The 251221-nt window shown below is 38.6% G+C and overlaps 1 protein-coding gene and 4 long non-coding RNA genes across 39 annotated transcripts; 2 read left to right on the plus strand and 3 right to left on the minus strand.

The window, feature by feature from the left end:
* Nucleotides 1-5166: 5166 nt before the first annotated feature.
* Nucleotides 5167-212543, plus strand: SORBS2 (sorbin and SH3 domain containing 2). 32 transcript variants are annotated; one of them, XM_070499863.1, is made up of 30 exons: nt 74946-75001; nt 112987-113036; nt 117656-117748; nt 123040-123066; nt 123306-123430; nt 124217-124852; nt 135687-135722; nt 139497-139635; nt 142986-143158; nt 148110-148176; nt 148879-148923; nt 151323-151512; nt 153934-154048; nt 161769-161927; nt 162612-162695; nt 164432-164488; nt 168865-168914; nt 172458-172645; nt 174986-176572; nt 179570-179658; nt 181063-181109; nt 184499-184613; nt 184702-184830; nt 186871-187074; nt 191568-192344; nt 194071-194265; nt 199115-199222; nt 204950-204999; nt 208613-208689; nt 210380-212543. In XM_070499863.1, exons 2-30 carry the CDS (start codon nt 113027-113029, stop codon nt 210439-210441), a joined length of 5634 nt encoding a protein of 1877 aa, XP_070355964.1. In that variant the 5' UTR covers nt 74946-75001; nt 112987-113026; the 3' UTR covers nt 210442-212543. The 32 variants fall into 32 exon arrangements, with proteins under 32 accessions (XP_070355974.1, XP_014711275.3, XP_070355983.1 ...); XM_070499866.1 differs by lacking the exons at nt 74946-75001; nt 174986-176572 and having other exon boundaries at nt 208583-208689; XM_070499873.1 differs by lacking the exons at nt 74946-75001; nt 124217-124852; nt 135687-135722; nt 162612-162695; nt 174986-176572 and adding exons at nt 5167-5730; nt 39452-39592 and having other exon boundaries at nt 208583-208689.
* On the minus strand, nt 95036-123033 carry LOC139042268 (uncharacterized). Its single transcript, XR_011498795.1, has 4 exons — nt 122041-123033; nt 102398-102569; nt 97706-99386; nt 95036-96026 (listed from the first exon to the last, which is right to left on the minus strand). It is a non-coding gene; the product is annotated as an uncharacterized lncRNA (long non-coding RNA).
* On the minus strand, nt 148930-175213 carry LOC139042267 (uncharacterized). Its single transcript, XR_011498794.1, has 3 exons — nt 175078-175213; nt 170752-170829; nt 148930-150304 (listed from the first exon to the last, which is right to left on the minus strand). It is a non-coding gene; the product is annotated as an uncharacterized lncRNA (long non-coding RNA).
* On the minus strand, nt 175284-240425 carry LOC139042266 (uncharacterized). 4 transcript variants are annotated; one of them, XR_011498790.1, is made up of 7 exons: nt 238269-240425; nt 236047-236183; nt 205621-205675; nt 197853-198071; nt 179547-180318; nt 178405-178487; nt 175284-175410 (listed from the first exon to the last, which is right to left on the minus strand). It is a non-coding gene; the product is annotated as an uncharacterized lncRNA (long non-coding RNA). The 4 variants fall into 4 exon arrangements; XR_011498793.1 differs by having other exon boundaries at nt 238273-240424; XR_011498791.1 differs by lacking the exon at nt 175284-175410 and adding an exon at nt 176588-177837.
* LOC139042269 (uncharacterized) lies at nt 228204-230143 on the plus strand. Its single transcript, XR_011498796.1, has 2 exons — nt 228204-228929; nt 229743-230143. It is a non-coding gene; the product is annotated as an uncharacterized lncRNA (long non-coding RNA).
* Nucleotides 240426-251221: the final 10796 nt, after the last annotated feature.

Genomic DNA, 251221 nt, shown 5'->3' on the forward strand with positions numbered 1-251221 from the left:
TTGGTTTTTTGGTTTTCAACTATTTTTATCCTTTGGTACCAGACAATTGGATTCTCAAACATGTACCAAACTGCATATTACTTAGACCTCGTTATATTATTTACTTGGATGAATAAATCTCACTGAACAATTATATCAGAAGTGCTTCTAAGGGACAAAGGATGATCCCTTCTATTTTTCATTTCTCTGAGATTTGCACATTTGCCTGCTGGCATTTGCCTCTTCAGAGTTGACAGAAACTGCCAAGTTTCACCTCGTGCCTCATAATTTGTTTCCGTGGCTCAGGTGAAACCAGCAGCGTTTGTTTTAAAATGCTCCTTGCCAGGCATTGTTTGCTGAGCTGATGTGTTCATTCCTAGTTCAATAATGTGGTGACGGCAGAGCCCAAGGCTTTTTCCGCTGAGCCGGGCATCGTGGCACCCTGCCTGGAGGTACCTGGAGTCATTGTTTCCATAGGAAACAATGGTTGGTGGGAAAGGTCACTGGAGATACACTCTTGTTAATTTGGTCAGAGTGCCTCTCGGAGAACAAAGCATGGCCCCTCCTAAGAGAGTGAAAGCAACTAGCCTCTTCTTTCCAGGTTGCTTTTGAAGCTTATCATTATAAGTAAAAACAATCAAATTCCTTGGAAGCAAATGCAGCTTTTTCTATATTGCCAGCAGAATCTCTCACAGTGTGGGCTTAATGAAAGCCAAGGGTGATTTTCTTTAACAGGGGGCAAGCAAGATGTATTTGCGTTTGGGGTTACCAGGGCTGGAGGATGAGGGGGCCTGGATGGTTAATTGTGGGTTCACTTTTTCTTTTGTTATTGGATAACACTACAGTCTTCCCCCACCTGGTGCTGACACATATTAATGGACGTTTGAAGATAAAGTCATTCTTGTAAGGTACTGCAATTGGGGTATTTGCAAGTCTAGAGCTTGAGAAACCTGAAATACTTAAAACAATGTTATTATTGGCCAGTCAAGACCAACTTCTCCTGCCTGGCCAAACCTTCTTCCTGTACTTCCTGCCACTTTTCTCTATTCCTTTTAATCTAGAGAGGACACAGGACTTCTAGTGAGTTCTGGTAACTAAATGGAGTTTTCTTCTATGGTGCACATATGGTATTTTTGTATTAATGGATTTTACTTTATATTCAGTATTTTTAAACAGTTATTTATATTGCTGACTTATGTTCTTATCATTTGCCTTCTGGTAAGGTTTTGTTCCTTTGCAATCATTTTCTCATTTTTAATTCATTCAATAAGTGGATTTCCATAAAGTCTTCCCTCTTGGTTGGTTTGGGTTTCGGGTTCCTCTGATTGATCAAGGTCATTCTGGATACTTATCGTGGTCAGACTTCCTCAGTGGATATGAAGGCATTCGATTCAGAGCCTGTGGGTCCAGCCAGCTTCCCAACGTATATTTCTTAGGGGATGGAATCGTGGAAATAAATTCAATTTGCTTTACTGAGATACTCCAGTCCTCTCCAAGGAAGTTGTCCCACTTCCCATCTTGGTCCCATTTAAGCTCACATTGTTCAGGTCCTTGCTAGCGTAACTCATTATGCAAGATTTAAGAACAACCTTTGACATATTCTGTTTGTTGTTAGGAATTAGGAAATTCAGTCTAATCTTTATAACAGGGTGTGCTACCCCGTTAAACAAACCATACTCAAAGTCTCTAAGTTCTACAAAGAACTTCTTTGTTATACCCGGGACACGGTCCCACAGTGGATTGTCACCCAGCTGCGGAGGCTGTAGGGATAGGTGTGACTGGAGGACAACATGTCACTTCAATCAACAAGGATCTTGTTGACTGTGACGGAATCGGATGAAGAAGAATTTCAACATGGGAACCAAGGGATAAGTGGCTCAATGTCAGGATTCAGGGAAGCAGTAAATGTAGGGAAATAAACTTCCTTCAAGAAAGTGCAAAATGTTTGCAGTACTCTCTACCAGAGTAGTCTCTCAATCAAATTAATAATAATAACAATAATAATTGCCTTAGTTAGTCCATGACTTCTCAACTTTAGCTTTAACTTTGATGAAGGCAGACCCTCATCAAGTAATCTTAAATCTGTGTTTGTTCTGAACACTGGATTTTATTCTCATTTTATTTCATTTTTTGAAATGTTTTATCTTGAAAACAAAAAACTTGAAACTTTCAGAAAAGTGGAAAGAATAGTAAAAATAAACTGGAAATATCCTTCATCTAAGATTTACCAACTGTTCATATTTGCCACATAGGTGCTAGCCATTGATAGATTACATAGATAGATAGATAGATAGATAGATAGATTTATACCTACCTATAGATTTATACCTACCTATCTATCTGTCTGTCTGTCTATCTATCTATCTCTCTATCTGTGCTAAATTATACCACACACACGCACATAGACACACACATAATACAAATTTATTATGCATTATTCTTTGTGCTGAACCACTTGACATTTCAACATGTTTCCTAAGAACAAGGACATAAACTTTTAAAACCACAATATAATATGATAAGATATAATATAATATATAATCATCAAATTGTATTATTATATTATATATAACATAGTATATATAGTTATATAATTATATAACATATAACTATCAAATTATGGAAATTTAAAATGCAAGAACACTACTATCTAACATATAGTCCATGTTCAAATTCGCCAGTTGTTCCAGTCCTGTACCTTATGGCATCCTTTTCCTGATCCAGCATCCCACCCACGGTCACACGTTGCATTCAGTTGTCTCTTTAGTCTCCTTTCATCTGTATCAGTTCCTCAGCCTTTTTCTTTCATGCTGTTCACTATTTTAAACATGAAATTCCTATTAATTTTGCAAGGCACCTTTGCTGACAGCATTTTTTTATGATGTAATTTGTATGAGCTTAGGTTTTACGAGCTTAGAAAATCATTCTTCATAATATGGTGGTAGTATAAACTTTCATACTGAAAAAGATTTCTGAATGGAGGTTTTCACCCACATTCTGTGTAACAAAAACCAAAAGAGATGGCTTTTGGGGAGTTGACAGAGCAGCATGAAAGTCAGACGTGAAAGGAAAACTGCTACTAAGCCAACAGGGCAGGACAAGTATGGAACAGCAGAGAGATCCCAGGCACAGTGGATGCACAGAGGAGGCCACTGCAAACTCTGCCTGGAGTGTCCTTAGCGAGGTGGGGCTACTTGAGCAACGTGTTGAAAGATAAAGTAGGAGGCAGGCTGGGATGGAGGTAAAAGGTGCCCGGAGGATGGGGTCTGGGTGAGAAGCTTTTAGGTAGCAGGAAGATCCTCAAAGCAAGGAAGCAAGAAATAGGATGTAATTCGACATTGCTGAAACATGGGGAGTGAAGAATAGAATATGAGGCCGAGGTTGAAGGCAGGAGCAAGTTCAGGAGCAGCAAAGTCAAAAATAACTAAGAGAAGGGCCAGCCCTGGTGGTGTAGTGATTAAATTCAGCACTCTTTGCTTCAGCAGCCAGGGTTTGGTTCCCAGACTGTGTTAGTGGCCATGCGGTGCTGGTAGCCCACATAACTGAAAAAAGAGGAAACAAGAAAAAAATAGAGGAAGAATGGCATGGCTGTTAGTTCAGGGCAAATCTTCACAAACAAAAACCAAAACACAAAAAAACCCCACAACAACTAAGGGAAGCTCATGTAAATGAGAACAGGCAAGCAGGCTTAGAACAATCTGAAGTGGTGAGACCGTACCAGGCAGAAAGGCCTGCCCACTTTTCTTCAGTAGATATCCTAACCCTGAGCTGGCTCCAACCTAACAAATGGGAATCTAGTTGGAGAGGGCAGGGAAATGGGATCCCCAGATCTGCATCCACAGGGTTCTTATGCATACTAATATTGGGGAATTGCCACTGAAGGCTGGAGTGCTAAGAAGGGGAGGGGAAAAGAATAGTAAATCAATGACTACCAGCAAAGGAATCATCTATGTTTACAAGTCCAAAGTATTAACACAACTATTTCAAACAGGTTGCTAGATATAAAAATAAATGGGATGGTGTCTTGGAAATATACCAAATAGAACATGACTGGTAACAGTACTAAAGAAAAGACTGGGGATTTTGCAGAAGGTATAAATGGTTAATGGCATTAATCATGTGAAATTCCCTGAAGAGGTGAAGTTTAAGGAATGGTGGGATGTGATCCATCTAACTGACGAAGTAAAACTATTCCTGCCTTGGAGGCAATGTTTAAAGCAAAGGATTTTTAATTTGGTTTGAATTTTTTTGTTTGTTTTTTTTGCTGAGGAAGATTTGCCCTGAGCTAACGTCTGCTGCCAATCTTCCTCTTTTTTTGCTTGAGGAAGATTCGCCCTGAGCTAATGTCTGTGCCAATCTTCCTCTATTTTGTATGTGAGATGCCACCACAGCATGGCCACTGATGAGTGGTGTAGGTCCCAACTCAGGAACCAAATCTGCCCTGCCAAAGCAGAGCATGCCAAAGTTAACCACTAGGCCATGGGGCTGGCCCGGTTTAGATTTTCTTTAAGAATTTTTAAATTACAAATAAATTATAATTGAACTAAAGAGTCATTTTCTGCATTAGAAAACAATAGGAATTTTAAAAATTCTATTTTAAATTGTGTAGGACACAAAAAGTAGATTAAAATAGTTAGATAAATGGAGTCCATAGGTAACATCTTATTAAAATATCCTGTCTAATTGGGTTGTTATTTTGGCCACCTATAAGGGCTTTGTTTCAGTTTAGTGGCTACGAGATTATAATTTGAAAACAAAAAGTTTAACTGCCTACATTTGCCAATCCCCTTTATGTTCACTCTATGACAGGAAGGTACAACCTGTTTTGACAATGGTTCCAATTAGTGTCTACACAGTGATTTGCATGTTATTAACCTGGATAGAACCGAATCTATCTATCGAGAGGGGCTTCCCTTTCTCAAATTCACATGCAGTACAGGCGCATAAAACAAAGTTCCTCTTGAAAGCTGAAATCTCAGAGCACTTGTAGTATCGGTGAAATATTTAGAAAGATAACAGAAGCTGGCCTCCTCAAGAAATGATGAGTTTGATGAAAAGAAATTAACAAGCTGTGTCGGCGCGCTGCACATGGTCAGCCATGCTTGCTGTCTAAGTCTGTCTGTTGGTTGTTGCTATGACTACGAAAAGCCAGTGGAACCCAATGAGCTGTCTGCAGCAGGGCTGGGAGGACCAGCCATTTTACTTATGGAAAACAGTGTGGCATATTCTGCTGAGCTTTACCCTGGAAGAAGCATTTTTTAAAAATCTCTTCAGAGGAGGGAGAAGTAATGGGCATGGTAGTACACAATTATTACAGCCACGCATGCCTGCGAGCTGCCATTTGGCCAAGCTGTTGACGGCTGTGCCTACGAGCTGATCTGAGAAAGTGGAATGCAGAGTGATAATGCTGCATATCTGCCATCAGACCGCAGAAAAGGTTTTTGTCTTGGGAAGGCAAGCTTTCCCTGCAATATTATCTCGGCGGCTCTCTAGCAGCTTCCTCGAAAAATAGTGACCCAGAAGGAGGGTGGTAGCGTCTGCGAACACCGGGCTTGTGCGTGGCTGTGGCTTATGAGCGGCAGGTCTGAAGAAGCAGGTGTGTGCTCGGATGGGCACTGGACTGTAACGCAGGCGGACGCTCTCGGGTTTACCTGCTTCCTGTTAACAGATTGTTGGCTCAGAGAGCATCTGCCTGCACGCTGAGGCCGGGGCTGGAAAGGAGGTCCCTGTGTATCCACTTGACTGACAGAGGTAAGCTTTTATGCCTTTTTAAAGCACAGCATAACAATAACTTGGAGCAAAACTTACCCTAAAAGATTTATATTCACGTGTGATCTGGATTTACCAAGGAAGCACGCAGACACAGACGCTCACACACACATTTCCACAAAATAGTGTCAGAGACAGACATAGAGATGTTTCAGTGAGTTTAGGTTCTAGAAATTGTATGATTAAAAACATTGCTAATATGCCTTAGGGTTTAAAATAAATATGTACCATTTTAACAGACCATGGTGGCTTGTCGTTCTGGACAGTGTTCGTAAGCAACAACCTTTCTCCCTTACAAACAATGGATTCTTTTATTAACCGCACTTTGACATGTATTAAGAGAATTGCATGGAAAATCAGCACCTTGAAAATTGTGAAGCGTTTATTTTGAAGTCTCATAAATGATTTGTTTAACTCTTAACATACCAGGTATACACGTAAATTAAGAAATTCCGTTCCCTATGTAGGTCATAACAGCTGGTGGATCTTGCACTTGCTGCTTCTGAACTCAGAGTCTTGGAGTGCTGTTTGATTTCGTTTGGGGTAGTTGTAAAGCAAATAGTGTATGTACTGGAAGCGGTTCACACATCTTTTCCAAGTATCATGCATGCCACGCTAGCCCAGAGCACAACACCCCCATTGTGCTCCCCCAGCTCGGAATGCAGGGGAAAGAAAGGAAGTGAATCTTCACATTAAGTTCAAGCACAGCCAGAGTGTGTGGTGCGAAAACTTCTTTTATTGCACAATTTTTCTCACAAGCAGAGAAGTTTTAGAGAGAGCGAAACCAAAAACACCTCCTACAAATGTACGCTAATATTTGCAGAGGATGTTTGCTGTGATTGCTTTGTGATAATAGCACAGACTTTGAATTGTGGTAGAAATTGCCCCTTAGTGAGTATTTCTTTGATTTATAGTCTCTTAGGAACAAAGCTGTTACTGAGAATTGAAATTGGGCAGTCAAATCAAGATCCCTCGTAAGGAAAGGACCAAACCATGATTAAATTCTGTTTCAGCAAAATTTCAGCTTTACCTAAGTTAGTTCTATTGGTGGTCTATCAGAAACCTCAGATATTTACAATGCTACGGAAAATCTTTAATGAAAGATTTTTTGTTGAAAACTTTGAATGAAACCCTCTACTAAGGTGAAATACCATGAAATGTAAGATAAATCGTATCTGAGATCTACTGCTAAGAAATATATTTTTATTTGCTACATTTTTACCCAAAATATGGATGACATGAGAGTGACCTTTTAATTTTAGGTATAATGTAATTTTCATGGCTACATAGGAACGTGCATTCCGTTTCACAGATACAGCAATGTCAATGTGCCCTCAGATAAGAGAATTATAAAGCATAGGGAGAATATTTTTCAAAACTTCTCTCCTAAATGTCACCAATACTCAAGTTATAAAGATGTAGATAGACTAATTCATCTCAATCTAGAGAATCGTGCTGGTGTGTTTACTGATAAGAAGAAATAGGAATATACCTATTCGAGCATGTGAGACGTTGTAAAAGATAAAATGGTGAAGCGATAGCATTGTACTTCACTTATGGTTAACTTTCAAAGGAAAGCTAAATGAACAGACTTAGTCGTGAGTCAAATTCTATAGATAAAAATATCAGCCAAGGAAGCGATTCTGTTACAGCGGAATGAAAAGTAGCTCTCCCCGATTTAATCCCCTTCAAAGCTTCGCCCTGCAAAATTCTTAGAATTAACACAGCGAAGAGGCCTGCAGCAGGAAAGCAATTTTGTTTTTTGTCTATTTACATACCCTTATTTTCTGCCACTTCCAAATACCCGCCAGCGATGTCACATACTTTGTAATTTTCCAAATGCACTATAACTATATAACTTTTGCAAAGCCAGCCCCTTTGTGTAGACTTTTTCTTCAACTCTCCCCCAGCGGCAGCCACCTGTCATGCATTCTTCAAAAAACAGGTAGGATGTCTCCCTAGACACTTCCTCATCGGGATCTTAGGTCTGTAGTCCTGTCTCCTGCACCATATTGCATCTGTCTCTGCTCAGAGGCTTCCAGAGTCTTACTGTTTCTGAATGTACTTTGTCCAGTGTCTAGAACTTGGCATTCAGACCTTGTGCTAGTAACCTCAGACTTCACTATTTTCCTATTGGTTACTGTAAATATAGGCTTGATCTCAAAACAGAAGTCTTATTATCTATTATATTGCCTTTTATCAAAGAAACTCAAAACAACAATGAGGCTTTAATGTCTCTGATATGAAAATATGGCTTCACGATCATCCTTTGATGAAAGCTGTAAATGTCCTATAATCGATCAGAATTTTCTGAGGGAAAATTTTGTAACATATAAGTTTCAAACAAAAACAGCTTCAAAGCTTTAGAATTTTGAAGATGCTGTTTTTTTATTTACAGCTGTTATAAAATTTTCAGGGGAAATTAAGTAGAGTTAGTATTCCTAATAGAAGTTTGCTGTAAAATCAGGCCATTTAAAATTAATGTTGAATTGATGATAATTAGTGGCAATTATTAACAAAGGTACTTATGGAATTGTTTTTCATACTGAAGCCGGAAGAAAGTAGAGGTCATGAACTGAAAAAAGACCAAATAATTGAAATAAAGTCTACAATTGTAGAATTTCTTTTCATTTTCCTAAATAAACCAGAAAGATTATGGATAATCATATGTACATTTTGTTTCCCTATACTTGAGTTCCTGGATGAGGGAGAGAATATTCTGTGAGTCTCTCTCTTGATACAGACATACTTTTGGTTACAGAGAATTCCCACCCTTTTTCTGTATTAAATGGCACGGTTATTATTTTTTTAAATAAGCCTAAATTTTTACAGCTTTTTTGTGGAAAAATTGTCACAATGCTGTAATCAAAAAACAAGAATGTATCAGGAATTTTACTCAGATGTAATAAATATATAATCCTTTGTCTCCAAGAAATCCATGTTGAAAGCAAAAGTTGTAATTAATCCTGTATGAATTTCGGTACATAGAGTAGCGAAGATAGGAAGTTTCAAATATCCAAATGTTTGGAATTAGAAAGCAAAATATTAGAAACTCACTTAAATGCACATTTCTAGACATTTTCACATTATATTCCAGCATTGAATTGTATAATAAAAATAAGATAAATAGCAACTCTTAATTATCATGCTGTCCTTTAAAGGTTTATTTTGGCTATCTTCCAGCTGATTTGAATGTATAGTGTGCTAATTAACTAACAGCTAAAGTTGAAAAGAGTTCTATTCATCTTAAAGACTAATCATGTTTAATCAATTATTTTAAGTTGTATATAATAATTAGAATTCAGGAAACATGATTCCATATTATTTCTGCATCATTTTTAGTACTTGTATTTTAAGTAAGTTATAATATTTTGAAGCCCTAAATTATGTATTCCATATTTGATATTCAAATGAAATGAGTGCATTGCATTTTATAGTGAAGTATTGTAATATGTAATTGTATGAGAGAATTTTCTAAAAGTTCCGCAAACTATTGATTTAATTATGGATGTCTATTAAATTCTAAACTATCACTGCAAAGAATTTTATGGAGAGTTTCAAAATCTCTTTATCTACATCATTTCTGAAAAAGTTGACATATACATTTAGCTATGAAGAAACACCTCTGTAACTATTGAGTTCTAAATATTGACAAATAAGAACTCTCATTCCAGCTTAAGCTCAATTAAGTGGATCTTATTTGAATACATAACACAGACCCAGAAAAGACAGGTTTTTATTGTGAATTTTAACAACCTGACATATTCACATAGTACCATATTGTACTTTACTGTCCCGTAGTCTTCAAAACCGAAATGCCCTATTTAACCAATAGAAATTTTGGTCCAAAAGACAGTGGTTTTCTCTTCCCATTACAAGTCAAGTATGCAGAGATCCGGCATTAATTCTGCACCTTTGAAAAGTATTATTTGAGCAAAAGATCCAGAAAGTTTCACGTTTCTTGAATCTAACCAAAGGTCTCACTTGCAAAGAAAATTTTCCTACCTCAAGAAAAAAATAATCTAGTAATTTTTCTCATTATATTTCCTAATTTCTTTTTTGATCTATATTATAATTTGAGGAAAATTTATTTTTATTTATTTATTTATTTTTAAAGATTGGCACCTGAGATAACAACTGTTGCCAATCTTTTTTTTCTTCTTCTTCTTCTTCTTCTCCCCAAAGCCCGCCAGTACATAGTTGTATATTCTAGTTGTGAGTGCCTCCGGTTGTGCTATGTGAGACGCCACCACAGCATGGCCTGATGAGCAGTGCCATGTCCTTGGCTAGGATCCGAACCAGAGAAACCGTGGCCTGCTGAAGTGCAGTGAGCGAACTTGACCACTTGGCCACGGGCTGGCTCTGGAAAATTTATTTTTTAATAAAAAATATTATATGAAAATTGCAGTGAAATTTTGTTTTTTTTCTTTGTACTATTGCTTACTTTTTAAATTTTTGGTTTTTTATTTAACCTAGAAAATCATTTCTTCTAGCTTACCTTTGAGATGTTTTCTCAATAGTTGATGTAAATTGCATATCAAAAATACTTTCTTATAGTGAATGTATCCTCTGCTTTAAGTAGGAGAGTTAGTCCAATGAGAGTAGAAATAATTCTTCTTTAAAGATTTCCTAGTACATTTTTTCAGGAAAGGCTGAATGTAAGGGGCAGCATAAACCTTTCAGGCTCCAAATTGTCTGATGTTCTACTCGATTCAGCATCCTTTAGAGACTAATGCAGTTTTACAATCAGCCATAAGGACTCCAAAAGCTATAGCAAAAATAACCTTCTAACCAAGAGCTGCAGCACTTGTAAAAATCTGAGAGTACAAGCAGGGAGTGGTGTGAAGAATGGTAAGCTTTTTAAATGCACAGAAAAAATATATGCAAAAGAGAAATTCTAAAGGATTACTGGCCATGTGGGAGAAAATGTATTATGATAAATGTCCATTCTGTCCTCTTCTAAAGAGCTGAAGTCACTGTACCTTCTTCTAGTCAGGGGTAGTTAACTTCTTCAGAGACCTTTGGTTCTCTAAGCAGGTGACCATGTGTAGAGACAGCAGCCTTGTCAATAGAGAGAAATATGCTTAACCTTTTGACCATGTGGAGAATCATCTTCCATATATTGACAAGTCAGCTACTTCTTCCTCTTTGGGTTGTATTAATACCAGATCTTAACACTTTATAAGTGTTACAGTATTCACGGAAAAGTTTAAGAAAGCAACACTTGGTTGCTTCAAAGTGAGCTATTTTGTGGATTATCAAGATGCCTCACTCCTAACGATTTCAATTCTCTGTGCTAAAGTTAACAAAGGAAAAGAGATTGGATACTAACAACTTCCGCTGTTCTTGTGTTAACTGTGTCCTCTGGTGCGCAGTTTGAGCACCCTCTGAAACGAGTACACTTAATCTGTCAGATATTTAATTGCAGTATAGTAAATACTATGTATTTTATCCTCTCAATATCTAGATTTGGAAATTTGTAGGATAGCGTTACTAGTGGTGAGGATAAAAACTTTATAACCATTTAGTTGTTCTGGAACAGTGAGAAAAAAACTTGTGTTCCATGTACCTCGAGTACCGGCTTGAACCAGTTTATGTAAAGGGAGGTCCCCAGGGTGGTGAGGGGCGATAGGACAGGAAAAGTTATAGGCTGCTTGGGCAGAATGAAAGTTACGGGGGAAACTCAGCTTGCTTTAGAACAGCAGCTGGAACGTTGTAGGCAGGTAGCAAACAGGTCAATATATTAAAGTCGGTATTTGTTGAATGAATGAATGGCTCACAGTAATCAGTTTTTCCCCCAGAATCATGCTAATGCTAACACACTGATTAGAAGATGGTGCTTGAATTTAGAGATAAAATGTTAATTTGCAAGTTTTTATGATTTTTTGGAAATCATAAAAGAGAAGAAAAAAAGGATGAAAACTTTAGAAAGTTCTTTTATTTTTACAAACAAAATATAGTCTTCCTGGTGAGAAGCACTAAATTCAAACAATATTATAAAACAGGACTATAACCAGAAGCTTAGGTGAAGCTCAAATATAACACATTGTTTAGTGAATAATTCAGACACCAAGAAAAATGTATTGCCACTGTTAACTTTCTTAAAGCCTCTGGTGACAGTTACATTCATCAAGCAAAATGATCAACACTAAAAAGTTAAATTTTTCCTTTTTAAATAAGTATAAGAGAGAAAAGTTTAAACTTAAAGTTTAAAAAATTAAGATCCTTGTTTTAAGGCTTTAGAAGATAGTTAAAACAGAGAATTCAGGATTGAAAAAGGTATTCGTCTGGGAGATCATAAAAACCATAAGAAGAGGAAGACCTTACATGGTCAATCAAAATATTTACTCTGATTAAACACAGGAAAACAATAAAAACCTGAATGATTAGGTTTCAATAAACTACAGAAAAAAAATGTTCAATTTCTTCAATCCAAAATATATGGATAATAATAACAAATTATATAGAACTTACCCTTTGCTAGCTACTATCCCAAGAGCTTTACATATGTTAATTTTTAGTGAAGGATCTGGGAAATCTCAAAACTTTAAGGACATTTTAACTGGAATTTTCCAGAAGTATTGCATGTGATCTTAAATTATTTCCCAAAGAGGGATTTAATGAACAACACATTCAGTTGCTGCTTCTTAGATGCTTTCATGCCGTTTTGTACATTATATTATTTTTTTATCTCATTTTGATGAAGTTTTCCTATGTATCTAATCTTTCCACATGGAAGTGAACTTGATGGGAGAGCAATAGTGTTTTATTTGTTACCCTCATCGTCTTGTCATGGGTATGGCCAAGCGTAAATGAGGGATGGCTGGAGGATTAGCCCAAGTAGGTTGTTGTATCAAATGTCAAGAAATAAAGAGAGGGCTGCCAGGTGGCTGAGTGGTTAAGTTCACGCCTCAGTGGCCCAGGTTTTCACTGGTTCCAATCCTGGGCACAGACCTAGCACTGCTCATGAAGCCATGCTGTGTTGGTGTCCTATATACAAAATAGAGGAAGATTGGCACCGATGTTAGCTCAGGGCCAATCTTTTAAAAAAAAGAGAGAAAGAAAAGAAGTTACACCAAGGAAAAGGGAGGGAATCAAAGTAATATAAACTATGATTCCCTGTAACCATCATGAGAAAATTAATTCAGTCCACATATCCTTAAATATTTGTTTTGTTTTGTTGTAGTTTTTTGTTTGTTTGTTTTTGGTTAGAATACTTTTCGAGTCAAACACTAGGTTCAATGTCAGAGTAATCTTTTTTAAGTAAGTCATCAAACTTCCTCAAGAGGAAGTCATGACACAAAATGATCTGGCTCATTTAAACCACTATGGACTTTTCCCTCAGAATTTAATCTCCTAAACAACTTAACTATATGTTAGTTATCTCTGACCATCAAGAAAACAATAAAAATGTGGGAAAGCCTAATTGTGTCCTTTACCAGAAACTATTATTCATTTGTTGGAAATACATCTGTTTTGGGAAAAGGGCTTTCTTAGGTCAGTAATTCAGATGACTGGTAATATATCCTGAATTCTTTAATACTGACTTTACTTAGAAACTTGACTTTTTATGATATGTGGTCTGAAAGCTGATTATATCACTGACTTCCTTGCTACCCATAGATTTAATTTTATAAGACTAACATAACTGATTGATTTCTATAATTAATTTGACTTTTTTCTTGAATTAAAAAAAAAAGCCTTCCTTCTGGAGTGCACATGTTTTTAATATATATTAAATTAGTTTTTAGATGTATTGGCAGCAGAGAGGAGTTCATCACCCTCACTTTATAAATAAAAGCAAATGACAATCAAAGCCATAAATAAGCTAGTTTAGCTTGAAAAATACCTTCCTTTGACCCCGAATCACAAATGTCTTTTCAGTGCCTCATATTGACAGCTCTCTGGTAAAATAATTTACTTGATCTATATTTTATGATGTGGTGTATGAAGCCATCATAATCCTTTTGAACCCTAAACTTTTGCTTCCTTTGGAATGAATTGGGAAAACATGCCCTCAGAGCTCTGGCCCTTGCTTTTTGGCACTGATGTTTGGCTTCGCAACTGTCAAGAACTAAAAATTATGATCATCAAATTAAGTTTCTTGGGGAATGTTCCATTCATGAACTGTGTCTTTCCCAGATTCCTCAGTCATTTTTTGCATTCCACTTCTAACCCAGCCTGTGAGAAGAGGTGTTGGGTTTCCATGGTCCATATAAGGCATGGGAGGAGGAGAGAAGGGGAGCTTAGTGACTAGGGCTTAGAAGGACCCTGGTCCTCCATGTATTTGTTATTGGATAGAGTCATTCAACCAAAAGAGCTTTTGAGTTCAGTAGAAATTAGGAATAGTAGTGATGCGAAATTCACATGTTCTGATTTCCAGCCAGAAGTAAAGGGTTTTTGAGAAATCTGTACGAACTCTATCTAAGGCATCTCAGAGAGTGAGAGTATTTTACCTGGCCAACAAAACAGAATGGGCCCTTGTGTCTTGACATTGAAAAATGTCACTTCCCGAAAGGTCGGATTATTATTTGGTCACTGTGTTCTTTTGGGAAATAAAATCAGAATTTCATCTGGCAAGTGTAATGCCAGGTGACAAATTACTTTAAACCTATCATCAAACTAACTATTTTGGCCGAACAAACACAGTACCATGATTTCATAATGGCCAAGTAGACTGGAATATCTGGGTTCACCCTTTCCCGTAGATGGGCTTGACCATACCCTGACAAGTCTCTAACTCTCCTCTTTCCAGACTTTTGAAGATTGTTGTTTCAATTGTTGTCATGTTAGTATGAGTTAGCTGATCACATCCTTTCCAATTTTATCTGAAATGGGAAAGAAGGCTTTGACATGGAAAGCAGAGAATGTGAATAATACTAAGTCCTGGACACAACTTAAGGAGAGACCAGACCCAAGTATGGAAGTCAAAGTTGTGATTGTATATTTAAAAATGACTTTCAAGTTTTCCTATGACTCATCTATTCATTTACTGCATACCCATCAAGGACCTACTATGTGTTTATCATGAATAAAAAGATAAAGAAATGAGACAGAAAGCCATTAAAAGAGTTTGCAGTTTAGTGAAAGCGATGACAGGACTGCTAATTACTATAATTGAAGATGGAAAGTAATAAAGTGCTATAAGGCAAATATAATGAATGCATTTATTTTATTCCTTCAAAAAGACGTGCATAGAAGTAACTTTCATTCAATGTAGACGTAGAAACTCTTTAATTGTCTCAAGAGATAAAGTCCTAGAAGATAAAGTATTAACTGGCTCAGGGTAGGGAGGTTTCCTAGAGAATCAGGGGAGATGACTTAGTGAAAATGATATTTGAATTAGGTCTCAAATGAGGTGGGATTTTTGGGCTGGCCTGGTGGCGCAGCAGTTAAGTTCACACGTTCCGCTTGTCGGCGGCCCGGGGTTCGCCAGTTCGGATCCAGGGTGAGGACATGGCACCGCTTGGCACGCCATGCTGTGGCAGGTGTCCCACATATAAAGTAGAGGAAAATGGGCATGGATGTTAGCTCAGGGCCAGGCTTCCTCAGCAAAAAGAGGAGGACTGGCAGTAGTTAGCTCAGGGCTAATCTTCCTCAAAAAAAAAAAAATGAGGTGGGATTTTGGCAATAGCTTGGAAAAACGAGCTTTGTAGGCATCGAGAATTGTTTTATTCAACTAACATTTATTTAGCACCCTTCACTGTTTTCACATAAATTGTTTAATGTGCACAACCCTGTGAGGTATATACTGTCATCACCATTTTACATGAGAAAAGAAGAAACTGAGGCTCAGTGAAAGGCCCATCGGATTTTATTTTATGAGTTAGTTGCTGACTTTGAAAAGCACTTCATTCCAGTGTGTGGATAAAAGTACATCAAAAGATTCAGAAGTGAGTATGTTTTTAAGGATGTAAAAGCAAGAGGTACAACTAAGAGATAAAAGGAAAAGACTCTAGCTGAGACAGTAGAAAGAAAAGAGGAGGGAGGAAGGGAAATGGAGAAATTTGTTGGTGTCGGCAAAGAGCTTAGCCTGTTTATAGCCATGGAGAAAGCACTAGCAGGAGAGAAGGAAAGTGCTAGAGGAATTGGGGCTACTCCAGGAGCAAGACCCCAGAGAGGGCAGCAAAGAGAGATAAGACCCGAGGACAAGGGATAGCCCAGCCTCAAAGGGAGTGGAGACTGGGACCACGGGAGCACCAGGGAAACTGAGTACATGGGATCAACTCTTGAGAGCTAGAAGCAAGGTTGAGGGAGTTCCCAATGGGAGGCCTTGGCACACGAGCTATGAGTAAGGTCCAGAGATGCATGTGAGGTGGAGTAGGAACCTTGTTCTGCGCACGGTGGAGAATCAACAAGGAGGCACAAAAGATGAAAGAAAAGCCTGTGGAGCCGGAGCCAGTGTCAGGAGTGAGGGCGTGTCAGGAGTGAGGGCATGTCAGGAGGAACACTGTCTCACATTCCTTTGTGTCCGGGCTCTAAATGTCTAAAGGCACATTTACAAAATTATTAATATAAATTACTATGACATTGAATGTCTGATGCAGGCGAGATTTCTCTAAAACAGTCTTTTAAATAGGAAGTGGTGCATCATAGGCTGGGGGCAGGTGTGTACAAGCATGGATTTCAGACTCATGCATCGCTAGGTGGGAGTCCTGGCTCTGCGACCTGCCTGCAGTGAAGTAGACCAGTGTGCAAACTTCCCTAGGTTGTGATTTCCTCTTCCAAAATAAGCATAAGCATAGAGCCGCGCGTTAAAGATATTACACATATATTGTATATAGCACAGCGCCTCACATGGAGAAGGGTTCCATAAATGTCAGCCACTATTGTTTTTAATTGTTCATGGATTAGAAATTTATAGTTAGAGTATCCTCTTAACCAGGGCTCCAGTTACTTATTCTGATCCTCTAAAGACTTCTGAAGCCATGCACATGTGTGTTTCGAAGGGACACTGCTACTGTCACTCTTCTGTTAGATCCTAGTTACCTCTGAAAGGGGTGTGAAATCTAAGACTCATGAATCTTAGAGGGACTCCATAATGCTCATCTAGTAATTGATCAATTTAGGGTGTTAAAAGATGGGGAATTCCTGGGGCTGGCCCAGAGGCATAGTGGTTTGGATCGAGCACTCTGCTTCAGTGGCCAGGGGTTCACGGGTTTGCATCCCGGGCGTGGTTGTGCATACCACTCGTCAGGCTGTGCTGTGGTGGTATCCCATATACAAAATGGAGGAAGATTGCCACAGATGTTAACTCAGTGACAATCTACCTCAAGGAAAAAGAGGAAGATTGGCAACAGATGTTAGCTCAGGGACAATCTTCCTCAACCAAAAAAAAGATATGGAATTCCAGGGGAATTGGGTAACTGGGTAGATGGGGATGCTATTAACCAAAATGGTAATGAAGAAGACCTATTTTACTTGTTTTTTTACATGAGAGAGAAGACGTTTGGACATGTAAGACGACATATTTGTTGGCAACCTCTAGGTAAAGGTGCCTAACAGGCAGTTGGAAATACTTTTCTAGCTATCAGGAAGAAGTGAGGCAAAATATGGAACAAATGACCTCAGATGTAGTCTAATTCAAGACAGGAATGGATTGATGGTTGTATGCAGCTTGAGACTATGTTACCTCTATTAATATTATGTTATTCCCCTATTAAAGCCATTTTTCTGATTACATGTTTAATTCATTAAAATTATAATTACTAAAATATTATATTAGCCACTCTGCAGAAAAAGATCTACATTTCAAAACATACTTGGTTGTTTTTTTTTTTAAGCCATTGAACATAGTTACTAAGTGCACTTAGGTCAAAATGCTTAATCCACCTCCCCGAGTGTTTCTGCATTTATCTGCACACAAGAGTTTTAAAAACAAATAATGAATTTTTTATTTCTTTGTTTAAAAAAAAGATGAGATTTTACTGGTCTAAATGTAGTGAATGTCAGGAAGAAATGATACAAATTAGCAACCACCGGCATATTAAGCCAACTTTAGTTATTTTATGGAATTTGGTATTGAACAGAAGGTTTTTTTTCTATTGAAGTTATAAATAACGACTAATTTAGTTTTCTTGGGAAAAATAAATAAGAATCAGAAAGATAAATTTTCTCAAAGACTTTTGTGAGGATTAAATGGATTTTTTGTGTTAACTGTGTAGAGCAGGGTCTGGCATGTAGAAAATGCTCACGAAGTGTTAGCAAGTATTGTTATCAATCATTTTAATGTAAGTGAGTTAGAGAGGGAGGTGCTCCACACCTCGGATTCTCGAGTTCAATGGTGACTAGTCGGAATCTTGGCTCTTGAGGATGGCTCACGGTCTTCAGAGATGAGCTAGGGGAAGGTAATGACCACACAGCATCCCAGGTACCAAGACAGGTGAGCAAGCCTCAGAAGAGGGCGTGAATGATCCGCCTGGGAGATCTCAGGAGTGTGCAAGGCAAAGGCGGAGGTTGTAGACTGAAAGAACACCGTGTGCAAGTGAATGAGGCAGGAAAGAACACTGGAGGTGGGTTGGTGGGTCTGGAATGTAGGAACAATAGGGAGAATGGGGCTTGGTGTGGGGTGAGCCCACCGGCTCTGCAGTCACAAGAACTTGGATTCCATTTCCAGCTCTGTGATGTTAACTGAGTGTTCGGGAGCAGGGCCCTCTAAACCTCTGTTTTGCTTCCTGTAGAGCAAAGATAAAGCACTCACCTCTGAGGATTATTGTTAGGATTAAATGAGATTATTGTAAGTGATTGGAATAGCACCCGACACGTCAGAAGCACGGAAGGAATGGTAGCCTCTTTTTTATCATCAGCGTCAGGATCAGCCTCATGCTAAGTAGTTTGGACTAATTCCTTAGAAGAAAAGAGAACCATTGGAGTTTCTTTAAGTGGGGAAAAGTAATGCTTATGTTTGTGTGTAAAATAGATATAACTGGTAACAGCATATCCAATCAAATGAAGAGAGCAAGAAATGGTTATAGAGAGACAGTTTCTGTAGCTTAGACAAGAGAAAAACAGGCATGAACTAAAGTGATGCGACAGGGAGAAGAGAGAGGGATTCATTCAGTCAGGAGTCCCATGTATCAGTCACTCTTCTAAGTGTTTGAAATGCATCAGAAACTGTGACTGCTAAACAGTCTTAAGAATAGGCGATTCTCAGGCAGTGTGGTCTTGCCTTGACAAGAGATGTATGACATGCACGGAAGCTACTTTGTGGAGGAGTTCGTGAGGCGTCACTGAGGAAATGTTCGGGGGAAAGAAGATGTGGGGTTCGCCTCGGAACATGCTCAGCCCACTGTGAACGAGGAACAGTATGTGCTAAATCACAGAGGCGAGAAGGACATGTTCTAAGGACTGAGAGTCGTTCTGGGTGGTTGGAATGTGGGGTGCCCGATATGCAGAGATAGAAAGGAAAATTGGCCAGCAGGCTAGAGCCAGATTGTGGTGTAATTGTGTCACACTCAGTTGGATGAGAAGGCATTGAAAGAGTTCAAGCAGGAAAATGAAATAATAAGATTTCTGTTATAAAACATCTACTCTGGGTAAGAATACAATTGAGGTGGGATGAGAAGAAATTCAGGGATTCACATGGGAAGATAGCACATATTACAGGAAGAAAGGTTGAAAGGCTCAGCTAGGACAGGACAACAGGTCTGGAGAGAAAGTGCTGGAATCAAGAGAAATGACGGAGATGGAATCAATAGTACTTAGTGTTCATTTGGAGACAGGGGCAGGGGTAAAGTTTGATTACCAGGTTTCTCTCTTGGAAAAGCATACTTGATGGAGAAAGTGAAATTGCTTCGAGACGTTTTGAGATGGAGATGCGAGTAAACCACCTAGGTGGCGTAGTTCAAAGCATGGTTTTAAAAAAAGGAGTCTGGACCAACAGAAATATAATTTGAGCTGCAAATTCAAACCACATATAAAACTTTAAATTTTTTAGTAGCCACATCAAGAAAGGTCAAAAGAAAGATGACATCAATTTTTCTTTCATTGAGGTTATGATAGTTTATAATATTGTGAAATTTCAGCTGTAGATTATTATTTGACGTCAATTTTTATAATATATTTTATGTAACCCAATATATTCAAAATATTCTGATCTTAATAAGTAATCAATATAAAAATGCTATTCACTTATTTTACATTCTTTTTCTTTTTGGATCTGTAGTGTGTATTTTACGTTTACAAGACGAGTCAATTCAGGCTAGCCACAGTTCAAGCACTCAGTAGTCACTTGTAGTGGCTGCCATATTGGAAGCACAGCTCCAGACTTTCAGAGCTGTGCGGGAATGTCTATTTGAGAATGACCAGAATAAGAGTCTTCTCTAAAGGTATAAATGAAAGAGAGCTTACACAGGGGCAGTGGGGAGTAACAGGGGGCAGTAAAGAGAGCTTATGCAGTGGCAGGAGAGAGGAGGGAATTGACATAACTGCCCCGACCTTGATCCTTTATCTTTTTTTTTTATGAGGAAGATTGGCTCTGAGCTAACATCTATTGCCAACCTTCCTGTTTGCTTGAGGAAGATTGTTGCTGAGCTAATGTCTGTGCCAACCTTCCTCTGTTTTTCGTCTGTGGGACACTGCCACAGCATGGCTTGATGAGCAGTGTGTAGGTCCATGCCTGGGATCTGAACTCGTGAACCTTTGGGTGCTGAAGCAGAGTGCAAAAACGCAACCATTATGCCACCAGGCTGGCCCTGATCCATTATCTTTTAAGGATGTGGGATGTGAGATTGGAGTCTCAGAAATTTTGGAAGACTTTGATTATCTGTGTTGAATTTTTATACAACCAGGAACTGCTATATACTATTCTGAGTGCAGTGCAAGATGAAAATGCAATTCTTCTTGTTCAAAAATTATTAACAATTTCAAGATGAGAACCAAAGAGTATTAAATGCAGTACCTGGCCCTTCTGAGAACAGGGTCAGGTGCAAATGCTCGGGTCACAGGCTCATGATCCAACTCTGCACACAACTTGCATTTTTATGCATTATATATGAGCATATTGCCTTTTATGAATTAAATGCAATTTATTTAACAGGATGATTAATGATTTTGAACTACTGTGGGTTATCACTACTGGCAGCCATTCTTTCTGGCTGGAGTTGAAAGCCTCTTCTACCCAGGCAGGGGTGCTTGGGAGGCATGAGTCCTACTGTACCCTTGCCATGTACCCCACACAGTCAGGACCTCAATCGTGCCAGAACATCATCACCCAGAATCTTGCATCATGTCGAGGGGGCTCATGGGGTCCCCAACCTGGAAAGGATCTGGCAGCTACTCGTTATCATTCTATCTTCTGGAAAACCCTCTTTCCCTACCCCTTGCCGTGATAAGAGAGCATCCTGACATGGAAGTCAAAAATGAGCGTCCTCAGAGGATGGGGAAGAAGTGTGGGACCGATGGAGCATAATCTAGAATTCCTTCTATGTGAGCTGGGCATCTGCGGCTCTAGATCCAGGCCAGCGCTCAAAGCTGTATTATTTGCATTTTCGTATTTACGCCTTTCTGTGAATGGAACTCCCTATCTTAAAAATGCAAATGTAATCATCAATTTCAGACCTTCCTTGTAGTACATTACATATGAAACTAGGGATCTGCTTCATTGAATAGCACCAAGATGGCCCCAGACAGTCGTCAATGTCAATGCACACCCCACACCTCCTTGTTCCATTCCAGTTTGTCCTTCCTCCTCCGCCGTCTGTCTCTCCGTTCTCCTTAACTTGCACTATCCCTCGAGCCTAATGTCATTTCTTTACAGCGTTATCATAAAAATCCATATTATACTTTGAAGTGCCACTTGTGTTTAGTAAACAATTTCATGTTATTTTTTCTTGGTTGCTTAGTTTTACAAGTCAGTAAATAATCGTATTTTTTTCTAACATTTTGATATCCCATAACTGATTTTCCCTTTGTGCGTGCCTTGTCAAAGACAGGCTTCCTCCAATTCTGCGTGAAAGTCCCTCCAATTTTGCAGGAAAAGAGGGAGCAGATGGGGCAGGAGTCAGCAGGGAACCATAGAGTAAGGTCCAGTCGTGGGCCTGGCCTCCCTGGAGGCGTGATCACTGGCGTGTGATTTAATATCTGTCAACCGCGTGTTTGGTCCCTGAAAAATGAGGATATTATGCCTAGATCATAGGACCGTGTGTTCTACTATATGAAATAATTCATACAAAGTACACGGGACAGTACCTAGCACTTAACCGACTCTCAATTAATGACAACTATGCTGTAAATAAAAACCTCCTGTGATGAAAGAGAAATGAAGATCCCCCAGAGGTCTTGACATCTTAAAAGCTTCACTGGGCCCAGACAAAAAAAACTACATAAAATAAATAAAAATGAATTTCCACAATAGATAGATAAATGTTTAGATCTTCTTCATATAAAACCCACCAGACTTTCAATGATCATGTCATTCTTAAACTTGATGTTTAACTGAAAACTCAAAGAAACTTCTAAGAGGATCTGACAACACACTTCTGTACCTTCTAGTCTTGACTGAATTATATCACAGGAAGGCAAACTAATCTTGTGGTTCCAAATTATGCAGAGTATTAACTGCCAACACGCTGTTAGGATGGAATGGGGGAGACCATTATTTTTAAAGATTCGAATTCCAAAGACTAGCCATCCTGCCATTAGCTATGCTAATAGGGAAGAATTTTAATTAATCTTACAATCCTAAAGTACTCGCATAAGAATGCATTATCTGATCTTTTTCCAATAGATTTACCTGCTTAATTATGTTTTTCTTGGGCTGAACTAAATTTAATCTTCTTGTCACGTGGCGCTGAGCTTTGTGATCTGAAAAGTTAGTTAGGAATGTAAAATAACAGTAAGTATTCTTATAAATAATAATAATAGCTACCATTCATTGAATGCGTACTGTGTCAGGCAGCTTGCCAAATTCTTTAAATACCTCTCATTGACTATTCACAAAAACACTCTGATGAGGGTATTATTCTCATTTTACGGAAGAGGAAACAGGCTCTGAGAGGTTGAACAAGGCGTACAGGGTCACATGTGGGGAAGGTAAAGATCCATACTTGAGTCGGCCAGATTCCAAACCCTGAACTCTAACATTTTTCTAAGCTGCCTATTTGTGGCAACTTCAGATCAGCCAAAAGAAAATGTTATACTTCTCATTTTATCGTTCTCTCTGCATTTTTGTTTGTAGGCTCTATGGAAACATTTATTTATAAGAGTACACGAGGTTTCTTTATTCTCAGAGAGCAGAGGTAGCACAATAAAAGGAGCTGGGGGAGAAAAAAAACATCTAGAAGGTCAGTAATTATTATTCTTTGTGATGAGATTGTGGATGATTTTTCTTTTCTTCTTTTTGCTTGTCCATATTTCCTAAATCTACTTAAAGCTACAAAAATTTCAAAATAAGTTGCATATAGATGAGGACCAAAGGAAGATTGCGTGGCACCAATTGTCTTTACACATCTGATTATGATGCTATAGTGCTAAGCAATAGAAATTAAAAACAAAACAAACAAACAAATCCCTGGATATAAATATTTTATCAATTCCCTTTTATTTTTATAATTTGTCTCCACTTTAATTTGAGAGGTTTTTTAGATGTACCACTGGAAAACGGATTACTGCCAACTTGACTTTCTGTGCTCAGTGCCAGTGGGCCTGGTAACTGGCAGGCATGGTTTTACCTCTGGGTTAAGAATGATTAGTTCTACTTTGGAACTAAATACAGTTCATTTGGAGTTCAAAAAGAATTAAGAGTCTTGTGGCTATGTAGGCGTCGAACAATTTCCCTTTGTTAACTGTAGCCCTGATCTAAAGAAGAAAGTGGCCACTCTGAGAGTGTGTACTTTTGGGGGAAAACGATCTTATTTTCTTCACATTTTTAAGAGAGTACCTTGCATGATAGATAGGAAGTATGAGCACTAACGTTTACGAGAAATTCCATTTCACAGAGAAGTCCTAACACACGAGGTGAAAGAGATCACCCAAGGCATTTAAAATAAGAAAAATAAGGGAAAAAAATTCAAAAGATCATTCTCGAAGCGTTCACTATTCAACAGACGTTACGTGACCTTGCCTGATTTTGTTCATCCATGCTTCCATCATTCACTTTTCATTGGCACGAAGTAAGCTTTTCCTATGAGTTAAGCACTGTACTATACGAACCAAACAGAAGTCCTTGCCCTCACAAAGCTTATACTCTCAAAGTCTATTTATACTTTGTGTATGAGGCTGAATTGCCCAACTTATGAATATATGAGCCTGTACAAACAAAACACATGATCATACGAAATGTGGAAAAGTTTTTTCTTAAACATTCACTGAATTCATAAATGCATGTCCTAAATTTTATTCTTACGTGGGTGGTGAATTTATGCATACCATTGGATGATAATAAAATGTGGCACTGGCAAAAGTATACTCATTCTAATTTAAACAGATGTAGTTTTAAAGTTGTATGGAAAATTAGCGTACTTTTCAGAATTAGTACTTAGAAAAACCTTTAAAGTTGTTCAGGAAAAATGCCGTTTTAATAAGCACCATTACAAGACGCACATTGCTATGCTCTTAAAAGCACATTGATATCTTTTATGACTTTTCCCCGATATTCTTGGTTTTCAACTCAACGTTCAAATTTTTCAGAGGACAGACATTATGGAATATTTATAACCAAGTGCCCAAATCAGCTCTTCTTCCCATTTATGTGACGTGGAAAAGGAAAGCAATTTCAATGATACAGAGTTAGTGCTGAGTTACGAAAGTGGCTCATCTCAGGGAAATGTAAGCAGGGAATCTTGAGTGGTGCCCTAAATTAATAAAGTCAGTTGTTAAGTGATAAATATATTTTAGAGTACTTATCTGTGAAATGAGAGATACTCTCTACCAGCCCAAGGGACTACTGTAAGAATAAGAAGGGAACATTCTTGATGTTAAAATGTTAAAACGTCTTTTACATGAAGAGACCATCCGGAAGTGCGACTGGCTATGCAAATAAATGCAGTCAAATATGAGTGCCTAGATTTCTTGGCTCTTTGGAGGTAGAAACAATTGCAATGTTAGAGTCATTCAGCTACTCAGGTATCTTGTAATAATTCCTGAAGTTTAGAGTCCTTATCAATTTGGGCAAAGCCATTAGCACGTATCCAACAGATGAAATGACCAAGATACGCTTACTTTACTTGTAGAGCCATAGTGATTATCATGTAAGTGAGAATAGGGCCTGTTTTAGTTTAAATGCATCTTTGTGTGTGAGTGTGGACACTAATCGGCAGGTGTTAATAGACTGATTTACTTATTTCATTGTTTTCGTGTTTTATATCTTACCCCAATGCTTGTTCCTCTCAGAATAAAGTTCACAAAACCACTGAAGCATTGAGTGGAGATAAGAAATAAGACCCCAAATCTACCTCCTTGTAGACGGTGAAACGAGAGCCATTTCATCAGCTTAGAAATGAGCAAGGACCATTCATCAACGGTTCAATCACAGTAGGTAGACTGTTTCTCATTGAAACAGAAATGGCAAACACAGCCCCCGAGGAACTGCTCACTCTGATCTGGAAACAGTGCAAGACTTTATATGTATTTATATGTGTAGGAAGAAACGTCAAGTTCATAACTTGCTTCCAAACGTACTATGTTAGTTCCAAATGTACTAAGACAGTGAGAAGATGATCGAGAAGCAAAAATAGTAGCCAAGTTACTTAACCATTCATTACCTTGTATGTTTTCAAGAATTCTTTAATACTTCCAAAGGAGTTTCATGAAATAGGGCATTAAAGATCAAGATGATTTAAATGTTATGGTGTCCCTCTTAAGTGATTCTGTTGTAAGAAACTAACGTATTCTGAAAGCACCACGCAAATTTATCATTTTAAAAATAAAAATAGAGATGAGTTTGTAGAATAAAGTTATTCGTCTATTTGATAAATTATATGATTTATTATATAATAAATTATTTATAAATGTATCTTATGTAATTAATATATACTATATGCTTAATATGATATATTTATATAATTTAATATTTATAAATTATAATTATAAATGCAACTTATAACTGATTTGATAAATTATATTTTGACAAATAACAAAATAATGATGACTTTATTTTGAATAATTTCTGCATGAAACTTGAAGGCTCCGAGTGTTCTTGTATTTAATTCAAATCCGGATAAGATGAGCTACGGTGAATAGAAGGAGCGGTCCACGGAGATGGTTAGGAGCAAAAGAAAGGCAGTACCATTTCCTTTGAATAGTGAAAGTACCTAACGATCATGTCAAAGCAGCAAAGAGTAAGCTTTAAAAATGGAACTTAAGAGGGGTGCCGGCCTGGTGGCGCAGTGGTTAAGTGTTGTTACCATGCTGTGGTAGGCGTTCCACATATAAAGTAAAGGAAGATGGGCACGGATGTTAGCTCAGGGCCAATCTTCCTCAAAAAAAAAAAAAAAAAGGAATGTAAGCTGATTTTTGAAGAATAAAAAAATAAAGCAATATTATGTTAACTGGAAGAATAAAATCATCAGAACAAAGACACGTAACCTGGTCTAGATTTGTAAGCCAAACACCCCAAAGAATAATTGGCGCCTGCAGCCTGGGTGTGCCCTGAAACCCGGGAATCAGGTATTCATCCGCTCATGTTCTTCAGTCTGCAGGTAGTGGTGTTTGTTACTACCTGAAATTTCCAACACCTTTGTGGTTACCCAAAATAGAATGTGGCACCCAAGTCCAGTTTGGAGTCTCAACGATGTGTTCAAATGTGCGCAAGTCTTTTAAAAAGAGGCCAAGTGGATAGATCTTAATCAGCAACACGAAAACAGAGTTCGGGTTACAGAATGGTCAAGCTGCTGCAATTTATAGCTCAGGTTTGGCCGCAAGTGATGGGCACCGTTTGTTAAGACCTTTCCAGTTCTTTCTTCTTTTACCCAACGTTGTATACGCAAATCTAAAGGCGGCCTGAATTTAGTCCTCTTTATCTGTCTTTGCAGGTAAGATTCATTCCAGGGTATAATTGTAAGACTTGCCGAGTAAATGTACCCAAATATAATGCTATAAAATGAACTCAGCTGCAGGTTTCTGTTTTTTAGGAGAGTTTTACTAAGTAAGCCCTGCATGAATAAAAATAATTTCTCACTGAGAATTATCTCATTTTTGGAGCCATTTTTCTAATTATCGTAAACAGCGTTATTCTCCTTAGATAATTGATCAATTCCAGCATCTTTATTTCACTCGAGTGTCTGGCTATGCCTCAATTAAAATGTCCCTAGTATTGAACTTACAAGCTCCAATTTTTGCTTATTTCTCTTTAGGATACAGTCTGTTAATTTCTTTCCCCCACTGAATGCCTTCTCACTAAAATTATCGGGAATCTCATCTTTTCTCGTGTTTGTGTCTATTTTCTTTTCTCTCTAAGAACCTTTTTGTTGAAGTTGAAGCAATCACTTGATACTTAAATGAGTCTACTATTGTGGGTGGCATTAACCTCTAATTTAGTTCATCAGGGCTTTGAATAGCAAGTCTCTCTCAAAGCTGCTCCCAGCAAAAGAAAATAGCAGTTGGTGCTGTTGTAGCCGTGGTGTTCGTGGTACAGACTGACAGGACCCAGTGGGAATTCTCACTCCATCTCCCGCTTAGAATATGCTGTCAATGTTGTTTATGTCCTTTCACCCCCACTGGGACAGTGTTTCTCAGATCCTGGTCCTAGTAAGCTTTTCCTATAAAGTGATCCCCTGCACTCTAACTTTCAAAATGTAAAGGGGATGATCCGGTAGGTTTTGTAATGTTCCTTCCAGCTATGATTCAAGGCTAAATGAAAGGTAAAAAATATGGGGAGCCAAAATTGGTGCTGCAAGTTTCCAGGTTATTCCATATCTGAGGAGTGTTGTAGACAGGGACCTAGGGTAGGACAAATACATAAAGCCTGCCTCTTTAGGATCAGTGTCACTGGATTAAGGCATAAAACCTCATGAGTCCCCAAGGTGGAGACACTCCCCCAATGTAGGAAAGAGAGAATGTGGGAGGGGCAGAGAGGAATCAGAAGATCTGAGCATTATATAAAAGCTCCTGTGATTAAAGAAGAAATCAGACGAAGCTCACAGAAATCATGGACCTAGGTCATTACCATCTGTCTACAAAGGAAGTAAATATAAGTGATATATAGAAATAGCCACATTTGAAGGTGCCATTTATAATCCCCTCAGGTAGCATAGTGATCACTGTGACAACCTTTCTCTCAGCTTGTCCTTCCCTTCTAAAGACGTCGTGTGAGGAAAATGCTGTCTTGGATTTACTTTTTACTTAAATCTGCTCCCCAGAACATCAGTTCAATTTTTCAATGCCTGTTTCCCTCAGTTATTTTCACTGAAACAAGTCAAGCCTTCTGTGCACTTTCGTTGTTTTACTTTTCCATTCGGGGTAACCATGTCTTGCTTCGTTCAATACATCTTCATTCAGTACATTCTAACGACCAGACCCTATGCTAAGAGCTGGTTCTGCTTATGTTTTTAAAGGGTTTCCTGTCCTCAAGGAGCCTACAGTCTAGTAAGAAAAAGGTAGACAGCAACAATGATATATTAAAACCTCTTCTGCAACAGGCGCTAGACTGACTTACTGGTTTTCACCCAGCATCTCATTTAAGCCTCGCAAAAGGCTCCCAAAAAGGTAGGTGGTGTTGTCTGCATTTTATCCATAAGAAAACCAAGCCTCAGACAGATTGAAGAACTTGCCCAAAGTGGCCAAATTTGCCACTGGGGAAGCTAAACCTTGAGGTCAGCTCTGCCTGACTCCTAAGTCTTGTTCCTTTTCTCCTGCAATGTAATCCTCGCTACAATAGAAAGATACTTCAATTATCATTCATTGTCATTGTAGTCAGTGGATATAAATTAGTGTGTGTTTGTAACAAAGATGGATAGGATTATAACTCTGCCCCTCCCACCTGCCAAGGAAATGGTAGACTCTTACAGGGACTTACAAAGCCAATTCTTCTCTCCTTCTTCCGGGTTATTCCTTTTAATGCTAATATCTTTTCTCTTCAACATTCTTCTACTCACCAAATCAGATGATGATAATGTTGTTGCTTTGAAGAGGCTGTTATGTCAACCATAGACAAAGTCGTTAGCAAAGAAGGGAATTTTCTTTTTAGGGGGCGGATTTTCTTAATCCAGTTGTTTGACAAGTCCATGAATGCTTGTTTAAAATTAAAATTTTTAAAACCCCATAAAAGTCTGAATGTGAGCTATCTGAAGTAAATTATAAGGAAATTAAATTCAGTATCTAGGTGTGTCCAATCCATTCCATTTTCCCCACCACCAAAGTAAAAGTACATATATTTGTGAAGATCAATTAAAATATTTGCAAAGAATTTTTTTCTACCTGATTTTTAAAAATTACTGATTACTCTGTGCCAGGTGTGGTTTTCCACACATTATCTTCTTCAATCCTCTTGATGATGCTCTTAGGTAGTTAATGATATCCCCACTTTTGAGATGAGGGAACTGAGACTCAGAGATCATGCCCAAATCAAGGAACTAATAAAGGACAGAACCAGAAATTTAAGGACTATTTACTCTCAAAGCCCATGCTTTTAACTATGTGTTGTGCATCGAGACAGTGATGATAACGACAGCAACAACTGACACTTATGAGTGCCTATTGTGTAGCAGGCATTGTTTTAAGAGTTTTGCATATGTTAATTCACCTAGTCCTTACAGCAGTCATATAAGTCAAACACTGCTGTGATTCTTATTTTTTTAATAAGAGAACTGAAACGAAAGGAGATTCAAGTAGCCACCCTGGTGCAAGCAGTGTAAAGTCAAATTTGACGGTGGCAGAGCTTCCAGCAATTTGTTCTCAATCATTATGCTCTTGGCAAATATGGACAGAAAAACAAAATATTTATTCATGACTGCCTGTTATAAAATGGAATGTATGACAATTTATGTTCATTTCTTCAATTTATGGTACTTCATCAGAAACCGTGAGACAAGAAAGCATAAAATAACTTCCACATTGTATCTTTAGTTTTATTGAAAACTGGAGAATTATTGGCTTCTCATCCAACATACCTTCACCTCCATTATGACTGAGAGCATTCACCATTTTAAGAAATCCTAAGTAGAAATCTTAAAGGTTATTTAACATTCAAAGTCAATATATTACTAGCCTTGAATATCTTTCAAACTTATTTTTTCTGTCACAAGGACAAATTCCATCATCTAATTTAGGTTTTAAAAGCTCAGTAAGCTACATCGAAGTGACCCTGTTCAAAGTTTTCTGAACAATGCTCTGGCAGTGTACACCAAGAACAGGATAAACAGTGAGTTCCTGCCTTGTATTTCCTGTAGATTATTACTATGTTCTTATTTCTGTTGATATCACTCATCACTACATGTTAGTTTTAGGGAAAAAACCAACTACTTTACTGTATTTAGAGTCAAAAATATGGAAATGAGGCAGCTCCTAGAGCTTCAAACATTTTGCCTCTGTTTTTTGTGGCGATTTTCATTCCACGAGGAGATGATAATGGGCCTGAAACTGGATGTCACAACTGCTGTGAAGGCTGCTCGTTGATGTGTAGAAGTTCTTTCAAAACTTCTGAAACTATTTTTTACTTGATATCTCAATGGCAGGGCTAAGAGTCTACCACTGTCTTTCAGCCAGCCTCTGTAACGAAGTTGTCTTTAGATAATTGTGTCAGGTATGTTTCCAGCTTCCAGGAACAGATTACCTCAATGAGGCCATTTAACCAGGTGAGAGGTTGGTTTGCTTCAAACCACAAGAAGCCCTGGGTGGGTTCAACTTCGTCATTCTACCCTTAGCATGTGCCTTCCAGAATGGCATCTGCATTTCCATTAGCTAAGAGGAGCAGTGCAAGGTTAAAGGGCAAAGTGTGAAGAAGCCTTCTTCTCAGGAGGTTCTCTGTTCTTGTGTATGCGAAGCATTCGACAAGGTGTCCTGCCTAGGGCTTATTGGCCAGAAATAACTGCAAGGAATCTGGAAAGGTAAGTTTTTAACTAGGTATATTATCAGGATTCTGTAGTAAGGAAGAAAGCAAAATTGGGTCCTCAATAGGTAGAATGCAGCACGTGCCACAACTGTGATATATAACTTATTTTAAAGAGTAAGGAGTATGGGGCTAGCCCAGTGGCATAGCGGTTAGTAGGCTCTGCTTCAGTAGCCCAGGGTTTGTGGGTTTGGATCCTGGGCGCAGATGTACACACTGCTCATCAAGCCTTGCTGTGGTGGCGTCCTGCATACAAAATCAGGGAAGACTGGCACAGATGTTAACTGAGGGACAATCTTCCTCAAACAAAAAGAAGAAGATTGGCAACAGGTGTTTTCTTAGGGCCAATCTTCCTCACCAAAAAAAGAAGAAAAAAAGTAATGAGTTTAGAAATAGTGACTTGATTGTAAAATAAAATGTATTCGAGAGAAACTTCAGTCAAAAATGATCCTTAAAGAAATTCTTGCAGAGAAAAGGAAGGCATTTTCTAGAAGGTAAAAATGTGAGCGTTTCCTTTGATTCAGAGGTCCATTCTCCATCCCACTGTGTGAACACAAAATGTCTATCACTACAGGCACGATCAACTCTCTCATGCCTTCCGCTGGAGACCAGTCCAGTTCTGCCTCAGTCTGAGAGTCTAAACTAAGATTTTTCCCCTTTTTTTGTAAAATTGAGATATCATTACTCATTTCTTGACATTTATAACCTGCCTCTCCCATACCTTCTTATTTCTTGTATTTCCTATTCTGAATAGGACTATTGTTGCTGTTGTTAGTAGGTTGACCTTGCTGGTAAGAGTATTCTTTCCCAAGCTTTTCTATATCTGGCATACATAAAAGTGAGAATATTTGTAGGCACACTGAAATGAACCAGTGAGCTTGCTGATGCCTGGAGGTGGCTGGTCTGGGAGCTCCAGCCGCCTCAGGCCTCACCTGGCTACCTGACAACTGAAGGGATCAATGTTGTAGCAATATCTGTAACCCACACCAGTAGGTCGCACAAAGAGACAGGAAGGTCTGGACTAGAGGGCAGCTAACACAGAAAATATTACTATGTGCAATCTCTGAAGGGTCCCGTTTCCAACCTGCATACATTTAGGAAGAAGTTTTTGTTATGCGCTCCCTATAATGAATCTATAGTCCCTTCTAACTCGTGAATGCTGCTCAGCACTTCCTTATTGTTCTTTACTCATCCTTCATCTCTGTAAGTTTCAAGGACATTTTTCCAACATTCTGGGTATTATTTATGTGTGTGACTATCCTCGCAAGATTAATTTTTGTGGTCACAGTAATGATGGAAATGTGCCATAGATGCCTGGGTTAATTAATTCATCTTTTGAATGCCTCAGAAAAGATATTTTTCATGCTGTGCCTTGGTGATTTCAAAGTGTTTTACAAATTTATAAATTTATAAAAAGCATGTACAAACTAGGACACCTTCAGACATTCTTAGCTATTACAAGCATCCCTCTGCCCATGGTAGCAGAGAACATTACACAGCCTCTTCCAAGACAACATGGCAAAGACGGGCCCCCGGCCTCGGCCTCCTGCTCTGTAGCCCAGGCCCCGTAAAGCTCTCCTTTCCTCTCCTGTTGCGATCACATGCCCCTTTGCCAGAGAACAAGGTTGCAAATCTCCCAGCTACTTGTCAGTGACTAGTAATTCGTTGTGTGTTTATAACTAATGCACAATATGGACACAAGAAAGGGTTTCATGCCACAGGAGTGACGATGGCCTGACCAAGTAGCGTTATTGGTGTGACACTCAAGCCTGTCTGTCTGTCTGCTCATAAACTATGGTATAAACTATCAGATGTGGCCTGTAGAGAGCCAGGTGGCATAACTGTCTCGCAATACAGACAAATATGTAATTCTCTGAATAACCCTAGTCAGAAGAAATTTTTATCAGGGACCTCAACTGAGTGATTAATACACCCTAATAGAGTGTTACGTGATTCTGAAAAAGATCCAGAAATATACTATATGAGTGCAGGTAACTTGATTTATTTCAAACCCATTTAAAAAACAAATTATTAAGATAACAGAATAACTATATCCTGAGGGGACGACTTGTAGCATCTGCCTCTGATGACAGCTGTTAAACTGACTATGTAACTACAAGGCAGTAGTTTCAGAGAATTTTCTTGGTTGGAAATGGCTGCTTAATTAGAATACATCATTTTTTGCTTTTTACTGCATAAGATACTTTTTATTTCATAAGTTCTGATAAATATATTACAAAAATGGCATCGTGTGTTGCTTACTACGCCTTCTGTGGAATTATTTAATTCCTTATTTATTCAACAAGTACATATGGAGCAGTTACTTGGTGTCAGGCACAAATGTAGTACATGGGTGGGGAAAGCAAGAGAAGGGAAATGGGAGCTTCTAGACTAATGGAGGAGAAATACATTAATTGATCATTCAAATAAATGCAACTGAGTTTGACATTCAAGGGAATGAGGAATGTGATTCTTTAAGAGTGAAGAACAAAAAATTTGAATCAGGGAAGCCCTTCCTGTGGAAAGGACACTTCAGCTGAGGGCTGGAGGAGGCCTGGCATTACCTGCTGAGCAGGGAAGGCGTTACAGCGAGAGGGAACAGCGCCCACAAAGGCCCTGAATGTGGCCCATTCCAGGAACTGAAAGAAGACCAGAGAAGCTGGAAGAAATGGAGCTGGAAGGAGGGAAGGGAGGGGTGGGTGGAGACGTGAGAAGATACCAGATTGAGCTTTAAATAGGCCACTTTAAGAAGGCTTATCTTAAAGATTTTTATACCATATTTAGCAACTGTTGCATATGCTCAATTCCAATGGAATATAAATATCAAGAAAAGCTAAGTCATGGTTATATAAAACAGCAGAGACACTTCTTAAATACATATGGGATTCAGACAGTACATTTAAAAACAGTCAAGTTTTCACTAGAAAAGTGAGCTTTAACAAAGGTTTTAAGAAGTTATTTCTATATAATCTCTTGCATTTGATAATAGTTCTTCAACCGTTCATTAAGATTTTCCCCTTATCTGGTAAACTCTAGTCCTAGATTGTGTAACGGCACATATGATGGCAAATCACCTCCTAAAATACATTTGCTTCATATCAGTAACCAGGTAGTAGAAATAATTGGGCATGTGGTTTGACGACTTTCGAATAACTACACATTTAGATGTAGATTATGGGGAGTGGGGTTTGCCAAATGCAATTCATACAAACCCAAGCAAAAGCAGAGATGTTAGAGTTGGGAAGGGGTTTATAGCCCAAGCACTCTGCCTCCATCTCAGGGCACAAGTGTAGAGGGCTTGCCTAATTGGTCAGCTCTTGGGCTTGAGTTTCTCCACTCAGTGCGTTTATTCGCTGGTCAACACTCAGTGTCCTGAGCCTCCTGTCAATGGCCTGGCTGACACTAAGTAAGTGCATGATGCTCCCAAGCGTCATCATTTTTGTTGCGTATGCTTTACTTTGTTTCATGCGGTTGAAGCAGACAGGCATAAAAGATGTTATGAGACTTAATCTAACCTTCCTTTTTCATCCAACATGCCTGACTTCAGGGGTCCACCCCTTCCTTTAATCAGCAGGATCTGCTTTCTATAGTCTCTATACTATGAGAATCTGACTGCCTTTTCAATCCACCTTTGAAACTCATGCCAGTGTTTCAGACAGTCTCGCTGCCTCCCCCCCAAGCACTAAAGTATTTGACTGGGAGAATGACACATTGTTCTCCTGGAATATTAGACAAAGCTACTAAACTGACATGGGCCAGGGAAGCCTTCAGACATTTATAGTACAACTCACTTTTCAAAGGACTTCAGGGGAAAAAATGTCACCTAGAAAACAACATCCATGGGAAAACTTCATTCACTTCCTTCCTACCGGGATCCTCTCAAACAGTAGGAAGTGATGAGGAATCAATTGGGAATTCCGAGTTCTCTTGGGAAAAAAATTTAAACAACTCCCAAAGAGGCCCTCAAAATGCATGTATTCACGAAACCACACACATAAACGTCCCTGGAAATCATCATGGTATCTGAAAAAAATGACTAAATTTGGCCATATAAGGAAACTTGCACAGTTATTTTAGTACATTTTAGTTATTTAACCAACAATAGCATTTACAGAGTGCCAGGGTTTTCTACATTCCTTTCAAATAGCAGCTATTTTAATCCTCACAACAACTCAATAAGATAGGTCTTATTATAGAAGAGGAAACTGAGGCACAGGAAGGTGAAGTAACTGGCCCAACGTTACACAAAAGTGGCAGGACCAGGATTCAAACCCAGACACACTGCCTCCAGACGCTTAAGCATTGCGTATTTTTTAAAGTTTCCTGAAACAACCAACCTATCAAGTGAGAAGTGAAGCCTCAAGTGGCCTCTGCGTACAGAATTGGGAATTTTAAATATTACCAATGTGAGCCCACATTCTCTCTTATAGTGGAGATTTTATTTTTATGAAGCCCTCTGGAACACACAATTATCTGGTGCCACTTGAAAAAATGAGGAGTCATTCGGCAAACTGGTGAGATCGTTGAAAATAGTGTGCTCACTTATTTAAGGATGGGACAGAGGTGCTCTGAAGAAGGCCTGTCTACTCCAAAATACCGATCTTTCTTGTGGGTTCTAACAATTGGAGAGCTGTGTGAGTTAAGAAGCTCCTCTCCTGAGTTATAAACACCCTGTATGATGGTTTGGTCTGTGTCAACTCTGCCTTCGCATACATTGTTTTAGTTCAACCAATACTTAGCTGAGAACAGTCTCAATTTTTATGTGTGCTATGGAGGGAGAGAAGGAAATGTACAAGTAAACCAACTTTCAACACTTCCATCCATTTTTTTCCCGTCTTCATCTCTGAAAGATTATTCCCACTCCAGCCTCCGAAACCAATCCTGTTCTTACGGAGAGTTTAAGAACCTCAGTTAACATGGCGGCTGGTCCCACTCGTGACTTGCACCAGGGTTCTTGTAACTAGGTCTTTATCTTATTTTTCGGAGCCTGGATCTCTGCCCAGATGTTTGCCTAGTGTTCTAGTTCCTCCAAGACCAAGGCTGTGCTCTGCCTTATTCAGTGTTCCCTTGAACTCCAAACCTCACACAGCTGGGGACCTCTGTCAGACCTGCAAAAGCACGGAATGCCTCAGGCCAGAGTCCTCTTGCTGGCTGTAACACTCACCCAACCCCTTTGCTGTGTGGTTTCCAACATCTGTTCAGGTCTTGTCCTCTCAGCACCTGACAATCCCCAAGTGTCTGCTCCTCACTGGGAGGAACGTGTCTGGTTTCTGGATCCTGGCCCCTCTGCATCTCATCTGATGGGCCCCACAGCCGATCAAACTCTCAGTGCTTGCTTTTACATTAGAATCACCTGTGGAGATTTTTAGATATGCAGATGCTTGGGTTTCATCCAGATTAAATAAAGCAAACTCTGTAGAGTTGGGTGCAGGGTACGGGTATTTAAAAAAATTTTCCAGGTAAGTGTCATATGTACCCAGGGATGAGAGACACTACTCTCTACCAGTTTCTCTGAAATTTCAGGGATGTTGTTAAAATGTACTTGCTGGTTCAGTAGGTAAGGGTAGGCCTGAGAGTTTGCATTTCTAACAAGATCCCAAGTGATGACTTTGATATTGGTCCATGGACCACTATTTAGGCAGCAAGGTTCAAGACCAGTGGTCCTCAAAGTGTGGTCCCGAATCACCTGCAGACTTGTTAGAGATGCAAAATTTCAGGCCTCTCTCAAGACCTACTAAATCAGAAACTGGAGGTGGAACCCAGCAATCTGTGTTTTGACAAGCCTTCCAGGTGACTCTGCTGCTCCCTAGTTTGAGAACCATTGGCCTAGATGGCACTGCCCAACATAAATAGACTGCAAGCCACCTATGTCATTTAAAATTTTCTAGTTATCACATCTTAAAAAGTAAAAAGAAACAGGTAAAATTAATTTTAACAAAGTATCTTATTTAACCCAATATGTCTGAAATATTATCATTTCAACATATATCAGCATAAAAAAATTAAGGTGATAGTTTACATTCTTTTTGTCATGCTAAGTATTCAAAGTCCAGTGTGCATTTTGCATTTATATGACATCTCAGTTCTGACCAACCGTATGTTAAGTGCTCAATAGCCAACTGTATCCACCATATTGGACAGCCAAGCTCCAGACTGAGAGTGGTGATAACATCATCAACCTTTACTGAATGCTTGCTATGTATCAGGCATTACTTTGTTAAGCATTTTATGCGCATTATTTATATAAGCCTTATCACAACTCTGTGGATTGGTACTATTGCCATCCCTATTTTATATAAAGGATGGGTTATGCCAAAGCTCTATTTAATGTTTTGCCAATATAAGAAGCCCACTCTAAGTTTTTTCCAATTATTTTAAATCAATCTATTTGTAAAAACAGAAAAGAGAGAAAGAATATAAATAAAATCATTAACATTAGTACAATTGCTAAGACATCAATAGCTTATCAAAGTCATAGTAGTTGAGTAAGTAGAGAAGTCCAAATTCACGATCCTCTAAGCTGGTAAAATGTGCCTAAAGTCCAACTTGCGCTCCTCTGTGACATCAAATTTGTGGAAAGGTGCTTATTGACAGGCTGTCCGGAGAGTCGAGGGATCCATGGGGAACAGCATGGTGAGTCACGTGGCAGGACAGCCTTCATCCGAAATGGAAGCATCCAGCAAGGCACCACCTGTTCGTTCAAGTGCAGATTTGGACATAAAATGACTCTAATAAATAGTTAAATTGGGTTTTTCTCAGTATTAATGTGGAAAGAAGGCAGTTTGGCATTTAAAAATAATGGTTAACTTAGTAGTCAGTTAATCTTTATTTCTTTAACTTCCATAGTTTCTCACGGAAGGCCAATTTTTAAATGTATTTTCCTTGTCATTATAAACTACTATAAGGGGGGAACAAGTAAAAACATTTAAAAAATTTCTCTCTGAGGCTAGTCTCTCAGTTTTTTGCCAGAATTACCATTTATCATTTTAACCAAGTAAATACTCTGTTTTAAACAGACAGGTATTTGAGACATATTAAAATATGACCATTTAAAATAAGTGAAGAGAAAAATGCATTTTTCTACAGAGATTTTTTTTAGACCCTGCTGCATGCTCTTTTAAATAAGGTTAATCTCATTTTTAAATTTTGATGAAATATTTCAAACTTAAGTTGTAGTTCATTTTTTTAATTTAAATATCAGCATAGTTTTAATATAAGTGTATTGCACCGAAAGATTTCACATTTTACTATAGGCCTTGAAATAGCAGTCATGTAACCTTTTTTATTTTCACATCATGCATAATCCTCAGTATTTCCTACAATCAGTTTCAGTGGCTTTCTTTAATTGCAAAGAAAGAGTTTGATTTGATCTGAGCCTCTAGCAACCAACCTTTGTCATATTAACTATAAAAGATACCAAGGGAGTTTTATACTGGACTAAGATCAGAGAATCTTCTTTCACCTCCTTTACCTCTCAGAAGTGCCTTCTGACTCCTGAAGCATTCTCTTTGTTATGGGGAGTAGGGAGTTGAAAGAATTTGGGGATTTCATCTACAGAGAATAAAGGCTTTGACAAAAATACTTCTGATTCCTTGATAGGAAATAACTCATTTTCCTTCTTAGGGGCGTTGTAAAAGGCATGATGAAGCAATGGAAGCCAGGAGCTGGTCTGGTGACGCATAGTATCCTCCTCAGTCATAGTCGAAAGATCTCCATGTCTGGTTGCTATGGTTTGAATAGACTTCATCATGTGAAGAAGAAGCTGTAAAAGTTTGTGAAAATTCTCTTTCTTCTTTACTCTTGCTGCATTTGTGTGGTGTAAACCTTTCGAGGCAAGGAAGCTGTTTATTTTGCTCACTGTTGTATTCTCAGAGTGCGGCGTATTGCAGGCTCAGAAGCACCTGCCACAGAAATATTTGCTGAATGAATGAATGAATGAATACAACTTTTAGATCTTATTTTTATAATTCTAGGAACAGAGTGAAAGCTCAAAGTTTGCTGGTCATTGTTGGGGAGCCAATCTGAATTATTTCTTCCTGGGCCTTTGGAGGGGAAGCAGGGAATCCACGTCTGTCTGCATCATGTCACTGAATGGTCCCCAGTCTCTGCCAACAGATAAGAAATGTCAACAGCTTAACCCAGTAGCTTTCAAAAATAGCATAGTTGATGAAACTGGAAATTTGGGTGCCTGCTAGAAATAAACCATTTGTCTTCAGTCTTGAGAAGGATAGGCTGACAACAGATATGCCTCCCAGAGAGGTCTAAAAGATTTCTTAAGACTCACATAAGGGAGCAGGTAAATAACAGAAGAAAAGTCTTCCCTGTCAATAAGGCATACACAGGACATCTTATTTTCAGAGATTCAGGTAAATCATTTGGAAAAGTTGAGGATTATGGCAGGGTACTATGTTTCTTTAAGATTCCAATCAAGTTTTGTTTTGTTTTGTTTTCAAAAGTGCTGGCAGTTTTCCTCCAAATTTAAATGAATATTTGCACAGTGAACCAAGTTGTTGTGGGTTTCCTGGTTTGTGCCCCCCCCCCGCCCCCCCCCAGCCCGGGGGGTGTGGTGTTTCAGGCACAGCTTTTTCATCCTTCGCAGACTACTCCGGCTGCTGTTAATGCTGAAAATAGCTCAAATGCTGGCGGAACGGTAGCACCACCCAGCAGCTGCGAGTCTTTCCCCCTCTTATTTGCCTTCTCTCCTGCCTTTTTTTCCTTCAGACACTTGGATTGGACTTAATCTTAAACCTCTGGAGTTCAAGACCTTTTAAAAAACGGCTAAATAAACAATCTCTTGATGTAAAAGGCCAGTGACTCCTACTTCCTCTCTTCAGAGCAACTGTTGAACCCAGCTGCCTGTAGGTAAGATTTTTATTCTGGAATTATTTTATTGGCTTGTGATATGTTTGTGACTAACGTTTTTTAAAATAACTTATGTCTAGTGAAAGTAAGTGGGGGCTGCGGATGATTTCCAGGTAAATGCAGTGTTCCAGAATACAGCAGGAGCATCTGTGCATTTTCGTGGCTGTAATTTAAACTTTTGCTTAAAGCTCTCTGTTGACCCGCAGTACAGACTTGCCTGGGACCGAGCGGCATCAGAACTCTAATTAAGCCTGATTGCCAGAGCAAGGAGCGGGCCTTTCAGACATCATAATTGTGTTGTTTAGACTGCTTACTTATTTTTAACTTTCTAAGGGCATTTAGAAAAAAAAAAGGAAAAAGATGCAACCACCTGAGTAAAGAAAATATATTAGTTTTAAGGACAAGGAGATAGCTCTATTTTATTTTCTTCTTTCATCCCTCTTTTGTTCATTGCTAGTGTGGAATTAGAACAAGTTGTGGTTCGTTTTGCTTTTGGTATGTTCCCAGCACAATTCGGTGACTCGGTTTTGTGAATTCCTCACCTAGCTGAACGTCTCTGCCAGCAGGTTTCTCTAATGTGACAATATAATATTTCGGATCATTTTCTGGGCTTCTCCTCTCCCTTTCCTCATGCTCGTGCTTGACATCTTACACAGTACTTTGATCTGTGGACTTGAACTTCAAACACAGCATTTACTTTGATTGTGGGTATTTACTATGCTCAGTAAAAGTCTTCTTTTTGGTTTAATGCTTTTATATCACTTCCTTTAAGTAATCTATTGGATTTTGGTTTTCCTTACTGATGTGTCTTGGGTTTTACTAGTACAGGGACCCCCAACTGAAAGGGAAAGACTGTTTTATGGCAAGTTTCTCTCACCCTTGTGGACTTTATGACTATGCTCTACTCCCCTCCAAGCAGATGTCTAAAAGCAAGCAGCAAATGACAGCGCACAGAACGAGTCTGTGCAACCCCTCCCTTGTACCCTGCAGCCTCAAAATTACCATGTGCCTTGGGGCCTAACTGTTGCTTTTTTAACACGGACACTGAAATCCTTGGAATTTAAAGATTCTTGTTTCCAAAGAAGTTTATTCGTATCACAGACCACACATCAAAAGAAAACATGCCTTTTAAACACACAGTGATCGTCTGTGTAACGAAAAAAAAAAGAAAAGGAAAAGAAGAAAAAATTAGAAAAAGAAAGAGAAGAAAAATGTTTAAAAGGACAAGCAAAACGCTCTGTAGCCAAAAGTCTGTTATGCCAGTGAAACTTCTGCTGAATGAGGGCTAAGGAATGAAAAAAATGTATTTCCTAAAATAGGCAAAGTGTAGCACTTTCTAGCCATTGAGTCAACCTTTCAATGCTCTCTTTCTTTTGGAGAAAACGCACGTGTATGTTACATTTATTTGTTACCCTTTTCTTCTCTACCCCAAGCAAGACGGGATTTTCAGAGTCCCCAGCCGGATACTGAGTTTGATTAATCCAGACAAACAGCCCCTCCATGTTCTCTTGAAGGCTAGGAGTAGAATGAGCCTAATTCTCTCGGGAGACGGTTTAAGTCGCAAAGACTGTGGCTCCTCAGAGCTGACACAGTCTGTTCCCTGTACTCTGCACCTTGTTAAGAAGGAAGGAAGCAAGTGGCCGTGGGACAAGTTTTCAGGAGGGTAGAGCCCTGGAGAGTACTGTGGGAGAGGTGTCTCCAGATTAGACGCAGAGGCCATATGATCTCTAGAATTTGGATTAAGAGCAGGAAAACCTAGAGACGTTCAGTCTAATTTTTTATTTCTGAAAGCTAGGGACATTTAATTGATACTCTTCCCCCTTAAGTCTGCATTATAAAGAGCATATTACTTATCACATTTCTGTGATGCGTGTATAGTCAAAGTTTTAAATCCTCCAGTTATTTCGAGCATGTACTTGCCTGCCTTTGGGGGTCTAGAATATTCTCCCGCTTCGTACTAGGAGACTTGGATTTGGCATTGCTGAGTTCAAATGTCTTGTTAAAGATGATTCAAGTTCATTGGGGAATCCAATGGGCCCGGGATGAAATGGGTTTGGAAGATGACAGACGGCCATTCCATTCTTGGGCAAGCCATTTATTCTTGTTTTGTTGTTTTTTTCGTTTCTTTGTTTCTCTTCACCCTTTAACTTTCCTCTGAAACTTTGGTTTGTTTGAATGTGAAACTCAAGGTGAAACCTAGCCAGAGCCACGAAGTTTCACACAGGTTCCACATGAAAGAAGTATTCTACCCAGCCTTGCTCGAAACTTGGCCCATGTTTTGCCAAAAGATTCATGAATGTCAGTGAGCCTGGCCTTGAAACATGATCCAAAGACAGGTGACTTCTGGCGACTTTGGGGCTTTATTGTGTAAGTATAGAATCTGTCAAACAAGGACATCCCTTATTTTCATATCTTCCACTGTAATTTCATGTGTACACACTTTTTTTGCAATCAACTCCCATTTGTCCTATGATATTTAAAGCCAGGTTCACCCCTAATATGAATTTTTATAGCTGTGGTATTTAAGCACTGGCAAATACAAGTCTGCATTTGAAATTCCAACGCCGTCTGAACCACAGTGGTGTGAACATGTTGGTATAATTCAGCCGAAGGAAGGAAGTCCCAGGAGAGCCATGGAATGTCTTTCTTTGCTTAAATATACCTCTGTGCTCTTGAGGAACAAACAGTAACATTTTGTCCAGGTCTGTCCGCTTGACAGTATGTCTTTTGTTTGCTCTCCAAAGGTGGTGTCAAATATATTGGTGGAAAAATAATAAACTTCGAGATATTTTTTTTTCCCTGCTCAGCTGATACACTCCTAGGGAACATTGTAAGCATTGGAAGTTCAGGACTCTTACTTGTAATGTAGTGTACACTGAGAATAAAGAAGTACTCAGCAGAGTCAGTTTCCTTCAGAAAAGCTTGGTGACCTAGAGCTGATATGTATGTTAACAGTCAAATGGGGCCGGGTTGTCAAGTAGTGTGTGTGTATGTGTCGAGGAGGGGTAGGGCAGATTGAGAGGAAGAAATTTATAAACTTTGTTCAGCAAATATGTCATATCTAAAATAAAAATAATCAAGCCCAGGATCTGAAAACATTCCTTTCTTTTGTTGATCAAGTAAATTTGTGTTGGCTGAACACTGGATTTTTTCTGGTATTATTTTTCTCATTAAAGACATCAAGAATTACACTCAGATCGTTAGGATTCCAGAAATGGTAAACAATCTCCAAGGAAAATAGGACCAATTGGGAGACCCACATAGTTGTAGATGAACTTGCATGAACCAATCTCAGAAAGATCTTCATGGTTCTATGGCCATTATAGATGCTAAGCCACCCAGGAAACTAAGGTTTAATGTGTCACTTTATTCGTGGGAAGGTTTCTGAACTCATTCGGAGAATTTTCGTGAGAATGAATTTGTGACCTTGCTAAAAATTTAGTCAGACTAAATTTAGTGAGATTTATAGATAGGTATTCATTATAAAATTAAATTGCCATCAAATTTCATTTTGAAAATTTTATAACCGTGTTTTTATTTAACAAAATAGGCTTTTTATTAAAGAAACAATTTGCTTTTTAAGAGGTGACTGGCAGAATGACTGTAATTGATCCCGTACTGAGTAAAGCATTTGAAAAGTTAACAATAACAAAACTTGGGGTCTTATATGTAGGCACTGCGTTTTAATACTGACTTCACTCTTCATAGTGTAGCACTTATCAGCATATTTGATTTGTTTTTTTTGAGGAAAATTAGCCCTAAGCTAACATCTGTTGCCAATCCTCCTCTTTTTGCTGAGGAAGTTTGGCCCTGAATGAACATCTGTGCCTGTGTTCCTCTATTTTATATGTGAGACGCCTGCCACAGCATGGCTTGAGGAGTGGTGCATAGGTCTGTGCCCAGGATCTGAACTGGTGAACCCCAGGCCACCGAAATGGAGTGCGCGAACTTAACCGCTCTGGCACCAGGCTGGCCCCTCAGCATATCTGCTTTTGATATCCCAAAACTGACACAGTAGGGCAGAAACAGGAAGATGCTCAAATGGAGATGCTAGAGAAAACAATTCAGACCATCCCACAAGGAGATTCTCACTGAAAACATCAAGGTATAAAGAGTTCAATATTTTGAAAACAATCATCATCCATAATAAAACAGGGAAAGAGAAAGAGTAAAAATACCAGGTTGAAAATAACACCAAGTTTGTGCATATGCAAATGTTTCTTTAAATCATAAAAGGATCTTCTTTCAAGAATGACCTCATTAGTCACTTAAGAATGCAAAAATCAGTCACTTAAAAATCTTCTCTTGTGCTTAACTTACTATCAGAAAAATGGAGTCCACATAATGCTTATCCATTCCTCAAGGATATATTTTTATAGCCTAAATTTAGATATGTATTGCATTTGCTTTCTTAAAAAAATAAAATTAGTATTAGTCAGATCAGACCATGATGACATGAAACAGGGTCCATCCCCTGACAAATCAAAGAGGACTATTTACCTGGAGGAAATGAAACAATCATTTCCAGGAAAGTCATCATTCTCTGACTAAATTTTTATTTGTTTTTGGATATTTTAATTTTCTCTGAAATAAGAAGTACTATTTAAAAGATGCTTTAATAATGACAATGCCAAAACACCCCACGGATCTTAAAGCCTTCTCTCACCTATCCAAGACGGACTCCAAAAGATGTGAGCAGCTCTTGTAGGTTCAAACGCAGAGACTGCTGTCAGAAGGTAAGTCAGGTCTCCTTAATGCCACTCTCATTCCTGGGCTGTATCCTGGGGCATCATGGAGTAGGAGACCCTAGGGACCCTCTAAATCCCTCCTGTAACCATGGAGACATGCAGCTCACTTGACCTTGAGTTAGAATGGAAAAGAGAAGAAGAAACTCCTCCGTCCTCAGTGCTTGGGCTGAGGGCCTCCCTGAGTCTCTTGGTCCAACTATTTATTTTTCCTTTTTTCATGACATTATCCCTCTTTTCTGTTATTTCCACTTCTCTTTTTCCTGGAGAAACCAAGTTCTTCCCTGCAAATTTCCCCATTCTTGAGTTATTGAGGAAGGAAAACTTCCCAAGGTAGCTAGCTCTGGGGGCTGCAAGATTCATACAATTACAAAGCTAGCCCATGGCCCCCTGAGTTAGAAGAGCATTGGCATGTGTCACAGGTAGTGTTGTGTTTAATAACTGTTGGACAGTTCATACCAGAATAAAAATAAAATGGACATGAGGACAACCCTTCAGATCAAAACAAAATATCCATTTTTTTAACCAAACTTTGTATTTTAGAACAAATTTAAATTTACAGAAAAATTGTGAAGCTGGGACCAGAGTTCCCATGTACCCCACACCAAACTTCCCCTATTATTAACATCTGACATTAATATAGTAACTTTGTTACAATTGATGGACCAACATTGATACATTTTTTTATTAACTAAAGTGATACTTTATTAGTATCTCCTTAGTTGTTGCCTAATGCCCTTCTTCCATTCCAGGATCCTATCCAGAATACTGTATTACATTTAGTCATCGTATTTTCTTAGTTTCCTCTTGGCTCTGACATTTCTCAGCCTTTCCTTGTTTCCGAGGGCCTTGGCAGTTTTGAGGAGTCCTGGTCAGGTATTTTGTAGAACGTCTTTCTGTTGGAATTTGTCCGGTGTTTGTTTCATAATCAGACTGGGGTTATGGGTTTCGGGGAGGAAGACCACAGAGGTGAAGTGCCATTCTCATCACGTCATATCAAGGGTACATACTATCAACATGAGGTGTCACTGCTGATGTTGACCTTGATCTCCTGGCTGAGGGTGAACCTGCAGGTTTCTCCACTGTATAGTTTCTTTCTCCCTTTTCCATACTGTATTCTTCAAAAGGAAGTACTTTTGTGCAGCCCATGCTTAAGGAGTAGGGCATTACGCTTCTCCTTCTGGTGGAGCATCTACATAAATTATTTGGAATTCTTCTGCATAGGAGATTTGCCTAGTCTCCCCAATTTATTTAATTCAATCATTTATTTATATCAGTATGGACGCATGGATATTTATTTTATGCTTTGGATTATAATCCCATACTACTTTACTTATTTTGTTCCTCAAGTTGTTCCAGCTTTGGCCACTGGTAGCTCTTTCACTTGGCTCCCACATCCCTTTGACATAGTCCCATCATTGTGAGGGGCGTTTTCCTGGTACTACAAGCTGCTCCAGGATCATTTTATATATTTCCTGTCCCAAGCCTAGAATCAGCCATTTATTCAAGGAGCCTTGATTCCTTTTATTGAAGAATGGTATTAGAAAACAAGACCAGGGCATCTATTTTAATTTGGGGAAATAACCTTATCAGCCACTTATCTTTTCTCTTGAAGAAAATTTTCTTTTTGGTTATGGATTTTCAGTCTGTAGCTGGTAATACCTTGATATAGTATATACAGATAACCCTTTCTTAATTTTTCAGAATAACAGGCCACATGGGGCCTTGCATACTCCCCTTTCCATCATTTTGAAAGAAATTCAATTAAATATGAATAAATCTGGTTTTTATTGTTTGTTTTGGTGTGAGATTGAAAGTCTTAGAAATGGTCTTCAGAAGTCTTAAATGCAGACTTAAAAGGTAGAAATCAGTTGTTTCTTCCTGAATAGATGTAAGGACATCTTGCATTATTTAAAATATAATCAATCTGGGACTGGCCAGTGGCATAGTCATTGGGTTCGTGTGCTCCACTTCGGCGGCCTGGGGTTCACAGTCTTGGACCTACACACTGCACGTTGAACCATGCTGTGGTGGCATCCCACATACAAAAAAAAAAAAATAGAGGAAGATTGGCACAGATATTAGCTCAGGGCCAATCTTCCTCAACAACAACAACAAAAGATCAATCAAAACCATTAAATTAATATGGAATTCTGTTACCAAGCCTTCCATTTACTATGTGCAAAGAACTGGGCCATATGCAGCCTAACAGTCTGGTGGGAGAGTCAGACAACACACCCAGACAATAACACTCATCAGAAGAAGATGAGCAATGTAGAGATCCACAGCGCTATCAAGCATGGAGCTGGGGTTGGGAGTCAGGCGTCTATAGTACTAGAAAATGACAGATGTTATCACAGAGGGAAAAACTGTATTTGAATTGGGACTCTGGGTCAGATAAGAGGGCATTCAGATAGAAGAGAGTGATTGTGAATAAAGACTCAGAGGAGAGAAAACTCATTACTCAGAGAATATCTAGAAATCCAGTGTAGCAAAACCTTAAGTCTGATGAGAGTGCTCCTGGAAAGGTGTGTTGGGTTGGCATTCATTTACTGAGGAGAAAATCCTCACGATTCGGTCCGTATGTTAGTATTATTGCTGGCCAATGTTCAAGATGATTAGAGAGATGAAGCACTGGGCAGCTCCTATTGAGTGGATGCAACTGAGAAGAAGGGGACAAAGATGGGAGCAGCAGAAATAAGAAGAGGAAGCCAGCTGGTGCAGAGAGTGAGGCATCAGGAATGTTCAGTACTGCCCTCTTCAACCAGACTTTCTCCTAGAAACTAAAACTCTACCTGCAAAATAACTGCACCTGTAATTTTATTTAATACTCAATATTATCAGACATAATAGATTGTATTTTTATTGTTTCACCAAATGCATAGCTATTTCATGTTCAATAACTACTTTGGTTTCTTTGGTCATCTATTTTAATGTAGCGTGGCATTACTATCAATATGGGGTTGGTCATGGAAATATTATTTCCCCCATGTACAGGTGAGGACACTGACACCCAGATAAACTGCTGTGCCATCCGTTTTATATCCCTAGTAAATAGCAAAGGGTAGATTGGCTTTTTTTTTTTTTTCAAAGATTTTATTTCTCCTTTTTCTCCCCAAAGCCCCCTGGTACATAGTTGTATATTTTTAGTTGTGGGTCCTTCTAGTTGTGGCGTGTGGGACGCCGCCTCAGCATGGCCTGATGAGCAGTGCCACGTCCACGCCTGGGATCTGAACCAGTGAAACCCTGGGCCACCAAAGTGGAGCGCGCAAACTTAACCGCTCGGCCACGGGGCCGGCCCCTCGCTTTCATGTCAAGATCTTTCAAAATGTACCATTCCACCCAGTTATTAAATACAAAGATATAAAATGGGTTAGAAATAATAACCAAAGGATAATGAGATAATGATTGGTCCAAGCAATGGAGGAAATATTTTCGAATCATAACAAGTTTTGACTTTCTATATTTCACTGAGAGAACAACAAGCAAAAGAGGGTTGAGGATTACAGAGAGAGACACAAATGTGCCAATGGTAGCAGGAACCGAAAGTTATGATGAGGCTCCTGGAAACAGACACAAGACAGCAAAAAGAATCAGGTTAGTAAGTTGCCACAGTTTAAATACAATAATGTTACTATGTAAAGTTGATAGAATATTATGAAAGGTCAATTCAATATCAGAAAGGATAGCATAGAAGCGTCAATCTTTTGTTCTAAAGATAAATTTGGGCTTGAAAAAAGAAATTGAATGTAGTTTAACGGAAAAACACATGTACAGCATGTGTTTTTAGAACATTGCATTTTGGTTACTTTGACGCGTTGCACATCCTGGTCCAAGTACAACTTCAAATTGGTTTAATTCTAGTGGAGCCTTTGCTCTTGACATGCATTCAGCTCAGTGGTACTTCTCTCGTTCAATTTTGCAAACCTAAGAAATTTGGTTGGTTTCAAATTTAGCTCCAAGTAGTGTTCAGAAGTTTTCTGTTTGTTTGAACTGACCAATTAAATATTTTAAAACTATGCAATGCTCAACTTTTAGAACAAATTCTTAATGTTAAAAACACGCAAGAATGTTGGAAAAGTTATATGTGGGTACATTTATGTGGATTTAATCAACATATAACCAAATATAGTTAGCAAATATAGTTTTGATCTACAGATCAAAAATATTTTCTATTCCATGTTTATCTTTTTTACTATGAAAGTATTCACTTTTTAAAAAATTGTTATTATAGTGAGGCTAAAGACCATGGCTAAGAATGGAAAACTACCCAGAAACAAATATGGCTATCTAAATGTGCAGTTAGATTAGAAACCACATTCTTGTGGTTCCAGCAAGCCAAGTCTTGGAAGGTATGGCCTGGCATCTGGTTGACCTTCGTGTGCACATCTTTGAATAGATGAGATGAGCCTGTACTGAAGAATTCAGTAGGTTGAGTGTTGGAGATAAACAAGGAAATTTTGTGCTAATTCAAGAAAGAGTATTAAATGTCAAGCTAAGAGATCCAGGACTCATTCTGAAGTGGAAAATGGTCATTGTCCCTGACTATATGGGGCAGTAAAATGCTAACTTTTCAGAGAAGTAAATAGCTTACAGAATACGACCTCTTAGTGGTGGAGTTTAAATAAGAAATCAAATGGTTTACTATAAAAATTGTTTTATAGTTTAAAATATAAATTGTTTTATATTTTTATTTAACTTATTTAATTAAAGTAAAATTTTAAATTAAATAAATAAAATGAATAAATAAATAAAATAAAAAATTTATTTTACTCATAAATTGTTTTTATAATTTGAAATGTAAATCGTTTACATATAAAATCAATTTTACTGTAAAGTGTTTACTATAAAAATCAATAGTTTAAGGGGCTGGCCCACTGGTGCAGTGATTAGTTTGCATGTTCTACTTTGGTGGCCCAGGGTTTGCCAGTTCAGATCCCGGATGTGGACGTGTCACCACTTGGCAAACCATGCTGTGGCAGGTGTCCCGCATATAAGGTAGAGGAATATGGGCACAGATGTTAGCACAGGGCCAGTCTTCCTCAGCAAAAAGAGGAGGATTGGCAGCAGATGTTAGCTCAGAGCTGATCTTCCTCAAAAAAAAAAAATCAATAGTTTATTACTATTTCTGACATGAAATTAAATCATCGAAATTTTCTTCTTATATCAACTATGATTATTTTCAAAATTCAAGGCAGAACAGAACCAAAATTAGATGTAAACAAGTTTCTAAACTTTATATTGATATCACAGAAACCTGGTTTTTGATGAGAAGCTTTTAAAAAACAAGTAAAGAATGAAAAACTGTGTGAAATGGCAAATTCAGCAGGAATTAAACTATTTTTTTTGTAGAACAATAATGAAAGATGTTTTTTGTAAAGGAAAGAATTTTTTAAGATGACTACTAGTCTTCAATACAAAATATATTTCATTTTAGTTTATGTTTGAGCAACTTTACTTTAAAAATTAGTGGATGCATTTCTTATTCCAAAATTCATTTAGAGTTGGCTCCAGCTTTCTCTCACATGGTGAGATCCATCACTTAAAAACCACAGTTTGTGTAAAAACTTTTCTGGAAAGAAAGTGGTAATTTTTACTCTAAGGTAAGAAAACTTGATTGCAGTGATATATTGATCCTCCTTACAATATTTTATCTATTTCACATATTGAAATTAAACAAAAAAATCATTTGTAGGGGCCAACCCAGTGGATAGTGGTTAAGTTCACACACTCTTCTTTGCTGGCCCAGGGTTCGCAGGTTCGGATCTTGGGCGCAGACCTACACACTGCTGTCAAGCCATGCTGTGGCAGCTTCCCACATACAAAATAAAGGAAAATTGGCACAGATGTTAGCTCAGGGAGTCTTCTTCAAGCAAAAAGAGGAAGATTGGCAACATATGTTAACTCAGGACCAATCTTCCCCACCAAAAAAGGGAAAAAATCATTTGTGCCCACATCATAATTTTATATACTCACATATATCCTTTTTCTAATCAATATTTTGAATGGCTAAATAAGAGCATATGTGTAATAACACTTGGCAGAAGACGATTTTGTATTTTTCAGTGAACGTTACGGCTTGGTACATTTAACACTTCACCATGCTTATTAATTTAAGAAGAATGACCTACATATAAATCAGAAAGGAAGGAATTCACGAGTTTACTAGTTCAAGTGACCACAGATGACTACTTTTAATGCCTTAAGCAATTTCATATTTCTAGGATGAAATATTGTCCTAAGGAGCTTTTTACATGGCTTCAGTCGTTTATTTCTTACAGACTCCTTTCACCATCATATATGAAACATGGAGCTTGAGGTTTAAAATTTACACTCAGACCATAGACCAATCTCAATGCAGAAAATTTTGATAAAATCCAAAACAACCTTTCAAGATAAAAATTCTCAACCGGACATAGAAGGAATTGTTTTAACCTTTAAAAAAGCATCAATTAAAAACTTATATCATAAAAATGCACAGAAATATATGGACTGAAAAATATGAAACTCAGGTACTGATTACCTCTGGAGGTAGGGAGGATGTTTCAATTAGAGAGGTAAACAACAGGCTTTAATTGAATTCATAATGTCTTATATTTTAAGATGAATGGTGGGTACATGGATATTTGTTATATTATTTTTTTATCTTTTGAATGCCTGAATAAAGATCGACATCAAAAAGTCTTTTCCCGCTCTCCCCCATGCTTTAAATTTAAGGTACATCCTAGATATAGAACAAATTTCAGATACATTTCTCAGCTGCTAACATTGAGACAATATTAACTTTTTACTTCAAGCAGCCCAGATTTTCTGATAATTTACAGAGTAAACAATACAACAGGTGATGTCTTATTTGGCCTATATTTCTCTATTTTTGCCTAGGGCCCAAAACTTCCATAAACAGTAAATTAGAAAAGAAAACTTATTTAGTTCTTTAGCAGAGAAATACCTATTATAAACCTGCATTCAGGATCATTTTTGCAGCGTGTATCATTCCACGAGGCATTGTTACATACAACTCTTAGAACCTACTAAATGTGATATTTGCTCTTTAAACTATTAAGTAATTTGTGATTAAGCTTTATGAGATTTTGTAATGGGGTTTGAATCTAGCAGTGAATAAGCACATTTTTTTGCCTCTTTAACCTTGGTTTGGGATAATAGATTGGAAAGAAAGGATTTCTATTTTAAGATGCTCTGTGCGATAAATGTATGAAAGTGATTTCATAACAAAGAGGCAATCCTCTTAGTTGCCACAGGACCATGGAAAGCAATGCATGGTTCAATATACACATTTCCAGTTAACATGATACTATGCAAAGAAAGGACTGCCTATATTTAATATAAATGTTTCACTCTATAACTTAACATTTCTTGAAATTTAATGTATTCAAAACATTTACAAACACACAACTATTCCTTAATTTTTACACTTAACACTTAGATATCACAGGGGAAAATCTCAGCGATTCTTCATTACCATTTGGCAGGAATCAATGCTTATTTTTGAGAATTTTTGTTGTGATTTTTTCTATCTGTTTTATCCATAGAGTCATTCCAATCGCTAAAATGGAAAAGCTGGAAGACATCACCATCTTTTAAGGGTTTTGACAAATGATGGATAATATTGAATGATTTTTTTTGTTTTTTTATGACAAGTAATTTTACACGTAGTCTGAAAATCCAGCACAAGCCTAAAGTTCATCATTTTAAATCATAAAATTCACAGAAAAGGTATTTTCTGTTTTTAGGTAAAGGCCATGAAAGTATATAAAAATATTTAAAAGGAAAATCATAAACACATTGAGAGAAATTGTAAAGTTCTAATAACAGAAAGAGTAACCGAATTTCCTCGTGTCATTGCTACTGAAGCTGAAAACCAAATATGTATTACATAATTAATGTGAAGAAATATTTGGAAACAAATATGAGAAAAGACTTCCACATTACTGGCATTATACACTGTTGATTCTCTGATTTTCATTAGCATCTCTTTTTCTTTGCCTTCAATGACAGTGGAGGATTTTCCTTCAACCTCTCTGATTACTCTTGAATTCTGCACACAGGTGCTTCCTTCTTTGCTTGACCTTAAACTTACTCCCTCGGGTTCTGTCCCTCTTGTCTAATCTCCCTTGAGTTCACCTGTTTCCTCCTTTATGATAATCCTAAAATCTACTTCTGTCCTGATCTGTCTCACGAGTTCCAGACTCACATGGCCAAGTAACAGGTAAACATCTCAATGAATGTCTTCAGAGTACCTAAAATTCAATACTTCTAAAATTAATCGTCTTCCAGCTCCCAATCTGCTCTTCTTCCCCAGGGTTATCTTTTAATAATTGTGTCACCCAGTTACTCAGGATTAGAATCTTAAACAAACATTCAAAGTTTTCTTCATACCAACTTAGTCACTACTCATTGATTCTGTCTGCACACACATCTTCATTTCACCCCTTGCCTTAACTACAAGGCTGCTGCAACATTCTTAACTAGGATTTCTCAGTAGCGTCCTGACCAGTCTTTTCATCCATTCTCTTTGCCTTCCAGTCTCATCCCTGGAAGCCAGAGAGTTATTTTACCAAAATAAACAGGCTTTTGTGTAGACTTCCCATCTACCAAATTCTCCTTCATATAGCAAAAGCATTCTCTTTGCTTTCTCTTCAAGCTAAAGGACCAGGAAAGATGATGAGGTCAGCCAATGGAGGTAAATTCAGTGCACAGTATTTAGGCATAAATAGCCCTGTGTTCCCAGATAAAAGGCAGAGCTGGCAACTTTTCCAGACTCATTCGTAAGGAAAGGGTGTGGCTCACTTTGCCAGATGTGGAACAGAGGTCCAAGGTCAGTCCCATTACTTCTCCCAAAGAACCCTTTTCCTCAGATTCTCCTTCTGACAGAGTAATGACAATGTTCACAAACCACCTGTTTCATTGCCAAATATTATGACTGATGTGATGGTTGCAGGGAAATGCTAAATGATAAACGGTTTGTTTAGAAAAATTGAACTATAGTCAGAATGCAAAGTTTTAAACCACAAACTCCATATGATTCATATGTGATAGTGAAAGAAGTCTTTAAGAAATAAAGGACTGAAGCAATATAAAAAGATCCTTAGGACAATATTTCATTCAATGAATATGAAGTTGCTTAAGGCATTAAAAGTCGTCATCTGTGGTCACTTAAAACGCTATTTGGTTTTACTCGTAAACTCCTAATTTCCTTCCTTTCTGATTTATATGTAGACCATTTTTCTTAAATATAAGCACAGCCAAGTGTTAAATGTACGAGGCTATAATGTTCAGTAAAAACAAGGGATGGAATTGTACACTGGGACAGCATAAAGGTCCCACTCATTGAATTATTACTGTAATTTAAATATAACTTTATCTGATTAGCAAGATATGAAGAATGAAATTCTGAATACCAATCTTCAGGATCCTTTCACATTTATGGCATCATTGATCTTTATGTAATTTAATCAATAATCATTTGTTGAGCGTCTACCTGGTGCTCTGTTCTGGCCTTCGTGGCAGTTCCTGAGGACAAGTCTTTCTCCCCTCATGGAGCTTACAGTGTAACGGGAGACAGATATTGAAAGGTAATTGCCCAAGTAGCCACATAATTAAAATTGTAATAATAGCTATGAAAGAAAAATTCAGGAAGCTATGAGGGCAGAATCTAAAATTTTGAGAACCAAGGGTCAATGACCAAAAGACTTCTGGATTTGGAACTTAGTGAAATTATTAGGAAGTTGAATTACTCAGGGCAGAATTCACAAGAGGAGTTGCACCATGCCTAGAATGAGAGCCCCTTTTGTCAGTAGTTGAGAGTGAAGATTAAAGAGAAATGGGTATGATTCCTCTAAAAACAGATATATCAGGCATGACCAGAAACATCTACTCTCTAGATACAAGTGAATTTATGTAATGGCCTTTGACTCCTGGAGAAAATATCTTTGGAAAGATAGCTAGCTGGAGCGATATATATAAATTCTCCATGGATTATAGAGAAAGTGTTGTGTTTGTTCCTATTTAAATATTGGGGTATGATTTTATAGATGAATGTGACTTTGAGAAAAACTTGTTTGAGCCTTGAGTAAGGATTTTCAAGATAAACACCCAAGGAAAGATCTAACAGAGGGATATTGAAACAAAATTTCTCAATGAATAAAGACCTTACTGATTGCAGCTATGAATTCAAGTATTTTAACATATGTTCAAGTGTTTGCTTTAAGGCATGTAAGGAGTTAAAAGTGAAAGAAAATGTTTAAAGTTTTCTTCCTCACTTTGAACTACATTTCAAAGAAATACATAATTTCAACATAAAAGATACATTTCCTCCATAGACCAACAAAAATGTGTGTATGTGTGTATAAGTTAAATCTTGTGGTTGGAGTTATAGCTGTTAATTTTTATTATGTAACCGAAATAGCAATCATTTAAAATATTTTCTGCCTTAATAGTCTGGTAACAAATTATTCAGGATGGAATTGATAATTTTTTCTTTTACTCTTTATCCTCTCATTCACATTTTTGAAATTGGCAACAAGGCTAATTTATTTAAGGATGTCAGTGTTTTCAGACAAAAATATCCGTGTGCAACAAAGAAGAGAGAAATGTGATTTGTTTGTTTTTTTAAAGATTGGCACATGAGCTAACACCTGTTGTCAGTCTTCTTTATTTTTTCTCTTCTTCTCCCCAAAGCTCCCCAGTACACAGTTGTGTATTCTGGTTGTGAGTGCCTCTGGTTGTGCTATGTGGGACGCCACCTGAGCATGACCTGATGAGCAGTGCCGTGTCCGTGCCCAGGATCCGAACCAGCGAAACCCTGGGCCGCCGAAGTAGAGCGCCAGAACTTAACCACTCGGCCGTGGGGCCGGCCCCAGAAATGTGGTTTTTAATGCATCACATGTTTTTATTTTTCTGGATGTGTCCATGAACTCACATTTGTAAAAGGCAGCTGAACACTTTTACAGCATTTCTTTTCCAGGGATCAGTATTGCTCTAGAAGATGCTGTTGAAATTGCAAAGTGGATGTCTGTATAGATTTTGTTGACTTTTCAAATTATTCCTTTCTCACGTTTGGCTGAACCATGGACAGTAACAAAAAGTAATGAGACTAATAAAAGATAAATCATTTCCAATTCAGTGAATATTAAACAAAGTACATGTAGTTTTTCCTGATGTGAGTCAAGCCTGAGAGCTGGGAAATCTGGGCACGGATAGGGAATGGGAATATGTTGGATAAAGTAGAAATCAAAGCACCTGTTGGGAGTCCCCAAAGCGGTGCCATCCTTGAGCATACACCATTTCAATGAGCCAACTTGCAGTGGAAAATAGAAATTTGCTACATAGGAATATCAAAGTGCTCTGGCATAGAATATTTTATAGAAGCTCAAGATCGAACCTTAATTGGTTGCTAAAGTTGACTTAGAATATTGATAACAAATAGAGGATTTAGCAAAATGTGATAAACTTTGAAATAATTAATCTAATAGTAACATACGACCATGAAAACAATGAATAGAATTATAACTATGTAATCTTATGGATTTATTCTATCAATTTACTATCTGAAATATCACCATCTCTCTTTGGATATTTATCATTGGGGATAATATTCTAGAGCATTCATTCAAAGCACAACTAAATCTTATCGAATTATTCCATTTTCCACATTCTTTAAAAATTGTGAAGGAAAACAACCTTTCAACCCCTGGGAACTCTGTTTCAGAGATTTCTTAGGTTTTCACTAATTCAGTCCTTCACTTTTATGGGATTTTTGTGAATTGTTGTAACAATGTTCTCTCTATGCGCTGTCATTAAATATGCCATATCATATAGTCTTGCAGCTCAACCCTCAGAGAAAGGCATTCTCTCTTCCCTTCCAACACACACGAAAACCTTGTTTTGTTATGAGATATATCACATGGAGCACCTAACCCTCATCTTTAAAAAGGGGAACAGAACCTGATAACGTGTGGTGCTATAAGAATTACCAAGGGAAAAGCAATCAACTCTTTGAGGCTATTGCTTAAAAGGTGCTTTCCTTATATTAGGCAGAAATAGTTTAACTCCCACTTCGTATCTTTAAGCAAGAAGATGTTGTCTTTCCTGCAGGCTTTTGGCGTACCGCAGGACATGCTTCATTTCCAAACTCAGAAAGACAGACATCCTCACCACTCTAGAGACAGCTAGTCTGTTCACTCACACAGATTTAACCTGAGCATCTTCTAGGGGCAGAGCACTGTTCTGAGTGTTTGGAACGCATCAGTGAACAAGACTGGTCAAAACTCCTGCCCTCAAAGAGCTTACATTCCCGTGGGGAGAAGCCAACACTAGACGATAAATATAATAAGAAATTACACAGTAGGTAAAAAATGAAAGAGTGCTTTAAAAATATAGCACGGTAAAGGGGATCTGGAGAATATGTGGAAGAGAGTGTGGCTTAGAGTTTTAAATGTTGAGCAAAGCACTTGAAGGAGATGAGGAGTGGTCCATGTGACTGTCCTGGGGAGATGTGCTCTAGGCAGAAGGAGCTCCCTCTGCAAATGCCCTAAGGTGGCCATGGCTCCCCTGTGTGAGGGACAGTAAGGCCAGTCTAGCTGCAGCCAAGAGAGAGAAGGCGAGAGCATTGGGCGATGAGATCAGAGAGGCACAAAAGGGTCACTCTGGCTGCTGCATGGAGAATCGTCTGTGAGAAGGGAAAGGTGGAAGCTGGGTGACGAATTAGGAAGCTAGTGCAATAGCCAGGTGAGAGGGGATGATGGCTTCGAACGGGGTGGAGATGGAGGAGGTGACAAGAAGTGGAACTTGGCAGTATCTTACAGTGTTTTACTAGAAGATGGGGTCCCCGAACAGCACGCTTCCTGCTTTTGCATGCAGTTCAATGAGGGAAGCATCCAAAAGTGGAGAAAGGGAAGCCCTCTTCAGGATCCAGCCCTGGGTGTGACCTGTGTTACTTGTAAGCACATGGAGCAGATGCTTTTTTGTAGGCTGACTATGTAGTTAAAATTATGCAGAATTTAGGCCATATTCCACAATGAGTTTGAGTTTTTGGGTGGCTTAAATATATATATATTTTTTAATTCTGTGGACTGACTGATATGATTTCTTTCTGGAGAATGAGCTTCCTAAAACCAGCATTCTAGAATAGAAGTCTTAACTGCATGAAATTTTCTCTTTATCAGAAATTGACTGCCTAGATTTTTGGAAAACATCATTAAAAATCCACATAAAGTAAACACCAAATTATACTGTACCATGTAAGTACAGGGGAAAAGTTTAATTTGGCTTACAATAATCTTTAAATCTTACAGAGATACACGTTCTGATGTGAATAATGATTTTTTTTTTTTTTTTTTTTTTTGCTGAGGAAGATTCACCCCAAGCTAACATCCATACCAATCTTCCTATATTTTTTTTAGTATGTGTGCTACCAGCACAGCATGGCTGCTAACAGAGCAGTGTAGGTCCATGTCTGGGAACTGAACCCTGGCTGCTGAAGTGGAGCACGCCAAACTTAACCACTAGGCCACTGGGGCTGGCCTGTGAATAATGATTTTTGATGACATAAACAAAATAACAGTCACGGGCTGGATTCAGAAGGGCTTCTGTTGAGCATCTTCTATTTGATATTCTTGGAACATCCTCTCTCCAAGATGCTATAAATGAAAATTTCAGCTGATTTAACTTCTAGTCTGCCAACCGCCCGTCTAAATCATTTGCACACCATTAAAATTCCTGGATGTCTTCATTTGTTTCACATCGAGTTTCCTTGATTTAATGGTTACTTTAAAACATAACATTTGTAAAACTCCGGGACTTTTGTTTGTGTGTGTGTGTGTGTGTGTGTGTTTGTGTGTGTGTGTGTGAGAGGGAGATTGGCCCTGAGCTAACATCTGTCACCAATCCTCCTTTTTTTTGAGGAAGATTAGCTGTGAGCTAACATCCGTGCCCATCTTCCTCCATTTTACATGTAGGACGCTGCCACAGCATGGCTTGATAAGCAGTGCGCAGGTCGGCACCTGGGATCCAAACCAGTGAACCCCAGACTGCCAAAACAGACCATGCAAACTTAACCACTACGCCACCAGCCCAGCCCCTTGTTTTGCACTTTAATCCATGTATTATCAGATAATATTTACTTCAGATCTGTTTACATTCAAAGTTGACGTTCAAAGTTGAATTTGTTTCACATTTTCATAAATGTGACTGGATATGAGATTAGGATAAATGAGATGAACAAACAGAAGATTTTGACCCCAAGTGAGATATGAGGAATGAGAAGCCATTCCCTTCTTCATATATACTTCGAAAGAAAGTTCTTGAAAGAATGAATATGATTGTTCTTAGTTCAAAACAGCATTGATGGTGTGTCCTGCACAGAGTGATGTTTGCTGAATGATAAGAAGGTCAAAATGAGACCATTAGCCCTTGTGCTCAAGTTAATGAGTGGTCCAGCTCCTGCTTGATACCCAAATCTGGGTTTTCAACACACGTTGCTACTTCCAAGCTCTATGACAGTTTTCATCGTGCCATCTCCTCTGCTAATGTCTGCCAGTAAAAATGTGGCTGGCTGTGTTCAGGATCTGATGTTTATACCAAATTTCAAGTTGTAGTTTTTATGACTAGAAAACTCTTTGCGATAGTTCTAGTGCCTATTATATTCTTGTGACTTATCTCTTCAAACGCTTTAAGGGAGCATAATTCTGACACAGTCTAAGGACAGTGAAATTTATAGTCTCATTCCAGGTGACAGTGACTCTTCTCCATGTTAAGAGGAAGATGTGGGTGACACTGATCAAATCTTTCCCATAAACGAGACGTGATTGCTATGAGAAACAAGGCTGTCAGTCACAAAGGGTGAGGAGCATGATTGCTTGGAAGCCCTAGAGGATGGTCTGGGCTTGGAAACTGACGAGGTCTGTTTCTAAATGACTGCTTGGAACAGAGGCCTCCCCCTCCCACGCTCACCACCCACCCTCCACCGACCTGCACTGGATATTTAATTTTCTTGTGTTAAGTCACTAAAATGTGGGGGTTGTGGGTTACAGACATTGGCCAACCTTACACAGTTGGTGATACTGTAGAGCTACATACTTTATAATGTAATATGTCAACGTATCTTAATGGATTTTGTGATTATATATGAAGCTATATCTCTCATGGGTAAATTTTTTAGAAGATAGGTGAGTAATTTTAGAACCTCAGATCCAGTGGTGCCCTGATTTTAAAAGAACAGAAAAATCATCATAGAATTTAACTTTTAAATTCGATTTGAAGCTATTTAACTTACATAGATGTCTTTTGGGTTATGCTGATTAAATATTTCTGCCTTCTAAGAGGATGAATTATTCTATTGAAAGTAAAGAAGGCAAAAGATATTAATTTTTTTAATTCCACAAAATAAAATTATCCTTTTTACTTTATCAGAGAAAAATATTTTTATAAACAATCTTTAAAAATAGACTCGAACCTGTCAAATTCCAAAGCAGTACCCCAATTAAAATTTGCCAGATTAAATTTTTAGAAAGCGTATTTTACCTTGAACTTCTCAATGAATTAAAATAAGTTAAAGGAAATTTAAGATTGCTTGGTACAAAGTACATTATATTGAATCCTTATGCAATTTATAATTCTCCTTTTTTTTTTTTTTTTTTTTACCACAACCTGTCTTTTAAAAGCGACTTCCAAACAATTCTTCATCATCATTAAATGACTTAGGGATATGAAAAATGTTAGTGGTGGTGTTAAAATGGCCATAGATCTATACCCACATGCCCAAAACCTTTCTTTTGTATTCGTGGGTCAGTATCCTATAGAAGCATAGTGGATACAGAGTTAAAATTCGTTCATTAAGTCTAATTAGGATCAAATATTTATTATGCACCAGTAGCCACCCTAAGTGTACTTCCCGGGATGGAAACTGTTTGTGGCTAATGTGCTGTAGCAACCCATAAAGTGCTCATGGCTGCGTCAACTGGTTCTGAGATGGGTCCCCTCCTTGTGGAATGTCTTTCATCTCAGTAGCTGCTTTATATAATTTGGCTGGAGTTTCCCTTAGTATTCTAAATGTGCCATGTTAATGCCAATTTAAAGATCAAATATTATGAATAATAGACATGCACTGTTTGCTTGTCTGATAAGTATCCATTACTTACCTCGAAAGGGCTCCAGATTCTTCAGGAAATACATTTTGTCTTGACTAAACAGGTCAGAATTCATTAGCAGTTTGGAAAGACAAATATGAAATAGGACCAGTAGCTGGGTTTAATTAAGTTGTCACTTCTTTCAATCTTTTCTTTAAGGCAATTTTCCACTCATTATATGCGAATTCTTTCTGAAAAGGACTGTGCTCAGCATATCATTGCTTTCCAATGGCATGATTTTGATGGAAGTATTTTCAGTTTATTAAAAAAGGATGATGAAGCTGAGTATATTCTTCAAAAGTCTTGCAGTAGATATATATATATTAAATTCTAACCACAATAATAATTGTTGCTTAAATTTATGTTTAACAAATGCACAACATTAACCTTTTCGAACTGTACAGTACCATTTGCAACTAAGTAATTTCATTTATTGTTAAGAGAGTGTTCTGTTTTCACTGGGATCCTCTAGGTTAGGTTTCTCAACCTTGGCACTATTAATATTCTGGGCCAGATAATTCTTTGTTGTGAGGGTCTCTGCTGCACACTGTCAGCTGTTTAGCAGCATCCCTGTCCTCTACCCACTAGATGCCAGTTAGCATCCTCCTCCACTCCCCAGTTGTGACATCCAGAAATGTCTCCAGATTGTCAGATGTTCCCTGGGGAGCAAAACTGCCATGGCCTTAGATAATAAGACCACTGCCTTAGATAATAAAATATCCCTAAATTTCACCTCCACGTGAAGGTGATTTTGCTTATTTTTAGATACTGACTTTAGTAAAAACCCTTCTCCAAAGCGTCTTAGACTTTTTGTCCCAATTGTTCTGTGCCTAAGCTTCTCCCGGGGGATGTTGGGCATCTTTCCTTGGCTTCCTTTCTCTCCGTATTCCCTCTCTTCTCATGTGCATGTGTACGTGTGAACACGTGCACTTTGTCTCTGTTGTAATCAACATGTATCAACTGCATTCAGAACGCCTCAACCATCTTCTGAGGACCGCTGGGCCGCTGCCTCTCCTGCCCCTCCCAGCGCTCAATCCATCCTCCTCAAGCTTGGTCAGAGATGGACTTTGCCTAAGGATGCCTATTTCTTGCCCCTTTTGCCACCTAATTTAGAAAAATATCAAAGACAATCGCCCAACTTCTGTTCATCTCACTTTTTCTTGGGCCAGTCTTGTTCCAGTTTGTCACCAGTCTTCTTCATTCCTTGATTCTCAGCACTGGTTTTTACATCCAGACTGACTTCAATACTTATATTCTTTTCAAGTAGTTCATTTTTCCTCCTTACCCCAGCTTCGGTGTTAAGTGGAGCATGGACTTCTCTCTTTTCCGCATTCATACAGTAGTCAGGGCTAACAGCATTCCTTTAGCAATTAATTTAGGTGCCCCTGTTCTGTAACAATCCCTCTGTGGTTTGTTGGGGGCTTTGTTTAAATCCTGTGTCATGAGACATATTTCATATGGTTTGTTTTGTCTCCCCAAACAAGGCTATATGCTTTTTGAGACAGAAACCATGTTGTAAATTTTTTACATCCCTTTAGGTGCCTTGTATACAATGCCTTATATATATAGTGGGAATTTGATTGCTATTTGCTCATGTGATTTGAATTTCAACAGCCACGTAAGGTCAAGGAGAAGAAGAGAGAGAAATGATATCAAAAGAAAAAAAAAAAGAGAGAGAGAAAGGAATAAGTGCTCCTAAGTAGCTTTAAATTTACCCCCAAATTTCAAAATATAAGTTAAAGTCAAAAGAACAAAGTAAAAAGCCACATATTCTCATTCAAATTCTCACATTCTTGAGCACTACTCACCACACCAATAGGGAGCATTTAATTCTCAAACAGGAAATGTGGTTGAAAGGGTTGTTTGTCTGTTACTTTGGAATTAGCTCAGTTATTTTCCACATGGTACAAAAAAATGATGCAAAGAGTACACCAACTTTATCAGTAAACTTCAATAAAGATCAAATGTTGAGGACTCCTCAGCAGCCTTGATCCATTCTAGAGCTTTCTATGGTGCCGTATGACTGGGGCATACTGATCATCTTAGCTATTATGTTATGACAGGTAAAATGATGCTATTGAATTTGTGAGCTCCTTTTCAAATATGTGATTTGAGGGGAGCAGATTCTGAATGCAAGTATGCTCTATGTTCTTGATATTTCCCAATGGGAAAGAAACAGGATTACCCATTTGATGGTGATGAATTTAATCAGGATTTTATAATTTATACATACTTGAGATATACAGTTGACACTTAACAATGATAGTTTGTATCTTCCTTTTTATTTACACATGGGGAAAAGCTTCAGAAGTATTAAATAACTTGCTCAAAGTCGCATGTCTAGTAAGTGACAGAGCAGGGATTCTAACCAGAGTTTTTGTAACACTCCAGGATCCAGGATCAGTCTACGACAACATAGAGTCTCTCCATAATATATTGATGGGATCAAAGGGAGGCATTTGTGTGTATCCATATAAGTCATATTTGAAGAGTTTACTATTTCCCCAATGAATACACTTAGCAACCAGCCCAACCAGTGTTTGTAGATCGAAAACGAAGCCATAGCAGCCAGCTGGGGCCGCAGGCGAGCAACACTCCCCAAAGAATAGCTTCTAATTTTTTCATTTCTAAGGAGATAATGGGCATACACTTGGACTACACTTGCTTTCTTTTTTTGGTTGCATTAAAGGATTTGGTCTCCATGCCTGTATCTGTTTTGTTTAGATGAGCCATGGAAAGTCTTCCATTGTATTTGTATACTCCTGGCAAACCAGTCTACTCTGGCCCATTCTGCTTTTGCCTCTGAAACGTCTTCCAAATTACTTCCTTATATGTTAATGCATACCTTGAACTAATACATCTTTCCAGTTTCTTCCCTTCATAAAATTCAACTAGCCTAAGAGTCCACATACCCTAAGATTACACAACTTAATGGATTTATCTCTAATTGTGGCCCAGAATCGCCAGGCATCAGAGGTCTGTGTGATTAACTGATTGGTATCCAATAAGTTCTAGTGTCCAATCTCATCAAGATTTCAAGTGAAAATGTGCTTTTCTTTCTTCTTTTCTTTCCTGTGGTTGCTTAATACAACAGGAGGGCTCTATCCCCTTTCTCCCTTAAGGCTGACTTTCAGTGGGATATCAAGAAGGCGGGAAGCTCAAAGCAATTAAACCTTCTCTGATGGTCTCTGCTGTTCCCGGAGGTGGCTCAGAGCGGGGACAATTCCTGGGAGCTGTTTTTACTTGGCAGCATCAGGCTTTTGTGCCGCTAGCTGTGGTGCTCAGGCAATTCCAGACCTCAGTGGTTTTTGCAGTAGCAACTTACGCTGACTGTCCCAGTGCTTCTCTCGTCCTTGGATGGCCTGGAGCAGCTTCGGCATCCCAGGAAGGCTGGGCAGTTCAGCGTCCTCCCTTGGCACCACCTCTAGAGGTTGACTTATGGCATGTAGTTGCTGATCCCTGCTGGAGGCTGTGGAATTCCATGGCTTTATCAAGGACCAGTTTTTATTAATAGGGTCTTGCTCAAAGTTCCCTATATGTGCATTAAAAAAAAAAAGCAAGCCGTAACTGTAGCAAGCAGAGCTATATTTCTAAACACCTTTGTGGCCACTGTCTGCCCTGCTCTGAGAAAAGAACACTATCTGAGTTTGGGGTACTTGCATTCTTCTTCAGGTTCTCTTCCAAGCGTATTGGAGGTGGAGCTCCTCATTTCTTCAGGTGGAAAGATGCTTCTTCTTGTAGTAGGGCACAGGAGCTCATCAATAAATTAGGCTCCAGAAACAGCCCAGGGAAATCTTATAGCTGCCAAAGGTAAAATGTAAACCAGCTCTAATAATAAGCCAGGTTTAGCTATCATTTTTCACTACATTACTTGGATTACAAACAACTGATGAATAAGCTCCCTAACAAATCTAATTGGATTGGAAAATTACTTTGAGGTGGTTAACAAATCCGCTTTATTTGTGCCTAAAATGTCACCAATGTCAAAACTGCGGATGCAAAATCCATAATAAATCTTCTCTCACCCTTAGTTTTTAGCTCCTTAAGATTACCCATGGGACCTTACCTCGACAGCCTGGATTGGCTGCAGAGGGTGTTTTTGCTTTAATGTGCTGGGTGACCGTGCAATCCTTAAAGGGTTTCAATGCTCTGCTCCCCATCTCACCTTACTTCAAATCCCAGAGGCACATGTATGTATGGAAGGATTATATTGATAGACACTAAACTCTGAAAATATTTTCAAGAACAAGTTACATAAATCAAAGCCGGCATGATCCTGAAAGACTAAGCGCGTTCAAGCGGCAGATGTGGATGTATGAGGTTCCTGCAAATGGAGCCAGTCATTCCCAGCAACCCCACTTCACACATCCTGAGGGCCTGAGCCACAGTTCGTGTCATCAGAGCCCAGTCCTCCCTGATGAGGCCAAGGACACAAGTCTGGATGCTGTATGGTTAAATGCTAATTTCCTAGTTCCACAGGGTCGCTGGGAGCAGCTCTCTCTACCGCAGAGTGGACCACCACAAAACTCAGCAAGCTTTGTTACCAGCTCTTACCATAGCCTAGACCAAACTGGGGAGAAATGCAAGGGTCCCTGGTCCAGGAGACGGCAAAGGCCATGTCTTTCACCACTCCAGGCACAGAGCAGTGCTTGCTGAGAGAGGAAAGGAGAAGTCATTGCTGTGATCACCTGTGGGTCTGACTCACCTGTCTGGGGCCGAGGTGGCGACCAGCAAGGAACCAGCAGTAGCACAGTCCTGGAACCTCCAGCTGTCCCTGAGAGAGGACAGAGTGCTCTCTCTTCCATGGGGCTCCTCCCAAGACAGGTCAGGCACCCCTGAGCACGCTGCCCAGGAGCTAGTACCCTCCAGTTCTTCCCAATCAGATCATCAAAAGTCTGTTCGAGCTCATATTCAAACATTTGCAACTAAATTCACATTATCGCATCACAAAGAAGTTGCATCCCCTGCTTATAGCTTCAAGTCTACGGGGTGCAACTAGCTTAGGAGGCGGTCTGGTCGACGGGGGAAGAAAGTCTCCTCACAAACTGGTGTTTTCTTACAGAACCCAACTCCATGTGAGAATGTTTTACTGGGCATTCCTAACCGCACGTCAATCCAGGGTGAACTTAGCTTGTCGCAGTTGGTTGTAGTTTGTCCTGGCCTGCAGCCACTGCCTCCCTTCCCAGTTAACTAACTCTAATCAGATAAAAGAGACCATGCATGTGGATCCATAGAAATCCATCACACTTCTGAAAACCAGCCCTAAAAACATGGCTTCTGGTGACGTCGCTGGAGGACTTTTCAGAAACAACCAAATGTGTTTGAATTATGTCACTAGGGATTACCTTTCTGTGACTTTTCAAGCCACTTGAGTGTAGAGAAAACGTTCCCTCCCATAAATCTTGCCTAAAGGCGACCCTGATGTAAAAAACCGCTTGCTGTGTTTCCCCCCGTGCGTCTGTCACCGTGTTATTCCTTCTGTGATTTCTCCCTCCACTGCCTTCTCCATAGTCTGCAATGTAGAAAGGTATAGTTGAGGCTTGCTGATGAATGGAGACAAAAAAAATATGACCAGGAAGACATATTTATGACAGCTGAGGCCAGACCCCACTTTTCAGGAAGGCCAAAATGGCAGTAAGAGTCCCGGCCAGGAGATACATAGTAACCAAAGAGGTCATTGAAGCAGGCTTTCATCACATGAAATCTTCAGGCCGCCGAGGTGGTATCTTCAAATTGGATGTGTGTGTGAGTGTGTGTGGGCGTGTGTGCGCGCAGAGAAGGTGTAGTATATGCCTAAAAATAAAATGTACCAGCTAGAGAAAGCCAAAAAGAGAAATGCTACTTGTCGGTTGCTACTTTGTTTTTACCTATGAAAATAATATTTAAATTTAAATTCTCTCCTAGTATTAAGCTAGTATTCTACTAATAAAATATAGTACACTGTAGATTAGAGTAATATGCTGATTGAGTGACACAGAAAAAAACTGGATCTGATACCCGCCCAGTGTTCTTGGGGCCCCTGGAAAAGGCTGCACGGGGCTACTATGTTTCCAAACCCTACAGGAATGCAGGAACTTATGCAATGGGGTGTACGGTTTTGAAACCTCCAGCACTCACGTGATCATAGGGCAACTGGATAGTTATAATAACGTCCAATGACGTGAACTTTTAGGAAACAGAAGTGGGAGACAGAATAACAAAAAAATAAAAAGAAGGAAAAGGAGAAGAGCAGGAGAGGGAGGAGGAAGCGGAAGAAGAATTAGAAGAAGGAAGAGGAGGAGGAAGAGGAGGAGGAGGAAGAAATGAAGTAGGAGGAGTAACACAAAGAATCTTGAAGTTTGTCTTGTCGAACCATTCGTTTGATTCCTGAACCATCTCTAACACAGAATTTTTGGGAGTGGAAGAAGGAAATGCAAAGTAACTGGATAGATTATTATGAAGCTAAAAAACAGTTCTAGACTCCTGGGTGTGTATACTGAAAGGAGTCAATAAATGTTGAATTTAGCTCTTTGTCTTCATCCTCAGGAGTGAAGGATAATGTGGAATAAACATTACAAGGCTCATGGCCTGGTTTGAGACTGCTTGCGACTGAGGGATTGTTTGTCCTGTTCTTCGTCATCCTAAGTAGCAATCAGGGATCTAGTGGGTATGCACGAGAGACTGAGTTAAAAACACTCTAGGTTTTTATACACTGGTGAAGTTTAGTGAGGTCAAGTGACTTGGCAATAGTAACTTTCCCCAAGCAGCACATTGTGATACTAGCTTGCCTCACTAGGATGCTACAAAAACATAATAACAAATGGGAGAGATTATAAAACTATGGTAACTTAGAAAGGACAGTGTATCTAATAAAGAGTAACAGTACAAAAGCTCCATCTTACCCCATCTGATCTTGAGATGGAAGGTTCAGATGTAGGGTGCTTTCGTAAATGGATGTGCATGAGATCCCTCTTCAGAAAACTGGAGCTGGTACCAAGTGTGCCCAAAGGGCTTGGAGCTGTTTGTCACCATGCTCAGTACGGCTGTTTAGAATTAAGGAGGGTGCTGACACATGCTGAAGGCTGTGCCGCTGTGGAGTGGTGTCACAGGGTGTACATATAGCTAGGGACTTTGTAAGTACACATTCTCAGTTGTGTAATGCCACGCCAAATAACACAGGTCAAGGATTAGGAAATACTCAGAATCTACTTAATGCCAGATTCTTGAATAACTTTAAAAAATATTCCTCTCTGTTGACCTCTCTATATTTTCCCCCCTTCCCCCTTTTTCCTATAGCAGATATATCTTTATTTCCGATTTTTTAAACCTTTGCTAAAAGTTTATTATGGTAATAGCTAGCAACTCTTGGGTATTTACTACATCAAAGGCACTATGGTGACCAGTTGAGGTGAATTATCTTATTCAATCCTTGACATAAACTGCACCAGAATATAAACTCAATGAGAGCATGGATTCTTATCCTTTCTGGATTCTTCTGGATTCCTGTTGCCTGGGAGGTAGTAGGTCCTCCATAAATATTGGCTGAAGGAATAAACAAATGGATGAGTGATTGAAAGAACAACCAATCAAGTAGGTTCTATTTATCCCCATTTTGCAATGTGCAAGGTTAAGTGGCCAATCAATGATGGAGACAAGAAGCAAAGCCGGGCAGCCTGTCCCCACAGACAGTGCTCCAGGTGCGTCTAGGTTCTACCTGTGCACAGGTCAGTGGGTTTTGTTTCGCTTTTATTCACTGCTTGCTTTAGGACTTGAGGAGCACTGAAGTGCCAGCTGACAGGCTTGAAAGATAGGATTCTCAAGGGTTGTTTGAACTCCACACCCAATCTCTGGGAACAAGGGCTGGCCCCCAAGAACTAGAAGTTATTGTCTTCACCAAGAATGAGCAGAGAAAAAATGCTAGTGGGGCAAGTTAAATCAGACTAATGCAAGGGAGCTGAGATCCCAATCTCAGAGACAGGCAAGGGGGGTCGGTGGTCAGGAAGGGCCTCTAGCCTTGGAGGGACCAGAGGCTGCATCAAACTCCAGTGGTTCTGAAATGTAGGAGACAAGCCCACGTAGACCAGGATCAAGTGGAGGACCAGTTGGGGTGGGAGGCAATGAGCATCTTAATAAGCACCTCTAAAGCCAAGCATTCAAGTTTGCTCTTGGAAGCCAGCCAGTGTATGATTTGCGGCTGAGTTAGTCCAACTTCATGGACCAGAAATAAAGCAAACAACAAAAACAAAAATGTTTTTTAGTTTGCTTTGTGTAGATTCCAGGGCAGTGTCCAATCGGGGCCACCAAAGCAAGGGTGTGTAATGAAGGGTAAGCAAGAGGGTGGGTCTAAGGCTTGACATGTGGCTCTAAAGCAGTGATAGGATTAGAGAAGCAGAAGGTATTTTTCATCCATTTCTCTCTGTTACTTTCGCTGCCTGTTTCTTTCTTGAGTCTTCTTGTTCTCTCTTACAACATGTTAAATTTTTCAAATGATGTTCCTCTTTAGTGTCATATTACACATTCTTGTATTTACAGACCACAGATCCTAATTTTTCAATTTTTAGTTAGACTTTCTCTACCCATTTTTGGGCTCTGATTTGACGCCAAAGAACCAGTACACTCAGTTAGAGCTGGTCTGAGGGGCTTATTTTGTGTTTTGGCCTCCCAGTGTCGCTCCATGCTATAGCGCAGACTGGGTGACCTTCGAGCCTTTACTTCACTGACTTCCAGCTTTCCTTTTGCCAGAGGCACAGATCATTCTTGTGATGGAAATGACCTTTTAGCAAAAGCAAAAAAGGAAAACCCAAGCCCCATAAATAACTTGGCCTGCCCACTCCGAAGTGATATTCCATAGGCTGAAGCTTCTGTGCCAGTTGACTTCTAACTGTGTGTATGTTTAGCTCTCTGCCATTTCTGTAAATGGCATCAGGCATGGCCTGGGCCCACAGTGCTGAGTGTGCTGACAGCGTGAGTAGGCTGTGCACGTGTGTCTGCTGGCCAGCATTGGCAAAGCCCGAGTTCAGTGTATAGACAAGACTGCCACTTCACTCTGCTCCAGTCCTGTAGAAGCCACACACAGCAGACTTGTATTTCTGTCAAGGGCTTCAGTTTTCCATCATCTATTTTTTATAGCACTGATACTAAACCAATTGCAGCAAATGAAGGGTATTATTTCTGACTTGGGTGCATCACGATGCTGAGTGGCCGTCCCTAGGAAGCAGGCTTGCTGTGTTGGGTTTTATTGTTTACCATGGGAGACCCAGTTCAACTAAACGTAAGTGTTTTGAGATGCTTGACATTTTCAAAATGTAAATCACTAATTCCCCCATGCGTGAAGGGGACAGGGTGGTGATGAGGTGGGACAGGGACGGAAATTTTATTTGGTACTGTTTGTAACAGGATGACAGTGGGTTGAAGACGAGCAAAACAATTTGCTACATCCGCCGGTTTCTCAGTATATCATTCATCTTTGAGAGAATCTTGGTTTGTTCTGAAACACCTTTATGACATTTTGGAATCATTGTGCGATGTGTTCTCTCTGAACTGTTTGCATGTCCTCATCTCTACATGCTCTCCAAGTATAATCAGCTTGCAATTTTAGATTTTAAAAAGAGTGACAAAGACTTGCAAACCAGGAAGTTTAGAAGGAAGCATTTATAAAGGACCAGAGCCCTGTCCCGATCCCGAACACACACACACCTTCATATGCTGATGAACACACAGGGACTTTCAAAATTAACCAGCTAACTGGCAATAACATTATATATCAACTTAGAATGCTTTTTGTTGACAGTAGATTGACTTACAATGATTCATTAAATATCAATAACAAATGACCTTATACTAAGTTGCCCTGTGTTAAGTTTTAACTCTAGGGTATTTCACCAGGTCGTTAGTGGTTTTATGAGAACTAATGCCATACAATTTATTTCCCTATGAATATTGATCACATTTTAGGTGTACAGCTATTATTGCTTTTTCAAGCCTGTTTTTATTTTGTCCTATTTTCTTGACTCTAAGACTATTTATTTAGCTTTTTGGCTTTGTGAGTGTAATTACCATTTTTAGCTCATAAAAAACAAAATACCAAACCAACCCATACGAATTGCTACATTTCAGTGTTCCTGTGTGTCTGTGCTTTACCTAACAGCAAGATTAATAGGACACCAGAAATGGAAACAAGTCAGCTCTGGGCTGCATTATTCACTTTCTATTACACTTGACAGCTAATTTGCAAGTTCACACTTTTTTAATGCTAGAGTTCTTGAAACCCTGACAGCTGAAACCTTCTAACTCCAGCTAAATATGCAAGCAAAGAATGGAACCCAGAGGGTTCCCTTGCATTGGTATCGTTTCCAAGGTATTATTTTGGTCAAAGACAGAAATTCATTCTTATTTAATGCTTTCTAGTAAAAAGGAATAGCTTGAGAGCAGTGAGAGAAGTAGAATTGAAAGTGTTCTAAAACAAGCCTGAACTTTCCCTTGAGAGTCACAGAAAGAATTCAAAGATCAAATATTTAATCAAAGTTAATTTAACAAAATCATATTAAGTAAAGATCCTTCTTTAGACTTATTGGTGGAATGTTTCAAATGCTTTTTCTATATAAAGAAATGTTTACTCCGATGGAGCAAGTGGCATTTTTATCCCCCAGAAAAATTATTTATTCTTAGAAAAGAAGAAATCCTGGACATGTAGCCAGATATGGGAAAAAATATTTAAGGGGTAACATTTTTTTGGCATGAAATAGAAAGAAAAGAGTTTTTTATGAAACACTTGGCAAAACAGAAAGCTTTAAAGTATTTCTAAATTTGCCCGGTTGCAAAATCACACAGCATGTTTTGCCTTTTCTATTAGAGAAGAAGGAAAAACTGAGCTGGTACTGGCCTTATGAGCCCCATCACTTCACTTCCCCTGACAGGCATTCGTTAAATTAACTAAACTCCTGTTGGAATGGCCTGCCTGTCATCTGTTCTGCACAAAAATGAAACACATGGCATTCTAAGAAAGAACTTAAAGGAGCCAATTTCTCAGAAAATATTTGAATGACCCTGGAAGGTTAACAGCGCAATCATTTACACGAAAATTGCTTCAAATGAGGATAATGTGTTCTTCTCGGTCAGCAAAGTATGTGTGTCTAAAATCTGTGCATAAACAAGCAGTCTTGATGAAATCAGAAGTGTAGGCTGATGTTGGGGAAGAAGATGACATGGAATCACAAAAAATGTTCTATGACTATTTCTTCTTAATTCTCTGGCTTCTTTCTCTCAACGTGCTTTGCCCTGGAGTGTGTTTTATTTTGTAAAGCGGTTTCATTGAGATTGTTAAGCAATGAGGGAACTAGTCGTTCTAAACTAGTAAGCCATTGGGCTCCTTTGTCGCTATTTGGAGTCCACAAAGTGTGTTTCTATATACTGAGTAGGGAGTGGAAAGGTTTACTTATTGAATGGAAACGTCACTGTATGACTAAATTTGTTTTTCATTTTACCTCAGAGCTTGACACGAGCTCTTGGTCTTTAGACATTAGACGGAACCGGATTTTGTGGAGATTTTGCTTTATCTGCGGGAAAGTCCTTCAGCAATTCCCCACACCTGCCCTCCTACCTATGTAAAATGTAAATCTTCGTAAGCGGCCCCTTCTCGGATGCTTGGATGACACCATATGCACTAAGCTTCCCACCTATGCTTCAGAATCAGGACCTCCGATCTGTCAGCGGTCTTATAAACCATCTATGTTTGGAGAAGACAATGTTTTAAGTTTTATTTTTTATAACAGAACTCCTCTCCTCTCCCCATAGCCAACTTTTTTTAAAAAAATATTTCTTTTGAATTGCACCTGTATCATCAGTACAGGTCTCTCTAAACAGCACAGCCATTCCAGGGGATGCACAGATTTTAAAGGAGCAGATACATTCTTGACACGGACTGAGGAACAGGGAGACCTCAGCTCCCCAAAATCCCCATTGTCCTCACCCACCTCCCTCTCTCCTCCGGTCCTACAGCAGATGTCAGCTAGCCCCTGGGGCTGGATGCTTGCTGCTCTTCATACCAAACCTCTTTAAGCCCCAAACCTGAGTCTTGAAAGCAGTGGAAATTCTAAGTATAAATGCCAAGTCAGAATAATCACTGGAAAATCAACCTCTCCTTCTATCTTGTCCTGAAAAACAGTGCTTTAAAAGCACTTAAATAATTCCTGAAAGGGGAGAGATTATGGGCATCTCGATGCAAATGAATGTTTCCAGTTCTTACCTTGGTTACTGTTCTTTTGGAAAGGAGATTAGAAGCTCAGATTAATAGATGTTGCGAAGAGCAACCCAGAACTCAGACATTTTTAGTATGCTTTACTCGACATTCTAACTTGGCGTAAACTTGTTAGCGATGGGGGCAAAGGAAGAAATTATGCCAGTACAGATGCTGGTGTTAGGTAAAGTGGACCAGGGTTTCTTGTTGGGGAACCTTTCAGTGTACCCCAATATGGACTATCAGTTCCTGATTCGAAGTCACTGCTGAGAGTGAGCCGGAGTGTGGATGACTCGGTTTTTCACTCTGCAGTGGTTGTGGGGTGAGTAGGTGGCAAACACAAATGAATGAGTCTTGAGCGTAGTCTTGGAGTACCCCTGGGTTTGAGTGGGTAGTGTCAGAGTGGCCCTGGGCTAAAGAAGACACCTAGGAGCAGCTCTGGAGAACTGACAGGGGCTGGGTGTCATCCACAGTACATACCCTGTGTCTGTGACTAAGGAAGTCTTGGCCCCATTGGGGAGAGGTATTTTGTCTGAAGCCTCATTTTTAGACTGCTAAAGTATACAGTGAGAAACTAATGCTGTGATTGTTGAATGTCATCGGCTTCAACCTCTCCTTAAAGCCTTTCCTACTTGCTCCTGAATCCTCAAGTCTGCTCAGTAACCTCTAGATACTGTTAAATAAGCTGAACTTCATCAAGGCACATCCACAGAATTTGAGTTATCTGTAGGCTAATTTATTTTGATCCATCATAGATGACGGGACAAAAGTATACACACACACACACACGCACACGCACAAATACTTTAATGATACAATCCAGGAATGGTCATTTAACATAGAAGCTGACGCACTTTTTAGTGTGATTTTAATCAGATATTATTTATAAAGAGGTAGTTTAAACTGAATGAAGATTTGGAAGGATTTTGGGGGAGGGGTGCATGTGAGAATGTGTGTCCAGTTCACCTTTTTCTCCTTGTCAAGAGTTCCATTTAGCAAGCAAGCTCTCTCCCCAAATTTGCAGATATCTGCAAATAGTATTCTGCCCAGAAGGGAAAAAATAGCTCACTGTGATTCATTTGAAGCAAATCTCCCAGGATGTCAAAATAGAGTGTTTATTGCTGTTAGAGGATTGATTTATCTGCAGAAGCACGTCTTGCTTCTCACCCTAAAATCAGGGCCATCCTTTGAAATAGGTTGATTAGGCAGCTGCCTCATGAAGGGGCATGAGGACCCCTGACAGGTTCCCACTGGCCCCCAATTAGCTCCCACAACCCATGACCCTCACTTCCTACCTGGTCTGAAATTCCTGCTCATGGGGTCCATCCTGTGTTTAGAAAATATAAATGACTCTCTTAAAATATCGTGTAACTTACCTGAGAGAGTGTTCAACTCCTGCTAGCCCATTTTCGAGCCTTCAAGGGTCATATAAACACTGCACCCTTTTAAGCTGCAGAGAGCAGTCCCTGAAAGGCGATTTTCAATTACTGAAAAGAGTCCAGGTGACAGAAATTTGCATTGCGGAAAAGGAAAGGATCGAGAGCTGGTAGAGTGATCAAGGAAAGATTCTTTGTGGAGGGGGATTGAAAGGGGTCTCCTTCATGATGAATTGGCTTTAGGTGGAGGGAAAATATTGGAGCACTCAGCGTGGGGGGTGCATAGCTGGCCCAATCACACAGGAAGTGGGCTTGCCTCCCTCTTACCTTCAATATCTCCCTCCTCTCCTAACATGCTCCACGCGGACTTGGAAAGGACTAGAAAAGTGAAGAGGAGATGCAAGGAGCCAATATAATGTATATTAACTCTCTGGTCTTTGCTGAGGGGGCTTCCATTCTATTAAAATGCCATTCAGTGGTATTAAAGCTTTGTTAGAGAAAGTTTGTTTTAAATAAAGGGGCAAGTTAAGTGGAAATGAACCAGCAAAACCAATCAGGGCTGCCCATGTTACACTGTCTGCCTTACCTCCATCTGACACCCACCCTGGGTAGCACAGCCCCGATTTACCCTTTTCCATGTAATTTTGGTGACTAACTGTGGTATGTAACCAACTAAAAATAATGACAAGTATTTGCACAGTATCCTTTTCATAGTTTTTTTCCTGAGAAATAGGTGGCAACTTTGTAAAGAAAAAAGTATCTATTTAATGATAAGGTTAAGTTTTCCTCAGTTTGATTTCACTGCTATTGTGGTTGTTTTGCCATTGTGGGGCCGATCTCTCCCACCTATTTATTGTAACGTTTCTTTTCTAGAGCCAGAATAGGACAGACTCATATACCATTCTGATCTGGGTGCATTTCTTCAGAAGGTACGCTGTAACTCACGGGGAACGTGGCTGTCCGGGCTTGGGGCTGACAAAGCCAGGAGGAAATCGATGCATGTGTTTTAGCAAAAAGATTTCTCAGTGAAGTTAAGGAAGTAAGACGATGGGCAGCAAAGCTCATGAGTATACTCTGACCTCTCCTTGACATTCATTCCTGTTCTGTTCCCAGCAGAATTTCTGTCTTGAGATTCTGCATAGATACCATTGATTTAAGCTGATTGATTTAAAGGAGGCCAGTGGAGAATGGGAGGAAGTGAGGCAGGGCAAAAGGGTGTTAAGATAATGCAATTGTTTTGGAATTCTTTACTCTGCCTTATTTCACAATGGAGTATTTGCCAGAGGTCTTAGGAAACTATAACTGAGCCCCGTCCTTGTCCTAAAAATCCTTCCTTCTTGCAGCTTCTCAGTTGCAGCCCTTCCCATATACATAGTCCCTATTTTTATAGGGTGCCTCTTGTTCATTGACGCTTCACAGGGGCACGGAAAATGCTCTCATCACCACACACACGCTTGATAGCAGGACTTCTAAGGCCCTCCAAGCCGCCTAGGTTGAATTTTTCCTGTCTCTCCACCTGGTTCGACAGGGCTCCAGTGATGGGCAGGACAGCGTGGCCCCCACTTCTGCATGTCACTGCCTGCTGCTTCATGCTGGTTGAATTCCTTCAGCTGCTGACTCCCAGGCCTCTTGGCTCTCTCTTTTTCTGAAATCACCCTGGCCAAATATTATCTGGATTTTACTCCACCATACGTTGCTAATCTAACTCATCATGGAGGCATCTGCCCAAATCTACCCAAAAAAGCAAATTTACTTAGTTCTCTTACCTTTTCAGGACAAATTGTTTCAATCTTTGGATTGCAAAAGAGAAGCCTAGAGGATATATTTTAGCCACTGTATTCATTTCCTGGGGCTGCCATAACAAAGTACAGCAAACTGGGTGACTTGAAACAAAAGAAATATGTTGTCTTGAGGTTCTCAAGTCCAGAAGTCTGAAGTCAAGAGCTCAGCAGCGCCATGCTGCCTTGAAAGGCTCTAGGGAAAAGCCCTTTCTCGCCTTTTCCAAGCTTCTGGTGATTGCCAGAAATCCTTGGCATTCCTTGGCTTAGGGCGGCATCACTCCAATCTCTACTCCCAGTGTCACATGGTGTTCTTCTTCTGTGTCCCGTCTGTCTTTCTCCTTATAAGGACACCAGTCATTGGATTTAGGGCCCACCCTAATCCTCTATGACACTTCATCTTAATTTGATTACATCTGCAAAGGCCGCATCCAGATAAGGTCACTTTCACAGGTACCAGGGATTAGGGCTTCAGCATATGTTTTGGGGGGGCACAATTCACCCCCCACAAAAGTCACTATTGAACATTGGGTCATCTCCAAGAAAGAAGCAGCTCCAAGGGCCGGACTGGTGGTGTAGTGGTTAAGTTTGCATGTTCCGCATCAGCGGCCCAGGGTTTGCTGGTTCAGATCCCACGTGCGGACCTATGTACCACTTGGCAAGCCATGCTGTGGCAGGCGTCCCACATATAAAGTAGAGGAAGATGGGCATAGATGTTGGCTCAGGGACAGTCTTCCTCAGCAAAAAGAGGAGGATAGGCGGCTGATGTTAGCTTAGGGCTAATCTTCCTCAAAAAAATAAATTAAAAAAAAAAGAAAAAGAAAGAAAAAGAAGCAACTCCAAAGTATGTGTGCTTCCAAGTTGGAAGCACACCCTGCAGTCCCCAGACTCAGCACTCACCCCCTCCCACATCCATGGAACTGACCCACTCTGCAGGGACCACAGAGGGCCATGGCCTAATGTCACCCTGGCAGAACTGGCCCACTGGCTTCAGGTTATTTCTGAGTGAGGCTAGAGCACAGAGGACCAACCACCCATCACCGAGGCACTTTGGTGTCCCTGAGAAATCACGAACTACGAAAGCCCTGGAAGATAGCTACGTGAACTTTAAGCCTGCAACTTACTTTTTCAAAGTACTATGATCATGCTTGTAATAGATTTCTCTTTTTTGACATCCTTTCTATCACACTTTGATGGCCTTCCTATCCACGCACAATATTGAAATCATCTTCTAAGGAGAGGAGTTTTTCTCAAGCCTGGTGGGTCCCCTTGATTGTTCTTACTTTGGGGAGCTACGGAATGCCCTGGAGTTACTTATCCCCTTGTAAACAATTTATATGATCACTAATCTCCATGGAACTTTCCACGTTCTACTGATACAGTACTTTTAAATTTTCACTTCCTCAATTGTAAATTCAATTTTAAATGTGCCTGTTTTTCAAGAAAGGGGATCAGATATGAGGCACAGAAATCAGATTGTAGAGCTTATTATATGCAATCTACAATAATAATCTGTGTGATACTTTGAGTCCTCCATCTGCACCCTGATTAGATTGTATATTTAGAAAGAGGCAGAGACAGAGGCAGAATGAGAGAGAGAGAGTCCACTTTCTAAAAGTCCATGCTTGGTCATTGTATCAGATTTTGTTTAAAGACAAAGGAAATCCTACTGAAAAAATAAATACCAAGAGGCTTAGTTAGGTATGAAATGTGAAGACATTTTATAAATATTTTGATACGTAGATAGAAGCGAGTGATCTGTGAGGTGGTTATTTTGCATTACGCTATGTTCAATGCCAATTGAAATTCTTCATTTGCATTAACCATCTGAGCTGTTTTCCATTTGGAGAAATGTTCTGTTCTAGGTTCCAGCTCCTCCCATGTTAGGTGGGCAGCATTAGGGCCTCCGTCTTTTAGTCTGTCTAGATGAGACTGTGTATTGGAGTAAGCTCTATGGATCACAGATGAAGAAAAGGATTTAAATTAACCAGTGGGACTGAGTTTTTTTAAAAGCCATTAATAGAGCATGGATACGTGACAACAAGCGAAAGATGCAAAATAGTGAGTGGCATGAGTTACTTGTTCCCTGATAGAGGAAAACCACCTACATAGTGGTCTCCAGAGGCAAAATACTCAGTAAGCAGATAGCATCAGTTTAAAAATATATTGATATAACATTTTATCAGTAACAATGGAATTTAGGTGGAACAGTGATCTGTAACCAGGTCAGGATAAAGCCTCTTCCTGATTTCATGATGGCTGATTCTCGGTCACCGTTCCAGCAGGCAGGCCAGGTGCCTGGGTGTCCAGCTCCAAAGGTGGGCTGCATTTAAAGCCTGGGTCTCCCCAAGTCTGTGACTTCTGGGGCTGAGCTGAGCTGTTGCCGTGTTCTCGTTCTCGGATGGCCCAGTACAAACCAACTACTGCCACCGAGGCCTCCTCCCCAAGGCCTGCAGCAGTTCCCATGAGGTGTCTCTGACTGTCCTTTCTTGGAAGAACCAAAAAGAGACTCATGCAAGGACTTCTTGTCAGAAATGCTGAGTCATCGGTATTCTATTATAATTCATTGGACGCACATGTTGCCTTTCTTTTTGAAGATTCATAGGGGCTGAAACATGACTTAGTCAAGTTTCTCAGTTGTCCTGACAGTGTCCTTGTGAGTGGGAGAAAGGCATGTTTCACAAAAGAAAAAGGAAGTGATTTACAAAAATTCAAGCCACCCTCGAGATGATAAAATGAACATTTGGGGATATTTCCCTCAATTGGAACTACACGGCCTGCGTTATTTGCATCTTGCATTTTTACTTCATTGTTTTGAGACTGTTTTTCCATATCATTAAGTATGCTTTGAAAATGTAAATTCCTTAGATGCACAGGGAATTATACAGTAAATAAGTAAATTACAACACACCCCAATGATAGAATACTAATATTTTACATCTCCTACTTTTAAAGGAGGCAGGAATTCTTCTGCATTGAGTGTTGTATTTTTCTCCTTCCCTGAAAAAAAATTACATAAGTTATACTGTACATGAAACATTGTGGGCTCTTTTTTTTCCTACAAAGTAGATCATGCTAATTCTAAAATTGGGCAGAACTATCTGGAATGTGAGTCATTAGACTAAGTAAGAAGAAAAAAAGAAAATAGAATGAAGTGCCTTCCTGGGAAACTGGAGATCTGCACTATGCCTTGTATTCCACAGGCAGGAAACTAGGGATCTGAGCAAGCGTTAGATTGCATGATTTTCTAGAATTAACTAACCTCGAGTGTCGTTGATTTTCATGCCTACAGAACTGCAGCCATCAATTGACCCGATGGCGAGGGGTGTTCTCCCCAGATCAGCTTAACATAAGGGCGAGGAGGATAGAAGAGGCACAAAGCATCTAGTTCCACTCTTTACTTATTCGGAAAGTGGAAATTCAGAAGGAAATTCAGGAGAAAACCCTGTCTAGAGCCCCTTAGAGGGGAATCCTCTAAAAGAGTGGAGATTTGCTGAGCTGTGTCAGAGAGAGATGGGTAGAAAGTCAATGAAAAATCTAATTCCCTTTGTTTTTCAAGTATTCAGATTTAAAGGTTTTAGCAGCTTTACCCTGAACAAGAATTTTACTTGATTTAATACCGATAAAACTTACTCTTTACCACATAGGAAAATAAAGCAGAGGAGGAAATAAAGAAGCAGCTTCTAGAAATCAGAGATGTGGACTTCCTGTAGGAAGATAATTACTGGTCATAGAATTCTTATCATATGCTATTCCCTGTGCTAAACACTTAACATGTATTATTTCATTCTCGCACAACCAGTGGTAAATAGATATCACCATTCTGTTCTACAGCTGAGGAAGGAAAGATTGGAGGGCTGACACTATTTGTCTTTTTTTTTTTTTTTTTTTTGGTGAGGAAGATTGGCTAACATCTGTGTCAATCTTCCTCTAATTTGTGTGTGGGATGCCGCCACAGCATGACTTGATGAGTGGTGTGTAGGTCCATGCCTGGGATCTGAACCCGTGAACCCTGGGCTGCCGAAGCAGAGCACTCAAACTTAACCTCTGTGCCACCAGACCCACCCAACTTTATTCATTCTTCCACTTCCTCCCTTGGAAAACATGTATTTGGCTCCTAATGTGTGGCCAGTGTGGTTTGAGTACTGAAGACACTGTTAAGAACATGGCCATCGATCTCTCCTCCTCCTCAGGGAGTGGATGGAAGTCATAGCCAGGATTCTATCTGCCTGCCTGTAAAGCGCTGAACCCAACACTAACAGTGCGATTTAATGAGAAACCTGTGAGATCTCACAGGAGACCAGTGAATAACATGGCATCTTTATTTATTTTCTTCCTGATTTGAGAATCACCGTGATTAACTTTAGAATTAGGAATTAAAATAGTTAGTGCTCTTGTGCACCATTTTGTGATGACTAGGTGAGTGCAGGAGGCATTTGGTTAACTAGATTTAGAAATAAGGCCCTCTGGTTTTGCTACTTCACCAAAAAGAGTCTTATCAACCACTCCAAAAGAGACAAGAATGCTTACAGGGTAGAGGTAGTGAAGAAGTATTCAACAGTGTTTACCCAGAACACAAGATTCACCACAATTACCAGAGTTAGAATTTCCGAGTGAGCACCTTAGCAAAATATTTTCAAGTGATCCCCATCCATGAGTACAGTTCTTTTGGAAAGCCAAGGGCCCTTATCAAACCAGTCGGGTGAAAACGTTTGCCTAGGGGACAGGTGGTAGAACAGTGCTTGAAAGCATTGATTCCTGGCCACATTCTTTCCACGACAGCACACAGTAGGGTTTTTTAGGGACTGCAGTCACTAGTATGATGTTTGATCTTCCGGTCTCCATAATGGAAGAGAGAACCTTAACTGAGTCCCGATCTTGGGCTGGTTAGATCCACTCACAGACCCAGAAAGCAGGCACTTTGTTTTGGGAATAAAAACCTTTTTTTGAACTTCTAATAATGCCCACAAAAGTTATTCTCCATAGGTTTACTAAAACTCAAATTAATTATAAGAAATGGACCATGTATATTTCAAGTAGTTTTTAGTATTGGACCCCTGGTCAAGGATTATGCCACCAGGATGGGTTTAATCTTAAAAGCCAATCATATTCCCATGAGAGTTAGTCATCAAAGAAAGCATAAAACCTGAGTGGAGCAGGTTCAGGGACAAAAATTAGCTAGTAATTCAAAACAATGATTGAGGTGGTTTTATTTGGGTTTAATGATTTTTCCTGAATAAGTTATTCCTCTTGCTTTATCTTAAAATGTGTAGCAAACCTGGTTTTATCAAAATAAAATGAGCCTAAGAATGGAACATTATTTGACAATCTAGTTTTATTGTTACATAATGGTTTAATAACCTTGATAAATGAGGCTTGTGTCCTAATGAACACATTTCTTTAAAGGAGCTAACTGAAATGAAATAAATCTCTTCAGGCTTTTCTTTCTTAATGTAAGTATGATCTGACGGAAGCCTTAACTTGGTAATCTGGTAACAAAAGTGTTAATTTTTCACTAATTTTGAAAAAATCAAAAGCATTCAAATAAATAAGATTGGTTCATTAAAAATGCCCAACACAAGAGTACAGTTGTGTCACTTAATGACGGAGATACATTCTGAGAAATGCATCATTAGGGGATTTTGTCCATGTGTGAACATCACAGAGAGTACTTACACAAACCTGGATGGCACAGCCTACACACCTAAGCTATATGGGACTAATCTTATGGAACCACCATCATATATGTGGTCTGTCATTGACAGGAATGTCATCATGCTCACATGACCGTATAATAAAGAGCCAACTACAGAATTTACTAAAATCCTCCTTTGTGTGAGTATTATTGCTTTGATAGAAAGTCATGAACACAATATGTTGATTCTGACTCATATTTAGTTAGCTGTAATTGTGACCACATAAGTAATAGGATCATTAATGCAAACTGTGGACATTCCTTAATAATCTGCCAACTTTTCAGAGAGGAAGAGAATTCGCTCTGATGAAGCTATTTCTATCACATCATTGTTGGTTGAAGTGAGTGACTCATTTAGTAACCATGGAAATAATGCCAAGGAGTCTGAAAAGAGGCACATGTGTGCACACTTCCAGATGCTGCTGCTTTTGTGCAGGCATCTGTTCAGGGGTCCAGATCTGTTAGAAGCATATTTAATGTCTCAAAAAACCAAACTCGTTTGGTTTTGCTTTCCTCTCACCCTTTCGTTGATTCTCTACAATAGCCTCCAGTAAATGTGAAACAGGGGAACCCGACACTTCACTCACAGGACCCTACGTTCTTTCCAGAAATGTGTCTCATATTTAAAGATGCATGTCCAAATGTGCTAAAAACAGACCCTCCTCCCAGACGCATTTCTACTACTTCTATTTCTGAAATTCCTGGTCAGTGTCCAGGCTCCAACACTATATTTATCTTTATATTTGTGTTTTTCTATTTTTCTTGCATCTATTTCCAAATTTTCTAATATATTAATGCATATACACTTGGAAGACAAAATGTACAAGAAAAGAACATCAAGAAAATAAGCAGCCAACCACCGTATTCGCTCAAGCTAAGTCTAGTCAAGTTAGAAAATATATACATGTATATCTCCTTATGTCTCTTTAAATGTGCTTTCCAAAGCTGTCATCTGTTTAGCTTAAGTAGCACAGAGCTCCTATCAAGCAAGCTCAAGTATTAGATTAAGTATCTTTGAGGATAGGTCTTCAAAAAAATGACCCATGAAAACTTTGGGTATTTTTCTCTGTAAAGTCAAATTCTAATAATATGTTCCATTGAGATTCAGCAGGTATTTGCTGAAGGCCTACTATGTATAAGGCACAATGAAGAACACAAAGGGAATAAAGCATGGTCTCTGCCCTCAAGAAAACATAAATAAACACGAATAGCATAAAGTAAGAGAAGAGAGCGTGGTGCAGGCAAGGAAGTATACTCCTTTAAATGAGAGAGAGCAATCTATGTCGTTTCCATGGGGGCTACTTTGAGATGGGCCTCTAACAATGGATATGCTTTTAAGAGCATTTAAGAATAATCCCAATGGAAGAAACATACTAGAAAAGGTGTGACCCCAAATCATATCTGTCTCGGCACACCAGTCATGCGCTCCCGGAAGACAGGGCCTTGTTTTGATTTTCTTGGCGTCCCTAAGACCCAGAATGATGTCTGACACATAGTAAGTGCCCATGTGCCAATTAAATTCAAATGAAGACTGAAACATAAAATGTGCATAAAAAGGAGCAGCAAAAAGTCCAGTTTGACAAGAGAACAGAATATGAGACGGGAAATAGAATGTAACGTCTTCAAAAATTAGGTTGGGAACATACTGTGCTGGGCTTGACTTGGAATTTATTAATAGATAATGCTAAGTCACTGGTCTTTTTGAAAGATTAACCTTGCCACAATTGCACCATGGAATCAAAAGAAAGAGATTGGAGAGGACTAGAGACAGGAAAACCAATAAGAAGGTCATTATGATAATTTATTTGATAAAATGAAATTAAGATGACAGAAGTGATGAGCCTGAAATTAATAGCAGTAGTTACAATCACTCTATGAACAGCAGCAGAACAATGATAAAGACAACAATAGCTAATATCTAAGGATCGGTGCTATGTCCAAGCTGCGCAAAGTTAGAATTTCGGTTAATTACCTCTTGGGACTCTTCCCACAAAGTTGTAATTCACAAGTTTATAGGTGAGGAAATTGAGACTTGGGGAGATTAAGTAACTGACTCAAGGAAGCTCTGCTAAAAGCTGTATTAGGTTGCTATATTTTCTTTGATCCTCTGGAATAGAGTGGTAAGTGGTAGGCTCCAGAAACCCACATTTAGAAGCTTTGTCAAATGGAGCTTCTCCTTTGAGTACAAATGATTGGCTGGAACATCCAGCACCAGTGGTAACAATTCCGATCTAGAATCTCTGCAGCATGGTGCTGGTTGCAGGATGATTCCCATGCTTTTTTTTTTTTTTTTTTTTAAAGATTTTATTTATTTATTTTTTCCTTTTTCTCCCCAAAGCCCCCCGGTACATAGTTGTATATTCTTCGTTGTGGGTCCTTCTAGTTGTGGCATGTGGGACGCTGCCTCAGTGTGGTTTGATGAGCAGTGTCATGTCCGCGCCCAGGATTCGAACCAACGAAACACTGGGCCGCCTGCAGCGGAGCACGTGAACTTAACCACTCAGCCACGGGTGGATGGAGCCATGCTTTTTTAACTACTGGATTGTACAGGCTATGATGGTTTGTATCTGTTGACCCACAAAAGGCTGAAGTTCATTGTAAATATTAACAGGAGAAGTGCTCCAAATAGATGTCTAAATCTCCTTATGGAGCCAGTCAAAGACTTACTGTAATTGTTTAAAAAAAAGCTTTCTGTTAAAATATAAACTGGCAACACAATCTTATACGTGATTCATTTTTTAAAAAATGCATGGAATGTTTAAGATGTACAAGGTGTTGAAGTAGATACAATGAGAAATGGTGAAAAAGAAATTCGCCTTAATCTCACAGATATTATAGTGAGAGAAACAGATGGGCATGAAGGAAATAAGTATTCTAGCATTGCTCAAGGAAAGTGCCTTGAGAACACAGAACGAGTAATCACAATCAACACATCAGACACGTAAACAAGCCGGTTTGAGTGTTTTTCCTCATTCCAGGCTGCGGGAATACGTGCATCATTTCAGAGACTAATTTTGACTGGAGGAAAATAAATTGTATGTTACAGGATTTGAACAGATTACAAGCATTTTAAAAAACACAGAAAGAAAGAGTAATTAATTCAGGGGGAGGGAAGCCTTGAAGGATGAGTGGGATTTGGGGAAATAAAAAAGTTAAGGGGGGGCAGGCCTGGTGGCTGAGTGGTTAAATTCTCACGCTCCCCTTCACAGCCCAAGGGTTTCACGGGTTGGGATCCTGGGCAAGTCATGCTGAGGTGGCGTCCCACATAGCACAATCAGAGCACTCACAACTAGAATACACAACTGCGTACTGGGGGGCTTTGGGGAGAAGAAGAAGAAGAAGATTGGCAACAGACATTAGCTCAGGTGCCAATCTTCAAAAAATAAAAAAAAAAAAAGTCAAGGAAATTCTATATCCAGATTGACAAAATAGCATGAACCTCCCTGGTGGATTTCAGGAAGAGCCGCTAGACATGGCTGAAGGGAGGGATGTGGTGGGAGATGAGACTGAAAAAGGAGAATGGAGTCAGATCCGGGGATGGCCTTAGGTCACACTACCTTGTAAGAAGTTGACCTCTCGGATGACAGAGTCCCCAGAAGTTTTAGAAGAAACGAGTGACATACTTGGGCTAGGTTTTAGGAAGAGCCCTCTGGCAACAGAATAGATGATGGTGAAAAGACGTAGGAAAGTTAAGTTAGGCACACCTACTTAAGTTCTCAGAGACAAAACTATGAATCTGATCATTGGGTGTCACATTGGGAAACTGGTACAGAGGTCAATTCTGCAAAACGTGGCACTCCAGAAAATACTTGCTGTTGAAGGATAACTAGCTCCTTCCAGTAGCTATGCAGACCATTAACTAGCTGCTCATTCTTTTGTCTTTTTTCACTCTCTGTGCATGAAGATACTCCAAGTATTCAATAAAAATAAGCAAAAGTTGTCCCAGCACAGCTTAAGATCTAAATTTATGATGTGTTTTTTTCCCCCCTAAAACACCCAAGCATCCTCAAAAAAAAAGCCAAAGAGGCTGTATGGAAGTCAAGAAACCCAAAATCTTTTTACTGCTAAGCTTCTTGGATTGTTAGCTCTACTTGGAAGTTGAAACAATGAAAGCCTAGCTTATTATACCCTCGAAACCGCTTCCTGCTGTCCAATTGTACAGAAATTGGCATACGGAATAGAGGAGTGACATTACGTGGACTGTCCAGAGCTAACAAATAGATGCTAAAAACACTGAAAATTGTTACTTCCTAAGTATCTGCCCCTTGTGCACGTGGCATACCAAGAAAAATTTAAAGCAAGTAAGAGATTGAACATATGTGGCGGCAACACTGCCGGAGTCTATGGGTTCACAGACCGCCATTGCTCTCTCCTCACTCCTTGTGAGCCCAGACCTTGACATTCACTGAAATAAGGTTAGTGCCCTGCTCTGTGACCATGAACTCTACTGTTTCTTCCTTGACTCTACAGAGATAATCGAACTAGAAAGATGCACACTTAAAAAAGAATTATTACAAAACTCCAGAGCTGTAAGATTTCCAGTATGGATAGGACACACTCCCCACCTCAAGCTCCCAGATTCTGTATGCCTTAACAAATAATGGAAATGATTCTATGGAAATGAATAGAATAAGACTCCAAGTCCTGCTGGAAGCACATCGGTGTGTCTCTGCTGTCTCTGGGTGTTGAGCACACTTTGTATTGGTGTACTGGATCTTTCTTTTTCTCCTGGCTTCCCTTAAAGCCTCAGAGTTATTTTCCCATGATGCTCATAGAGAAAGGTTGCTCTGTTAACATATGTTTCTTAGGTTTAAGCTTATTAAAACATAACCCTGCTCTATGTGATCCATAATTTAAACTAAATTGGTACTTATTCTCCGAAAACAGACGATTGTTTTCAAAGTTCTTACGGGAGATGGAGCAAAAGAGTTCTTTTCTCTGTGTTTTCAGTGAAGTTGCTGCTATGCCATAGCAAGAGGCATCTGTGTTATTTCAGGTGCGTGCCTGCATGGCCAAGGTTGTGCCCAAAACACAGTATACCTTGAAGTGGCTCTGGGATTGATTAATTTCTCAGAGGTTTTCTTTCTTCCACCTGTGATGATGTGCATTCAGCTCTGGCCCACTTCAACTATTAAACAAAATAAAATTATCCTGGATCTTAGACAACTGGTTATTTTCCTGGCACTTGGGGGGCCTATTTTGGGTAGGGTTTTGGATAACATTAAAGGAGCATTAAGAAAAGCTCAGGTGCTTCTAATTAGTAGACACTTAACCTCCATAGTTATCAATGCTTCAGCCTTTAATTAAGGAAAAAGGAGACTAAGTTCTTAGGCTGAACATAAGGATGAAAGAAAAGGACCCCGTGGTCTCTTCAAATCCTACTCTTTCAACAGCTTTATCAAAATTCTCTCCCAGAATAACTAATGTTCCATTCCTGATTACTTTTTATAATCAATCAGATGCCAGAAACAGATTCATTGTAGAGTACCATTCTGCAAAGCCTGAAGTGATACTCAAGATTTTCACACCTCTGAAAATATCCAAAAAGGCAACATAGCTGCTTCGTGTCAAATTCAATTAGAAAAAAATTGCAGAAACAGTTTTTCAAATAACGCCACTTTCTAATTAAATACTCACGTGAGTAATACCAATAATTTTAAAGAAATGTAATTGCTCATAGCTAATTAGGATTGAAGAATCACTTTGAGATCCAAAGAATCAGGAACTCTGCTGTCTTATTAGAGTTTCATGGGTGTTTTTCATTTTTTGAAAAATACAAAACTCAGAAAGTAACACATACATCCCTGATGTAACCATTCTCTGGATAAGCAGATAAAGCTTATCCATGATCATAGCTGTTTCTTCACCCTGTCTGGGCTGAGTGGCAAAACACGATCTCCCTTCTATTGATTTTTTGCAGATTATTCTGAAGTACGATTTGTTCTAATCTGTTACGGAACTCACGGCCCTTTGACAGGTGGCAGTGGTGTTTGTTTACGTAATGACTCGGCGTAAATTATTGTTTTGGTTAATATCTAAAGAACTTTTCATTTTTCTCCCTTCCTCCATCTTGCTACACATTAAGAAAGTTGTTTTGGAGAAAAATTATAATCTCAAATGAGAGTTTTCTCCCAATTATTTGGAAGTTGAGCAACACTGGCCCTAATTATAAGGAACAAAAGCCTGTAATTTCTAAGAGGAAGACCTCAGTTCTCTGGAGCCATGCCCTTCCTCAAGTGTTGGATTTAGTCTCCTAAAAGAGCTCTTGTTTTTCCCCTTTTCTCCAAAGCATGTGAAAACAGAAACCATTTTACTCTGCAGAAAAATCTGGGTGTTTTCTTGTTCCACTTGACGGTAAAATATTTGGCTTCTCTGAAACTGGGTCTAGGGATCATCTTCTGGTTATACAAAAAAAAATCCTTTCTCCATAGTGTTTGGCTCCCAACCCTGTTTGCGTTTCACCTCTGGATCAAAATTCCAACTGAATGTGACCAAACAGGGAGGGGGGCAAGATTTTCACTGACTGCTGCAGAAAGTTTGCTTACACAAGCTTCAAGGAGGTCCCTGCTACCTGCTCTGTTATTCTTTCAGGAAGCTGGGCCACAGATTCCATCACCATGGTGATCTTGTCTACAAATAGATAACGGATCGAATGTGCCTTTCACACTTAAAGAGCAGGGGGTAAAGGAAGAATTAGGAAGTTTGTTTGCATTGTAATTTGTTTTTGTTCATGGTGTACTTTGTCCTAGATTGTCTCTCATAAGCCTCTGACCAATTCCAGTGAGGTAAATAGATCAGGATCTTTAGCATCAGTCCCTCTGCCAAGGTGAGAAAATGGAAGCCCAGGGAGAGGAAGAGAGATGTCTACAGTCCCATGTTGGAGCCACGGCTAGAGTCTAAGCTACTTTTTCTCTTTTCATCTTTATTGAGGTATAATTGACAAAAAAAAATTGTATGATATTTAAATCGTACAACATGATGATTTGATATACAAATACATTGCAACAGGATTTCCCCCATCGAGTCAATTACCACATTCATGTCCTCACATATTTATCCCACCCCCTTTTTTTTGGTAAGAACATTTTAGTTCTACTCTTTCAGCAAATTTCAGAATCCAAGCTTTTAAAGCTCTGGTTCGATGGTCCTTGTCCCACACTGCCTCAGTCTGAGGAATGGATCATCAGTACTTCCGATGTGGAAAAAGAACAACTTAATCTTTGCAATGATAATGTAAAAATCTTTCAGAAATTCAGCTAGTGCATTCTCTCTAGGTCTCAAAAATCAAAGGATAAGAAACAAAGTGTTTTCCAGCACACAGGACAGTTGTCACATAAGATGGATTAGCAAGGTGGAACACCTGGGACCCAGGCACACGCTCTTAGATACATGGAAGATTTTCACCTCTTTTGGCTGAGACATGTATCTGAAAAACTTTTACAAAACATCCAGAAACTTTAATATTGTCCCCACTTCTGCATTGTAAAGACAGAATGCATTATATGCACAATGGGTTATATACGAGGTAAAATACAACGTGATTCATCATTTGGTTGTAGCAATCCTCTCACTTGGAAACAATGTTTACGTTATTTGTAAATAATCAGAATCTCTGTGATAATATCAACTAAGGAAAAATGAAGAATTTAAAACCTTCCTTAAAATTTATTTTCTAAACCTCAGAATAAATCATTTTGTTTCTTATGAGATATTCCGTGGATATTTTGACTTTTATGATTTTTGGCTCTCTTAACTTGCAGATAATTTTTACTAGAAATGATCAATACGGGAATAAATATTGGGTTTGAAGTGCTTTATACTTAAAGGCTTTACAGATTAAAAAATTCCATCTTGTTTTAAATATATCATGTTAATGTTTGTTCTGCCTGAGGCTGTTTCTTGATGTGTTCAATCACTTATAACTCCACGGAAATTTCTCTTCAAGTGTGTTGTTATTACTAGTGATTGATAATGTGTGTCTGGAAACTTAGAAATTAAATTTTGTATTTAATTTAGGCACATTTTCAAATTGCTTGTTTCAAGCATTCAATTAAATGCATGGTAATATTAGAAATTAATACAGCTCTGTGCATGTGTTTTGAGTATTTCTTTAACAAAGCTTCACTAAGAACTTTTTGCCTGCAAAACACTGTGTTTAGTCTATGGGATAGAAAACAATGGAACGTGGAATATAGGTCTTGTCCTCAAAGAACTTATAGTCTAATAGAGATGATAAGGCGTTCAAAGAAGAGTGGAAGGAAGGAGGGAAGGAAATAAGATTTTTGAAACTGATGCAGGGGTTATCGTGCCACCTGGAATATGTCTACTAGCCTATATTTCACTCAACTTGTGACAGAAGGAAAATAAAATTTACTATAAAATTAGAAACTTTCTCCTGATAACTATGCATAAATATAAATTGAATGAGATTATTACAATTTGCTGGGTTCCAACTGAGGTAGTCCATTCATTGGGATAAAAGCTCAGTGCTGTTACAGAGATCCAAAATAATACGGGCTTAAATATGAGAGATCTTTATTGCCCACTCATGTGAAAGTACAAATTGGTAGTGCAGGGCAAGTATGTCCATAGGGACCTAGGCTCCTGCCTCCACACTCAGCACGTGGCTTCCTTGTTATGGTCAAGATGGCAGCTCCAGATCCTTAACGCCAGGTCCACCAGGTTCTAGCCAGCAGAAGCAGAAAGTCCTTCCATGTAAGGCCCGGCCCCTTGGACAATGCACACGTTGTTCCCTCTCACACTCCCCCACCAAAATTTGTTCACAAAGCAAGGGAAACTAAGAAATGGAGGCTTAGCCTGGCTAAAGTCATGTACCCAGCTAAAACTACTATTATAAGGTAAGAAGGAGAGACTAGGTATTGAGAGAACAGCTTGTTATCTCTGCCATGTGTAGTAACCGTGCTACAATCCCCTACCACAGAATTCAGTCATGTACGAGAAAAGAGTTTTCCTATCACATATTACTATAGGGCTTTCATTTTCACAACAGATTAGAAATGCATCTTGGATGATTTCAACAATCAAAGGAGGATTTCTCACCTCGTCAAGTGCTAGTCATTTGCAGCTGAAAACTAACACCTTATGCTAAGCTAGTCAGAGCCAAATATAATTAATTAGATTAAGCCTGTCACTAAAATATCCAGACAAATGTTCTTGAAACATGGTACTTTCTCCCTTTGCCTTTTTTCTCCCTTGTCTGGTTTATTTACAATAAAAAGTAGGTTGAGGGATGGAGTTTCAGAAACTGATCCCTGTAGCTGTTACTCTATATATCACATAACTGATAGCCAAATGCTGGAGAGAAAACCGTATCTGAATTGTGGTGGCATAGACCGCCCTCGCCTGGATCACATTTAATAATTAATTACAGTGTACAGTTCACGCGGGTATGAGAGTCTCTATAAAAATCATACTGGCAAGTCTGTTTACGTCGTTCTCCAAGGACCCTTCTCGCTTTAGTCCCAGAGCTCGGACTTGCACCTGCTGCTTCTCCAAACCAGAAAGACTGAGTTTTCCTTTCCATTTTTATTGGTAACCTCTCTCTAAGAAAATGATTTGCTGGCGCAGTTTTAAGAATTCACCATTTAACAACTCAATCATGTATCTTTCTTTATACAACAGACAACAGATTTTCTGAAAATTAGATTCTATGTTAGAGTCACTGGGCAAACTTGCTATTTAATGGAATCTGATAATCCATTTGTAGAGAGTATGACTCATTTGTACAGCAAAAATAAATCACCTGACTGCTTCTGATTTAAAATTCTGGGTTTCTATAGGACAGATTGGCTTAGAGCTAACCTGCAAAGGAAATTGTATACAGCATACGACTGCTCTTATGGAGAGAGATCCTCAAATTGCAAAAACGTGGAGATTAAGGAAACACTGTTTAAATGGCTGACTATCTCATTTGCAAATGAGGGAACAAGTCCATAAAAGTATAAAGATTCCCAAAGACACCCACCCAACCCTCCCCAGTTAGCCACCAGAACTTGGATCTCTCAAAACCCAGAGAAGTGCATCGTCTGTTACTTGACACACAGGACAACATGACTTTTAAGTGGCATAAACATAGATGTCCTTGTGCACAGGATCTTCTTAAAATGTAGCCAACCCTTGGCAACCTGGAGCACATATACACCAAATTATTGAGAATAAGGTGATTGATACTGAACTAACAAGACAGGAGATTTAAGAAAACCTCAACTTTCTCTCTGCTTCCTCAAACTCTTCCCACTTTGGTTAGTCTGCTCATATTTATCTAAACCTGTGGCTTTCCAACTTTTTGAAGTTTCACATAGCTGGTCCTCAAACTCTTGGATGGTGATGAGCTGTGTTTAGGGCATGATAAAATAATACTAATAATCACCATGAAAATGATAGCTTATATTCCTCTCATCATTCTTTGGTGCCAGGTGCTTTTCTAAGCATATTACATATATTATTTCATTATAATTACATATATTAATTCCTCACATTGATCCTATGGGAGGTGAACTATTATTTTCCCCATTTTATAGTTGTGGAAACTGAGGCACAGAGCATGTAAAGAATTCATCCCAAGTCACACAGCCAGTAAGTAGTAAGAGATAATTATTTAAACCCAGGTCGTCACTTTTAATCACTACACTACATTGGCTAATACGTAAAAAGAATTATTTATCTGATAACTGGATTACAGGAGACATTGCATCATAATGAAATGGGTCCGGATCTTGGGGACAGGGGGCGACAGTCTTTTCTCTTTTTATTTTACCTCAATCCCCAGAGTTGAGCTAATTATACTGCACAGTTTGTGACCCCTCTAGGCTCCTGCATGTATGTGTAAGCACCCATCATACCTGTGCATACTACTAGTTTTTAAGAAATTACTAAAAAATTATGATTCCATTTGATTAAACAAATATGTATTAAACATTGGTCACATGCTGACCACAACTGGAGAAGCACTGGCCTTGCTCAGATCACAGTTCTTGTAATGCTACTACATAGGGCTTCATGGCTCCCTTAATCTCCTCCCCTCATGCCAAACAGTCCAGGTTTCACTACCTCACTGCAAGTAACGGGAAAAAATTATTCTTAAGCAATCACTGCCCTTTTTTTTCAACTTTTGGCATTTTGACAGTGGGGCGGTTATGCCCTATAATCAAAAGAAAACAGAAACCGGTCATCTCCTAGCAACTCACTGAGGATTTCTCCCAGGGAGTCATTTGTGTGGCTGAGTCTGAGTGCATGTAACTTTGAACTTTGAAGCCAGCAGAGCTCCTGCACTGGCCATTAACTCTTTTCAATATCCTGCAAATACAAGGAACCTGTTTTTGCAGAAAGAATGGGCACTAAAATGTCCCAAGCATGGGCAGTTTCATGTGAAAGAGGCTGAAGGGTTTTATCGTCTTCTTTGTTGTTGTTAAAAATCTAATTGCAATTAAATGTCACTAGTAATCAACATCATTTTGCTGCTCTGCAGTTTTCCTTTGCCGAAGCCTGTTCCCCACCTCTCTCCTATAAAGGAACATCTGTTGTCTAGGGTTGGACTGCGTCACAGCATCCTTGCCTTCCCTGATATTTTCTCCCAGTGGGATTCTCATCTGCCCCCACAGTCTGGTGTGCTGGTGAGACCCATCAATCAAAATCGGCTCCTAGTCAATCTCAGGAAGCTGCTGCTCTTGGAGCCTTGACGTACAAGATGAAGGTGCAGTCAACACAGATTTTACTCAGCCATCTGTGCATTAAAGAGACAATTGTGACTCTAGGAGAATTCATTTCATCTCTTCAAACCAACATTCAGTACACTCCCTAAAAAAATTAGTTTATAAAAGGAGAACCCCTGACTAGAGAATTCATTTGAATGAATGATGAAGGCAAGAAAGGGACCCATATCTGATATGATTCAGCCACTAGTCACAAGTATCAACGTCAAAGAAACATTCTCTCTAATAGCAGCAGTAGTAACAGTTTTGGCATGGTGTGCCAGACCCACTTCTAAGTGCTTTATGTATCTTAATCATTGGATCCTTCAACAAACCTAGGAGGTTGGCACCACTGTTATCCCTATTTATAGAGGAGGAAACCCAGTCAGGTTCAGGGAGAGGATAAGTAAATTGCTTGAAGCTATCCATGTGGATATCGTAGGATGGGCTTTTGACCCAGTTGGCTTGGCCCCTCAGTCTGCGCACGAGCCTGCCCCAGCAGTGGGCATTAGCATATACCACTCCCATCCCTCTGTCTGGAAACTGAGCCCAGAAGGTCATGCTACAGTTCTTGAACATAGTTGGCTATTTGGATCATACACATTATTTTCAAAATACTTTTCTATGAAATCCTCTGATGATACAGACATTATATCTGTTTCTATTTATTATGAAAAAAGGAAAGAGGACTGCTTTCTTTTAGGTCTCTTGCTGTGTGGTTTGTGTACAGAAAAGTAGTCTCTTTCTGAGCAGACTAAAAAAATGTAAGAAACTTTAGGCCTGCTGAGTTCTCTCCAGTAGTAGCATTATAGGACATTGTGCAGGGAGCATGAATGTTACGTATTACATACTCTAGAAACATTAAGTGAGAGGTTAGTATTTATTATTTATCATTTAGATAAATTATTTATCATTTATTGAGCATTTAGGATTTTTCATCTATTATTTATGATCTGTCTTTAAGCCGTTTATAGCCAAGAGAGGGAAACATGTATGGAGCTGTCACTCTTGCATACTTTTAAAGGATTTTGATTCTGTCTACATTTTCAGTATTTTTATTTTAAATTATTAAGCCCCAGAAATTTTCTACTCACTTCATAAAATAATTTTTAATCTACTTTGATCAAAAAAATTTTGAAGTGCAATGGAGTGTCTTTTAATTCTGCCAAGTTAGGAGTTAGGAAAAAAGTAGAGTTAATTTACTACTGCTTTTCCTGATTTTAAAATTTCTGTCCCATTATTCAGCCTTAATTATTCTGGGATAAATTAAAATTTTTCTTCATTAATCTGAAAAGCTATTTTATTTTGTCTTACATCTGTCCCTTTGAGCTTCTTATATGCCTTTTCCCAACTTCATTATCTCTTTCTTGGAATGCAGGAATGTTTCCTGGAGAGAAAAGCTATAAATTGCTGGAGACTAAGTTAATATTAAAACAGAATACATTTTGTTAAGTCGTCTCTTTTTTTCGCCTTGTTACCTGGGATAGTCCCATTTTATGCCTGTTAATGTTAGCGTAAGTTCTAATGACATCCCCTTTTATTCTAAACCTTGTTCTCTCAGTTTAGACAAATTATATAGGCACACTTTCCAAAAACAGAGTAAAGCTAATGATTAAGCAAAATAAATTTCTTTTTCTTTGCAAACAAATTCATGTATATTTACTAGATAATCTCGATATTTCCTAAAACCTGTCATGAAAAATGCCACTGTAAATTAGTTTTTAATTTTTATTTAACAATGATTTATAAGACTTTAACTTGTGGTCCAAACATGCAATTCTTTATCTTTTCATAGAATGATGTATTCTGAAGATGACATAAGTAAAATTTTTAAATGATTTGAGATGCACAGGTAGAAAGATTGTGTTAATTATTGCTGTTGTAAAACATATTTCTGCTAAAATTTTAGGTTATAAGTTCTGTGTGCTGATGAGCTGAAGAGCCTAAAGCAAATTTAAATAAAGATGGATAAACATTGTTTGTGCAATGTGCCATTCTTCTATATGATGCCAGCTTAGTTTATTCATGAAACTCAAGTATAGAGTTGGTATAGACCAAGTATAGAATCAGAGGTCTAGTTGGTCGACCATTCGTACGCTTTGAGGCCCATTGTAAGACATTGCTTAAAAATGTTGCACATTCCAACCTGCTGACCCCTCCCATTATCCCATTTGGCATACTCCTTTGGAAAGAAATTAAACACAACCTGTTAAAATGCAAATGTGTTATTTTTATAATACCTCGTCACTCATAGTCTTAACAAAACTCAAGGAAATTAAATGTAAGATAGGAAATCAACCACGTGCCCAATTAAATAACGAAAGTTGTTATCAGCAAGAAAGCAATTTTCTTACTATCCTTATGATAGATGGTGGCTATTCTGTGCCACTTATAGAATTGAAAATTAAGGTCTTGAGGAGTGGTGGTGATTGCAAATTTCACTGGATTGCATCAGCGTTGTTTGGAATCAATGCCCATGATCAGAGTCCAAAGTCAGATCCTGATTGTTTGTCTAGTTTCACGTGAGAAAACGACAAAGGCAAATAATGGTGTCCAGCAGGAACCTATGGCAATATTCATTTGTGCAGTGCTGCAATATAACGGCAATGGACCAATTAGCAAATAATAATGATTACGGTTTCTACTGATCAAATTATAAAGCATTGGCTCATTCCACTCTTTGACTTTCTCTTGCTCTCTTGTCCACAACAACGTTTCCCATAGCTCCTAAGTGGTAAAGTTGGTAAAGTTGACTACTTCTTTGCATTTCCTAAAGGAAAAACAAGAATGATTGATTTCAGCAGTTTGTAATGCTCATCCCTTCCCCTAACTACTCTGTCTGGAGCCACAGGATGCCGGTGTGTAGGTGGAACCTCTCTGGAGGCTCCACCTCATGACTGAATTTCCTGCCTCTGAATCACATTCTCCTGATAACGGTCCCCGGTCTTCTGAGCTTACATTCCTATGGTGGGGAAAAGATAATAAACAAACATGTAAGATGAGAGCTGGTAAGAAGTGCTCTGAAGAAAAAACTCTTAAGTGTAAAGGAAATATGGAGGAAGGCGTTTTATATGGAGTGGTTAGGAAAGGTCTCTCTGACAGGTGGCATTTAAGCATTGACCTGAAGAACTAAGGGAGGAAGCTGGGGATATATATAAGAAGTGTTCCAGGCAGGGGCAAAGACTCTGGGATAGTGGTGGATTTGGCATGTTCAAGGAGCAGTGAGGTGGTCAGCGAGCCTGGAGCAGAATGAGCAGAGAGGGAGAGTCGTAACAATGAAGCCAGAGATACAGTGAGGGCCCAGGACATGGAGGACCCTGCAGGCTGCAAAATGGGAGACGGGAGGCCGTTGAAGGGTTTTGAAAGGAGAATGAGTGATCTCTCTCGGATTATGGAGACCTCATTCTGAATACTTTGGCAACAGTAGAATGCAGGTGATATAAGTGGACGAAAGGATCCAATCATAAGTCTACCGAAATAGTCAGACTTAGACTGTGTAAGGTGGTAGTGGAGAAGCTGATGAGAAGTATTTGGATTCTGGACATATTTTAAAGGCAGAGATAGTAGAATTTGCTCATAAATGTGGGTAAGGGATGTAAGAGAAAATATGAGTCAAATATCATGTCGTTGTTTTTGGTCTGGGCAACCGAAATGGGATGTTGTTTACAGAGAAGTGAGATGCTATAGGAGGAGGGGATAGGTGGTGGGGTGGAATGGGAGGTCAGGTTGATGTGCCTGGTGCACATCCAAGTGGACACGGGGAATAGGCAGTGGACATTCCAAGTCTAGCAGTCTGAAGACAGTTCAGGGCTTGAGAAGTAAATTCAGGAATCTTCAAATAGCTGTCATTGCGATTACATAGCCGCTCTTTCAAACACATTCATATCTTGTTCTGCCACTGCCTCAAGTATGATTGCCTAAACCCCAACATACGTTTGGGAGTTTGCTTGGGAGAAGTGTAGATGCGATTGTGATGAAACAAAAAATCATGCAAAAAGATGATGGGAGGTGAAAACATGGAACCAGGATGGTAGGACATCTAACTCTGCAATTTCCCTAGGCACCTAACTTTTAGAACTCATTTGGATGATGTACAGCAAGAGACCATATGAACTCAAACATTGGTTAGACCTGTAAATTTCCACTAATTACTCTAGTTGAATTTGAGAAACTAAATATCTATAGTAAAAAGTTGTCTAGATCTGTAACACAATTCTATCTCGTTTAAATGTAGAAGGCGTTAAATTGGTTTCAAAACAATTCCAAATAGCTCATTAGTAGGATCCTTATAATGCTTTGGACGTACTTCCTTGCAATTTACTAATGGAGCTATGACTCAGTTTTGTGTCTCTTAAGGCCCATCGATGTTCACCGGAAGAGGTTGCTGTCTCTGAGCTCCATCAGGCAGCATCCTCTCTCTGCAGCTCCAGTGGCTGCCTACCCACTCACCTCCCACACAGTGTGGACAACAAACTGGCGAGGGCTCACTTCTGCCACCAGCAGCCACAGCTCATTCACGACTCAAGTTCCGTTCACTGCTAAGACGGGAGCTCCTACAGCGTGAACGCAGCTGTGTATCTCACACAGACAACAGAGACAAAAACAAAAAGCACTTCAGTGCTGGAAACTCATGACTATCATGCAAACACGGGCATCATGCCATCACGTGGGAAAGAACTTGCGTGGTAAATATAAAAAAAACACATTTAGTCCGTCTTGAAAATTTGGGGTAAATGTAGATCTAATCGAAAACACGAGAACTCAGACACACTCAATCGGCAATAGAAAAATTCCCTTTCGCCTGTTGAACAAAAAATGACATAGGTAAAAAGTTTGAACACTTCATACCTTTTTGCCACTAACATGGTGTTATTTTATGTCTCAAGATGAGGAACAATAAGGCAGCCTCAGCGAACGGGCCTCAGGACTGAGGGAGCACTCTGTCTTCTAGTTTAGACTGTAAGATCTCTAGACTTGGGAAAGTTTTGTGAAAGCAAAGCTAAAATAATAATGGGGATTCTCAGTCCCGGGAAGAAGAATCCTAGCATGCTACAGTTAAGGAAAATTAGAGATCTGGTCCTTCTCATTTTTCACATGAGGAAACTGAGGCCAAAAACTTTTGGTGACTTTGTCTGTCCCCTCAAAATATTTATAATTTAGCCAGAAAGGAAATGAATGTGAAAAGTTAACTAAAACAGCGGTCTTACCCAATTGTTTTAAGAGAGTTTATGATTCATGTCGGATGAATGGCACATGTGGTCAGCACATAGAAATGTGCAAAGATGTGGGTCTCTGGGCTGGGCTGCGGAGTATGAACAGCTTGAACCAAACTTCCAAAAGCAAGCGAGTGGGGTTCAATAGAGGAGACGGGATTTCGAGGTAATCAAAGATATTAAAGGAGCATGAAGGTTTATGTCAGGAAGTAGTAGGTCGATTGTTTTTGCCCTGTCACAGGAATATAGTCTGTTAAATGCAGGTGCGTGGATGTGCTATTATCTACCTATATGCTTATTTAATTTCATTTAAAAAATAACAAAATGCATCACAGACACTTAGAAAATTGGAGAAAAAAATTCACCAAGAATTATCCCTACCCTAACACAAAATGTTAGTCTTTCTTTGAATCCTGCCGTTTAGTTTCAGCAAAATGTAACCTCCTTTATTGTAAGTCTGGTTTCCTTTTATTTAAAAAAAAAAAAAAAAGCTAAAGAGTTCTTTGGTTCACAAGAAGACCTGAATTGAACTTTTTGATAAACAGAAGAAGAGGAATTCAAGTTTATACAGAATCAGTTCCAACTTTATTTTAAGTGTTGATATATATTGAAAAATCTGCACGGAGAAAAAGAGAAGAGAGAGAGATACACGACACAGAGATAGATACAGATATAGCTGAAGTTTGAAATCCAGAAATAATGTTCCAATTCATCTTTTAAAACATAGTTTATAAAAGCAATGATAAAGATAATATTAGACTGTCTTGGAAGTACTTTATTCGTGTCTTCAAAAGATGCTCACTTTTAGAAGATGAATGTTGTGGGGCCTTTTCTCCCTCGCCTTAATGATTTGAAGGTTGTGAAGACCACATATTTCTTCCTCCTTTTCCTTTTTTATTAGCATGGCCAGGAATGCACTGGGAAAGGAGAGAGAGAGAAGCAGGCGTCATGGAGGGTGGAAAGAATGGGTGAAATAATTCCAGGAAAAACTCAAAATAGCTAATTAGTCTTTTGCCAAATGTATATGAAGTAATTTACTTTTTATAAGGTTCGTTCAGCTGAATAAAATGATTTCATTTTTGAATGTTCCTGTGATTATAACTAAAATATGACTCATCCACCTGATGGCTCATTCTTCCTCTTGAGACTAAACCTTCAGAATCAGGAGAAACAAGAAATTAATGGAGCCAAAAAAGGGTGTCTCTGATGATGTCTTTAATGCTTGCAAAGTAAACAAATGCTGTATGTTCTTCCTGTCTTTGTGTTTTATGGGTACTGTGACAATATAGTTCCTTGACCAAATTTACTTATTATAAGTTATTACGTAGCAACGTATAAATATAAGGAAAGATGTGCTTAATGTGTTTGCCACAACGTCATCCATTTTTGAGGATGCTGCTTTACTGATTGATGAGTGTTCTGCTCTTCACCTGGGAGCATCTCCTCCTCTGGGAAGTGAGACTACCAGTCACCTTTGCCTTAAACTCATTACCTGATTCTGTGAGAGCCACCGGGGCCCTAACTGTGCCCTTAGCGCAAAGGCATAAAAGAAGCCCAGGCTCCTTAAAGGGGAATGAAGATGGGCCTGGAGCATCCTATGATTGTACTCTAGAATGATGCACTCAGAGATGTCTGGGACAAGTGCATCAGAGAACTGCCACTACTGGGTTGGCGGAGCAAGCAGTGATATCTTCAGCATCAAAAACAGTAGTCATCCCATTGAAACAAATTTCCAGAAAGCTTTGTGCTTGTGATAAAAAATATGCAAGGAAGTTTATATGAAATGTGTTTTAGGGTATTTATACTATACATGAGCATTTTCAAGATTACTCATGACAGGGTGTGCTATACATCGGTTCAGATCCTGGGCGCGGACCTACACACCACTCATTAAGCTATGCTGTGGAGGTGTCTCACATACAAAATAGAGGAAGATTGGCTCAGACGTTAGTGCAGGGCCAATCTTCCTCACCAAAAAACCCGCCCCAAAAATAAAAAAAAAATGCAGAGTTGAGGGAGAAGGAAATGTTAAGGATAAACCCCAGGTTCTACTTATACAATGGCTGGCTCTCAAAAAGTTTGATTAATGAATTAAATAATGAATAAATTGTGCCATTCTCTGAGGTAGGGAATGCTGGAAGAATGGGGTGAGGTTTGGGGAAAGGGGACTCTCCTGAGCCCAACATAAACTGGAAAATAAATATGAATTATATTTGAATTGTAACTTAGACATACCAATTTAGAAAATGGGATAATTCGGTGAGGGTCTAGGCTGCCAAATACTTTTGATAATAAAAGCTAGGTTTTTAAGCAAAATGATAGCATAAATTCTTAAACTACATAAGATAAACCTTTTTTGAAACATTTACTACATGTAAATTGATGTCATATTTACAAATCATTCTTATGTGTTCATTAAAATAGGACTCTGAAGGGCCCATTTTTGGCATTATTTCCTGGACCTAGAGTTAATCGATATTTTTGAAGGAAAATAAATTGTTTCTTTGTAAATATTTCTGTAATTCATACTTCTCCCTAATTTGATTGTCTTTCTCAATCATTTTACATTAAATATACATTTATCACATAGTTGCCTTACAAATAGCCAAGTATATTAAAGCATAATTTATGTTAACTGAACATTCTAATTCCAAAACTTCTGAAAAGGGAACAGGCTGACTGAAATTTTGGGAGATCATAAGACTGGTGATTTTTGGTGACACTGATACCAATTTTTTCCCACAGTAACCAAAGCCTGTAACAGCAATAAACCACATGAAAAATAACTTGAAATGTCATTGTCCTTCTCATGCTGTTGTAATTTAGCAAGTGATGACATGACTAATTCAGCCAGTAAGAAGATGTAATGAAAATATTGGTTTGGAACACAATGTGCTCAGATCTCTTAGCCTTCTCCTCAAAGGTCAATAGACTTTACTCTTTGAAATGTGAGATATGCAAAAGAATGTAACTTTTGGAATGTGAAACTGCATTCATGACCTTATCTGTCTTGAAGGCCTTGTCTACTGCAAACTCTAATGGAAAACAAAAAAGATCAATGATTCTTGTCATCCGCAATGTCCCTACCACCACTACACCACCCATGATGAAAAAAGCCTTCTAAAAAGTAATGATATTTTATTGACTGAAGTTTATTTTTATACAAATTGTTTTGTTATAGATTTGTAAAATGGATATTATTTTAGACAAGATGAAATCCTAAATTGATAATCTCAGTCAAAAGGCACTTGAGATAATATGAGAAGACATGTTATATGTAAACAATGCTATTGGTCTCATTTCTGGACTTATGTAAACTTGGCAGCTAAGAAGAAGATAAATTTGGGCTCGTGTTAATACAAATCCATCTCATTCTGATGCTATCAGAAATAGGGATCTTTAAAAGTCTCTTTCTTCTGAATTCTAATATGTAAATGAGTCATTAAAATATTGGCTTCCAGTTAGGTTTGTTTGATATCATGTACAATCATGTCAATAAGCATGTTAGTTTGCACGTAAAAATTCAATAAGTATTAGTGTACTAAATATGCCCTTCTTGGATCTGGATTTAGGAAAATTTCAGACCACAAAAAGACCTTATGCATTTTGACTTTTAAAACAAGCTTTTCATGTTATAAGTGAAAAAGCTCAAGCCCAAAGAAGTGAAGTGATTTTCCCAAGCACACATTCACACATAAGATTTAAAACTGACACCCACTTTAATACGATGAATATAAGGGAATGTTGAGCATGGACCTGAAAGTTCCCTAAAAACTGGGTGTTGAATCTTGACGCTGCTGTTAACTAGCTGTTGATGGGTACATATGTGTTTTTCTGAAGTGGCCACTCCCACAAGAAAGAAAATTGCTAACTTTTTGGCCCATCCATTACCTTTTGCTTCCTCCCAATCAGAGCTACATTTTCTTACCCTTAACCCTGACACAGGAAAGGTAGACAGCCGACATCCCAACAGTGATGAGTTCATATTAGAAATTTTCTATGTCCCATAGGAAAGTGATTGTTCCCCTCAAACATTTTTGCTAGAATCAGTATAATGGCACATGGTCACACCATGGTTCCTGGGTTTCCATTACCAAATCCTGCAACAGAAATGAGGAGATGCTTTTACTTGCCATTAAAATGGAAGAAATGATACTGAAGTCAGTAAGTGTCAGGTTTTTGTCTGGGATGTCCAGGCAGACAGTTCCCACCCGTGGACCTGAGGTCGCACAGAAGAGTCCAGAAGAACACAAAGCTCAGGGTGGGTCTTTAAGGTCATGACCCCATACCACAGTTGACCCTGGAGGCGAAACCCGCCTGCCTCAAAGACTTCATGTCTTCATGCAATTGAGAAGTCAGGAAGAAATCTTTTCTGCTTTTCAAAGAGCAGTGAAAGTCCAGGATAAAAGGAAGAAAGTAGAGAACTTGTTTCCATAGATAAAAGGGGAGAAAAAGACTAATAAAAGAGCAGATCAAATAAGATTTAACTACATATGTAAAAATATGCCCAACAATTATCTTAAAGAGTTTTCCAACCATTTCTAGTTGTAGCCACCGTGTCAAATAAGTAAGAGTGTTATGAAACAACAAAATCTTTGTTCAAGTAAGTTCCACTCTTCTCCAATGTTCAATTTAAGTATAAATTTGTATGTTGTTTTCTTTGCCTATTTTTGGTGGATTGAGTGAAAGTTTTAGCTTTAAATAGTGGCAGGGTATGAAGGACTATATTAGGTATGAAAAATGAAGAATGCTGGAAACATGTGAGTTGGGTCAAGAACTAGAAGTGAGGTCATTTGGGTTGGTATTCTGCTAAATAAAAGGGCAGTAGATATCGACTTTCATTTTATTATATAATTTGAAGTCTTGAAGCACTTAGTTCTAGGATGGACTCATTTATGTTCTTTCTGATGAGAGCTGTAAACCAGATTGTAAAAAACCCAGCGTTGAGAAACTGTCTCGTTTGGACATCATGTTTCTTAAATTCAGGTATATCTTAAGGGAATACTGAAACTTCTCATTGGAACTGTTATCCATCTGTCTTCCTGTCAATGCAAAGCATACAAGTGAGTTATTTGAGAACATTAACCCTAAGAGCCACTAGAATGATTTCCCTGAGATGAGAAAAGAATAAAATCAAAATACGTGTGAATAATTTTTCTTACTGCTGCTAACCTCACCTGGCAGCTCACTATAGTCTTTCCATCAAATCACTCAGTGGTCTTGCCTAACCTCCCTTCAGCATTCAGTGACAATCTCTAAAGCCTGGTTGGGGAATCACATCCATGCCAGGGTGGTTCATGGACAAACACAAAAGGAGGACATTTTTCAGTAGAGCCAATGAGGCCGCAACCTGGCTATAAAAGTGGGATCATTATCTTTCTAGATTTATATAACCACTGTTCATTTCTATGTTGATTTAATGATGCTTTTAAAAACTATTTCACACTGAACTCAGAATCCACTAAAACCTCTAGACTTATTTCAAATAAAGTTTTGAAAAGTCAGTCTCTTCAACTTAATCATGAAATGACTTGGGTTAGCCAAGTTACAGGACTTCATATTTATCCCTGTTAAATTTTAATTCAGACTGTCAAGATAATCTTTCTACTTATTATCTATTCTTCTCTTTTGTGTACATCTTCTGTGGAATTGATAACCATACTACCTTATTTTTCCCCAAAATAAAATGTTGAAGATGCGCAGCGAGAGACAGGCATTCCTGAAAATGATTTTTCATTCATCTCTGATTCCACCTAACACTTTTGCATGTAGAACATAGAGATCTTATGAAGAATTTTGCCAAATTTCAAGCTAAAATCTGGTGACCTATTCTTGCATTCCAAAGAAATAGCAGTATATAAATGATAATAATAATATTACATTTCTGATACCAGAATTAATTTTAACAATGAAAATAAAAGATAACTATGTTTATTACCCCTTTTCATTGGCTCCAAATGAATAGTGTCATAAACTGTCTACTCTTCATCAAAAAATACTAAACATTTCAGATTTTAATAAATTCAAAATTTATTTAAAGTTAATATTGTCCCTCATTGGCCCATTATTTTCTTCCTTAAATTTTCTAAAATTAGTCCAATTACCTTAAAATGTATGCGAAGTGATTTAAGATACACTTTCATTCTAGATAAACTTTGTAAGAGAAGTATTGTTTAAATTTTAAGACCAAAAGACCAAATTGGAGCAAATTTCTACCACTGTCCCCCCCAAAATTTCAAATTCCACAAAGTAAGTTTCACCATTTCATATCTGAGACACTTAAAAACGCAAGTTTATATTAATATTGGCAGTATACAACAGCTTTTGACATTGCTAAGTTATATAAACATTAGTTCAGGTGTTCAGGAAGCAGGTGTGCTTAATCAGAAGAAAAGTATGACTGTTTCTTTAATAGTCAATTAACAATAAGCAGGATTATTTAACTGTAGTCTTTTCATAAAATAACATTGCCCTGCAAATATGTTAAAACAAACATTAACTTGAAATGCTGAGGTTTTCTGAGAAGACAGCCAAAGGTATTGGTCTGGGATTAATAAAATAAAGCTTTCCGTTTGGACTTGTGCAGTAGTTGGGCAAAAGGCATCCTTGTCATAGCAACCATTGTTTCCATTTTAGTCTTAGAAGGATAAATATATGGGCCTGTGTTAAAAGCCATTATTTCTTCATCATCCAGTTTAGCCTTCCACCACACTGTCTCCTGATATTTCGTTCTTTCCTCTAAACCCTGCCGTATATGAGTCAGTACTGAATTAAGCACTATGCTGAATGCAAGGTCTTGTAATTAATTGTAGTTCGTTGAAGGGAATTATCTTGATTTCAAATGACATTTTAAGGTGCCTTAAGGGGAGATGCCTGTCCTTCGCTAACAGTCAGGAGAGCTAAGCCACTTTTGAGTCTCACCTTGTTACTATTTGATCTTGGAGCAATCATTTCTCTTATCCTCAAGTGCTGAATCTCAAAAACGAGATGACTACTCTAAGGTCCTTTTCAGAAGCTGGGATTTAAAAGACAAGCACACATAAAATGATACTTCTCTATTCCTACCCACAGCATTTAATGTTTGCTTCCACTCAAACTCTAAGTATAATATATGCAAAACTAAACTAGATTACGTAATTTCCTTTTATATCAGATGACTTGTAATATCAATATATAAAAGTTAAAATGAAAGGTTCTAAAATTAAAAGTAGGGGGAAACTTGGGGCCAGCCCGATGGCATAGTGGTTAAGTTCACACACACTGCTTCAGCGGCCCAGGGTTCACAGGTTTGGATCCTGGGCGCAGACGTACACACCGCTCATCAAACCAAGCTGTGGCTGCATTCCACATACAAAAAACAGGAAGATTGGCACAGATGTTAGCTCAAGGACGATCTTCCTCCAGCAAAAAGAGGAAGGTTGGCAACAGATGTTAGCTCAGAGCCAGTCTTCCTCACAAGAAAACAAAAGGCGGAGGGGGGGAACTTAACAAAGTTCAAATTCTTTTAAATGGTTCTTTTGTTTTTCAATTCTTTTTACACTGAACATAAGTATCTTTTAACATTTTTTAATTTCAACTTTATATAAGAGTTATAATTGACATATAAAATTGTAAGATATTTAAAGTGTACATAATGATAATTTGATATGTATACATTGTGAAAGGATTCCCGTCATCAAGTTAATTAACACATCCATCACCTCACACACTAATCTTTTTGTGTGTGTGTGAGAACCTTTAAGTTCTAATCTCTTAGCAAATTTCAATATACAATACAGTGTCATTAACTAGTCACCATATTTTCATTGCTATAGCTGTGTAACATAGTTTCAAATCAGGAAGTGTGATGTCTCCAGCTTTGTTCTGCTTTCTCAAGATTGCTTTGGCTATTCGGGGTCTTTTGTTGTTCCACATGAATTTTAGGATTGTTTGTTTTATTTCTGTGAAAAATATCATTGGAATTTAGATAAGGATTGCATTGAATCTGTAGATCATTTTGAATAGTATGGACATTTTAACAATGTTAACTCTTCCAATCCACGAACATGGAATATCTTGCCATTTATTTGTGTCTTCCATTTCTTTCATCAATGTCTTATAGTTTTCAGTGTATGAGTCTTTCACCTCCTTGGTTAAATTTATTCCTAGGTATTTTATTCTTTTTGATGCAATTATAAATGAGATTGTTTTCTTAACTTCTCTTTCTGATATTTTATTAATATATAGAAAAGTAACTGATTTTTGTATATTGATTTTGTATCCTGCAACTTTACTGCATTTATTAGTTCTAACCGTTTTTTGGTGGCGTCTTTAGGGTTTTTGTATACATGCATTATCATGTCACCTGCAAACACAGAGTTTCACTTCTTCCAAATTAGGAAGGAAGAAGTAAATGATTCCTTTAAAAGGTGAAAGATTTGTTCCTCAAAATAGAAATTTATAGTACTCGGTATAATGTTAGAAAGAAAAGAGATATTTTCAGGGCTAGCTGTCATCAGAGTGTTATCACTGCAATTTGTCATACAATTCTTTATGTGACATTTTATAGACATCTCTTTCCTCCCACCATCACTTTGGGGTATAAGCTGTCAAAGGTAATAGAAAAGGTTTTTTAAAAGGCTAATTGTCGGGCCAGCCCTGGTGGCCTAGTTGTGAAGCTCAGCGTGCTCTGCTTCAGTGGCCCGGGTTTGGTTCCTGGGCATGGACCTACACCACTCTGTTGGCAGCCGTGCTCTGCTGGTGGCCCACATACTAAAAAATAGAAGAAGGTAGAAGAAGATTGGCATGTATGTTAGCTCAGAGCGAATCTTCCTTGGCAAAAAAAAAAAAAGGCTAATTGTCAACACCTTTAAGTGTCACTTTCCCTTGAGTTCAGTAGCAGTGACTTAGCTGGGGTAAGAGGCAAGTGTTTGATTCAACTATTTAAGTCTGTCTCCTCTCGTTCACTGCAAAGAGGGGGAAAAAATCTCAGCTAACAGAAGGATCCATTTAAAGAGGAAAGAAAAGCTGCCTGGAAAGCAGAATTCCTTTCCAATTCCAACGTGTTGCTAAGTTGGGAGTGAGATAATTGTGAGATGGGAAAATACATACAAATCAACCCAATAAACCATGGTGGCTCCCTTCACTCTAAAGCTATAAGATAATGTCCCACGCGTATTTGCAGGAAAGTCTAGATTATTTTTTCAAGACTCAATCAGCAGTAAAAGTCCGCCTCAAAATGTTTGAAATGTAGGTGAATGGGGATGATGCCAGCTGGTGGGTTTGGGGCTGGTTTGCTGCAGTGGGGGAAGGAGGCAGGTCTGATCCTGCTGCTGTTTCTACTGCTGAAGGATAATGTCATTGGTATAAATTGCTTAGATGGCTGGGCTGCCTGACTCCAAGACTCATCCTTCCAACACTATTCAGTTCACCTGTAACGTATGTTCCTAGACTCATTCATTCTTCACATGTCTCTTTGATAATGCCCCTGGCTCGCCAGACCCCCATTAGGGATCTGGTTTATTTTCATTAGGACTATATTTGGCTTTTGATTTACATGATAGAAGTGATTGGAATTTTTCTAGTACTGTACTATTGAACTGAACAAATGGCTTTATCTTAGGGAATAAGATGCATTTGTAAGAACTTAGATGTATCCTATAATCATCATTAAGTATTACAATATAAAAGTAAAAGATGCTATGAAAGGAGGCTACCAGAGCAATATTAAATCACATGACCATTTAACGTGAAAGGAAACCAGCATTCTTTTATAGTTAAATAAGAGAGCGATTCACAGATTCTGAAGCTTTGCAATAGCATCAGAAAGAGAATTATCTACCTGGTGAATGACTTCTAAGCAGTATAGTCTTTAGGAAAAATCTGTAAGAATTTTGAGTGGCTTGCACTGTAAAGTCTCAAAAGGAAAATTGCTAGTTTTCTTGAAAAATATTTGGTGCTCTTATTCAGGAAAACTTTGCCGGTATCAGGCGATTTGGTATAATTTAAGAGAACGCTTTGTATATTCTTATGAAAATAATCAGTGGCCTCATGTTCTTTTGTTCCTCACTTTTCATGGGAACAATTTCTCCTTATTCCTAGAAATGATGTTGACTGTGTTCTGACCCAGCATTCATGTATAAATGCTGTGAGCAATTTGGCTCCTGAATACTAGGGACCCATCTTCAGGCACCATTAGGTCAGGAATGTTGGGAAGAATTTAAGAGTCCTTGTGTGGAGGCTGAGCATGGTCAACCATGCCCTCACTATTGGCTGTGATGATCTGTACCCACTCAGAGGCAAAGGAGTCTCTGAGTTGGCGTCATATTCGGAGAAACCATTCAGAAGAGGGGTTGAGGTGGATTCTTATGTTTCTAAACTCGGGGACTGTAAAGGACAAAATAAACTACTTGGGGTATTTCCCGTAAAAATTTCAAAGCAGCATACTGATACAATAGAAAAGATAAAGATAAACGTCAACAATCTAAATTAAGTCATTTGACTTTAATTGAAAAGTGATATCATTTGGATTTTATGAATACTTCTAATCCTACCACAGTCAGAGAGGGACCGAGAGAGAGACACACAGAGAGACACAGACAGAGAGGCAGGCTGAGAGACAGAGAGAGAGAGAAATGCATTGACCACTCAGGGTAGTTTATCCAGAAAGCGTGGTACATTTAATCCCATTTTAAAGTAAATTCAGGTTAAAATCTGATTCATAACCTTGATATGCATCATATTTTTATTCTTGTGTTTAAAATATATCTAAACAAATCTAACATCGCTCAAGACTGTCACTTAGACTGTCTGGGTGTCCTTTCTTCTGAACAATATATGAGCTGTGACTAGATTAATTTCAAAATAACCCTAGCAATTGACTGGATTAAAATTATTCCATGGAAAATCTTTTGGGCAGCTCCTCATAGTAACTGAGTTAAAATTTTGTCCTATAATTTTATAGATGGCTTTGGTACTTATATTCAAGTCTACAAAATTAAAATGACTCACAGAGAATTCTTGGCCAAAATTGAGGAAAGGATTTTGCCTCCGTTCCTCTTCAGGATGGGAGGCTTGATAAAAGAATTCCAACAGAATTACAAGATTATGTACAAGATTACAAGATTGTGACACAAAGTCATGTCGGTGCCTATGAAAAAATAATCAAACATCTTCTTAGAACTTTCATTCAAAAGTTAAATTGCCCAATCTATTGTCATATGCATTTGGGGGATAAAGGCTGCTCTGACCCATAAAAAAGTGATGTGTCTGATAACTGAAAGAAATTCAAGCAGAATTGAAAGACCATAGATACAAAGTGACATTGTTGCCCGTGCATGGAACCCAACACAATCTATTGCCATATGCATATTGGGAAAGAAGACTACTCTGCCCCATAAGAAAAACAAATCCATTGCTATACACAAATTAGGACACATATCAAGTTGCTTTTTATATAAAACTTTGGCAAGAACTGAACTTAAGTAAATACAGCTCCACACCACCTGTTGAAAATCATTTTGGCACTCTAATGCACAGACAGTTCTTTGCTCTGTGGATTATCTACTGAGGTTCAAGGTAGTCTTTATTTTATGGTCAATTTTCATACTCTTGGCCCTGGTTCAATTCCAATTTAAGAGAATACTTGAAATACTGTCTCTTCTGGTAGCATGGAAACACTTTAGGAATTTGATGTTTTCCACAATAATCTGTGCTTGTTATATAAGCACAATCAAAGACACTTTCAGGACAGAACAAGAGAGATTAGATTCGCTTTGGTTTAAATTGTCTAAAGAGAGTTCTCAGTTGTGGATTCGTTAATGGCTTTAGTACAAATAATGGAAATAGAATCATGCATTTTTATTAGTCACCCAAGAAGCCTTTTGGTTTCAGGTTCTTCTGGAGAACTCAATCACTGTGGCTCTTCTTTTAACAACTCGAAAAATGTCTTGCCTGATTAGGAAGTTAGTCATTTCACATTTTGACATCTAAAACAATGTGAAGTTTAAAAACCTCACAAATTATAATTATAAGTAACAGGATACATCACTTTAAAGATGAAAAGCTCAAGGATTTGTGGCGCCTTTCTTTGTTCCTGTTAATCCTATTTTACTTTCTGGGTGTCAGATATTTTGTAAATTGCATTTGAATTCAAACAGCAAATGCTGATAATAAGTTCTCTAACTTGGTATAAAAACACCGTTATTTTATATTGGCAAGTTTTGTCTTCTGACAGTTAACCTTCCTTCTGTTTGATGTTTTCTTAATCAAGCCGTATTGTTCCAGCCCATCACTATCTTTGTCATTCAGTTTTAAAACTTAAAACAGTTTTGAATACTGAGTGTTCTGAAAAGCAGTGATAAAGGAGAATTTGGGAAATGTCCTTAGAGTCCTCATTTTCTGGAGACTGTTTATTCCTTCTTCTTTTAGCATTTGCTTCTTGGTCACAGACATCCCCTGAGGCTTTGCTTTTCCATTTATTTTGTCCATTTAAGGATAACTTATTAGGAGTTTTGCTACTGAGAGATTAAAATAAGTACATTTGATGGAGCTTTCTCAAGGCTCCTGAACGGACCACTGCCTTCTTCCCTGGCTTCATTGGCATCCCTTCAGTAGAGTTTCTTTGCAATGCGTCATATTTTTCTGTGTATTCTAAAGACATTATATATATACAGAAATGTGCCTCTTTAATTGTATACACTAAAAAATATGACATAAGATTCATCGTCATAAAGTTTCCCTCCATCACTTTTCAAAGTCATTGGCCTGTGAAATTTTACTGTAAAAGCCAATGTAACATCATGGTAACTCGGTAGGACATGGCAGCTGGAAGCATTATTCCTGCCCTGATTCTCCTACACTGCAGTATTGTTCCAGGGCAGATAGGCCAGAATATGACACTGAACACAATCAAGTGTTCCAAAAACACTACATAACAAGGATATCATCTGTATTGTTTTCAGTTTATAGCTCTACAAGATAAATTGGAATGAATATCAGTACTGTGATTTTATTCATTCTGTATGTTCATTGCTTTAGTACTTACTGAGTACCAAAGTGTTAATAATTCAATCTACACATCAAAAGAAAATCTTTCTCCTCTTGGTTCATAATTGTATCTCATATCATTTAAGTGTATTTTTTTATGCTATTTTATTTCACTATTTCTCCCCCAATCCTGGGAGAGAAGATGGGTATTATATTTAGCTGGTGTTCACGTTTCGATTTCATTATTAGAGTTTCACAGTGGTAATGAATAAAACCAGCCTTTCTCTAGGAGGTGAACTTCAATGGCCATATTGAAAGAAAATGGTAGATGATGACTAGAGCAGAACACTTGAGGGCAGGAGAAATGGTCAGAAAGGAGGAGAAGGCAGGAGCCCTGGCAGATAAAGACAAGAAAGCCAGGAAGATCATTTGGTGTTCTTTTAACAGACTGAAAAAGAATGTATTTATCAAAAGTCTTTCTTGACAGATCATGACAGACGATTTCATTTCAAGCCTATCCCTACTGGTCCATAAAGTATAAATAAAATTTTTAAAATGATGAGATGTTAGAGTACTCATGGACGTGGGAACTAATGTTGTTGTATTGGTGAAGTTCAAGTTCATCTAACAACAGGCCCTACCAGGAGCAAAGGCCAACTGGCTAGGGTAGAACGCCTCTTCCAGAGAGCTCTCACTCTTAGAAGGTTTGCTTCTTGTGGGAGCGTGTCCTTCCTCTTTGGTCTTAGGGTATGGAGAAATATGAAACTCTACAAATGGGCTAAGAGAATATGCCAGGGAAAGAACCAAGTCATCGCACATGTCATAAAATAATACAGGATAGTAAAAGATTTTTTCTATGAAAAGCACCATCCACCATCCATTTCTAATGAATTAATCTCAATTGTCATACATCAAATCCTTCATCGGGAAAAAGCACGGTATCTGATACTGAAAGAGAAGTAGGTGTCTTCATAGTAAGCATTTATTTCCTTCATCTTAACAATAAAATAGGTGAATCTCATCTTCCTCGACTACTTGCTCAAAATACACATTAAATATTCCCCAGAAATAAGTTGATCTGGTAATAAATTGAATAACGTAATGTAAATTGAATAACGTAACGTAATGATCTCAAATAAGATAAATTGAATAATGTAAAGTAATAATTTCACAGTACTAGGTTACATTTTAAAATTCTGGAAGTGGATACTTAACAACTAATGATCCTTTCAGGTTTAAAGAACAAGAACTGTTAGTGTAAATGTTTGTGAAAGAAATTTAATTTTTAACAATGAAAACTCCTCTACTTTCATCCATTAAACAAAAACATAAGTTTATGTTTCATCATAGGACCCATGATAATTGAAATTTCACTTGAATAGAATTATAAATTCTGCCCACTGTATCAAGATTTCTTGATTTAAATGAGACTAAAGACAATGTGATATTAACTCACAGGTACACCAAAGACAGCAAAAACGAAAACACGCTTTCATGATATTCTGTTCCACATGCTAGTGAACAAATTAATACATCATTTTTTTTCTACAGGAAAACTGAAGACTTTAATAAAAAACCCTCCAAGGTCAAAATGAATACAGGTATGCTGTCTCTGTTAGTTTTAAACTCTTCAGCCTAGCTCTCTAAAAATCATCATGGCCCTAAATCATTAGTTTAGCACTCTGCTGATCCTAAATGTGATACTGAGTTTCTGATTAGATAGTCTAAATTCATTACTTGATTTCTTTGTTGTTTTGCTCCAATCTTACAGCCATCAAAAGTAGAATTTTCTGTTTTGCTCTCTACTTTTACTTCCTTTTGCTGTAATCATATCTTGAAATTAACTCCTATAAACCCTAGGAAGAGGTTACATGTCATTTGATGCATACATTTGAAATGTCTTACTTAACATAGGCTAAATTCAGAAGCAAGTTGCTCTAGTAGAAAATATTTAAAGTTCCGCATTCTATAAATACTTTCTGTTGACAAAGTCAGCAGATACAGTGCCAGAGCTTCATACAAAATCAGCTTAATTAATCCATGGACACAATACACATAAAGTCATAAGCATTATATTTTTTAGATGTGAGAACAATATCTCCAATACCTTATCATTGTTGACTCTGAACTCTGTATTGTGTACAGATTAATTGTAAAAGTGTTTGTCCTACATGCTGTGTACATATGAATTTTTTCCGTAGTGGAAATATTTTAGCTTGTAATTTTTTTTACCTTTTTCCCCCTTAAATCTTCATATTCAATTTTAAGTCATTCTAGAAAACAACTTTCCCACTGAAATTTTGTGTTTAAAAAATACTGTTTCCTGTCCACAACCGGAAAGTCATTTTAGCCAGTCACCCCATGGCAAAAGAGGAAGGATCGTCCAAGATATTTTCTCACATAAAGCTGGTTGCCTTTTTGCTGTCTCTTATTATCAAAGTGCCTGGAGGGAGGCTTGGCAACCACTGGTAAGACCCCTAGATCAAGTATAGAGACATGAGCTGCTCTCAGTGGTTCTTTGGCTGCTCCTTAGCAGAAGCCTACTCTAATTGACCTCAGAAAACTCCAGGTCAGCTGGCCCTAAGAATGCAGTCAACTCGTAGACATGTAGAGCAACAGGCAAGACGAGGATATTGGAGGCAACCAAAATATACAAGAAAGGCTTAGAAATCAAGAGAAATTATAACCCTGTAAATGAACCAAGTGTAGGCATTTGGACAATTGGAGATGTGGGAATTAGACATGGGAAATGAAAGAAGAAGTATTATTAGGCAGAGGACATTGAAGAAAGCAAATGGAATAGAGAGGCCACCGCCAAAGTATGATTAAGTCATGTCGTGAAACTGCACTCACTCCAGCAAGATGTCCACATGAGGAAGTTATATTGACTAATTGCTCTGAGGCATCTTCTCAACCTAGGTTGAACATAACTTCCCAATATCCTTCATTTTGTGGAGTGCTGATTTTCCTATTTATTATAATCCTGTTATGACAGAGATATCAGAGATTATACTAAATATACCATATTCATGAAAAATGCATTCAATAATTAATCCTTTAGTCATAGAATTAAATCCTTAATGGCAGTGTAGGCAAATAGAAATTTGTAAATGTTTTTAGGTCTCTGGGGTTCCTGAGACAAGTTATTGCTATAGAAGCATGAATATAACCTTCTTCTCATTTAAAAAGAGTGAGCTTGGCTCTGTGTAGAATTCTAATTTGCATAGTTATTTTGCTTATATGGGTGAATTTACACACATATATATATACATGTAAAATATGATATTCAAACTTACACATACAAAAATTGATTAGAAGTGACTGGAACCCTTTGTTTAAAATTCCAAAGTAATACTATAATGTTGCTATAAAACATACCATTTTTTAAAATATATACAAATATTGCTGTAGGAAGGTGAAGAAAGCATTGTCCTATATCTATAAAATGAAATAGAAATTAGTTCTTAAGTACCTAATAAATAAAATTGGTCTTCATTATCTACCAATCAATAATTAAAGGTATACATTACTATTTAAATGTCAAAGTCACTAATGTTAAAAAAAGATTAATTTAAATCAGCTCTTCGTTTTTAGTCAAATGTGTAACAAATAAGCCCAGGGAAATGTGATTCATTTTTCACACTAAAATACCTAGAATACAAACATGAAAAAATAATTTGTGACCCATTCTTTTCTAAGGCAAATCATAGCTATGGAAGATAGGAAAGAAATACACAGAATAATTCCTTGAATGTGATTTACTCAATTACATTGAATGTGAAGGTGAGAACAGCATTAGGATTCTTTAGGATGGCCTAAAGTATGCAAGATAGCATCATCATTTTGAGATCTTAAAAATATCTTCAAGAAATAGCAGAAAGTATCAACACATAAATAAGTAGAAACACAATATAATAGGTTCTCTGTTGCAGTAATTATACAAATGCCTCAACTTTTCAAACTAAGCTTTTTATTAAATTTTAATGAAGATGGATTATCCCTTCATTTTATCTAGGTCTTAGAGTTACTTAGAATACAGAAATTATTTGACCCAGAGGTTCTCACACTTTCTTGGTTTACAGAGACATAGGATATCTCAGTAATTTTTCACCATGGTCTCGAGCCAAAAGAAACACCAAACAGTTCTATTTATTAAGTAGTTAGGTGCAAACAACTTAATAAGTATTTATGTTCCATCAACTCAGAAGCAATTTGAAAAACTAACACACTTAAATTTTTTAAATAATCATTTTATTTCATTCTTTATAACCACAGTTACTTACTAATGGGATGTGGGTGCTTATTGGGCACTGCAAAACTTCTCAGACCTCAGGAGTAAATTGTACATCACCAGTCTCATTTACTGGTTGAAAATTATTTCACAAGGTGCTGGCTTTTCATTACAGCAATCACCAAAAACCCAACTTTTCAAGAATATGACATCCTTTAAAGGAAGATAGTACCATCTATTATGTTGAAACTGGGAACTACCTCAGGCTAGTACTTCATGCAATGTCTGGTAGATATCACTGTGGTTTCCTCAAAAATGTAAACTTTGCCCCAAAAACCTTGTGAATCCACTAGGGTGGCCTGGGGCACCTCAGCACATAGTCTGGGAACCATCGGTTTAAGCAGTGACTCTAGATCGCCTCATTCTGAAATTTTCCCTTTTCATCTCTCTGCTTGTTTTCACATGTGCAGAATTAAAAGAAGCAGAAAATAAAATCTCTTAGAGAGCCATCAGTTAACACTTTCAACACCCTGGACTACACAACCCTTTTAAATCACTGACAGCTGCTATATAGGGCATAGCCAATAACATTACCACCATTTTATCAGAAACACTCATCCTTTGGAGCTATTTCCAGTTTGAAGAGTTTGCTAAAATCCTATTGGTACCTCTCTTGAGGATATCTTTATTGTATGTTTCTACCATTCATATCTTTGTATGTTTGGTCTTTGGTTTATAGTCTTTGCTTTATTTGACTTACTTTCTTATGTTGTTTCATTTTTTTGTTTTAATTGTCATCTGCATTAGGAAATTGATATTTCAAACATACACTTAAGAAATTATATTTTGATATGAGAACCATTCTGCTTGTATTTTGCCAATACTTAATTCAAATTAAACTTCCGAACACTTAAATTCCCTCATGTCCAATAAACGCAGCCGATTTTTGTTCTTAAGAAATAAAGAAAAAGAAAGAAAATAAAAATCGCATGTGGCAAAATATAATGATTATGTTATCATATTAGTGGTTATATTATTTCTCTTTCTTGTTATAACTTTCAAAAAAGATTAAATTTAAGTTGTTTTGGTTCCAGGGGAATGAGCAAAACTATTTATGCACATTCCATATACAAAGGAATGTGGGAATGGAATTGGAATCTGTTCGTAAATAGAACATTAACCTTCCAATTTTAGTAGACTTGTTACTCTAAACTTCTCATATCACATTAAAATAGCTCATGCATTTTTCACTTATTTTGCTTCGTGTTGTGATTTGCATAAGTGTAAATATATAGATCATCATATACATGTTGTTCAAAAGTATAAAAACTAGTTATTTTAAACTTGGTCATTTCAATAGTGTGCATATCAATATTATCTTTGATTTCCATTAGGCTACTTGTTTCCATAACTAATTACTATGGGAAGACATAGAATTTCCATAATGCTATATGTTTCTTTATGAATCCTACATGTCAAATTTGTCATGTCTATATAAGTTTATAACTTCTACTTCAAGAGATGCTTCAAGCTATCTTCAGGAATCCTAATAGCTAGACTACAGTAAAACCTAACTGATGGATACAAAAGTATACTATACCATAGCTCTTAATCCTGAAATATAGGTTAGCCATAACTCTAAAACCTAGTTAGATTGCTTATAAATTTAACAGTTGAATTTAAATGGTATAAAAAAGTTGAATTCTATACTTGTGTTTTCATTAAAGAGAACCATAAAATGTGAAGTATAAAATCTGATTTTTTACTAGAGCATTGGCATCTATTTCTAAGACAGACCCCTGGTGTTTGGTTTGGTTTGGTTTCTTTCAGTTTGGGGTGGGTGTGAAATTTGCAGATGTATTCCATGGTTACTAATTCTGTCTGTTCGTCTTTCTCATGGATGTCTGGCACATTTCACTTAAAATGCATGATGATGCATGTGCTTTCTCCTTTGCTGTGGCCTCTGCTATATCATTTTTTTGCTTCCAGATAGCGGTGGGTGTGCTCGCAAACGTGCTGCCATGTCTGTTACATTAACATCTGTGAAGAGAGTTCAAAGTTCTCCAAACCTATTGGCTGCAGGTACACTATCACTAACTCACAGAATGTCACACTCGAATGGTTTTATCTGACCTTTTTCTTTCTCCAGAATTATCTTGGTTGTTTGATGAAAGTAGCTATGAATACCTTTCTAATGCACAAGTTCTTATTTTTCTTGTCTCAAGAATAGCGCCTATCCCTTCTGACTGTTCATGTTCTAAAAATAAAAAAGCCAAAGGAAACTGATATCTTGTAGAAAACATTTCAAAAATCTAATTAAAAACAACAGTCACTTGCCAAAAATGTGTTGGGTAACTACAAGTGTTAATAACGATTTAAGTTTTTGTATCTCATGAACTAAAGGAATGTAATATTTAATTAAGATAACTCATAGGTGCTTTTGTTATTTTTTACCTAAAAACTGTTGGGCAGTGGGGGCACAGTGGGGCAGGAAGAGGGGTTTGCAAGAAACTGACTATGAATTTGCTTCTTCCCCAAAGGTTGCAAACAGAATGACAGTATTAGTTTTGAAAGAGACCTTAAACCTTCCTTTAATCCAATTAGCAAAGCCCCTTTTAATACATATTTTTAAACATCTAGGTCCAATTAAGACTAACATGCACCCATGGGTATAAACATACTCTAGAAAGCAATTGGGAGTGTGATATTTCAGCCTCCTCAGAGGTGGATCTCTTTGCAACAAATGTCTGTCATGACTTCAACCCCAGTGTCTCTCGACCCTGAAATATACCCATACCTTTTGGTGACTGGTTGGTTGGTTGGTTTGCTTGTTGGTTTGTTAATTGAAGGTTACTTATTTTTTGTTTATAATATTTATGGGTTTTAGAGCAGAGTGGGAAAGGGCTGGAGAGTGTTTAAATAATTTTTTCACTGTGCAAATCAGTGTCTTTTACACACGTACATTTAGTAGTTAATTAAATACTCAGAATATCTTTGGCTTTAAAGCCACGTGATTCTAAACTACCCGGCTTTGTTGAGGGAAAAAACCAGCTTCCACATGTAGATTCCCACTCCTGTCCACCACCTCCAATCCACAAGTGGATTTCAATGCCCAAGTTTAAATACCGGGCCAGGTGGTTCCATAATATATGAAGTTAAAACAAAATGCAAGTTGCATTGCAATGTATGTAGTATGATCTCAGTTTGGTTAAAAAAAAAATCTCTCTATATATGTATTTGTACATTTTTGCTCATGTGTGTATGAGCAGGAAAAATGTTAGAAAAACTATCAATGTGCTTACATTGGATACCCAAGGGAAGTGAGAATGAAAGAAATAAAAACTAAATAAAATGAAGTCCAGGGCCATCATGTAATTGGAATGCCTGTACCATGAATATCATTGACACTTCAACCAAGTAAAATTCTAGCACAGGCTACTCAGATGTGGACCATTGATGTGCATGCTAGTGAATGTGACACTGACTCAACAATGCCAAATGGTATTATTTATGAAAGTAACCAGCCAAGGACTAATATTAGATTGAACTAGAGATGGCCATTTTGGAGAGGCAAGACTTGAACATCAGCAATTTCATATCACTCAACTTAATAGAAAAGATTTAGTGCTTCAAAATCAAAATAGTAGAAAAGATTTAATACTTTAGGAAGGTGAAATAATCTTTAGCAATAAGATTATGTAGTGACTCTGGGCCATTTTAAATTCTATATCGCAAGGAGTAAGGTTTCTCGAGAACAAAGTCCTTTGAATTTTGGATTTAATTATCACATTAAAAATAGATCTCTTTTGTATTAATTAGACACATAGGTATGATCCCTTTTTCAAAGAATTTTTAATTACATTTTGAAGAAAGACAGCAGCCTCTTTTTATGCCTAATCACGTTATATGGTTGCCTTCATAAGAATTTATTTGACACAGTGTCTTTTTGTGAATCAAAAGAGGATTAATAAATATTTATTGCATTAGATATTGTTAAAATAGAACAGCCTTTAAGTAAGAGACTACCTTCTCAAAAGGTTCTAAGCCTCCTTCTCTCCCCACTGAGATCAGAAAGTCAATATGAGCTGCTAGTCATCAGCTGTCACCTAAACGAGTCCTTCTCTTTTCCTTTTACAGAAGTAAAGTCCCACTAGACAAGTGATAGCACACAGTGATGTTTTCAACCTCAGCTAGAACCACAACAGTGACTGTAGAGATACAACAAGCCTTTTCTAAGTATATTTTATTTTACCAAAAACACTTGGCTGTCTAAAGTAGCATTGACAAGGGTGGTGTGCTCTGGTGACCAGACCACTGTGTCAAGAGAGAGGGTCCTGCCAGCACCACCTGTGTCTTTTATACCCTTAGGAAAATTCATCTGTTAGTACCTCTCATTTCCTTTCTCAAAAAAAATTTTTAAATAAGATTTGTCTATCATTTTCCTACTTCTCAGAATTTAATCATTTCCCAAACTCACAAGGGTTTGTCAGAATTAAATGAAAGTAAATGAAGAAAATAAATGAAGTCTTATCGCAGTACTTAGAAACACAGTAGGCATTCAATTAGTTGACTTGAATTTAACCAATATGATTAAATTAATTCTTACAAAACATTTGAGCCCTCTAAAGAGAGGAGCTATAAGAATTAAAATCATCATGATTTTCAAGAGAAGTACAGTTTATATGTCTAATATAGCACATCAGCTAAAAGCAATTTACATAAAACCTAAGGATAGAGATTATGATGTAACAGGTACCACAAACACAGCAACATAAAAATCACAATGTTGGAATCATAAAGTTGGAAAGGACCTCTGAGGGCATCCAGTCCAATCCCAACACGAAGCCAAAAATGCCTTGATAGCTTGTCTAACATGTGTCCACCACCTTCTGCCTGGACTCAGAGAGTGCTCAGTGGACTAGTGAAGAGCGAGTAGAGTTGTTAATTCTCAAAGACCCTACTTATAGTCACACGCAAGACTGCCAGAGAACAACAAATCTATCCCATTTATTCATTCCTAAATTTTCAGAGAAGCAATGACCATCTACCAAAGAATACTAGAAATTAAGGGCTCTGGTGGCTAGCATTCCAGCTCTGTTCTTTCACAAGTGAATGATAATGAATAATGTTCAAGATATTGGGCAAAACCATTTTCCCTATGCATTTGCCGTGTCATTTACCTGTTAAACTTTTTTTTTTTACTTATATTCTCTTTAGTTGACATGGATCCAGGATGCTTTCATACTTTTTGTTACCTGCTCCAAACCACATGGATCCCCCCCTTTCTTAAGCTTTCCTGGCAGGGATGAAATAAAAGCAAGGCTGTGGTGAACAGTATCCATGTAAGGTTTTCATCTTTCAGTGCATCCAAAGCACTGTAATAAAATAGCAAACCAGGACTGGGAGTTTTTTAAATATCTATTATTGGATTTATTTTAAAGAAACTGAAATGTTGTACACTTGAATATCCTTAAAAGACCTATTTAAAAGTAGACTTTAATCATTAACATAAAAAGCTTCATTAAAATATGGGTTCATCCTGAAGTTTTAATCCATGGTCATTTTTGTACTTTCTCCTTTCTTGTAATTTCTACACACTTATATTTACTATGTTAAGCAGAGCTTTTCAGGAGACATCACCATCATTTGGAAATCCCTGGCCCCAGTAGAGGAGGAGTGGGAAGCCCCTTGTTGAGCCTAAAGTGACTATCCTCTGATTCTTGCACTTAATATTTATCCCACTGAATGGTTCCATAATCTCCAATGTGGTCACCAGTAAGAAGAAACAGAACTGGCCCTGTGCAAACTATCAATTACAGGAAGTTTATTTCAAGTGTCCTTCTGTTTCTCACCTCCAAGCATCTGGCTCCTCTCACCTCCATCTCCAGCACATACCCACACATCCTTCTTTATGAACTCAGTTTTATCAAACTAAGAGTAAGACTCCCTATTCTCAAGCAAATAATTATAATGTAAATAATAATAATTATTATTAATGCTGCTTCCCCTTTCGTTGCCATTCCCCCAAGTCCTCAAACTTGTTCCTTGTTCACAAAGAGTATGTGGCAACCAGACGGTTATTAAATCTCTCTCCTTGAGTGCCCCAAAGCAGAACTCTAATGAGTGCTCTGTATTGTCAAGTGATGTTTGTTTTCTTTATAGAGTCCTCATCATCACTTAAGCAATTGACGATTTCAGTCATTTCTGCTTCCATCAAGTCCTGGAAGCAGAGTCTAGGAAACATTTCACACACAACTCTTCAAAGTTATTTTTACTTATGGTACCCATTTTATTACTCTGATTTTGAATTCATTGGAGATAAAATCCATTAGCCATTATAAAGATTGAAGATTTCTTAGTCTTCTCTAACTCACCTGAGCTGGAGTCATTCTAATGTAGTCTGTGCTGAATCACATTTATGTTTCTTCCTTTGATTTGGAAAGAATGTATAGCAAATATTTTAGCTAAAAATCAAAGTCTTGCATTCATCAACTCATTTTCATCAGAAGGTTGGGCTGAATGACCCCTGAAGTCCTTTCCGAAGTGAAGGCTTTGCGAATATTCTAGGTGAAGTTGACCTTGTGGTATAGTAGAACCAAGCAATACAAATTTATTACCTCAAATGTGCATAAGTTATAGAAGATTTTTGAATGTGTAATTCTAATAAAACTGATAGTAAATATCTCATTGAACCCCTTTCCAACTGCATTATCAAAATCAATTTATTATAATGTACTGAAATTAATTTTCCACAGCTTACTGCAAAATAATGTAACATATTGTAATAGTTCTTTCATATTTGAATATAAAATGACTTTTAAATGGCAATACGGAGAAAATTCCAAGTCTAGAGAATTATTTGAAAATTTATAATATGGCAGATACATTTATACTTTCTTGAAGTTAAAAAAAGAGGCAAACTATAAAAAATTGATCTCTAACACAGGAATTAAATATGGTCAGTAACACTAGGCATGGAAAGTTAAGCATCTGTAGTTTGATTTAATGCTTGGAGAAGCATTCATTGTTTATAAAGCAGATACCTTTTGACCCTTTAATTTGATATTTAGAAACTCATGTCCAGCTTGGGCAATAATAAGATAAAATTACATGTTTGCAATATAAATGAGGGGAAAAATCAGTGTTTGATATGTAAATGTTAATTATATATTCTACTTAATGAGTGATATTGTAATTGAAGTAAAAATAAATGCAATGTAAAATTTAAAAAAATAGTAGCTTTGAAGTACTCAGAGTTTAGAACAGAGATAATGTTTGCAAAACAAAATGCATGTGGTTCTTTGCCCAATGATTTTTACTGGATTGTTAATTTCTTTTACCGGTATTAATTTCAACGTTTCTTTTTCTTTTAGGACGTGATTCTCAGTCACCAGACTCAGGTACAGAAAAGCTATTCTGAATCACCATTACATTTGTTGTGTCTTTTTTTCTTTTAACATATCCATAGCCACAGTGTTGACCTCATAGTAAACTTAAATTGCATCTACAGTTATGCATATTAAATTAAATTTCTAAAAAGAAAACTTCAATTTTGGAAATTAAAATAAATTGTATTAAAAAAAATGTTAAAAGTGAATGTAGATATTTTTGTATCCAATTTGTTTTCCCTTAATAAAAGCTTGGAGATCTTACAATGATCGAAATCAGGAGACACTGAATGGAGATGCTACATATTCCTCTCTTGCAGCAAAAGGTTTTAGAAGCGTTCGACCAAACCTGCAAGAAAAAAAATCACCAACTCAGGTAATCCTTCACATTCTTGTCTACCGTGTTATTTCAAAGGTATTAAACCATTGCTTTAGAGCCTCTTTTCTAATAACGTGTATTTTGATACATATATTATCATTAATATATTTTTGCTTTTGTATTTCTATTGGTTGCCAGACTTGTATTTACAACATGAGAAGACAAGTTTTAAGTTCAAAACTTGAAGGTTTTTTTTTTCTGATTCAGCTCATAAAAGTCAGTCAGTCTCTAACAATGTTTAGGATATATTCTAATTCTTAAAAAGCTATCAGCTGATGATTTAGATTTCAAAGTTGTGAGGTCAGCAATACATTATGTACTCAATAAATATGAATTGTGCAACTGCTCATTATATTAACTGAAGGAACTCTGTGTTGAGATATTAGTAAAATTGTGCCACAAATATGAAAAATGTTATCGAAACAATGTGACTAAATGCACCGTATATAAATATATACCTCAAGGTCTAAAAATATGCCAAGAGAACATATGTTCACTTTTAATATAATTTCCCAGGATGTAGATGGAGACAAACTTTGTAATGTATTCTCTGTAAAAATTATTTTCCCCCAGAGGGCAGCTATTGATAATAAATTAAAATGCATTCTAAACAGAATAAAAATGATCACTATCTAACCAACAAAATATATAGCATGATAAGAAGGTGCGACATTACTTTCTTTAAGGGTAGAATTAACACTGGTTTCTTGATGACTAACTCTGACTTTCTCTCTGTTTTTCCTTCAACATTATTTCTTTCTCCGGATGCTTTTGGCAACTCAGGCACCCCTTCCACCACCTAAAAAAGAGAGCTCTTGTAGTCCCTTGATAACCAATCACACAAAGGGTGAAATTTTAGACCAATTAGTAACTAACACACAAAGTCCCTCCTGTACAGAGTACTTTTCTAACAAAAAACCTCTTCAGGGAATGATGTATTCTAATGAAGACTCCGGCCAGACAATTGTATATTCTGAAGAATCTAACACAACTGTGTCATATACACAAAAAATCACTAATCCACAACCACCTTCCAGCACCGGTTCCCCACCAAATGCTGACACTGGTACCCCCTTTCTACAAGAGGACTACATGCAAGATTCTCAAACTCGGAGAATTTCTACATTGAAACTAATCCACAACCAGGATCTAGGATGTAGCATCCCCTTTAATACTCCACAGTTTTCCAAATCTGTTGAAGTACCATCATTTCTCAAAAAGCCTTGCTCACCACCCCCTAACCCAGTGCCTGAGATACACACAGCATCTCTTTCCATTCAGATAGCTCCCCTTTCAGGACGTGATCCTGAAAGCCACAAACAGCTACCTGAGCTTTCTCCAGAGACCACAAAGATACCTCTTCAGCAAGACAGACAAAAATCTGCAGTTGCCGCAGCCTCTCAGTCCTCAGACTGCCGGGTGATCCATTCCACTTTCCAATCTCTCCTTACAGGCTACTGTAGAGACCCTAACCCCTTTAGTTTGGGCTTCTCATATAACCCAATGCTTTGTTAGTTTCTAAGCAGGAAGGGAAAGGAGAAAGAAACTATCTTCCTATTAAAATCCTACTAAATTAATTGATAAATTTCTAGATATCTTTTAATTAAAAATATATATGTATATATATACACACACATATACGTATACACAGAGATCTTTTATCCAGAAATCATGTCATAAAACTTTTTTTCCTTCTAGGTATTTATTAGAAATCCTCAGTGGTTGATTATCACTTAAGACCCCACGTACTACTTCAGGGCTCAAAGTACTTCTTAAGTTTTAGAGAAACATTTTTCGTGCCAGACCTTTCAGTACCTAGATTTACATTATTTACATTTATAAAATCTCTTAAAATAATTGTCAATTCTAATTCACTTTGGCGGGAAACGTTTATCAATTCAACCAGCGTTTATTTCTTTGTAGCTCAATGTTCATTTTCCCTGAAACTTGATCAATTTCTACCTTTTAAAATGTATCATTTCAGAAAGTATATTAATCAGTCTTTAGTACTCAGACTGTTAGAAAGTAAATCTTTATTTGCCTATATGTACAATTCCTTCATAGCATCATTCTGCTGGCATTTATTAATTTATTTAGAAGAGAACTGTGGCTCTCTTCACTGCTCCTCCACAAAATGATGTAGTGTTAAGAGCATAAGCTTTAAAGATAAACTGTAGATTTCAATCCATGCTTCATCTCTGGTGATGTGGGAGGGCCACCATCTTAACTTCTCTGTGAGTCTGAACAAATAAATGAGAATATTCATTAATCCTTAATTCACAGATTGTGGTGAGACTAAGGAGGATAGAGGTAAATTACCTAGGACGGAGCAAGCACCGCATAAATGGTAGCTGTTAGTAAAAGATACACTATTGGCAACAACAGCAGTAATGGGCATATTGAAACACTAGTACCTAAGTAGATTTGTGCAATACTGTTTCCTGTAGCTGTGCTCTTAAAGATCATCCAAGACACATCCTTGAAGAGATACATTTTTAAACTTTATAGAAAATCTCCAACAGACATCTGATTGACACCAACATCCCCTCCCCCACTCATAAAGTGAAAGCTTTAAGCTTAGATGATTAAAAAGGTAAGCGGGTATTTTCATATATCTACTAAAATATCTCCTTCAGGGGCCGGCCCCGTGGTCGAGTGGTTAAGTTCACCCGCTCCTCTTTGGCAGCTCAGGGTTTCACTGATTCGGATCCTGGGCACAGACATGGCACTACTCGTCAGGCCATGTTGAGGCAGCGTCCCACATGCCACAACTAGAAGGACCCACAACGAAAATATACAACTATGTACTGGGGGGATTTGCGGAAAAAAAGCAAAAAAAAACTCCTTCATCAGCTAATCATGATATGCAAAATTTATTCATTAAAGTAATTTCTTTGAATTAAGGTAATGTCTTCTGAGAGCCCCTATAAAATAAGTTAATAGGAATAACAAAAACAATAATGATAATAGCAGCTAACAAATAGTAAGAGTATATTCTATGCAGGCACTGTTCCAACTTATTTATATCTATTAATGACTTCTACAGTCCCATCAGGTACAGAGCAAAATCAAGCTGAGACACTAACAGACAGCGTTGTGCTAGTGTCAGAGAGCAGATTTACTCGTGTCCCGGGACGTGTCCCTCCAGGATGGAGGGTAGGACAAGTCATCGCAGACGCCACCATGTGAACAACTCAGTTCACTCATCTAACATAGTTTGGTTCTTCTAAATGATTTTATTATGTTTGAAAACTTACTTTTGACAGCTTTCCTTTTTCATGCTTTGGTCGCTATCCAGGCTGACCAGAAACAGTCGCTTTTATGACACAATCCCTAGAGAATCAGCATGATCCACAAGTTAAGATTTAAGATCCTGTCACTTTTATTCATTCAACAAATATTTACTGGGCATCTATTATGTGTCAAGTCTGTTCTAGCCGCATAGCTGCATTTGAAACCATTGATGATTACAGTCTTATCGGGAGTGGGGGTAACAAACATTAATAAACACTTAAATGAGTAGATGACATGCCTTAGAAGGGGATTATTTGTTCTTCTGTGACTGGCTTTTGTCACTGAGCATAATGTCCCAAAAGTTCATTCATGTTGTCTCATACAACAGAATTTTCTCCTCTTTTAAGGCTGAATAAAATTCCATCGTATAAACTAAACAATGCTGAGCAGGGACTTGAGGAGCAGAGTCTACGGTAAATAGGGTAGTCATAGGGTTCTCATTGAGAAGGAAGAAGAGTTTCGAAGGAGGAAGATCGTTCTCAGCAAAGGCAATACCTGGTGGCAAGGCTTTAAGGCTGAAGCATGTTGGGGGTGCTCGAGGACCAGCAAGGAAGCCAGCGGGAAGGAGAGAAAGTAAGTGAGGCAGAGAGTAAGAAGATGCGAAGTTAGAAGCAAGAGAGGCCAGGTGACAGAAGTCCCCATAGCCATTGCAAGGATTTCGACTTTCACTCTCAATAAAAATGGGAGTCACTGGAGGATTTTGAGGCTGCCACTATTGTTATTTGACATATAGTCTAACAGAATTATTCCAGCAGCTCAGCTGAGAACAAACTATAGTTGGCAAGAAGGAGAGTAGGCAAGCCAGTTAGGTGGCTGTTGCAACAATTTAAAGGAGAAATGGTGGTGGCTTGAGACAGGGTGCAAGTAGTGGAGGTGGTGAGAAATCAGATTCGGAATGTATTTTGAAAATCAGTGAATGGGACTTCTTGACAGATTGCATGTGGGAGGTGAGGGAAAACGAAGAGTCAAGATTGACCCAAGGTTTTGAGACTTTGCAATGGGGAAGGATGGAATTTGCCATCCTCTGTCCATTGAGACTGGATAACTGTAGATAGCACAGGTTTGGCGGGTGGACAGAGGTTCCATATGAGACATGATAAGTTTGAGGGATCCGCTAGACATCCAGATGGAGAGGTGGAGTATGCAGTTGGATATATGAGTCTGGAGTTCAGGTCGAATGTCCAGGTTGGAGACATAAGCCATTAGCTTACAGGTGGTTTTGTAGCCAGGAGACCAAATGAGATCACCAGGGTGAGAGTACAGTATAGAGAAAAGAGGACGCCCGAGCACTGAGCCCAAGTGCATCCCAACAGCGAGAGAAGGAATCAGGAAAGTAGACTAAAAAGAGTGTCTGCTAAGGGAGGAGGAAATCCAGAAAAATGTGGCACCCTAGAAGCCAAGCAAGGAAAGTACGTTGAGAAGAGATGGTTAACTGCCCAAATGCTGCTGACAGAACAAGTGTAAGATGAGATCTGCTAACTTACCACTGACCTCATAGTGGGGAGAGAGACCTTCTTGGAGGGGGCCTAAGAGAGATTGAGAGGAGAGCAATTGGACAGTCGGCTCTTTCAAGGTGTTATTCATATAAGACTTTCCATCTAGTTATTCCCTCTTCCTGAGCCTCAGTTCCTTCATCTATTTAATGGGGATAATAATGGTGTTCATCCCATAACATTGTGGTGAGGTAAAAATAAGATACTGCATATAAGAAGCTTGCCACAGTGCCTGCTACAAAGTAATCCCTGAATATATAGTAGCTGTGGTTATTTTAAAATAATATCCTTTTTCCAAACTATGCATCTAATTGGGAAAAGAGAATATATTATTTTCAACAATATGTCGTGTTTTTTTCTTACCGATGGATAAAAGTTTATTTCATCTGACCAGCAGTTTGTTCCAAGACGACGGTGTGTCATCTTATATAACACTTTGTCAAAAGGTGGCACAAAACTGTTGCAGTTTTGACTGTTTTTTCATTGTGGTAAGAATATTTACTGTGAGATCTAGCCTCCTAACAAATGTTAAAGTGTACAACACCATTGTTGTAAGTGGAATCATGCAATACTTGGCCTTCTGTGACTGGCTTAGTTCACTGAGCATAATGTCCCCAAAGTTCTTTCAGGTTCTCGCATATGACAGAATTTTCTTCTCTTTTAAGGCTGAATAAAGATCCATTGGATGCATATACCACATTTTCTGTATCCGTTCATCCATCCATCGACATTTAGGTTGTTTCCACATCTTGCCTTTTGTGGTATGCTTTATTTTTAAGTCTCATTTTCCACGGAATGGCCTTTCACAGTGGTGACCTTTTCATTTTAAATACTTATGTTCCACATTCTGGCAGGACGTCTCAGTAAATGCCAAGAAGTGTAAGCTACACACTCTAGTCAGCCAAATATGTGCTCTGTTATAAAGAATTGGCCTCCCATGGAAATAAATAGCAGATCCAAGAAACAAATTCTCTATACCTAGAGGTGAAAAGAAAACTTCAGTGTTCTAGAAGTTTCATTTACATATTTTTGTTGTTTTTATTAAAATCTGGCCATTAGTTTAAGAAGAAAACGGCAGCCCACTGTTAGGAATTTTAGTTCTCTCCATATTTGATCACCTGACAAATTGTTTTATATACTGCAGATGTTTTAATTTACCTCCTACAAATTCACCTATAGAGAGAACACAAAATGAAGTGTTTACCCTTCTGTTACTGTGCGAACAGATATCCTCTTGCTAAAAATGTCACATTGTTCTCAATGTCAGATAAGTGAAGGCCTAAGCCAGAAGCTTTGAAAAAACAGCAAAAACTACACCCCAAACATTTTCTCTAGCATTTCTGAGTGTTCTGCCCTTTGCTTCAGGAAGATAAACTTGACCCTTCTATCATGAAATAATGTAATCAATCATTAGCCAAAGCTGCACATTCCACAGCTGCTGCTGCACATATGTTGGGGTCTCGGAGGGGAATTTGTCTCACTGTCAAGTAGAAGAGAAAGAAAAGTCATCTCTTTTTCTCCATAGGATCAAGATGTAGACGTTAAGGAGGGCCAAATAATGAATAAACGTCAGCAGTGTGGGATGATAGAAAAGGTGAAGAACATAGAGTATTCTGGACCAGTCCCACCAATACCAGCCACGAGCACTCATATATTCCATTAGTATGGCCAACCAATATCCATAACTTTTTGTGTGTGGGTTTGTTATGCCACTAGTTGATCAGGTCTTTGGCAATTCCTCCATCTGACTAACGTGTGTTGTGTATGTTTCTAAGTGATTGAACAGTAGAGAACATTTGGGAGCCCAGTATGAATTTAGCATCATCTAGAATCCCCTCTACCATACCTCCGAATAGATGAGCATTCAGCCTCTTCTTGAACACACTTAGGAATGGAGAGCTCAGTTACTTTAGAAGGCAGCTATTGCTTGGGAAATTCTTGGATCTAATTATTAGAAAATATTTCTAATGTTGAGTCATAATCTGCCTTCCTTAACTTCTGTGTATTCATCCTACAGAGCAAAACAGATGAAGTTTCCTCCCTCTGCTGTATGACAGTTTTCACAGTATTGCTCTACTCCCTACCCTGCTCTTTGCTGTCTGTAAAGCATTCTTGTGCCTTCCAAGCATCAAAAAAAAATTTTAAATGGCTCTCATTTGTTGAAAGCTATTACAACACACCAGACACCGTACCAGCACTTACATTATCTCACTTCATTTTCACAAGCTTTAGCAGATGGGTTTTATTAATGTCCCTATTTTACACATGAGGAAACTTCGTCCCAGGTCTGTCTGACTCCAGATCCACAGCTTGACAAATAGATTCTCCTGCCTCTATTTTTTAATATAATCTGACTTTTGATCCCTATCTTCTGGCCATGCTCTTAAGATATGACCCCTCTCCAGATTCCAAGTCATGTTCCTGATCTGAGTTCCACAGTACAGTGGAAATACTTACTCCCTTTTTTCAGATACCATACCTCATCAATGTACCCAAATCTGTGTGACCATTTTAGATCAGTTGTCACCCAGGTCTTGGGCAGAGACTATAAGGCTGTTAAGACCTCTGGCAAAAAAAAAGGTTTTTATTATGAAGCCACAGGGCAATTTTGTATCATGAAATGCAGGTGGTACAGCCAGGCCTTAGGAGAACTGGAGAATGGCCAGTTAGCTACCCTCTCTTTCTCCATCTTAGATGCCACATAGTTCCTGTCTCTCCTCTCTGTAAGTCGGCCTCATTCTCCTCTCTTAGTTTCTGTCCTCTCATTACTTCAGGTTGCCTGAGGATTTCCATGACCTTCTCTGGCTCCAGTTATGTGTGAACTTGCACCTGGGTTTGTGGAGTACAGGACCACCTGACTGGGGCATTCAGTGTAATATAATTCAAATTCCCAATTCCTGGCAAGGAGACAGTACCTCACTGGCCTAGTTTGGTTCACTTATTCCCCTTTCAAAACAATCAGCTGTGGCCAGTGAAATGGAGTCACCTAGTACAAACACGGCTGCCAAGCACTTCCTCTTTATCCCCTCAGGAGGTGAGGTGGGAGGTAAAGATTGACTGTGGGGTTTTTTTTTCCACAAAAATTCTTAAACTGTTTATTTAAATTCACTATGGAGATTTAAAATCTAAACAATGATGTGGATAATTATATAATAGAACCCATTATAAGTACTCCTCACAAGGCTTCACCAATTTTCGCTATGTTACCATTTGTTTTCAAGGGTCAACTCCAATTATCCTGTTCGTATTTTAAAGTCAACATAAGATACAGTTTCCTTGAGTTTGTAGAAATTTTAGTACCCATACCTAACAGATGAAGAAAAAAAACTAATGAAAATACCATTATGAAACCTAATAAAATGCAAATAATTTCTTAATGTAAAGATTAACTTTCATATGACACACTCCTAGACATTTTTTCAAGTAAATTACTGTCAATTCTATTGAAAAATAGAAAACAAAACCTGTGAAATCCCTTTGCTTGATATTTAACACATATTTCATATGTTCCTTGAGAAATGAGGCCTGGAAGCTCAGGCATTAAAGACGTTAGAGGAGGAGATGTTAAGACCTCAGACCACAGTGCCATGCCAAGCCACTTGGAACCTGAGACAGAAAAATAATATATCCCCCATATATGTGTTTTTATGTATTTTTAATTTTTTATAGAACATTTCAGTATTTAAAAAAGTATTGAAAAGTAGGTATGTTAAAACTAAACATTATTTTGTTTAAACATTTTATTTATACCCAAACATAATTTATTATAATTTTATTTCATCTTAAATTAGTCAAAATTTGTTTAAGATCATCATTGGTCAAGGGGAAACTGTCAAATCTGACTGTCCTCTCAATAGAAATGGGATCAGAAGAAACAGATCTTGAACATATTATTATTTTATTATATTATTGCTTCCATTAAAAATCCAGGATACTAATTCTTCCTTTTGCCTCAGTCTTCAATATGGCTTAGCATGGCACTGGTTATTTAAATTTTTGATATTTTGTTCAGTATGGATTTTTTTCCCATTGATTTTGATTTTTTTTTTAAGATTGCATTGAAATAGTGCTTATCTGAGTTACTGAGTTTTTGTCATTCCATTAAATTTTGCACCCAACATGGGTGCCGTACTGGCCTCCCTCTTGGCCTGGCCCTACCAGACCATGCTCCCTTTCTCTATACCCCAACTCCACATCAAGCCCACATCCAATGACTTTCTTTTCACCTCCAGTTTCTGCGTCTACTGAGTTAACAAACTGATGGTCTGGGGCGTGTGATGATAGATGTGTTTTGTTTGGTTGGCACAGAGTTAATTTTATTCTTCATTTGGCCACCTTTAGGAGGAACATGCCTTCTCTTTTCCACTCCAGTTCTTATCATCTCCTCTTATCTAACACCTGGCTTGATTTTCACATTCTGGATACACTCCTGGCCCAGTGGACACTTGAGTTTGCAATGCTTACATCCAACCTGGTTTACTTTTGTACTGCTGAAGCTCACTGTTTCTGAGTCCTCTTGCTCCCTAATTCCTCAAGGAGTTCAACCTGAATTTAGTGATCTCTTTCATCCTCTGGTTCTGCTCAGTATTCTGGATTGAATTCATTTGGACCAGGAGGTTCAATGCTATTTTGAATACCTAGGCACTCTCTCTCTTAGAGTACTAAGTATGTTGAGGTTTAAGCACCGTCCCCTTCCTTTGTAGAGACCAGACAACAGCAAGCTCATTTTTCTAGTTCTTCTCTCCCTTATAGCCCAACAGTTGGGAAAATGTCACAAAGTTGGTGACATTTGACTTATATTCAAACACCTTAACCTTTACATGGTCTTGAAAACACTGAGACACAAAACAACCACAACAGTTTTCTGCAGTCGTCTGCCACCAATTCAATAGAGGAAAAAACCCAACTATTCCTGTTTTAAATTAGGTTTTCCTCCTTCAAGGTAGTCCAGATTGAGAAAATACTTCCTTCTTCCCTTTTTCACACTTTTCCTTCTACTCATCTCACATGCTCCTCAGGGAAATACATACATTGTGATTCTCTCTCCTTCTGTGTCTAAGAGGGTATTTCATTCATGTGGACATCAGGGTTATGTGAAGGAGCCTCAACTAGTCTAAGAGGTTATTTACATCTTTATCCCAAGATATTTCAAAGCTTTGTGGGTGACCAATAGACGGTTGAACTTTTGAGTTTTATCTATATAAATTTAAGTGTGGTATGACTCACCAAGAGGCATTTCATCTGTTAACTTCACACACACACACACACACACACACACACACACACTAAAAGATTCAAAACTGTGAGCATATCAGGAGGCGGTGAGAGAAATTCAAAAAGTGAAATAGTTCTGTATTCTGTAGATACTCTCTTTGGAAGAATAAATGAATGGCTAAAGATTATTCCTAGACATAATGCTGTACAAACAAACTGATCATACTACCCATAACATAACAATAACATGCTACCCAACCCATAACAATGGTGGCTTTAGAGAGAATATACTTTAGCTTTTGACATGTCTCAAGTCCAAAGGAAATGGCGAAGCCAATCCCATGAGGGTTATAATTATTCGATTTTCCTTTTAATTTTAAAGGAAAAAACCTCCTGTGAACATATAACTCAAATCCTTTCGCATGATCTACATTATTTAGCAGAATTTTCACTTAGCATAAGCAAAGCTGCAGAGATTCATGTTAAATAGAGACCTCTTTAGTGAAACTGCATTATTATGAGAAATTCCCTTGATACTATCCAACCCAAGGCTACTCTCTACTGAATTCCACCCAGACTTTTAGTAAATTCTAACATATTAAGTTGTAATTATTATACTTTCATACTATTATAGTTTTACTTCCAATAAAATCTGCAATTATTACAAAAATTTACTAATAAAAAAGATACATGTCTACTAAAATATTTTAAGTTCTGGGTAACTAAGATTTCTGTCAGTTAAGTCTAGAGATTTTAAGCCATATACAGTAAAAAAGTATCACATTTATAATGAGTGTATTTAAACACAACAAAAAAAGCTTATTAAGTGAAAATAGAATAAAAATTTGTTTTTTAATCCCGAGTTGGAGTTTCTTAACCTGTTAGATTAAGAATGTGCTTTAGAGTACCTATGAATACCAAAGGTCAGGCAGAATTTTATATGTACGTGAATTTGTGCATTTTTCCTAAGAGAAGGACCAATAGCTTTCATCGGATTTTTAAGGTGTCTGTGGCCAAGAGAGACCTTTTTATATGGTGGATTTTTTTTTTTAAGTATTCAATTAAAAGTCCAAGGGAAAAAATATGACTTTTTATGAGATCAACAACCTGCTTGACATCAACTGTTATGAAAATGATGACTGGTCAAGAACATCAAATGGTACCACTTAACCCTTTACTAGGCAAGATTTCTAAGTTTATACAGTTCTTTTGCCTTCATTCCCCATCCTCATACTAATATCCTACAATACTTTTGGCTAGCTGTCTTATAACTGACACCACACCAAACACTCAAAAAAAACCTCTATTGTGGAGGTGCTGGGGAGTAAGAAAAACAAAATTTCCTTCAGAGTTTTGTTCACTCATGTTGAGGCTGATGCTTATCATCATATTTGACACGTGCACACAGACATCACCAAGGTTAGAATGAATAGCTCCAAAACCTCTAATGGGCCGTCCACACTCTTCCTTTTACAGACAACCCCTCCGCCATGTTTAGCCTCCTGGGTTATACAGCCTTGGAGGTATTGAACCTTTCCTTTCTCCTCCAGTTTCTTTCTCCTTTACCTACCATTTAAAACCAACAGTGGTTCTAACCAACTAGAGTATATTCTAACCCCTGTCCGTGGCTGGTTTTCTTTTTCACTTCATCTTCACGTAGATACCGCTATTTGCACCGCTAGGATATTTTAAAGTTCAATTCTTTTAGTAGTTTATAGTGAAATCAAAAAAGAGATTCAGTGGTTGGAAAGAAAACAAAATTCCCTTTCCACTTAGTTCTTTTTAGTTTGGTCAGTCTTTAGATCTGTGAGTCAGAAAAAGTGAGGCAAATTGGTTTATATTTTGGGAATATTGTCTTGGGGGGATGGCTACAAATACTTTTTTAGTGAATGGAAAACTAATTCTGCTGACCAGTAGACAGCCTGATAGCATTTTGCTATCACAAGCACAAAAACTAAAACTACTGAGGAAAAAATTCCTTAATGCTAGTGCTCTCAAGCCCCCACCCAAAATTACGATGGAGTGCTGTGTGAAAACTGGTCTTATTTCCAAAAAACACTTACTGGATTCCTTTTCTTCATGTTTTCATGCTTTATCTGTACTGTGTGGCTGGCACCTAATCCGTCTGAATGTACTTCCTTAAAGTGCTTGCAAATCAAATCGATGCTTTGCCTTCTCTGCCACATTGCAAAAAGAGATGTTTTTATTAATTGGATCATTTATATCTCTTCTTATTCTCTCCTCAAACTCAGCTTGGAAACCAGAACTTAACTGCCAATGTGCTGGAGGTAAATGCTTCACAGACACACAGACAAACCACAGCGGAAGCCTCTTCTTCATGCCCTCCTTCTGTGGTACCTTGTAACCGAACTACTTTCTCATCAGACGGTGGCTCCGGGCCCACATCACTTACCCTGCCACCGCCTGCTGATGTGGGGCCTTCACACCTGCACAGACCTCTGACCCTTTCACATTGTTTATGTAAACCACCCGCTCCTTGCTCCTGACCGCCTTATCCACAGAAATGCCACAGGGTCTCACTACAAACTTCTCCCAGGGGAAGTGCTCCTCCTGCTCATGGAGCAAGTCCCCCCCAGCCATCCCAGATGAGCTGCAGGTAGCCAACTCCGACACCACTGACCCTTCTGAAATAGCTTCTCCACCTTGGCTTAGAGGTCTGCCATGACAGATGGCACCACGCTAACCACTCCTGCTGCTATGCGTAATTACTCTTCCTTCCTTGGCCTCCATCATTTTTTAACAGATCTCCAAAGGCCAAAACGACTGAGTCCTTGCCTACCATCTCATTTTGCCGCTGAGCATTGTTATTCGCATAGGTGTGGATTATTAGTACACCCATTCTATACAGTATATGAGGGAAATCCAGTACGGTCATCCTCATAAGCCTACTTTGGGCTGAAAAATTCAGTTATATTCTCTTCATTCCTTTTGCAGTCAGTTATGTTTACACTGTATTGCTCCAGCTAATGAGTTGTACAGTGATTTGCCTTAAGAAGTTATCTGAGAAATTTAGATAAGTATACATATAATATTATGATGATTAGATTATACAAAGAGTGTGAAGTTTTGCAAAAATTTTAAGCCAATATTAAATCCTGGTAGATAACAGTTTACCTCAGAGATTCATATGAATGTGTCATGGGTGAATAATTTGTATATCCTTTTTTCTCACATATATGATTACTGACTGCATGGTGCTAATTCTTCTTGCTCCCTTTTCACTAACAGCTGCTGCTTTTGAACCCAACTACAGGAGTGAATGATGTCAATAATCTTAATGTACACTGCAGAAATTTAGCCTGTGATTTTGGGGGAATTATTTTTCCTGAGCCATTCCAGTGTAGAAATTTATGAATACATTTATTATTTTATAGATTAATAATTTATCTTCCACTTATAGCAATATATAAATATTTCTGTGCATATTATATCATCTAAATATGTCTATATGACAAGCAGTCCTTAATTAATGATTTATGAATGACTAAAATGCTTCAAAATTTTATGGCCCAGATTTTCAATTGCATGTATGGCTCCAATTTGAAAGGCACATAACTTTAGAGGAAGAATGGAAATTTTTTTTAAAATTGATCTTATAATGAAGTTCTAAAAAGCACCGTCATAGACAAAACTTTAGTTGTGCTACATAGTTTTTATTTTGTATCAAGATCATAAATCTGCAAATTTCATGCATGGAGAAATATTATAAGCCATTTGTTTTTCAAGACATTGCAATTACAGTAGACAAAGGATCCTTTTTATTGGATGGAATTTAGTATGCGTTCAATGGCTAGGTATAAAACTTTGCACTGAAATCTTCAGTTGAGCAAGTGGCTACAGAGGGAGCTTCATTTCCCAGGGCCACCACCACCCAGAGTGCCTCCCTCACATTAGCGCCAGGAGCTCAGCAGGCATGGGTCTGTCCATGTTCCACTATGCTTTCAATAGTTCTTAACTTCAAGCTTCAAGGAATGTTATCAGGGCCTTTAACCAAAATTACAAAGCAGTGATAGTATATCAATTTATGTACTAACCTATCTGATTTTCTGTTTTTAAGACCATTCAGGAGTCTTAGAGTTATACATGTAGTCCTGTAGGCACAATCGGAGTTAACTGCGGCTGAAGTTAGTTTCAAGTAGCAATTTAAATTGTGTATAGATTCTCCATGTGGTGATTTTCCAAATAATTAATTCACTATAGCAATAAACTATTTGCTGAAATTCTACGGGTATTATTTCATTAGTAAAATACAGATTGGTTTAACACAATGAGAGAGTAAATCTATTTGCAGTATTTATTTTTTTAACCCATAATCAATTTATTCAAACCATTGAAAGAGGAGTCAGGGCAACTTTCTTAAGTTTAGTAACATAATACATGAAGATTTTTAATAAGAAGAATTCCCCTGCTTTTACCACTAGTTATAACACATTATAACAATAGTTACACAAAGATCAACCAAACTTGATTTCAGCGAGGAAGCAAAAATATTCTCAAATGATTCATCAAAGGTACATAAGGGCTCTGAGGTATTTGGGTGGCCAGTGCCTCACACTTATTTGAATGTCCAGTGCTCTTCAGGTAGAAGACCCTCAGGATACGGTTGCTTATGATGTGAGAGTGGTTTCTGTAGCAGCTTAGAGAAGTACTTAATCAACAAGCACAATCATTGTAACGAAATGTCTATTGACTTTAGGACAGACATGGTATGACCACAAAGGAATGAAATTAGATTTAGTAGATTTATTCTAGGTCATTTGAAAATATATATTGTCCATCTGTGTTTCAGGCCCGTGTAATAGAAGTTTATTTTGTTTTAAAAAGAGTAGAAGAGCCAGCCCTGATGGCCTAGTGATTAAAGTTTGGAGCTCTCCCCACTTTGGCAGCCCAGGTTCATTTCTCGGTCACACCCATCTGTCAGCTGCCATGCTGTGGTGGCAGCTCATGTAGAAGGACTTACAACTAGGATATACAACCATGCACTGGGGCTTTGGGAGGGGAAAAAAGAGTAGAAAAAGTTCACAAATTATGGTTGTTTATCTATGTGCATATGTGTGTTTGTGTGTATTCAGCTCTAAGGTCATTTTAACTAAATGCTCTTACTAATTAATGTTTGGTTTCATTCGCATGCATTATATAATCTCCTGAATGCTCAGGCTTGTCTTGTGCATAGATATGCATGCTTCATAGTGGTGAGCTCAACCTGTGTGAACTAAGCTCATTCAATTCAATTAGAATATGTATCTCTTGAATATCTACCATGTTATTAGCATCAGGTGGCATGTTCTAAAAAGATATATATAAGAAGCATGTATATGACCATCCCCAACAAGAAGCTTGAAATAATTTTGGGGATATAAAATACTCATATATAAGGCAATTAAAACAATAAATTATTAAGAAACAAAACAGAGGCCCATAAAGTGCTAAATGAGATTGGAGTAGGGAGAAGTCAATGGTTTAACATATCTTTCTGATACTCTGCCTGGTATTTGAGTCTCTTAGGATAGATTGCTTCATGATATATAAATCCAATCAATAGTGTTCCTTATGTTCGTCACCTTGCCCTGGAAATATTTATTCACTAGAGGATATCCCTAAGTCTGAGAACCAATCCCTCTACTATGTCAGAGAATATTCATTTCGAATCCTGCATGCAGTGCAGCGTGACTGTGTTTTGACAACTAAAGTCATGATTATAAGAGGAAATTTGCCCTCCGTGTTTATTTTATAGTGACTCCTACTGATACCTTTCGGCATCTCTGTTGGCAGAGTGGCACGGGCACTAGTCAGCTGCTTTCATCCTTCCTAGTCGCCTCCTATGTCCTCCGACATGTAAGAGAGTGATTTTCAGAAATAAAGGAAGATAGAGAAGACACTCAAAAAATGTACCCTCTCTCTCTAGACATCAGTTTCCAAAGTAAATAGAAACTTGACAGCTGATGACTGTCATCTGAATGGAAGTCTTTTATTGTCATCTAAAGGAATGGTGTTTACAGGGGACTCTGTGGTTTAACGGGATGTCTTTGCGTTTTTCTCAGAGCCAGATAACAGTGAATGGAAACTCTGGAGGGGCAGTGAGTCCCATGAGTTACTATCAAAGGCCATTTTCCCCGTCAGCTTACTCTCTACCAGGCTCACTCAATTCAAGCATGATCATGCAGCATGGCCGGTCACTGGGTAAGTCCTTTGACAGTCATGGTTTTCATGACCATTTTGATATAGCAAGTACAAACCACATGAAAAAAAATATAAAACATCAAATTAATTTTTCAAAAAGGAGGGCAGAAGCATTCAACACTCCACTATTCAATGACCCTATCTTAGGGGAGGAATTAGAGATGGCATAGACTCAACATTGGAGAAAATAACACCCAGCTATTCCAAGACGATGACTTCATTTATATCTGAGTCTGGAAAAGGCTATTAGAGCTTTGGGGTGGTGGTGTAGAGAGAAAAGGTGGATAGTTGGGGAGAGGAGAGGGCACACCGCCAGGAGAACATTCATGTAGAGTGTTTCCATGGATAGCAAATACCATCCATGTTCGAGGCAGCCTATTCTTCTGTGGAAGAGCTTTCATTGTAGGAAATTCTTTTGGTATATATAAAGAAGAACTGGCTAATGGTTAGAACAGTCTAACAAAGGGACAGGATGCCTCACAGAGTAGTAAACTACTATTCTAACTGAAGCCAGAGACCATCAGTGAGGGATGTGGGTTCCTCTAAATGATGAATCCCGAATTTTATAGAGAGTTCTTAAATCTTCAGGAATTAAGAATTAGATGAAGGATATAGCTCTCCTCCAGAAAAAAAAGGAAGATTTGAACATTCATAAAAATTTGTAAGCATACAATTTCATGGGGTTCATGAACTCTTTGAAGCCTCTTGGGAAAGAAGCTGTGCTATATAATGATAGAAACATTTTTATGTGGCAAAATATATTGGATGGTTTAGAAAATAATGTAACAAATATTTCTTGGTTTTCAAAAAATGTAAAAAAAAATAACCCAAATCATTAAAAAAAACAGACCAAATTGAACCATCATCTGAATTCAAACTGAAAAAGTTTCCATGATGTGGAGCAACTGGTAGACTTCCAGGGCCACAGGAAGCAGGGAGGAAAGCAAAGGACAAGATAACCACAGCACAGCTCTCAGAAAAGTAGGAGAGGACCAATCCTCTGGCTGCCACTGACCAACAACAGAGAGGAAGAAACTAGAATGCATGGCTTGAATTCTTATTTCCTCTTGGGCAGCAGACAACACTCCCTCTTCCCCAACTCTGTTTGTGTATCAAAAGAACATGATGCTATTAGTTTACCCAGGAATATTTTATGTCAACATCCAGGACATGCATTGTAGAACTCAACTTCTATAGTCAACAAAACCTCAATAAAACTTCCATGTAGCCATGAGACTCATTAATGGAAAGTCTAAATATACCTGTGCCTTCTCTAATGCTCCTCCTGGGATCATCTGTGAATTTTATAATGATGTCCTTTTAGAGTCTAAGAAAGTAGAAAGTCCTTATGCCAAAATGTTGTCCTTTAAACAGTCAGTCTATAGTGTAGTATTAGAATGGGAGTCTGTTATAGCTAGATTTTTTTATGGAGCTATGCATTATCATACATCTATAGTCAAACTACAATTATTCTAGCCATAACAGTTTCCCACATTATTATTATTATCAAAGTCTGACTGTCTCCATTGCCTGTCTTCATGAACACAATTTTGTCCCTCCTCCCAACAAACAAAATATATAAATACTTGAATGTAGAAGAGGTTTTATCTTAGAACATATCAATGATAGATTTTACATATAAACTCTACTGCACAGAAAGAAATTCTCTATATAAACATTGAACAAATTCCAACTGGCCAGTGCTGAGCTGGGTCCTGAGAAGAACATACCAATCTATCCCGCCCTAGAGGAAATTTATATTTAGTTGAGGACAAAAGACTGCAAAAATGAGAGCGGATCTTATAAGATAATAATAAAAGGCTAACATATTATATAAGCTATAAGTTCATAGAATCTTATGAACCATCAATGAAGACAGAGTTAAATTTTTTTTCTTAGTCTCAGACTTTGCACATACTAGGAGCTCAAAAGATAACTGTTGCCTGATAGAAATACTAGCAACATGGTTGCACACTCAAATCCTTTTTGGAGTTAAATGGAAAATCAGAGTCAAATATCACCTTGTGTCTAAATTCGGAGTTTCCTGGAAAAGATACTACTTTAACATACAATGGCACATAAAGTAATTTTATTCCTAGCCTTATTCATTCTTCATCAGAAATGGATTGAAAATGCTTTGCTTTTGCAAACTAAACCCAAAATAGTCATAATAATAAATTTTATAATGGATTTTAGTTTACACAGGTCTTATCCCTACTTATCTTTATAATGATGAGTAAATTTTTTTAAAAATCTTACTTATGAAGTTTTATATAAATTTGCTACAAAAAACACAGTCATATCTTTTGATAGATACGTATCTATATACATAGATACGTAATCAATGCTACGCTGAAACATCAGGACTTTTAGATATCCACATAAAAAGAAACCTTTCTGAGTGACAGGCCTGATAAACCATGGCAAAGAATCATTCTTGGTCACCAAAATTTTGAAATTTATGGTAAACAAAACAGGAAGTCATATTATCAATTGTACCAGATAAATGGTGGTGATGTTGATTTTCGTAAATATCTGTGAACTAAGAGTCAGTGGAACATATAGTATGTATATGTCTTCTCTGTTTCTTATGAAAGCATCCTAAAAGTTCATAAAGATGGCATAAGATAGAAACATGAAGAATCTCATCTAATTTATATGCTTAGGGCAAATTTCATACTCAAGGGGCAGGAAGTCATGGGTTTTGGTATTTTAAAAGCAAAGATATTATGGCCATCATGGTGACTTAAACAAAAATTAATACTAATAATTTAAAATCATTTATTTACCTATAAGCCTTCACATCTAAGTATATGTTTGGATGTGAAGATGTCTCGCTGTGATTTTTGTTTTCACTTATATTTATGAATTCACTGTTGTAGACTCAACAGTCACATCTTTTGTCCTAAGAGTACATTTCAGTACTTTTAAATAATGCTAGTCAGCAGTTTCACAAAAGTAATATTAATTATGGCCTGAGGGAAATTACTAAACTTGTTTCAGCTTCTGCCCCTCATCTGTAAAACAGATCACCCCCCTCCAAGATTAGTAGAAGGGTGAGATGAGATAATGTATGTGAAGTGCTTTCTTACAGTGGCTGCCACACCATCACACGGTCTTTAAACAGATGTCATTCTTCCCCTCGTCTGTCTTCATAAAATGATGAGTATCTTGTTATTAAAGGTCTGTTCAATATATACCTACATATTAACAATGAGTGGCTCAAATTTAAGGTAAATGAGTTAAAAGTGGTAATGAGTGAAATACAAGTTGACAATAAAAATACAAGAAGCACCATTAATTTGTGATTCTTCCTGCATCAAATATATTTCACCAAATTTTCTGCACAGATTCCACGGAGACATACTCCCAGCACGCACAATCTCTGGACGGCACAGTGGGCAGCTCCATACCGCTGTACAGATCCTCAGAGGAAGAGAAGAGGGTGACGGTCATCAAAGCCCCACATTACCCGGGGATCGGGCCCGTGGATGAGTCTGGAATCCCTACGGCAATTAGAACGGTAGGAAATGCCAGCATGTGCGTCGCTCTGGGGCTGTGCACAGACTCCACAAAGGATGGATTGTCGGTGGCTTTGTGCATTCCTATGGTCTTATATAATGAGGATTGCCTTGTGTGCCATCTGAGTTCTCATGAATATTATGCTGTGTGCGGCAGAGAAAGGGAACTGTCGGTGGGAGATAATTACACAAGCTGTTTTTCCATTTCAATTAAAAATCATGAAAATTATGATTTTGTTAAACGATAAAAGTATGTTTCGTTTTGTTTTACCTTTTACCGAGGAGTGTTAAGGTAATAGAGAGAAAAGAGAAGGAACAAGAAAACGTGAATTCTTCAGCTCCATTGAATTCCCACGTGCATTGCAAATAAACCAGTGATGTGTTTCTTGAAATGGATGTGTGTTAACACCAGGAGATTGGGAGCTGTGAATTGGGAGTTGGGAGGTGCGATGATTGGAGGGAAGGGAATTAATGTCTTGGGAAGGAAAAACTGAAGAAAATACACATTTTAGTGTCCCTCTTCAGCTGTGCCTGCTGAGAGCTCTCCCAGGGCTAATAAGTGAAAGTGTTTGGATTTTTTTTTTTTAGTCTTTAAACTCTGCCAGAGCATTGCTTACTGTGTCAGGGCAGCCCCTTCTGGCAAAGCTCAGCAGCAGCAGAGGCAGCACTGAGAGCTTGGGCCGGCAGCTGTCTGCTGACCCAGTCCGCTTGAAGAGGAGGTTTGTGCTAGCCGGCGAGGAGGAGGACTGGGGGAACCAGGATGAGAGCAGCAAGGCCTTTGCAGGTGAAATGGGGGGACAGGGTAAGAACGGAGCTCAGGCTGCAACAGAGCTCCCTGTGTCTGCAGCACCCACATAACTGGCTGGGGCGTTGCCAAGGGCTGTTTCCCTTAAATGCAAACCTGGGGGGCCAAAAACAATAATAGTGGATAGAGGAAAAGAATGGAAAGAGCAGAAAAAAGCAGGTATGATTGGAGACACTCAAAAGGAACTAAAGATAAAATGTGGGGGGTTTCTTCTCTCCTTGAATTTGCGTTCATCATATGGGAATCCTGTGTTCTATATACAGAGAGAAGAGTTGAAAATTGATTATTCCAAGCATCCGAATTACAATTGGGAGCCAAGGAGTAAATTTGTATAGCAGTCTCTGGGATTTTAGACTCATTAGATTCTGGAACGTTGAATGTGACTAATTATAAAGTCCAAAAGTTCTATTCTGGAACTGATGATTGTCATATTTAAGTGACAGAAAAAGTTCAGGGATTGTGACTAACATTGTTAATCTTATAGAGACTCTATGTTTCTGGTGATGGTGTTTTGTCATTTGTTCCCCTTTTAAGATTTCTGACTCAAAATGGTTAAACTTGAATTTCTTCCTAATAATGTAGAGATAAGTGTCAGACAGGTATGGTGTCAATGTTTTTATTTAATTGACCTTTGAGGCATGGTATATACATAAATTAGGAAATCCCGGATTCTTGGTAGTTATGGATTCTGTCTGAAAGAATTTTATCTGAGACCTCTGCATGTGTCGTAAGTCAATAAATGATATGTAACAATGGGTATGCAAAGCTGCACCATTTTTTTTATCCATAAGACATAATTTTCTTAAGTAGCAAGCCTTCTCTTCTTAGTTTTCAAAAGGAAAAAACTGAGCTGTTGTAGATGGTTAGTGCAAATCAAGAAATATTAAAATGTTTATGTTGTTTGTTTACCTTCTGCCCACTCAAAACCATGTTTAGGTATTCATAAGCAAACATATAGACTAAACCTTCAATGCTCGTTTCCCTTCTATAAAATAGAAAATCAAATATAAGCAACCCAGAAGCTCCTTATAAGGAACCATAATTTTTATGTACAGTTGTGCTCTTATTTAGACTCTTTAACTTTACAAAGAAGGTACCGGTCTGTGAAGACTCTTGGTCCTGTTTCCTCTTTTTCTGGCTTGGAGAGCACATCCCCAAGTATAGCTGTGTTTATAAATGTTGAGTCAGGCCGTCTCTGAGCCACGGCAGCCAAGAATCTGCAAAGGTTGTTTTTCCCTCTGGTCCCTGTAGAAAGTAATGACAATCAGGCTCTAATTGCTCTGCCTGGGCTTTCTGCTGGGTGTACGCACCAAACGGTACTATCTCCACGTATCATGTTATCATCTCACTTCACACACCAAGCATATACCAAAGAAACAGAATTTTGTAAAGTAACCTCGAAACTCTAGAAAGCCAAGAGTCAACAAATGTACCTTTGAGCTATTCAAATGAAGGGAAGCGGCTCCCAGCCTGTTCCCCTCATGTGACTAGGATGTCTGTTAGCCTTTTAGTGCCATTCTTAACAATAACAACAAGAATCGCTAGGGTTCGGGTCCCAGGAGATTGTCTAATTAAGGCCAGCTAGTTAAGTGAAATACAAGATTCTTTTCTTCTAGTTCAGATATAACACCGTTTAAGCAATTTCAAAGCTGGAAAGGGGCAAAAACAGATTAACGGTATAGTATTGTGTAGAAAATATGTGTCTTTTCCCTTTTGGGGAACGTCTGCATGATCAATCGATGTAGAGTTCCGATGTTTTGTAAACTATAAGGATATAAAAATTCAGGTGTATTCAGCCAAGGTTCTAGACAACAACTGGATCCTGAATTACTCATAGTTACTGTCCATGCAAAATAATTTTGAAGGACACATGCAAGAATAAACTTCCTCAAATTTGAGTAGACATCTATTTACCTCATCTCAATAGTAGCCACAACAATCTCCATGATGGTATTTATAAAAGGAGCTTTAAATGCTTCGAATACTTTTTTTTAGGAAGGGACATAAGGTTTTAGTATTTCCTTTTACCAGTTTCATATTCCTCTTTGCCAACCCACTGGGCATTTCCTGGCACCTCTGTGCTCACCATATAAAGCTAGCAGATGAGAGAACTGAGATCCTGTTTGATATGTGCCCTCCAGCAAGTGAAGAAAACAATCCTGTCTGTCAAGATTCATTGCCATATATAGTGACGTAACTTATTTCTTAGGCTTCCTTGTTGCCATTGGTTGCGTCCAGGTATGGCTGGGAATCCTTTTTGCACAAAGTTCTATCTTATTTTCTGTTGCTGAGTACTGTAAAGGAAATAAGGCTTAATGAAAGAGAAATCTATCTTTTACGAAAATAAGTGTTGCTTCAAGATACATGTTAAGCTACTTCGTTTAAACCAGCTAATAATAGCTAGACTCTTGCTTCATCACTGCACCCCTCCCACCGGCTCCCACCATTTGAATATAAGGTCAATCAACAATCCCCTCAATTTTTCCATGGTAGAGACCCTTGAATGAGCGAAGAGGTGATTCACAAAATGTCAAGTAGCCCTTAATGTTAATCGTTATTTGTGGTGATTACCAGAATCAGATATTCTCAGAGAGCAAAATAAATTTAGATATAGCACAAAACGTTCAATTTCCAGATGAAAAATGCAATGACCACATTTCTGAGGGAAAAATCTTGCTATAGAATCTAAACCAGGGGCCTGCCCAGTGGTGTAGTGGTTAAGTTCACATGCTCCACTTCGGTGGCCCAGGGTTGGCGGGTTTGGATCCAGGGCATGGAGCTAAACACTGCTCATCAAGCTACGCTTTGGCAGTGTCCCACATATAAAGTAGAGGAAGCTTGGCACAGATGTTAGCTCAGGGCCAATCTTCCTTACCAAAAGCAAAAAAAGACAAAAATCAAAACCAAAACCCAGTCTAACAAGTACAAGAATATTTTTGTGGCTGTTCTAACAATATTTTATATCAAGAGTACTGTCTTGGAAAATCTAGTATATTAGTGACTGTACACAGAATGGTTGAGCTTCTTGCCCCAGTCGCTCTGGAAAGGTTGAGAGAAAGATCTTGCCAAGCAAAATCTTTAATTTTGAATATAAAAGTGTATGTTTACTTTCACAGATACATAACAGGGTAGTGTTCCATCCAGTAACCTGGATTCATCCATTATTCTATTTTATAAATATCTGAAGTTCCCTACTGTTTTTATTTATTGAGCATTTCTTATATTCTAGGAATTGTTCTATGCCTTTTCATATACATTATCTCATTCAATTTCCATAACAATCCTGTGGCGAAGATACAGTTATTTCATTCTAGAGAGAGAACACTCAGGCTCTAAAAGCTTACCTCAGTTGCCCAAATTCACGTTGCTAGGAAGTAAGAAACAGTTATTAAAGTAACCAAGATTTGAACCTAGGTTGATCTGACATTAATTTCGTCTTTCCACTGCAGCCCACTGATTTCATCTTGTCAAAAGCCTGGGTGCATAAGGAGTTTTTGCTGTCAAGGCACATACTATTTAGCAAGGCAAATGTTACCATCATGTTACATGTTAAATGTAATCATCATGTTGAAAACAACTTGAAACATCTACATTTTTAGATTGACTCCAGGACCCCAGATTGTTTACTACATTCAATATTTTAGTAACCTAGATTAGCAAGTATCAAATTTTTATTTCTCTAGTTCTAAGCTGATGATCAGAAGATAGTTTGAGTCAAAAATACTCTCTAGCTCATTCTAAAAATAATGTCTTGAACAGAACTCTCACTGAAAGACTTTTAAGGATAATGATAATTGTCACCAAAAGAAGTGAAGCAAGCTATTACAACCTTATAACTTTTATTAAGTTATTTTTACATAAATTTGTGCAAATATCAGCTATCTAGTTCTGAGCACAGCTATGATCTAGAAAAAATAAAACCATAGCATGGAATGTTCCAGTGCAGCCTAAATTCAAACAAGGCTAACATATTTACAAATTGCATGCATAATTGGATACATTACTGGTATTGTCATCATGAAATAGATTTTTTTTTATCACAGAACAGAAATCTGATATTAAAAAAGACAAAATATAGAAAGAAAAGTATCGAGGGACAATGTTTCTTCGGAACAAGTTTTATAACTATTGGATGTTCCCTTTTATAGACTGTTGACCGACCGAAGGACTGGTACAAGACAATGTTTAAGCAGATTCACATGGTGCACAAGCCAGGTATGTATGTTGTTTCGTTTTCTGATCAAGTCCTTGTGGGTTGAAAGATGTGTATGTATACACAGTTTTGGTTCACACGGAAGGTGAAGACCTTAGCAAACTTCGTGGCCCTCCCTCTTTCTTTTCAACATTCCTCCTTGTTCTCCTTACATCACCCCCCAAATCATGGACACCTGTGCCCCTGCGTCAGCCATAAGCTGCCAAGAAGCCTCTTACAAAGTGACACTTGCAGGGGTCCCACGTGTTCTGGTCTATCCCTTTGCCCTTCCCTTTCCACAATATAAACCGATGTGGCTTATTGTGTACTTAAACAGACTCATTAGTCCTCTGTCCACACAAGTCCGCTCCTTTTCAAGAGAGGGAGCAGAAGTAGGTTTCACTGAGTTGACAAGAAATCGTTAAAGCACTAACTTCAGGAAATTCATGATCCAGAAGAGATGGCTGCCTGGGGAAGTGAGGAAAAGGGCCTGACCTTTTCTGCTCTGAAGAGGGCAGCAGAGCAAACATGTTCCAGACAAGAGAGATCAATCTGCAGAGGACCAGCAAAAGAATGATACTTGAAAATTTAAAAATGGTATTATGAACTAGGCAAAACGCATTGGTTTTCTAACAAATTTCTGTTGTTTCTCTGAAGTTCTGCTGTCTTGTTTTGATATGGTGACCAAATCTTTATTACCATAATATTTATGTTTCATTTTCTAGATGATGACACAGACATGTATAATACTCCTTATACATATAATGCAGGTAGGATGGGTTTCCTTGCTTGCGATGACTATGTTATGCTCTGCAATGCTTGCAAGAACTTCATAGTCACTTTTTTTACCCCTCTGAGTGCACGTTTTCAGTTCATACAATTAAGGGGATGCTTTTTTCTTTTCCCAGAGCATGCATAACAAAAGGATCGATCTTTTCTCGTGGAAATGAGAACTAACACTGTTTTATCTCATTCATTCCCACTATTAGCTTATTCTCAGCTTCAGGAATGTTTAAGCAAAATGTGAGGGACAGCAAGAAAGAGCCTATTGGGGAGGGGAGTATAAAAGGAGATAAAGATCTCCTTTTAGCAACAGAGAGAGTGATTACAATTGCGTAAGATCTTTCCGATAGACTTTACGAAAAACAAGTCAAGCAAAGTATTTCGTGACCTTGTCCATGCTTTTGCTTCAAAATGCAACCATTCATTGAAGGATTTTTAAAAATCTCACTTTGCTGGGCCACTTTTCTGACTCAGAGTTGCCAATGGTCATAATGGAACAACTTCCATTCTGGGCATTTCCACTTGTATTTGAGAGCGTTGGTATCTTGGGAAGTGGTTGCAGGCTGGGCTGAGGGACCCCTAAAAAATGTTTCCCATCATTGCTTTTTCCTAAATGCCACATCAAGGCGTAGACTCAAGCTCAGGCTGCTCGCCTCCCCTGCAGCAGCTGCAGCTTCACGCCGGGAGCCCCTTGCCAGCCCGGCCTCAGAACTGTGTGAGGTTCTCCTCTCCGTGAGGCCTGAAGGCCAGCACTCAGGCCCTTTAACTTAGGAATTCTGCTCCTAGTCTCCAAAGACAAATAGAGGAAAAAATGAGCAAACCAAGCTTAGCGAGCTGCAAAGCCTCTGGTTTTCCGTCCTCGCTCTTCCAGATGGTAGCGGGAGGCCCTCTAAGATGTTCCCCTCAACTTTTATTCTTGGTCACAGGTACTCCAAACTCACCTCCTGCGTTTAGCTTATTAAAAATCAACTGAGTACATTTTAAAGATCTTATTGGCTTTATTCAACCACTCATAGATCGGGCAGCATCCCGCCTAGCAGACAGAAAGGAGCTCCAAGGAGCTGTACAAAATGAAAGACTTTCATAGGCAGAAAGAAGCAGGAACAAGGAAGTTATACTAGGCAAAAAAGCAGGCAGGTTATTGCAACATTACTTTCCTTAGGGGCTGGCAGGGTCGTCAAGCAGATGACATAACCAGTGCTGATCAGGTGACTCCTGATTGACTGGTTTAAGATTCCATTTCTGGAAGAGCCGAAACTGTAATTAAGTTAAGTCTCAGTTTGGTGACGCGGGGTTTGTTTGCAACAAGCTCTGAGGTTGAAGTCTGTCTGTAGAATTGAGGCAAAGCGATGAGTGCAGACATTGTCTCTTCATTTGTCATGGCAATTTACATGGACCACCAGGAGAAGCAGGAGGGAAAACAGACTTAGCTCAAAAGATTAAGGATGCGGGAAATTCAGAATTTTTATAATGATTTTTAATATTGAAGTTTTGTATCCATTAGTAATTAGTAAATTGAACAGTAGTTACATATAATCTTGCAGAGCCCTTAAGAGAGTTTTACTGTTTAATCTGTAGACAAGGTGAATGTAACTAGTCTTCTCTTTCTACTAACGCTACATCCTGCTCTTCCATGTCTTGCACTTTTTGACTCCTTTTTCTGTGCCATCTCTGCTGCCGTCTTCCCTCTCCTCACCCAAACTAATCCTTCAGGGCTAACTCTAGTGCCATCAGTTCCATAATATCTTCTCTGACCAATCCCCCATCTTCTAAAATCCTTTAATTCCTAATATATATTTTCTTCACTTGGCCTTTATCATATATTACCAATTATTTTCAGTCATAATTCTAATTGTCTCATTTCCAAAGATGCACTATAAGCTTATCGCACAGGATATACAAAATTTGCTCAATATTTTGTTTGACTGCAATTAACATGTCAATTATCATACGTAAATCAGAGCTTTTAAAGTAATAGAAGATATTTGGAAACGGTTCTGTTAAATATTTTTAATCTTCCTCTGAAAATTTAACTATGTTATTAGTTTATATTATACAGGAGAAAATTTGCTGAGTACCTGTAAGTTTCTTCCTAGTACCAGTCTCAATTATTACTAATTCCAAAATAATTGACAAAGATTTACTGTAATCAGTGCTTGCATATAGAATACATTAATAATGAATTAATATATTAATAATGCTTAATAAATTAATAATATTAATAAATCAATAAGAAATATACCATCCAATGCATGCATTATGAATATTCTTATTGATAACAGTTTTGGTTAAATCATTGGATATTTTGTGGGGTACGTATAATTTAATGCACTTTTAAAATGTTATTTGCTTCTGTTTTGTTTTGTGGTGTTGTGTTTCATGACAGGCCTGTACAACTCACCCTACAGCGCTCAGTCACATCCTGCTGCAAAGACCCAGACCTACAGACCCCTCTCCAAAAGCCACTCTGACAATGGCACCGATGTCTTTAAGGATGCCTCCTCTCCTGTCCCTCCCCCACACGTTCCTCCTCCAGTCCCACCATTTCGATCAAGGGATCGATCTTCAACAGAAAAGTAAGGCATTTTCCCCAAAAGTGGCCTATATTTAGCTTAGGATAAAAATAAGGTCGCGTGACATTCAGTAGAAGAATCGGTGCTTACCTTACCGTGATTAAATAGGCCACTAGTCTTAGATGGATAATCGTATTAGTGAATACATGTACCATTTGAGCTCTTTTATTGAGATTGTAGCAAATGCTTTCACAATCCTCGTTCATAATATCATAGTAACCTAAGTTAGACTTGAAGTAACACGGGCCCTATCTCTACTTTTTGATCAATAAATGTATATAAGAAGACAAATATGTAGAAATAATTGACATGTGCTCTCTTTGGAATAGCAGGTCAGAGACTATGCAGTTGATTTTCAGTTTCCTCAGATTTGAAATGTTAGGTCTATTAATAATTTTAAATTTCCCCTCTGATACACAAAAGTATCTTTTTTGAGAGCAGGGAAGATTATTCATAAATCATAAATAAGGCATTAGTTAATAAGTGTCTGTCTGTGACTCATTTCCACCAGCTTTTCGAGATGACAGTAATTTTCATTCCCCCACTGAAATATTTTTGCAGAAACTAAGCACACAAAAATAAAAATTTACAACACACTTTTAATATGGCATTTTTTATTAGGACTATGACTAATAATCCTACTTATAGGTAACCTCTATTTGAGGGCTCGCTATGAGCCAAGCAGGAGACTAAGCACTTTTCATGTATTATATCATTTAATTCTGAGAACAGCCCAATGAGGTATGTTCTATTTTTTTTTTTTTTCTGGTGAGAAATATTGTCCCTGAGCTAACATCTGTGCCAGTCTTCCTCTATTTTGTATGTAGGATGCCAACACAGCATGGCTTGATGATCGGTGCCATGTCTGCGCCTAGGACCCAAACCCGCAAACCCCAGGCCGCCAAAGCGGAGCACATGAACCTAACCACCATGCCACTGGGCCAGCCCCAGATATGTTCTATTTTAAACCCATTTTAGAGAGAAAGAAACTGTGGTTTAGAAAATAGAAGTAACTTTCTCAGCTCATCCAGCTACTACATCCAAGCCAAGATTCAAACTGAGCTCTGGCTAAAGCTGTAGCTTGTGCTATGCTGGCAATTAATAAATAAGGATATAAGAATTATTCAGTATTAATACTGATTATGAAGCTCCATCTATCATATTCATCCCAGAAATATTATATTCAACACCCCACTGTACCTTTAAGAGTAATTGATGACTATATAGGGTCTAAGATAGACACGTGTCATGTGTGAAGAGATTCTCATTTTAATACCAATCTCCTCAGGATGAATTATATGTTTATAAGTGTTATGTCTTGAATTTGAGAAATAATTGTCTAGACACAAACTGGTATCTCTGCCATAAAAAGAGAACCAAAATTAACTCAGATTTAAATGTATTATTTGTCCTATGTGTTTAGCAAAAATAAATCTCTCGTTAAGAAATAAGATAATCCCTTAAAATTTTCTAGATAGCTGTCATATCCATTGTCTCGTGTGGTGCTCAGAATACCCCTGCTGAGTATTACTCACAATTTACTAGAAAGTCAGGATTTGCCGCTAATTCTCCTGTGTCTTGGAACGCTTGTAGTTCCAACATGCCAGGGAGTCAGAATTTCATCCCATTCCGTGGAGTCAGAATTGCCCTCATCTATAGTCAGAAGCTCCTTCTTTCCTCAAAAATGGTCCACCCAAAGAAAGCCTTCTTCAGCCCCAGCCACATACAAAAGCTGTACTTTCTAAGTCCCCCTTTGACTGCCTCTTGAAGGATATTAGTTCAGGAAAAAGAGCTGATTCCAAGATCTCCTATAAAATGGGATAGATGGCTGGCTCTGGTTTTTCAAGAATGACACCAAAGGTGGATCTACCATCCACACAGCTTGCTCCTGTGGATGGCACCCCCAGTGGTGCTTTTGTGCTTTTCACAGACAAGCTATGTTGCCACTTGCAAAACAAACAAGATCAAACATGGCATGTGCATTACTCCTTGTCACTTTGGATCAAGGATGCCAGGTCCCAGAGTGGTGGGATAAACTCACATGGCTTAATGGAGCATAACTGCCACTTACTCTAAACACAAACATACACAGCTGCCATTTGTGACCCAAGGGTTCACCAGCAGATCACTGGCAGCACATCTACAATCCCCTTAGGAGAGTTTTTGAGCCAACAGGAATATAGTCATTGTAAGAAAAAAAATAGAGGAAAATATAATTTGAAATTAAAACAATGACTTTCTCTAAATCATTTATGCAGAACAAAACATAAGTGTACAATTTGTTGCAGATTAATTTTTGATCCTCAGAGACTTTTTAAAAAAATCTATACTGAAATCAACTTTGAAACACACAACGAGTGGTTTTGTATAACTGCTTTAAGCATAGAGAATTACTTTAATATGTCCTCTCTTGTTTATTTCTAGGCACGACTGGGATCCTCCAGACAGAAAAGTGGACACAAGAAAATTTCGTTCTGAGCCAAGGAGTATTTTTGAATATGAACCTGGGAAGTCATCGATTCTGCAGCACGAAAGACCAGTAAGCATGTGTCACTAAACAGAACGCCCATTCTCCAGACTCCCTGGGTCCCCAAATAAATCTGAATTTCATAGCATTTAGCAATTATTTTTATCACAAAGGTAATTTTATTTATTTGGCATTATTTAGAAATTATGTTTATTTTGTCTCATGATTGTGCATCTCGTCTCAGAATGGAAGATGGACTGTCTACTATTGCCTCTACCAACCAAATATAGGACTCATTTGCAAGTAACTATAGCTGTGCCCAACCATGGCCCTGAGTTTCATTATGAAAAAAAAAGAACAACGCTCATAAATGCAACATTGAATTGCTAGTCTGCATTGCTAATGAAAAAAATTGTTCATTAATCTCTCCGATACAAATGGACCCAGGCAGTTTTATCCTTTGGTTTCCATATTGGTTGCTTAATATTTCTTTTGGGGAAATTTTCCAAATGCCTTTTTTACAACGAGTTGTTTTAATGGATTCTTATTAAATCTCTCTCAGGTTACCAAGCCTCAAGCTTCCAGATTGATTGTCAGTCTAATGGATCAAGATTATATTTAATTTTGCAGTGTTTTTTCCAATTATTCATTTTAATTTATATGCAAGCAAAAGGATATATAAACTTGAAAATAGCCGCTTGCCTCCTCAAAGTGCAGTTGGACAAATAGGTTCTTCCATGGCCCTCTGTTTTCAGTTCTCCGGTTCCCCAGTCCTTCCTGAATCCTTTGCTTTCCCTCCCAGATCAGTATTCTCAGGATCTCTTTAAAACTCTATCATTTGTCTGTGTCACTAGCAAAACCTACTTCTAGAGAAACAATTGATGTAATTTGCAATTCACTCTCATCCTTCTCTTTAAAGAATTTTACGTGTCAGCGAACAGGAAAAAGAGTTTTCTTTATTAGCTCCCTTAAGAGTATCTAAGAAATCACATTATTACATATAATGCAAGGCCAGCCCTGAAATTTGGTTGGAAGCCCTGGCCTCACCACACCCAACATAAATGTCCTTCATTTAGCTGTTGAAACCCTATATTTATGGTTATGTTCTTGAGAAATGTTTTAAAAACTTATAATCATATAATTCATACATGATCTTTATCTAAGCCTTCTTTGCCTTTTTTCAAAAAACTCATCTTTTACTGTAACAGGACTTCACCAGAAAAAATGAAGGAAAAAAAGAAGGAATATCACTGATTTGCAGGCTCCAATGCAACCTTATCACTCATTTACTAGGTTATATGATTGAATATCACGATACTTTAAAATGTCTTGGGTGAGAGTTGAACGAACCATGATGTCGCCATTGCATGCAACCGAAAATAGCCAAATAATTTTGCAAAATAATGAGTCTCAGATTTAAATGTAAATGACAAAATTTTAATGAGCATTCTAACAATTTAGGAGGCTCTGAGGATGACAAACGTCGTATTTGTCCTGGAAGGCTTTTAGCTGAGGTGTCAGGAAACAGGATTGATTTTCGAAGCTTTGCCATCAGGATGTTTTTATTATTTACTCATGCAACAAAATTTATTGAGCACCAACTATGTGCTAGACATTGTGTTAGGTGCTAGGGATGCAGTGATGAAGCAGACAGCATCTCTACCTCGAGGAATTTCAAGTCTGTCATTTGATGGATATGCAGAGATAGGCCTGCATTTGTGTGCAGTGGACAACCTCCTAGGTAGTTAGGATGGAGGCACACCTGAAGAATACTCCCTTTGCCCCCTCAAGAGCTCATTCCTGGGCCCTGTCCTTGTGGCTGAAATTCCCACTTTACTCATGTCTGGGTTAAAGCTTTGAAGCCTCCTAGTCTAAAAACAGTAATGATAACATTAATGACAGTTGTAGATCTTTATCAAGCACTTACTATGTGCCAGGCCCTGTAATTAGTAATTTATGCCTATCTTATGTAAGGATCCCAGCAACCCTGTGAAGTGGATAAATGGCATTCCCATTTTACAGCTAGAGAAACTGAGGCACATATTAGGTAACCTTGCCCAGGTTCACATAGCCGATGGGTGCTGGAGCCCAGGCAGACTCAGCCTGGTGCATTTAATCACCACTAACTGCCACACCACTGGGATTAGCCAAGTAGGAAAGACTTTTAGGTAGTAGTCGTTATCACCTTAATTAGTGGATTTATGTTGCAATATAAATTAATTTGCTAATTCATAATAAATTAATGTACTTGATTTACTTGCCAAAAACCTGAGCCCTGAATAGTTAAGACACAAGACCAGTATGCTTAACTAATTCTAAGAACTGGAAGATCTGGAGCGTGGGTATTGCTGGAGATTAGGGTATGGATGGGTATCTGCAGCCCCAGGAAAAGCGAAGTAGAGGGAACATAGAAGCTTGGAAAGAAATGAGAATGGATATCTTAGGGAGAAATAGAAAGGTCCCAAACTTTTGTCCTTCCTAAACAATTCTGCTGAGGGCCAACCTTATGCAAAAGGATTTGATCTTTATACTTTAGGACTAGGCTATTATCTTTTTTTTTTCTCCATCAACCCTGAATTCATTCTGAAAGCCTCTCTAAATCAGAAAAAACAAGGGCCAAGTGTGGGGTGGTCTTGCAGAGACTGGCCATATGTTGACATACTTTACAATAGATTCTGGAGTGTCTTGAACACACAAGATATAGAGGATGAAGAGCAGGTTTGCTAAATGAGGGTGACGTCATAACAAATGGACAACACACAAGGATTACAACGTTTTATGAATGCTCTCCCCTGTCTTTTTACCCCAAGATGGTTTGTGAGCATTTCATTGCTCTTTCCATATTTAATTTTTGTAAATTATGCACAACAGCTGGGTAATTCTCTGTTGCTCTTTTGAATTCCCAGTTGACTCCATCATCTGCCCAGTTTTCCCAAGTGTCGTCTTGATTTTCCTCTCCCCCAACAATCTCAAACTCCCGCCCTCTAAGAGAAATGCCCCTGCCACTCCTCTTTTCTGGCCCACAATTGCCCATTGCCTGGATTACAATGACAGCCACCTGATTATTTTCCCTAATTCTCCGATCTGGTCTCCACACCACAGCCAGGGCAATCTTTATAAAATCTTTATAAAACTTCCTGCTCAAAATTTTCTCCTGGATCTCAAGTATCCTTAGAGCAGAATCCAAATTCCTTAATATAATTTACAAAAACCCTTGTGGTTCAGCCCCCACTGAGTTCTCCAGCCTCCTGTCTCTTCCCGTCCTTCCTGCCTCACTCACTGTGTTCCAGCTATACCGAGAGCTTTCAATTCCTTCCTTACTGGACCTTTTGACACAGCCTATTCCCTCTGCCAGAAAAGCTCTCCACCACCTCTCTCGTCACATGGAAAACCCCACGTCATCCTCATCCTCGTCTCACTTCCCCCGGGCACCATGCCTGACTCCTGGACACTGAGTGCAAAGCTCCCCGTGTGGTGAGCCTGTAGTATGCCACATCTCGCCCTCACCACACTGACTTGTAATGGCCTGTGTGCTTGTCTGTGTCCCTCACTAGACTTTAAGCTCCTTGAAGGCAGGGACCATGTCTGGTGCACCAGTTGTATCCCCAGCACCTAGCACAATGCCTGGCACATGGTAGGTGTTCAGTGAATGCTCATTGAAATAATAAATGCCTGAATGAATATAGGTTTTACCCTTGCAGGTAGTGGGTAAATTTGGTGAAACTGAATCCCCGTTCTGTTCCTTGTCCATGAAGACTACACATTTCCAGTGACAAAAGACACAGTGGTTCTCCATCAAAGCACACACGAGGGATTTGACACACTGCTGTTAGTAACTGTGGTTCACCAGCTCCAAGGTTCCATGGGAGACAAGGCGGATAGAGGAGGCAGTACTGTTTGAAAACAAGTCCTCCCCCAGTCTCTGGGCCAAAAGGGTCTCCTTCTCCCTTAGGAATCAATGGAATCTGCATTTATGTTATTTAACAGGAAAGTAAAAGTGAATGCAGTTTTTTGAAGTGCATAGATATTTGTTTGACTATAAATTTGGAAATGTTGATTAAATGTCCCTAACGTTTGATCTATAAAAGTACTTTGCAATCATCAGGAATTTATCTTTAACTGACTTGAACCACAGTTTATTCCATGAGACAATCATACAAACTCTCTGCTGGGATTATATTAGTAAAAACTTGACATCCCATCTGGATTGGATATGTTTACAGATGAGCCAAATTAAAATAAATTTAAATAAAGCATTCATTTAGGATCTCTCTATGCTTGATAAAATGGAAAATAATAGGATTTGCCTTTCTCTACAATAACTAAATGAGCACATAATGATAAAAGCAGAAAGAGATAATCATTGAAAACACCATGCAGAGTTGAAATGCAATTTAAATCCTCAGCAAACTTAAGCTCCTTTATCAATGAAGATTATCACTCAAAGCTTAAGCTATAAAAGTTTTGGGGAGCCAGCCCTATGGCAGAGTGGTTAAAGTTCTGCATGCTCTGCTTCAGCGACCCGGGTTTGTAGGTTTGGATCCCAGGCACAGACCTACTCCACTCATCAGCCATGCTGTGGAGGCATCCCACATACCAAAATAGAGGAGGATTAGCACCGATGTTAGCTCAGGGCTAATCTTCAAGCAAAAAGAAGAGGAGGATTGGCAGCAGATATTAGCTCAGAGTGAATCTTCCTCACCAAAAAAATAAATAAATAAGCAAAAAATAAAAATGTTAGGAGTTTCATCTGATGATTTAGGTGGTTAGCCCATACAGAATTGCTCCAACTGACAATGTGTATAGCATTTGTTGTGGAACCACAATAAATATAAAACATGGTAGCCAATGCCATTCAAGCTTAAAAAATCAAATGAGCATAAATTTTAAAGAACTAAATTATGTTGACACTTCTTTGTGTTTGGAAGAACATATAGAAATTACATGCCTGCAATGAATACTGAGAACAGTAGAATTGTTATAACCTGGAAAGCAACTAACTACTTTTAAACTGTAGAAAATAAGAACTTTAAAAATTGTTCACCCCTGGTTGCCTTTAAATAAGAATCGTGTGTGATTTATAGTTTTAGATTTTCTTAAGCAGCTCCTCTTGCACTGATGACATGTTAGTTTTAAGCACACGTTTTCTAAATTTTTCAAAATGAGAAGAGACCGAAAAGGTGAGAAAGATCCACAGCAGTCCTTCTGCTCTTTTGCTGCCTTTTAGAAGCAAATAGAGCAAAGCACGGTCATGCTTCCTAATGAGTTTGTGAGTGTCAGTATTCATGTCGAACACCTCAGAGGAACTGTCAGGTTACACATTGGATAGTGTTGGTTTAGTGAGATTATGAGTGTATATATATAGTCTGTTGGCTGACCATCTGTATGTGTACCACTGACTGTGTGAGGCCTCTGTATATCTTAGCAGAGGATCTAGATTGCTGCATCAGACATATCATTGTTGCATGACTAAAGGGACTCAATAGGAACCCCAGCAAAGAGAAAATTCTAGTTCTGCCGCTTACCGTTTCTGTACCATAAAGGGTCTGCTCCAGCCTGTGCCTTTCATTAAGTTCCAAAGTTATAGATAATTACCAATCGTCATTGTTTGGGGCATTTTCTCAGCTAATTTCTGTTGGCATGGATTCTAGAGAGTTGCCCAGTGAGACTATAAATTGAATTTTTAATCTGCAAAATCATAATTCATAGAAAATTGCCACGCTCAGGATGGCTCAGGGCGATAGATATTCTGCTCCCTTATTCATACTTTTTCATTGAAATCGATTTCTATAAATCAGGATTATATATTTATAAATATATATATATTTATTTGTATATTTTCTTAAGGTGGAATTCAAAGTGAAGTTGAAACCACTGGTAAATGTACTTATTTGTTTAGTAAATTTGCTGCCCTCTACTGTTCAAATTCTTTTAAACAAATTTGTTTCCTCTAAGAGAAGTTTCTATTTCCCCTTAGCAAAACAAAGTACTACATTTGAAAGCAGAGATTATAAAATCAAGAAGTAATAATATTATTAAGTAAGTAACATTAGAAATAACATTTGAAAGAGCCAAAGATTAGTTTTCCTGTGGAAGAAGTACTAGGCCTCTACAGACAGAGCGAAATTTACACAGAAATCTATGCAGAAATTTACACAGAATCTCTCGTGTCAATTACCCTAAAAATCAGCTCCTTTGGAACTGTTCCATGAAATAGTTATATGCTGCAGCTATTATCTGAATGATAATTGGAGAAAACGAATGTTTTAGTAATACCATAGTCTCAATGAGTACTTTTTCACTATTGGATCAGATGTAAATTGAATCGAGTTTTCAAATTAAACAGAAAATGGTAAATTAGTTACCAGAATATTTTCTTTCTACCGATTTCACGGTTACTTCTGAAATTTAAACCAATATAGTATTGGCATAAATAGGAGGAAATATCTCAAGATTGCTGCAGCATTTCTCATGGCAATGACAGGATGTCCTCCATCACATTATAATAGCACAGCAAAATAATATTTTCAAAGAAAGAAAAAAACAAACAATCTCAGTACGAGAGTGCCATTGTGGTCTTTTGTGTGGGTGTGTATTTTCTTCCTGTGCTTGTCCAGACACAGGTTTTGTGATGCCATTGTAACTCTTGTGCAAGCACATGGTTATACTCTGCTTTTATTGCTCAGCATCCCATCATATACATTTCCCAGGGTTACCACCCGGTCATTGTCATTATGATCACCACATATTTTGGATAATTTAGCCCTTTTATTATCTTGTTATGATGTCTTAAACTTTTCTATCTCTGTCCACAGCTACCATTATAATCTCACATTATAAAATATTGAAATAAAAAGCACATCTCAAAAAATACTTTGGATATAACTAATTATTAAATACAGACTGTGTTTTATTAACAAAACTATTGGGAATGCAGAAAGTCAATGAAACACTTGGACAAGCTAATGTCAACATCATGGCTTTTGTTTGAATATGGAATATCTCAAAGCACCAAATATTACAAAGAATATATCCTCTCCTGGCCAGGGTGAATGGTTTTTAGGGAATGGAAGACTTTTTTTCTAACTTAAAATACTACTGTCCAATTGCACCATCTTTAATTAGTGTCACATAACGAATTATGAAAGAAGTAATAACCCATATGTAGTAGTTTTAGCATCCATTTTTAATATAAAATCAACAGCCCAAATCAATCTGGTCAGTATGTATTATTTGAAAGTATTAAGGATATTACTGGGTAAAGGAAATGCTCCATGTCTGCTTTTTCTGTTACTAAAGCAATTGTATGTCTTTTCTCAAACTGTTTACGTTAACACTCTTAGTTTTTCTATCTTAATACAAATATTCAGAAACCACTGGAGGGGAGCATGTCAATTGTGAAAATTGGCTTTTTCTCTAAATTACAGTGTCAACCAAACCAGGGTGGGATCTTCTCTCTCGCCCTCTCCCCAGCCCTTGGCCAACCTCAGAACTGCAGGAAAAACCCCACCCAAATCCATTTCTCTAGCTCAAGGTAAACAGGTAGGAGGTGATATTTGGGGTGTCTCATAAAATATACTTTCCGAGAGGCTCCTTGTCTTCGCATCTTCTCAGTGGTCCAGACCATTCCTAAGTTATCTGCCCCCACCCCTGGGATATTTACTTCCCTGGAATGTTTCCCCCTGCCTTGCCTAAGGCAGAGCACAAAGCACTGGCGGCTCGTGCCCTCTCGATTCCATTAAGAACCCTCTATCTAATGAATCAGTTTTTCCTTTGCCCCTCTTTCTTACAGCCCCCTCTCCCAACAACTCCGACACCTGTTCCAAGGGCACCTGGCCGGAAGCCTATTTCTATTCCACCACCTGGAGGAATAACTGGTAGCCCCTCCCCTCCGCCCAGGACTGGCATCCCCACACCAAGCCCGAGCACCCCGGCTCTCTCTCCCATCTGGGTGAGCTCCTTCCTTCTTTGACTTACTGAAAGCCTGTTGGGAAGTTGTGGGGTAGCCCTTTTTCTCCAGAGGCAATCAGAGGCTGGTTACTCACCCCCACCCCCACTTGCTGCCCCTTTCTCACCGAGACCCCAGGTTCTTCATGCCAATCAACCCCTAACAGCCTCCCAGCACCTCTCACTCCTCCCCCCACTTCATATCTCTTCCCACCTCACCCTCCCCCTGGCTCTCCATATGCCTGCACCTGAGTGAATTGTCTGCAGACTGCAGACGGCAGACTTCTGTGCTGGGACCAATGAGGGCAGGGGCGATGGAGTGACTCACCCAGAAGAGCCACCTTGGGCCCAAACTGAGCCTATTTTAATACTCCAGTGCGCTCTCAATGCTCAGTCTCGCTGTCACAGAGAGTTTTTCATAGTTTATGCATCAAGCTAAGGAGCAAACTAGAGATGACGGACAGAGGAAATAAATAGAGGTCTGAGTGATGCTGTCGAAGCTCATCTTCATATCCTAATTTTACTCATTTTACTGTGCTTCCTCTGTTCTCTCCGGCTGAGGTTTGTTGGGTGAGAGTGGATGCATGTCTGCGTGTGAACGCGCGTGCGTGTTTTTCATGCCACACAGCGTCTCCCTCACTTAGCTCAGTGTGCCTTTTCCTTCCCTTTTCCTTCACATCTGCTCCAGACTGATCGCATAAATCCAGATGACATAGATTTAGAAAATGAGCCCTGGTATAAATTCTTTTCAGAACTGGAGTTTGGACGCCCGGTAAGTGAGGCTAGACTATTAATATAAGAAAACTAGGAGAATGTTGTTTGATTTATAAAGCCTATTACCAGAAGAGACAGGTGTCATTTAGAGAACAAAAGTTGACTGTGTACTATGCACACAAATTTGGTGCGTTTAGCCCACGTTCACTCTGCACCAAATGCTGAGACGTGTCCGATATAGTTTTTCTTTACCACCAAATCATGCCTTAGGATCACTTTGTATCTAAGCAAACTCAAAATGTGGAGATAGTTTCTATCCTAGAATATTCAGACAATTATTACCGATTTATAGAAGATTTATATTTGTTGACAGCCCATTTTAGTCTAGTTCAATCAGAAGAGCACCATGACATTTATAGTAACCATTACTATTATTATCACTCCCATTTGCTGAGGAATCACCAACCACCTGGACAGTGCTGGGTTCGGTACTCATTGCCTCAGTGAGTCCTCACAATGCCTCTCCAATAAGAAGAAACTAGAGACAGGAGGGGTTAAGTAATTTGCCCAGTATAGTAAGTGGCAGACTCAGAAGTTAAACCCAGGCCTATGAAACAAACATACAAACAAACTCTGAGCAATTGCCACTATAATTTACTTCCAGGATATTCCCACTATACATTATCTCATTTGCTCTTAAGGATACAAGGAAAGGGAAAAATAAGGGAACCCTCTGGACCTTGAGTTCTAGTCTTGCTAGTAGAAGCCCCCACCACCTCTAGTCCCCAAACCCCTACCAAAGGTGGACCTTAGAAGAACTGCTTAGTCTGTTTGGGATACACAGTTACCCCAAGCCTCAAATGACAACTTCCTTTATTAACTCAAGTTTTATTGGGGAACCCTGCCTCCCAGCAGAAGTGCATGTGATGTCTGTCAATCAACATGTTTTTTATACACTTACTGGTGTTTCTGAATTTTAAACGCTTAAAGAACATACCATTTACACCACACAGAATTTTACTAAAGATCGGAGAGTGCAGTGGTTTTTCTACCATATCATATACTGATTTATATACTCACATAGTGATCGTATACTGTATACTGGGTGGTTATGTAGTCTCTCTTCTCCACCAAAACGCAAAGGAGACTTGGCTTGATTCATTGTATCTCATTGAACTGGATCAAAAGTGACTGTAAATGAATATAAACCAAAGAATTTTTCCTAGAATTTCTACACCTAATAGGGGGAATGTTTTCTTTCATTTTTTTTCCTAATTTGTATCCAAATATTCACGTGAATCCATTTTGTTTTAAAGAAAAAAATTCTCTAGCTTTATTTTATATGTCTTGTTATTGTTGATTAGACAGTTCAGAGGGAACTTAGCAATTTCTGTTCTAAGCCGAAATTATCAGCATTTTCTATAATCATTTTCAGCCACACGTGGAACTCACCAGCATGCTATCCACCTGCTCCTTTTAATGTTTCTTTAATATACCTTGCATTCCTCTGTGGCTGGAGACTAGGAGTGCTAATTTTGATGTGATGAAATGAGTTTACAAATATACTAATCAAGTCACTAGTAATTTTGCCCAGTGCTTGAGAATATTTACGAACGTTGCACCCTTCCTAGGCCACCCCCATGTTTCCATTCATGTCACTCTTTATGTGTACCCGATGCTGTCGGCACTCAATTTCTAACTGTTGTCACCTTTTCCACATGTTCATTCCTTGCTGCCATTGATTCTCCTCATTCCATCTCTACACCTCTGCTTATGTGGTGCGTCTACACCCAGCCTCCTAAAAAGGCTCTGGACTATGTTCAAGATCACTCTTCTGGTGTTTCCAATGAGGTAAAAACAAATTATTCTCTATTTCAGATTTCTCTCTTAGGAGCTGTTACTGTGATTCTGAACATCCGTGCTTTGGAATTCACTAGAGTGTCTAAGCTATTTCTGAAACTCTGACTTGGCATCATTGTGTTGCATCCGGTATCATTGCTTAGGCATTGATTATACCAAAGTTATCGGCTCTTTCTGAAATGTAGGTGAAGAATCATTCCAACCCTAACTTTCAGTGGAATTCTTCAGTGCAGTCCTGGCATCCAGGGACCATCAAAAATCAAAAGTAGGGGCAGGCCTGATGGCGCAGTGGTTAAGTTCGTACATTTCACTTTGGCAGGCCAGGGTTCACCAGTTCAGATCCCAGGCATGGACCTACCCACCACTTGTCAAGCCATGCTGTGGCAGGTGTTCCACATATAAAGTAGAGAGAGATGGGCATGGATGTTAGCTCAGGACCAATCTTCCTCAGCAAAAAGAGGAAGATTGGTGGCAGATGTTAGCTCAGGGCTTAATCTCCCTCAAAAAAAAAAAATTTTTTTTTAATTAAGAAAGAAAAAAAAAAGGCAGAAATAATCCAGAATCAAAAGCTTTTTATCCTGCTCTCTGCAAAGAGAAGTAAAATTATTTTGGAAAGCAGATTTAGGACTCAGTGGTAGACACTAGCAAAAGTGACAGTTTTGCTAAACATCAGCCATCTAACGCTTCCCTGTGGAAATTCTTAGAAGCAGCTAGGGTGGGGGGAATGTGAATAAACTGGTTTTTGCAGTAGTTTTCACACAGTAGTTTCTCTGTGGTCCTAAGTAAATACAAAAACGCTTAATAAGTATCTTATTTTCATTGAAAAGTCTTAACTCTGCTAATATATGCAACTAGAAAATAAAACTAGTAGGATACCCGTGCTGCAAGAAGTACCACTGCCACATGGTGGTGCCAACTGGAATTGCAGGCACAGGCTCAAGAGGAAACACCCAACTTTCTAGAGTTTGAGTTTGCAATTCCAAATTATTTCTCCTGTGCATCAGAGTGTATAATAAAACAGAGAAGTGATCAAAATATTAATGTATTAAATAAAAAGTAAAATAGAGTAATCAGGAACATTCTGGGTTATTGAATGTGGTCTTTCTAAAGGCTTGTGTTTTGTAGACAGGCAGATAATCTGAAGAAAATCAAATATAACCAGCAGATCTATTCTGTATGTTATGTTACCTTCATGTCTGAAGAAAGGGTATTATTTCAACAGATGAACAACCCAAGAATTTACTTTGGAATTCAATTCAGTCAGATATTTCTCTCATATATTTTGGTCAGATATTCCAAGGATGTTTTTAAGGCAGCTGGTCCGCTGAGAACTGAAATGGGACTTAGAGAGCACCATGTCCAACTCATTCATTTTTAAGTCAAGAAAAGTAGAGCCCAACAATTTTAAGAAATATGTCCAAAATCACAGGGTGAGATGGTGGCAAATTAAAAATAAAGCACAGACCTCTTAACCTTGGCTTCAGAGCTATTTCCCTTTTACCATACTTCTTAGCACTTTCCAGAGAAGTAGTTAGAGCCTAAATCTTTTAGAAACAAATTATTTACTTAATACTATTCCTTATTAACTATCAATTTCTGTGAAATAAGTTCCTATAATTAACGTTACACAATAATTCTTGGGCTAAAAATAGTAGAAACAATTCTATATATTCTATAATGTTATGGTAGTGGGGAAAAAATCATGTAAAAAAGCACTTTGCGGATGCTTAAACTGACTTGCTATTATCTCTTTGGGGTTGAAAGAGTGTTGTGTGATTCTGATGGCATATTAACTACTTTATTAATTTCATATCATAGTTTTTTCAGAGTGTAAACAAAACACTGATAAGGTACTGGATTCTGTCTTTAATAACCTTTTGGAAAACATTCCTGGTAAAGTTTGTAATTGATTAGACATTACCATAGCTACCATTTATCGAGTGCCTAATATATGCCATGAATAACAACTTTTAATCCATAAATAAAACTGGAAACTGGCATTAATGAAGAACAATTAAGGCTCTTTAAGCAAAGTTTGATCACATGATCACTTAGCAGAAAGAGTCATACTTTATTAAGATGACCTTTGTTTAGATGTGTTAAAATAATGGTAACATGTAAATACTCAGTAGATCATAATAAGTAAAATAGGTTACCTCTTTTCTGGAGATGATTTCCATCTCAGGATGAGTACCATTCATATAACTATCAGACAAGTTTTTCTCTCAGTCATCCATCTAGATTTTTTACTGTTATAATTTAATACTGAACCTTTTCTTTTGAGTATACACAACATCGCAAAACTGGTTTCAGTTTATTTTGGATTGTAGAAACCAGCGCAAGGGGGAATAATTGTAGTTTCTTACCCTAAGTCTAAAGTACAAGTAATTTATCAGTGTAGAGGCTTCTCTTCTTGCACCATGTTTTATTTCATATTACAGCATCGTTTAGGCTCATCCCAAGCTGATGATTCAAAATTTCTGACCACTCTAGTGGTGTTCTAAGAATGTTCTGGAACTGATGCTTTTTGATGATCAACTGTGGTTTGTGGTTGGGCGTCCCATGAAAACTGTGATCCGCACACACAGATGGCAAAGCGCTGAGGCTCTTTGGTGTTGCTCCTCTTCAAACACGTGAAATTAGTATTTCTAAATCAGAATATAATTATCTGATTTTATTTATTTACTTGTTTGCCTTCCTTCTTATTTAGTATTTATCTTTCCACCTTTCCAGTGTCTGAGCCAGAGTTCAGCAAGTTAAAATAATCATGTAAACATATCAGATTAGCAGACCAGGTGTTGTTTTTTTTTTTCTCATTTTACATTTGTTGAGAACTTAGCAATGTAAATATTTTCTAGGGACTAAAAATATGAGAATCTGCTTTTTGTGTTTAAAATGGGGGAAATATTCTCTTGCAGGGAGATACTTTTGTTTGTTTCTAGGCAAGATCCCATTCTCATTCAGTAAAATGGAATTAAATGAAAATATTAGTTAATAGAAGCAATTTTAGTGGCATGCATAAGGGGGCTTGTCAGACTGATCTATATAAAGAATCTCAAGATGATGAACTAATATTTTAATTGGTTAATTGGTGCTAATTTACAAAGAGAAAGTAAAGTTATAGAAATAGTTTTAAAAGTGTGGTTTAATTTCCACTAAGTAGATTTTTAATAATCTGGTAAGACATTTCTGTGTGATAGGAACTTAAGATAAAATTTGTCAAATTCTGCCTTTATGGTTGACATTTTTAAACTTTTACATGAAAGAATATTTTCAAACTAGAATTTCAGTTCTTCATCAGACCAAAGTTTGTGAGGAAGAATTCGTCATCAATATGACCAAACCGTATAGTATACACAGTAGTCTGTACACATAGTCTTATCCATATATGCACTTGTGTACGTTTCCCCAGACATTCCAGACATCATACCATAACTTCTTTCATCTTAAATAGACAAGAGCTCAATACTGGTCCTCTCTTGCCTTTTAGATATTTCAACAATTATTCCAGTAGATGGCCATGGGAAGTGAAAAATTCACATCTAACATTTTTGCTTAATATCTGTTTTATTGTACGATTCAGAATGGAGGAGTATGAAAGTGGTGTGTACAATAAGCATTTGGCATTACTTATCAATTTATATTATCTATTTTCCTTTGTTTCTACAACCACAGAAAACTGAGAGTTGGTTTTCTGACAAAAATATTAAAACCCCACTTTTAAAAAAAAAAAATTTTGGTTCATTAAATCATTTACTTGAAACTAACCCTGAACTTAACTATTTTGAAAGATATGGATCTGTACCTGAGTTAAGTGCCAGGTATTTTAGTTTAATTTCAAACCAAATTCTGTGGTTTTTATTAAAATGTCATGTCTATATTGACAGATGAAAGATGTCTCAAGTTCTGCCTGAATTTTCTGTTTTAAAGATAATACCTAACAACCGGACAAAAAATGCGTAAAGAAGGTTTATGTCTTACAGGGATTGAATGATGACTACAAATATTTTTTTTAAAACATCAAACCACTCCTTGATGTAGGAAATTTCTACTTACAGTCTATTTTGCTCCATGAAGGAGTGGTTATTGATTTTTGTTTCTTCCCCCAGGCAACGTTTTGGTTATGAATAATTTGAGTTACACGGAGAAATACAGTGCAGTATATCAGAAGAGAAAGGAGATAGGAAGAAAGTAGCAATCAGATTACATGATTTCTTTTGGGGAAGACATTTTATGATCATAACAGATGGTATTTTTAATCTCAATTTTGATAATATTCTTTTTAGGATACCTAACTTAATGTCCATGGACACATGAACTTTTGCCATAGTAAAAGTTTTCATGGAACGATTTTTCTATTTTCACAGGCCTCCTTGTATCAATCCTCTATAGACAGAAGCTTGGAAAGACCCAGTAGGTAAGAATCTCATTATATCATGCAACCAGAATATTCTATACCAGGGGTTACTTTTCAATAGTAATACTATTCAGTAAAATAGTAATGAGGATGATGTTATCACTCATTTTTATTTTAAGCACCATACTCTTTAAAGTTGTTTTATTTTGTTCCTGCATTATTTTATATGATCATATTCAAGAATTTATAAAAATTAAGTGAAATAATTCTGTATTCCTTTACAGAGTGGGAAATTCTTCCCTTCCCTATCTCCTCTATACCCAGTTTTCTTTTCTTTAAATGAGGATTATAGTGGGCCAGCCCGATGGCAAAGCGGTTAAGTTTGCACACTCTGCTTCAGCGGCCCAGGGGTCACAGGTTCAGATCCTGGGTGCAGACCTACACACTGCTCATCAAGCCATGCTGTGGTGGCATCCCACATAAAATAGAGGCGGATTGGCACAGATGTTAGCCCAGTGACAATCTTCCTCAAGCAAAAAGAGGAAGATTGCCAATAGATGTTAGCCCAGGGCCAATCTTCCTCACACACACACAAATTAAATGGGGATTATAAAGATCTAATTTTCAATATTGTGAGATGACATATGGTAATATATTTGAAAAAATTTGATAAATTATAAAACATTTTCTAAATTATATTTGTTCATTATACTCAACCACGCAAATCAGAAATACTGTTACTGCCAATAAATGAGCACTTACTCTGTGCTGGGCCTTCTAAGCACATAAACGTTTCCAATTCTTAAGACACCACTATGTGTCAAGTACCATTATCCCCGTTTTATCTCTGAGTAAACTGAAACTTAGGCTCTATAACTTACCAAGTTTACACAGTTGGCAAGGAGCAGAGACAAAGTAGAATTGAACCAAATAGCTTGTAACCGCTAGTCCTAACTGCCCGAAGAGTCTGCCAAGGTAAGTTCCGTTGGTGGGCTTCAAATTATCACATAATTTAAAATACTACAGAAATTCAGACACAGCTCAAAAGCAGTATTGAATAATACAGACTCCCAGCCATGCTGTACCAACAGCAAATATTTGTATAACCTTCATTTTCCCTTCTCTGGATTTCTATCAACAGAAGTAGAAAACTTTGTAATTGGGCCCTTTGTAACTTGGGTTCATGAGTGCCACATAACGACGACATTAATGTCACTAAGAAAGGAGCTCCCTCAACTCCTCCTTTTGTATCTTTTACATCTATACTTGCACCTAAAATGTTAGAATTTTAGAGTTCTGATCTGACCTGAGGATTGTTATAAAGACACACTGACCCTCACATGGCAGGAGAATCACGGCAAAAACAGGTCTTGGAGAAGATGGGCGTCCTCTTTAGAAGAGTTCAGACAAACTCTGAGGTCAGGCTCCACCTCTGTACTTGCAAAGCATGGGGCTTCCATTTACTCATTTGTAAACCAATGATAACAGGACATACTTCATAGGCTTGCTGTGCAGGCTACATAGGACGATAATGTCGGTAGGGCAGATAGCATACTGCTGGCTCCTAGGAGCTGGTGTTGCTGTTGCTGCTGCTGTTGATGTAATTTTATCAAACGATTTGACAGACAGCGTGCTGGGTGGTGTATGTATATGTTTGTCTTAAAGGATACTGTACTCAGGCCCAGAACCATGATAAAAATTTCCTGCCATTATAGACTGTTGACATCATTTAATACACCTGGGTGACAGAACTCTTTAAGAGTCTATTTGCTGACCAGATCACTGGTCATTCATTATTTGAATACGAAAATGTCGGAATTCCTATGTAAGGTTTCTAAAGCTAAGATTATTAGGCAAAGCTATAGGGAATTCTTGAAGTAAGAGAAATTTATCTCACCAGGTGTCTTCCTCTTTTCCAATCCTTTCCTCCATTTGGCATCCCTCCTCTGGATGTATTCCTGTTATTGGAACTCTTCTTCATGGAAAAAGATACATGATGCAAATCATAACACTGAATTATCAGTCACAACATATTACACTAGTAGGATAATTTTTACTTTAAGAGATGATTATAAACTTACATCCATACAAACACCTGCACATGAATATTCAAGTCAGCTTTATTTATAATTGCCAAAACTTGGAAGCGACCAATATGTCCTTCAAAAGGTCTTTATCCATTGGCAAACAAACTGTGGTACATCCATATAATGGAATATTATTCAACAATAAAAAGAAATGAGCTCTCCAGCCACAAAAAGACATGGGGAAACCTTAAAAGCATATTGCTAAGTGGAAGAAGCCAATCTGAAAAGGCTACGTACTGTTGATTCCAACAATATGACATTCTGGAAAAGGCAAAACTGGAGACAGTACAAAGATGAGTGGTTGCCAAGTGTTCAGGGAGAGGGAGGGACAAAGAGGTGGAGTACACGGGCTTTTGATGGCAATGACACTATTCTATATGATACAGTAGTGATGGTCACATGACATTATACATTTGTCAAAACTCATAGGATGTTCAACTGAAAACATGAACCCTGTGAAACTATGGGCTTTCATTACATTTAATCATAATGTATCAATATGAGTCATCAACTGTAACAAATGTACCACACGAATAGAAGATGTCAATAACAGGAGAAACTATGTGCTAGGGAAAAGAGAGTGTGACAGCTCCCCCTTACCTGTGGGAGTTACCTTCCAAGACCCCCAGTGAATACTTACACCCACAGATAGCACGGAACCCTATATATACTATGTTTTGTCCTACACATACCTACTATGATGAAGTTTAATTTATAAATTAGGCACACTAAGAGACTAACAACAATAACTAATAATAAAATAGAACAACTATAAAAATGTACCGTAATAAAAGCCGCCATAGATCTTAGCAACCTCAACATATGATTTTTTTTCTTTCCTTATTAAGTCAAGAATTTTCACTTTTTCACTTAAAGGAAGCACTTTACAGCTTCTCTTTGGCATATCCAAATTACAAGCGCCACAACTCTTGCACTTTGGAGACGTTATTAAGGAAAATAAGGGTTCCTTGAACACAGGCACTGTGATAGTGGGACAGTCGATCTGATAACCCAAACAGCTACTAAGTGACTAATGGGCAGGTAACATATACAGTGTGGATCCGCTGGACAAGACGTCACACCCCATGAGACTGAGCGAGGCTGCGAGACTTCATCACGCTACTCAGAACGGCATGCAATTTAAAACTTATGAATTATTTATTTCTGGAGTTTTTTCGTTTAATATTTTCAGACCACCGTTGACCATGGGTAACTGAAACCGCGGAAAGCAAAACCACAGATAAGGGGGGTTACCCTAGATGGAAATTCTCCGTACTTTTCCATCAATTTTTCTGTAAACCTCAACCTGCTCTAAAAAAAAAAATGCCTATTAATTTTTTATAGAGGTCATTATAAAGAAATAGTGTTTAATGTCAAGGAATGAATTCTTCAAAATCCAGTTTGGGGGATGCGAGATGAGCTGTACCGCTGTCACTGGTAAATTCCACCAGTCTTTCCAGTTCACGTGTTAACCTCCTCCAGCACCAACCAGACTGAAGCCGATTCCTTCTTTCAGTTCCGCGAGCATGGCCAGTGACTTCAGGAAAAGGAGGAAGAGCGAGCCTGCAGTGGGGCAGCCGAGGGCCTTGGGGGATCCCAGTGCAAGCAGGATGAGCCCCGGTCGAGCCGACCTCCCGGGATCCAGCGCCTCCCTGACAAAGTCTTTCATCAGTTCTTCTCCTTCTTCTCCATCAAGAGCAAAAGGTGAGCAGCAAGAAATTGACGTGTGAACAATTTACCAGTGTAAGTGTTCGCGTAGCCTACCCTACGAGAGCTGGTCTAGTCATAAATAGCCAGAGACTGTTAGCATGTGACTACAATGTCTTGGATAAAATATAGTTTCAGAACAACAGCTTTCTTTACACACAGACTAAATCAGGTTGGTGACCCATTTGAGAGGCTTAAAGGACTATCATCTGTTAACGCTTTTTTCCTCCCAATATATCATTTGCATTTTTTTTGAGCAAAGTATCTAATTTATTGTCAGGCTATTAAAAGATTACGCTTATAAACACTTGCATATTGTCAAATTTTTCTAATGTTACTACAACTAGCAAAATTAGTCAAATTTATAGAATAGAAATTAAAAGCAGAAACAGAGGATATTGTTGCCTGAAACATAAGTTGGTTTTTTTAAATTCTAGATAAAAATTTGCCTCATCTCAGAAAGTCATTTCTTTAATCATTTGCTCTATATTTTGGTCAATGTTCAGATACACAGTAGAATAGCCATGTTCTGCATGTAACATAGTGTTCAATTCCCAACAGTGCAGTAGTAAAAACTAACTGGTTTCAAGCCATAATTATAAAACTTAGATATTACCAAGCCATTTTTCCTTATGGCCTGTCTCCTCTCTGGAAATTCAGTGAGTTTTGTTGAAAGGGACTAAGTCACTCCTTCAGGTCTCAGAAATACCATTTGGTGCATTACTGATGCCATAACAGGAGTATTTCTAAGATGGACATTGAGGACTGAACCAGCACCCGTAGTTACCCAGGGCTATACCAAATTTGAGGTGCCACAGTCTGCTCCCATCTCCTGGGGTTGCAGCAGAAGAGAGAAGGAATTTGAAATGTGTGAAGAAAGTGAGTTCTAACAGAAATTTCCATAAAATACCAGTGATTCAGCTGCACGTATGAAATGTAGGCACTAGAGGTGTTGCCACGTGTTGGTTAAAGCCAAGTGGCCATTAATTTGTGTGCAAAAGCTCAGCTGGTTTTGAGGACTGGGCTCTGAATGGCTGGGAGGTGCCAGGTCTCTTCCACAGCCCAGGGAAGCTGTGAGAGTAACTAGAGGGTTCAGAGAGGATGAGCCCCTTCTTTATACCTTTCCTCAATTAACAGAGGGAGGTATCTTTATCAGATTCTACTCGTTTATGCAAACAAGTATCTTAAGGTAACACATAGGTCATGAAATTCATTGATTCATTCTGCTCAGATGCTACCCAAAAGTTAAAAGAATTCTGATTAACTTAGATATTCGTTTTCATCTTAGGGAGCCTTAAGTCAACTTCCTTTCCCAAATATTACATACCTACTTAAAGTACTTATCTACTTTTGAAGAATTTGGGGAAGATTGTAAGGCAGGAGCTGTCGATAGAGGTATTTTCCTCCACTAGGCCTCTTTCTAAGAAGAAAATGTCCCATTAGATGTAATTTGGCCTCTTGTTTATAGGTCAACTCACCAAAGCAAAAGAAAAGAATATTTCCATACGCATTCCAAACTGAGGTCAGGTATAGCTCTCTATTAGCAAGTTGCAAATGACTTTTTAAAAAGACCCTCCGTGGAAAAAAGCAAAATGCATTTATCTATGATGAAAGCTTTACATTATATCCAGTTATCCTTATAAGAACCTTTGCAATAAGAGGTTAAAGGTAGAGAAATTAAAGAGGTAAATTAGTTTATTTAAAGAGGCACTAATTATTTTTTTCTTGGAGAAATATTAGCAGCAATGGTTCACAGCATCTTGATTTTGCAATTTTGGAGAATACTTTGTCTTACAGCTTTGTTATCTAATGCCCATGAAAAATTATTTGATACAGTTATGGGAGTATTAATTAAATGTAAATATATAAATTGCTTTTTACCTCTCTAGTATGATAAATCAAATAAGACTCAAATCCTGACCTTATTGAATTAATTAGATGTATATAACACTTTTGGCATTAATTGCTAAAACTTTAAATTACCACCAGGTCATGCTACTAGCTTACGAGGTACTGTTGTGTTTTTGGCATACCATATTTGCAGAAGGATATAGACGAATGTAATAGAAATAGGTGTATTAGCTACACCAATTACTTTTTATACATGGTTTTGGAAACTCTAACATCTTCAAATCTACATTCGTTTAAAAAGTATTGCCATGCTTTAGAATTAGACCTTTCTCTCTAAAGTTGAAGCTACATGTGTAATCAGTATCTAAACTATACTCTAACCCCTCTTTGCTGTGCTATCTGACGCTAACTGACATGCTCTCCTCTTTGTGAACCTTTTAACTTCTCCAAATGTCTCTCTTCCACCACGCTGCCCTGGATCAAAAGGTGGGGATGATAGCAAAATGTGTCCATCCCTTTGCAGTTACTCAGGGCTCAACGGCATCCCCTCCAATGAGTTAGATTACTGTAACACTTACAGACAGCATTTGGACGTCCCGCGGGACTCCCAGAGGGCCATTACTTTCAAGAATGGCTGGCAAATGGCCCGACAGAACGCAGAGATCTGGAGCAGCACCGAAGAAACGGTATCCCCCAAAATCAAGTCCCGTAGCTGTGATGATCTCTTAAATGATGACTGCGACAGCTTCCCCGATGCGAAAACCAAGTCGGAAAGCATGGGCTCTCTGCTATGTGAAGAGGATGCCAAGGAGCCCTGCCCCATCACGTGGGCTTCTGCCTACATCCAGGAGGGCCGGGGTAATGGCAGATCAAGGCTTCGACACAGGTCAGCCCACGACGCCCCAGGGTTCCTAAAATTGTACAAGAAAATGCACCGCATTAACCGCAAGGATTTGATGAATTCCGAGGTGATTTGCTCCGTGAAGTCGAGGATAATGCAGTATGAGAAGGAGCAGCAGCACAAGGGCCTGCTCCATGGGTGGAGCCAGTCCTCCACCGAGGAGGTGCCCAGGGACATGGTACCCACCCGCATTTCTGAATTTGAGAAGTTGATTCAAAAGTCCAAATCCATGCCCAATTTGGGAGACGATATGTTGTCTCCTGTAACCCTAGACCCCCAACAAAATGGGTTATGTCCCAAAAGGCGATTTTCCATTGAGTCTTTGCTGGAAGAAGAAAATCAAAGTCGACACCCTTCTCAGGTACAACAAAGCCACAAGTCGAAAGCCCTGGTGCCAATTCACATCGAAGTCACCAGTGAGGAGCAGCCGAGAACTCATGTGGAGTTTTCTGATAGTGACCAAGACGGAGTTGTGTCCGACCACAGTGATTACATCCATGTAGAAGGATCCTCCTTTTGCAGTGAGAGTGACTTTGATCACTTTTCTTTCACATCCTCTGAAAGTTTTTATGGCTCCAGCCACCATCACCACCACCACCACCACCACCATCACCGGCACCTCATCAGCTCCTGCAAAGGGAGATGTCCTGCATCCTACACCCGATTTACCACGATGCTAAAACACGAAAGAGCTAAACATGAGCATCCCGAAGAGCCCAAAAGACAAGAAATGGACCCTGGCCTTTCTAAACTTGCATTTCTAGTCAGCCCTGTGCCTTTCCGAAGGAAAAAAAGTTCCACTCCCAAAAAACAGACTGAAAAGGCAAAATGTAAAACGTCTGTATTTGAGGCTCTGGATTCTGCCCTTAAAGACATTTGTGACCAAATTAAAGCTGAAAAGAGACGGGGAAGTTTGCCAGACAACAGTATATTGCACCGTCTTATTAGTGAACTGCTGCCGGATATTCCCGAAAGGAATTCCTCACTTAACGCTCTGAAAAGGAGCCCCATGCACCAGCCTTTCCACCCACTGCCTCAAGATGGTGCTATTCATTGTCCATTGTACCAGAACGATTGTGGGAGAATGCCTCACAGTGCCTCTTTCCAAGATGGAGACACCACCACCACCAGCTGCCACCACCAAGATCATGAGAATGCACTGAGTCTCCAAGGTGGATGAACTTTTCTTTCTTTTTCCTTGTGGTTCAGATACCCACCCTCCAGCTCTTTCATTTTCCATTCCTACATCTCATCATGCCTGAGCTGTGAGACCACTTGGCATCGTTATGTGTTGCGAAGCAAATGCCTTTTGTGCAGACATGTCTTACTGAATAGTCCTCATGTGCCCATCTGATATTTGGACTTGATGTGTGGCTTAAAGTGATCATCGATTCACAAAAATTCACTCATTCGAATCAAAAGGGTTTTGAAAACCATTTTGTAGCTTCATGTTAGCCTTGAAACAACTGTCGCTCACATTGCAACAACAAATTAAACATTTACCGTTTTAAAAAGATTTCAAAACAGAAACTATAGTGCATATCAGTGTCTTTGGTTCTGACAACTTTGCGTTAGCTCTTTTTTTGGTTGTAAAATTAATCAAACCCAATAGTTTAATAGCCTTTTCCTTGATTTTTATATTAACTTTATAATCATTCACTCAATAATTTGCTCACATTCTGTATAGAATATACTATATTAAAATACTCAGGGAGCAAAACTGTAATATGTAAAGTAGTAATTGGTGGATGATTAAAAGAGAGTAAGACTTAATAATTTTATCCATTTAAAGGACACAATTGGCATAAAATTTTTGTGAATGTGTCTTTAAGCTGTCTGTATAAAAAAATCTCATTTCCATCACTCAGTGTATCCATTTTCTCTTCCTTTCCATTACGTAATTTGTTTTCTGTGTCTGCTAAAATGATCCAATATTGACATTTGAATTAGACCATTTAGGTTAATAGTGACTCTCAACTCTGTTTTCATAGATAGATTAGCACCTTGCAGTGGGAACACATGGACAAATTGCAATTCAAATGCAGACAACGTTTTTTGAGGTTTAAGTAACTGAAAAGCACAGGTGTTTTGATATTTTTATATAATTCTTTTCATTAATTCTTAAAGTGCATCTGTTTACTATGTAAATTTTAAGAATCTGGAATGAACATTCCAGACCAAAATTTGGATCAACACCAGACATTGCAAAGTGCGTTACAACATTATCATATCATACATATACAAATCATACATTGCCATACAAATCATACACTGGCATAAACCCAGGTGATAGGTTTATTGTAAGCACTATTTTACAGCTGAGGAAATTGAGACCCAGAGAGGAGAAGAAATTTGACCAAAGTCTCACAGAGAGAAGGTAGCAGAAACAGGATTCAAACTCCTAATAATTCAGAATTCAAAGCATGGAATATAATCTCTATAGACAAAAAAAGAGAGACATAATTCAAATTTCATAATATGTATGGTTCAATTGTTAATTATCATGGCACAAATTTACTTATATTATTAGTATTTATCTTTGCTTCCACTTATACTATGGACCATGCTTCGAAAACAATAAATTAGAATTTTTAAAATCACTTTCTACAATTTGAAATTTTCACTGATTGACATATATCAGAATCTAATGTTTTAAATAAATTAGCTAACTTTTCCAGTTTTTCAATATACTAATATAATCATCTCTCAGTTTTATGTGCAGATAGAGGACATTATTGGAACACGATTTGGGAGGGCTTTGAAATGCATTTAAAGGGTATTTTGTATCTTAATAAAATATTTACTCTCCAATTATGTTTATCCAGTGAAAAATAGTTTATATTCCATGGGTTAGTAAAAGCAATTTAAAATTTGTGAACATTATGAGTGCCTTATGATCATAAAAGTATATTAAGTTAGCATGAAAAATATACTATATAAAATCCTCTAGCATCGATGAAAATAAGTGGTTAAGTTTTACCCGAGATATTTATGGCCATGGTACCTTCTTAAGCTTGCAGACTTTAGAATTCACAACTCACAGAGTTAGATGCTGCTCCTTCTGTGATGTAGCTGGTGCCCCACCTGCTGTGAGTAAACAGTTCTTCTTTATAATCAAAGTATTCAAAACCTTTCCACAATGTTTTCTTTTTATGGATTGGCCTTTTTAAGTCTTTTATAGATGGATTTCTTTTCTTTTTAATGCTTCTTGTTATTCAATATAACTAAATTTATCAAAGGGATGAGAGGAAGAATTTACAAATTTTGACCCAGTTATACCAGTAAAATTTTGTAAGAAGACGACTGGCGATACTTCTAACCTCTCGTTACATTTCCACGTATAAACGTGTAAGGTTTAAGATACTATTAAGAAATACTTCCAATCATAATTTTGAAATGTAATGAATTACTTATACTTTGTTTTAAGGTGAACAAAAACAATTCAATATTTCATAAGCAATTTCGCAACTGATATGATACATTCTGTTTAGAGAATTTCTATTGCTTCATTTCTTGGCTTAAATATTTCCTTTCTGATAAGGTAGTTGCGCACAAGGGAAGGCCGTAGATAAAAGCTTTTTCAGCCTTAAGCCTCACAATGACATTTTAAGACTCAATGAATATTTAAAAACAGAGAGAGGGAGGAGAATGGACATGACCCTAGTTGTCTCATCATCATGCTTTCTTTATTTTTCTTTCTTTTTCATTACTACATTCTCAAATTGTTGTTCCACAAAATGTTTCTGTTTCTATAAATTGTTGCTACTTTCAAATTCTCCATCTTCTACAGGCCTTTTATAGTAATTATAAATCAGAGGCAGGAAGACTATAAATAGAAAATATTTAAAAATCTTTGAGATGAAAAACCCCTGTATCTATGAATTGTCCATGCCAGGTGCTACAGTATAATTATATCAGCAATGTAACAATCATATTTATATATATGATTACAATACTTCTGCAACCTTGGATATTTTTCCTTTTGAAATACTCTTTTTTTTGTTCCTTACATCACAACTTTATAATTATCTGTGAGTTTTATACCCGTGTTTTCCATTGTGGCGTCTCTCCAAGTTTGAGGGGAAAAGTAGTTGACACTGAGGAATCTGGCTAAACAAATCTGCTTTTGATTAAGTGGATACTCACGCTGGCACTGTCCTTTCCAATAGACCGAGAGTCCCCTAGAAGTTACTCGTCCACTTTGACTGACTTGGGGAGAAGTGCACCAAGGGAAAGAAGAGGAACTCCAGAAAAAGAGGTAGTTAGTTCAATAGCATTTGAGTCTTTTAAAACAACACACTTGTTAAAGCCCTTGCCGCTGAAAGTTACGTCCAAAACCAGTAAAGAACCCAGATTAAAAACATGAAAATGACGATAGGAAAACTAGAAACACTTTCTTTGGAGTCTGAGAGAAGGAGAAGTGGTTTGCCTTCTGACCCTACATGCAGATCTGCCCCAGCTGTGGTCCACTTTTGGCAGTGAGGCCTCTCTGAGTCTTAACCTGACACCCATGAATTAACAGGTATGGTCTAATATAGAGTCTTGGGCTGGGCCGGCCCATGGAGGAAGGAGGTTTTCCCCCGTACAAATTTCAGACCCAGTGATGAAAGGGAGAGCCCTAGGTCAACTGTGCTGCTAATCAATACAAATTCTACATAAATACTTTTTGCTGGCCTGCATTTGTTGGAGAGGACCCCTGAGAAAACCACTACCCCGGGAACCACCTACCAGCTGGCCCTTTGTCCATGGTTCTGAGCCACAGCAGGAGTTCTCGCTCATTCTATCTTGGAGCTATGAAGGTTTGATGGAAACTGAACCTTGGTCGTGGACTGGCAGACACTCCAGGAGAATGTCCACAGGGGTCTGATATAGTCCAGCCCGGTAGGACTCCCAAATAAGTCAGGAACGGTCCAGTTGCCTGAAGTTCACCAGAATCACAAGGAAAGAGAGTGGAGAGAGGTAATTATTGGGAAGTGAGAAGGAAGAGCTGGAGTAGCTAGCTATAGAGTACAGGGTGCCCTAGGCAGATCCATGGCCCCAAAGATGGAAGGTGGACATATCATATCACAACTACAAACTGAGCTGCTGGTTTACTGTGTGCTGAATTCCTGAACCCTCCAGGGAATGAAAGATGATCAAGCCTATGCTTTTGGCCACTAGCTAGCCTCCCAGTGATAATTGGGCTAATATTTCCTTGCTACCATGTTAATAAGTGTTTGGTAAAAGGGATGACGACTTCCTTTGACTTTTTTTCAGTCGTTTTATTGCGATTTAGAAGGCGTTGTGTCAATACATAAGACATAGAGCAATTGACCCTCTGCAGTTATCCCAAGAAAAGCCTTGGTTACAGCCAAAATTATACCTAGGACGGAATCCTCATCAAGCATTTTATTCTCCAATTATAGCATTTACCTACCTTAGTTCCTAAGACGAAATAGGATGTTCAATAGTTACAGTAAATAAATCATCTGTTATATTCCTGTTAGAGCTTACATCTCTAAAAGAAGAACTAATTAACTTATTCATAAGTTGCATGTAGGATTTACGTTATATATGTTTAATCATTCCTTGAGATTACATTTCTCTTTAATTCACGTGAAACTGCTTTGTCGCAGGAAATCCAAATTTTAACTTAGTGCTAATTGTTTACCTTCTTTTTCAGAAATTGCCTGCAAAAGCTGTTTATGATTTTAAGGCTCAGACATCTAAGTAAGTAAGATAACTATTTATTTCATCATTTAAGTTGGTTTTAAATACTGTGGTACAACTTTAAGAGATAAATATTACAATGAGATGTATTACAAATAAGGCCTAATTCCCAATTCAGCAATCCACTCTAATTAAATGGTTCCTTCTGAATTAATTGGAATGTGAGTAATTTTATTTTCATTTTGAGTTTAGTTGAGAATCATTGAGTTTTAAATTACGCTAAATATGTTAGATAGAGCACAATGAGTTCAAAAGGATAGGAAAAACAAAAGAAACTAAGAATCTTTGTATCTAGAATTTTCATGTCAAGAATAACGTAAAAATAAAGTATGGGGGAGTAGTTAACACTAACTGGGAGAATTTGATAACATTTACTTATCCAATTATGTCAAGGGGAGTTTGTGGGGTTGAAGACGAGAACTGCGTACGAAGATTCCTGTAGTAAAATTTCCACGTCTCAACGCTCAAAGCTTGGAGATTCTGAGCAAAGTTCTCTCCTGTGGGACTTTGACGTTGGTGGTTTTGTACTCCCGTGTTGCAATATTTCTTTTACCTTTTTTTTTAGAAACTTATCCTTAAGATGTGCATGTGGTTGAGAAAGGCTAGTACTAAGCACGTGAGTAGGCTTAACTAGGAAAGAGTCCTCCAGTTCTGTCACGGCCCAGGTGCACAGAGCTTGTTTAAGAAACTTTGGTCTCCATTAGAATTCAAGATATTGAATTGGTGGCGGATCAGAATTGGCCACCTCAGGATGTGTCTCTTTGGCATGAGGATTATTTGGGGCTGGTTACTTTTAAGAAATTGCAGACAGGGGAGAAGCCTTGAAAACCAAGTATAAGTTACTCTTCACAGGAGATGTTTACATTTGCAAGGGAAATCATCATTTGTAAAGACATCACCCTCTCTGTACCAGGAAGAAGGGGATGACCTTATCTCTAGAAACTCTTATCAATGAGGAAGACAAGGACTTAACTCCGAATAAGAACTTTACTCTTGTTTACTGTGCTTTTCTGGTAATCTCCCATGACTGACTCCCGCCACCCCCAACATCCTCCTTTGTCTTTAGCTGAAGGTGATATTTAAGGTAAAAACTTTGGTCATTTTGGCGAGTTGCTCAGTTTTCCTGGGTTTCTCTCGTGTATACATGTTATAAAGCTTTGTTTGATTTTCTCCTGTTATTCTGTCTCATGTCAATTTAATTCGTAAACCAGCCAGAAGGACCTAGAGGGTAGAGGAATTGTCTTCCTCCTCTACAAATTAGTTGTAAATTAGCATTAAATTACTCTATTTTGTTTAAACTAATATATATAATAACCAAAATATTTTATTCATAAAAATACATGTTACATGAGTTAATAGTTCTAGAAACTGTCTCTAACATAAGACATATAAAAAATAAAAATCACTCAGAATTTCTTATGCCACTGAGATAGGGAATAAACTAAATAAGAAAATGCTATTTAGAAATTAAGATACCGCTCTCTGCTTCAGCAGCCCAGGGTTTCACCAGTTCAGATCCTGGGCGCAGACATGGCAGTGCTCGTCAGGCCACGTTGAGGCGGCATCCCACATGCCACAACTGGAACGGCCCACAACTGAAAATATACAACTATGTACTGGGGGGCTTTGGAGAGAAAAAGGAAAAATAAAATCTTGAAAAAAAAAGAAGAAATTCTAGCTCTGAGATGAAAGGGACACAATTTTGAAAAGTGAGATGGCTGTCCTTTATTTAGATTACTTCAAAAATTTAAATATGAGCCTTTATAAATAGAAAAGATTTCTTTTCACATTTAAAAGAAAAATAATTAGTTGTCTCTAATTTACGTGTTGTTGTTTTTTTAAAAAAGCTAAGCTTCCTAGTTTCATTTCCAGAAACAAAACACACCTGGCACAAATAAAACTGTTGGATTGTAAACATTAAATATTTTGTTTTTTGTTTTCTACATCAGGCACTTGCTTAAAAGAGGGAAGTACTGTATTTGAATGTAAGGCTCTGTGACTCTTTTTGTCTTTAGGGTTACTGAAAATTTAACATACTTTCAATGTGGAGATTTTAATACTTCTAAATGTGTAATAGTTATTTTAATATGCAATAGTTTTTTCAATTAATTCTTCTAATCAATGAGAAATATTCTACATCTGACATAAACCTCTCTTTCTTATGTATTCTGCACAAATGAATGATCCAGCTCAAGATTCTAAACTAAACCATGCAGAACATTCGAGGGTGGAAGGCAAATGTGTAGGGAAGTGGGGCTCTTTGGAAAAGATGTGAAATAAGTGCTCGCCAACAAGATATATTTGTGGAGGCAAAATAACACACAGACACAATTACCTGGATGATGAAGTCATGAAAAATGGATATAGTGAGGGTGAGAATTTAGGCATGAATTTTTCAAAATAAGTAATCTTTATAACTTTAAATTCTCATATTTACCTTCTGTCTTCTTAGAAATAATCAAAATGAAAAAGCATAGTTAGTGTCTGAAGATATTTTTATTTTTTAAAAACAGGAGATATAAAGAGGCAAGGAATTTGTGCATGTCTTTGCGCTTAAAGCACGTTTATCTTTGTGATTAGGGTTAATAATATTGTATTGCATATTAGAAAGTCTTCATCAGAAGGAAAAAAACATAGCTATGTAAAGTGATGGATATTAACTAGACTTATTGTGGTAATCATTTGACAATATATACAAATATTGAATCATCATGTTGTACACCTGAAACTGATATAATGCTATATGTTGATTATACATTAGTAAAAAAAAAACAAACATTTATCTTTGTGCCCCATTGAAAAATAAAAGTATAAGATCTTTTCTGTTTCACAAAATAAATTCCTTATCAAGATATTCTACTTAAATGCCTGTCAACCAGCTTCAAGGACCCACAAATAAAAATTTTTCTGGTGTTGGCACTTCTGTGCTAAGGCTAAATGATATTTATTTTCCTTATTGTAAGCTTTAGCATATCAAAAGGAAACAGAATAAGAGAGAGAAGTAAGTAACTAGCTAACTAGCTTCAGGACAAAAAAATCATCAGTGCAGAATTAATCATTATGCCACGCTTCACAAGTTCTTTACCATAAACTAATGACTAGATAGCAACAGTTTATCTCCGCCTTTAAATTTCATATTAATCTGCCCGTGATTTATATCAGACACAATGTTGACACTTGTTCTTTCTGAAATCGCTTCTAAAGTTGTAATATTGTAAGTGAATTCTAAAAGCTTGCAAGAGAAATCGTGATCTAACTGGGCTCAACAGAGTTTTTAATATTGGAAGTCTATTCCCCAGCCAAATACAGCTCTAGTGAATGTGTTGATTTTAAGAATAATTACTATACATCAGGGAAAAAAAAAACACATTTAAACCTGTCTCTTCCAGGGAGCTGTCATTTAAAAAAGGAGACACTGTCTACATCCTCAGGATGATTGATCAAAATTGGTATGAGGGAGAGCATCACGGGAGAGTGGGCATTTTTCCAATCTCATACGTAGAGGTAAGTCCTTAAGAAGAGGTTACCCCTTAGTGGTGGTCATTTCCAAAGGCACCACAGGTCGAGAATAAAGAACTGTTCTCCTTCATAGAGACTCTCACCTCCTGAAAAGGCACAGCCTGCGAGACCACCTCCCCCAGCCCAACCTGGAGAAATCGGAGAAGCTATAGCCAAGTATCATTTCAATGCTGACACAAATGTGGAGCTCTCGCTGAGAAAGGTAACCTGGCTGTTTTCTTCATCGGTGCATTTGAAAGGCTGACTATATTCAGAATGAGAATGGGCCATCTTCTTCCTTAGACATTTTTGTGTTTTCCCCCTTTTCTACAAAGGACCCCATAAAGCCCTGAGTCACTGTTACCTACTGCTCCTCGTGTCCTTCCAGGTGAGGTCCCCTGTGGGATGCAAAGCTCCTCAGAGAGGCTCTTCCTCTGTGGGTTAGGCAGGGAGGCCCCCAATCCTCTCCAAGGGGATCCTCGGGCTGAATATCAATGAGTTGTACATGTGGAAGCATCAAAAGGAAAAGCCCTTTAATATGCTTCAGAATATTGTTGTTCTGCTGTCGTATTATTCAAATTTTTTAAAAAAAGAGATGTCCCAATACTTGGTTTTCTCTTATGTTAGAATCAAGGAATGGTCCTAAAGTGATGAAGACATTTCTTACTGGGGGGCCTTTCTGAGGAGTCACCTGGGCAGAGCTGTTTCCTTGATGGGACATCTCTAGGCCTCCTGACTGACCCCAATTTTACTAGCAACCTATCCAATTCTAGTATTTCTTCTTAACAATACCAAAAAGAAATCTTTTCACCTTGCCACTTTGCACAGTCAAGAATGATTAAATGAACTATTTTTATTGTTTGCTAAGCAATCACATACATTTGTTTGAGGTAACTGCAGGTCTGCACACAACAGACTAGATAGTAATATGCAAGGTGGTTCTAGAAATCTCTCACGCCTACTGGCAAAATCCATAGCCAGGAGCAATCAAGGGAAATAATGCTGTTCTTGTCCTGGCAGAAGCTCGTCTCATTCTCTGCATCAAACTGATTCTCTTCTACCCTCCCAGCTGCAGCCCAGCAATATAGGAACTGTATCAGCTCATGTTTCATATTTTAAAGAGAAGCTTCCACCAATGCAATTCACAGCAATAGCCTAGCAACGGTGGTGTATTATAGTGAAAATCAATGCAATTTTAAAATTAGAGTTACTTTTCTTCGGTATTTTCTGCTTAGTGGTGGTAGGACAGGCTGTATGAACCATCCAGCATTCTAGCAAAAACAGAACTTTCACCTTGAGTACCCCGTGAAGAAGGCCTCCCTGCTGTACTGAAGTTTTCACTGTGTGTCACCTCCAGCACCCTAGCGAGTGCAGCTGCCCAAACTTCCAGATCACCCGCTGGAGGCAGCTGCAGAGTTTTTGCTGTTCAGCCACAATCTTGCCTATTTATTTCTGGGCCACACATGGTTTTGAGTTAAAATTTAAACTGGGTTTTGTGGCATTGGTTTGATCGCTGCAGGTAGCAGGAATAGCGATCCTAGAAAGTTCTATTATTGCAAAAGTCAAGGTTTCTATAAAAATATTTAATGACCAGTATGGCATGGCGGCCAACCAATCAGACGGATGCTGGTGTGATACTGTCTTGATGCCGACCAGGTGGATGTCTGCTCTGGCCACACCTATGGATTATCTAGGGTGCTATCTTTGCCTCCAGCCTGTTAGCTTCACTCTTTGTTACTACTTAGCACAAGATAACCAGTGTGCCATTCAACTTCATCCCTTCTAGACGTTGATTTCTGCAACCCATTTCAGACGCACCATCACAAGGAGCTGTGGTGCTCTTTTCTGAAGCTCTTCCTACAGGAGGTCATTCCCTTAATCTGTCAGTGATAGAACGATGCTACTGTCATTGAGACATTGCCTGTTAAGCTATTCTGCTTTTTGAAATAACTTAACACAAGTCATTTCACACGGTACCCATATGAACATGTCTAAGCCCATTCACATTAACCAAGCCTCCTTAGGGAAGATCCTAATGTGATAAATGGATGATTAAACTGCATATATGTTGAGAATCTGTAATTTGGGAATAAGCTCTGAGACTGTATTTGCATTCTCCTGACTGAAAAAAAAAAACCCAAAAAACTGGAGGCATAAAACTTTCCCAAATGGAAAACTATTGTTTATTAGAAAACATTGACCATTATATTTTTTATGTTATCACATTTCTATTTATAATGCATTTTCCTAATATTCCTTACAGGGAGATAGAGTTATTCTTCTTAAAAGAATTGATCAAAACTGGTATGAAGGCAAAATTCCAGGAACCAACAGACAAGGCATCTTCCCGGTTTCCTATGTAGAAGTTGTGAAAAGGAATACAGCCAAAGGTGCTGAGGACTACCCTGACCCTCCAATACCCCACAGCTTTTCTAGTGACAGAATCCACAGCTTAAGTTCCAATAAGGTAAGAAGACATTCTGGCATATTAGTAGAATGATTGGGAGCTTGGAGTAGGATAATCAATGCGCGATTTTAGGACGTTTGGCTAGAAGATCACATTTGCTGCAAAGCAAAAGATTTACGTTATGTTTCTAAGTGTGTGAATGCCACATCAAATCAATATAATTTGATTTTTCTTAAATAGGTGCTGGCATAAAGGTTTAATGCTTGATTTTGGTAGTTTCATTTTGAGGTTAAAATATTGAAAGAGAAAGAGAAAACATTAGTATCATAAAGCCCTATATGATATATATCTACATACATATATGTATCTGCTTTCTGAAACTCAATTTTTTCTGAAACTTGATTTTATTTAATATATATATTTTATGTGGATTATATATAGTCACGTGTAGCTTGGCAATGGTGACATGTTCTGAGAAATGTCTTTAGGCAATTTTGTCATTGTGTAAATGTCGTAGAGTATACTTAACACAAACCTAGATGGTATAGCCTACTACACACCTAGGCTATATGGTACTCATTTTATGGGACCACCATCGTGCATTCGGTCTGTTTTTGCCCGAAACGTCATTATTGCACCACACGACTGTGTGCATGTATATATAGATAAATAGCTAGATCCCAAAATGGTTTGTTTCAACAACAGACGATAATTAGGTTGACAAAATTCTATGAAAGTCTCAGGGTTTTTAGCATAGAAAGACAAATAGAGTAAAATTTTTAATTGATGTCTATAAGTCAGTTTATTAGTTTGAATGAAAATGTCATAGGTTGTCAGACATCCTCAAGTGTATTTTAGTAGTTTTAGGGCAATTTTGTGCCAGTTCTACTGTCTCACTTGAATAGTAGCTAAAGATAAATACCTTTCTCAATATGTAGTCTAACAGGGACTTCGCTTTTGAACTGGTTAATTAGAAAAGGCTATTCTCCAACTTTCTTTACTCACAATGTGAATTTTTTCTTAATTTTCTGTTGAATTATAATTTATTGCCTTCTTTTCTGGATGGTATTTAGGGATTTGTTCTCCTTTTCATAACTTCCAAGTATAAAACTTTAAATTACCAAGGAATTACTTCTAAAATATTGTAAGTACTTCCCAACATTTGAAAAAATTTCTTAAGTTGCATAATTTATTAATTATTTTAAATGAGATTAAGGCTGGGACATGGAAAAATAAACCATGAAATAAAAACAACCCATTTGCTAGAGCTAGCAAAATAACCTCACCATATCAGACATTATTAAAATGTGAAGTCATTTCATGTTCCACGGCAAGGTCGTTTCAAGATAGAATCCCCAGTGATCTAAACGACTCCTTGAAAATGAGTCTTAGAAGTGTTTTACATAAGTCAGTGATCTAAGAATCCGCTATCTTAAGAGAAGCATTTTCTTTGAAAAGGGCTAAGTCTAGGCATTTTATTTATTCTACTCTTCTTTTAAGACTGGGTTTCAGATGCAGAGTAATTACTCTCAATCTTTTATCATTGGATAATAGGACAGTCTGGTACTATCTAGTTTTGTCTGAGTGATTATAAAGTTTTCCAGAATCTTCTTTAGTATATTGACTTCACTACCAGAGCTTAGCATTGAGATCAACATCCTTCCTTCAGTAGTTCCTACTGATAAAAAGAAAAGAATCTTCATCCATATATTTGTCTTATCCACCATTCAGTTATCTTAAAAGAACTTACCAGATAAATTTCAAAATGACTGTACCTTCAAATAAAATTTTATAAGAAGGAATAAACATATATCTACAAAAGCTTATTTAACATTTAAGAAATTCTTCCATAATGTCCTAATTAACAATGGCAGTATATATATTTAAGTCATAATGTTTTAATCTTTGTTGTGAATATGATTTAAATATATTTTCGGTTTCCTAAGTTTTTTTCTTAGAATACCGTATTTTACATTTTATAAATAGAGAAATATACACATTTCACTAATAACTAATTAGTGTTTTATTCTCACTGTTGGGAAAACAGATATGGTGAAAAGCTTACGTCTGTAATTTGAAAAAAATACTTAATGGTTTCATCCCAACTGGTAATCCATGTTATGCTGGCATTGGCTTAATGAAGGAGACTTCTCATTAGTAGCGAACTCAATCATTTTCAGAAAAAGAACTATAATCTGCTTCTAAATGATGACACCCAAAATATATAAATGTTATATATCCTACTTTCTAACCGATATTTGCAAATAAAAGAAAGAACTCAAGTGATTTATGAATCACTCTGACACACTCAAATCACATTTTTTGGCATACTATCTTTATTTTAGGGGAAACATAAATGTAAGTTGATATTATTCCTGATATTCCTGCTTTTAATACAATAGAATCCAATTCTAGTGCTTTTGGAAGGCAAGATAATTCTGTGATTTTTGTATTATAGGTATCTTTTTGTGATATGGGTGTCCCAGGATACTTAACTTGACTTTCAGTAGAGACAAGTCCATTGTAAAGCTAACCACTTTGAACCTGTTAACATGTGTATTAGTGACTTTGGTGGTGATGGCACCAGAGGAGCAGCAGCAGATAGTAACAGTGATGGGGTAATAAGGACAATAATGGAATTTAAAGGTCTTTCTTTCTCATCCACATAATATTCCTGTCCATAAGAGAAAGTGCAATTGGAAAGTAATAATCTTGAGTTATTAAATATTTCACAGACTTTCAAAATCTATTACAGTGTTGCATAAAATAGAACTCCAGCCAATAAGGGAACTTCTCTAGACTATCGAATGTGACCTAGGTAATTTCTATCTTATGGAAAATTGAGAGCCAGCCCGGTGGTGCAGTGGTTAAGTACACATGTTCCACTTCGGCAGCCCGGAGTTCACTGGTTCAGATCCCAGTTGCGGACATGGCACTGTGTGGCAAGCCATGCTGTGGTAGGTGTCCCACATATAAAGTAGAGAAAGATGGGCATGGATGTTAGCTCAGGGCCAGTCTTCCTCAGAAAAAAGAGGAGGATTGGCAGATGTTAGCTCAGGGCTAATCTTCTTCGGAAAAAAAAAAAAATTTGAACAGATACAGGACTTGCTAGTAGTGTCTATCTATCCAGTAACAGACCACATGAATGGTATCACTTTATATCAGGTGCTAAGCAGCCTTTAGTCCTGAATTTTCCGTTGATGCTCCCATGAGTTTTGTGACACTTCATCTCATTTATCCCACCCCGTGGGGACATGACCTCATATTTCCATTTTTAAAAAAATAGCTAAATAAATCGTCTTAAGGCCCCATTCCTGTTATAGGACACAGAGGTCAACAGGAATGCCCTGTGTACTGATACACACTCAGGTCCGAGGACCAAGAGTGCCAAGCGCATCAGGGGTGTCTCATCCCAAACAATCTACTAGAAAGCGCATCTCCAGAATCTTTCTTGAAGATTTTTTCTTTCCAAACCAAAGTCATCTACCTGGAAAGAACTAAAGTAAAATGTGATCCACTGGCCTCTCACAAGGCCTTCATATATGCAGCCTGTTGCGTTCTTTATAGTCCAACAACAGTAGATAAATGTATTAGAATGTTCCCAGGCAGTACTTCTATTACTACTTTTAATCAATTTACATAAAAATTCTGTCTTGTTCAATATATCTAGAAAATGGCCATAATTTTAAGATATGCAAGTGTATTTCTGTATTTCTACCATGGGAGAATCCATCATCTCCTGAAGTATATTTCTACTATGGGAGATTAAGCTTCATAAGTGATACCTCCACAGGTTTACATAAAATGTCAAGCTTTTGAGAGAGTATGGGAGTTCTAGCAGAAGTTCACTCCCATTCACATCATATGCTCCTTTTCTATGTAAACATTTACTCTGGAGTTTTTCTTAACTTTGAAGTAGCAGTTAATATAAGTTCAGTTTCATTCTGATCATGGGTTTCTGTCCTTGAAAAATATTTCTCAGAACTTATTCATTTAGAAATATGTTCATGTATAATGGTGTAAAAATATTTTGTGCCATATGTTATAATCGCCTTGCAAACATAAGTGAGAAAATTATGAAAGTTCAAAAGATTTTCTGCAGGAAGAGAGAACGCTAAACAAATTCAGGAAATAAAAAAAGCTCAATTATTGGTTTTCATCCTACATTAACATGATTTCAGAGTCATTTATGCTACTAAATCAATATCTTGAAACCTAATTTAAAAGAGGTAGTCTATTAAGTTAAATCTCTTAAGATTTTGCTATCTGTCCTTGTAATCTCTATGACAGCTTTATCTTGTCATTTGACATCCAAGACCCCTTCCAAATACTAGTAGAGTTTCGTTTTTCGGATAACTTTGTAATTAACATGCTAACGATTTTATGTATTTAGATTCAGCAAAATATCTTCAGATCTAGACCACAGCATAAAATATTTTTTATATTCACTGCCATGCCTTTCCTGCATTTCTCTGTCTCTGTGTTTTGATGCGTCATTATTATTTTCTTGGTTTATTTTATTTTTAACTTCATAAACCCTGCTCGTTTCTAAGTTGGCTCCCAGTGAACCAGCCCCTCCTCCCACGCACAAAGCTTCACCTGGCCCACGTAAAGGAGGTCTCCAGGGACTCGCACAGGCGGCGCTGTCCCTGACAGCCAAGTGTCCGCCAGCAAACCCTTTGGCCCTGACACCACCTCCTTTTCTGGACAGCTTCTTGGATGAATTAGAGAAACTAAGTACTTTAACCTTATCTGGTGACCAAGACAAATCAAATATCCTAGAGGAGATCACCCTTGAAATTCAGGAGGAGCCCTCAGTTCTCTTTCCGTTGCCTCCAGCATCTCTACCTGCCACATCACCATCCTCTCTGCTCCCTTTCACCGGCTCTGGTGTCAGCTCAGCCACAGCCCAGCTCTCTGAGGCAGTGCCACTTCAGGATCCCAGAATGACACCTCAAAACAAGTTTGCAGATCTGCCAAAAATGAGAAGGGGCTTTTCGGGCCCTGACAAAGTACCTAAAGTCCTAGGTGATAAGTTCGTGGCCTCTGCACACACCAGTGTGGGTCCCTTGCCCCAAACCCTCCCTGTCATTGGAGAGGAAGATGAGGAAATTGGTGAGGGGGTCATGTCAGGCATTCGAAGAAGGCCAGAATCTCAAGAAGCAGATGCCTTGTGGTGTGGCCATGTTGGCACAGAGACGACACCAAGCCTGCACATTGAAGAGGAGGAAGAGGAGAGAAAAACTGACTACTTAAAATATCCAGTAGCCAGCCCCACAGATCCTAGGACCCCTAAGGAAGACAGCAATGCAGCAAAAACCAGTAATGAGGTATTTTAATTTTGCCTACTTCCTGAAGAACTAACCAGTCTTACTACAATTAGCTAGTACAGTTAATCATATTAATAAACATCAATTTTGACATTGCCTTAGAAACTTCCTTATAAGAAACACAAGGGCTCTATAAGTCAGGGGCAGAGGGATATATGGAAACACACCGAATTTTCATAAGATGATGGAAATATATGATATAATTCCATTATTTATTTATTACTATAAGTTCATATTTAAATAGTCATTGTAATTTATATAGTCTTTCTAATTTTCTAACATTAATAATGATACCTAATAGTTGAGCTCTTCTTGAGCGTCAGACAGTATTCTAAGAATTCCACATCTTTACTCTTCAAAACTCAGTAAGATGGATTATGTTATTATCCCCACTTTAGAGATGAGGAAATTATTACACAGAGAGATTAGTCCAATTCCAGGATGTGAAAACTATACACCATCCCTTTGACATAGTGGCAGTTTGAAAAAAAGAAAAAAGAAAAAGGAAAGAAGGAAAGAAGGAAAAAAAACGGAAAAGAAAAGTAGTACTCCAGACCCCTTTCAACTCTTTCTAAAGAGGTAATTTTCTTCAAGTCGGTAACTAATTAAGAATTGGGTCCTGCCTGTTCATCTTACAAACACAGAAACTTGGACAATGATTTTAATCGACAAAGGAGGAAAATACCCTGAATCTTTAGCTTGTGAACCTCTTTAAAAAAAGAAAACCTTGATCTCTCAAATATGCAACCTGTGAATTACAAAGCAAGTATGATTACTGTCAAATACTGATATTATGAAACAAAAAGAATGATCATGTTATGCCACTACTCGAGTCACTTTCCTCCATGATCCTCTATGTAAAAATCTTAAAAATTGAAAATCATTTTTAAAACCCCAGAGTTTCCTATTAAGATCTTACCAATAATGAACGTAGAGGCTTTTGGCCTATACAGGGTCTTCTTGGGCTTAAGCGATGGCCAGTGCCCATGAGGCCCCTGGTCACTCACAAAACCATGAGGCTTGGCTATTCCCAAACCAGGAGAGAAAATTCACCTGAACAAAGAACCCAGCCATGCCTGCGTTTGAATAGAACAAACATACCACTTAACAATAGGGGTCATTCGTTGCAGGAAGACAAACATGTTTCTAAGTCAAACGCTTAAATAACTAATTTTCTCTTCAGCTTAATCAATTGGAAGACATGATTAGCTATGTGGCTTGGTTCCCAGGAACCTGTTGTGGGCAGTACCCCAGGCCTTGCATTCAGGGCCATTCCCACCATGCATGCACGCACACGCACAAACGCACGCACACGCATGCACGTAGAGGTCATAACTTCCCTTGCTTTGTAACCAACTGACTACATATAAATTGTGATCTACCTTACACCCAAGTTACGAAGAGTCATTCAGGGTTTTAGATCCTTTTTACTTTCCTGTTTAGAAGGAGCCATCATATAAATATATTATAAAGTTGTAGAATATGGGGGTTCTTATCTCCAGCCACTCCAATCAGAAAAATTAAACTGATCATACTCATCGGAAATTTTGACTCCAATTCAAAAGAAAAAGTTAGTGCTTTTAGAGCAAGCATTTGTCATAAATGTCACTTCCCAGTGATTTGGTAACTTTAAAATTATTTAAGTTTGGGGGGTATTCTCTAAAGACCGTGTAACCTCGTTCTGGACACGAGCATAATCTCATCTTGTCTTTCCTCAATATTTAAGACACCTTCGTTCTCTCCGGGCGACCGAGCGTCTACACCTTTTCCCAGCTGTCTTCTTTCCTCCCCTCCCTTTCATTCTCCCTTGGCCTCTGACTCTGAGCTGGTCTCTACACTCTCTCAGCCTCCCCAGCCCTGCTCACCTCCTCTCCTCCCTAAATACTCTTATCAACAGGAGATAAATTCACCAAAATTAAAGGTAAAGGCATCTTGAGTGTGGTTTGTTGCATGTCTTTAAATGGACTTAATGCCTTAGATGTGTGTGTTTAGATCGTGCCATCTTACAAGATCTAAAAAGTCATGTAAACGTTGGTTGCTAACTTTTAACATGTCAGCGTGGCCTCTATCCCAAAATGTAAAAGATAGAGTCACATAGCAGCTATACCCAGATTGAGGAGAAAAACCAACTAAGGTTTATGTAAGAATAAGGAGAGAGGCCAGCCCAGTGGTGTAGTGGTTAAGTTCGTGCACTCCACTTCTGCAGCCCAGGGTTCATGGGTTCGGATCCCAGGTGCAGACCTATGCACCACTCATCAAGCCATGCTGTGGCGGCATCCCACATACAAAATAGAGGAAGACTGGCACAGATGTTAGCTCAGTGACAATCTTCCTCAAGCAAAAAGAGGAAGATTGGCAACAGACATTAGCTCAGGGACAATCTTCCTTACAAAAAAAAAATAATAATAATAATAATAAGGGGAACCATCCCATTTAAAGGTGTCAGCTTTGTGCCTGTCATCCTGTCACCTCTTCGTGGGCCCATTGCTCTGTTTCCCACCATCAGCAGGGTTGTGGCATTGACTGTGCTGAGTCTCGTCCTTCCCGAAAACTGTAGTAAATTAATGAGGATGCAGGAACGAGGCGCCTTTTGTAGATGTAACAAAGCATCTGTCTCTGAGACTTGCAGGCTGGCAGCTCTCTTGGTATTTAACTCTCCTTAAGGATGTCATTAAAAAGGATTTTTAACAAAATTAGTGACTGGCCTTGGAAAGAGATTTCATGACCATCAGAGCATGAAATCAATCCATCACCCATAAGTTTTGCTTCTGTGATCAGAATGATCCTGAGATCTTTTCCTTTTGACAAAAGGTGATAGATTTCAAATGATAACTCACCCTCACGTCCAATCGTTCGAACTTGAAATGAGAGCCTCTGCAGATAAGTGAAAAAACGAAGGCTCTTGGCAGAGTCAAGTCTCTGTACCAGAAAACAGCAACATCTGAGATACGCTATTTCCGCAGTCTTCAAAACCCCCATCACCAAATCCATCCTCCCAAATTCTCCATCCATGTGAATTTATCTTACATATGAAAGGAATTTTTGAGAAATATGGAATACTTGCCCTTTGAAGTTTTATCTTAGCTGGCAGGCAATAATTAGGAAATGTTTAAAATAATACTACTACTTTAGATAATGTCTAAGACTAAGAATTTGCCTTTTTTTTTCTCTGTGGTTTTCTTTTTAAGGCCAAAAGTATTTATCCCTTGCTGTTCCCTACTTGTTCTTCAGCCTTTCTGCTTCGTCAGTAAGTGGAAAGGAACTTTGGAACAAGGGTTCTCTAATTTAGAGCGATGGAGTGTAGCATCCATGCTACAGCAGTGTAGCATCAAGGACAGAACTAGGGTTTAAACAGGTTTATTCTCCTGCAAGAACCAAGCTCATCTCCCATGTACTTTAGGTTTCAGCGGTTTGCAGAATGATATGAGAGAATGGAGTATTCACAATAACGATTTTTTTAATACTAATCCTATTGGATCAGACCCCACTCTTATGACCTCTGTTAACCCCAGCTACTTCATTAGAAGCCCATCTCAAAATACAGCCACACTGGGCATATGAATTTGGGGGGGAGCACAAACATTTAGTCCATAACAGTTACTTAGGAGAAGATTTTTAAGCACCAATGGTAGCTCCTCTTCTCTATAACCACAAAAGGAGTGGAAATGGCCAATAGCAGAAGAAAGACGAGGGTGCTGCTCTTTTTAAAATGGGGTCCAGGCACAGGCGCTGAGTTAGGCTCTTTCTATGCACTTCATCTAATTTAATTCTAAAAGCTACCCTCCCGGACAGAATGAGAAGTGACTTAAGAAGTTTTCTGATTAGAGAAAGAGATTAGATATTAAAACCAGACTGTTCTGGGCCGGCCCGGTGGTGCAGCGGTTAAGTTCCCACGTTCCGTTCTCGGCGGCCCGGGGTTCGCCGGTTCGGATCCCGGGTGCGGACATGGCACCGCTTGGCTTGCCATGCTGTGGTAGGCGTCCCACATATAAAGTAGAGGAAGATGGGCACGATGTTAGCTCAGGGCCAGGCTTCCTCGGCAAAAAACAAAACAAAACAAAACAAAAAAAACCCAGACTGTTCTTAAAGGCCTTTGGAAATGGTATTGAAATGCATGGGTGTGGAGTGGTTTAATGTAGCTTGTCGTGAATCGGATTGATCATTTCAAGTAACTTCTAATTCTATCCTAGCCTCTCCTTGGTTTTTTGTGGGGGGTGGTATTGAGGTATAATTGACATATAGCCTTATATTAGTTTCAGGTGCACAACACAATGATTCAATATTTGTGTATTTTCCAAAACGTTCACCACAATAAGTCTAGTTAACAGCAGATGCGAGAGAATGGAGGCATTCACAGTAAGGATGTTTTATAAGAATACTTTAATAACCACATCGAATAACTAACTCCAGAAAAACGAAGTTGTTTTTCTTTTACCTCACATTTGAAAGCAAATATTAATTTTTAATCCCCCACTGAGTTTTTTGAAAACTGTATGTCTTTTTTTCTCTTCACAGAAAGAATAGAAGTTGCCTGCAGTTATACATGCTTATAAATATAAATACAAATTGAATCAACTGCAAAGTTGAGACCATTGTTATAGTTTAAACCCACATCTAACATAGGAACAAGCTGTGCTGATTTGATCCTTTAAGAAGGCTTCCTACTTCTTCCGTTTCAAGAATGTTAGAAGTTATGCTCATTACAAAGAAAGTAACCTAGCACTAAAAGCAAAAGGAAAATAAAGTTTTAATAATGTTTTAATAGGCATAGTATAGTAAGCATGAGATCATGACAACATTTTTATCAACCCTATCAACCGTTGTTTTAGTTAACCCATGTTAACTGAATGCAATTTTATTTTTTTAAAGTATTTTCTGAGACAATGTAAGTCTTTCATATGCAATCTAAAATCATCCATAAAAGTAAAATTTACCACCACTTTATAGATGACAGAAGACTGAAATGTACCATATAAATTATGAGTTTGATGTATAAATCAGAGTCCAGTATTTTCTCTAGTCTTTTGAGCATCTTTTTTTAAATAAGGGCTTTTCATAATAAAAATTATTATAATTCTCAGCTTTTCTATAAGCTGAGCTTCCAATTCCATCTAAGAGAATATTTTGGAAAAGAAACTTATAGCACATGAACTCAAATTGCAGTGGAAGCTCTTTATGAAGAGATAGAAAGACTCTGTCTTGGGTTTCTTCCAAGAAACTCAGTTATTGGGATCCCATAAGAAAGTCTCTTGACCCTAAAGCCATCCCATCAGAAGGTGATCCCCTTAAGCACAGTTTCCAACATGAAATTAAGCCCTGGTTCTTCCTAATATGTTCAAACGATTTTTCCAGTTGTTTATCCACATCATTCCAACAGCCAAATGTTTTTTTCCTCTATGAGCCTTGATGTTTATAAAACCCCTGTATTAATCAAGATTGGGGCAGCTGCAGTGCCTGAAAACTCAACGTAATTATAGCTTAAACAAGATCTAAGTATATTTCTCTTACACATAAATATGGGGCATCCAGGGCTGGTATATGGCTCCAAAGTCATCTGAGTATCCAGGAGATTCCATTTTATTTTGGCATATCACCATCCTCAATGAGAAGCTTCCACTGCATGGTCCAAAGTGGCTGCACCAGCTCCAGCAGTCCCTTCCTCATTCCATCCAGCAGAAAGGAGAAAAGAGGAGGGGAGCTTATGCCTTCTCCCTTGAAGGCCACTTCCTAGAAATTGCACACATCCTATCAGTCAGAACTTATCACATGAGCACATCTGGATACAAGAAAGGTTGGGAAATAGACTTTATTCAGAATTCCCATCCACCTACCTAACATCCAAGCTTCCATTACTGAGGATGGACCAAGAAGACAACAGATATTGGAGACCATCAAGCATTCTCTGCCTCAACCTTTAAAGAAAAATGCCTAAAGCATTTCATCCCCAGAGACTGGAGATTTGAGGTCAATCATTACTAATTATTATGAAAATTTTCTTAAATTAGAGTTGACAAAACCACATGGTTTTATTTAAAAGTCCTTTAGTCCTGCTAAAGTTCTCATAAACCACATCAAATGCCAGATGGTACATTGCTATATCTTGTTCACTATTGGCAAGAAAATAAAGCATATGCAAACACAAGAAGGGTTAACCTATTCACTGTCATATTAAAAACCTTACTTTGAAAGAATACCAAAATAGTCACAAAGTGCATGGAGTTGGGACAATATTCAGTATTTAATCATATTTCACCAATTTCCCCAGAAAAGCCACATTTTCTTCTTATAGGTTTTGTTAGAAAACTTGCCCCCAACAAGTAATTGACACTTTCTATGAAATTTGATGGATATTGAAGGAAATTTCCCTCTATCTTACCCTGCGTCTATTCAAATAAGCACAAAGAAAGCTGGTCAGATCCGAGAGTGTCTTGAACCCAATTGTTAAGCGTTCTATTAAAGACATAACATTTCTTGTCTGTGTTCTTAGCCATCTATATTGCGTTCAAACGTCTTCTCTAATGCCAGCTCCCCTCTATAAATCTTTCTCTGCTATGCCTGTGAGTTCCGTACTAAAGCAGCAACTGATGCCTGTGGTGTGAAAACTATTGGCAGCTGGAAGAGCTGTCTGCGGACTATCAAACCCCTTCCATTGTGCTATTATTCAGGAGTTTGGCATGCTGCGTGTGCATGGAAAAAACAAAACAAGAAAGCTCCCCCTGAAGGTTGTATAATGAAGATGAGAACTAACTAACTTCTTATGGCTTTTCCAGGCTGATTTAAAAAGCAAGATATTTGTCTTGGGTAAGCCTCCACGTAGCCCAGTGATGTCTAGGAGATCCTGCGGCTCGCCTGTCAGAGGGCTCAGCGGTTCCCACAGGGTAGGGTCAAAACACCCCGCCTTGAGCCGGACACCCTGGCCACCGCCCACACTCCCGGGGGGCTGGCTCTCCCTTAGTTGTCATTGCTGTGCTTTGCCAGTAAAGTAGGGCTTATAGAGGCACCCTCAAGATAAAGTGACCAACTGATGACAAGTTATGAAGTCCGATCAACACGAAAATCCTATGCTAAGTCTTTGGGCAATGTGCTTCCCTTTTATGTGGGTGTGTAAGCTTTCCAAAATGCAAAAAGACATGAGTCAGCTCTCCACTCTACAAATGAGGATGTAGTGTATGTTGTCTTCGACATCTGTCTCCTGCCTCTATGCAATGTTCTCTGCAAATCACTGCTTTCCAGTTACTATTTTTAGTGCAAAGAACAAAGCTGTTGTCAATCATATACTGAGCTCACACCCTTCCAGTCATGTTTGCATTTGTGTCATTCAGTTTATTTGGATTTTTTTTTAAACCCATGATCCTTGTTGCAAAATATCTTGTTGCTCTGGTGATACATGCTACATTCGCTCTACGACCATTTTCAATCCAACCCTGCTGCTCAGAACTCTGGGGACTCCCAATCTCTTGACAGCTTTGACTGAACTTAAAGGTCAGATTACTTTTCCTTTAGCTACTGAGCTCTTTGGCATCTACAGCACTTTAAAATGAACAGATTCTAAATGGTACCATCAATTCTGAGGACGGCAGCCAAAGCGTGTGGGAATTTTCATCTCTGCATACGCTGGGATTCCTTTCACCATTTCTATTTTCATGGACCCTAGTTCAACCTTATCTGGTCTATCACATAACGGGTTCTGCAAGTTTTTAAGGGCTTCATTGCAAAGATTTCCTTTCCACTTATAGATACTTCTCTGTGTTGATGCCGTTTTTGTGCTTTTTGCTTTGCATAATAAGACTTGGTTTTGTTTTTGAGGCACAGATTTGTGTTGCCATAGAGAAAGAGGAATGTTGATTTGAAGAGTCTTAGACTCCACTGAAAGACCTTCCAGAGCCAAAATAAAAAGAAAGTTTTTTCCTCAATTAATGTGGCCCATCCATAAATTTCCCATGGGTCGATGAGGTGGTATGTTCTGGGTCACCTTAAGTTTTTTGTCTTTGCCAGATTTTTACATTATGTGTTTGCATGTTACATGTGTTTGTGTGGAACATAAACATTCTTTGTTCTTTAGATTTATGCAAAATTGTGTTTCACCTTCATAATTGAAGAAGGAAAAATAAGCCTATATATATAAACATGTTGTTAAGAGAATTTCATCTAATTCTGGTTGGCAAGTACTACAGCTAAAATTTTCTGGGAAAAAAATTGACTTAAGAACTCTAGAACTGCTTATAATTCTTTTAAAGATTTTTCCACGTTAGTATTTAAAATAATAGTCAATCCTTGACAATTACCTAATACTAGACATAGCTCATCCCGGAGATGCCTCTGCAGAAGCACAGATAAATAGATGGGTTTTGGATACTGTATCTCACATCTGAGATAGGGAAGTATATATTTTACTGATACCAGAGATTCTAGGATATTTCAAACCAGTTTCCTTTATGATCAGTGGTTTGAGATTTGGTTCTGGCTTTAAAAATTAGCATCTCTTTAACACCTGTCTCATTTGTATCCATTTTTTACAACATTAAAAAATAACTACACTAAACGAGAAAAAAAAATGCTTGTTACATGGCCAAGGAAAAGGTTAAATATTTAAGATTTCATGAAAATACCATGATGCTTCATTGGATTTTCTCATTTTTATTGTACTCTTAAGACTCATCAAGGCAATACAAGCATGATCTAATTCTCGCTCAAAATTTCCAGCGCGGTGTCTGGCATCTGTTAACCTGAAAACCATCTTCTTAAGTTCAGAGTTCATGTGAGGCTCTCTGAATGTCACAAATGTATATTGTTCTATATTTATTGCAAAACTGCTAAGAAGTTATGAATAATAGAAATGCCTGAGCAGATAGTTAAAATAGAAATGAACACAGACCAAAAATACTGGCGGCTAAAGAGTGATCCTTTCTCAAGAATAAAAAACGTGGGAAGGGAAAAACATGGTCACACAAACATGGAATATCTGTTCCACATCGCTCTGTGGTCTTTAAAACATCCTTCCACAATGAACCCAGGCTGAAGGAACTTGGCGAGAACTGACCCAAGGCAGCAGTCTTACACATGTTGCTGCCACTGCTCACCATTAGGTGGCAATAGAGTGCAGATACACTACAGATCGTTTTCTCGAGGTTTGTGCGGACGAGTTATAACACCAGGGTGGAAAAGGCAAGATAGTCTCCTAAAATAATTGGCTTGAGTATCCGTACAGACATAAATACTAGCCTAAAGGACAAAATGAAGACGCTGATTTTAACCAACGTAGGCCATCTATTCCATCATAGCAATCTTCTCTGCAATAAAGAACGAAAGCCAAATTATAATTCCCTTTCTTCTTTTTACCTATTTGTGATATTAAGAAATTGTGTTTGAGTTTTACTGATCTTCAAAGTGAAGTTGAATTATTACTACTGTTGTTTTCACATGACTGACACACTTGAGAATTAACCCATAAATGTCAGTTGTCACAGCTCTTTGACAACTGAATGGGCAAGGTTGATGATGGCATCTCTGCATGACAGAGGAAATATATCTGTGGACATATGGAGTCCTTTATGGATTCCCTGAGGGTCAAGATCTTAATCCTCATCTTGATGTTATGGATAAGGAAGCTTGAGGTGCCTATCCAAGGTTATATAGTCAATGCCAATCCCAGACAGATTAATGCTACTCATAAGTAACTATTAATGCTACTTACTCTTCTATTGGCCAAATACTTTTAAAATAAATTAATTCAAATACTGTAACTGGTCATCTTTCCTCAAAACTGGTTCCTACTTATCCACATTGACATGGAGATGATTCCTGTTAAAAGTAACCTTGGGAAAGTTCTAAAATTCACCATTATAATAAATACTCAATTTCTAATAAAAGCTGTGATAAATTCTGGCCTGACTATGTAAACAGTGCAGAAAATTGATGATTCAGAAAAAGTGGGGCGGAGGTCTTTTTAAAGGGTATGAAGGAAGAGAAAAGACATATTAGGAAAGATTGGTACAAGCAAAGACATTACTGGCTGGCACAGCCAGGAACACAAGTTCTTGAGAAGTAAAGGACTGTGGAATTAAGGGAGCCACATACTTCTAGCAATAGCCCAGTTTTCGTAATTGTCAAAGGGATGGTTCACTGAAGTGATTAGTGAGATGAGTTGAATTGAAGGAATTAAACGAATAGAATTGTAATAACAATAACTAAAAGGTTATACGTGGGTTTAAAAAGTAGAATATTTTATATTGAGTAACCATCTGATTTTTAAAGTCATATTCCCATTTTAACATAAGGGAGCAATGAAATCAGACCAACCAGTTTTACCAAGCACTGGATACCATGATGTAAAAGTAAAAACTTTTACTCCACTTAAAAATATTAGAATGGTTTAAATATGAGGAAATAGGCTCATCATTTTTAGAGCACAGTGAAATAAATTTTACAAAATATTGTCTCTTAAAAACAAGTAATATTTTCTTATTTATAGCTTTGTTATGCACTGTAAATGGTGCTATGATTGTTTTTGTGAGAGAACCATAATTATCTTGGTAAGTGGTCTGAAATATGGCCTTTTAGACTTTTTTAAGTTATGTTTTTCTATGTAGTATTTTTGAGGGACTAACACGAGCATTTTCAATATCATGTAACTTGAATATATAACCTTTGGCCAGAAATTTTACTCCTGGAAATGTGTTCTCTGGACTAGTTCAAAAGAAGAAAATAACTCTTTGTATAAAAATATTTATAGCATTGTTATTTATATTCCTAAAAAAAAGTCCAGACCACTCTTAACTTCAAAAACAAAAAAGAGAGAGAAATGGTTAAGATAACTAAAAAACATATATACACATATGAAGGAATATTATTCTGCAGTGATTTACAATGAAAAAGACTGAGAAAAGAAGACTGGAAAATTATTACAAAATGTTAATAGCAGTTGATATATACAAATCTTATTTCTGCATGAAAGTTACATATATATGATTGGATGAGAACTTGAAGAAATGTAATAGGATGTAGACTTATGGATGACTTATATTTACCTCTTTTTATATATTTAAATGATTTAATAATATGTTGAATTAAAGGACCTTAAAAATTGCTAGAAAACAGCTTAGTCTTAATTATTCTTAAAATAGTATATTTTATATTTTTAATAACAGACACATTGTTAGTGATCTTATATTGATTAATAGGAGTAAAGTATTCTATACTCTTAAGTCATACGTATGTCCAATAATTTTTATCTACTCTTTAGTCTTAAATTTATATATTCCATGCACAAGCTGTTGAGTGAAAATTCTAAGAATACTGTTAGTAAACGCTTCCAATGAATAGACTCAAAGCTGACAGTTTTAGTACTATAAATGTCTGGTCTCCTTATTCTAGGTAGACAGCATGGAGAGGAGTAGATAAAGAATTCAGGAATGGAGCAGGTTATGGGACTTAGCGATTGAAAGGAACCCCAGAGCTCCCCATCCAATCTGGGACCAGTGGGGTTTGTATGGACAATTTGCAGGGCGGGGGGGTGGGGATTCCCAGCCTGTCAGTGATCTACTCATAACTCTGGGATCCAGGAGTGGGCCCTGCGGTCTAAAGACATAGGATTACTAATTCAGGAATCATCAAAGAGTCACTTTTACAATTGCCACGCTAGTTGATTTATCTCATTTCACCATGTAACCATCATTTAGAAGAGAAAGCTTTTGAAATGTGTTGTGAATGAATTGTAATGCTTCTTTTCCTCTGAAAGGTAACATTTAGGTAGTTAGTATAAACTACGTTGAGTTTACATATTCAACAAATGTGCTAACTTTCAATCGTTGCAATATTTATGTGGATGTATGGGATGCTAAGGCTTGTCATTTCCAATATTATAAGTATCTATTACAGATACTGGTCTTGATGCTTAGTTTAAAAAGAAAGGAAACTCTTTTGAGAGTTCAGTGCACTGGGAATTTCTACCAATATTTCTCTTCTAAGGTAAAATGTTACGTGTTACCTGGATATTGTTTGTTACATTCTATTTAAAGTTCTCTGTTTTCTCTTTTTAAAAATGCATGTGTTTTCTCTACATTGAGAACAGAGAGTGTTAATTCAAATGTAGCATGGGATGTCTGCCTATCGATACTCTCATCTGTACTGTATGTGAAAATGTTGTCTGTGAAGGAAAAGCATATTAGAATGAATGTGGATACTTTGCCGTTAGACTAAATGTGGTTTATTTTCTGCTTGTTTGAGAAAACGCTGAAGAATAAGGTTGTATGAAGGTGTCCAGAGTTCCCATTCTGGTGGTTTGGTGTCTGTGTTCTTGCCATGTTCCTGGCCTTTGAAAAATCAATGGGACTAAACTCTGACTTTTCCTTAAAGCTTGAGCAGATGAGATTGTGGATGTGTTTAAAACATTTGAACCTCAGTTATTTTGATTTCATTTAAAGTACCCTTCAAAATATCTTAATTACGAACCCTGCAGAAACCCTTTATTTGGCTTTTTTTCTTCCTCTTGGTTTTTTACAACAGGAAATATTAAATGTCAAGAAAAGTACCATGCCATTATCCAAATTATCTTTTAATTAGTACCAGTTTAAACATTGATTACATTGAGAATCATTTCATTTCAGCCACAGCGTCCTGTGTTTACTCATGAAAACATTCAAGGTGGGGGGGAACCGTAAGTATTATTCTTATCTTCTAAATTCAACACTAACCTTGACCCGCAAAACGGAAAACTGATGTACCAAGAGAGAGGATGGTACAGCTTTGCAAGTGAAAGAGATCAAAGTAACTACGTGAGACCTCCTAAATTAAGAGAAATTGCAATAGTCTCCATCTTTCATAACAGGTAGCAGAAGCTAATTTTAAAAAGACACCCATGATTTTGTGGAGAAGACTGTAGTTTATGCACTAGAAAAGCCCTCCAAAGCTCTACTGATTCCTAAGATTTATGAATCTGTGTCTCTCTGTTCTACTCACCACATAGATTCCAGTAACTACAGCTTTAAAGACACAGAGAATGTTCCAACATTGTTTTCACGCGTATTTGGAGACCAGGAGAATGTCAAAGTATACCTAAAGTGATAAGTTAGGAACATCATTCCAAAGTTACATTCCTGGAAGGACCTTTGAAAATGGCAATATTGAAACAGTCACTGTCTTTCAGTTAAATGCTTTTTCATGCTTTCAGATTCCCTCTCCTTTCCAACAGATCAGTCAAATCAACCATTAATTCTCTCCTCACTCCTCTAAACCTGGCACTTAGCTAAAAGCATGCACTTCAGAAACCATCTCTCACCTGAGAATGGCTCTCCCTGAGTACAGCCAGAAAGGTGTTCTTGTTAAGGAAAAGCCTGTATCATGAAAAGACCAGGTTGGAAGTAAGAATCATTTAAAATTTCATTTAATTCAAAAAACTTTAAATATGATTTGTAACTCTAAAGTTTTGATTTGCTTTCTTATTTACACCAGCAATGACAGGATCATATCACAAGAAATAAGTTCCAGGGCTGTTTAGGTTTATTGCATTACCAGCACATTATTTTAAGCAGCTTGTAAGGAGTTTATGAATTAATGGGTATGTTAAGTTGCACGGTTTCATGTCATATGGAGTTAATTCCCCCAATCATGGTCATTTGAGTGTTTACGAAACCACAGAGCTTACAGGTTGGAAGAAGGCAAATTTCAACATCCTGCTTTGGACATTATAAAACATTCTTTATTAAATGTCTATTTGATTGCAACCCCAATTAGGGGGATTATGGGGTGTCACTTAATCTCTTTCATTTAGAAAATAGATTTTGAGTGAAAATAGGAACATAACGTTATGATGTCACTGTAATTCAGAATTACAGTAAAATATGCTATAGAAAAAGTTGCAAGTTACAGAGAGAGCTTCAAGTTTGGCTGAGCACATCCTATTTAAAAGAGAAATTTCTTTGTGAGGCATCCTGACCCCACCACCATCATTCATCTCACCAACACATCTTTCAAAACAGCATTTTTAATTGTAATTCAACTGCATTTCCTGTCGTGCAACACTAATCTTGAAAGCTAACAGAGGCAGGAGGATTTCCTGAAGGTTTGTTTTTGTTTCCAAGAAACTCCTTACTCCCCCTTTTTTTTTTTTTTGGTCTAATTAAACCAGAATGGTAAGTAAATTTTGGCAAGCACACTGGTTTTTGTCATATCAAAGTGAATTAGGAGTTCGTGCCAATTTTGGGTTTTTAGCCTTTGGGACCTTGAGATTCTTCAGGCAGCTGGGGTTTGTGGCCTTATATAGTCCTCTCTCCATAAGTGGTTAGAGATGTGCCTGGGTGGAGACTGAAGCCTTAAAAAATCAATCAGAGAATCACTATTTCCCAAAGTGAGAGACGCAGTATATCTCTACCAAATTAGCAGCCCAGGAATGACTCTCTCCCTCAAATGTAAAATTGGAAAAGAACCTATAGTGAAATCAACTTTCCCTGGGGATCTACCAAATATACCATCCCTTTACCTGAGTGGCCTCAAATCAAATCCTTAAAGCCAACAACAAAATAATCTGACCACTCCAACCAGGGCTGGCCCCGTGCAAACATCCAAGTTAAGTAATGTTGGTATTCAACACTTCCCTGTCTTTTTCTCCACTGCTCTGGGATTCTGGCTACCTGTCTCTGCCCTTCCCCACGGTCAGAATCCTTTCTCAACAAAAGACCTGAGAAGACCAATCTCAAAAGAGTACAAGTGGCTGAAAAGGTTTACTAGGAGGACAAAATATTAACAAGGGAAGAAATGTCTAATGCTGGAATTTCAGGCTATGGTACCAGGCCAGGGAGAGCAATGTTTTCTGGAGAAGGTATTAGGCACCACATGTGACTAGTTCTTTCCCAGACACCCCCCACCCAACAAAGCCAACTTTGTCCAGGTCCCCCAGACTGAAAAAGCTCACGGACAGGGAGGGAAGCCAAATGGAACTGTGATGTTTGAGTTCAAGTGATAGAATTGTTTTGTTCTACCAAAATATGATTTCTTGACTGAACAAAGTAATTAGAAATAAATCATTCTTGTTCCTGAACAGTATTCAATATTATCAACCTTTTAAAATTGGCTTTAAAAATTCTAAAATACCTTGAAATGTGATTCTCACTTTCTTACATTGGTAGAATTACATAACTATTATGAAGAGTGGCAGAAATAAATTCACTGATTTTTTTTTTAAACATCCCCCTGACAGTACTGGTAATATTTTAGTAGTAATATCAACTTTTCATATTAACTGTCTATCAAATGCTTCCTGACCTCCTCAGCTGCTAGAACTTGTGTCTTCATTTTCCAAAATGGCAGTTCGTGTTAACACGCATTAGAATCCACACTCTTTTATTACCACAAATTCAATGTCTGAATTCCTTACTGATCAATGTCACCAAAATATGTGTGCTCAAAGAATTCAGACAGGGAAAGGAAAGTGGTAACATTCTGTAAGTAATTCTTTTTTAGATAAAATTATTTCTAGAGAGAGTTTTTACGTCAAATACATTTTCTCTGGGACCCATTTTGGAAAGGAACTTATGTCCATAATCTAATATTTGAAGTTGGCTCACTGGTGACTGAGCATGGACTGAATCCGCTTGATTTCATAGGTGAATTACCTCAGAGTTTCAAATTCTAAATCTTCAGAAAACACTGATTCAGACTATGAAACTAAATTGCTTTAAAGACTTCCTCTGGGTAAAAAAATACCCTTCTCCTTTATAGCAACTCTCACATAGTGATTTAGAAGACACGTGTCTGAGACATTTTGTACATCTCAATTTAGAATCATTTGAAAATTCAACTTGCAAGCCACAGTTCTTTGCTTCTAATGATGACCAGCTAAAACTCTAATTCTTCCTTGTTCTTATATAGCTGAATAATGCACGTATCACTTCTTTTATATTCTGTCCTGTTATTTAATGTCTGAGTGATATCTATGACTGGACAATTGAAATGCAAGTCTAATTTATAAAAGTTAAAACGCTTTAATCCTACTCACAGATGTTCCAGTCTTCCACGAATATTCCTCATTGTAGTTTTGAAATGCTATTAGAGGGGTCTAATTTGCATGAAAGTCTAAATATGTCTATTTACTTTACATGCTCACCAAAGACTTATGCTACCTAACTTAAAAAATGTTAATAACAATAGAAATGTTAAAAGTAAAATGAATATTGTACTATCTGGTATAGCTGCACAAAGATGTAAAGATTTTTTTTTAAACACATCCGTTTGTCCTGTTTAAGGTTTCAGGCTCTCTATAACTATACTCCTAGGAATGAAGATGAGCTGGAGCTCAGAGAAAGTGATGTCATTGATGTGATGGAAAAATGTGATGATGGATGGTTCGTGGGTATGTGTACCTTTCCTTTCAGACACATTTGGCCATTGTATAATTTGCTCCTGTTTGCTCAGCTTGCATGGTTTGGTGCCATGGCCAAGCTTTCTTTGATTTCATAATGCCTTTGATCTTTCATACATTCATAGGCGCTAGCAATCCCAAGGCAACTGCGTTTTTAATATAGTTTAGTATTGACTGCTCCAGGTATATGTGATTTTCCACTAGTTTTATTTCCAATTCAACTGAGAGAAGAAAATTTCCTTAAATAGCACCAACCAGGAAAGATTGAGATCTAAGAATGACAACAACGTTCCCCAGATGAGAAACATTGCTACACTGGTCAGCGGAGAAGGTTAGTTGTCAGCAGTGATGGTCTCATTTGAGAACATGAGATGAGGTGAGCAGCTCCCCCATTTACTAGGTCTGGTGGAGGTACCCTACAAGGCCAGTGATTCACGTGAGCTTTGATTGTGGTAGAAGTAGAGAGAAGTTCCATTCTTACCACTTAAAAGACACTCCCACTCTTACCAGCTTAAAAGAAGACGACAGGTTTTCTGAGAAAACATTTGTAGACAAGCCTTTCATACAACAGGACACAGAGGAAGGAGGTAAAAAAAGAAATAAAGGCTTAGGAGGCTGGAGGAGACGGAAAGATGAGGGAATGAGGTCTCTCTATAGACAGGCAGTCAGTGGAGAAATATTAAATAACAAAGGCCACAGCTGCAGCCACAGCCTCTACCTCTGTTCAGGTCAATTCCCCATTTAGAAGAGAATAAAATGGCTTACCTACACAGAAAAAAGAAAATCAGTCTTCAAGTCAAGACAGGAAGTTCCAGAGGGTAAATGAGAAACGGAACTTAGAGACCCTGTGCACTCTGTTTGAGCTGGAAATCCTAAGGAAGAATTTAGTGCACTAACTTTTACAAAACATTTCAAAGGAATTATGTTATTTGAAACCAAAGGCGATCATAATGATGGCCATGTGTGCATTTGGTTCCACTCCTCGAATTAGAAGCCATGCCCAATGATAGAACCCCCGTCCACAAATAGTGTGGGTCTTTTTTTTTCTTTAGTGACTTTGTAAATTGTTTAAATTTTCTATATTTTGTGAAGGACTCTGGTAGGGCTATTGGTAAATGAATGGTGTGGCATTCGGCATGATCTTCTATGAGATAGTAAAACTCCATAGTGACAGTGTCCCCGATAATTCCTTAATGTTACACCTGTGTTGAGAAGGTGTGAGACCTCTTGCTCACTGAACCAAGCCTTGTTGTTGTGTGTTTCCAGTCCATCCTATCACACCACTAGCCTCGTCCTTATTTAGAAGATTGTACTTGAAAATGTCACTTCCCAAATGCTTGTCTTCTTCTGTTCCCCACTCTTGTCTAGCAGCCTTGGGGACCGGGTGCCACCATCCCTCTCCTCAGCAGGATTGGCTTTCCCTTCAGAGAGGCTGAGATTTTTGGTTTAGCCTGATGTGATGGAAGCCAGTGTGTAAGCTTAAGAGGCAAAGAAGGCCTCAGGCAGTATAGATAAAACTGCTTACTTTGCTTTCCTCTTGTCTTAAAGGGAGATTTCTTCTTTTCCAAACCCTGCCAGGCTTGCTCTCTTAGTGAAGCCTTGTAAATGAACAGTTTTCAAGCCCATCTATACGAACTGATGTTTCATTGCTGTTAATTTCACCTATTGCTTCTATTTTCAGGAACCTCAAGAAGAACCAAATTCTTTGGTACTTTTCCAGGAAACTATGTCAAGAGGCTGTGAATCACTCTCCCTCTTTATTTATGCCGAGTTTCAGCACCACATCTGCATAACCTTGCCTGAAAGATGCCCGCAGGCCTCCCTCTGTCATGCTTACCGGTTTCCAGTAGAAGTCACCCACCAACACCATCTCCACCTGCCACCAAACCACCAGCACAGTGACTGTCCCTGCCGAGCCGTGGGGAGATTGGCAGACTTGTTTCCGCGTGAAAGTGCATATTCCTGCTTTCTGCTCTTAACTTTGAAGAGTCAATATGTGGGATCAGAAAGAAAATCATTATACTTAAAAAGGGTTAAGTATTTGAGGCAAAAAAGAAAGCGTGTCTTGGAGGCTCTCTGGTCCCCTTTGAAAGATGCTCTCCCCTCAGGCAACCAGAAGATTGTTTATTACTAAATGCTGTGGTTTGCATTTTGACACTCTGAGCTTGGCAGTCTGTTTTTCTTTCACGAGTTTGCCTAGTGTCCTGGTTTACACGATATGACAACTATACTTCAGCTATCGTTTGCCTGCACTTATACTATGTTGTAATATGCACAGTGATTACAAAATCTAAAGCAAGAGTAGGGAAGTTAATTCGAATGAGTGTGATTTTGTTGATTGAATGTGAGTTTTCAGATAAGACTCTTTTTCCTGCAGTTTTGTTTTTTTTTTTTTTTGTACTTTTTAGAAGTGCAAACAGTAAATGAATCAGAGCCTTTGGTCATAATCATGAGAATATAAGAGGTTTAGCTAGACTACAAAAAAAAACTATTGTGTTGTAAAGTTGCATTGCTATTTTATATTAAAATGTAATAATCAGCATCATGAACAATGAGCTCTTAGTGTTTTATTTATCTGAGAAAATTTTAATAAAAGCAGTGTTAGTGAGAGGTGCAAAGAATTATTCTAACATAGACACTTGAAACTATCTGTAAGCAATATTCATAGGTAAGATTTCACTGTGTGTACACACATACATTTGAGATTGTATGAGAAGAGACAATCCATATGGTATGTTGTACATTTTATGGAAATGTAAAAGAATCCCACACATTATTTTATAGAAATAGAGCAATTCAGAAGCATCACAAGTATTAAGGCTGGTTTTAGCAAGGATTATGATCAATACAATTATTTTTACTATGATGATTATTTTTCTTCTATGGAACTCAGAATCCTGGCTACATTCGAGGGCAGGAATATGTTGAGCCTGATTTTCCTGGTGTGTGTAAAATATTTCCTCGGAGTAGACCAGGCACTTTTTAGAGGCAATGTTAAATCATTCAGGTTCTATTTTCTGCCCTGAAGTAGAAATTTACGAAATGATATTTGGGACCTGAAAGATTTAACGTGGTTAACAGTGCCTGAATTACACACACCCCGAGAACTAGCTTTGTATTTCTTATGACTTTGCATAAGAACTCTTCATCTTTGGATCTTGAGCACCTTATAGATAAAACTTTTTATGGCATTTCTTCGGTGGACGGTGATCGATCTTTTCACAATGTACGTAGACTCTAGAATTTTGTATATATGTTCCCTCTTTTTTTGTACAGACTATTTAGTTGTTGAGAAAACAGGGGAATTTCCTAATTTGGTCTTTATCCTTCACCTAAACTAAGCTAAAACACTTTCAGCAGATTATCTTTCACTTATCCCACAGATCATAAACCCACCTTGATAGTGCGATTCTGTAAGATAGCATTTATGCAAAAGTTTATGAACTTAAAAGATCTTAGCAGCCAAACTGAAATGTACATAAATATTGATTACAGAGGAATTTCATTAGGAAGAAAGTAAAGAAACATCTTTGAGTAGCCTACCTTGATTGCTGTCAGGTTCACAACCAGCTTTACATTTTAAAGGCTTTGGGTTTGAAATTAGATCACCTGCATGCAGCTTTGGTGATAAATGAATAATTATCTTTGATGCCATTATGAGAAAAGACTTCAATATCTGTTGCCTGTCATATTTAAGAAAAATTACTGTTTCTACTCTCTGTATCTGATTTTAAAAGGAAAAATATTCCTACCTGGCTTTCAGGTCATTAACTTTGAATTCTTACAAGCAAAGGTCATTGTGTTTTTCTTGAATAGATATCTAATAAATTTTGCTTGGAAGTATACTTCAGTTTTTCTTTTTGACATTTATCCTTAAGTGAATTGTGTATTTCTACCCAACATGTTAGATCAACTAAGAGAAAATGCATTTGTTCTGTGTTCTCTGGACGTACAAATGGAGAAAAGATCTACCTGGATCAGCTCAGAGAAGTATTTTTTTTAAGCCCACCCTGAAAGCTCATTGGCTAAGTACTCTTTGATTTGCTCTTCAGCTAAAACAACGTATTTTAAAATATTTCTGCCTCAAAAACAGCTCTTTTTTTTTTCCAAGGAGAAGTTAATCATGAGAAGTTGTAAGCACTTTCCCAATTCAAGTATCTTACATTTTAAAGTCCTTGCCCTAAAAAGCTTTATCATCATTGGCATGGCAGAGTCTGATAATGCCCACGAGCTTTCAAAGAATTTCAAATTATGTGCGTCGGTTGGATGTCATTCCTTTCTCCCACACAAACAGTAGATAGCTAACACTCCTACTTGGATCCTTTCTAATAGACCTTGGTTCCGTCTGGATCTATGTATCTCAACCCTCTTCCATATCTATCTCTCACATATTCAGAAACACATCCATTCCTCTGTTGGCAATTCAGTTATCAGAGATGTCTGTTTGCTTCACCTTAATATTCACCCTGATCTCCCCTATTCCATTGGGTAATTTCCACTATTTATTAGCTTTCCACTAAAATGTGTTGCCTTTGTGTGAAGAATATGCCGCATGATACTCTTGTTCCTATTTTCATCACAGCATTTGTAGGTCATTTAACTAGGTAAACCTAAATCTGATAAAATTTGGGATGCTTGTTTGTGTCTTCAGAGGTCACTTGCCATTTCTTTCTTCAAGTTAATCTGCTGCCAAATGATCGACACTCTGAAAACACAAATCTGTTCTTTTAAAAACATGCATCAAAATCTGGATTTCCTTGTCTCACCTGAGAATTAATCATTTATGCTTCTCTGTAAAATCTGCTGAGATCCAGCAGCAGCTTCATCAAAGCCCTGAGCTCAGGAATCCTTAAACAGCTCTGCAGCTTGCCCAGGCTTTTGTCGCAGCCATGTGGGCACTGCTGTACAATCCAGAGCAACTACAGCCACAGTTCAACCCTGCTGCCATGCTTCCTCATTGTAGATACCAGGTTTCTCGATAGAATAGTGAATTATTTTTACTTCAAATTTTTTTTCTTTCTTTCTTTCTTTTTTCTTGGTGAGGAAGATTGGCCCCGAGCTAACATCCATTGCCAATTTTCCTCTTTTTGCTTGAGGAAGATTGTCTCTGAGTTAACATCTGTGCCAATCTCCCTCTATTTTGTATGTGGGACACCACCACAGCATGGCTTGATGAGTGATGTGTAAGTCTGCATGCATGATCTGAACCTGTGAACCTGGGGCAGCCGAAACAGAGTGCGTGAACTTCACCACCAAGCCACCAGGCCAGCCCCTGCTTCAGAATTTTTTAATGCTTAGTAACCTATTTTACTTGATTTTATCTCAATGCACACTCATCATTATACACCAAAAATTGCTTAATGCATCTCATTTATGCCCCTGAAGTCCCCTTAATAGGTGGAGTAAGATCATTGTGAACCCCCTAGGCAAGGTCTCTACTCCTCAGTCTCTATCTACTGTGGCCTCACATCTCTACACTAACTGGCCATCCAGGTCAGTGGAAGGACAGCAGGAGGGCCCCTCTGACATTTTATGTCAAATTTTACTCCCTCCTTTAGCTACACCCTCACTAAAAACAGGCGTGTCTGTTTCTTATTTGATGGAAAGCAGAAGGAACCTGTTTGAGTAACTGTCTGTTTCCATGACCATTCACTGCATGACCTCTCTGAGTAGGTGGTCAGTTTGTGTGGCCTGTTAATTTCTTCCTACTGTTTTCCAGATTTCAGCCACAAAAGGAGATATCCTTTAAAGAGTTATTTGATCGAATAGACTAAGTGCTCAGTCAACTTCAAGAGCCCGTTTATTTAAAGATTTAATTATTTTATCCTGCTTTCCAGATTGTAGCCAACAGTTCTTTATGTACCAATTATGATTTCAAATTATTTACTCATCATGGATGAGTGGGTCAGAGCACAAGCAGAGATTGGCATTATTAATAAATGATCTACACCAGAGATTGGCAGACTATGTCCTGGGGACAAAATTCAGCCTGCTACCTGTTTTGTTATGGCCTGCAAGTTAAGAATGCTTTGTACAGATAAACACTGGCAGTCAGTCTGATGATAGGGAACACTAACTTTGAACCCCAATTAAGTGAAATGTCTCCCCAAAAAAAGAATCCCTTTCTTTTCATCAGTAGATCTATATTAGAAAAACTTTACCTTATTATTATAATACCTTATATTATCAATATCATATCAATATCAATAAAAATTTGTAGACATTTGTTTTCTCTTCATTATGTAAGTATGTACATAATTTCCTCAATTTGCCTCCTGGCCCAAAAAACCTAAAATATTTACTATCTGTCCCTTTACAGAAAAAGCCTGTGACCCCCCTGGTCTATGCTAATTGTCAGCAACAAGCCTGGAAACTGACTAGAGAGAAAGGAATAGTGTATGCCTGCTGTATACCAGATGGTAATTTACATATGTTCCATGTCTTTATCCTCACAACAAATCTAAGAGGAAATCTGCTTCGTGCTCATTTTGTAGAAGAGGAAGCTGGGGCTCTGAGAAGTTAATACAAAAATATGTGATGGAAATTGGATTCCGAACGTGGTGTATCTATCTCCCAATCCTGTACTCTTTCTTCTAAATGACCCAAGCTTGGTGCCAAACACACTGTTGATCAAACTGTACGCTCAGAGTTAAACAGCTGCATCCATTTACCTCCTTCCCTCCTCACCATTCTTGGAAACTCTTCCATCACGAACAGCCAGCCATTCATAACAGCTTCTTGCTGTGCACAGGATGACAAGAAAGAGCTACATGCTCAGTCCAGCCCAATAGAATTTCCCTGAGGAAAGCTAACTTTGGTTTCTAAAAGCACACAGTAACTAGTGAAGATATCATTTCAATTATTGACATGTTTTCACTGAGCATGAGCCTGCCCATGAGCCTGCCCATGAGCCGTGATTCGTGAAGGCCCTGGAGGCTGCTGCCTCTAAGCCAGCTCAGCAGTTGGTGGTGCTTGGGGAAGCGCTTGGCATTGTTGAGCCAGTTGCAGACAGGCAAGCCTAGCACGCTGTAGGAACACAATGTGCTTACTGGACATCTTTTCATATACAAAGCCCCAGATAGACTAGCCATTCTCTGCTGGATGACTCGCTAAGTGACCCCTGAGCGTTAGCTCACTGCTAAATTCAGCCCCGCCAGAGCTCGGGAAAGTTCTATCTGAGCTCATGCACGTACAGATATCTTGACCCAAAAAACTTTCAGTACAAGACAGAAATCTGCCTAGCAAATCTTCACCTGTTCCTTTGGGGTTTCTTGTTTCATCCTTTTCCCTAAAATACGATGGGTGACTCAGTGGTGCTGGTGTCTTCCAAAAATAAGTACCATTTCACACAAAACTCTTGTTACCGTTAACACCAGTGTTACCGTTAACAACACTAGTGTCAAACCTTGCACTGATTTTACAGAAAGCTTCAGATTGACTTTATAAAGCATTTTTTTCTTTTTTAATTACACAAGCAACAAACACTTATTTTAGGAAAAACTCAAAAATATAAATGAGCAAAAGGAGGAAAGATAGAATTACTGAGTCCCTTTTAGGGTAAAGATTAGACTCTGGAACATATCCCTCCAGAGTGTGTCCTGGACATGCACACATGTGTGTGTGTGTGTGGGTGTGCACGCGCGTAGTATGTCGGCAAAAGTGGGATCATACTGAACTGGTTTTATAATCTGCACTTAATACTAAGCAGGACTCCGAAAAAAAGTGCATAAACCATGTTTTCCAGTCAACTTGACATTACCAAAATTTATAAAAAGAATGAAGTCAATCTATCCCCAGGATTCACAAATATGCAATTAATTTACAACCAAGAAGCAAGAATTACAAAATTGCCACTAGGCTAGAAAATCTGTTGCAATATGAGGAATTGGTAGAGGAAGGAAAGACGAGATGAAGAGAGAAAAGAAAATAATATTTATTATCTCCCTACCAAAGCCATCATGTGCATTAGACATTTTTACAGCTAAGGAGTGGCTAAAGGAAGAGAGAGATTAAATTGAGAAATACGTAAAGTGCAGAGCAGCTGGATGCAACATTCAAACCGTCCTGGGGGTTAGCAGAGTGCACAAGTTTTGAATCAAAACTGAAAGAACAGACAATAATTTATTTTGAAAGTAGATATATTTCAGAAAAGTTAGATCTAAAAGATTTTTATAATGTACTAGCACAGTGCTTCTCACCCAGGGTGATTTCGTCCCTCTCCCAGGGGACATTAGGCAATGTATGGAGACATTTTTGGTTGTCACAACTGGGAGGTGCTATTGTTATCTAGTGTACAGAGGCCAGGGATGCTGCTATCTTTCCCCCAATACACAGGACAGTCCTCACAATGAAGAATTATCCAACCCAAAATGTCTATAGTGCTGAGGTTCAGAACTCCTGCCCCAGGGGAATTCATATTACTTAAGAGAATCATACGGTAAATCATTTTATTAAAGATCTTTTTAAAATCCAGAGTTAAAGAGCTGAGAACCTTAGCCCTCATGGTCTCTATATTCTGCCCTAGGGCTGGCAAATCCAGATCGTTTGGCAGAAAGCAGTCCCTCCCAAATTCTGGAGGGAAGAACAAATACACATGAGAAGGAGTAACATAATAGGTGAGGTTTGATGAGGTGCTAACTCAACAAGTCCTTATAGATAAACATGAATCTGTGGAAAATCTCCACAGGCAAAATGGCCACCGTGAAAGCGTTTGTGTCTGATGCTCAAGCCTATCTAGAGCAGAGAGTCTGTTCTCCCCTACAGCAGATTTCAGAGAGTGTAGTGTGTCAAGGGCCAATGTGTGAGATAAGATGAGTTCAGTTATCAGTAAGCTGTTCATAGGTCCCACAGAAGAAGAGAGATTCCCCCTCTTTCCAGAAGACACACAGACCATAGGGAACTCAGGACAGGGCTAGCCTGGGCTCCTTGTGAGAACCTTGACTGTGCCACCTCCATAGGCTTAACTCGGGCCATCCAATGGGGAATCACTCCCACCACCTGCAATATGAGAGTCACACCTGTGTTCCCAGTGAATAAAAGAGTGGGAATACTCTCATCTCTAGTCAACATCTACAGTAATAGTGACTGTGTGTTTAAACACAAACCAGGAGCTCAGTCCTTGTGGTGGCTGAATTGTATCCCCCAAAATTAATATGTGTAAGTTCTAACCCCCAGGACCTCAGAATGTGACTGTATTTGGAGGTAGGGCTTTTAAAGAGGCAATTAAGGTAAAATGAAATCATATGAGTGGGCCCTAATTCAACATGACTGGTGTCCTGCTATGAAGGGGCAATTAGGACACAGACATGCACAGAGGGAAGACCATGTGAAGACACAGAGAGAAGATAGCTGTCTACAAGCCAAGGAGGGGGCCCTCTAGAAGAAACCAAACCTGCTGACAACTTGATCTTGGACGTCTAGCCTCCAGAAGTGTGAGACAACACATTTCTGTTGTTTGAGTCACCCAGACTGTGGTACTCTATTATGGCAGCCCTGGGGAAATAACACAGTCCTTCTCTCAGGGCCACTCATCTCCACGCACTCCTTCTCCACTCCCCAATTCTCAGTGGGTGATAAATGCAGGAGAAATATCTCGCTCCAGAAGGTGACAACAACTGAAATGGTCCCTTCTCCTAACCCTGTCCTCATTGTGGAATTTGCGTATAAATTCAAATATAGCAAGGGAGAACTGTTGAGTGGGTCAGCTTACGCCTTCACAGAGATGAGACCCCGCTCACCTGCGTGCATGCACACACACACACACACACACACAGAGCCACCTCAACAAAAAATAACCAGTGCTATATTCAGTAGTGCAGGAAAAAAATCTAGGTCCCCAGCAGGTAAAACTGTAGCAAGGTCTTCTTACTCGTTAATTACACACAAACTTGCCCAGACGAGGAAACCCGCCGTCAAGGCACCCTAGAGCGGAGGCTCTATCTGAGTCTATAGCAGTATCCCTCACAGGGAGATGAATCCCTGTCTTTGATCTTAACTTTCTCCACTGTCTTTCATGTGTCTGCACATTAATCAGAGCCTGATGAGCACCTCCAGTGAGTCTGGAAGGTTCAGGAATAAAATACTTCATGGAATCTTAGGTCATTGAACAACATTTTACTGAATCTTTAGAAGACAAGACTAGATATTAAAGCACCATCTCCTTTTGACAAATTTGCTGAATTCATCTTGGTGGCTGAAGTTCTCTGTATGGAATCTATCGAGAAGCTATCCAAAGACTTCGTATCTCCACAGGCTCCAGGGATTTCTGGATTGTTCTCTTGTTAACCTTTCAGAACTCTGGGTCCTCAAGTTTTGCCAGGGCTGTTTCCATGATGGCTACACTCTCAATGGGAGGCCCAGTAAGTTTCTACATTATAATTGTGCAACTTGGAAAGGGTGAGCTGAAGAGGCAAAAATGAAACAGGAAATGGATACCTGGATCTCTTCAGATGATGCCTTAGGCTGGAAGACTCTTTCGAGAGTTCTAGTTGGCACCTAATTCCACAAGACCAGACTACTCGATCTACTTTGTTTCACCATATGTCCTCAGTCATTTGCTTCAAGAAGTCATCTCAAATACACACTCAGAAGAGCCTCCAAAGGGAGTGTCAGCAGTCTGCTAGCTTCCCTTCCACAAAGGATGGAGGATGACATGGAAATATTCAACTAACTGTGTTCACTACTGAGTATACAAATACATATATCATGTATATATAAAGATATATATATTTATGGGCAGTGCTAAATATGAAAAGATAGAAAATTAAAGCTAATAATATCAGAAGTTGTTCATTGGATAATAATGAAATATTAATGTTCTTCCTTAGCGTGCAAGGATTGACAAGGCCATGATGAGGAATAAGCTCAAGAATTTATAGATAATACTTATTTCAGAAAAATTCCCATGGACAAAATGGCAAGGAGTCAGTATACTTTTTCTAATGACTTACTCACTATTCTTTAATCATATTAAGTAAAATTGGTCTCAAAATTGGTTTGGCATAAATATTGATTCTATTGGGTCTATAATGAATACCAACCAGCAGCACTTTTTTACTGTCATTGCTCAAAGACACTAGCCTATATCTGAGCCAGTGCCACTGGTTTTTTCTGCAGATGAGCTTTGATACAAGGAATAGGATATAAAGACCAAAATTCCACTCAGACTCGGCATTCAAGGCATCCTAACTTGAAGACTCCCGACTGAATGCCGCCAACATTTCAACCGAGTGTGCTGGGGCTGAGACTCAGAGCTGTTGACGTAGCAAGACATGACTCTCTTTTTGATAATTTCACTGAGCTCATCTTGGTGACTCAATATCAATAGAGCATGTTTAATTTAAAACAAAAGAAAACACACACAGACCAAGCTATTCAGAATCTTTGTACCTTACCATAGACCAGACCCGGGACATGAGATTTGCTTACTTTTTAAACAAGATTGCCCCTTTCAAAGTCTGCTCTTGTACAAACTAAACAGCTGTTGGACAGCTTATCAGAATTGCTGAGTGCATAGGCTTCTCCCTAGAATTATTGGCATTTTTCCCCTAACCCTTCACTAAAGAAAGATAATTACTGGCAGACAGAAAGCAGTTGGAACTAACAAACTTATCTTTGACCTACTCCCTAGAACACTGGTACTCTTTGTTAAAATTATTTATAATGAGGCCTCTAAAATACCATCTCCTCCTTCTCCCTCTCTCTCTCTCTCTCTCTCTCTTTCTCTCTTCTAATGGAGAAATCTCAAAACGTTTATGAACCCTAAGCTGGTATTATCTAGACTTCCCATCCAGCGCACGTCCCTCAACACACACACAGTTATGCCTTTGGTCAGCTGTCAGACGATATGACAACAAGCTTAGCAGACATCTGCCCGTGGATTAATGGGCATAGTATTTCTTTCACTACCAAAGATAAACTGCTAGACAGCTGTATTGAAAACCACAGCAAACTTCTCAACGCTGATGATGCATAGATGAAATGACCTATTTTTTAAATGGGGTCATGAATAATCTTCCTATCTCAGGAGCCATTTTTTCCTGCAAGAAAAGACTTAAAGTAACGACAATGACCATGACGTAAACCTCAAATGGAAATGTGTCTAGGTCTCCTTTTTGACTGTGTATGGATACTGATGATGACATATCCTTTGAAGATTGTTCTGGAATAGAGTTTACAGAAAGAAAAAGTCTGAAGTGTGAATGCCTTGCTTTGCCAACACAAGTCCTGTAAAACAGTATGAAAAGCGTATTTTTCTAATTCAGACTCACTTAAGTTTCTAAGGAAGTGAGTCTGAACTGGTAACAACTTCAGTTAGCTTATAAAATGAGTAGTAAAAAATCACGCTTTGAGGAGTAAATGAGATAAAACGTACAAGTAGAATCTAACCCATAGTTGGCACTAGATAAAGGCTAGTTTTCTCCTCTCCTACTCCTTTTGAAGTTATCATTTTAGCTGATTCTAATTAGCATCAAACGTTTGAATTTACTTGTTAGATATTCCTCTTAGCTACACAGCCAAGTTTTAGAGTCAAGGTGTTTGAAGAGGACAATCAGAACATAGCATTTAATAACACATTTTAAATCAATAAGATTTTCAAAGAAGATATTGTATTGTATGAAACACGTATTGTAATTTTTTGTAGTAAGCTAATCAGTTCTTAAGAAGGAAGTGACATAAAAACAGTGTTAGAAGCTGGAAAAAGAAAGAGAACAAAGCAGATAAATGAAAGTGCTGCCAGCCATTAGCTATTTTGATGGTCCCAACACAGAGATCTAGTCTATGATGGAGGCTGCAGAAACCATAGTCGGACTGATGGGTGCCCAGTATGATGCAGACCTGAATTCTGCCCTCATATGGTTTGTGACGTTGAGAAATTCTGGAATGGCCAAGATGTCAATATCCTCACTGGTAAAATGGAGAAAATCCACTGAACCACCAAGATCCTTCCATTTCTAACTGTTTTTGAAATCTTTAGAGGAAATATTTCAGGAAAAATACCAGCAGACTGAGTGGCAACTGGATCTGGATCTCAAAGAAATGGAAATTCATCAACACTGGTTCTGAGGCTAGCAAGCCTGCTTTGGGGTGGGAATGGGAATGAATGGCTAGAGGCCAGATGGGGAGTCCAGTGTCCTACATGGGATGTTCAGTAGAGTATAGCACAAAACAAAGGGAATGAAGAGACAATTTTTTAAAAAGATAAAGACACAAGAAACAGAACTACTAAGCATATGAATGATTACACAACCCCAGGAATCAAAAATGAAATAAAGTAGGGGGCCGGCCCAGTGGCCCAGTGGTTAAGTTCGCGCACTCTGCTTCAGCGGCCCAGGGTTTCACTGGTTCGGATCCTGGGCGTGGACATGGCATCGCTCATCAGGTCGTGTTGAGGTGGCGTCCCACATGCCACAACTAGAAAGACCCATAACTAAAAATATACAACTATGTGCTGGGAGGATTTGGGGAGAAAAAAAAGCAGAAAAAAAAAAAAAGAAGATTGGCAACAGTTGTTAGCTCAGATGCCAATCTTTAAAAATAAAATAAAATAAAGTAAGTTATAATTTTTCAACTAGCAAATTGACAACCATGCAACAAAGTCAACTCCACGTTTGTGAGAACATAAATTGAAAGAATTTTTGGATGACAATTTGACAATTCACAACAAAAACTTTAAAATATTGTATATCTGTTGATCCAACAATATGATTTCTATATATTTACTCTATATAGTTATTTCTATATATTTATTGTATATATATTTGTTCACCAGAAATAATTATGGATACGTTCAACCATTTAGCTACAAATATGTATCATGTTATTCATGTTATTTCTGACATCAAATAATTATAAAAAACCTAAATATCTAATAATAGAGGAACGATTGAATAAATTGTGGCACTTTTTACTATGAAAATATCATGTATTTGTTTAAAAATGGCATTGTGGAAAAATATTTAATGATGTATAAACATATATATATAGTGTGTGTGTGTGTGTGTGTGTGTGTGTAAAATTAACTAAATCTCTAATCCTATCAATGCAATCCATTCCAAAGATTTAAGCACTCATATTAGGAACGAATAACTCATCAGGATGAAAACACTTGGTCTTTCAGAATAGCTCCCCTTCCTGTGCCTCCTTTCCAAGATAGTTCCCAGGTGAATGGGAAGAAAGAGAGTTTAATATCTTCATGGTGGTGAGAGAGATCTGGGGTGTTGGGCAGGATGTTCTCTACCTCTTCCGGTCTCCAGGACTGTGTCCCTTGTCTCCTGGGTGTCTCCTGGCCTTCAGGGCTGAAATCTGAGATGGTACAACTAGTGATCTGATCTCCATTGGTTTGGTCAGAATCATCACTTCCTGGCTGACTCAGCCTCATATTAGCTCCTGCAGGCCACAGACTCCTGAATATCTGCCATGGCCTTCCTCCAGCCTTCTGGCAGAGCACTCACCCAGCCTCTGCTTTGGGGTCACCTCACCTTGCCATCGTGTGTACCATTGTAGCTCCTTCGCTCCTCAATTCTGCACCTACATCAGATAAAGAAGGAGGGCAGCCTGGAAAAGCTAAGCTCTCAGCGCCCCCTTTCTGCCTGACCATATCGCTCTTATTTGATGTCGCTGAGGTCCAGATTGCTCTTGAAGTTAATTCACTTTAAAGTATATGCCTCCAGAGGGGAAATCAAGAGACACTCCACTCTCTTCATTCTTTCTCTCCTTTTCCATCTTTCCACAATTTCCCAGGACAGAATATGATCCGGCTTTTCTTTTTCTTCCACTATACCCTACCTCCTTCCCCGCTATTCCAGCTAAGTATGCAGGGTGTCTTCTCTGCATTATGAAAAAACTCAGAATGGAGCCCTCTATGCTCAGTTATTCATTTGATAAAGGGAAGCAGGAAGCCTTTCTCAAAAAGTAGCTTGCAAGACAATAGCTTACATCATTCTGTTTTTGAATCACATAATATTCATGTTGAATACTACCTTGGTCTTTTGACATTTCTCCTACAAAAATCATATTTAAATAAATGCTGAGGGAAGAAGGGGGCAGTAAAGGTTTTTGACTCAAGAAAGCAAAAAAAATAATTATTTTAAAATTTTATCTCCATTATAAAGTTATTTAAGAAAAAAAGTCAGCTGAAACATATTCCTAGGGAAACAGGGAGATACCAGGAGAGGGAGATATAGAAGGTACCGAAACTTAATGAAGGGAATTAAGAGAAACTAGTGCAAAATATAGGAAACAACTGAGGAATAGGAGTTAAAATGTCCTATGTATTTTTATTGATAATAGTTCATATTTTTCTATATACTCAAGTTGCTTCAGAGAAAAATAATTATGGTACACACAGTCTTCCTGTCACGGGCATGGAACTTCCAGGAGACCAAGATAAATCATCAAGATATCAGTGTCCATAGTTCATGTCTATACCATCTTCTTCCAGAAAGGACTTCAGGTAACTGACAAGGATAACTCTCCCTCTCCAGGAAAAATGAGTGATACATGATCAAGGAGGTTCAAAAAGAAGAATGATTCCTCTAAAAAGGCATTAAAGAAACTTTCCTGTTTACACAAAGTAGAATTATAGAAAGAAAGAAATGTTGGAAATGATATAGCTTTGTAAAGAAGATAAACCAAGTCATGGAGGAAAATGAGGATTTAATCAAAAACCCCATGGTGAGAGAATGTGTAGGAAGTGACCTGGGCAGCAGGAAGCTTTCAGACGATGACTCTAGGGACTTTAGGAGGAGCAAGATGGAAGCCAAGAAGCCAGCAGCCATCTTGGTCTGGATTGGGGAAAATGATAGTCCAAATCAGGGCAGCAGCAGTGGGACACAGATGAGAGGGTTACAAAAATTAAACAAGCAAGCCTTGGCCGCTAACTGGATTCAGAGATTGAAGGAAATGGTGGAGTCTGAGATGACCATGAGGCTTTAAGCCAAACCAACTGCGGGAATGATAAAAACAGTATAAGAAATGGCCCATTTTAGTCTTTCTCTTAAAACTGAATGGCGGTAATTTATTTTCCACACACAAGTTTTCAGTGATAAAAATATAAATAGACCTAAAAGTAAAGAAGAAAAATTTTAGAAATTCAAAATTTGTACTGAGTAAGTGTATTTAATGGCAGTAAGAAGTACAATGCATATGTTTTTAACAAGTACTCTGATTTAGAACATAATGTTTATCATTTCTTAAAAAGATGACTGAGCTCAAAAGGGGAAAACACTGACTTTCCCAAAAGTATTTGAATTTACATGTCATCTCACATTGAGTTTATACACCTTGTGAATTAACTTATTTTTGAGTAATTATCTAAGTACTTTTTGTTTCAAGTGGTAGTTGAATTCTGATTACCAGTTGAATTTTTTTACTACATTTATTATTGGTAGAAATAATGTAAGCTATATACAAACTGATATCCAACATGGTAGCAGATTAGGATGTTTGGAAAATCAATATTTGATTAACAATTACCATATAGAATGGACTTTACTCACATTGCTACTCAGATGTGTGAAGAAAATCAGTTTCCTTATTTTCTTTAACCAATCTAATGTTTTTCATGTATTTTTTATTGAGATATAATTCACTTACTATATCCCTTTAAAGTGTAAAATTGAGTGGTTTTTAGTGTATTCACAAAGTTGTGCAACCATCACCACTATCTAATTCCAGAATACTTTTGTCACCCCGAAAAGAAACCTCATACCCATTAGCAGTCATCTCCCACTCTCCCTTCCTCCCAGCCCCTGCACACTCTAATCTACTTTCTGACTCTATGCATTTGCCTGTTTTGGATATTTCATTCCAATTGAATTATACACTGTGCAACCAACCGGATTGCCCCTATGAACTCCAACCCTGTTGGGTGGCAGTAAAAATTTACACTGGCTCAAATTTGGCAATCAATAATATCTCAGACAATTCCGGTTTAAGACAATTTAATTTTGGTAAAGACTCATTAAGCTCAAAGTACACTTGTTAAGAGACTGTTTCTCCCCTTCCGTCTTCCTTCCCAGGTTGATCTGGGTACAGGGGAAATCTTATGAGCCCTCCTAGCAATTGGTGGGAGGATGGGCTGTCCTCCTCTGCTGGCTTCTGCAGGGTGGTGGCCTGACAACACTGGGCTCTGGATCAGTGTCCTTCAGGACAACTGGTCCTAACTGGACTCTTAGCAGAAGACAGCTTCCCTTGCTGCTGACACCTGAGCCTGACACTGCCTCCTGCCATCCAGACGACTGCCCATGCAGCCTCCTCATGCCAACTCCAGGCCTCTGTCTGCCCATGATCCTCTCATCACTTCTGCGTCCACTCTGAGGGTGGGCCTGGGCCTTTTTTCCCCACTGTATGCCCTGCATCTGTCATAGAATCTAGCAGATAGTAGGCATTCAACAATATTTTTTGAACGAGTGAATAAATCCTTCAAAACTCAGCTAAACCGTTATATCCCCTGTAAAGCTTTTCTCAATGCACCCACGCCTCCCCACCCCTCTCTGCTTGTTCTGTGCTCCCATAACAGGTGAACCTTGCTGGCAATGGAGCATTTGTGGCCTGCATTATAACCCACTGTACGTGTGTCATCTCTCATTGTTATAAATCCACCTGCCCTTCACAGCCCAGGTGAGAAGCTTCCCAAGACCCATGTCACACAAATGACAGTCTCAATAAAAATGAAAAGTAATTGAAGTCTTGTTATTTCTAATCAGCTGGATTTCATTTTGAATATAATACTATGCAAATTTTACTACATATTCATGTGGAACACGTGGGTATAAAATGAAGAGAAGTCTCCATTGTCCCCAAACACTTTTAAGTCGGTTCCTAGGGGCCTGCCCGGTGGCTCAGGGGTTTAGTTTGCACGTTCCACTTCTCAGTGGCCTGGGGTTCGTTGGTTCGGATCCCGGGTGTGGACGTGGCACCGCTTGGCAAAAGCCATGCTGTGGTAGGCGTCCCATGTATAAAGTAGAGGAAGATGGGCATGGATGTTAGCTCAGGGCCAGTCTTCCTCAGCCAAAACCAGAGGATTGGCAGTAGTTAGCTCAGGGCTAATCTTCCTCAAAAAAAAAAAAAGTAGGTTCCTGTTTATGGAAATTCATGTTCCCAGTATTTTGCACTTCAAGTTTTTTTTTAAACAAGTGTGTAAAGTATTGCATGATCATCTGAGTTAGCAAAAGAGAAAAAATACACTAGAGGTTTCTGGGGGAAGAAGAGCTGGAAGGAATTAAAGGTAAAGAGAATCACATTTGCAGAATCATCTGTCAGAGGATGAAAAGGTGCATGGGGGCCTTGCTGGCTAGGAGTTTGAATTTCATCCCGAAGGCAAGGGCAAGCCCTGCTTAATCAGTTTTCTACTGACATATACATATCTCAGCTCTCCAACAGGATTGAATTCTCTGCAATAGGAACTCGAATCTTTCTCCACTGATGCCTGGTTGACCCCCAACGCCATGTGCCTGTGGATAGTTTCTTACATACTTTAGACCCAGGAGTAAATAAATTCAGGCGCTTGTGAGTTAAAAAAGAAAATGAGGAGTAGTGGTTCAGATTTTGTACCGTGTACTGTGTTGAAAAAAAATTAACATTAAATCTTTTACTGTTCTTTTCACATCAAAGTTCCATATGCTTCCTCCCAAGTCACTTTGGGATTCTACACACACAGTGTGTGCAGAGGAGGTTTAGGGGAAAAGCAGAGAGGCAAGCAAGGCATTCTCCGTACTAAGTCGGTGCCAAAGCTTTTTCAGGGCAGTCTCCCCAGAACCAGAAGTGCTGTCGAGAAAAGGAAAAGATGGAGAACAAAAGTGGAGGCTTCGGGAACCACTGGGATCCCAATAGAGGCAACATAGTGCATGGTTCCGAACCACGTTACCTAGATTCAGACCCCAGCTCCACCACTTACTCAGTATTTGGACGAGTTATCTATGCCCTCGGTTTCCTTGTAAATTGAGATGACAGAACCTACCTGTGAGGGCCATGATGAGGACTGAATGGATTGATACACGTGTAAAGGACATTAGAAGACGGCCTCACTGTCGTCATCTTCCCCAACACCACCCACTGCTACTCTGACCTCTCTCTGCTTTCCTTGACTAAAGACTAGACGCTCACCCCACTTCCACTAGGCCTCCTTTTCTATAAGCATCATTTAAGGGCCTTCTATTTCATCCCAGGTAGCTATGTCTTTTATACAATAATTATGAACTAAAGAACCCAAATACCCGTTTATATATTACTGTTAGGTAGAAAGACACATTTCCTTTCTCTTTTCTTTGCATAATGCTTTTCTAAACTCCAGGCCAATTGACACAATCCTACTCTAGGACAATAATGCCAGAATTGAGTAAATCCCCCTCCTCCAAAAAGGACAAGAAAGGTGAACATGAATGAACCCACTCCTGGCTTCCCTTTATTGATTCATGACACTCCAGCCTCTGACCGAAAGGTCAAAGAATCCTGTTCTGAAAATGGATGCAATCATGCTGAGATTTGGCTCCCATAAAGTAAAAGTATCTTTGAGAAAGAAAAGACTATGTCATTTTACAATCCTATCAAGTTATACAACCCCGGCTGGTTTCTGGAAATAAATTTGTCATTGAAGGCTTGAGGCAAACAACTTTTTAAATTATTTCAAGCAATCTGTGGAAGCATAATGCCAGCCAATGCTCTGAAAGGCCTCATTGTGAGTGTTTGTGCTCAGAGGCTGCTAATTGCTGGCTTCCTTCCACCCTCCGGCAAACACAGCACCATATTTGTCTTTCAGCTGTCACTATTTGTTAGGGCCTATAAACAGAGAAGATTCTTTCTTAGCAACCACTGTGAAAAACTAGAACCCTGCCTCCCACTCCCCCTCCCCCACAAACAAGCCTGAAATGAGGAAAGAAAGGCAAATAAACCTTAGAAAGTTACTTGTGAAAGTCAAAATGACAATCCAGTGGAGAAAGTTTCGAAACTGCTGGCTGCCTTTGGCTTGGGGAGAAAAGAAAAAACTCTCAAGACTCTTTCAGAAGTCAGCTGCCAACAGATTAAAAGGCGACTAGAAATGATCTCATCGCCATTTGGAGACGTCTGGTCACAGGGATATCTGTAAGATAACCAGGAATAATCCAGCTACGTTATTCGATTTTCTTGGAGAATGCTTTGGTCTTCATCTTTCTATTTTTAGTCTTCAGTGTCAGACGCCATGGGAAGCCATCGCCACGGCAGTTCAAGGATTACACGTTCATTCAGAACAGGTAAAAGTTCTGGAAACTAAAATCACTGAAAAAAACAGTCAGAGATCAAAGCATTCAAGGGATTCTGGAAAGGAGGGCAAGTGGGAAGACAGGCTTTTGTGTTGACAATTGCAGAAAAGCCTCTGATGGATGCTACATCTCAGAGGATTACAGGAAATCGTTATATTTATAAAGAAAGCAGAAACCTTGACCTTAAAAAAAGAAGGCTGCGGAGGACCTGTGGGAGCACCCCTGGCCATTTAAGCTTTCAAGTTTAAAATGTTTGTGGAGTTAAATCAGCTCACTCTTGCCAGCCTGAGAACAGCCAGTTTGGAAAACAGAACTTGTAGGCATGGAAACAGCAGGCATCTTGATAACAAAGCCCATTGCAGGGTTTACCAGAGAAAAGCTGTAGAGAATCCTCAAGAGGGAAAGGCAGACAGTACAATTCTGCGAGGCCAGATAGTATGAAATCTCAAATGAGGGGTAACTAAAATATGCTAAGCGTCAGTAATTGAGTGGAAAGAATTAAGCTTTTGTGAGCCACAGTCCTTCAAGTGCTGCCTGTCTGCAAGTACCAGGGTTGCTAATAACCAAAACAATGGAAGTCAAAGACACCCAGAAGAAATGTTTCAAATTCTATATTCCCGCTACGCCCTTGAAGACCCATTAAGAGACTGTCCAAAACTGAGCTCTCATGAATATTGCTGCCAAACTGGAAAATGTGGAAATACTCTGAATAGAAAAGGCTTTATTGAGTGTCAACTTTCACATCATCTCCTTTTGATCATCACAATAGTCCTTTATGAGGATGTTATCTCTGCTGCATTACAGATGAGGAAACCGAGGCCCGGAGGAGTTGAGGTTGGTGAGAGGAAGAGCCATGTTTCTGATCCCAAGCCAGGACTCCTCCTCCCGTTCACCCTCCTCCATCCTGCGCTTGCTGTGATTCGGGAAAGGATGCATGGACACATCCGGGTATACAGGTCACTCCTATGGTGCTGGTACTCCCCCACCAAAAATGCCACTGCAGGAGCAGGCAGAGGTCAGAGTGAGGATTTTTAATGTCAAAATGGGAAAGTTTGTTTTATATTGTTTTAGTATTTTTAAAAAGCTCTTTTCGGGGCCCGCTCAGTGGCGCAGTGGTTAAGTTTGCACTTTCCACTTTGACGGCCCGGGGTTCATGGGTTCAGATCCTGGGTGTGGACTTACGCACCACTTGTCAAGCCATCCCACATATAAAGTAGAGGACGATGGGCACAGATGTTAGCTCAGGGCCAGTCTTCCTCAGCAAAAAGAGGAGGATTGGCAGCAGATGGTAGCTCAGGGCTAATCTTCCTCCAAAAAAAATAAATAAAAAGCCCTTTTCTGTAGTCACAAAATCTTTCCTTCTGTTTTCTCTTCCTCTCCCTCTTCCTCTTTTCTCATTTCTCTCTCCTTTTACACATTCACCTTCCATTGGAGCCCCACATTTTCTCATATGCCATCACCATATGTCCAGGGGAGCTCTCATGAACTCAAGACTTCCGAGAGTACTCACTATGACCAGACAGTACTTCAGTGACCACCAACCCATGTCTTCCTACTCACCCAGGATGCCCACCCCTTTACTCCACTCCAGCTGCTTTCTTTGCTGATAACTTAGGAGGAAAGGCAGTAATGGGCAGCATCAAGCCTTAAAGAGGAAAGTAGAGAATGAGTCACGGCTGCTGCCAACTTCTTATGACCTTTGGTCTCTTAGAAGTCCTGTTAACATAGCTAGAGCAACACTGGAAAATGGAAAACTGAGAGGAAAGCATTTGAGAGGTTAATAGATGTGATGAGGCTTAATCTAGACGCCCAGCCTTTGAAATCTATGGTTTGAGGTGGAGCAATGGTTTGAGGACAGCAATGTGACCGTGTATAATAACTATTAAGGAAATCACCACGTTCCAACCTAGTCCCCCTTCTCCCAAATACAATTTTTAATCGCTTTAGTTTTCTTCTCCATTCCTCTCCAGTTGTAATTTAGAGATTTAAGAAATAAAATTTTTCCTGTCAGGATGCTAAGAGTGGTGCCTTTTGTTAAACTCATCTATAGTGGGTTTAAGGGTCCTCTAGTGACTTGAAAAATATGAATTTTCTTTCCTAAGTGTCCAATTTAATATAATACGAGAGAAGGAAAGGAAGGAAGAGGTCCAAAAACTTCTTCAGTCACCAAAACAAAAATTCTCCAGAATTTTTTGTAATACACATAATTTATACATTTGCAACCATTATTTTATGTGAATTCACACTTTGGGAAATGTGATATACGTTGACAATGCCAAACATTGCCAAGGATGTGGCACAACTGGAACTCTCATACACTGCTGGTAGGAATGCAAATGGTACAACCCCTTAGAGAAACTATTTGGCAGGCTCTTAAAAAGTTAAATATACGCCTTCCATAGGATCCAATCTACTCCTAGGTAGTCACCCAAAAGAAATGAAAACAGAAGTCCATATAGAGTTATACATGAATGCTGACAGTAGCATTATTTATAATAACCAAAAACTGAAAACAACCCAAATATTCATCAACAGATATGGATAAACAAACTGTAGAATATCCGTACAATAGAACACTACTTAGTATTAAGGGGAAAAAAAAGCTAGGGTAGGAGGAGGGATGAACCACTGACACAACAACATACGTGAATCTTAAAATCATTATGTTGAATGAAAGAAGCCAGACACAAAAGAGTCCATACTGCATGATATCATTTATACAAAATTCTAGAAAGTGTAAGCTAAGTCCATAGTGACAAAAAGCAGATGAGTGGTTGCCTGAGGTCGGGATGGATGCTGCTAAACATTCTACATTGCATGACAGTCCCTCCGTAATAAAAATTATTGGGCTCAAATATCAGTAGTGCTGAGGTTGAGGAACCTGATCTAGTCTGACCAACAAAAAGAGAAGATACAAATTCTATAGTCAGGAATGAAAGAGGAGACATCACTACCAACCTTACAGAAATTAAAAGGATTATAAGGATATGATATGAACAACTCTATGCTAACAAATTAGACCATTTCAATGAAATAGGAAGATTCAGAGAAAGACACAAATTAATGAAACTGACTGAAGGAGAAAGAGAAAACATGAATAGACCATAACAAGTAAAGAATTTGAATTAGTCATTGAAAATCTTCCTTCAAAGAAAAGCTTTGGCTCAGATGTCTTCATTGGTGAATTGTATAAAACATTTAAAGTACAAATAACACCAATCATTCAAAAACTCTTCCACAAAATATAGGAAAGAACACTTTCCAATTAATTCCATGAGGCTAGTATTACCCTAACACTAAAGCCAGACAAAAACATCACAAGGAAAGTACAGACCAATATTCTTCATGAGTCTTGATGCAAAAATCTTCAACAAAATATTAGCAAAATGAATACAACGACATATAAAAAGGGTTATACACCATGACCCAGTAGGATTTCTCCAAGAAATACGAAGTTGGCTTGATATCTAAAAATCGATCAATGTAAAATAATTTTTTCTTGTTTATGTTTTAATTTTATTTATATTTTTTTTTGAGGAAGATTAGCCCTGAGTTAACATCTGCTGCCAATCCTCCTCTTTTTGCTGAGGAAGACTGGCCCTGAGCTAACATCTCTGCCCATCTTCCTCTACTTTGTATGTGGGATGCCTACCACAGTATGACTTGCCAAGTGGTGCCACGTCCATACCTGGGATCTGAACTGGTGAACCCTAGGCTGCTGAAGTGGAACATTCGAACTTAACTGCTGTACCACCAGGCTGGCCCCTTTTTTTTTTTAAAGATTGGCACCTGAGCTAACATCTGTTGCCAATCTTCTTTTTTCTTCTTCTTCTTCTTCTCCCCAAAGCCCCCCAGTACATAGTTGTATATTCTAGTTGTAGGTCCTTCTGGTTGTGCTACGCAGGATGCCACCTCAGCATGGCTTGTTGAGTGGTGCCATGTCCATGCCCAGGGTCCGAACTGGTGAAACCCTGGGCTGCTGAAGCAGAGTGCATGAAGTTAACCAATCAGCCATGGGGCCGGCCCCCAATGTAAAATAATTTTAATAGAATAATATAAATAAAGGAAAAAAGACACACGATCATCTCAATACATGCAAGAAAAGCATTTGATAATATCTAACATTCCATTCATGATAAAAAGTCTCAATAACTGAGATGGAAAAGAATTTTATCCAGTTGATAGCAGGATTCTATGAAAAACCTACAGTTAGCATCATACTTATTGGTGAAAGACTGAATGTTTTCCCCTCTAAAATTGGGGGAAAGACCACATATTATATGATTGTATTTACATAAAACGTCCAGAAAAAGTAAATGTATAGAAGCAGAAAAAAAAAAGGTACTGACTAAGTAGGCTAAGACTATTTTATCCTTGCTAAATATAGTTTTCCTTCCTACAGTATCTGGCAACTTCTGGCTCAGCTCCTCTCTGCCGCAGGATTGTGATATTTTTTCAGCATCTCATCTCTAGTCACAAAGAGCAGGCACCGGCAGACACCCTTTCGGTATACAGAGCAGGTATGTGGTTCCCTCAGAACCAGAAGGTGTTCTGCTTCAGGAGCACAGGACAGAAACATTGAAGAAAATGTTTTTAAGGCTAGAGAACCTGAATTTTATCACTTGGAGGAACAAGTCCACGCCTAAGGAAACAAAGGGTAAATGTTCCAGGAAGAAATGTCACTTCAACATGAAGGTATTACCCTGGAGTCAGGAGAGAGACAGAACCCTACCTACAATGGCAGTATGTTGGAGAAAAAGCCCTCTGTCATCACACCACTTGATAAACAAGCCACACAAAGCTTCTTGGCAATTGTGGAAGTTTTCAACACATAAAAGGAAATACATGGAATCCAGTCAAGAGAGGATTCCGGAGAGCAGAACCACTGTTACCTGCAAGTAAGTGGCACTATACTTAGAATGTTGTGAGCACTCAGTCATCACCATATAGATCCAACTCAAATCCCTTTGTTATTCCACGTAATGTAGGGCATGGCAAGATCTTGAGTCTTGGACACCACTGGTGGAGGAGATAGATGTCACCTGCCACCAGCATATCTGTCTGCACTTCAGCCATTGAAGTTACTGGGTGCTGCCTTTCCCTGCGTATCATTTTGCCACCAAGAATTTACAAAGGGGCAGAGGACCTAGAAGAAAAGGGATTAGAGCCTGACTCCTTCTGTTTAAGGGCCAAAGATTGCAACATATGCCTGATGAACTAGCATGATCCTATGGGACACCCAAGGACAGAAAAGAACAATAGAGACATTCATCATAATGATGGGGAGGGGCTTCTGGATGATGGATCCACACACAACAGCAAGGCCTAGGTAGAAAAACTGCTGATGCTGGACCAAGTGTGCAGCTGATGCTGGCACCCCATTGCTCCAGCCACTCTGTCACAGCGGATGTGCTAAAAGGCAAATGGCTACCTACGGTAATGGAAAGAGATGTGACACCAAAAGCTGTGTGGCTTGGGACCCAGGGCGTTTTGTTGTGGGATGTTCTTGGCTGAACATGAGTATGAGGGACCACCAGGAATAGAAAGTCCACTCGGTTCCTTTGGCCACCTGCAGGGAAGCAGAGATGCTGGTGACCAGGGAGACCTGGAGGAGCCGGGGCCAGCCTTCTAGGGTCAGAAGTGGTCACATCCAGCTCAGAGTCTTCATCTTCCTAGGAACCCTGTGGGCCTACCTGTCATGCAAATGTTGTCACTTAAGTACCAGTACAACTGGGAGTGAAATAGAAGCAGGTGTTCTCTCATCACCTGTATCTGGGCTGCCTTCAGATTGAAAGAAAGAGATCAAGAAAGAGCAAATTGGGCAGATCAGTCCCATTGTGTTGAGAGTTAGTGTCGGAGGACAAGAGATCCAGGCCCATTGCAAAAACAATGACATTAGAAAATTTGGAGCATATCCTGCCCCAATGACAGAGGCCAGGGGGTGTCTCTGTCCAGCTGACTCCTGCAGCACATTAATGCCACCACGAGAGGAAAGGCCACAAGCAGACCCAAACAGAGGAGAGAGGAGCAGTCATTTCTGTGCTTGGCATCAGTACTGACTTCCCGCGCAATCTTGTCCACGTGAAAATTCACATATATCAATTAATTTTCAACAGTGCATACTTGGAGTTTATTACTTTATTCTTGACTTACTCACAAGTACAGTCTGTGCTTAGCTGGCCAAGTAGGAAATAACAAAAGGAATGTATGTACTTTCCAGTTTGGAAAGGAATGTGTACTTCATGCACATTCGTCTTATTTATCATGTTTGCTCAGTTTTAAGCTTTTTGCTCAGGAAGTATAAGATCAGTTTAAATAAAGTAAAAAGGAAATTGGATTCCATCAATCAATACACTAAAACACAACCACAATTAGATGTCAGAAGGTTATACCATTTCATCACTTGTAATTAATGTTATCTGTGTGGGCCACTTCTCAGAAAATATTTATATAATGTTTCATTTCCTACAAAGAAATCCATCTTCTGGCTTCCCCACAAATTGAAAAATTACATAGTGAATTAGGAAAATAGAGAAAACTATTGTAGCCTCATTGACTAATTTTGAAGTGAAATTTATTGTAAAAAAAATATTCTTCCATCTAAATCCTCAGACAATGAAATGGTTTTGAAGCTTTCTACTTAAAGAAAAAGTCTGACTTTAGAGTAACTATGGTTGTAGGCCATGCAGTCACTCTTTTGCTCAAATCAAAATTCAGTACTAATATTTAAATCAGGAATAATTAAGAGGAAATGTCTGAAGTGCACTTTTTTTGTTTTTCACCAGAAATGCTCATTTCTCAGATCAGAAAAGATAGTTTTATGTTTCCTTCTTATACGTGTTAAATAGGGTCTTTTGACTCACTTGAGAAGTTACAATACTTAGCAATGAGAGAGATAGGAATTGTGCAGGAAATGAGGACTCCAGGAGGCTAGAATACAGCTCAAGATCTGAAAGATTCTGGTGCCACCCTGGGAGTGCGTGTGGTAGGCAGAATTATAAGATGGCCCTGAAGATTCCCACCCGCTGGTGTACACACCCTGTATAACTCCCTCCCCTTGAATGTGGAGAGGACCATGGGTATGGTGGGACAGTAGCTCCTTGGTTACCTTTTCATATGAGAGTCCAAAGTGGAAGACTGGAATGAGATCCCTCTGTTGGCCTTGAAGAAGCAAACTGCGATGTTGTAGAGGGCGCCGTGCAGCAGGGAATGACAGGCAGCCTCTAGAAGCTGAGGGCCTCAGTCCTGCAACCACAAGGAACTGAATTCTGCCAACAACCAATGAGCTCGGAAGAAGACCCTGAGCTTCACCTGACCACAGCCTTGCCAGACACTTCGATTTCAGATTGTGAGACCCTGAGTAGAGGACCCAGCTAAGCCATGCCTGGACTCCTGACCCACAGAAATTGTGAGAGAATAAATTTGTCTTAAGCCACTAAGTTTGTGGTCATTTGTTATGCAGTAACAGAAAATTAATACACTGGGTTATCTTCTTTCCCCTCTGGGATAAAAATGTGACAATTCCTAGCATTCTGGTGACAAACAGCCTACATCCTTGCTTCTCTGCATTTTGGTTCCTCATATTCATGGTTCCCTCACGGTTTCTTCAGGACCCTCCTGCCTCATGTGCGTGTGTCTTTTCTATTTATGCTCCCACTAGTAAGGGAAAGTTGCTCTCTGTCTCATAGAAGCTGGGCAGACAAAACAATAGATGTCCTTAAAAGCCCCTTACCCTACTGAAGCACCTTCATAATGTCCGCTAATCCTCATAACTACCCTTTGAGGCAAGTACCATTATTATTCTCACTTTGTAATAAATCTAGGAGTTAGGAGACTTGAGTGGAGAAGCCAGCCTCAAACCCAAGACATCCTGCATTGTGTCCCTTGCTCTCTGCTCCTCTTCTGCACTGCTGCTAACGTGAAATAACAGGAGCTTCTCATGAATGCCATAGAGATAGTGAAAACTCTACCCTGGAGAGTACTGATAACATACATTCTATTCTTTCCTTTTGAGACAAACTAAGGAGCCATCATCGCTATGGAGCCATCATCAGCTTCTCTCTTTATGTTGCTCTGATTTCCCCAATAGAATGTGAGTCAGGAACACGTAGGTATAAACATTTGCTGATGCTATGAAATTGGGCAAGTTAGTTACCTCTATAAGCTTCAGTTTTCTTAGCTGCAAAATGGAGCTGTAGCAGGACTTATGTCACAGGACAACCATATAGAAGCTCAGTAAATGGTAGTTGGTGGTGGTGGCGGTGGTGGAGACAGTTACTTGTGAAGGAGAATTCCACGCCTTACACCTCTATAGCTTAACAACAATTAAGCAACTTATGAGTAAGACTTAGGTGAATATGTTACTTAGTTAACTCATAGGCTAATGTGAATGGCTATCCATACTAGTGGAGGAATTCCCATGAAAGAAAGAATTGGCTCATTTTTCTTACAAGAAATAATTTCTCAAGAATTTAAGAGTATTCAGAAGTCCTTGTTAGGAGTATCCTAGGAATGGATTTGTTCAAGGCATATGACAATCCTACTTTTGGAACTCTCTGAATGGGCCAGATCATCACCAGCAGAAAATTACCAGAAGGTTCAACATCATATGCAAACATCATAGAATCAACCTGTAGAATAAAGGTTAAGGTAAGAGCATGGACCTCAGAGTTGCATCTTCCTGGATTCAAATCTTTCCTTTGCCGTTTATTCTCTGGGCTTCCCTGAGTAAGTACTTACTTCTTTGTGTCATGGTTTCCTCATAAAGAAAATGACAATATTACTAGTATTTTCCTCATCATGTTATGGAGAGTATTAAATAAGTTAATATACACCTATAGCGCTTAGAATCCCTGAAATGTGGCAAGCCCTCAGTGAGCTTTAAAGGTTGTAAATTCAACCAAAGTTTATTAAGTTTCTACTATATACCAGCTACTGTGGTGAGCATTGAGAATATACATGGAGAGAAAGAAGAAAAAATTAATGTTTATTGAATTTTTTGGATGAATCACTCTGACAGCTGTTTTACATACATTATCATAATTAGTTTTTAATTAGTAACCTTAATGGGTTAATATTATTTGCCCTATTTTATAAATGAAGAAAGTGGGAAAAGAGAGACTAACCATGTTTCTTAAGGTCACAGAGCTAATAAGTGGTAAAGCAGAGACTCGAAGCCAAGACCAGGCTCAATGCTGCTTTTGCTATAAATAAGACACAATCCCCGCCCTTGAAGAATGAACAATCTATAGTGAAGATCTGGATATAAATGACTAAATACACAAAGACATAAGTGCTAAAGCGAGCTATATGCAAAGTAGAGGTATTTACCTACAGGAATGAGGAATTCCTTGGGGTGGCAGAGAAGTGACATTTGAAGGCTGAATACGATTTCTCCAGGAGAACAAGGGCATTGGAGGGAAGAAGAGGAAGGGAGTAAAACATTCACAGATTCAGAGGCACAAAAAATGCCTGAGGTTTTGGAGGACCAGCAAAGGAAATGACCAAGAGTGCTGTCTCTGCGAATGGGGACTTGAGTGGGAGTCCGATAGTCCTTTCCCACACAGTGTGTGACTTCTCACAGTGAAGCCAAGGGCTTGCCTCTGCTTACAGCGTCAGCAGTTTCTAATTGTAAGAGCCAAGCTGCTCTAAGCACTGCTTTTTCCGGCAGCCCAAACCTATAGGTCTACCACACACTTGAGCTCTGCTGCATCTTTAAGGTATTTCTGCTGTCCTCCTTGTGTGTGGCACCACTGCAGTTTATGTTACAGCATTTACTCCATTCTCCTTGAGCCTGGAGTGTGTCGCGGTAGCTTCTGCTGGACCGACTCCTCCTCCCTATTACAATCTAGTGTGCGTGTCACTGCCGATTTACTCTGTTCGCCTGGTGGCTGGATTGTTCCTCAATGGCTTCCACAGGCTGCTTCATCGGTTTCATCTGCTTCAGATATTTTTCATCAGTTCCATCTGCTTAACTATGCATATTTTCCCAAGATTTTTCAGCCCTGCCTCCATTCCAGGCAAAATTAAGCTTTCTGCTTTGTTACCAAGCTACTTTCTACCGACCTCTTTTAAAGCCATTATGATGTTGTAATGGCTGTTTTTGTCCCTCTTTTCCCCAATGTGAATTCCATAGGGCCAGCGTCGGTCCTGTTCATTTCCAATGTCCAGTCCAGTGCCTAACACATGACCATTTGATAAATGAATGAACAAACGAATGAGTAAGTAACAACCCAAAGGTCCTTGCCAGACATTTAAGAGCATCCATCAGATGGATCCATCCAACCTAACCAATATTTCCTTCCAATAGCCTTAACAAGAACATTTTTAGGCTGGTCTTCTCAGCCCTCAGTCTTTCTCCTACCACTCCAACCACTGTGCAAGCTCCCCACCGCCTCTTCCCTTACCTTCAATCCATACGAGATGCTTTATACTGCCTACACAGTTCTGCTAATGTTTAGCAGCTTGCAAAGCTAAATCCTCCCTTCTCCGCCAACTACGATCAAACACTTTCCTCAAGATGTGCAAAACATCCAAGTATCCTTCGCTGACCATTTCCCACCCCTGCGTTTTTCTTCACAATTGTCTTTAACTTTTGAAATCTCTAACACACATTGCCTGTGCCTTACCCTCAAGTTATTTATACAGGCACATCTTGTCTTCTCAAAGTCAGGGAATGTCATTTCTTGTTTCATTTTTATCTGCCATTACACAATGCTGTACACATAGAAGTTTATTAAGCAAACACATAAGTGAGAAGCTAGTAGATTCATAATGGCTACTTAATAGCTAAAGTAATATAATATTATCCGAAATATTTCTAGCAGTAATAATAAATTACTATTTCTATTATCTTTATCCTTAAGTATCATATATGGACAGGGAGTTTTATAAAGAACCAGGCTAATACTCCTCTGATAAGAGAACTGATCTGTAACTGACCTTTGCCATGTGTAAGTATTTTCAGGGGATATGATGCAACCTACTTAGGTCCAAGACTATGCAATTGTTCTATGATTGGATTTTGCTGGCTTGAGAGCTCCGTGTTTGATCCTTTAGCACACTCCCAAGTCTATCGATTTCATCTGTACTCTTGGGTCCAGCTCACAGGGTACGTGTCCTCAGCCTTCATTCTGATCCCTGCAGCTCTGGCAGACAGACACACCGTTTCCATCCAAACCTTCTCATCTGGAAGGAGCAGATCCATCTTCTTTGCCAGAACAGGCTTTAGCCCTAAACCAAATAGAGCAGCTGTTTGCCAAAGTCGGAGGTGACGTTTGATTCTAACAATCAACATGGAGCTGAGCCACTGAGGAGTAAATGACAGAATGGAAAATAAGGACACTCAATTTCCAGAGTAACAGCCATAATGTCTTTTTAAAGGATCTATCCAGTTGGCTTTGGCCTGTAGGCCTTCAATAAAACTCGTCCTCATTTATATTCTTTGTACATTTGTGGAAAGACTATAAACGGAATATTTACTTTTATGAAAGCTTTTTTTTAAGGCAAAATTAGGCTGGAAATCTTGAAATTAAAGAAATTTTAAAGATTTCAACGTGAATAGAAGGAAGGTGGAAAGAAAACAAAAGGAAAAGAGCTTTACATTTCTCCTTTCTCAATATTTACTGGTTTCCTCTAAACACCAAAAACTTCAAAACATCAAAATTTAAGCTGAATATCTGGCCCAAACAAGTCAAATCTCACTCTCAGGTTGTTCTGACCTGGGACAAAAGGAGGGTCCCAACTAGAGACACAAGACTACAACAGTGGCTCCACCCGCACAATTCTGTAGTAACTCTAAGAGAATTCCCTTGAACCCTTCTCCAATTCTTGGTTACCTCCCCAGGAGTCTGTTACATGTGCTTTACAATGCCTTCCTTCGTGGTCCAGCTCCCACAACTGTTTACACCAAAAATGGCAGTTTATGCCAATTAAACTTGATGAAGTCAAAATCACCAACGCCCAGAGAAGCTGCCATCACTCCTGCCTATGCCCACTGATCCCGTAACAGTTCCCAGGAGAGTGGGCAATAAGGCTGCACCAAGTCTGCCATGTGCTCCCTCCCAGAGGCAATGATACTGCTGCTAATGTCTACTGACTCGTGTTCCAAGGCCACCAATGCTCAGCAGCTGTCCATGCCCCGTGCTGAGGGTGCTATTGGCTAAGGAAGTTGCTCTCTGAAGCCACCAGTTTGCTGGCACCAGCGTAATGGCCAGTATGTGTGCTCAAATCTCATAGATATTTTCATGAAATCGCTCTTTCTCATTCTTATAACTTCTTTCCTTAGGGCTTAGAAACACGTTGAGGCTGATCTAGAATTATAACGACTGGGTACACTTAGAATAACTCCTCCCCTTTTACACCAGTCCGTGGACTTGCACCAGCCATTGAGTAATTTATCTGACCTCTTGTTCTCTCTTCCCTTAGGATCAATTTCTTCAGTAGGGATTACTCAGGTAACTACTCTGCATTTAAATATCCACTTAGTACGGTGGGCTCACAAGTCCTTGACTCATGCCCAGATAATCTTGAATTCCAGGGAACACCTACTGCAAATATGTGATTTCTTTTATTGAGAGTATTTACTCCAAAGACAATAAAAAATGATCTTATTTTTATTCACGCCAAGTGGTAGAGAAGCCTAGAAGTTCAAAACTTGAGTTGTAGAAAGCATAATCTATCCTCAATTTTAACTACTTGGTTATTTTGTTTTTCTTTGTTTTCTTTGTGTCCCCAGAAGGAACCACATGATCTTCTTTATATAAGGTAAAATCTGTGTCCTAATTCCAAGACAGCCCATCAAAACCTTAGTAGAAGATGGTAAAGAAACAATATCAATGAAAGAAGTTTCAAATTCCTAACAATTCATTTAAAACTGCAATAACCAATTAAATTAGAATTTCAGATCTGGGTACAACAATGTAAGGATCTTAAGACTTTCTTAGACAATTCTGTGATAAACGGAGCTTTTCTAACTTGAAGGCCCCAGCGAAAGACTCATAAGAAGACATCCTGCTGAGTATTCTGAATGCCCTGGTTGCCGTTGCTCTGGCCTCCCCATCACAGCTGGATGACCAGGCAATAGTAAAGCTCGTAGACAGACTAATTCTGTGCTTTCTATTTTAAATTGCTTTGTAAAATGAAATCAGACATGCCTGCAATCCTAGGAATGCCTGCTAAGCCTTCCACCAACCTCTCGAGTCAATCACCATCTCATCCACCTTCAAAAAATATTTAGCTAAAAAGATATCTTGCTTCCAGTGAGGCCCTGGGTTATTTAAAAGTACACTGTAAATTGTGTGTGTGGGCGGGGGGCTAATTTTAACCCATGACAGAGAGACGATACAGCATTTCCTAGGACAAAGGAGCGTATCTCCACTAAATAGATGAACACGTGGCACACGAACAGCAGTCTTTGCAGTCGCTTCTCTCTGACATCCATAGATGCTCATTTTTCTTTTTAATCTTGGCTTCTTTTAAATGTCATGTTGCCAGGTAAATGTACAATCCATTATTTATGTTTTACTTGCAGACTAGCATCATCTTCAAACTATTTTGCTTATGTTTTTAGGCAGCATGCTATCTTAAGAAATACATAATCGACTAACATGTTTCAGGATATTGGACATATCTCAAAATAGCATTTAAATCATTTTACAGTTTAATTTTCAGGAAATTTGTAATCTGTGGCAGGTCAATTTGCTAGTTGGAGGATAGGAATTAAAGAAATGCAAACCAAAAAATTCAACTGCTATACTAACAAGCTGGATTCAAACCATTTCACACCCGCAGATGACAGCAATGAGTCCAGCCAACCACCAAAGTGTGCACATCCCCAGTTATAGGGAAACTAGATGAGAACATATGCACAGAACAGAAAAACCCTTTAACCATTGGTAGGAAACTCCCCAACGCCCATGACTGCTTGACAGCATTCATTTGTGCTCTTAAAGGAATGTATAATTTATATCTACATTTTCCGATTATTTTAAAACATAGATGGCCCCAAGAACATTACTACCTTTCACCACAAACACACACCAACTTGACATACTCAATTGACCATCAGGCAATCACCTCCAAGAAGATATCAGTCCATGACTTAGGAAGACAGAATATCTTTAAAGAAGACTCCGGTAGAGTATCACAGTTATGAGTTTATCAAAAACATGAAACAACTTCAGTTGCCTCATAGGACATCTTTCAGTAGGTTGAATAGTTCCATGAGAATGATAGATCCAATCTCTTCTATTATTCAAGTTAACTTTTTCTTTATCGTGGTAAGAACATTTAATATGAGATCTATTCTCTTAACAGGTTTTCAGGTGCACAATACAGTCTTGTAAACTACGGGCACAATGTTGCACAGCAGATCTCTAGAACTTATTCGTCTCACATAACTGAAACTTTATACCCATTGAACAGCAGCTCCTCATTTCCTCCTCCCCCTGGCACCTGGAAATAACCATTCTACTCTCTGTTTCTATGAGTTTGACTATTTTAGATATCTCACATAAGTGGAATCGGGCAGTATTTGTCCTTCTGTGACTGGCTCATTTCACTTAGCATAATGTCCTCCAGCCTCAACCATGTCAACACATATGGCAGCATTTCCTTCTTTTTAAAGGCTGAATATTCCATTGTATGTATATACCACATCTTCCTTATCCATTCACCTGTCGATGGACATTTAGTTTGTCTCCAGATCTTGGCTTTTGTGAATAAAGCTGCAGTGAGCCTGGAAGTGCATATATCTCTTTGAGATCCTGATTCCAATTGTTTCAAATCTATACCCAGAAGCAAGATTGCTGCATCAAGCGGTAATTCTATTTTTAATTTTTTGAGGAACCATCATACTATTTTCCGTAGAGGCTGCACCATTTTACATTCCCACCAACAGTGCACGAAGATTCCAATTTCTCCACATTCTTACCAACGCTCATCATGTTTGGTTTTTTCATAACAGTCAACTATTTGATAGGAAGTCAACTTTCAGTAGTAGGTTAGGGAGATTTAGAGGCTTCTGTACGTTCTCCGACTCTCTGACTCTGAAAAAAGATGAGATAGGAACACTGCCTTTGCTATTGGAGCTGTGTATTCAACAAACACTTATTGAGCACCTACTGTGTGTCAGACGTTGTATCAGCCATGCGAAATGAAAAGCGATTAAGATTGGCCTCACCCTTAAGAGGTTTAATGTCTTTAGACCCTCTTCACTGCAATTGTGTGAAATATGATGTGTATATGACATGCAGTGGCTTTATCTCTCCCAGAGAGGACACAATGTGTGATTGCAATATGGTTTGGTGTGTGCTGAGCTACGGGAATACACATGGTCCCATAAGAAAACAGAAGAGAGGCACGTAAACCATACTGGAGCATGGGGATGGTCAGGGACTACTTCCCAGAGAAAGTCATACTGAGCTGAGATTTGAAGGGTCTGTAGAGTAGGCTAAAGGAGCTATGAAGATGGAAACAAAAATATTCCCCACATTATGATGAAGCCAACTGGAGGAACAGATATGGTTTGTAGTCAAGCGAGCTTGCTAATACTCTCTGCTCCCCACCCATCCCACCCTAATCTGGGCACTGACAGTACTCCAGGGGGAACTTGGGGTCCGCAGAACAGGATTACTATCTCACGCTGGACCTGAGAGCAGGGAGAGGAAAAGGTACAGAATCCCTAGTCCTTCGAGTTTGCTAATAGAGTAACTCCACTCAATTAAGAAATGTGGACCAATGGCTTTCAAATATCAATTAGGAAACAGGAAGAATAAGAGGTGGGATGAGAAGCCAAGAGTTATATCAGGGAATCGGTCCACATGAAAAGAAGGATAATGACTAAGTGCCCCTCCCTAACACCACCCTAAGTTCAAACCACTGTCGTCTCTCACTTGGATTGCTGTACTAGTTTCTTAACTAGTTTCTCTACTTTCACTATAGTCCATGCTCCACATAGTAGCCAGAATAATATTTTTTGTTGTTGTGATAAAATACGTATAATGCTATGGACTGAATTGTGTCCCTCCAAAATATATATGCTGAAGCCCTCACCCTCAGTGACTATATTTTCTCTCTCACCAAGTGCACCGAGGAACGGCCGTGTGAGCACTCAGCAGGAAGGTGGCCACCTGCAGCCCAAAGGGAGAACACCAGACGTCAACACTGCTGGAACGTTGAGTTTGGATTTTCCAGCCTCCAGAACTGCGAGAAAATAAACTTCTGTTGTTAAGCACCAAGTCTGTGGTATTCCGTTATGGCAGCCCAAGCTGACTGATACATATAGCATAAAACTTACCACTTTAACCATTTTAAAATATGCAATTCAGTGGCATTAAGTACATTCACAATGTTGTGCGACCATCATCGCCGTCTAGTTCCAGAATCTTTTCACCAGCCCAAAAGGAAGCTCTGCACCTATTAAGTAGTCACTCCCCATTTCCCACACTCCCCAGCACCTGGCACAGCTAATCTGCTTTCTGTCTCTATGGATTTGCCTATCCTGGATGTTCATATAAATGGAATCATACAATATGTGGCCTTTTGTGTCCAGCTTCTTTCACTTAGCATAATATTTTCAAAGTTCATCCATATTATAGCATCTATCAGACCTTCATTCTTTTTATGGCTGAATAATATTCCAATGTATGGATAGATCACATTTTGTTTATCCATAAACTAGTTGATTGATATTTGGGTTGTTTCCACCTTTTGGCTATTTAAATAGTGCTGCTATGAACATTCATGTATAAATTTTTGTTTGAACACCTGTTTTCAATTATTTTGGCTATATACCTAGGAGTGAAATTGCTGGATCATTTGGTAACTCTGTGAGGTAACTTACTGAGGAATCATCAAACTATTTTCTACAGCGGCTGCGCCGTTTATATTCCCACCAGCAATGTATGAAGCTTCCAATTTCTCCACATCCTGCCAATACTTGTTATTTTAGAATAATCTTCTTAAAACATAAATCTGATCAGATCACTCCTCTGTTTAAAATAAAAACTAGACTCTTTGTCACAGTCTACAAGGTCCAACACTATTTGGTGCCTGCCTGCCTCTTCATTCCCATCTCTTACCACTCTGTCCCTCAACCTCTGGATCTTCTTAATGTCCCTTGAAAATGCTACAGGTATTCCCAACTCAGGGCCTTTGCACATGCCATTCCCCAGACCTCGTGGCTGTTCCCTCCCAGCAAAAATCTCTGTTCAAATAGCCCTCTTCAGGAGAACCTTCCCAGAGAACCCTATCTTAAGAAGTCCCACACACTCATATAGACCTTTTAGTACTTGCTATCTCATAGCCTGGTTCATTGCTGTCACAACTTCCAGAACTATCTGCAATTCATTGTCTGCTTTGTACTATCTTCTCCCACTAGAATGTGAGTTTCATCACAGCAGGACCTTTCTCTGTCATGTTCATGTTCTCTGCTGCGTCCCCAGTAACCACAATGGTGCCTGATACAGAATAAAGACTCTGCAAACATCTGTTGAATAAATTATTTAACAAATGAGTGAATAAATGAATTCCAGGTCAAAGAAGAATCGTGATCAAAGACTTATAAACACTCAGCGGTTCAGTGAGTTCTGTGAACCACAGAAGTTGATTATGGTTGGAGAAAAAGTGTCTGGTCGGGGAGTGTGGGAGCTGGGGCTAGAGCTAAGGTCTGAAAGAGGGCATGGGGGCAGTGTAGGCTGAGCTAAGGAGTTTGATATTTATCCTGGATGCAACAGGGGAGCCCTTGAGGAATTTTAAGCAGATAAGGTACATGATTACACTTACGTCTCAGAAAGGATCACTTTGGCAGCAGTGTGCAGAGTAAATTGGACAGGGTGAAACCAAAGGCGAGGAGAGAAGCGAGGAGAGCCTGCTGGTCATCTCAGGAAGAATCTGCAGGTGCCTGAACTCAAGGAGCGGACTTGGAGACAGGTACTTGGAGACGAGGGCTAGTGATGTGCTGATGTAATCTACAAGACTCAGTGAGTGGTCATCTATTTGGCGTGGTTGAGAGAAGGACAGGAAGCCAGCACTCATGTCTGAGCCATGAATAACTATCATGATGCTCTTCACCAGAACAGAGGGGAGAGGAAGGGAAAGAAGCAAAAATTTGGATTTTGGACGAGTTTGAGTCTCTCTGAGAGAAAAAGTTTGAATAGACACTTCAATATATGGATCTTGCATGCAGCAAGAAAAAGAAAGCAATGACGGGATATAATTTGACTGGGGAGGCAGTCTTTCATTTTAAGTAGAAAAAGCCATAGGTTTTAATGAAACCACTCCGTGAGATTCCAAAACATGAGATGAGCCTGAGAATCACTGACATTTAAGAGGCAATTATAGAAGAGGCCTTTTGAAGGAACTGAGAAGGAGCACCCAGTGACATATGTCAGAGAAAATCCAGAAGATTCCATATGGAAGGATGCAATGGATGGATAATTTTAATAGAACAGATAGGCCCAGAGCCTTTGCTGAGTTTGGTTTTAATCTGTATCATGAGCATCCAAGTCTACGTCTATAACTTAGAGGCTATATCATTCTAGGGGAGCAGCAAGTGTATTTTCCTTGCAGGTGGCTTTCCTGTAGAGAGAAGACTTCCCCTCCAACTGCTACCACCTAGCCAAGACTTTGAACCAAAGCCCATTTCCTTCCCAGTGGCACCAGTAAACTGGGGAAAAGAGGGCAGAAGTACTAATTTTCCTCCACTCCAGTATGTGTCTCCCATATTATTCTAGAATGAGAATAATATTTTCCATATAATTTAAAAATAGACTATATAAAGTAATTAGTCATTGGTTATTATCTCCATTTTTCATCTAAGTTAAAGAATTTTTTTAAAAAAAAGAAAACTAGACACCACTATGATGACTAAATATGAAATCCAATTCTCTCTTGACTTAACTGACATGTTGAGTACAGAACACACACATTTTATTTGTTAAGAGACAGCCACGGATCCCAGTGGTAAAACAGGTGGAAATGCTCATGGAGATGGCCAAGACGTCTGCGATCGATTAAATTCTAGCATTAGTGTTTTGCTTCAAACCTTCTGAGTGACTAAACCATGGCCAGGCACTCAGCCATCCAAACCGAGGCTCCCTGTACAGCTCCCCAGCATTTCCATTCACTCCGTTCCCATCTGAAATGTTTTTATAGTGATGATAAACTGGCTCCAAATAGAAAAGCCCCAAAACACATGGTCTCTGTTACTAAAGAACGGATTCAGATGTGTTTCTCTTATATCTATGCATCCTGGCTTTTCTGATTGCTCTCCAGGGCTGTGAAAAATGTGAAGGTACATTTAGAGAGAATCTGAGGGCAGTTAACCCTATCAAGTGAAATATCATTGGACAAAAGATGAGGTCTTTGATTTGTTTTCTGAGATGCTTTTAGGTAAGAATTTCTAGAATCCTGACAACAGCATTAACAGGCTGCAGTGAGTGAGGTCGACTTCAACTTTGTGAGGAGTCCTTTTCCACGGTGTCTTGTGACTCTACCTTAGTCCCCAAGGAGAGCCAAACTTCAGTGTGAACAGAGCTGATGGCTTTGTAACGACCTCAAAATATTGCACTAAACAGTCTGTAGAGGTTGTTAGAAGCACTCTGGGGTCAATAAAGCTTAGCCAATGTGCCTTAAGAGGCGACGTGGAATAGCAGAAGAAATCAGGAAGTGGCAGAAAGGGGCGGATCTAGGTTTGAATCCAGCTCTGCCAATTACCAGGTGTAAGATTTCAGATAGATTCCTTGTCTTCTCAGGGTCTCTGTATCCTAGGAGAATAATATCTATTTTGCAAGATCGTTTTAAGAATTAGAAAAGTTAGCATGTTAAATGCTTATCACAATGCCAGATACGTGATGGCAGCTCTTCTGATCAAGTTCACTTTCACAGAATTAGAAACAGGTGATTAACCCACAAAGAAAGAAGCATCTTTCTCAACCTGCCAGTGGCAGGAAGCAACATGTCTGCATTCAGCTTGAAGTCTACCCAGAAGACAATCTACTAAGGATGGAAACGCCCCAGGTAAGCTGCTTCAATGGGAAAACCTACTAAAATCTCCCCTACCCTTACCAACACGGTCCATCTCTCTGTCTCTCTCTCCTTGTCTCTGTAATTTGCAGAGGCACTACCATTAAAATGGCAGCCACCAACAGTAACAGAGGCTGGTGTCCAGGAGAGACCCCTATTGGCTGCTCACCCCACAGAGCTTCCGTTCATGGTTCCCAGCATACTATGATTCCCTTGATTGTTATTCGTTAATTCAGCGCAAACAGTGGGAAAACTCAGTGACATTTCAGAGGGGAATACCAAATGAACTTGAGCTGAACCATCGCATCGTCCCAAGGAGTGCGACGACGTGGGAATGAAACAATATAGGCTCCTGCCAGCACTGAGGGCAGAGACAAAGCATGGAATTCAGTGTGGCTAATTCCCCAGAAGAGATTTCACAAGGCCCCAAATCCTCCAAAGCATGAAAATCACACGGGTTCTTACCAAAGAGGAAGTCAGACACAATGTGCGGAAAGCTTAGGAGCACTGGCTGGCTGCCCGGGGCCCTTGGATAAGTTGGTTTGCGCAACCAAACCAACAAGTACGTGCAAATTCAGCAACAGCAAGGTGAAGCCAAAGGAGACGAAACTTTAAACAATGGGCATAATGGAAATTGTCAAGGAAGGTGCTTCTTGGTACGGCTATTGTGGAAGGAAGAATTAGCTTCTCAAAATCCAACAAGTCTCAAGACCAAAACCTGTTTCTACATATCAATGATTACTGACCCCCTTCTCGGTGTCCAGCACTGGATGGCAATTGTGGTAGATTCTGAAGAAGTACAGCTTCTGCCCTGAAGGAGTCTATTTTCTGGCTGGGAATGCAAAAACAGCTCTCATGAAAAAGTCATCCTTGTAAGATTCTGTGCCTCTCCAAGTTCAGATCCACGCCTTGTTGCTTTGTTTAACTCCAGCACCCATCACGTTGCCAGGTGCTTAGTTACATTGGAAAATAGCCAAATTCAAAATTGTAATGGAGTAACTAGAAGTAAGAGTGGAGTAAAGAGAAAGTTTGATGTTGATACAGGTGGTCAATCAAGTCTTCCTGGAAAATGTGGAAAGAGAATGGGATGTGACATAGAAAAGAGAACATTCCAGAAAGGAGGAACAGCACATATAAAGGCACAGTATAAGAAATTATCATCCTATGTGTTGATTTGAATTACTTTTTCTTGATGTGTGGTCCACAGACCACCCACCATGGATTTTGGCCCTAGCAAATGAATTCAAATCTCTTGAGAGGGGAGCCAGTAATTTGCATTTCTAATAAGTACCTAGACTCTTTTAATGCTCATCAAAATTCAGAACCACTGGCTGAAGTAATCTCAGACTTAAAGATGTACTCTTCCCTTAAAGATAGGCAGAAAGGAAGAAAGGTAGGGAAGGAAGCAGAGAGGAAAGAAGAAAGAAAGGAAGAAAAAGAAAGAAAGAAAAAATTAAACATAGAAAACAACTTGGGAAAGAGAGTCAGAGCCTACTTGGCAGGCTCTACAGTGACTGCTGCATGATGAGAAGACCAAGTCTAAATAGCATCCATGGCACGTGTCAGATGATAAAAGGCCCTCAAAGCCCTTTATTAGCAGAGTTTGGCTCTATCCTATGTGCAATGAAGTGCTACAGTGGGTTCCTAACCAAGAGGGTAACAGTATTTCAATCTGGAAGAAGTCTGTAAGGTAGAAAGAGCAAGGGAGATTTATAGCAAGGAGGCAATCTCAGAACACTTGCCACCATCAAGAGGTGAAGTCACTGAGTGCCTCTAAGGGAGGAAGACATATCCTCTACCCTCTGGGTCCTTCTGGCTGGGCTACGAATTGAATTCGCATGAGACAGAATAACAAGAGAAAATCAAACAAAGCTTTATAACATGTATACATGGGAGACACTCAAGAAAACTGAGCCACTTGCCCAAATGGCAGAGGCTCTCATCTTAAATACCATCTTCAGCTAAAGACAAAGGAGGATGTTGGGGGTAGTGGTTTGGGACTTCAAGGAGGTGGAAGGCAATTTACATGGAGAGGGAAATGTAAATGGGCCAACTACAGACAATGTGACCTGAGAGACACATTTTACATTACACTACAGTTATCTTATGGTATTAGCTCCTTCCTGGAACAGGCCTTTCTATTTTAAATTCTTTTAGGACGTTGTGGGGAGGTCAAAGTTTCTTTCAGAGTTTTTTGTTCTTAAAAATAATCAAGTCAAAGAGACACATTTTGGGGCGGCCAATTCTGATCTCCTACA

The sequence above is a fragment of the Equus asinus genome, chromosome 27, assembly GCF_041296235.1.
Source record: "Equus asinus isolate D_3611 breed Donkey chromosome 27, EquAss-T2T_v2, whole genome shotgun sequence".
Classification (NCBI taxonomy): domain Eukaryota; kingdom Metazoa; phylum Chordata; class Mammalia; order Perissodactyla; family Equidae; genus Equus; species Equus asinus.

What these genes read in the sequence shown, in the direction of transcription:
- SORBS2 (XM_070499863.1), top strand. An exon ending in TCCTTATACATATAATGCAG is followed by an intron (nt 148,924 to 151,322) that starts GTAGGATGGGTT and finishes GTTTCATGACAG; the next exon opens with GCCTGTACAACTCACCCTAC. An exon ending in GGCTCAGCGGTTCCCACAGG is followed by an intron (nt 199,223 to 204,949) that starts GTAGGGTCAAAA and finishes ATTTCATTTCAG; the next exon opens with CCACAGCGTCCTGTGTTTAC.